General features: G+C 44.5%; 3 protein-coding genes across 5 annotated transcripts in view; 1 reads left to right on the top strand and 2 right to left on the bottom strand.

Moving 5' to 3' along the window:
• Window positions 1-238: 238 nt before the first annotated feature.
• Window positions 239-130,259, bottom strand: fam53b (family with sequence similarity 53 member B). 2 transcript variants are annotated; one of them, XM_078223428.1, is made up of 5 exons: window positions 130,009-130,259; window positions 98,574-98,783; window positions 87,814-87,868; window positions 59,025-59,812; window positions 239-1,007 (listed from the first exon to the last, which is right to left on the bottom strand). In XM_078223428.1, exons 2-5 carry the CDS (start codon window positions 98,649-98,651, stop codon window positions 642-644), a joined length of 1,287 nt encoding a protein of 428 aa, XP_078079554.1. In that variant the 5' UTR covers window positions 98,652-98,783; window positions 130,009-130,259; the 3' UTR covers window positions 239-641. The 2 variants fall into 2 exon arrangements, with proteins under 2 accessions (XP_078079554.1, XP_078079555.1); XM_078223429.1 differs by lacking the exons at window positions 98,574-98,783; window positions 130,009-130,259 and adding an exon at window positions 90,988-91,104.
• A 46,124-nt stretch (window positions 130,260-176,383) lies between these two features.
• eef1akmt2 (EEF1A lysine methyltransferase 2) lies at window positions 176,384-197,506 on the bottom strand. Of its 2 annotated transcripts, XR_013499015.1 has the most exons (7): window positions 197,373-197,490; window positions 188,366-188,431; window positions 185,085-185,199; window positions 182,559-182,666; window positions 178,559-178,775; window positions 178,178-178,256; window positions 176,384-177,226 (listed from the first exon to the last, which is right to left on the bottom strand). XR_013499015.1 is itself a non-coding variant. In XM_078224375.1 (6 exons), exons 1-6 carry the CDS (start codon window positions 197,477-197,479, stop codon window positions 177,129-177,131), a joined length of 711 nt encoding a protein of 236 aa, XP_078080501.1. In that variant the 5' UTR covers window positions 197,480-197,506; the 3' UTR covers window positions 176,384-177,128. The 2 variants fall into 2 exon arrangements, 1 of the variants encoding a protein (XP_078080501.1); XM_078224375.1 differs by lacking the exon at window positions 178,178-178,256 and having other exon boundaries at window positions 197,373-197,506.
• Window positions 197,507-200,151: 2,645 nt separating this feature from the next.
• The window catches only part of abraxas2 (abraxas 2, BRISC complex subunit), a 40,875-nt gene continuing 27,457 nt past the window's right edge, over window positions 200,152-213,569 (top strand). Inside the window, exons 1-2 of the mRNA XM_078223405.1 lie at window positions 200,152-200,273; window positions 201,349-201,439. Coding sequence (XP_078079531.1) covers window positions 200,163-200,273; window positions 201,349-201,439 — 202 coding nt within the window. The 5' untranslated portion in view covers window positions 200,152-200,162. The remainder of the gene's footprint in view (window positions 200,274-201,348; window positions 201,440-213,569) is intronic.

Below are 213,569 nucleotides of genomic sequence, written 5' to 3' on the forward strand. Positions count from 1 at the left end.
GGAGCCTCGGTGAGACAATGCCAAGTTTTAGTTGCAAGAAGAAAAGAAGCAAATTAAACATTAAGGCAGTTTAAAAAATAAATGGTGGGTATAAGAAAACAAAAATCAAACACAAAAAAAAAGAATGCAAGCACGCAGCGTGTGACAGATTGCTTCTTTTGTAGCTCCAATCCATTGAGATCACAGTTTGGGGTTGGGATATTGGTATTTCTGTTCAGATTTGAGTGTGGGGGGGGGGGTTTAATGACGTGGAGAAGTGTCAGTTACCATATCAGAATGACAAATATCATCCTCACTGCATTGAAACTGCACTGCGATCAAGCTTATGCAAAAACATGTAAAGTGGGGCCACTTTTTCTTAAGCATAGCTTTAAACCTAATGCCTTGGCCAATTACATCTGTAGCACAACGAGTAGGTTAAAAGCTAATTAACTCCAATCTCCTTTGGGCTTGCCACCCACAGAACTATGTCTGCCTGTCATTTGGCAAATTGAATATTCAGATATGGAAATGTTCAGATGTGAAGTTGTTTGACTCAACATGCCCTTGGAGCAATGTTTAAAAACACAAAAAAAATTATGCAGCGAATTGTGCAGAATTTTATAGATCTCTTCCGCTCATGCATCCTAGAACCTGATAGCCTAGTTGTTTTCTATTTGCTCAATGTCCAGTTCACCATCCAGCTGAAATACCTCTTGTCCAGCTTCCCCCCTGCTCCATGAGTCCTTATCATTCTCGTCACCTGGCCAGCTTTGCTTCACAATTCCAAACACTTCTGCCTTCTCCCCGCTACTTTCCCCGTTGCTGGTGGAGGGTTTATCAGAGTCCCCCTGGTGCTGTGGTTCTGGGCTGGAGGCGGGTGTTGTTCCTGGCAGGGGAGCTGAGACATAAAGGTGTGGCGTCCATGCCTTGGCTGTGTTTGGGTTCGGCGAGATGGTCTGTCCCCGTTGGCAGCAGTCATTCCCAGCGGTGCCCACAGAGCTGGGACTGCGGAAATTCCTGAGATTCTGGAGAGAGAGAAAAATCACAAAAAACAGCAGGTGAAAGGCAATTCGTTCAGAATTCAGAAAGTTCAGTGAACTCCCGGCTTTACCATGACATTATTCTATTCCCAGTGCAATTTAGCTTAAAGTTTTTTAAAAGTTTATTTATTAGTGCTACAAAAGTAGGCTTACGTTAACACCGTAATGAAGTGACTGTCAAAGTCCCCTATTAGCTCCAAACAAAAATCACACCAGTTAGTAAAATAGCACAAAAAAAATCCCTCAGCAAAAAACAGGATTGCCAGGGATCTCGAAGATTCCTGAGAAAAGGCCTTGGTGATGGCCACGAGTAAAATTGGATTTACATAAACGAAAACCTCTCTCCTTCATACCACCTTCTGGCCAGAGTGCAAAATGTAACGATGAATTCAACATTCTGAATGTACCACAACCGATAATTGAACCATTTTCCCACATTGGCCCACAGTATAGGAGTATTATACTGCAGCCTAAAACATACATGATCCGTAAGGAATTGCTTCAGTTTAAAGTATCTATTTTATCCACGAAACTAAAACCTTGATGTTAAAAATGTGATTTACTTGTGCCGACTTCATCCCTCATCACACCACCCGGCGGAGACCTCGCGTTACAACGCCAGAGCTTATCTTACACTGGAAAATGCCAGTTAGTATTTTGAAAATAGGTAATTGATCAATAAGCATGACCAATCTAAGTAAATAAGATGTTTGAATAATAAGAACAATGCCTTATTTGGATTTGTTGCAGGAAAATGTTGAGAACAACACCAGGATCTTTTCATTGCGTTCATCGAACTGATCCAAGCATCGGATTCAGTAAATGGCGAGGGTTCTGTGGATTATGCTGCAAAGGGGGCGATTCTCCGACTTCACTGCGCCGATCCCAAAGAATAGTGTGCAGAATAGTATGAGACATCAGTTTCACACCTGGCGCCAAACAGTTTGCAATCATCCCAGCCCCTTTCTGATGGCGCAAACCAGATTGCGCCCGAAAAGGACACGAGGCTGATTAGCATGAGATTTTCTGGATTTCATACTCATTAGCAAGTTTGGCACGTGATCATTGCCCCTCCCAGAATGCTCCCACCCTTCTGGCAGGAGGTCATGCTGCACCAATCACCGCTCACCTGACGCGATGGCCACACCAGGGGACTTGGAGGCCATTGAAGCCCTGGGGTGGTTATGGGCATGGCCAGGCGGTGCCCATTGTGCAGTGCCCACCTGGCACCCCAGCAGTGGCCATCAGACAACCCTGGTTGCGCACCGCCAGTATGGAGCAGTGCCAAGGGGGTGGTTCATGTCGGGGGTCCTGATATGTGGATGATGGTGACACGATTTGGGGACGGGGACAGGGGGGGGCAGGGGGGGGGGGCTCCCATGTCGATGGGGGAGGGAGGGGGTTTCCCAGTGCACTGTGACGTCGAGTGCTCTGAAACTGGGCTCAGCAGTATGTTTAGAATCCCCACCCTCCCCACCGCCAGTACTGGCACAACACTCACCACTCTCCAAAAAAACGATTGAGTGTGGAAAGATTGCGGTGCAGAGGGCACCTGAGAGACCGGAGAGGATCACTCTTGTTTTCTCGCCATTATGACACTCAGTCATTTTTGAGAGAATTACGTCCATGGATTTGCATGTCCCAAAAATGTCATCACAACCTGGCAATCCCTTCTTGATGCTACGACTGCAATTTTTGAGTGGGAGATCTGAAACAGAAACCTTCACAATCTGGACTGGAGCCACATTAACTTTAATGACTGGGAGGAGCTTGCTATCATTCAAAATGGCGATAACTAGTCCATCATTCTGCCTCACCAAGAGTCATAACATCTTAATAATGAGATAGAGATGTAGCAGAGGGGTAGCAAGAATAATCCAGGTAATTACAGGCCGGTGAGCCTCACATCAGTGGTAGGGAAATTATTGGAGAGGATTCTTCGAGACAGGATTTACTCTCACTTGGAAATAAGTGGACGTATTAGTGAGAGGCAACATGGTTTTGTGACGGGGACGTCGTGCCTCACGAACTTGATCGTGTTTTTCGGGGAAATGACAAATATGATTGATGAGGGTAGGGCAGTGGATGTTGTCTACATGGACTTCAGTAAGGCCTTTGACAAGGTCCCTCATGGCAGACTGGTGCAGAAGGTGAAGTCGCATGGGATCAGAGGTGAGCTGGCAAGGTGGATACAAAACTGGCTTCGTCAAAGAAGTGATGTGGAGATGCCGGCGTTGGACTGGGGTAAACACAGTAAGAAGTTTAACAACACCAGGTTAAAGTCCAACAGGTTTATTTGGTAGCAAAAGCCACAAGCTTTCGGAGCCTTAAGCCCCTTCTTCAGGTGATGGTGCCTGGTATGGAAGGGCTTAGTTATGAGGAGAGATTGGGTAAACTGGGGTTGTTCTCACTGGAAAGATGGAAAGACGGAGGATGAGGGGTGACCTAATAGAGGTGTATAAAATTATGAAAGGCATAGATAGGGTGAACGGTGGGAAGCTTTTTCCCAGGTTGATGGTGATGTTCACGAGGGGTCATAGGTTCAAGGTGAGGCGGGGGGGAGGTTTAACACGGATATCAGAAGGACGTATTTTACACAGAGGGTGGTGGGGGCCTGGAATGCGCTGCCGGGCAAGGTGGTGGAGGCGGGCACACTGGGAACGTTTAAGACTTATCTAGATAGCCACATGAATGGAATGGGAATGGAGGGATACAAAAGAATGGTCTAGTTTGGACCAGGGAGCGGCGCGGGCTTGGAGGGCCAAAGGGCCCGTTCCTGTGCTGTATTGTTCTTTGTTCTTTGAAAGTGGCAATGGAGATGGAGAAGGTAGTCAAGATGGCATATGGCATGCTTGCCTTCATCGGCATTGAGTTTAAAAATTGGCAAGTCATGTTGTAGCTTTATAGAATCTTAGTTAGGCCACACTTGGAATATAGTGTTCAGTTCTGGTCGCCACACTACCAGAAGGATGTGGAGGCTTTGGAGAGGGTACAGAAAAGATTTACCAGGATGTTGCCTGGTATGGAGGGCATTAGCTATGAGGAGAGGTTGGAGAAACTTGGTTTGTTCTCACTGGAACGACGGAGGTTGAGGGGCGACCTGGTAGAAGTCTACAAGATTATGAGAGGCATGGACAGAGTGGATAGTCAGAAGAGTCAATTACTAAGGGGCACAGGTTTAAGGTGTGAGGGGCAAGGTTTAAAGCAGATGTACGAGGCAGATTTTTTACACAGAGAGTAGTGGGTGCCTGGAACTCGTTGCCGAGGGAGGTAGTGGAAGCGGATACAGTAGTAACTTTTAAGGGGCGTCTTGACAAATGCATGAATAGGATGGGAATAGAGGGATATGGTCCCTGGAAGGGTAGGGGGTTTTAGTTCAGTCGGGCAGCATGGTCGGTGCAGACTTGGGGCGCTGAAGGGCCTGTTCCTGTGCTGTAATTTTCTTTGTTCTTTGTTCAGAGAAGGCAAGAAAAAGAAGTCAATCCCGCACTCTAGATCCCAGAACCTCATAGGAAGACCCAAGAAATGTGGGTGAGGAATCGTCCTTTTCAGTCACATGAAGACCCAGGGCAGAAACTTCCAACCCTGAACAGACACAACTTTGAATCGGTGATGTCCCAGTTGGGTCCTTATTTATATTTATTCAAACAGACCATTCAGCTCCAAGTATTCCTTCCAGCTCTCTGAAAGAGCAATTTAGTTAGTGCCAATTTTCCGTCCTTTCCCCATGACCCTGCAAATTTTCTCTCTTCAGATGCTTATCTTATTCCTCTTTGAAAGCCACAATTGAATCCATCTCCCCCAGGCCATTAATTCCAGACCAGTCGGTGTGAAAAAGCATTTCCTTCTGTCTCTGTTAGTTGTTTTTGCCACTCACCTTTAATTGGTATCCTTTGGTTCTCAACCCTTTTTAAAAACTTCATTTTCCAGGATGTGCTAATTGCTGACTAAGCCAGCATTTATTGTCCATTCCTAGTTGTCCTTGAGAAGGTGGTGGTGAGCCACCTTCTTGAACCACTGTAGTCTCTGAGGCATAGATGCACCCGCAATGCTGTTTGGGAGGGAGTTCCATAATTTTGAACCAGCAACAGTGAAGTAACAGTGGCCAGCCTCCCGAGTGTTATTGGACTCATCCAAGCAAGTGAACAATATTCCAAGACATGCTTAACTTGGGCCGTGTAGATGATGAACAGGTTTTGGGAAGTGAGGAAGTGAATTCATCGCAGGATTCCCAGCCTCTGACCTGCTCGTGCAGACAAAGTATTTGTTATGTTTCGTCCAGTTCAGTTTTTGGTCAATTGTAACTTCCAGGATGTTGATAGTGGAGGAGTCAGTGTTGATAATGCAACTGAATGTCAAGAATTGATGGTCAGATTCTCTCTTGTTGGGGATGGTTATTGCCTGGCACTGGACTGGTTCGAATGTTATTTGCTCCATGTCAGCCTAAGTCTGGATATTGTCCAGGTCTTGTTGCATATGGCTACAGATTGCTTCAGTATCTGAGGAATTATGAATGGTGCTGAACATTGTGCAATCAACAGCGAACACCCCACCTCTGACCTTATGATGGAAGGAAGGTCATACAGCAGAAAATGGTTGGGCCTAGAACACTACTACATTGATGGGAATAGTATCTCTATCTACACCCCTCATGATTTTGAACATCTTTAAATAAAACCTCCTCGCAAAATTCTCTTCTCCAACCATAGCTTCTCCATTCTATCCACACAACTGAAGTCTGTCATCCCTAGAACCAATTGAGTAAATCTTTTTTACACTCCCTTTAGAGCTTTAAAGTGTCACGTCCAGAATTGGACACAAAGGACTTGATTCTCTGGCCACACACGCTCATGTGCAAATGGCACTAGGGCCAGAGTATTGTGGGGGAGGGGCCATAGCACAGTTAGTGCTGACGAGACCTTTTTTGGGATTCTCCCAGCCCAACATAGCCTGGTTCACACCAGCGAGGGAGTGAACTAGATTAGCATATTTAAATATTCATTTAAATATGCAGGGTCGGTTTGGAGCCAGATCCTCTAAGTTGGCACTGCTAGGTTGGGAGTGCCAAATGGGAGATCAGAAGGGGGAGGAACATGGAGAGGCCCCTGAAGTGGTGTGGGGGGTCTAGAGGGGTTCCAGAAAGGAGGAGGTAGGTGGGGAGGGTGGGGGGGGGGGGGTCTCAGCTCCTGAAGATGGGAGACTCTGGGGGGTTGGGGGGCACGGACTCCTGAAGGGGGAGGGATTGGCGACCCTATAGTGAGGTGTCATTCACTTGTGGGGGGGTTGCTGGCAGTAGCAAGTTGGGGGGGCGTTCTTAGCAAGCAAGTGGGGGGTAGAATGTGTAGGGATATCTGGAGTTTGGGGTGACCTTTGAAAAAGGCACCCTGATCTCCGAGGAACCAGCCTTGCTGGCATCTTCAGATCCCCACTCCAAAACAAATTGTGAGAGAATTCAGTGAGGATCTCCCCAGGATCCAAAACAATTTCTAAATGTGGCTGAATTGCGAATGGAATTGCCCCAAACCGCACAGTCGGAATTTCATCCCTTTTCCCGCTGGTGACAACACTTCAAAATTGTTTGGGAGAATTCTATCCAGTATGTAAGTTGAGGTTGCACTAGTGTTTTATAAGTTTCACCATAACTTGCTTGTGTGCTCTATGCCTCTCTTTATAAAGTCCAGGATCCTTTCTCAACCTGCCCTGCCACTGTTCGTACATTGTGCACATATACCCCCAAGTCTCTCTGTTCCTCTGCCTTTAGAATTGTATTCTTTCTCCTACAATTTTGAGTTTCTAATACTCATTGAATTCATATTTCTATAACTCAAGGTCATAATCTGCACAATAAAAGCACCAACTTGTGTAACACTTTCTTACAAAGAGCCATCACGAGAGATGTTGCTGCAGACTTTTGTTTATAGACATCACTCCTCTTCTTCCCAGCAAAATCTATCACTCTACATTTCTCTGCCCGTTCCACCAGCCTATTTCCTCTTGAAATCCATCACCAGCTCCCTCACAGTTCACAAAACTTCCAAGACTTGTGTGATCAGCAAAATGTGAAATTGTGCCCTGTGCCCCCAATTCTAGGTCATTAATATATTTTACGAAAAGCAGTGGTGCTAATCCTGATCCCTGGAGAATATCATTGTGTGCTTCCCACCAGTCCAAAAAACAACCATTCACAACAGCCCTCTCTTTCCTGGCACTCCGCCAACCTCACACACATGCTGCCACTGTCCCTTTTATTCAATGGGGTTCAACTTGGCTGGCAAGTCTATTATGTAGCGCTTCATCAAATGTACTTTCTTTCAAAGTTAAGGTTACCATTGGAAGATTTGGTTGGGTTAAATATTTGCTTCAGCTGTGGAAAATTAACATTAGTTATTAACCCAAAATTTAACTCTTTGCACTATTTTGACAACCACCAAAATCTGGTCCAGGATTCTCCACAGGCCTGTCACAGCTTAAATCTAACTCAAACTACCTCCAAAACAACAAAATCAAATCACTAATCCGATAAAGTTTATTTATTAGTGTCATAAGTGGACTTACATTAACACTGCAATGAAGTCACTGTGAAAATCCCCTAGTCGTCACACTCCGGCACTTGTTCGGGTACACTGAGGGAGAATTTAGAATGGCCAATGCACCTAAACAGCATATCTTTCAGACTTTGGGAGGAAACCGGAGCACCTGGAGGAAACCCGCACAGACATGGGGAGAACTTGCAGACTCCACATAGACAGTCACCCAAGCCTGGAATCAAACCCGAGTCCCTGGCACTGTGAGGCAGCATGCTAACCACTGTGCCATCGTGTCCCTCCAATACCCAAACTGACAATATTCTCTTGCTTCGTTCATAGTGTAATGTTTTTGGGTTGAGTCATTACTGTAGTATCATATCTGCGCACCCATGGGACAGCTGCTTTCCATCACAGATATTTCTCCAAGATTACAATAACCGACAATAAATGTAATAATTCTTGGAGCTAACAGAAAAGGTATTGGTTTTGAAAGCTGCTAATTTCATGTTTTACTCGAATTCTTACAGAACACAATAAGGTAGATCAAGATGCCGGTGGCTAATTTAACATTCTTAAACTAAAAGAGAAAACGCTGGAAAATCTCAGCAGGTCTGGCAGCATCTGTAAGGAGCTTACAAAGCTGCAAGCTTTGACAAAGGGTCGTCTGGATTCGAAACGTCAGCTCTTTTCTCTCCTTACAGGTGCTGCCAGACCTGCTGAGATTTTCCAGCATTTTCTCTTTTGGTTTCAGATTCCAGCATTCGCAGTAATTTGCTTTAATGTTCTTAATTTGATGCTGCTGTGAGGAGTCTCTCTCGCTGAGCTAAGATTGGAACCCTCTGTTTCCTAACCATTTAAATCAATGACTTAAATTCACTACTGATTTTTAGGTACGTGCTCCCAGCAGGTGAGAGGGCACACATTTGAAAAATGTTCCTGCACACTCTTGTGTACATTCTTAAGCCCAACATTGCCAAACGCGCTGGTAAATTGGTATCTTGGAGGGTGCTGCTCATAACAAGTCTGCCTAGATCAGTCCAATTCTTGTGAGGCACTTAATCAACAGCAGTATACCTCAGTTACTACTCCACGTCCAGAACAAAGCATGGTTAAGGGTATTCTGGACTTGTTACCACTAATGCAGACACTCTAATGGTAGTTGAAGATGATTAATACCATGGCGTGACCCAATTACAACCACTGTAAAAAAAAGGAATTCGTCTGCAGCTGAACTGAACTGCTTTCAATAAGATTACATAGCAATTGTACTCACCCAGAATTATTTTCTCTCCCTTACTATCCAATGATGGAAAGCAAAGCAAAGCAAAGCTTTCAGTCTCAATTTTAATCTGGTGTTCTCACTTCAATAGTATTTTCCTGCTGGTTAGAAATCTCCACCAAAATGAAAGGAAAATAAATGAAAGCAAAATATTGGCAGCAGGAAGTCCCACAAACAAATGAGCCTTGAAACCAGGAGGGAAAGAGTAAGAGACAGGAACGCAAGAGAGCACAAAATGCAAAAACAAAAGGAACCCAGAGGGGAAATGAATTAATGTTTTAATGTAATTTTTGTATAGAATGTAATTATGTTCAATAGCTTTCTCACACAGCATTGCAAATGAAGGCCTCCCATTTATTGCTTGTTCACAGTAGTAATGGGATATTCAGAATGGCAGAGTTCCCCAAATACATTGTTCTACTGCATTGACAAAATTACATAGTCACACCACTTGATGAAATGCATGTTCCTTGCAAAAGTACTTCATTCCAAGGGTTGGTACAGTTTGTTCTTGGCAAAGGGGAGGTGAGTGACATTAACCTGGTTTTAAAATCAAAGCAGGTGAAATATTGCTGAGGAACTGGGACCAGATTGGTTGACCTTCCCTCCCAGCTGGAGACTGTGTGCAGCGAGCAGAACAATGGAACAGGAATGGGCAGTAAAATTCACTCTTATAATACACCCTTACTTCTAAAATCCACAAAATGTCTTCTAAAACTGAATGACCCGCAGTTCAGCACTTAAATGAATCCCAAGAGGATCACACAGAGTTAATGTCCAGACTCTAAAGCCAAATAAGGCAATTTTCAATTTCCCAAATATTTTTATTAAACTCAGCTAGAAATTGGGTTCGTCCCAGTTTTAGGGCACGCGCGTTGTGATTCTTCAGGCTGAGGTGGGCAGCACACAAGCTTGGTGTGCCCACCTCATCTGAACCATTGTAACTTCTGCCCAAGAGGCTACAAGCCTGGTTTTTCTGTTCTCTGTCGCCTCTGTGCTCTGTAAGGAGTCTTGGCAGCAATTCTTGTAGACCATATGATACAAACAGCCTACTCTGCATAAAGGAAGACTGTACATTATACATTATAGGAAAGCTGCACTCAACGATATTGCTGCAATGTAAATTATTGCAAAGTGAACACCAGGGCAGACAGAGGGATCCATTGCGACAGGTGTGCATTGTGAGATGTGGGTCTCTGAATTATAGGAAATGTCTCTCTCTTTCCACTCCCTGAGGATGATTAGTTTGTTTTTCACCTTATCCTTGGAAGCTGGTCTTGCATTTTAATGGTTTGTTCCGCCTTATTTAAAATTGCAATCTTTTCAGTCAGTTAGAAGTTTGAAAATTATATTTTCAAACTCAAAGGGGCATAGCCCTGTGACAAATGTCACATGACATTTCCTACCATCCGCTCTCACTGTTCAATGACCCCATGCCTACCACAAACCCACCACCAGCTCCTGGCACTCAGGACTCACGCTTGGTATCCAGATATGCCCCTATCACCCTCAAAACTACCAGCGTTGCTACCTTTCACTGCCTCCATATACCTCCACTAGTCAGGCAGCCACAGCCCCCAAACAATGCTACACAACAACTGACATTCTGCCCACTGTCTTGCAGGACAAATTGGCACACAATAAAAGGGCACAGTGCCAAGAGGGCACTAGGATGCCTGCATCTCCTGATCCTTAAGGAGGAGATGGTTCTCTGCATCATGGGCTGGCTATGACAGAGCCCATGGCACACAATGTTGCTGAGAACATTCCTGCCTGACATCCCTTCTCAATTCCCAGAGCAAAACTCAACCTGCTGGTGTGACGTGATGAGCATGCTACAGATGCTGGAACCATGGACCTCTTGCTTCCCCATCCCACCCGGCACGGTGGCACAGTGGTTAGCACTGCTGCCTCGCAGCGCCAGGGACCCGGGTTCAATTCCTGGCTGGGGTCGCTGTCTGTGTGGAGCCTGCACGTTCTCCCTGTGTCTGCGTGGGTTTCCTCCGGGTGCTCCAATTTCCTCCCACAGTCTAAAGATGTGCAGGTTAGGATGCATTGGCCATGCTAAATTCTCCCTCAGTGAGCAGGCACTGGGGTGTGGCAACTAGGGGATTTTCACAGTAACTTCATTGCAGTGCAAACGTAAACCTATTTGTGACAATAAATAAACTTTCAAACTTTTTCCTTTTCCCGTTCCACCCATCTTCCCTTTTTGAGTTCCTGCTTTCAGATGTGCAGGAACTGCCAGCTGCCCATACAACCCCAGCAACCCAGGCAGAGGAACGATGACCACACCATGGCACTGATGTACAGACTCATAGAATCATAGAAACCTTACAGTGCAGAAAGAGGCCATTTGGCCCATCGAGTCTGCACCGACCACAATCCCACCCAGGCCCTACCCCCATATCCCTACATATTAACCCACTAATCCCTCTAACTTACGCATCTCAAGACACTAAGGGGCAATTTTAGCATGGCCAGTCAACCTAACCCGCACATCTTTGGACTCAATCACCCAGTCTAAATCTCACAGCCATCAGTTCAGGATAATGGCACCGCATAAACCCTGGAGGCGAGTACAAAGTTAGCACCAGCATATCGAGGCTTACCAGAACAAGTGAGCTGCAGAGGTAAAGGATGATTCAGTTGCCAGCTCACTGGAGGGTAAGGTGGCAGATGGGTGCTGCCATAGCGGACTCAGGTGAGGACCTCATTGGGACAATGTACAGTAGAGTGCTGGTGGCACTAACACCGAGATGCTGGGTACATTGGCTGGCCTGCCAGTCTCCGAACAGGCGGCATGTTGCAGAGTTTGGCCTCTCCACAGCCTCTACTCCATTGCCCTATCATTTTGCAGACACAGAGGCAGTGTTACTGCTGCTCCCTACCTTTGAGTGTACAGTCCACCTACTCCTCTGTTCCCCCAGCGATGCATCCTCCCTTGTGCCCTGTGGACGTGGCAAATCTTGTCCAAACCACCAAAACACCTTTAAAAACACTCCAGAGTACTTTGTCCGCTTTTCCTGCAAATTGAGTGTGTGTCCTTTTAAATTGAGCGCATCCATCATGTTTAATGTGTGCAGAGTGAACAATGAAAAGACTCTTTGCATATTTGTGTCCCAAATTTGGAATCCTGGTGTCACATCAGCCAGTTGGGACTGTGTAACCCCAGGATGGCACTCAATCAAGGTCTTTCAGAGCACAAAAGGGGCACAGCTGTGGGCACCATTCCATGAGACGTAGGAGCAGAAGTAGCACATTCAGCCCATCGAGTCTGCTCTGCCATTTAATGAGATTATGACTCATCTATGGTCATCCTGAACTCCACTTTCCCGCCTCACCCCCATAAGCCTCGATTCCCTGACTGATTAAAAATCTGTCTATCGCAGCCTTGAACATATTCAATGACCCAGCCTCAACAACCCTCTGCAGTTAAAATTTCCACAGGTTCACTACCCTCAGAGAAGAAATTCCTCTTCATCTCTGTCTAAAATTACTCTGAGATTATGCCCTCTGGTCCTAGATACTCCCACAAGGAGAAACATCCTCTCAGCATCTACATAAGGAACACACATCCCACCTACTCCAGCTCTCCTCATAGGGCAATGCTTCCTTACACAGGATCAACCTAGTGAACCACCTCTGGACTGCCTCCAATGCCAGTGTATCTTTCCTTAGATAAAGGGACCAAAACTGTTCATAGTATTCCAAGTGTGATCTAAATAGTGCTTTGAAATGTTTTAGCAAGACTTGCGTATTTTTATACTCCATTCCCTTTGAAATAAAGGCCAACATTCTCTATTATCTGTTGAACTTGGATGCTAGCTTTCTGTGATTTATGCATGAGGGCCCAGATCACCCTGTGCAACTTTCTGCGGTCTTTCTCTATTTAAATAATTTTCAGCTCCCTTATTTTTCCTATCGAAGTGCATAACTTCATATACATTATATTCCAACTCAAAGTTTTTACCCACACATTTAATCTATCTATATCCCTCTGTAAACTCTGTACCATCCTCACCATTTGCCTTCCCACCTATTTTTGCGTCATCCACAAACTTGGCAATAGTACATTCACTTCCCTCATCCAAGTTCTTGCCAGCTTCAGCCAGCTTCCACTTCAGCCAGCCCCACCCTCATTCCTTTGTAATTACCATTATTTAGGTTTAGCACATTTGTTTCCGATCCATGTTTCTCACTCTCAAACTGAATGCTAAGCTCTACCATGTTATGGTCACTGTTTCCGAGGGGATGTTTTACACTGAGGTAGGTTATTAAACCTGTCTTATTAGACATTAAGAAGTCTCACAACACCAGGCAGGAGTGTTCTCTTCCAGTCGGGGAACACTTCGGCAGTTACGGGCATTCAGCCTCTGATCTTCGGGTAAGCGTTCTCCAAGGCGGCCTTCATGACACAGGACAATGCAGAATCGCTGAGCAGAAACTGATAGCCAAGTTCCGCACACATGAGGACGGCCTCGACCGGGATCTTGGGTTCATGTCACACTATCTGTAACCCCCACGACTTGCCTGGGCTTGCAAAATCTCACTGACTGTCCTGGCTGGAGGCAATACACGTATCTTTAACCTGTGCTTAACCCTCTCTCCACTCACATTGTCTATACCTTTAAGACTTGATTACCTGTAAAGACTCGCATTCCAACCATTATCTTGTAAATTGAGTTTGTGTCTTTATATGCCCTGTTTGTGAACAGAACTCCCACTCACCTGATGAAGGGGCAGCGCTCCGAAAGCTTGTGGCTTGTGCTACCAAATAAACCTGTTGGACTTTAACCTGGTGTTGTGAGACTTCTTACTGTGCTTACCCCAGTCCAACACTGGCATCTCCACATCATCATTAGACATTCTCAGATCCATAGTAGCTTGATCCCTGGTCTGATTCCTAACATATTGTTCTAGGAAACTGTCCCAAATACATTCTGAGTTCTTTCTCATGGCTACCTCTGCCAATTTAATTTTCCCAATCCACATGAAGATTAAAGTCATCCATGATTTGTTTGAGGAACTCTAAAAATATCAATACCTTCCTCATCCCGGCTTTGGACATCACTGTCAGGTACTGTCATTACAATGTTCATTTGCAGCAATGGAACAGACATGTTTGTAAGTCAATGGATGGGAGAAATGCAACAACAGTCAGGGTCATGTTTGTGCTGGAACAATCGAGTAACTCCCCTTTTAACTTGGTCAATGTCAGCTTTTATTAAACACACCAAGTGGGAATGAAGTTAAAATATTACCACAGCAGATGGATAGTCTCCAGGGATCTGTGGAGGAGTATTTCAGATCTGAATTTTAAATACCACAGAAACGCAAAATATACAGACTGAAAAACAGGAAGAGTTGAGAATGCACAGCAGGTCAGCAGCATTTGAAAGCAAGATGTTTTGGGTGAAATCCTTTGCGAAAACCAAGCCACAGAAATTTCTGCTTTACTCCCTGTTTCCAGCCTTCGTGGCTTTTCTTTCTGTCCGCAGATATATTTATTAACATGAACATTCAAAGGTGCATCTCTTTCATACTTCACCCACTTTTAAAGAATATTCCACAGTTTAAAAACAATCATGTTTAGGAGGAACCCCAAGTACGAGCAAATTTGTCAGGTAAAAATGAATTCAACACCCACCGTGCTTCATTCTTTTTAATCCATTGGACTGTTAAGAGATGGAACAGTGACAGGATGGCAAACAAAATGGTACCAATGACCTGTCATCTCTGTCCCCAACTCAGATGACTTTCTTGGATGGTTTGAGGTAATAAGGGAACTTTTTAAGAGCTTGCCTTCTGACTTTCCAAGGCTATTCTGGGAGCAGACGGCCATTCAGGATTCTCTGAAACTGACCAGCTACAACCTGGGGGCAACACTGGCCACCGCACTGTTTTATTTAACACAGGAAACTGAAACTTTGCAAGAAAAGTCATGAGCAGTAATAAAGTATTACTGATTACCCTACTCAATCCCGTGTCCCAGCTCTCCATTTTCCCCTGGCTACTTGGAAGATGAAGATCCTCTCACTTTTTAATGCCCACACACACACAGATGACAGCCACAGCAATGGCTGTCGAGTCAGGCAGAATGGTGGTGGTTTCACTGATATCTTACCCCCACTTCTGCGCTTACCTTCCTCCCTCCCCAGCCAGAATTGGGCATAGACCTGTTTCTAGGGTCCTTAAGACTTGAACCCCATGAAAACAGTGCTTCACGGCACGCTAGAGAAAAAGGTTGTTGTGCAACAAAATTCTACTGATGCGTGACACTTTGCAGCAATGAAACTGAGGGCCTCTGGACATTCGTTTTTTTATTAGTGTCATAAGTAGGCTTACATTAACACTGCAATGAAGTTGCTGTGAAAATGCCTAGTCGCCACACTCCGACGCCTGTTCAGGTACACTGAGGGAGAATTTAGCATGGCCAACGCACCTAACCAGCACATCTTTCAGACTGTGGGAGGAAACCGGAGCACCCGGGGTAACCCACGTGGACACGGTGAGAACGTGCAGTCTCCACACAGACAGTGACCCAAGCCGGGAATCGAACCCAGGTCCCTGGCGCTGTGAGGCAGCAGTGCTAAACACTGTGCCGCTGTGTCACCCCATGGTATTGCTGGGTCATATGCATTCCTTACCAATAGCGCCAAGCTCCAAAATAAGAGAGTCTACGAGTCGGATTTTCCCACTGGAGGCAGGGATCGAGATGCGGATTCAAATCCAGGTCACAAACCTGCCTCAAAGTTGTCTAAGGCAGAAAGTATGCCACCTGCCAGGGTGACAGAATATTTGTGACATAAAGTTTTTTTCAACTTTTGGCAGCTCTGAAATGATGCCTTGACTTGGCACCGAGCACCCCCACAGCACTTGTGGGCATCAATAATATTCTAAACCTGAGCACGGGGCCAAGCTAATTGCTGGCAGAATCCTAAAGCTGGTGAGACTCGCTTGTAGGTTCCAAATTTAAATACAAAACACACACAGGATTGAAATTCATTTTGTAATGGAGGGTCTCTCAATATGAAGTGAGATTTACACAAATTTTTATAAGATTCCACCCCTCCTTTTCTCAAGGGGGCAATGCAAGGTTCTACCATGGCTGCGTCAGTAGCCAAACGGGCATTCTATATTAACAGATCTGAACAATATCAATGAGCTATTCTACCAAGGGGGGGGGGGCACCACAGTCTACCACACACATTGAGCCCCAAGATCTCTGGCCTTTGTGATTTGCCAACTCGAATTTAAATAGAAACCCACCCGAGGGGCTGGAAGAAACAATAGTGACGGTGTTGGGGGGATGCAGAGAAGCCAGGGTCAGGAATTCCTTATGTTGGCAACAACCCCCACCAAACTCAGCTTGGACCAGTTCTGAGATGTTCTTTTCTGTAAGGTTCTACAACCAGGGGACATAGATTCAAGGTAAGTGGCAGTAGATGTGGAGAGGACATGAGGAAGAACGTTTGTTTTTTACACAAAGGGTGGTGGGTGTCTGGAATTCACTGTTCGAATTGGTGGCGGAGGCAGAGACCCGAAACGCTTTTAAAAAGTACCTGGACTTGCACCTTAAGTGCTGCACATTAAGTGCTGTAAGCTACAGGGCTAAGGGCCAGGTGCAGGAAGGTGGGATTAGAAAGGCCACCGGGGTGTGCTGGGGCTGGCATAGACAAGATGGGCTGAATGGCCTCCTTCTATGCTCTGGCTTTTCTGTAGTTTATGGTTCTAAGATTCAACACCACACTTCAAATCTAATTGATTTACTAAACCTGCAACTTGATTTTTAAAAATGCATTTGAAATATGCAGTCACAGTCAAAATCTCTGGGAATGACTCACAGAAACAGCTGACACTTCAGCTTCCACTGTACGTGCTGCTCTCACTAAAGCTGGAGGACAGACTCAAAATGTCCAGCTCTTCATTTCTCCAGTATGAGCAATTTAAAAGGAGAGATTTATCTCAAGTTAATTCTAACGGTGGGAATATGATTAGGCCTCCTACTGAAACATCACCCCTCCCCACACAAGGAGAGAGCACAACTTTAAACTGTACAGTGGAACACCGACCGCATTTCAACTTATTGTTGGTTAGCTGGCTGGGTCCTGATCTGCTGGATTTGACCGTTTGTAATCACATGATCATTTAGACTGATTTAGAACCCTTGCGTTGCAAAAGCGCCACAAATATGTAAGAACAGGATGAATTTATTAGCATATTAATCTTACTCGAGTTGTAGCCAGTAACAGTCTGACTGTTTACTTCAGGCTGCAATGAGACTGATTAACATGCAAATTCCTGACCGGTTCTGGAAGGTGTTGGACAAATATTAGAAACTGGGCAGTTGATTCTCACCGGTGCACAATTAGTTCTTTTCTTTACTATTTATTTCCCAATGTAAGTAGTCTGTCAATGTGATTGTCATCACTCGAGAATTCACTCTACATTTAGTCTGTTCTGTTGCCTTTCACTTTCCTGTCAACATGCTGAAAATAAGCAGCTTGTTTTGTGCATCCCACACTGACAAACAGAAAAAGGCATTGAATACTTTGCCCTTTTCAAAGCTGCAGGATTCTGGGGGATTGACGATATCTTCATGTCTTTGGTATTTGCCGAGTGGTCACAATTGTACAGTTCTTGGCCGGAGAGAGCAAGGCCTGGTTGTGAAAAGATGTCATTAGTGTAACCAATTTAGAAAGGGCAAAAAGTTTGAAACATAGGGGCACTGCACTCTGCACTTTTGCGATTTAATGATTTTAAGTCAAGGGTGGTAAAACTTCTTACAGCCAACTGACGAAAAAGAAGACGAGAGGGAGAGAGAATGGAGTCAACCTTCACTCAGATTTAAATGTATTCACAAAGTGAAACGTTATTAGTGTATAGCTCCTAACTCTGCACTTAACCTTAATATATACAATTGACAGGAGGGATGTCGTCACAATGAGGTGGTGGCATGTACACAAATCACTTTCACTGAGCCTTCATCGAGGCTCCTGCCCTTGTCAAAATATCAACAGCCTTTGATACAGTTGACCAAACCATCTTCTCCCAGGCACTCTCCTTTGCTGCCCAGCTTTGTGGGACTGCTCTTGTAACCAGGCCATCTTCAGCAGTGTCATCACTACGCTGTCACCTCCAGAGTCCCCAAGGATCCATCCTCGGCACTTCTCTCCTTCCACTATATTGCTGCGCCTCAGTGGCATCATCCCAAGACATGCAATCACCTTCTGTATATATGAAGATGATGACAGCCAGTTCTATCTCTCCACTACTTTTCTTAATCCCTCCGCTATCACTGTGCTATCAGATTGCTTGTCTGACATCCAGTTTTGGATGAACTGCAATTTTCTCGAGCTAAGCATTTCAAAAACTGAAGCTATCATCCTTATCCTTGCTAACAACTCCATCAAGCTCTACAGCCACTGTCAGACTGAACTAGACAGTTCACAACATCACCATCCAATTTGACCCTGATCTGAACTCCTAATCCCACATCCTCTCCATCACAAAGACTGGCTACTTCCATCATTGTCTGCCTTATCGCTACCTCAGCCCATCTGCCCTTAAAACTTTTATCTGTGCATCTGTCACCACAAGATTTGATTTCTTCAATTCTCTCCCGGACAGCCTCTCATCCTCTATAAATTTCAGTTTGTCCAAAACCCTGTTGTCCAGATCCTATCGCACAGCAAGGTTTGCTTGCCCATCACCTCTTGATGATCGAACTTGGATCCTCTCCCCCACTACTTCAAAACTTGGTGCTGGTATCTTGTCGTAGCCTTGCCTCTCCCTATCTCTCCAACTTCTAGCATTCCAACCCCACTCCCTTCAATTTTGTTTCTCGGACTCTAGCCTCTTGTTTTTTTTGGGATGTGGGTGTCACTGGTTACGCCAGCTTTTATTGCCTAATTAAGGTGGCAGTGGCAGTGAGTTGCCTTCTTGAACCGCTGCAGTCTATGTGGGGTAGGTACGCCACAGTGCTGTAAGGGAGTGCCAGGATTTTGATCCAGTGACAGTGAAGGAATGGCGATATATTCCCAATTCAAGATGGTGAGTGGCTTGGAGGGGAATTTCCAGGTGGTGGTGTTCAAATTTGTCTGCTGCCCTTGTCCTTCTAGATGGTAACTATTGTGGATCATAGGAACTGGTGATAGAGTCATAGAGGTTTACAGCATGGAAACAGGCCCTTTGGCCCAACTTGTCCATGCCACCCTTTTTTTAAAAACACCTAAACTAATCCCAATTGCCCGTGTTTGGCCCATATCACTCTATATCCATCGTACCCATGCAACTATCTAAATGCTTTTTAAAAGATAAAATTGTACCTGCCTCTACTACTACCTCTGGCAGCTTGTTCCAGACACTCTGTGTGTGAAAAAATTGCCCCTCTGGACACTTTTGTATCTCTCCCCTCTCACCTTAAATCTATGCCCTCTAGTTTTAGACTCCCCTACCTTTGGGAAAGATATTGACTATCTACCTCGTCTATGCCCCTCATTATTTTATAGACCTCTATAAGGTCACCCCTCAGCCTCCTACGCTCCAGAGAAAAAAATCCCAGTCTATTCAGCCTCTCCTTATAACTCAGTCCATCAAGTCCCAGTAGCATCCTAGTAAATCTTTTCTGCACTCTTTCTAGTTTAATAATATCCTTTCTATAATAGGGTGACCAGAATTGCACACAGTATTCCAAGTGTGGCCTTACCAATGTCTTGTACAACTTCAACAAGACGTCCCAACTCCTGTATTCAATGTTCTGACCGATGAAACCAAGCATGCCGAATGCCTTCTTCACCACTCTGTCCACCTGTGACTCCACTTTCAAGGAGCTATGAACATGTACCCCTAGATCTCATGTTCTGTAATTCTCCCCAATGCCCTGCATTAACTGAGTAAGTCCTGCCTTGGTTCAATCTACCAAAATGCATTACCTCGCATTTGTCTAAATTAAACTCCATCTGCCATTCGTCAGCCCACTGGCCCAATTGATCAAGATCCCGCTGCAATTGGAGATAACCTTCCTCACTGTCCACCATGCCACCAATCTTGGTGTCATCTGCAAACTTACTAACCATGGCCCCTACATTCTCATCCAAAAGATGCAGAGGTTATTCTCTGAACTTGGAATTTATTGCTGTTTTCTTTGTGTGTGTGTGTGTGTGTGTGTGTGTGTGTGTGGGACAGGGTGAGGGGGTGGGGGTTGCTAGTAGGATATCTTCTCTGCCCTTCATACAGATTATAAATTTCTCAACCGTCATGCAGAGTTAGCTACTGTAAAGCCCAAAGTTCTGTGATGTGCCCTTGCATCCACAGCTCCTTCTTAAGTGACAAACTCAACAAATCTGCCAGGAGAGGGAACAAACAAGAGGCTGTTTGTTTTCCCATATCCATCCCAGCTCATGAAGGGCTTGGATAGAACACTGGAACCGGAGGAGGCCATTTAGCCCCTCAAGCCTGTTCCACCATTCAATCTGATCTTGGGTGACCTGTGACCCAAGTCTATTTACCCTGTGTGGAGAAGTGTTTTCTAACTTCTCTCCTGTATGGTCTGGTTCTGATTTGATGGATATGACCTCTTTTCTAGTTTATTCCAAAATCCTTTAAAACAAAACCTCAAACAAGACACCACAGAGAAAGTCACCCTGCGGTTCACTTGGCCAGGGATCAGAGGTGGCAAAAATTTACTAAAAACACGGTCACAAGAGTAAAAGATAAATACAATTGAAATAATCAGCTTTGCAGATCACATATTCCACAGGCAGCCCGGCAATCCCAATACTACCGCAGGATTTACTAAAGACTGTTACACTATTGCTACAAACATTGGCCTAGATCATCCGGTCCCCAGATTGGAGACCAGACATACAATCCAAGATATATATCAGAATCCTGCAGAAATCCCAGCATGCTGATCTCCCTGGGACTTACCCAAGTAGTTTAAACTTCACCAGGATCCTACACAAATGTCTCCGATTCTAAGCTTAGGTCAGAGATTTTGGACAGTGGGGCCCACCTGAGTAGTCACCCCGGAATAGTTCATCAGAAAAATCCTACTCTAACTCCTGAATGAGCACAGGATTGACCACCCAATCACTCACAGACACCCTCAAATTTCACATCCCCACCCTCGATTACCCCCACTACCCACCCACCTCTCAACCCACGTGCCACCCCATCCACTTACCTCACCCACTAACCCGCCCTATCCAATCACTCATGGCCTCTCTGCTCCCTATCTCAAACCTTGTCCAGCCCCTCAACCTTCATCAAATTTTGGCCTCATGAAATCCCCGATTTTAATTTCTCCACCATGGGCAGCTGTGCCTCACTTGCCAAAGGCCTTAAGCTCTAGAATCTCCAGCCGACATCTCTCTAGCTCACATTCCTCCTTCAAGGCAATTCTTAAAAACGACTGCTTTGACCAAGCCTTTGCTCACCTGACCTGATATCTTCATTTGTCTCAGTGACATTGTTATATCAAGCTCCTGTGAAGTGCCTTGGGATATTTAATATTAAAGGCTCTATAGAAATAGAAGCTGTTGTAATATTTGTGACTTTATAATTAGGAGTGCTGAGAGCTCGCAGCTGAACAATGACAATTCGTTCAGCATTTTACTCTATGTCAATTCACCACATGTAGAATCAGTCCACACAGTGAGCTGAGCGTGTGCACTCATGCAGATGTCTCTACATTGCCTGTAACTTGGCCATATTTAGCTAAAACAATCAGATAGGCAGAGAACCAATAATGGCCAACTTCTATTGCAGCAGAATCAATTAAATATAAATTGGGTGAGTTCTACAAAAAGAGGAGGACAATCCATTCACCTCCGGGCAATTTGAATCCAAAGTGTTATTAAAAAATTAATGTGGTGCTTTAATTTAACAATTGAAATAAATGTGAGGTTCACAAAAGGACACATTAATGCAGTAAAATATAACCTGTGAGGATGAGTGTTTTGTGTATGTGTGAGGGCGTGAATGTGAGAGAGACCCGAGTGTGTGTGTGTGTGAGAGAGGATGAGGGTGTGTGAATGTGAGAGACGTGTGTGTGCGTGAGAATGTGAGAGAGAAATGTGTATGTGTATATGTATGAGTGTGTGAGAGAGGATGAGGGTGTGTGAATGAGAGATGTGTGTGTGTGTGTGTGTGTGTGCGTGTGCGCATGTGTGTGTGCACGTGTGCGCGTGTGTTAAGAGGCATCTGGATGGGTAAACGAATGCGGAGGGAATAGAGGGATATGGACTAAGTAAAGGCAGAAGGTTTCTCTAGTTTAGTTAGGGCATCATGATTGGCACAGGCTTGGAGGACCGAAGGGCCTGTTCCTGTGCTGTACTTTTCTTTGTTCTTTGTTCTCTTTGTGTGTGCGCGTGTGTGTGTGCGTGTGTGCATGTACATATGTGTGTACACAAGCGTGCAAGAGACAGATGCGAGTATCTGATATGAGAATCAACTTTCCAGCATCACTCCTCCCATTAAAATGACTGAGGGTAATACTTATATATTTTATATCAGTGAACTTCTAAATCATTACTAGATTAATATATGCATAACATATAACTAGAAAAGACTTGTTTATATTTGATTTCTGCGTTCACACCTATTTCTCAGCAAAACAAAAGCAATGACATTGTGAGAATGCTTGGGTTCCGTGGCTTGAGAAGTTTGCAAAACCTTGGGATTGAGTATACCAAGAACAATATATCAGATAAGTCCAGACAGCACAGCAAACAGGCATAGGATCATGATTTGAAATGCAAGTTTTATTGTAAACTTCTCCATTCATGGGACATGGGTGCTGCTGGTAAAGCCAGCATTAATTGCCCAAGTTAAGGACAGCTTCCGGTAAGTTTATTTCTTTGCACAGGCGATCAACAGCTGGAACAGGTTCGCTGCTCACAACGCTGTCTCCTCTACACTAGGGAGACTAGACGCAGACTAGGTGCCCGCTTTGCGGAACACCTTTGCTCAGTCTGCAAGCATGATCCCAACCTTCCTGTCACTTGCCATTTCAACTCAGCACCTTGCCCACATGCCCGTCCTTGGCCTGTTGCAATGCTCCAGTGAAGCCCAATGCAAACTGGAAGAGCAGCATCTCATCTTCTGATTGGCACGTTACAGCTCTCAGGACTCAACATTAAGTTCGACAACTTTGGACTGCGACCTTTCTCATTTATCTTGACCTTTTTTTAATCTATCCCAAACATTTTTTGTCCTAATGCAAAAACTTTCCCTCCCCCTCCCCCACTGAGCCACCTGTCACTTGTTCTTACGTTTTGCTCCATCTCTCCTAGCTCCCACCAATCACTGACCTTCTTCTCTGTTCCAGCTGTTCCATCCCCCTCTTATACAGTATATAATCTGACAGATTACTCCCTCTTTTCAGTGCTGAAGAATTATGTAGACTTGAAGTTTTAGCTCTGTTTTCTCTCCCTGCAGATGCTGCCTGACCTGCTGAGTATTTCCAGCATTCTCTGTTTTCATCCTAAGGGGGGTGTTTCAGATCAGCACACTGGACTCATTCAACATAGAGCTTAGATGCTGTAATTCAATCTGATTCCAATTAGGAGCATCAGGTACGCAATGCAACACCTCCTCCAGCCTGCTTCACCATTCAAGAAGATCATGGCTGATTTAACGGTTGCCTCAACTCCACATTCTACTGATTCCTGATAACCTGAGATACTCAAATAACAAGGGAATCAATCAACCTACCTCTGCCTTAAAAATATTCAATGATCCTGCCTCCACTGCACTCCGGGGAAGAGAGTTCCAAAGACTCACAACCCTCAGAAGAAATTTTTTCTCATTTCCCTCTTAAATAGGAGACCCCTGATTTTTAATAAAAGCAAATCCTGTAAATGCTGGAGATCTGAAATACAATTGGAAAGTGCTGGAAAAACTCAGCAGGTCTGGCAGCAGTTCCGAACTGCTGAGTTTTGCCAGCACCTCATCGCTTATTTTTAAACCGTGTGTAGTCTCTCCCACAAGGAGAAATATCCTTTCAGCGTCCACTCCTAGCTGGATCTCATGATGCCATTGGTATCCTGGAGAAATGAGACCAGTTTCTTCCGAAAGAATCTGGTGACGCTATTACAATCAAAACAATTCAAACCAAGGGTAAAAGGAGATGTTTTACAGATATATACATATTGTAGTGGGTCAGATCTCAAACAATGATGAGACAGAGTACAGGAAAGAGATAGAGAACCTGGTGAACTAGTGCATCGACAATAATCTTTCCCTCAACGTCAACAAAACAAAGGACATAGTCAGCAACTTCAGGAAGCGCAGTGGAGAACATACCCCTGTCTACATCAACGGGGACAAAACAGAAATGGTCAAGAGCTTCAAGTTTTTAGGTGTCCAGATCACCAACAACCTGTCCTGGTCCCCCCACGTCGACACTATAGTTAAGAAAGTGCATCAATGCCTCTACTTTCTCAGGAGGCTAAGGAAATTTGGCATGTCAGCTACGGCTCTCACTAACGTTTACAGATGCACCATAGAAAGCATTCTTTCTGGCTGTATCACTATACTAACACACGTGACAATAATAAATCAAATCAAAATCCCTCCCTCCCTCCACCACTGGTGCACAGTGGCAGCAGTGTATACCAACTGCAAAATTCACTGCAGCATCTCATCAAGGCCCCTTCAACAGCACTTTTCAAACTCGCGACCGCTACCACCTAGAACATTAAGAGCAGCAGATGCATGGGAACACCTCCGGCTTTAAGCTCCCTGCCAAATCAGTCACCTTCCGAGCTTGAAATGTATCCTTCAATATCCCCCCCTTTTAACTCTCAGGGGATGAAGAATGGAGGAGAGTCCTCTCAAGGCTAATTTATATCATACAACTAGAAAGGTGCTAGAAGATGCCACAGGTAAATTTCTCCCCCGAAATGTTAACTGTTCCCCCTCCCCGGGAAAATCAGTGAGATTCCCACTGGGTGGTTTGGGACAATTCAGTTCACAATTCTCCCACACTTAGAAATATTTTTGGAGCCTGGGGAGATTCTCACTGGATTCACCCATATTTAGAGTTTATTTTGGAGTGGAGATCTAACACACCGACAAGACTGGCTCCTCAGAGACCCTCAAAGGTGCGCCTTTTAAAAAGGGCATCCCAATCTCAAAGTTAAGTTGAAGGCACCCCACCCCCCCAACAGACATGGGCAGCACCCGCAGCTCTTGACCCTGGAGGGGCAACCTCCTTCCCCACTAAATGTTCAGGTCATCCCCACCCTCTCCCCTCACTCCACAGAAGCATGAGGATAACCCGCACCCCACCCCCACCCCATCCATTCTCACTGGCAGTGGGGCATTAGGTCTTTCCCCACACCCCCAGTAAGCAATACCCTGCTATGAGGTTGCCTAAGGCCCCATCCGCTCCAGGGACCACGTCAGGCCTTGCCCCCTTCAGGCCCCTTGTCATTGCCAACCTGACACCCTGGTTGGCACTGACTGCCAGGGCATCCAGCCATTTTCCTGACCACCGGGGGGGGGGCGGCTTCCTTGGCCCCCGAGATCTCTGGCGTGGCCATCATGACTGGTTTCCGTTTTTGGAAACCAGTAGCAATTTTTGTCAGAGTCCCGCTGCCCCTGCAGGCCTAGAGAATTCCAGGAGCAAGGAGAATTCGGCTTAAAACTGACAGATTTAAATATGCTGAGGATTTAAATATGCTAATCTTGTTCACGCCTTCACTGGGGCTAAACACGCTATGGCCCCTCCCCTTCGATTCTCCAGCCCCAGCACAATCTGCACACGAGTACGCGAGGCCAAAGAATCACAGCCAAGAAGCCAAACTAGTGCATGCTACAACTTCACGACCATTCTCACATTTCACAAACTACATGTAAATACTGTCTCCATTCAAGCAACTTGTTTAGACTCTGAACAATAATTGGACTAATCTAGGCTGGGTTTAAACAATTCATAGATAGCTGGCAACCTTCTCTCACGAAGTTGGCTTTGGAAGCCAATTGTTGCTATTCCTTGTAAGTGATCAAACCTCTGCTGTAAAAACAGGATCGAAACATTTTTTAAAAAGAATGAAACCACAGACAAAGCAATTGATTAAAGAAAAGATTAGCATCATTGAAAACTTATTTTGCAGTTTTTCTCTTGGTCTCCTCCAGAGTGTGAATCCGATTGAAGGGAGGAAGAAGGGAGGAATTTCTATCAGAACGGCTGCAAAATTCAGCTCCTGAACTTGAATCCATCGCGCAGAGTATAGCACCATGCTCTGCCACGCACTAAAAATCAACAGATTTATTTGGAATCACGAGCTTTCAGAGCACTGTTCATTCATCAGATGAGTCACTCCAAAAGCTCGTGATTACAAATAAACCTGTTGGACTTTAGCCTGGTGTTGTGAGACTCCTTACTGTGCCCACCCCAGTCCAACTCTGGCATCTCCAACTCACACACTAAAACGTTCGTCAAGTGAGCAACAGACAGGACATGCCAGACACAAATAACACTGAACACATTTCAGCAGCTTATTTATTAGTTACAGGTACATTACCTGCAATCTTTATTAGTTACCAATTACGAATAAATGTGACGGCTCCAAACCAGAGAGAAATGTAAAAATACTCTGTTGTCATTATTCTGCAATGATGCTATGAGATATGGCTTAATATTTTCAGCATCTTTACTGGGGGTTGTGATAGAAAATGTATTTCTCTATAGTGGGAGCACAGCACCAGTCAAGCACATGGAGCCTTGCTTTTCTTAAACATTTACCAAAGAAACAATAATGACAGCGTTGAGGGAATTTTATATCTGGCCGTGCTGTACCTGACTGGGGAATGATTCATGGGCATTCGAAGTGGGAAAGTGTTCCCTTCCTCAGCAATGAGGTCCTTCATCTAGGTGAGCATAAAATATACAAAGAGCAAATGCAAGTGTGGGGAGATCAGAGCTGGAGATTACAGCAAGTAATTCAAACACAGAAATATTGACTGAATGCCAAGCAGAATCAACCGAGCTCCCAACAAAACACACTGTGTCACTGCATAGAGCACCGAATTAATGTACGAGTTCAGCCCATATTGTACTGGCTATTAAATGTGAAAATATGACCCAAGTACAGATCCTATTTGACGACAGCCAGATGAAGCTTGGTCCCCTGCTGGACCTTGTTATACCTACACTGCGTGAATCCTGAGGAATACATTAGGTAATCTGTCTGTGGAATTGATAACATCACTTCACCCACATGAGCAAAGTGACTGTTGAAAAAGCAGGCTTATTTATTTGAATCGATGTTCCGACAACAATTTAATCTTATCTCAGGTGACATAATTAATTGCCTTTGTTTTTCTAAGCAAAGAGATTAGGAATGTATCAGAGAAATGATCTCCAAGTAATTCTGGGAAAAGCCTTCAGCACCTTTTCCCACCAGTAGGATAATACTACTGAGGCCTAACACAAACATGGCTCAGTTACGCAGCTTTTGAATTTGCTTAGAAAAGTAAATTGGAAACTTGTGTTGATTTTTATCCTGGGATTTGAGCCTCGGAGGAGGAGCCCTGTTCTAACACTTCTGAAGTTTAGTTACATTCCCATTCCCGTGTGTTTCTTTTGGCCAAAACCTTGCCTTCTTTTCAGCAATACCCGTCGAGGCTAACCCTACAGGAACTTGTAACTCTTTCAGCACTTTTGTTCTGTGATCTGCACAGAAATAAAGCAAATATTTTCCGCATTCTGACAAAGGCATTGGATTCTCTTATTGAAAACGTAGGGGAACAGGTAAGGCAAGGATAGATGCCATCAGCACTCCTAGCCTTTAGACTCCAGACCAAGGCAAGGTAAGTCAGAGAGGCATAAGCATTGAAATGTTTTCCTCTTTCACCCCCTTCTCTCATCCTCTCTTTCAGACTCTTTACATTATTTGAATATTCCATAGGTTTGTACGTTGTGTCAATTTTCTGTCTTATTTTCAGGAACCTTTCACCCTCTGGAATATTGCTCGAATAGCCATTTTGTGCATGTGAGCAAATGATGCTGAGAGGCAGCAGATTACTGAGGCAAAGGGGTGGTCACTCCTGGTCACATTTACGTAAGAACATAAGAACTAGGAGCAGGAGTAGGCCATCAAGCCCCTCGAGCCTGCTCCGCCATTCAATAAGATCATGGCTGACCTTTTCGTGGACTCAGCTCCACTTACCCACCCGTTCACCATAACCCTTAATTCCCTTACTGTTCAAAAATGTATCTATCCTTGCCCTAAAAACATTCAATGAGGTAGCCTCAACTGCTTCACTGGGCAGGGATTTCCACAGATTCACAACCCTTTGTGTGAAGAAGTTCTCCCTCAACTCAGTCCTAAATCTGCTCCCCCTTATTTTGAGGCCATGCCCCCTAGTCCTAGTTTCACCCACCAGTGGAAACAACTTCCCTGCTTCTATCTTATCTATTCCCTTCATAATCCTATATGTTTCTATAAGATCTCCCCTCACTCTTCTGAATTCCAATGAGTATAGCCCCAGTCAACTCAGTCTCTCCTCACAAGCCAACCCTCTCAACTTCAGAATCAACCTAGTGAATCTCCTCTGCATTCCCTCCAGTGCCAGTATATCCTTTCTCAAGTAAGGAGACCAAAACTGTACACAGTACTCCAGGTGTGGCCTCACCAGCACCTTATACAGCTGCAACATAATCTCGCTGTTTTTAAACTCCATCCCTCTAGCAATGATTCCATTTGCCTTCTTAATTACCTGCTGCACCTGCAAACCAACTCCTTGTGATTCTTGCACAAGGACACCCAGGTCCCTCTGCACAGCAGCAAGCTGCAAATTTTTACCATTTAAATAATAGTCCATTTTGCTGTTATTCCTGCCAAAATGGATGACCTCACATTACCAACATTGTACTCCATCTGCCAGACCCTCGCCCACTCACTTAGATTTGGTGTCCAGCTACACAAATTCCTGGTGTAATTGGACAGCCATAAGGAGCAAGACCACCATTTTTGTGCTCCGTAATCAGTACCATAAAAGGTGCTCCCAAAAGCCTGCCAATGAAGATGAGCTAATTTAGCACAGGTCAGAAATGGAACCTAGGAGCTCGCTGGTCGAGTTTGGATGTTACTCACTGCATAAAATCACCCAACCATCAGAGGGAGCTATTCTTTTTTTAATATGTGGCAGGTAAATTAATCACTGTCCCTGATCTGCTATGAAAAGGGAAGCACAGTAAGAAGTCTCACAACACCAGGTTAAAGTCCAACAGGTTTATTTGGTAGCAAATACCATAAGCTTTCGGAGCACAGCTCCTTCGTCAGGTGGAGTGGATATCTGTTCTCAAACAGTGCAAACAGACACAGAAATCAAATTACAGAATACTGATGCTGACTATAGAAATTTGCATTCTAATCAGTATTCTGTAATTTGATTTCTGTGTCTGTTTGCACTGTTTGAGAACAGATATCCACTCCATCTGATGAAGGAGCTGTGCTCCGAAAGCTTATGGTATTTGCTACCAAATAAACCTGTTGGACTTTAACCTGGTGTTGTGAGACTTCTTACTGTGCTTACCCCAGTCCAACGCCGGCATCTTCACATCATGAAAAGGGAAGGCAGAGAACCTTAGGAGTCAGGGATTTTATGATTCAGGATGTTCTCATATAGATGAGTGCCAGTGTGACAAAAGCTGCTTACATCTGTGGCATGATGTAGAGTCTCAGTGAGGGCCAGCTTTTGTACTGTACGCAAAATGATCAATTTTGAACCGATTCCCCGGTGAGGAAAAACCACACGGGTTTTACAACCATAAACTCAGCTTGACAACCTGAGCAGCAAAAAGCTCTTTGGAGATAGTTTGCTATTAATATTTTTCAAGAGAGCAGGTTAGCCAGAACCTAAAAAAGAGATGCCTTGCACTAGAGTTAGACTGAGTTGGTTGCCGATTAGATTAGAGGATCCTTTTACCAGGAGCCATGATCAGAACTCTCAGATAGACAAAGAAAAACCAGACGTTGGAACATATGCTGCCAATTCGAAAACAAAGCTCTCAAAGAAGCAAGATGAATCATAACAAACTGCACAAAGGGTAGAAAACAAATTAATAAAAGAGGGAAAAAATGTGCTTCTCATCCAAACCAGCTGACTTTAAGAATAGTATTTTCTTTGCAGCGATATGCCATGAGCAGCAATAAAAATAGCACTTGGAATTCTTCGACCTTTAGCAAAATATAAACACATTAAAAGAATTGTAACAACTGTGTTGTCCAGTAACTCGTCTCAGCTTCAAGACAAATTTCAGAAAACTGGCCCTGCCAACTGAGGAATAAAGCAGCCAGCATAATTAAGGATCCCACGCACCCCGGACATTCTCTCTTCCACCTTCTTCCGTCGGGAAAAAGATACAAAAATCTGGGGTCACGTACCAACCGACTCAAGAACAGCTTCTTCCCTGCTGCCATCAGACTTTTGAATGGATCTACCATATATTAAGCTGATCTTTCTCAACACCCTGGCTATGACCATAACACTACATTCTGCACTCTCTCATTTCCTTCTCTATGAATGGTATGCTTTGTCTGTATAACGCGCAAGAAACAATACTTTTCACTGTATGCTAATACATGTGACAATAATAAATCAAATTAAATCAAATCATGTAGGCAGAATGATTTTTTTTTAATGAGTCTATCAGACAATCACCGCTCCAGCCACGGTTTGGTCAGATTTAATTCAGGGAGAAACCAGCTCTTCCGGTAAAAGGAAATCTTTCCTGAATCCCAGTTTGCTTATCTATTTGTCCACCAGAGGAGGAGGAGGAGGAGGGGAGGACAGGGGTGCCAGTGGGGCTCTGCTCATGTCAGACTCCTCACAACTGGCTACTTTGTTCTCCCAGTTTTTAACAAGTAACGTGATCCTCTTGGAAACAAATCACGATCTAAAGGGAGTTAGTACAGCAACAGCAGCACGTACAAGGAAGGAGATGCCAAAGAGTTCAGACCACCTCCCTCCCCCTAAGGTGGGAACCACGAGGTTAAGCAGCCTGACGTGAACTATACCAATTGACACTTCAGCATAAACTGCATGAATGTGTTTGAATAGGATGTTTGATGTCCTGACCACCACCTCCCCAAATTCTGAATTTATCCAAGCAGTAACGTTGACTGTACTTCTGTCAATTGTCTGATTTTGCACTGTTAGCATTGCTACCTCACAGCGCCAGGGACCCGGGTTCGATTCCCAGCTTCATCCAAAGATGTGCGGGTTAGGTGAACTGGCCATGTTAAATGGCCCCTTAGTGTCAGGGGGACTAGCTAGGGTAAATGCATGGGATTATGGGGATATGGCCTGGGTGGGATTGTGGTCGGTGCAGACTTGATGGGACGAATGGCCTCCTTCTGCACCGTAGGGATTCTATGATTCTATGGGTCACTCTGTGCGGAGTCTGCACGTTCTCCCCGTGTCTGCGTGGGTTTCCTCCGGGTGCTCTGGCTTCCTCCCACAGTCCGAAAGATGTGCTGGTTAAGGTGCATTGGCCATGCTAAATTCTCCCTCAGTGTACCCGAACAGGCGCCGGAGTGTGGCGACAAGGGGATTTTCACAGTAACTTCATTGCAGTGTTAATGTAAGCCGACTTGTGACACTAATAAATAAACTTAAACTTAGTTTTCCATAATGGTTTACACATTTAGCATAGAAGAAAAGTACAAAACAGACCCAACCTAATCTACTATCCGCGTGCTGACCAACGCTTCCTTGGATTTCTTTAGGAGTACACAGTTGATTTATTCCCTTCACATTTTTTTTTGCACGGACATTCAAGCCAGAGGTTTACTGCCTCGCCCACCCGAGGCTCGTCATATCCTGCCCGAGGCCGTAGGAGAATGCCACTCTGCCAGCCTCGCCCACCCCAATTCTGGGGTGGGTGAGGCAGTAAAATTCGGGCATCAGTATCTTAAAGGGGACTTTCTGCTTGTTGCTACAATTTAGCAGGAACATGGATCCTGACCATGTGATAAATTAGAAAGCTATTCAGATCTACTCTGAAGTCCATTGGACCCAAACTCCCTCAGCCTCTCTGTCACTGTGACACCTCAGGTAAGTGTCGTCAAAGTTGCTGCAGCAAAGCAGCAGAAAGCCAGAGAAAACCCAGGCCTGTTGTTGGAATCAATCCAACGAGATTAGAAATGATAATAATTGAGTGAGATTCTGAACAAAACAGCATGGGCTACAATTATTTAAAAAAATAACATTATTATTGATTTTTGCCCCATTTTTCCATGTTAAAGAACATATAAATGGATGTTGTTGCTGATCATGCTACAAAGCAGAGTTCTAACCCATTGAATATCGGAAGAAAGTCTGTGAGGGCTGCTTCATCACCAAGAGCAAATTCTTACCCAAAACATGGCAGTGTTGTTTCCGGCGAGAAAATGGGTGCATTTTCTATCCAGATTGTGTGACACTCTGTCAAACAAAATCAAGGGGGAGTGTTTCCCGCCATCGTACAGGGTGCAGGGGCCTCAACACACCAGCAAAACCCCGCTGCTCAGAGATCAGGGCACCATCTTTAATGAGCACCCTGATCAGAACCTGGGTAAACCTACCCCCAGCCAACCACGGAGGACTCAGGGACCCCCCCTCGCCCCACCCCCGATCGGAGTCGGCACTTCTCTACCCCCCCCCCCCCCCGCCCCCCGCCGGCCTCTTCTCCCACTCCCCACCCCAATCATTGGACACTTCTCCTCCTACTTCACCACTCATCGGCCCATTCTCCATCACCACCCCCCCCCCAACCACCACCCCCTCCCCCCCCCCCCCCCAATCACCGGCCCCTTCCCATTTTCTTCCCCCCATCACAGTCTGAGCCGGCACCCACTTCCACCACACCATACCTCCTGTCAACGGCCATCACCGGCAACCCCTGCTCCTCCATCCACTCCTGGCCACCACCACATCTAAATTAATCCCCCCCCAAAATGAAGCTCCTACTGGGCATGGTGCCAACCTGTGCCAATGGGGCAGTGCCATAGGGCATTGCCAGGCTATTGCCTGGCCATGTCTCACTCTCTCTCTCTCTCTTCTGGAGGCTATACTTACCTTTACGACCCCGGGGGAGACCCCCACGACAGGTTCACATCTATGAGGGCATGTCGTAAATGGCACCAGCGTGCCGGGACACTGGCGCCCGCTGAAAATCCGGTCGGGGGAAGAGAGCATTCACTAATGACATGCTAATGTATTAAAATGAGCTTTCTGCCATCCTGCGGCATGTTTCAGGCCACTCCATCGGCGAGGGACCGGTAAAATCGGAACTCAGAAAGCCGCCAGCATGAATCACGCTCTCCGGATTTTGAGCCCATTCCTGCCGACGGAGAGTGTGGCCTCAAAAATCACCCCCAAATCTACAGATCCACCTCAATGAAAGCAAAATACTGCAGATGCTGGAAATCTGAAATAAAAACAGAATATTCTGGAAAAGCTCAGCAGGTCTGGCAGCAACTGTGGAGAGAGAAACAGAGTTAACATTTTAAGGCTGTATGACTTCTCTTCAAGTTTCAGAGTTAAAAGCATTGAAGAGTCGCATGGATTCGAAACGTTAACTGTTTCCCTCCACAGATGCTGCCGGATCTCCTGAGTTTTCCCAGCATTTTCAGTTTTTGGTTAAGTATAACACGCTGCCCGGGGAGGTGGTGGGAGCAGGTATGATAGCAGCATTTAAGGGGCATCTAGATGAATACATGAATAGGATGGGAATGGAAGGCTACGGACTCTGTGAGTGCGTACGGTTTTAGCTTAGGCAGGCATCATGATCGGCGCAGGCTTGGAGGGCCGAAGGGCCTGTTCCTGTGCTGTACTGTTCTATGTTTTCTTTGCTCTTTGTATAGCTCCACCTCCCTGACAAATTTCCAAGCTGTGACTTTGTAATCTGAACTGGGCTGCCCTGGGAATTGTCAAATATAGAATTCGGTGCAGAGTGAATCTGTGTTTTTGTTTCCCCCAATTTTAAAAAAATCTATAATTTTCCTGCTTCCTTCAAAAAAAAAACTCCAGTCCCCACACCAGTCCCTATTGAGCAGATGTTGCAACCAACCATCTCACTTCCCAAGAAAGGGTCAACGTTTCATCTTCCCTTCCACCCACTCCCTCCACTAAGGATTAACGATGTTTATTTTTCCTCAGCCGTCACTAAACGCTGCGTGAGTGTGCCTCAGGAGATACGGTCTCGGACCTGTTTCAATGTCTGGAGCTTAAAACCAGAAAATATAGCCCACACTCGGCATTTAAAGAGAAATGTCAGGTTAATGTTAACGGTAAAGAAATCAGAGGTCCATTGAAGATATCTGTGTCTCTTCCCTCACACCCCTCCCCACATCACTCATCCTGTTTATAGATGCTGATGAACCTGTATGTATTCTCAGTATTTTCTCTGTTTTTGTTCAGGGGGCAGAATTCTTCGGCCGTACGCGCCCCATGACTAGAAATTCCAGCCCCAGCTCAACAGACTTTAAATGGCTCCGTCAAATTTTCTGTCTCACCCACTACGATTCCTGCAGTGGGCAAGATGGGAAATTTTCAGCCCAGATATTCTGCATTTTATAATTTTGCTTTCTTTCATGTCTACTGCTTTGGTGACTCATTCTCTAATTCTTCACCACATCCCTGCCTCTGTGGGTCGTGAGCCTGTGGAATTCTGATCTAGCCCAGGGAGTTGGAGCTGCTCCATCATTGACTAGATTCAAGGTTGCATTGGGCAGATCTTTGCAGCTTGATTTTCAATGTGGGGTCAGGAACCCAATGCCTGGATAATTTCCAGGTCCCCACACTACAGCACCTCCTCAACTTTCAAACGTAGGCATCATAATTGGGCCAAAGTTGAGCTCGGCACCCAGTTAGAGGCACTGGGCGTTACCAGGTTACTGCCTGCAGAGTGTGGCCATAAAGGGATCTGTTGCTGCCTTGCAGAAGAGAGCGGTAAGGCCCTCAGAGGGCCAGCAATGTTCACCAGAGTGATCAAGCGGCCTAGTGAAGATCCACCAGGGTCCCAAAGATTTTCAGCATAATAAAAGACCTTTAACCTTTGTCACTCACCATACTCTTAGGTTTGATGATTTATAAATTGCAAATGCCCGCTCTGGCCTGATCACGAGGCTCCTAAAGGGGCTTACTAGAAGCAAGCATGTTGCTGACTCTCTTTCTTGTGTCCTCACTTTAAAAATTGGCACGTTTCCCAAATTGCTGAGACACAGATAGGCCATCAGAGCTCCATTTTCAAAGCACCCCCACTCCAGCGCTTCCAGCCACACATGGACAATTGAAAATGCCAGCCTCGGTCTCCCAGCAAATCAAAGGGTTTGGAGGGGGGGGCAAAGTGGGGATCAAGCAGTAGATTGGCCAAGATTACATTGAATGGCAGAGCAAGCTTGGTGGGCTGGGTGATTTATTCTTGCTCCTAGTTATTCTGGTCTTGTAACTGTCCAGTCCCAACATTACCAAACACAGTCATAATCAAGAACACTACATTTGGGCAAAATGCTGGTAATATATATACCAAGCTCTTGTAAAACACATTAGGCCACCTTTGCACTGGCCTATTTGACCAGACTCAAGTGTTCAATAAAGGCTGACAGATGGTCCAGGCGAGAGCATTGAATCTTTAGTTCTATTTATGATATTTTTATAACAATCTCATTTTAATGACTGTTTTATGATCAACAGTGTCTGGAAGTTAATTTAGAATTTTGATCTACAGTCTTTTTCGCAATTTATTGTCATTGCTAGGAAAATCGGTCCATAAATCTCACGACTGCAATGATCCTTCCTTGCAGCTTTGTAGGCCTCATTTGTAATTAATGTTTTATTACTCTGCATTTTAATTTGTTTTCTCATTTATTTTAGCAGCAATATAAATGGCAATAAAGCAATCCAGCTTGGAATAAAGAGCTTGAAGATTTATGCTTCTGTAATGTCAGGCTCCTAAAGCAATACCTTGATGGTATTCCGAGTTAAAGACAAGTCTGATCTTGCTAGCCAGCAAAGTGATTCGTAACAGTTTAGAACAACCCAAGCTATCAAGGTACTCAGGTCAGGTAAGAGAGCCCAACAATGCCTCTACTTTCTCAGGAGGAAATTCGGCATGTCCGCTACGACTCTCACCAACTTTTACAGATGCACCATAGAAAGCATTCTTTCTGGTTGTATCACAGCTTGGTATGGCTCCTGCACTGCCCAAGACAGCAAGAAATGACAAAGAGTTGTGAATGAAGCTCAGTCCATCACACAAACCAGCCTCCCATCCATTGACTCGGTCTACACTTCCTGCTGCCTCGGAAAAGCAGCCAGCATAATGAAGGACCCCACACACCCCACTGTACGCTCTTCCACCTTCTTCCGTCGGGTAAAAAATACAAAAGTTTGAAGTCACATACCAACCAATTCGAGCACAGCTTCTTCCCTGCTGCCATCAGACTTTTGAATGGGCCTGCCAAATATTAAGTCGATCTTCCTCTACACCTTAGCTATGACTAACACTATATTCTGCACCCTCTCCTTTCCTTCTCCCCTATGTCGTCGATGAACGGTATGTTTTTTCTGTATAGCGTGCAAGAAACAATACTTTTCATTGTATCCCAATACATGTGACTATAATAAATCAAATCAAATATTTTGGTTTCCTACCTCCTGCTTACTCCCATTTCCTGAACTCTCCAATCCTCTGCCCCAAGCCTTTCTCTATCTCCCCACTTTTGTCCATCATTGAAGGCCAGCCAGACATACTCCGTGTTCTACAATTCTGTGCCCATTCTTCTCCAAATCCCTCTCTTGCCTCCTTCAAACCCATCTCTTGGTCTAGAATCTGGTCACCCCCTCCATTATCCCCTTCTTTGTACTGGTGTCTATTTGTTTCTGATTGAGCACTCGGGGTGATTTTCCATTTTGAATTCTCCGGCCCTTCACGCCAGCTGCATTCTTTGCCATGAACGGAGATTCGGCTAAGCACCAAATTCTCCATCCTCACTTGCAGTGGCTGCGGGGCGTGAACGGCCGGAGAATTCTGGTCACTATATGTATACAGCTCGTTATTGCTGGTGTTTTCTGAATGCAGACTTCTCCACTTTAGCGGAGGATGATTCACGGTTGAACAGGAACATAGAAAACTGACAAGACAGGAAGGAGGCCATTCAAACCATCGCATTCATGCCAATTGAAAGAGAGTTAGTTAGCCTAATTCTGCTTTCTAACTCTTAGCAAACAGCCCTGTAGGTTACCCAGAACTTCAGGTCATTTTGAAATAAACCAATTGAGGGTGGGTGCCTCTGCCCCACTTCCAGACAATTTATTTTAGACTCCAACATCCTTTGGGAGAAAGAAATTCTTGACTACCCTCTAAACCTTCTGTCAATTACTTTAAATTGATGTATTCTGGTTACGGAGCTCTGTGCTAAGTAGGTCCTTCCTAGTCACTCTTTCCTCCTTTCCCTGCCCTGCACACCCCACCCCCCACTCCCTCGCCCCCCCAGCCCCCAGCCAAGTTCAGTCCAATTGAGGCCAATTATGGCACGTAACTGCTACACCAAAAGGAAATCAGCTAATTTGGCTCAAACTAGGGACTAAACAAGTGTATCTCTCCAATAACATGACATGCCAAATCCTAAACTTTAAAGCAGTTAATTTTCTATCTCATAGAAAATAAAGATGTGTGTATCATAGCATCATGTATCACTCAATCACCCTCACATTTTCCTTACAGGCATTACAATCAAAGCTTGGAGCCCCCCAACTTGATTTGTCCTCCATTCATTTCCACCCTGGCATTGTTCTTGTCTCTAAGCTTGATCCCACTTGTTCTCCTTTAGAAGTCCTTCCAAGGCAGTGAGTGAATTACAACCACTCCAAGCTCTCCCTTGTTGTGTCACACTCACTGTTTTAATAATAGTGTATTCATTAGGTTCTATACTTTAATGCCAGGGTAGATAGTTCCTGTTCAGCAAGCAGCATGTTCACAACAACGTTTTATTCCCTTAAAACATTAATAAAGCTCTCCTATTGCCCAATCTTAAATTGTGATTGAATACTTTATTTCATATAACCATTGCTCTGTCATGATAAACTATAGAGACGCCACTGCAAAAGGTACTTCTACCCTGTACATAACCTGGCCTGTAAGCTGAATAACATCCAAACTGGCAAAAAGAAACAGGAGCCATTTAATAGGAACAGCCAACTAAAGGTTTCATTTACATTAGAAACTAAACTCCTTACAGATAGGAACAGGTTTAGAATTTTCCATTTCTACAATTTTCACCCGGATAAACTGGAAAAAGGCACATGACTAGATGTCAGGTAATACAAATGAGCACTAAATCAAATATAGAAGGTGCAGGGGGAAAGTGCAAAATAACAAATGATAGAAGCAAACAGAAAGTATGAGAAGAGACTGCCAGCTAGCAGAAAAGGGAATCCAAAAGCCTTCTTTTAAAAAGTAAAAGGACCAACATTTGGGGAACAAAAAGAGGATTTACATATGGAGTTGGTGGAAATGGCCAATGTAATAAATGGGCACTTTGCATCTGTCTTTACCAGGGAAGAAGAGGCTGCTCAAGTCACTGGAAAATATAAGGGGCAGAATTTTACCTGAAAAATTTTAAGTGGGTAAATCGAAAAGTTGTAGATCCATTTTTTTGGTGTGTTTTTACTCCCAATCTCATGCACACAGTGCTTGAAAAAAATGGACTAGGCTGTTTCTAGCTACTAGAGGCAGTGGGAGGGGCTAAACTCACCAGCCGAGATTAGCCCCTGATCAGGCAGCAGATGGAGCTATTGCGCACATGTAGTCCCCCGTGTCTGCACATGCGCAATTCCAACAGCAGATACCTGACAGAGGGAGAGAGAGCTGTCAGGCTGTGCTGTTGCAGCCAGCTTCAACACAGAACCCCCCCCCCCCCCCCCCCCCCCACCGCGATTGCAGGGGCCCGCAACCGATCGCGAGCCCCACACCATCCAAAAACACTGCCCGAGGGGCACCTCCCCGGTCCTTGACCTCCCAGGGGGCGACACGACTGTTCCCCATTCATGAGGTGCAGGTGTTTTCTTCACCGGAGAGAACCTCTCCCGGCGAGGCCATGAAGGCAAGTGAGTCCAGACAATTGAGCACCGGGCTTGCTAAACAGATATAAATTCTGCTTTAAATGAATTTAAATAATATATTCAGCCTCTCAGTGGAAATGGGCAAGAGGCTGACCACTCCAAAATCCAGTGTCGGTAAGATTGCGAGAGCCAAGACTTCAGGCGCGATCTTGAATTCTTGGTTCTCGCATGATTCTAATGGCTTGTTCTGCCCATTGATGGGTGGGGTGAGCCAGTAAAATCACAGTCAAGGTAGCTGAGACATTGCATGGGCTAGAGATTTATAAATAGGAGTTCTTAAATCAGCTGGCTGCACCATGAGTTGGTAAGTCACCAGGACTAGGTGAGATGCTTCCAAGGATACTGAAGGAAGTAAGGGCACAAATTTGGAAGTGTCATTGACTGTAATCTTCCAATTCTTCTTAGATACAGGGCTGGCGTCAGAGGACTGGAGAACTGCAAATATTACACCCTCTTTACGAACAAGAGTGCAAGGGTAAACCCAGCAAGTACAGGCCAGTCAGTGGTGGGAAAACTTTTAGAAGCAATATCTTGGAACTAAATTAAAGCCACTGGGACAAATATGGATTATTCAAGGAAAACTTGCATGGATTTGTTAAGGAGGAAGCACGTTTAACGAGGTTTTTAAACAAGGGAATAGAAGGGTGAATAAGAACCATAGAGTCATACAACATGGAATCAGGCCCTTTGGCCCAACTTGTCCATGCTGTCCAGTTTTTACCACTAAGCTACCCCAATTGCCCGCTTTTGGCCCATACCCCTCTATACCCATCTTACCCATGTAACTGTCTAAATGCTTTTTAAAAGACAAAATTGTACCCACCTATACTATTACCTCTGGCAGCTTGTTCCAGACACTCACCACCCTCTGAGTGAAAAAATTGACTTTTGCATCTCTCACCTCTCACCTTTAACCTATGTCCTCTAGTTATCAGACTCCCCTACTTTTGGGAAAAGATGTTGACTATCTACCTGATCTATGTCCCTCATTCTTTTATAGACCTCTAAGAGATCACCCCTAAGCCTCCTACACTCCAGGGAAAAAAGTCCCAGTCTATCCAGCCTCTCCTTATAAGTCAAACAGTAATGTCCTGTATCTAAGCCCTGTATCTAAGAGAATAATGTGGTTGATGAGTTGTACATGGATTTCCAAAAGGCATTCGATTAAGTGCCACAGTGAATGAATAGAATTAAAAACTAGTCCAATCAACAATTAAACGGTGGGCCCTGTGACCTTGCTGGATCTAATGTTTGAATTTGGGTAGTGATTTTGACATTTTATCACAGTGTTCAGTTTCCTGGCAGTTCTTCCCCTCAGGCCAACCCATACAACAAGCTGCTGCTGTTGAAATGGAATTCAGGAAGCTACCCAAGAACATCAGTCGAAGGGGGATACTGTTTCAGTAAGAGGAATCTCAAACTTTACATACTGTACAGATGGTCTCTGTGTATATTAACTGATATTAGACAAATCCCTTCAATCGCCCTATTTTTCTAGCCACTTAGCTGACTTTCTTATTTCCAAAATAAAAATGCTGCAGTTCCCAATTCCCAAATGCAAATACTGCACAAAGCAGGGATTGTTTGTTTACCTTATACCCCATAAAGTAAAATCGATGCTGCCAATGTACAGTGTATCAATGCACTTCCAGTCTGGCACTCACCAGCTAGAAATTGCTATTCACGCTGACCTTGAGGCAATTCCAACATCGCGACATATAAATAGCTTAAAACAGTGTCTGCTGCCAGATGAATGCCACTCAGTTTGCCCAGGAATGCCAGCATAGTTTTGTTCCAGTGTTCCTCGCCAATATCATAATTCCATTATGAATCTTGGAACCTGACCAGAACAAATGCACTGATATCAGAATCCCACATTCAAAAAATGTGGCACAGATTCCTGCAGATTTCTCCAGATTTTATAAAAGTTACACATACACACACACAAGGGGTAATTTTCCTCCTTAGTGTCCAGTTTTAAGGAGGCATGTTGGGAATATTTGCCTCAGCCATCAAGATAGGAGGATCTGCCCACTTCTTGGGCCTTAAAGGCACCAAACTCCTTTAAAGGGACAGGTGCCGATAAAGCTTCATGGTGGAGCCAGATGGAGAATGTTTCTTTTTTATTTTGCAGATGATAATATATTACATTTATATAGCACCCTAACATAGAAAATATCCCAAGGTGTTTCACAGAGTTGTAATCAGACAAGGATGGATGCCAATCCAAAAAACAAGATATCAAGAAATGAGACCAAAGGCTGTGGGGTTGAGGGAGGGCATTAAAAAGAGGGGCAGAGAGGTGGAGAAGCAGCGGGGTTTTAGGGAGGCAATTCCAGAGCATGGAGCCTTGGACCAGTTAACAGGACCAGTGGACTAGAGAGAAGAGTAATGCACAAGATAGGGGAACAGAGAATTCGGAGGGAATGGTAGGGCAGTTACAGAAAGGGCATGAAGAAACTTCAACACAAGGGAGATAATTCTGGAAGGGACTCGGGGAGCTATTATACATCAACAACGACAAGGTATTGGGCGAGTGGGGGATTTGGTGACAAACAGGAGGCGGGTGGAAGAGTTGGATGAGAAAGAGTTTGTGGAGGGTGGAGATGCCACAAGGGGAATATTGGCATCATTTCAAAAGCTTGGATGAGGTTTCGAAGCAGCAGTTTGGTTTCGGGAGGTATGCAGGCAGGTGGCTCTCAGAGGGAGTTTGTGCTTCTTTGTCCTCACCTGTTCCCATGTGAGGCTATTGTGGAGAAAAGGGGGAGGAAATGGGGGGCTTGCACAGTATTGAACATGGTTTCCGTCAATGTCAAATACTAATCGCAGTTTGAAACAAGTTCTTTTTAAAAATTGAAAATAAAGACCCCCTTGACAATATCAATTGTTCCTTTAGGCCTTGATAATTCCCGAGTGTCAGTTCAGGAATGTGTGTTACAAATTTACAGTGGAACAGGTTTCAGTGGAACAGTTAACAAGCACCCATTGTTAGTAAAGGAAATATGCATTCAAAATTCTCAGACGTTGATTTGCATTTTAATTATATCCCTGCACCTTCATCAAGCCAAAAAAAAATGCATGGAGGAAGTTTGGATTCAGCCTAGTTCGGGGGGCGGGTGGTGCAGAATTGAAGCAAAGAATTAGCATCTATTTGCCGCTGTTTGTACTAATTTTGTAGCACTACTTGGAAGCTTTAAGGGGTACGCTATGGACGGGATTTTCCCATCCTGCCCGCCACGGGAATCATAGTGGACGGAGGGGAGGCGGGGGGGGGGGGGGGGGGGGGGGGTGGATCTATGGAAAGGTCCATTGACTTTGGGTAGGATTTTCCATTCTCGGGGTGAGCGCGGCCGGAAAATCCTGCCTTATGTCTAAGATCTCAGTATTGTTAAACCTGTTTTAATTAAATATTGCACTCAACATATTTCTTAACTGGAATGGCAATGCCTTAAAAGTCAACATAATGTGATTAGTTGGAGAAAGACTACAAAGCAGCTGACCCATGTTCTGACAACCATTCTGAATGCAAGTTTTCAGGTGGGAGATAAGCCGGAATGTTCACTTGTATCAGGACTACAGAGTCTGGAAGAATTCCCGACTCCGCAGATGGTTTAATTTTCATTCCGGAGGTGGGGAAGGGGTGTGTTATTGGGTCCCACACCCCCAGAAAGAGCTCGGAGGCAGCCAAAGAGGCCACCAGGCGTGGAGATGAGCTGTGTGCAAGGATCTCCTTGCTGATTGGAGACTTTTGTCCCATTTGTAAATAAGAAACAACAAAACAGAGATCAATTCTGGGGGAGGTGGGACCTCTATGAGCCAGAGAGGTTTGCTCGTGCTGTTGAGTATGGTTTACATTAGGCGGGATGGGAACCTCAGGATAGGATCAGAATGGAATTAAATCAGAAATGGAAATGGAAGGCAGGAAATTAATGAGTGAGCCTGGAAGGCAGAGAAAACAAAGGATAGAAAATTTAAATAACATTTGGCAGTGCTCAGTGGTTATATACTTCAATGCAAGGAATAAATAAAGCAGATGAGCTGAGGGCACAGATAGAAACATGGTGGTATGATATTATAGCTATTACAGAAATATGCTTGAAGGGAGACAGGAATGGCACTTACAATTCCTGGTTACAGGGTTTTCAGGTGAGATAGTCCAGGGTTAAGAAGCAAGGGGAGGATGGCAAGTTTGATTAGCAAAGCAATTGCAACAAAGAAGGATGATATGATAGAAGGATTATCATTTGAGGCCATATGGGTTGAGTCTAGGAACTAAGAAGTGACAGTCGCACTACTGGGAGTGTACTATGGACCTCCAAAAACTCAGAGATGGAAGAGCAAATATGAAAGCAAGGCTCTGAGAAATGCAGTAATTGTAGGGGATTTTAATTTCCCCAATATTAACTGGGATAGTTTTAGCGTGAAAGGAATGGAGGGAACAGAATTCTTAAGGTGCATTCAGGAAAACCTTTTTAGCCAGTATGTATACAAGTCCAACAAGAGAGGGCACTTCTGGACTTAGTTTTAGGTAATGGAGCTGGGCAGGTGGAAGGAGTGGAACTGGAGGAGTATTTTGGTAGTACCAAAGCACCATAGAATCTCTACAGTGCAGAAGGAGGCCATTCGGTCCACCGAGTCTGCATCCACTCTGACAGAGCATCTTACCCAGGCCCACCCACTGTCCTATCCCCATAACACTGCACATTTACCATTTCTAATCTCCCTAACCTACACATCTTTGGACACTGTGGCAAGTTATCATTGCCAATCCAGCTAACCTGCACATCCTTGAATTGTGGAAGAAAACCGAAGCACCCAGAGGAAACCCACGCAGGCACGGGGAGAACATGCAAACACAAGGCCAGAACTGAACTCGGGTCTCTGGTGCTTAAAGGCAGCAGTGCTAACCACTATGCCACCGTGTTGCCCCAGTGATCCTAATTCAGTTAGTCTTAACATAATTATGGAAAAGGACAAAAATAAAACAGAAATTAAAGTTCGAAATTGTAGTGAGGCTAATTTTACTAAGCTGGGACGTGATTTAACAAAAGTGGATTGGAAATAGATATTTGAAGGTTTAAGTTTATTTATTAGCGGCACAAGTAAGCTTACATTAACATTGCAATGAAGTTACTGTGAAAATCCCCTTGTTGCCACACTCCAACACCTGTTCGGGTACACTGAGGGAGAATTTAGTATGGCCAATGCACCTAACCAGCATGTCTTTCGGACTGAGGGAGGAAACCGGAGCACCACACAGACACTGGGAGAATGTGCAGACTCCGCACAGGCTTCCCAAGCCGAGAATTAAATCTGGGTCCCCAGTGCTGTGAGGCAGCAGTGCTAACTACTGTGCCACCGTAAATCAGCAGGAGGCAAAGGGGAAATTCAAGGGGCTCAAGGTAAATATATTCCCACAAAGGGAAAGATTGGGATGGCCAAATATCAAGCCCCCTGGATGTCTAGGAGCTTACAGAGTAAGGTAAGGCAGAAAAACTTATGTTGGATACAAAGAACTCAATACCATAGAAAGCAGAGAGAAATATAGGAAGCTTAGGGGGTGAAATCAAAAAGGAAATTAGGAAAGCAAAGAGAGGGTATTAAATAAAGCAAAGCAAAATCAAGATAAAGCCAAAGATTTTTTATCAATACATGAAGGGTGAGAGGATAACCAAGGAAAGAGCAAGCCCCATATACCACCAAAAAACTAAGCTACGCTGGGGGCAGAAGATGTGGATAAAGTTCTTAATTAATACGTTGCATGTCTTCACAAAAGAGGGGGATGATGCAGGCATTCTAGTTAAGGAGGAGGAGTGTGAAGTATTGGATGTGATAAACACAGGAAGAGAGGAAGTGTTAATGGGATTAACATCCTTGAGAGTGGATAAATCACCAGTAGCCCAGGTAGTGAGACCTGGATACAGGTGTAGCGCTGGAGTATTGGAGCTTTGCTTATGTTGTATCTTTGTTTAAAAAGGCAGCAATGGGTAGGCTGAATAATTATGAGCCAGTCAATTTAATGTCTGTAATGGGCAAATTATTGGAATCAATTCCGAGAGACAAGATAAACTATCACACAGAAAGGTACAGAGTAATCAAGGACAGTCAGCACGGATTTGTGAAGGGAAGGTCTTGTCTGACTAACTTGACTGAATTTTTTGAGGAAGTAACAAGGATAACTGACGCCAGCAGTACATTTGAAGTTGTCTGCATGGGTTTTAACAAGGCTCTTGACAAGGTCTCACAGAAGACTGGTTAAAAAATTAAAAGCCCAAGGGATTGAGGAGAATGTAGCAAGTTGGATACAAAATGGGCCCAGGAAACAAAGGGTAGTGGATGATGTGTAATATTGCAACTGGAAGACTGTTTCAGTGGGGTTCCACAGATCTCAGTACTAAGTCCCCTGCTTTTTCATACAATCATAGAATCCCTCGGATTTTGGGTTAATTCAGTGGAAAGTAGTTCTTCTTTTGGCAATCTGAATTTACCACAAACTTAAACAGTTTTGACCTGCTAAAATGGTTGGCTTCCCAGCGTTTATGACAAGCGATTCTGTGAAGTAAAATATTCCATAACAAACCCAAATTTGTACACGTACCAACACATGTTAAACTTTCCTGTTTGACTCTAGTAATGATACTTTAATAGTCCCAATGTGTCCTGAACACCCCGTTTGGATTAATGAAGGGACTCCATTCAAAGTGGTTTCAACCTCCACATAGAATCCCTACAATGCAGGAGGCCATTCGGCCCACTGAGCCTGCACCGACAACAATCCCACCCAGGCCCTATCCTCATAACCCCACGTATTTACCCTACTAATCCTCCTGACACTGAGGGGCAATTTAGCATGGCCAATCAAAGCCAATCTTTGGACTGTGGGAGGAAACAGGAGCACCCGGAGATAAACCCATGCAGACACAGGGAGAAAATGCAAACTCCGCAGTCACCTGAGGCTGGAATTGAACCCGGGTCCCTGGCGCTGTGAGGCAGCAGTGCTAACCACTGTGCTACTGTGGCGATTTGGACATAAATGTAAGGGGAATGATCAAGAAGTTTTCAGACACACAAAAATTGTCCATGTGGTTGATGGTGAAGAGGACAGCTGTAGACTGCAGGAAGCTATCAATGGACTAATCAGGTGAGCAGAAAGGTGGCAAGTAGAACTCCATCTGGAGAAGTGGGAGGTAAAACATTTGAGAAAGGTCAAACAACACACAATAAACAGGAGGATACTGGGAGGTGAGGGACAGGGGAGTCACAGATCCCTGAAGGTAGCAGGTCAGATTGATAAGAAGGCATATGGAATCCTTTCCTTTATTAGCTGAGGCATAGAACAGGCTGGAACTATGTAAAACATTAGTTAGGCCACAACTTGAGTACTGTGTGTGGTTCTAGTCACCTCATTACAGAAAGAGTATAATTGCATTTGGGAGGGTGTACAAGAGGTTTACAAGGATGTTGCCAGGACTAGGAACTTGCAGCTATGAGGAAAGGTTGGATAGGCTGGGGATATTCTCAATGGAACAGAGGGGGGCTGAGAATAGATTTGATTGAGTTGTACAAAATTGTGAGGAGCCTGGATTGAGTGTATGGTCAGGGCCTATTTACCTGAATAGAGTAGTTAGTAACTAGGGGTCATAGATTTAAATTGATTTGTAGGAAGATTAGAGGAGAGATGAGGAAAGCCTTTTTCACCCAGAGGTCGGTAGGGATCCGGAACTCACTGCCAGAAAAGGCTATTAGAGGCAGGAACCCGCCACATTTAAAAGGTGCCTGGATGTGCACGAGAAGGGCAGTAACCTGCAGGGCTATGGGCCAAATGCTGCAAAGTGGGATCAGGCAGATGGTTTGTTTTTTTGGCTGGTGTAGCCAGAATGGGCCAAGAGGCCTCCTTCTGCACTGTAAACTTTCAATAATTCTATAAAAGAAAAATCAGCCATCCAACCATCACTTCATCCTCATTCACTTTCCATGCCGTACTTCAATGCTCCTCACCCACCATGACAACCTATGTCCATCAACCCACCCCAAAGGCCCTTTATAGCCCCTATGCCAACTCATGCCAACCCATGTCCCTCTTACTCACCTCCCTTTGCCCTCACACCCTCCATGCCAACTCACCCAGCATTCACCATGGGCAGACTCAACATCCAAGCTGAGATTAAATAAAATGAAGTTTTAAGTTCCCAATGAAGGCATGGGGGGGGATTTTCTGGCCACCCCATGTCATTTCCTATGGTGGGAGGAAGTGCACCGCTTGTTGGCAGAGGGATCTGATGGTCCCATTGACTGCATCCTACACTGCTGGGAAACCCACTGTGGGGGAGCACCATCGGCAGATCCAGAAAGATCCCACTGGCGTGAACAGCTGGAGAATTCAGGTAATGGTTTTTAAATATTCTTATTCATAAAAACCCATTCACCACATTTACTTTTCTTTAGCAACATGTTATCTTTCAAAAACAAACATTTCATTCAAGTGCAAATATTTGTATTCATAGCTCCACAAAGACTTTATACCCAATCAAACTCTGAACTTACAGGCACCCCACTGTGATAATGACAGGTTGTGAAATCAGTCATGCAGCACAAATCCTATAATGATAACCCTCAGGAATTTGTCATCAGACAGAATGAAGTAGCAAGCAGTGTTTTTTTTTAACTGAAATATGTTTTGTTTTTTAAAAAAATTCAAAGAACTGGAAATTGAAATCCTTTACAACTTGACCATTCCAAATAGTTTGACAGTTCCAATGAAGTTTAAACCTCTTGATAGTTTCAATCAGCTTATCCACTTTTTACACACAATCATGTCTAATTTTAACAATCCCAAAGGGCATCTAACCTCTCCAAAAGTGTAGCCCACCTCTCCATATAATTCTGGCAGCTTTAGACCTTCTCCTGAAAAGTATCCGGCCCCAAGTCGTGCTGTGGCCATTCCACTAGCGAAAACTGGAGCTGTTTGAAGGCAGCTACACTTCGAAATGTGCAGCTTCCTCTGTGAAGCACGGGTGTCCAACACCATCCTCGTTCCCCCAAACAAAATTGATGGACGCCGTGACCGGGGCAGAACTTCCTGAATCATGCCCCTGACACCATACTGGCTACGTGCAGGCGATCTCGGTATGTACGAAAATTCGGAGCATGGGTCCTGCCGCTATATCTGACATGTCTTAAAAAAGAGACAATTTTTCCTCAGCAAAGAGGAAGCTGAATGTGAGCAGTCGTGTGAAAATGTTTTCAGGCTCTTGTCTTTCAGACACTGTTGGAATTACGGTCTGGTCTAAGGGTGGGTGATGTGGGATGCATTCTTTTGAAGAGAAGTTGGAAAGTAGATGGTGAGTCTCTGCATTTGGCTCACAGCAACTTGAAACGATTCAAAAGGCAAAATTCCCAAGTTGGCAGACTCGCTGTCTCCCACAGATCTAAATATTGCAAAGTGCCTTTTGGCTATTTGGATTCACTTTGAGGATGACTTCAGGCAATATGTGCTTGGTGGTGGTAGAATGGCATCAACAGGTTTCATCTATTTACTTTAGTAATAAAATAGCTTATGCAACAAACCAAACATGTGGCCATCGTGTGAATAACAAAATTCTCAAGAGAAGTATGATGATTAAACAGTCTGATTCACACAGGCCTACATAGCATACATCTGTCAGAAACCACTGGGGTTGGACAAGGTCAAGTCATTATTCTGTTTATATATTTCCAAAATGCATCTCCAGGTCTCACAAAAAATGAGGAAAATAATCTACGCAAATCACAGTTCGTCATACCCAGGACCATCATGATGCAATTATTTTCATAAGATCCTGAATTGTTTTTAATGAAATTAAGGGGATTTATTTTCAATCAAAAATTATTAAAGTATATTCCTTTGCCTTACACAAATCAAGTAAAACCAGAAAAGTCCATGTAAAAATATTTTAATATCAGCAGTGGCTTGGATATGATTATATATCTACTTTTATAGTGGTGGTGCTGTACTCCGCCAATTTCTACCAGGACAGGAGGAGGAGGTTACGGATTTTCATAGAATCCGTACAGTGCAGAAAGAAGTCATTCAGCCCATCGAGCCTGCACCAACAACAATCCCACCCAGACCCTACCCTCGTGACCCCACGCATTTAACCTGTTAATCCCCTTGACACTAGGGGGCAATTTAGCATGACCAATCAATCTAATCCGCACATCTTTGAAGTGTGGGAGGAAACCGGAGCACCAGGAGGAAACCCACGCAGACACGGGGAGAATGTGCAAACTCCAACATAGACAGTCACCCGAGGTTGGATTTGAACCCAGGTCCCTGGAGCTGTGAGGCAGCAATGCTAACCACTGTGCCACCATTGATCATGGGAGTGAAGAACAGCTCTATTAATGATACTTGCATGTGTTGAGAAGGGGCAGGAATACAGGTTTAGTGACACTGTAATATTACTGTGGCTTTCCATATTGGTAAGAGTTTTAACAACACTAGGTTAAAGTCTTTAACCTGGTGTTGTTAAAACTCTTACTGTGTTCACCCCAGTCCAACGCCGGCATCTCCACATCATGATTTCCATATTGATACAGATATTGGGTGTAACTATGTGACAATAAAGACCCAGGAATTTTACCGGCACGCCCACCCCGATTTCGGGGATGGGCGAGGCTTGGAGAATGGCATTCTCTGATGGCCTCGGGCAGGATCGTACAAACCTCGGACGGACGTGCCGGTAAAATTCCACAACCTGTATGCTAACTTTGTCAGTTGCTTTGTGGACCCATTTGAAAGAGATTGTGGAGAAAATCTGTGCTGTAGAAATCATTGCTTTAGAATCTAAAAACAACTGGTCAGAACTTAATAGCAAAAAGGAGGCTATGGTGGTTATTGGAATATGTTACTCTGGGTAACATATTCCAAGATCAAAAGGATGGCTGAGCTGAAGGAGGAAACAGTGGTTAGTCAGAGACAATGATGGAGACTCGAGCCCATGGAATGCAAAACAGCTCAGCCCTTTTGTATTGACGACAGCCCTGAATGCATTGGACTGAATAAAACATCAAAACCCATCAGACATGTTCTGGATTTCAGTTTGCACTGCTTTCCTTGTTCTACAACCAGTCAAATCTATTTGTACAGCGTTCAGCAATTAATAAGGACATGTGACAAGAACACAGATACATGTCACAGAATGCGATAAAAATCATTTATAGGGAACCCAATATACAGCAAACAAAAGTGACTTTCAAACAGTGCTTCACAGCAACCACAATGTGATGCTAAGGGTTCGATTCTCCGACCTTGCCTGCAGCCGGGATTCTCCAGTCCCGCTGCAGTGAACGGAGATTTGGCTGAGCGCCAAATTCTCCATTCCGGCTGGCAGCGGCGACGGGTCATGAACGGCCAGAGAATTCCGGCCCCTTTCCTAAAAAAAAACAATGCGCGGTGGAAAGATTTAAGTGTCCATGAAATTCTGTGGCAAATGTGATGTATATCGGGTACGCATACCAGAATGATCACTTGTGGGTCAGGACAAAGCAAAGGGAGTTCATGGGGTTAACCAGATCTGATTAAAACAGGAACCTTGTTAATATCCCTCAGGCTGGCCAGTCCCATGATTTTTTTTAAATTCACTTGTGTGGGACACAGATATCACTGGCCAGAATTTATTGCCCATCCCTAATCGCCCTGGAGAAAGTGCTGCTAAGCTGCCTTCTTGAACCACTGCAATCCATGTGGGGTAGGTACACCCACAGTGCTGTTAGGGAAGGAGTTCCCGGATTTTGCCCCAGTGACAGTGAAGGAATGGCTGATATATTTTGAAGTCAGGTGGCGGTGTTCCCATGCATCTGCTGCCCTTGTCCTTCTAGGTCATGGGTTTAGGAGGCGCTGTCTAAGGAGCTTTGTTAAGTTCCTGCAGATCATTGTAATGACATCTTACTGCAACCACCCATCTGAAGTTAAGAATTATAGTGATTGTGAGGAAGCTGGAAACCTTAAAATTTAAAATGTTGACGGTTACAAGCAGGCATTCATCTGGCAACCAGAACCCCTGAAAGCATTTGGATCAGAGATGTCCCACACTGAAGAAATTTGGCAAAAATAAGAATTTTGCATTTAAATCCTGCTCACTTTAACTACAAGCTCAATCACAAAGTGCCAAAAACATTTGTCCTCAGGGCTCTGTAGGGTTGGAAACCAGGTTTTCCAATGCAGTCCTAATTACAACAGTTCTCATCCCTCAGAGCATTTGATGTTTTTCAAATGTACATGGGTTAAATATCATACACTTTAGTTTTTTTAACCTTTGGAATTTTTAAACAAAGCACGGAGAAATTTAACATTCCACAAATATAAAATCAGCCAAAAGGGTTGTTCAGCTGTAACTATGATTTGGTATGCTGTTACAAGCCCAGTTACACGTCATTCAATAAGGCTTAACATTTTCATGCGGAAAAGAGGAAGTTCACAGCAACTCCGTGATTTCTAATTGATTTCCATCTGCTAGGACTACAGCAGTGTGTCCTGTGGAGAAACAGGGAGACACTGACAGCAACTTCTGGATTGCTGTGTTTAATTGTGCATGTGTTTAATTGTGCAAGCTCGTTAGGCAGATCGTGCCTTACGAGCCTGGTGGAGTTCTTCGAAAATGTGACTAAACACATTGACGAAGGGAAAGCGGTAGATGTGGTTTATATGGATCTTAGCAAGGCGTTCGATAAGGTCCCCCATGCAAGGCTTCTAGAAAAAGTGAGAGGGCATGGGATCCAAGGGCCTGCTGCCCTGTGGATCCAGAACTGGCTTGCCCAAAGGAGGCAGAGAGTGTGTATAGATGGGTCTCTTTTTAAATGGAGGTCGGTCACCAGTGGTGTGCCCCAGGGATCTGTTCTGGGACCCTTGCTGTTTGTCATTTTCATAAATGACCTGGATGTGGAAGTGGAGGGATGGGTTGGTAAGTTTGCTGACGACACGAAGGTTGGTGGGGTTGTGGATAGTCTGGAGGGATGTCAGAAGTTACAGAGGGACATAGATAGGATGAAAGACTGGGCGGAGAAGTGGCAGATGGACTTCAACCCAGATAAATGCATAGTGGTCCATTTTGGCAGGTCAAATGGGATGAAGGAGTACAATATAAAGGGAAAGACTCTTAGTACTGTGGAGGATCAGAAGGACCTTGGGGTCCGGGTCCATAGGACTCTAAAATCGGCCCTGCAGGTGGAGGAGGTGGTTAAGAAGGCATATGGTGTGCTGGCCTTTATTAATCGAGGGATTGAGTTTAGGAGTCTGGGGATAATGATGCAGCTATATCAGACCCTCGTCAGACCCCACTTGGAGTACTGTGCTCAGTTCTGGTCGCCTCATTACAGGAAGGATGTGGAAAAGATTGAAAGGGTGCAGAGGAGATTTACAAGGATGTTGCCTGGGTTGAGTGGCATGCCTTATGAGGATAGGCTGAGGGAGCTCGGTCTTTTCTCCTTGGAGAGACGTAGGATGAGAGGAGACCTAATAGAGGTACATAAGATGTTGAGAGGCATAGATCGGGTGGACTCTCAGAGGCTTTTTCCCAGGGTGGAAATGGCTGCTACGAGAGGACACAGGTTTAAGGTGCTGGGGGGTAGGTACAGGGGAAATGTTAGGGGGAAGTTTTTCACACAGAGGGTGGTGGATGAGTGGAATCGGCTGCCGTCAGTGGTGGTGGAGGCAAACTCAATAGGGTCTTTTAAGAGACTCCTGGATGAGTACATGGGACTTAAGGTAGGGATATGTTCGGCACAACTTGTGGGGCCGAAGGGCCTGTTTTGTGCTGTAGTTTTCTATGTTTCTATGTATGGATGTCAGAAGTTGCTCACACTTTCACAGTGTAATTACAGTGAATGCTGACAGATTCACCAGCATTGTGACAGCAAATTCAGGCAAATGAATCTGCATTCTTCCGAGACAGCTAGCTTTAGATCAAATAGATTATTCTCCTCGAGTCCTGGCCAATTCCACACAAACGCCTTATGGCATGTTATGTTGAATTCTGGTCACCATACTTTTAGGAAGGATGTGATTGGCTGCGAGAGGATGCAGAGGGATTTTAGCTTCAAGGTTAGGTTGGGACATGGGACAGAGGCAATTGAGGGGAGGTTTGATAGAGGTGTACAAGTTTAGATAATGTGGACACAGAAAAGTTGTTCCTACTAGCTGATGGTAAAACAACTAAGGGATATAGATTTAAGCTTTTGGACAAGAGATGCAATGTGAATGAGAGGAAAAATCTTTTTTTTTTTAAACACAGCGATTGGTAATGGGATGGAACTCGCTGTCTACAAGGTGGTGGTGATGGAGACAATCAATGATTTCAGAAGGAAATTGAAGAGGATGCAGGGATAAAGTGGGGGATGGGACTGACTGGATTGCTTTGCAGAGAGCCAGCATGTTTTCAATGGGCTGAGCATCCTCTATCCAAGCCATATTGACACCATAACTCTATGGCTAACTATAACAATGGAATGATTTTAAAATAAAAGGCAAACCATAAGCCAGTATCTTTAGTAAGGCTTGAAGGAGCACTAATTGAATGCTTCCCAGAGCTTCAATAGCTCCAAGGGCGAGCGAGTCACCTGACACTTCCACCACCACCCCCTATAAAATTTCAGACAGGTCAGAGGGTGCGTGTAGATAGTGGTAGGCCACTCATGGGATTTTATGAGACCCCCCCTCCCCTGCCTTCTGATCCACTGGCAGGGGAGGGTAAAATCCAGTTCCACGCAAAACTCAGAAAGTGCACTTTATCCTGGACAAACACAGATGAATATACACTTCACAACTGTAAATGATTCATTAAGACACGTGAACAAGAAAAATGTTGGAAAAAGATGTGCCTCAACAACTCACATACGACTGTAATATGCCCCTCTCCCATGTTATACACTACCCAAATAAAAACAGAAAGGCGTGCATTAGAACAAGGAGTCCAAATGAGTCGCTGTAAAGCACTCAAAGTAATTGGCACAACACGGAAAGGATACAGTGAGAGACAATCATACTGTATATAGTTTAGTAGCTCTCATTTTTACCGCATAGGGTAGGATCATTACACAGAACTAACATGGCCAACAACCTCAGCCCAGCTTGTATAGTTTATGGAACCGCTGCTTTGCAAAATAAAACAAGTAGAAGGAGAGATGTGGACGGATGATGCTTGCAGCAAGGTGCTAAACGTAGCTTTACCAGCAATCATGCCGGGGATCTATATTATTGTATGTGATGTTTGTGGAATCCAGTTCACTCCTAACAGCGAACGGTAATATTTAATGTCACGGTAGGTGAAGCTTTTAAACATTTGTTGCTGACAGCTTCAAACATCTGTCACAAATGTTAACTTTTATGAACAAAGAACAATACAGCACAGGAACAGGCCCTTCGGCCCTCCAAGCCCGCGCCGCTCCCTGGTCCAAACTAGACCATTCTTTTGTATCCCTCCATTCCCACTCCGTTCATATGGCTGTCTAGATAAGTCTTAAACGTTCCCAGTGTGTCCGCCTCCACCACCTTGCCTGGCAGCGCATTCCAGGCCCCCACCACCCTCTGTGTAAAATATGTCTGTCTGATATCTGTGTTAAACCTCCCCCCCCTTCACCTTGAACCTATGACCCCTCGTGAACGTCACCACCGACCTGGGGAAAAGCTTCCCACCGTTCACCCTATCTATGCCTTTCATAATTTTATACACCTCTATTAAGTCTCCCCTCATCCTCCATCTTTCCAGGGAGAACAACCCCAGTTTACCCAATCTCTCCTCATAACTAAGCCCCTCCATACCAGGTACCAGGAAGTTCTGTTCTATGATCCACTAAAAATGGTATTAGAATCTTCCAGTACATGGTGTGAGGCATGAAATGGTAATACCTTTGGTTACACTAAAATGCCAAAAGAGGTTCTAGTTAGCATTAGATCACTGCATTGAAATCATTGTATGTTAACCACGTATACCACATTTCGTGCTGTCACTGTGCATTTGCTGCCCTTTGCAAATAGCATTGTCACCTATATTATTAATCTTTTTATATAAGCACTGGAGTTGAAGAGACTCAAACATATTGCTCAGTGCCTTTCAGTATCTAAGTTTCAATGATCATCGTAACATGTTGATAAGTATTCAGTAACTGCAGAAAGGTCAGCACACAATTGATTACACGACAATGCTGCCCATTTCTGTTCGCAGTGATAAGAGAGCAATTGGTTTCCAAAGGGGTTCCTCGGGAATCTCCAAGTGCCTTACACCATAGATATCGATTAAAACCTATTTAGTGTGAACCTGAAAATCCCACTGAGTAACTAACCTTAACTCAATTGTTGTGAACATGAGTCACACATAAAGAGTGAGCCAATTCACTGCAAGATCTGCACGCAAACATAATTACTACTTTATATACAGATAAGTAATCAGCACAAGTATATTGTCCTGTAAACCACACCTCTATTGCTGAACTTCCAATCATTTTATTCCTTTAATGCCATCTTAATGAAATTAACTTTATTTGCTACGAAGTAAGAAATATTTCTGCCCGGCAAGACTTTGGACATATCGGAAAATGCTGCTTCCAAATGGATTTTCTGATTTTTAAAAGACATTTGTGATGCAGTGATGACATTTAAACTGCAGTGAAAATGTACTGGATAGTTTCCCCAATAGCTTAGTAAATAAACGTACCACTTTCAATGCAGTTAAAGTGCCACACTCAGTCTTAGTGACCCCTAGAGGGAAAAGCAGGGCAATGTATAGCATCCTCTGACTCCCTCCAACCTTCCCTTAACCCACGCCACCCACCTCACCACAACCACTATCCATAGTCAAGTAACCTTCTTACTGCCGATACTAACTTTAATTAAATGGGCGAGATGCTAATGGGTAGCAAGCAGCAGCTCTAGGTTCATATCGCAGCGTGAAACAACAGCAGAAAAGGAAAAAATTGGAAAGTGCAAAGTGTGCTGGAAAACAAAGAGGTTCATATTAAAACCATCAAATCATAGAAAGTGGTGAATTTTGCTGTGTTTTCTGAACAGCAATCAATTGTCTAATAACTTAGCAATCCTTCCACTGTCCAAAATATTCCTTAGAACTGCAGTAACAGCAAACAGGTAGTAAATGCCACCAAATACAATGGGGATATCTTTCCATGACTTTAAAAGGACTTCGGCCAATTCCTAGAATGCTTTATGGAATTGGATAGGAGCCTCAAAGATATAGGAGAAAATTTTCCAGTCCCGCCCATCATGGGAATCGTCTCAAGTGGGATGGAACATTCGACTGACCGTTTAAAGGTTTGCTGACCTCAGCAGGAATTTCCATCTTGGGGCAGGCGTGACTGGAACATCCCACCCTTAGTGTGCTGTGCTGCTCTAGATCCCCTGAAGCTTTATTTACTTAGCCTGGTATAGGAACGATATGCAGCTTCTGTGATGTGTAACATCTACAAGATGTTCTGCGGCACGGTAGCACAGTGGTTAGCACTGCTGCTTCACAGCTCCAGGGACCTGGGTTCGATTCCCGGCTTGGGTCACTGTCTGTGTGGAGTTTGCACTTTCTCCTCGTGTCTGCATGGGTTTCCTCCGGGTGCTCCGGTTTCTTCCCACAGTCCAAAGATGTGCGGGTTAGGTTGATTGGCCAAGGTAAAATTGCCCTTAGTGTCCTGGGATGCGTAGGTTAGAGGGATTAGTGGGCAAATATGTAGGGATATGGGGGTAGGGCCTGGGTGGGATTGTGGTCAGTGCTGACTCGATGGGCCGAATGGCCTCTTTCTATGCTGTAGGGATTCTAAGATTCTAAGAACTCATCTTTCCCCTTTCCTGACATCATTTTGAATTTAGCTCCGAGTCAAATGGATCAACAAAGCAACAAGCAAATTGAAGTAGCTAATCACATTAAAGCATTCTCACAGACAGCAAAGCAGGAAACAAAAATCACTGAAGGCCTTCATTTTTAATTTAAATTGTACAGATTGCAAAATAAATGATTGAGATATGCAGGTGCATTGTTAGAGGTTATGTCAATAAATGTTTTAGAACTAATTCTGAAATTAACTAGATTTTTAAAATCATTTCATAAATAAAATGTTTCACAGTAATTATGCAATTGGTCCATCATTAAAAACCCAGTTACAGCCCATTCACCAAGGGGTAAATTTTTCAAGGGTTTTTACAGCAAGTAGCATTGAGACTAAGATGGAGAGCACAAAGTGGAAGCTCTTATCTGCTCAGTGATTTCTAATTGTTTGTAGTCTGGAGAAACTTCAAAAATGCACCTGATGAGAGAAGCAGAGAATCCCTGAAGCAACGTCTGGATTTCCATGTTGAACTGCACATGTGTAGGCACTAGGAGTTGCTGTCAGTTTCAGAAAAGTAATGATAGCAAATGCTGAGATTTTTGCTATCATTACTACAGCATAATACACGTCAATGTGTTTATATCCTCATGTAAATATAGGGTAGTATATACATCAGTATGATTTATGGTCCATTGACACTTATTATTTTTGTACGTTAGAGGGAAAGGGAGTTGAAAATGGATGTCAGTCTAAGTCATAGAGATTTACAGCATGGAAACAGGCCCTTTGGCCCAATTTGTCCATGCCGCCCAGTTTTTAATCACTAAGCTAGTCCCAATTGCCCACGTTTGGCCCATATTCCTCTATATCCATCTTACCAAAGTAACTGTCTAAATGCTTGATGTGGATATGCAGGCGTTGGACTGGGGCGGGCACAGTAAGAGGTCTCACAACACCAGGTTAAAGGCCAACGGGTTTATTTGGTATCAAGAGCTTTCGGAGCACTACTCCTTCAGGAGCTCACCTGATGAAGGTGAGAAGGTGAGTAGGTGAGTAGATGAGAAGGTGATGAAGTGGAACTCACCTGATGAAGCAGCAACGCTCCAAAAGCTCGTGATACCAAATAAACCTGTTGGACTTTAACTAAATGCTTTTTTAAAAAGACAAAATTGTACCCCGCCTCTACTCCTGCCTCTGGCAGCTCGTTCCAGACGCTCACCACCCTGTGTGTGAAAAAATTGCCCCTCTGGACCCTTTTGTATCTCTCCCCTCTCATTATGCCCTCTAGTTTTAGACTCCCCTGCCTTTGGGAAAAGGTGTTGATTATCTACCTTATCTACGCCCCTCATTATTTTATAGACCTCTATAAGATCACCCTGAAGTCTCCTACACTCCAGGGAAAAAGGGCTAATCTATCCAGCCTCTCCTTATAACTCAAATCATCAAGTCCCGATAGCATTCTAATAATTCTTTTCTGCACTCTTTTTAGTTTAATAATATCCTTTCTATAATAGGGTGACCAGAACTATACATAGTATTCCAAGTGTGGCCTTACTAATGGCTTGTACAACTTCAACAAGCCATCCCAACTCCTGTATTCAATGTTCTGACCAATGAAATCATGCATGCCGAATGCCTTCTTCACCACCCTGTCCACCTGTGATTCAACTTTTAAGGAGCTATGAACCTGTACTCCTAGATCTGTTTGTTCTATAACTCGCCCCAATGCCCTACCATTATCTGAGTAGGTCCTGCCCTGATTTGATCTACCAAAATGCATCACCTCACATTTATCTGAATTAAACTCCACCTGCCATTCATTGGCCCACTGGCCCAATTGATCAAGATCCCATTGCAATCCTAGATAACCTTCTTCACTGTCCACTATGCCACCAATCTTGGAATCATCTGCAAACTTACTAACCATGCCTCCTAAATTCTCATCCAAATCAGTATATAAATAACAATTAACAGTGGACCCAGCAATTATCCCTGAGGCACACCGCTGGTCACAGGTCTCCAGTTTGAAAATCAACCCTCTATAATCACCCTCTGTCTTCTGTCGTCAAGCCAATTTTGTATCCAATTGGCTACCTCACCCTGGATCCTGTGAAATTTAACCTTATGCAACAACCTACCATGCGGTACCTTGTCAAAGACCTTGCTAAAGTCCATGTAGATAACATCGACTACACTTCCCTCATCTAGCTTCTTGGTTACCCCTTCAAAAGACTCAAGTCTGGAGTCTGCCACAGTGACACCTCATACCTGAGTCATCTTGGCAAGGTCAAGCGATGGCCTTTGATCTTCTTCTGGTCTGCGACGCTTCATCCCAACCTTCTGATCATTGTGGACACACGGCTGTGATCGGCATCGGAGTAGTCGACTGGTCTGCTGCACACTCTCTGGATTTGCAGCAGACTTACCCATGGTAGATGGTGCGCTGAGCTCCAGCACAGATATCTGTTCATGAGATACAGAGAGAGGTCGCAGGAGATTGATCCCGGACGCAGCCCCTGAACTGGAATCAGGGCGCAGATCATCTTGAAACCTTCCAAAAGTGGGTGAGGTCCAAAAGCCCTGCCTCTGGGGGCACACAGACCTGGTGCTGGTAGCCAAGGGTTCATATGAGAAAGAAAAGACATTGGATCTTGAAGGCAGACTAAAACTTGAGCTCCTCTGCATTGTGGATACCCCATTTGAACAATGCTGCACACTGCTCCCACTGTGGCAGCGTCTTTTATCCACTGGAGTCCACACCTTTGACCCGCTAGGTTTCCACGGCGACCGACAGCTTGAAAGTTCATCTGAAAATGACAGCGACCTACACTGCCGTTTGCTAGGAGGTGCTGATGGATGGCCATTTCGATCAGTGAGGCTGAGGTCTTTGATTAAACTGGTTACAGCAGATGTTGGGTTTGAATCACTTGGCCAAGCGGTATTCTCTTGACACTCCTCCGAGCTGGTCAAACAAGTCCAAGGTGAATCCAGATTATTGGTGGCTTGCTCAAGGTCGATTTGACACTTTCTGGTGATGTCTCTCCACCGATCCCCCTCTTTTCAGTTCAAATAAAACAAAACAAAAAAGGATTTTATTAGTCTGAACCCTGATGCCACAACATGGATTAGTTCTTAAGGAAACATTTGAAAACAAATTGATCTTAACTTAAATCTGCCTTTTAAGCATAAATATTTATTCCAGTCCTTTAAAAGAGGTTTTCTAAAAAAATAAATAAATAGGAAACGAGAAACAGAGGAGATGATCGTTTAGCTCTGGACTATGTTCTGCCGCCATGCAGAGAGATCATGACTGATCAGCAATCCAGCTTCACATGCTCATCTTTGCTTCATATTCTGCAATACCAGGGCTTAATAAAAATCTGATCAATTTCAGTTTTAAATGTAATAAGTGATCTGGCGCCGACTGACCTGGCGCCGACTGACCTGGCGCCGACTGACCTGGCGCTAACTGACCTGGCGCTGACTGATCTGGCGCTAATTGATCTGGCGCTGACTGACCTGGCGCTGACTGACCTGGCGCTGACTGACCTGGCGCTGACTGACCTGGCGCTGACTGATCTGGCGCTGATTGATCTGGCGCTAATTGATCTGGCGCTGACTGACCTGGCGCCGACTGACCTGGCGCCGACTGACCTGGCGCCGACTGACCTGGCGCCGACTGACCTGGCGCTGACTGACCTGGCGCTGACTGATCTGGCGCTAATTGATCTGGCGCTGACTGACCTGGCGCTGACTGACCTGGCGCTGACTGACCTGGCGCTGACTGACCTGGCGCTAATTGATCTGGCGCTAATTGATCTGGCGCTGACTGACCTGGCGCTGACTGACCTGGCGCTGACTGATCTGGCGCTGAAAGTGATTTCTGAAAGAGAATTCCAAACTTCTATCATCCTTGCCGTGTAATAGCATTTCTTAATTTTACTCCACAAAGGGCTGGCTCAAACATTTGAGGCTGGAATTTTACCGTCCCGTCCACCACGGTAATCAGAGCAGGCGAGGGGTGAACAATGGGAAGCTCCGTTGACCTCAGGCAGGATTTTACAGTTTCAGGACAAGCGAGGATGTAAAATCCCGCCAGACTTACTTTCATTTTCAACTCCCTTTCCCTCAAGACCAGTAAATCTTAGGAGTGGATTTCCATTCCTGTGTCCTGATCTTGATGCCAGGATGAACTCTGAATGTGGAATCTGGAGACGTGACGGCGGAACCCTGGAAGAGATTTTCAAGGAGATTGCCAATTAGGTGGCAGCCTCCCGGAGACTCATCCAACTAAGGACAGTGGCTGGGCTCCAAAGGCTGGGCTCCAATAGGAGGCGCTCCAACACTGCAAGACTGGCAGCACCATCGTAATAGATGGAAGCTACCTATGTATGTAGGAGAAAGGTAAGGTGTCTCATGGTTGAGGTATCCATTGAAGACTTTTGGTAAATTCATGAATTAAAAGAGACCACAGCTGCCAGGCCATCATCAGGGAAGGTCAACCAATGGATGTCCAGTAGTCAGAGCTGTGGCCCTACAGCTAAAGCAAATGCAGGATGGCTGCCCAGTCTGCTACTATCCCTTGGCAAGTGTTTGCTTCCCGATTGGAAAACTCCGATTGATGTTGGCAGGTTAGCCATAATACATCCTTTTGGTAGCCTGATAGACACCTCCCCCCACCCCTCCCAAACCCGGTCCAGTCTGTTCCAAAATGGCCTGGAGATGAGAACAGACCAAAAAGCTGGCATGCCAGTCAGTGATGGGAAGATGGGGAATTGCCAGCCCTCACTCCTCTGGTCCTGCCTTCACAGCCAACTGAAAATGTGGGCCTTAGACTCCCCGACCAGCTGAAACTGCTTTTTCTGTTTACCCCATGTGTTCCCCTTAATAGCTTGAACAATCCCACCAAACTTCCCCTTAACCTTCTAAATTTCAGGGAATACAACCCTAGTTAGCATAATCTTGGCTTGTAATTTGTTGCTTGGGGTCCGAGTATCATTCTGGTAAATCTATGCTGCAATTCCTACAAGGCCAATTTATTCTTCCGAGATGTACTCCAGGTAGTGATCTAACTAGAGCTTGGAAAGATGCAACCTGACTTCTACCCATTGTATTTTAGTTCTAGATATAAAGGCCAACATTCCACTCGCCTTTCTAATCATTTTTTTCAAAGTATTTTAATGACCTATGCACCTGGACCATCAGGCCTCTTTGGACCACCACCTTTTCCAGCTGTTCACCATTTAGGAAAATCATTCTGTCCTGTTTAGGTCCAAAGCAGATGGCCTAATATTTGTCTGCACTGAAATTAATTTGTCTCAGTTTGCGCTATTCACTTAATCTATCAATAATGTTAGAATCTTACATTTCCACTTACACTGCTCACAGTGCCACCTACCTGTATCGTCGACAACTCAGATTTGTGGCTTTCTACCCCATCATCTAAGCTGTTAATAAATATGGCGCCCATTTGAGGTCCCTAAAATGATCGCACACTGTCAATTAGCATATAGGTCCACTATCCCCATCAATAATTTGCCTTCAAATCCACGAACTTCGACTTAAGTCGACAGTTTCTTATGAAGGACTTCATCAAATGCCTTCTGAAAGTCCATATGAAAAATATTCAGAAGTTTCCTTGTCCACTACTTTAGTGGTCACTTTGAAAAAAAAGTCAATCAGATTCATCAAGCATGACCTCCCTTTACCAATCCATTTGAATGATTCCATTCTGGGCTAGAACTTTCCGTTCTTCCATCAAATCGTGGGTCAAATATGGGACAATACTTGTTCACTATTGAGATCATCAGCAACGTGGGATAGATGAGAGCAGTCATGTTGAGGTAATACTACCCCAACATTTTCCAAGTCACTTCAACAAAAAGTAAGTAACCTGCATTAGCTACATTGAAACTGGGTACTAGGACTGATTCCTCGGCTGAAAATAATTGCTAAATATTTAATCTTCCTCCCCTAGCAACATAATCTCAGTGTTAGTTGTTCCCCTACCAACCTGACTACATCAACAAGCATATTGTTCTTACAAGTGGGAGGTTATGTCAAAGATTAAGGACAGTGTGTCTTCAGAGATTTCTTTATTTAAAATTAGTACATTCCACAGACATGCCGCATAATCCAAACAGTGTTAGAAGCTATCTATATATACTTAGCAGCATCTCTCAGTAACCTCTTATTGCTGTTTGAATTATTTTCAAGCTACTGTGCTAAATAAGGTCTGCGAATAGATATTTTGGGCTGCACTTCTCCTGTTATGACTACACGATATTCTGCCACGAAAGTGCGGGGATGGTTGGATATTTCCATTCACATGGCCATGACGCTAACCAGTAGTCGCAAAGCATTAGAGGAATTAGAAGCAACTGGGAGGTGCTGATTAGCACACAAATGTCCCTTTTTTATTGCATTTAGCATTATAGGTCAATTCAGTAAAAAGTAGTTCTTCTTTTGGGAATCTGAATTCACCACAAACTTAAACAGCTCCAACCTGCCAAAATGGTTGCTTCTCAATGTTTATGACAAGCGATTCTGTGAAGTAAAACATTCCATAACAAACCCTGCAAATTTCTACATGTACAACACGTTAAATTTTACTGTTTGACTCGAGCAATGAAACTTTAATAGTCCCAGTGTGTCCTGAACAACACCACGTTTGGATTAATGAAAGGATTCAGTTCAAAGTGGCTTCAACCTGCACTATGGATTGGAGCGTATGTACTTTCCACCAACACATCAGTGAAGTACTGCAGGGGTCCTGCATTGTTGAAAGGGCTGTCTTTCAGAGGAAACATTAAACAAATGCCTTGTTTGTTTGTTCAGACCGACATGTCGTGCATCAAAAACTCAAATGGTACCCACAACCAGAATAAATTAACAGCTTTAGCCCTGCTGCAAGTATTTGCCTACATTACAGCAGTGACCACACTCTCATAGGCTGTGAAGCACATCCCGAGGAGGTGGGAAGGTACAACATGAAGGTCATTTTCCCCCTTTATTTCTTTCAATAACAAACCACAAGGAGTGAAAACTGTACCCAAAAGATCCTTCGTGGCAATAATCTGCATTTTGAAGAAAGATTAGGGAACTTTGAACTCCTCAGCTTCGAAAGGAAATATTTATGAGGTGATTGCATATGGGGAGGCACGGCGGCATAGTGGTGAGCACTGCTGCCTCACAGCGCCAGGGACCCGGGTTCGATTCCCGGCTTGGGTCACTGTCTGTGTGCAGTTTGAACATTCTCCCCTTGTCTGCGCACGTTTCCTCCGGGTGCTCCTGTTTCCTCCCACAGTCCAAAGACGTGCTGGTTAGGTGCATTGGCCGTGCTAAATTCTCCCTCAGTCGACCCAAACAGGCGCTAGAGTGTGATGACTAGGAGGGTTTTCACAGTAACTTCATTGCAGTGTTAATGTAAGCCTACTTGTGACTAATAAATAAGCTTTAAACTTTATCATAAAAGGTATACAAGAGATTAGAAACAATATGGAGAAAGTGCAGAACTATATTTGTTGCATCATAAATCAACCTTTCATGATATTACATCAAATGGACCTTGAGTTTCACTTGCAGAGAATCAGCAAGGGTCTGAATGCCCTCCCCCTTTGCTGCACTTTGTGATTCTATCCATGCAGAAATGTCGATTTCAGTTTCCAATCAATGTTTCGATTATTCTAGGACTTGTACATGGGAACAACTCGAGTTTATACTGCCATGAGTTCAAACTAATAAAAATATATATTTAGAGCTGATATCAGAATGTTGTTCCTCAAGTATTAGCTCCTTTGTAAGCCAACCATACAGCTGGAAAGGAGTTGGTTTGGACCCAACACCCAATTTACGCAGTGCCCACTCTTATGCTCCACTGAAATCAGGGGAGTTGTAAATCGAGAATCCAATCTGAACCCACCATATTCTTGCCAGGCAGGCAATGTTAAAACCTGGACTATGGAGTTTAAAGTATTAACTTTATTTATTAGTGTCACAACTGGGTTTACATTAACACTGCAATGAAGTTGCTGTAAAAATCCCCTAGTCGCCACACTCTGGCACCTGTTCGGGTACACCGAGGGAGAATTTAGCATGGCCAATTCACCTAACCAGCACGTCTTTCGGACTGTGGGAGGAAACCGGAGCACCCAGAGGAAACCCACACAGACACGGGGAGAACGTGCAGACTCCATGCAGACAACGAACCCAAGCCAGGAATCGAACCCAGGTCCCTGGCGCTGTGAGGCAGCAGTGTGCCGCAGAGCGATCAATTCCCTAATAAAATACTAGAGATTAAAAACCCAGAATCAAGGATGCTTGCTACCATTGAGAGATTTCAATCTGTTTGAATGGATGAACTATTATGGGCTGAATGGTCGTCCTTATCCATGATTATCTTATGATTTTGTGAACAACTCTCAGTGCTCCCGTGGCAACGTAGGCCGGCACTGTAGACAACGCTACTTTAAGCCCCTGATTCTCGTTCATTTGAATAGGAATTAAATTGTTTAAACAGTATGATGAATGACTGATATATGACACAATAATTATAGCCTTCAGTGGTTGTTCAGTTCATCGCAAGCTATTCTAAAGGCAAGTTATCAGTTCACAATGTGAATGCACTGATTTACTATTTTAACACCATAGGTTTATGGGTTTAAAACATGAGGACTAATGAATGTTTAATTTAAATATAAACTGTTATGCAGATCCAAGGGGCTTTTATCATGCCTTTTATCTGCTCTCCATCAGGTACCAATTCAAAAGTCTTCCAAACAGTGATTAAATATTCAATTCGGAAAGCTCTCTTCTCAACCCCTACAATAATTAAATTTAGGAGTCAAACATGGAGCGATTTTGAAATTTCAGCGCATCTACATAATTCAAATTAGTAAATGGCTCCGAAACAGATCGATTCCAAAATTGGTTGCAATATATAATAAATAGGAATCAAGTGATGCAATCTGACAATTAAATCAAGGAAGGAAGGAGACAAGGATACAGTTTTATTCAGCATTTGTCATTTGATCCGGAACAGAATTAAAAGGGTGATTAATGTGTCAACACGGTACACAGTGCACGCAATGCCACAACATGCCCAAGCCTGTAACTCCATCATCACATGGCAAACTGACAGCTCTGGATAAGTCACAGGACAGGGCACTAAGTAAAGACGAAGGGAAATTCTTCCGAGAAAATTCAGTCCCAATATCACCCTGGGCTACTCCTGTACGCTGGCTGCAGATGGATTGGAAGGGATCTGGGAAGAGATTACTTACATGCCAATTAAGCCAGGGAATAATTCATGAGAAGTTGCTGAAGTGGCAAGGAGAAATGTGACTCATACACAAGGGGGGAATAAATGAGAAGCCAATCCTTCCCCCAGCATGCACAACACAGTTTGGAAAGGAAAAGTTGAAGAAAGAAGAGTGAAGTCCACAGATACAGAAGTAATCCCTGAAATAAAAGGGATCGATTTATTTTTTACAAAAGGGTAGCATAAATTTTAAACACAATATGTTTATTTTGCTGGTTTATCTATTTTTGTGGCAATTTGAGATTTTGGTTTTAATAAGGAAGAGAGAGGCAGGGTAGTGAATTTTAGTGGATTAATGTTGAGATTCTGGTTGTATCACAGCTTGGTAGGGCTCCTGCTCTGCCCCAGACCGCAAGGAACTACAAAAGGTTGTGAATGTAGCCCAATCCATCACGCAAACCAGCCTCCAATCCATTGACTCTATCTACACTTCCCGCTGCCTCGGCAAAGCAGCCAGCATAATTAAGGACCCCACACACCCCGGACATTCTCTCTTCCACCTTCTTCCATTGGGAAAAAGATACACAAGTCTGAGCCCACGTACCAACCGACTCAAGAACAGCTTCTTCCCTGCTGCTGTCAGACTTTTGAATGGACCTACCTTGCATTAAGTTGATCTTTTTCTACACCCTAGCTATGACTGTAACACTATATTCTGCACTCTCACCTTTCCTTCTCAATGAATGGTATACCTTGTCTGTATAGCGCGCAAGAAACAATACTTTTCATTGTATGTTAATACATGTGACAATAATAAATCAAATCAAAATCAAACCCGGCAGCAGCAAGCAATTGCGTCATGAGACCTGACTGAAAAAGGTTTTGTGCTGTTTTCTTCAACTTAATATTTTGTTAAAACAGCACCGCCAGGAGAGGAACACCTTCAGAATTATTAAAACAATACTTTTTTTTAAAAAAGGTCGCTAAAAACACCACTGAGCAGTAAATAGAATTTCCTTTTCTTGATTAAAAAAGTAATTTCCTGGCTGCACATCTCATATATTTCATTCCTCCCGGAAGGATTTTATTTGATTAAAATGATCACAGTGGGTGCACCATAGTGATCGCTAATTGCAGTACCACCTGCTACAACACAAGTGCCTCCACACCTGCATCAGTGACACAAAGGGAATATAGCCCAAAACAAGCATTGCTGTAAAATCAATTTACAACATGAACGTCGAGCAAATAGGTTTTTGCTTGCATAAGAATAAATTAAACTTTAACCCAGTTTCTTTATCTTCCCTCACAATTATCTTCCCTTCCCGACAGATATTTGTCTTTGGCTGGCCTTACCCAAATGCAATAAGAGTTTTAACAACACTAGGTTTTACCTGGTGTTGTTAAAACTCTTACTGTGTTTACCCAAGTCCAACGCCGGCACCTCCACATCATGACTTACCCAAATGGCCATTATTCATGTCTGGAGTCTACTTGAACATGGAACACATCAAAACTGAGCAACAACCCTTAGCTCACAGAGACATGCACACTTCTAGCAGAGGTCAGTGAATAGCAAATCAGGACTGGAAAGCCCAGCTCATTTTCTTCCACCTGGAACAGCCTCTGGGGACAAAAGTAGGACTCCTGTCACTACTCTACTGCTATCAGCTAACTCCACACAAACTAAGGAACCAAATCTTTCCTCTGTGGCTTAGCTATTTACTGGCTCAACACATAGAGATATGGGCGCATGAGGTGACAGGTTCTTCGGAGTAAAAAACCTATTTATCTCACGGTTACAGCTATAGTTGACCAAATTCTATTTTTGCAATTGTTACAGTACACAATTTGTAAATGTTATTAGGTTTCACCAATAATTATGAACAATGAATTTTAGTCCCTCACTTGTTCTGATACTTAGATACGGGGCCCTATTTTACCATTGCGTCGCGCCCGTTTGGTGAAGTCGGCTGTGAGGCCATTAACATGAACCGCGCCCGCGTTTGCGCAGATGGCCACTTTGCTGAGACCCGGGAATGGCCGCGATCCGATTCACGCCCGAAACGGGCGCAACAGCGATTTAAATGTATTTGCATGCATTTAAATTGAATTAATGAACTGCCCGCCCAACTTTATCGGCATTTCCCTCTTTACCACCGCGTTCGCTGATCCGGAATCGTGCCGAAATGGACATGCTGAATAAAAGTCTGAATTGGGCGCTCCAGCTGCTGAAGAGGCGTGTTCAGCACTTCCAACAGGCTCGTTGACGCAGATCAGTGGTTGTGTGTGTGGGGGCGGGGGGGGGGGGGGGGGGGGCGGGGGGGGGGTCAGATCATTCTCTGGCTGGGGGGGTGGGGGGAGGGGAGTAAGGTCAGATCATTCTCTGGTTAGGGGGGGGGGGGGGAGGGCCGATCATTGTCTGGTGGTGGGGGGGGGGGGGGGGGGGGGCCGATCTTTCTCTGGTTGGGGGAGTGGGGGGGGAAGTGAGGCCAGATCATTCTTTGGAGGGAGGGGGGAAGAGGAGGAGGCGGGTAAGATGGATCTCTGAGGGGTGGCGGTGGGGGGCAGAGGGGTCTGCTGCCACTCTGCGGGCGATCGGTGGGGGGGGGGGGCGAAGGGGGGGCAGGGGGTCTCGATCGGTCTGAGTAGCAGTGGGGGATGGATAAGGCGGACAGTGATATTTGTGGGGGGCATCGCTCCCGCTTTTCGCTCCCGGGCCGCTTTCTCCGCTTTTTGCGGCCCGGGAGCGATGTGACATGGGCGCGCTTTTTCAAATTTTTTCTAACTGCGCATGCGCAGTTCAGAGCTCCGATCGTTTTGGGCATACTATGCCCCGTCCACAGCACGATTCAGACTCGCGATTTTTTTTTCATGCTGAGTGCGTATGGGGGCGCCTGAAGGCAGATTTCCAAGTCGGATCTGAATTGCGCCCAGATTCAGCACTTAGAATGAAAATGGTGAAATCAGGTCCACTAATATTAAAACTGTAGCACATAGAAACATGGAAACACTGCAAAATATGAGGCACGGTGGCACAGTGGTTAGCACTGCTGCCTCACAGTGCCAGGGACCTGGGTTCGATTCCCAGCTTGGGTCACTGTCTGTGTGGAGTCTGCGTTCTCCCCATGTCTGCATGGGTTTCCTCTGGGTGCTCCGGTTTCCTCCCACAGTCCGAAAGACGTGCTGGTTAGGTGCATTGGCCATACTTAATTCTCCCTCAGTGTACTGAACAGGCGCCAGAGTGTGGCGACTAGGGGACTGTCACAGTAACTTCATTGCAGTGTTAACGTAGGCCTACTTGTGACACTAATAAATAAACTTTAAACTATGAGGAGCCACCAGAAATTCAATTCATTTATTTTACCCAAGCAAGTTTGTTGCTTTAAAAAAAAAGCAAAAACCTCAAATGATAGCTTGAAGTTCCAATCTGCTCCTGCGGGACTGTTGAGTGGTAAAGACAGCAAGTAAAAGTTGATGAGCAAAGTCATATACGAGAGGTCATAGAGAACGCAGGTTAGAAAGTAACACGGCCAACATTAGCAAGTGAACATGCTCATTTAACCTTCCTGTTACACATTTGTCCATTAATATCAGCTGAAGCGATTTCGAGGCTTCAGCTTTTAAGTATCTCCTTCAGAGGAATTTGGAGTCAAATCAACAAAAAAAAGCTGACTGATTTGACTGTGTAAACCTGGAAAGAGGCGAAGAATACACCCAACCAAATCCACCATTTTGGTGGCTTTCGAACATTCAAATGGGACGATGTGGCTTTAACTTCTTTTACACGTCCCTAAAATGGTGGAAAATTTTCAAGTAAGTTGGAGAAGGACAAAAAACCAAAGCCAGCAACTTGAGTATTCGGACCTCTGACTTGTGCACCGGTTCAACTGAAGTGCTTTTTCAGTAATTTCCCTTTGGGGACAGATTCCCGATTCAATAAAGTAAGAAAATATTCTTTTTTGTTTTAAAAAGAGCTGCATAAGCATGCAGAACGTCATCACAGCCAGTGCTTTACAAGAAAAACCGAGACGTTTCTTCTGATGTGCAACCAAGAAACACATTCCAAGGCAAGTCTCATAGGAAACATTTTGTTTTCAGCCGAGGCACAAGTAAAGAGGCTTATGGGAATCTACTGGTCACAGAGAGACCAATGACATTAATCAGGAGATATAAATTCATCACTTTCTTTTTGATCCTCAGCTCGGGCTACTGGCTGTATCACATTGCAGTGTCCAAACCCACCCCTTCCTCAGCTTGAGGAGGCAGCAATGAGAGCACCACTGGGAAGCAGAAAAATTCACACTGATAATCCTGACCCAAGAAAAATGGTCTGGTTTGGTTGGGGACGCAGCCATGAGGTGGTCACATCCCAGAGTTGCAGCAGTGTAGAATCCAAGAGGAAATTCTGTCCCCTGGCATTTCTTGGCTACTGCCAACGCCATCTTTATCTCTTCCTCATTAGTGAAGCCATTCGGTAATGTAAACAGGGCCTGCAAGGAGGAAGGACATACAAATTCTCACTGCAGCCTTCCAGTTCCACCCCGCAGAATAAAATATGATAGATTGGTGGGACCTCTTTGGTCCTCCCACTGCTAATGTGGGCTACAGATGAATGCACTGCATGGTTGGGTACTCAGCCATTGTCCATTGCTGTTCTATGTTGGGTGGGCTGATTTTGGCTGTGGCAGTGAAATGGGTGCTTATAATCAGAGACCCCGGGGACAGGGGGGGTGGAAAGGAGTGGAGGAAAGCAGAGAGATCCTGGCCAGTGAGCGTATGAAAATTAGACAGAGCATTCAGCTTACACTGACAACCGGGCCACCGACATGTGTGATAAGTTCAAACACAAATCATGCCAGTTGAGAGGGTTGCTGTTTGGAAGTCGGGGGGGGGGAGGGCACTCCTGCTGTCAATGGATCCCCACTGTCGCCCCTGGAAGGGAAAGTGCCTTCAGAAGGGAAAGAAAACAGCGCATTGACAAAAAAAGGTTGACAGGTGAAATAAATAAGAAAGAACAGAGGCGAGCACTGACCAAAAATCAACCAGAAACCATAGTTCAAATGTGAGAAAAAAAGAGGATACAATGATCTTTCACAGGCAACACAGAAAGGACACAAGCAAAACTCCACAGTCAGAGCCTTTCAGCAAGATATAGAGATCTGTCACAGAAGAATGAGAAAAAACACATTTATAAACAGACTAGGCAGAAAAAGTGATGGAGCAAATTATTAAAAAGTCCATTGGAAACTGAAAAACAACAAACAGGTCAAAATGGGTGGCACAGTGGTTAGCACTGCTGCCTCACAGCACCAGGGACCCAGGTTCGATTCACAGCGTGGGAGACTGTCTGTGTGGAGTTTGCATGTTCTCCCCGTGTCCGCGTGGGTTTCCTCCGGGTGCTCTGGTTTCCTCCCATAGTCCGAAAGACGTGCTGGTTGGGTGCATTGGCCGTGCTAAATTTTCCCTCAGTGCACCCGAATGTGGCGACTAGGGGACGTTCATAGTAACTTCATTGCAGTTTTTAATGTAAGCCTACTTGTGACATTAATAAATAAACTTAAAACTTACATTCCAGGAATGGGTTACAAAACACTAAAAGCACAGCAAATGATTCTGAAGGGACTATAATATTTCTCTTTGCTGCTCTGGGGACAGAGGCAATCTTCCAAAAAATGCAGTTCAGAGTTTCCTTGTTCACTCAGCAGTTCAAGAACTGATAAAAGAGTCTCAGAGCTGCTGCTGAATTTGGAGGGAAACCGAAAACTAAAAATAACGGACCGCTATTTCATTTCACATTCTGAAAATGTCTTCAGTGTTACTTGGCAGAAAATAATCAGCTGGTTTGTAGAATTGACAAACTGTAGCAGTGAAAGATTTGTTGGCTTTGGACAACACAGGATGTGAGCTGCTTGCTTGAGTTTTTGCATCATAAATGTTGCTTTGCTCAAGAGTTAAGATATTCTGCGCTATTTTGAAAATCTCAATTCCCCATATCTTCAATATGCAAATTTCCGGTTCAGAGCTGGAGCCTTTCACATCTCGCCACTGGAGATTCTGTCTGATGATAGTTTTTTAAAATTCATTCGTGGCACATGGGCATCGCTGGCTGGCCAGCATTTATTGCCCATCCCTAGTTGCTGGACGGGCAGTTGAGAGTCAACCACATTGCTGCGGCTCTGAAGTCACATGGAGGTCAGTCCGGGTAAGGACGGCAGATTTCCTTCCCTCGAGCACACTAGTTTTTCCAACAATCGACAATGCTTTCATGGTCATCAGTAGATTCTTAATTTCAGACATTTTTTTCTTAATTCGAATTCCACCATCTGCCATGGCGGGATTCGAACCCAGGTCCCCAGAACATGAGTTAAGTTTCTGGATTAATTGTCCAGCGATAATACCACTGAGGCCAACGTACCCCAGTTACCCTGACTTTCTCAGTAAAATTAACAAAATGTCGGTTTGCCCCTCCGGACATTTGAGTAGACTAATGGAACAAGGAACAGGAAAATAAAGAGTGGGGAAACTAAATTTGAAAGTGAATAAAAAAAACATATTTCATTAGATGTGAAGTGGGAGAAAAGCCCAAGACATCTTTTTAAAATTTTACTCTAACCTGGTGAAAAGTGTGTGAAAAAAATTGCATAATTTCAGGCAAAAATGATCTGAAAGTATTCATGTCAAGAAATATTTTGTTACTGTATATTGCAAAATGTCCATCTTATATAAGCATATTGAAACATTTTAAGCTTTCATATTTATCTAGTCTCTTTGCACAATATTTGGCAACAAAATCAGAAATGATTATACCAAGAATTGACCAATGGAACAACATAGGGAGTTGGGCAATTTTTGGAACGCAACTGAACAGGGTCAAGAGTTATTGTTAACTATTCAAAAACATTTGTTACCTAAATAAAGAGGCAGCAAAAAAAGGCTGAACATTGCCAATGAAGAGTTGCACATATGGATCAGCCATGTATCTTGCGGCTGGAGAAATGCATTAGCAAGTGTACAAGTCTTCAGGCCAAAGCACTCAGAAATCCACAAAGGTGGAGTTGCTGTTTGCCCAGTGTAGAGTGCATACCCAATTCATCCACATTAAAAGAATCTAGCTTCGCTGTAGCCATGGCTATTGAGCATGCACAGTGTGATTTATAATTTACCAGCACTGAGCATTGGCAAACTTACTGTTGATTATCTTTTTTTTTTACTCCATTCTGAGCCAATGCTCAGAGTGGACCAGGCAAACCCATTCCTTGCTTGCTCCAAAAACCAAATTCAAATTGAATCCAATTCACGGTCCTGAGAATAGAGACAAACAAGCTGACAAGATACGGCATTATACCGCATCTTGGGTTTGATCTGACGCTTGACTTTAGCCAAAACGTTGTTGATGATCCTGTTAGGATTGGCCTACCTATTAGTGCATTGTCTTGCAGAGTCACTTGGGCAAGGGTGGGATGAATTCCAGTGACAGGTCCACCCTTTCATGTTGGCTTGTCAGTTATCAATAGTGCATTGCAATACTCCAAATATCAGAGTTGACTTCAATCAGCAGGTATGTCCTCAAGCAAAGCCCATTTCCCTCTCCACTGAGTGTTAGGTGTTAGCCAGTAAACAACTGCCAATATACTTGCCTTAGAGAAGGGGCACTAGATTGATTCGCAGTTATCCCATGAGGAGATCATTGATCCACTGGAGCAAGCTGAGAGGGGTGATTGAAAAGCAGCAGTGCTGGTAAGAGATTAATTGGATTAATTGAATTGTTTATTTATTTAATTAGTCAGCTAGTGTGTGTATTTTTTTGGCCTTTACTTTAACAGCAGTTTTTCAAGTTTAAAGTGAAAACTAGAAGTGGGCAGCAAAGGAGTCTGGGAAGGGTTTTTATTTTAACTTTAAAAGTCAGTTACCTGGGTGGTTCCCCCTCAGTAGTAGTTTGTTTTTTCTCTTGGGCCCCTAGCCCTATAAATTGGTGCAGAGGAGATACCCGATCCTCTACACTGGTAGAGGATCCCACCCTTCCATCCTCCTCTAACCTAATTATAAGTGTGGGGAAGTTTTTTGTTTTCTTTTTTTCTTGCTGGTAATGGCTTCAGGGATGGCAGTTCAGGCAGTATGCTGCATCTCCTGTGGGATGTATGTGGTGAGGAAATCCAGTAGTGTTTCAGGAGATTTTAGTTGTAAGAAGTGCATTAGATTGCAGCTTCTGGAGGAGCGTGTAAAGGAGCTGGAGGGGGAGGTAGAGGAACTCCGCATAATTCGGGAGGCGGAGGTGGAAGTTGATAGGAGTTATAGAGAAATAGTAACTCCTAGAAATGAGGCTTGGGTCAATGCCAGGAGGAGGGGTAAGAAGCAATCGGGAAGACAATCCCCTGGGGCGGTTCCCCTCCATAATAGGTTTTCGGTGCTGGAGGCTACAGTTGAGGAGGAATCAACTGAGCATAGAGAGCAGATCTCTGGGGGTGAGCCGAGTGAGAAAGCTCAGGTGGTTAGGGGCTGTAAAAGACTGGGCCTTGTGATTGGGGACTCCACAATTAAGGGGACAGATAGGAGGGTCGGAACTAAAGGTAGGGACTCAGGGTTGGTGTGTTGCCTACCAGGGGCTGGGGTCCGGGATGTGTCTGACAGGGTATTCAGGACTCTTAGGGGGGAGGGAGATAAACCACAAGTTATTGTACATGTGGGGACACACGACATAGGGAGGATAGGGGAAGGGGATATTAGGCAGGGATTTATGGAGTTGGGGTGGAAACTAAAGGCCAAGACTGACAGAGTGGTTATCTCTGGACTCTTGCCTGTACCACGGGATAGTTTAGAGAGGAATAGGGAGAGGGAAGGTTTGAATTCATGGCTGAGGGGATGGTGCAGGAGGGAGGGGTTCAGGTACTTAAGCAATTGGGGCTCGTACTGGGGAAGGTGTGACCTCTATGAGAAGGATGGTCTACACCTTAATCAGAAGGGGACCAATATCCTGGGGGGTAAATTTGCTAAGGCCATGCAGGGAGGTTTAAACTGATTCGGGGGGGGGGAGGGATCCTGAGTAGTGGGGCTGAAAGTGAGGGATGCATAGATGGGGACTGCAATGCACGGCATTGCAGAGGTGGGGTGGAGCAGGGTTTGAAATGTGTATACTTCAATGCCAGGAGTATTCGCAATAAAGTGGGTGAACTTGCAGCGTGGATCAGTACCTGGGACTTCGATGTTGTGGCTATTTCAGAGACATGGATAGAGCAGGGGCAGGAATGGATGCTGCAGGTCCCGGGGTTCAAATGTTTTAGTCGAAGTAGGGAAGGAGGTAGAAGAGGGGGAGGGGTAGCATTATTGGTCAGAGATTGTATCACAGTGTCAGAGAGGAGGTTTGATGAGGACTTATCTGTTGAGGTAGTATGGGCGGAGATTAGAAATAGGAGAGGAGAGGTCACCCTGTTGGGAGTCTTTTATAGACCTCCTAAAAGTTCTAGAGAGGTTGAGGAAAGGATTGCGGAGTCAATCCTGCTTAGGAGTGAAAGTAATAGGGCAATTGTTATGGGGGATTTTAACTTGACTAATATTGACTGGAATTGTTATAGCTCTAGCTCGTTAGAGGGGTCAGTTTTTGTTCAAAGCGTGCAGGAAGGTTTTTTGACTCAGTATGTAGACAGGCCAACTAGAGGTGAGGCTATATTGGATCTGGTGCTGGGAAATGAGCCAGACCAGGTGCTAGACTTGGAAGTTGGTGTGCATTTTGGTGATAGTGACCACAATTCGGTTACGTTCACCTTAGTGATGGAAAGGGATAGGCATGAACCTCGGGCCAGTGGTTTTAGCTGGGGGAAGGGTAATTATGAGGCTATTAGGAGAGAATTAGGAAACATAGGTTGGACTAGGAGATTACAGGGACTGGGAACGTCCGACATGTGGAGTTTTTTCAAGGAGCAGCTACTGCGAGTCTGTGATAGGTATGTCCCTGTCAGGCAAGGAGGAATTGGTAGGGCTAGGGAACCGTGGTGCACCAAAAAAGTTTCTTTGTTGGTTAAAAAGAAAAAGGAGGCTTATGTTCGGATGAGACGTGAGCACTCGGGTAGTGCACTAGAAAGCTTTAGATTGGCTAAGAGGGAGTTGAAGAGCGAGCTTAGAAGGGCTAAAAGGGGACATGAGAAGACTTTGGCGGATAGGGTTAAAGAGAATCCTAAGGCGTTCTATAGGTATGTCAAGAACAGAAGGTTGGTTAGGGCAAGTTTAGGGCCAGTTATAGATGGCAGAGGGAAGTTATGTGTGGAACCGGAGGAGATTGGTGAAGCATTGAACCAATATTTCTCTTCGGTGTTCACGCAAGGGGACATGAATATAGCTGAGGAGGACACTGGGTTGCAAGGGAGTAGAATAGACAGTATTACAGTTGATAAGGAGGATGTGCAGGATATTCTGGAGGGTCTGAAAATAGATAAATCCCCTGGTCCGGATGGGATTTATCCAAGGATTCTCTGGGAGGCAAGAGAAGTGATTGCAGAGCCTCTGGCTCTGATCTTCAGGTCGTCGTTGGCCTCTGGTATAGTACCAGAAGATTGGAGGTTAGCGAATGTTGTCCCATTGTTTAAGAAGGGGAACAGAGACTTCCCCGGGAATTATAGACCGGTGAGTCTCACTTCTGTTGTCGGCAAGATGTTGGAAAAAATTATAAGGGATAGGATTTATAGTTATTTGGAGAGTAATGAATTGATAGGTGATAGTCAGCATGGTTTTGTGGCAGGTAGGTCGTGCCTTACTAACCTTATTGAGTTTTTTGAGAAAGTGACCAAGGAGGTGGATGGGGGCAAGGCAGTGGACGTGGTATATATGGATTTTAGTAAGGCGTTTGATAAGGTTCACCATGGTAGGCTTCTGCAGAAAATGCAGATGTATGGGATTGGGGGTGATCTAGGAAATTGGATCAGGAATTGGCTAGCGGATAGGAAACAGAGGGTGGTGGTTGATAGTAAATATTCATCATGGAGTGCGGTTACAAGTGGTGTACCTCAGGGATCTGTTTTGGGGCCACTGCTGTTTGTAATATTTATTAATGATCTGGATGAGGGTATAGTTGGGTGGATTAGCAAATTTGCTGATGACACCAAAGTCGGTGGTGTGGTAGACAGTGAGGAAGGGTGTCGTAGTTTGCAGGAAGACTTAGACAGGTTGCAAAGTTGGGCCGAGAGGTGGCGGATGGAGTTTAATGCGGAGAAGTGTGAGGTAATTCACTTTGGTAGGAATAACAGATGTGTTGAGTATAGGGCTAACGGGAGGACTTTGAATAGTGTGGAGGAGCAGAGGGATCTAGGTGTATGTGTGCATAGATCCCTGAAAGTTGGGAATCAAGTAGATAAGGTTGTTAAGAAGGCATATGGTGTCTTGGCGTTTATTGGTAGGGGGATTGAATTTAGGAGTCGTAGCGTTATGTTGCAACTGTACACAACTCTGGTGCGGCCGCACTTGGAGTACTGTGTGCAGTTCTGGTCCCCACATTACAGGAAGGATGTGGAGGCTTTGGAGAGGGTGCAGAGGAGGTTTACCAGGATGTTGCCTGGTATGGAGGGGAGATCCTATGAGGAGAGGCTGAGGGATTTGGGATTGTTTTCGCTGGAAAGGCGGCGGCTAAGAGGGGATCTTATTGAAACATATAAGATGATTAGAGGTTTAGATAGGGTGGATAGTGATAGCCTTTTTCCTCTGATGGAGAAATCCAGCACGAGGGGGCATGGCTTTAAATTGAGGGGGGGTAGTTATAGAACCGATGTCAGGGGTAGGTTCTTTACCCAGAGGGTGGTGAGGGATTGGAATGCCCTGCCAGCATCAGTAGTAAATGCGCCTAGTTTGGGGGCGTTTAAGAGATCCGTAGATAGGTTCATGGACGAAAAGAAATTGGTTTAGGTTGGAGGGTCACAGTTTGTTTTTTTTAACTGGTCGGTGCAACATCGTGGGCCGAAGGGCCTGTTCTGCGCTGTAATGTTCTATGTTCTATGTTCTATGTTCTATGAGAGATTGAGTAGACTGAGCCTATATTCAATAGAGTTGAGAAGAAAGAGATAATCTCACTGAAATGAATAAACCTCTTAATGGACTTCACAGGGTAGATGCTGAGAGGCTATTTCTTCAGCTGGAGAATCTAGAATTAGGGTTAATAGGCTCGAGACTGGCAACTGAATATTCCGGGGTCCAAGTGTTTTAGGCGAGACAGAGGAGGGGCCAAAAGAGGTGGGGGGGGGGTAGCAGTATTACTTAGAGAGCATATTACAGCGGTGCAGAGGGAGGACAATTCAGAGGGGTCGTGTAACGAGTCACTGTGGGTGGAGCTCAGAAACAGGAAGGGCGCAGTCACTATGTTGGGGGTATACTACAGGCCCCCCAACAGCCCAAGGGAAGTGGAAGAACGGATATGTCAGGAGATAATGGATAGGTGCAGGAAAAATAGGGTTGTTGTAGTGGGAGACTTCAATTTCCCTGGTATAGACTGGAAATCGCGTAGGGCTGGGAGTCTGAATGGGGAGGAATTTGTAAAATGCGTACAGGAAGGTTCTTTGGAACAATATGTAGATAGCCCGACTAGAGAGGGGGCTATACTGGACCTAGTACTGGGGAATGAGCCCGGTCAGGTCTTCAAAGTTTCGGTCGGGGAACATGTGGCAAATAGTGACCACAATTCTGTTAGCTTTAGGATAGTGATGGAAAAGGATGAGTGGTGTCCCAAGTGTAAGGTGTTGGATTGGGGGAAGGCTAACTTTGGGAGAGGCTGTATGAGGGTAAATCCACATCTGGCATGTGGGAGTCTTTTAAGGAACAGTTGCTAGGGCTGCAGGATAGGCATGTGCCTGTAAAAATGAAGGATAGGAAGGGTAGGATTCGAGAACCGTGGATAACCAGGGAAATTGAGGGATTGGTCAAAAAGAAAAGAGAGGCGTACGTTAGGTCCAGGCAGCTAAAAACGGAGGGAGCTCTGGAGGAATACAAAGAAAGTAGGAAAGAACTCAAACGAGGATTTAGAAGGGCAAAAAGGGGTCACGAAATATCCTTGGCAGACAGGATTAAGGAGAATCCCAAGGCATTTTATTCATACGTTAGGAACAGAAGGGTTGTCACGGAAAAAATCAGACCTCTCAGGGACAAAAGTGGGGAATTATGCTTAGAGCCCAAAGAAGTAGGGGAGATCCTAAATGAATACTTTGCGTCGGTATTCATAAAGGAGAGGAATGTGTTGACTGGGAGTGTCTCGGAGGGGAGTGTTGACCCGTTAGAGAAAATCTCCATTACAAGGGAGGAAGCGTTAGGTTTTTTAGGGAATATAAAGACTGACAAATCCCCAGGGCCTGATGGAATCTATCCAAGGCTGCTCAGGGAGACGAGAGATGAAATCACTGGGCCTCTGACGCAAATCTTTGTCTCGTCACTGGACACAGGTGAGGTCCCAGAGGATTGGAGGATAGCTAATGTGGTCCCGTTATTTAAGAAGGATAGGAAGGATAACCCAGGAAATTATAGGCCGGTGAGCTTGACGTCCGTGGTCGGGAAGTTGTTGGAGAGGATTCTTAGAGATAGGATGTATGCGCATTTAGAAAGGAATAAACTCATTAACGATAGTCAGCATGGTTTTGTGAGAGGGAGGTCATGCCTCACTAACCTGGTGGAGTTTTTTGAAGAAGTGACTAGAATGGTTGACGAGGGAAGGGCCGTGGATGTCATCTATATGGACATTAGTAAAGCGTTTGACAAAGTCCCTCATGGTACGTTGGTGCAAAAGGTTGGATCTCATGGGATAAAGAGGGAGGTGGCTAGATGGATGGAGAACTGGCTTGGTCACAGAAGACAGTGGGTGGTAGTGAAAGGGTCTTTTTCCAGCTGGATGCCTGTGACCAGTGGTGTTCCACAGGGCTCTGTATTGGGACCTTTGCTGTTTGTGATTTATATAAACGATCTAGAAGAAGGTGTAACTGGGGTGATCAGTAAGTTTGCGGACGACACGAAAATGACTGGACTTGCAGATAGTGAGGAACATTGTCAGAGGCTACAGAAGGATATAGATAGGCTGGAAATTTGGGCAAAGAAATGGCAGATAGAGTTCAATCCAGATAAGTGTGAAGTGATGCATTTTGGTAGAACTAACGTAGGGGGGAGCTATACGATAAATGGCAGAACCATAAAGGGTGTAGATACGCAGAGGGACCTGGGTGTGCAAGTCCACAGATCCCTGAAGGTGACGTCACAGATGGAGAAGGTAGTGAATAAGGCATATGGCATGCTTGCCTTTATAGGACGGGGCATAGAGTATAAAAGTTGGGGTCTGATGTTGCAGTTGTATCGAATGTTGGTTTGGCCGCATTTGGAATACTGCGCCCAGTTCTGGTCGCCACACTACCAGAAGGATGTGGAGGCTTTAGAGAGAGTGCAGAGGAGATTTACCAGGATGTTGCCTGGTATGGAAGGGCTTAGTTATGAGGAGAGATTGGGTAAACTGGGGTTGTTCTCACTGGAAAGACGGAGGATGAGGGGTGACCCAATAGAGATGTATAAAATTATGAAAGGCATAGATAGGGTGAACGATGGGAAGCTTTTTCCCTATGGTGACGTTGATGAGGGGTCATAGGTTCAAGGTGAGGGGGGGAGGTTTAACACAGATATCAGAAGGACGTATTTTACACAGAGGGTGGTGGGGGCCTGGAATGCGCTGCCGGGCAAGGTGGTGGAGGCGGACACACTGGGAACATTTAAGACTTATCTAGGTAGCCGCATGAACGGAGTGGGAATGGAGGGATACAAAAGAATGGTCTAGTTTGGACCAGGGAGCAGCGTGGGCTTGGAGGGCCGAAGGGCCTGTTCCTGTGCTGTATTGTTCTTTGTTCTTTGAGTCAGCCATTTGGAACTGAGGTGAAGAAAAATTCCTTCATTGAGTTTTGAATCTTTGCAATTCTCTACCTCAAAGGTCTGTGGATGCTCAGTTAATCAGAGTATTCAAGACATTTAGGCACTTTGCGAATAGGGCAGGAAAGTGGCGTTGATGTGAAAGTTCAGCCATCATGTTATTAAATGGCAGAGCAAGTTGGAAGGGCTGATTGACCTACTCTCGCTCCTATTTCCTGCATTCTTGTGCTCTTAAAGCATCAATACATTCAGAAGAATAGTAAGTGCTAGAAGCTTCTTACATCTCCAAAGATGTGCATGTTCGGTGGATTGGCCATACTAAATTGACCCTTAATGTCAGGGCAGGGTGAAGATGTGTGGTTACAAGGATAGGGCCTGGGTGAGATTATTGTCGGTGCAGCTCAATGGGCCGAATGGTCTCTTTCTGCACTGTAGGTAGAACATAGAACATAGAAACCCTACAGTGCAGAAGGAGGCCATTCGGCCCATCGAGTCTGCACCAACCACAATCCCACCCAGGCCCTACCCCCACATATTTACCCGCTAATCCCATCTCGGGGACAATTTTTAACTTGGCCAATCAACCTAACCCGCACATCTTTGGATTGTGGGAGGAAACCGGAGCACCCGGAGGAAACCCACACAGACACGAGGAGAATGTACAAACTCCACACAGACAGTGACCCGAGCCGGGAATCGAACCCAGGACCCTGGAGCTGTGAAGCAGCAGTGCTAACCACTGTGCTCCCGTGCCGCCCCAAATTCTATAATTCTATATTCGCTGCAGTTCAGAAGAATGAGGGAGATCTCATAGGAACCTATAAAATTCGAACAGGACTAGCCAGGATAGATGCAGAAAGGATGTTCCTTGTGGTGGGGAGTCCAACACAAGGGGTATAGTCTAAGAATACTGGTAAACCTTTTAGGACTGAGATGAGGAGAAATTTTTCCACCCAGAGAGGGTAAGTCTGTGGAATTCACTACTACAGAAAGCAGTTGAGGCCAAAACATTGTATGTTTTCAAGAAAGAGTTAGATATAGCTCTTGGGGTGAAGGGGATCAAAGGATATGGGGGGGGGGGCGAGGGGGTTGGCAGAATCAGGCTATTGAGTTGAATGATCAGCCATGATCATAGTGAATGGCAGAGTAGGCTCGAAGGGCTGAATGGCCTACTCCCACTCTCTAATGTTTCTATGTTATCTCCAAGGAAAGTTAATAGTTGTTGCCACAGATCTCCAAGATCATTACAATTCTCTCCTTTTACCTGGAGTAGCTTATAATGTGCAAACACATATTCCAATTCAGATAAAGTCCTGGGGGGGGAACATAAAAGACATTATCATGACACAACTATTCACAATGCAAAACCAGCATGGCTTTCTGCCTAGAATTTCCCAGTCTCAAGTATCAGAATGGTGTAAAAAGGCAGCAGGATGATAGAAGATTAATTGGCATATCAAAGCTGCAATGTAATCAAATGGCAGTTTTCTCATGGAGACTGGGGAAGGAGTGATGAAGATACTAAATGAGTATTTTGCACAGAAGAGCATAATCATGGAAGTGAAAGGATTCGAGAGAAGATGGAGCAATTCGGAGAACTCTGGAAAAGGGCATAATCCAAAAAATGTTGGTGAAATTCATAAGTGGAATAAGCATCATGCTGCGGTGGAATACTAAGAGGAGTGGGAATGGCGACAGCAGATACTCTGACCACAATCCTTCCGACATCCTCAGGGTGAAATGGTGCCAGAGGGCCAGCCAGCTGTTAGCAGCACTTCTGCCAAAAAGGGAAAGATTGGATAACTGTACACATGGGTAGTGTGTAAGCTTCTAAAGGCCCCTTCATCAGGTGAGTCACCTGATGAAGGGGCAGCGCTCCGAAAGCTAGTGGCGTGTGCTACCAAATAAACCTGTTGGACTTTAACCTGGTGTTGTGAAACTTCTTACTGTGTTTACCCCAGTCCAACGCCGGTGTCTCCACATAATGAAGGATAATCAGGACAGATTTATAAAAGACAATGGCCGGACTTTTACCGGCACGAGCGGCATTCTCCGTTGGCCTCAGGCGGGATCTTACGAGCTTCAGACGGGCGAGGCAGTAAAATTCCGATAAATATGTCTCCAATTAATTTGAGAGAGATCTAAGGGGAAATAATGGCTCAGATCTTCCAAGGAGGGACAGGCATCATCGGATGTTGCTGCACTTAAACGTTTCCCAACCCGATGCTGCTCTACATTTCTTCACAGGGATTGTGAGCCCAGTCTTCCCAAAAACGCATAGCACAGTGTCCTTCAGAGAGTTCTGCTGCAGTGGAGTAGAATTGTGCAGAGGGAAGGGAGCGGAGACAGCGCAAGCCCCCTTCTTATGGTGCTGGCTGTCACCAGGTAAGTTTAAAGGTTCAGTATGAATGCTAGTGAATGAGTGAGTGAACGATGAGTGAATGGGTAAGATGGTGGGGTGGGTAAGTGGATAGAGTGGAGCAGTTGAATCGAGGGAGTAAGGAATGTTAGTCGGGTCTGGGGTCAGTTTCAGTGATTGGGTGGTGGTGGAGGTGACTAGTTCAGTCTGTAGTTGCCCAGGAGTTAGACTAGGTTTTAATCTAACATTTCCTAGGTAACTATTCAGGTAGGCACATCGGAATTGCCTCAAGGAGACATTCATAGAGGGCCCAGGAAGCAGGGAAATTGCCCATTAGAAGTTGAAAATTCCCACATAGGTCAGCACATTTCCACAGGTTCCCGATGTGCTTCTCAGTCACATGTCCAAAGATTTTGGCCAATGTGAAGTGTTTTGATAATGGGAAAGCAGGAGATGTTTTCCATACCAATTTCCATCAACGTTTCATATAACGTCACGTAGTAGATATGTCAGTAAAAATGAGGAGCACTGTTTTAAAGGAAACATGGGAGCATAGGCAGAAATTTGGCAAGAGCAAAGAAAAGAAAGAGCAATTGTTAATGGGTGTTTTACAAACTTGTTTTACAGACAAAGTGGGCAGTGGTGTTCGATAGGCATCAGGGTTAAGACTTGTTTTATTTTACCCATATTCAACACGATATCAAAATTTGCAGAAAATATATGGGGTGGGGGGGAGGCGATTCTCCCATCCCAATTTTTTAGTGCAGCGGCCAGGAGAATCTCACAGTGGGTTTCGCACATGCATTCCCACCACGATAGTATCTCCCAGTGCCGGATTTCCGGCGGCGTGAGCTTTGCACCAAAAATCAGCAAGGAGGCACGGAAATGATTTGAATGCCAATTTAAATATAATTACTGGGCCCGGGACTGAAGCCTCCGGGGCCTGTAAACATCTCCCCCCCCCCGCGACTGACGTGAAGGGGGAGGCAATTGGAGCCCCCCCAGAGGGTCAGGCGGTGGGGTGGGGTGTCCCTAGGCAGTGGCACCATGACAGTGCCAGCCTGTGTTCCCTGGCACTGGCAAAGGGGCAAAGTGCCAATGCCCAGAGGGCACCTTGGCACTCCCCATCGGGCAATCAGTGGGAGTGGGGGGGTCCCACTGCCACTCTGCAGTTGGGTGGCCAGCGATCGGGGTGAGCTGGGGAAAATCGGGACTGCGGGGGGCGTAGGCACTGCGGAGGGGGCGAGAGGGACAGGGGCTGGAGATCGGGGCAGGACGAGGAGGGTTGGGTGTCAGGACTGGACCCAGGAATGCTTAAGGGGGCGGTGATCGGGCCGTTGGCGGGGGGGGGGGGGGGGGGGGGGGGGGGGGAGAGTTGCACAGCTGGCGTTGTGGGTATCACAGAGCTGGCGAGCGATCGAGCTGGCCAGCAATCAGGAAGCCTGCAATGTGGGGCCACTGCACACGCGCCGATCTCCACACTGACAGATCGGTACATGTGCAGTGGCCTGCTCAGCGCTATGCTGCCAGCCTCCCGGGCAGAAATAAGCCCTGTCCCCTGAATTATAATGATATAGATGCTGGTGCTCTCTGCAGTGCGCAGAGTGTGGGAGATTCCTGTCTGAACTCCCACTGAAAAAAACCAACGTAAATTACTCCAGTTTTCCCGCAAATTCGACACATGGTCTATCTAATTATGCAGAAAGCTGAAGGTGGAGGGTTAGTAAATCGGGCGTTTGGATGTCACATGGAATTCAAAGGAAATTCTGCATCCTCAGTGGGCAGCAGCAGTCACGGGGGAGGAATGTGGCAATGTGCAAACTGTGTTCACCTCCTGTGAACCTCACTCCCCTTTAACACAGAGAAATGTGAAACAAGACACGGCAATGGAAGAGCTCTCTCTAACAGCCAGCACAGGTGAAATCCAAAGAAAGGCTCCTCCTGGCCATAACACGTACAAATCCGGTGTCAGGGAAATTCCTTCTTCCTCCACCAGCCAATGTGATTTTTATGAATCACTGCTGGACTTTATGTTATTTGGTTATTTCTTTGCACTTCCAATGTCTAGATTTGTTGCCACGGGAACCATAGCTGTGGTCAGGCTCTCCGACCCACCAATTTCACATTAGGTTCAAGCCCGTGTTTATGTTACACAAGGTAGAATTAGTGCAGCTTCTCCACCCTTATTTACGCAATAATAAATAGAAAGGGATTGCAGCAGACATGACCACAAGGAACCAACAATAACATGGGAATCCATGCTACATCATTGCAACGGCCTTTACTGCAGAGAAGCACACAGCCCATTTCCAAAGCTAAGGATGTACGCAGTGGCTGGCTACAGCCCCAAATATTGGAGAAATGTAGTCCCGGCACCATCATTAAAATAAAGTTTTAATTTTCATGCAAGGGAGTTACTTTTTTCTTTAAAAAAAAATCAAGGTTATACCCATTAAAACAGTTTAATCAAGCTGTAAAAAAATGTAAATCAAAATTATATTTGCCTTTCTGATGATACTGCTCCCACCTGCCCTGCCCCACTGCTACGGAAACAGGTGTACACCCTTTAAATTCAACCAGTGGCACGGTGGCACAGTGGTTAGCATTGCTGTCTCACAGTGCCAGGGACCCGCTTCAATTCCGGCCTCAGGTCACCATCTGTGTGGAGTTTGCACATTCGCCGTGTCTGCGTGGGTTTCCTCCAAGTGCTCCGGTTTCCTCCCACGCTCCAAAGATATGCAGGTCAGGTGGAATTGTCAAATAAATTATCCCTTAGTGTCCCAAGATATGTAGGTTAGATGGATTAGCCATGGGAAATGTATGGGGTTATGGGGATAGGGTGGGGAGATGGGCTGGGTAATATCAGAGAGTCAGTGCAGACTTGTTGGGACAAATGGCTTTCTGCAAAGTCGGAATTCTACAATCGCACAATTACATTGGTGCTTAGGGGTCTGATGAAGGGTCATCCTGACTCAAAACGTTAGCTCCATTCTCTCTCCGCAGATGCTGTCAGACCTGCTGAGTTTCTCCAGCATTTTATGTTTTTGTGTGAGGAATCGCTAATACCATTTTATAAAGCATCAATTCACTCCATGATGGGTTGGAATATGGTGTGGTGGTAGGTTATATATCTGACCCAAATTATTTCCCCACCCCAGCCCCCCCACCCCAAGAAAAAAGGGATGTACATTGATAGTTAAATTAACTACTGTTTTGTCTTGTTTAAAATTTGTCCAGCAAATGCAAGGTTCAACTCTCACTGATGTGTACTTAACCAATGATTTACTTGTTTCAGTAACTTGCTCTGTATTTCCAAGCAGCCAAATATTATCTTTCAGATCAAATGGCCGACACATTTTTGATGGGTTTAAGACTCAAAATATTGCTCAAAATCCATGGAGCACTAAAACCTCAGGCCTAATACCATAACAAAAAACTGGGAGCAGGCTTTTGCAATTGAAAACTTGACCTGTTTTCAGATATACGATGTTGACTGGCTGGCTCTGCAGTGCATATGGTAGTTAGGACGTGATCAGTAGTTTACACATTTACAGTTGATTGGCTTAGGGTATTGCCAGGTGCAGACAACTAGCAGGAAAATCATCATCTGCCTGAAACAATCCCATGACTCAAATTATTGAGGGGGAAGTTCCTCTTCCCGTTCAATTAAAGGGATGAGGTAGTTACACCCTTTGTTCCTGTTGACATAGTGGTTTGATATTTAGAGATTGCAATTCATCCAGTTTCGGGAGAGCAGTTGCCCCATGTTTCTTTCTCATTTTTAGACTGTCGTATGGAGGCCAGTGTCTGCGGAACTGCTGATTTTCTATGAGACTCTTCAAACCCTCAGAGGCAGCTCACGTTACTAAAATCAACTCCCTTACCCGCATAACACAATTGTAAGCCCATACTTTGCTCTACGTTGGTGTTGGGATATGGGAGGAGGGTTTGTTTATATCATGACTTGCATCCCTCTGTGACTTAGACGCACATAAAGGCAAATTCAGTGATTCTGCACTCCCCATGGGGAACAACATTTGAAGGAACACAGGTCAGAGACAGAGTTGCAATTCTATAGGACTAATTCTGATCCACATTTCCTTCAAGCGCGGTTCTATTCTGGGAGCGTGGAATTGCCAACTTAACTCCACAGTTTCAAAACACTCTAGTGGTGCCTTGTCACAGGGGCTTCAAAATCTGTGTTCCATCTAAAGCTTTGTGGTCCTCATAATGTTTTTGTGTAATATTGCACATAACTCCAAAGGATCTTTCCACTATCTTTAGTGCTAGGATTCAAACGCTCCACACAAAGAAAAGGGCTCCAATCATTTCCTTTCAGAACCAGAACTCTTCATGTCCAGAAAACGTCTCTTATCAACACCCACGAAAACAGAATAAACTCCAGAGGAAACAAACATCATGTGCATAGCATTTAAGTTGATGGAATTAGCCTCCCTTACTAATTTTATTACAGGGAGCTCACACGCACATGAGCAAAGTGTTACCATTGGCACAAATAATGGACGTTTGACCAAGCGTTCTAATGAACCAATCATTCCTACACTTACCCATGATTCCACATGAGAGGAGAGTAGGCCCTTTACTCATCTTCTTTGGAAGGTGCTGAAAACAATTTAGGAAATGTCGTTAAGCCAGAATTTCTACTAACCATCAGCTTAAAAAGAGGTTTTTTTTAAATATAGAAAAAGCACTTACAGGTAGGTGACTAAAAAAATGCATTAAAAAAATTACAATTATATCATGAGATCAACCAATCACAACTGAGGAGAAAAGACAGGTAATTGACAAAATTACTTACGTAACTTTGACATTTTACAGCCAGTAAAATTACCCAATCACAACAAAACAATTGTATCATGTGACTGCATGATATTATGACACCACTAACTGACTTGATTTTGAATATCACCAATGTGAGAACTTTTAAATAAGCAACTTATTTTTAAAAGGAGTGCGAAGCCACAAAAAATAAATCTTTCAAAAGATAAGTCTTTATTTGGCACACTGTATTCTGTTTAGAACATATGCTTGATTTTCAGTAACAGATGGTTATCACTTTTTAAGCACAGTTTTGAATCTTAGGTCCAGAAGCTGAATCTTTTTGTGTGTTCTTCATCTAAAGCAGTGCATACGCAACAAGCTAACACTTAATCATCCAGCTATTAGAATGAACATACATTTGTGCGACATTACCAAATTATCTTTAAAGCGGCAAATATTGCAACAGACAAGACCCAAACTGTTTGCAGATTAAAAAACAACTGAGACCTTCATTTACAGTAAGAAGTCTCACAACACCAGGTTAAAGTCAAACAGGTTTATTTGGAATCATGAGTTTTTGGAACATTGCTCCTTCATCAGGTGACTCACCTGATGAAGGGGCAGTGCTCGGAAAGCTCGCGATTCCAAATAAACCTGTTGGACTTTAACCTGGTGTTGTGAGACTTCTTACTGTGCTCACCCCAATCCAATGCTAGCATTTCCACATCATGACCTTCATTTACAAACAGGCAGAACTATGAAGCCTAATAATCAGCATGCATATGCAAACAATACCATACAAGCATACAAAAAGAATCAGTAACAGGACAATTATCCTCTACCATCTAATAGAGTTTAGGGATGTTAAATGGCATGCACTTGTTATAGTGGGTGGAATTTAACTTTTCTGTTGTGTGCTACTGGAACCTACATTGACCCTTATGCAGTGCTTAGATTTCCGAGGTGTTTTGCTTGGTTAACACAATTGTTTTTTTTAATTCATTCATGGGATGTAGGCGTCGCTGGCTGGGCCGGCATTTATTGTTCATCCCCAAGGGCACTGGGGCTAACTGCATTGCTGTGGATCTGGAGTCACATGTAGGCCAGACCAGGCAAGGACAGCAGATTTCCTTCCCTAAATTAGTGAACTAGATGGGTTAATGACAATTGACAATGGTTTCATGGTCATCATTAGACTTTTAATTCCAGATATTTATTGAATTCAAATTTCACCATCTGCCATGGTGGGATTCGAACTGGAGTCCCCAGAGCATTACCCTGGATCTCTGGTCCAGCGACAATACCACTATGCCACGGCCTCCCTCTTGTTGCAGGAATTCATGCACTGTTTCAAGCACTCTGATTGATATGCTTTAGGAATTAAAACCACATTTCTCTGCTCCAAAGATCAGAAATCAAGGAACTGGAACAGCTGATCCAAAGCAGACCAGACTCCATGGCCTGGACTTTCACTGAGCTGGGACAATGTGAGAATGTTAAAAACAGTTGACATGACTCCAGCGTTCCAATCTCCATTCCCATTTCAAGCAGCTTCTACCAGTATGGGGTAAGGATGTGAGGCAGCCTGTCCAACACAGCACTGCTGTTGTTGGCGCTATTGTAGCAGTGGACAGTTTAAATCCTGCCCCTGCACCCCACCACCAGTAAAATTGATCTAGTAAACATTGGTTCCACTTTTGGACAGAAGCCCAAAGTAAACATTTAGTATAACAAAAGCAGATTGCTCACAAACTTGACCTCAATAGTCACTGACAGTATAAAAGGAGAAACTCTCCTATCTGAGATTTTCCCTAATTTATCACATGCTGCTGAACCCAAATTTATGAAGTGATGTCTATCTATTTAAACTCCTGTTAACAAGAGACACAATTCCAAGTGGTTGCACTGTCTATAAGAAGGCTCCACATGAGAGCCGGTGCCTGAAGCATTTTCCCTTGTGTCCTGCATAGTTCTGTTTTGAACCGACACAGGATAATGGGGTGAAGTCGCTTTTTCTGTGTGGTCAGAAAGCCAGAGTGTGAAATTCTATCATAATCTCTAAATGTCAGGGTCTACTGCTCTGACTTTGCAGTGAATTAAAAGGAAATTTAATTCTGGATAATGTGACTTGAAGACTTCGAAATTACTGTCACTAATATTAGCAGACAAATGGTTAACATTTGTGTCACAGTCGATTCTCTGCAACTTTAACTGAAGTTTAATTTATTTATTTAAACTAAATAGATAAGTGCTTTGGTTAAATTCCTGGCAAAAGAGTGTCAAAGACCAGTGTTAAGGACTTCTTTGTCAATGCCTCCAAGTGTAGTTTCTAGGCATAAGTAAAATTAGTGATGAAAAATTCCATTTAATCCAGTCAGCTTGCTTTGTCAACAAGGTCCAGATACTGTCCAGGAACTGGGGGAAGGTTTCGCACTTCAACATTCAGGCAGAACAGTTTGGCAAAACTGAAGTCCTAATTGCAAACCCGGACACAAGCGGCTGACAATTTAATGAACGGAAAATCATGAGCAACTTGTGCCCAAGTCTGTGATGAATGTTTCCACCTTGCCAAGCTTCCGTGCCAAGGCACTGAAGAGGAAAATCTGCCCTTGTTGTGACCGTTGAATAGATTTTCCGTCATGTGCATGAATGCAGCCGAAATATTGCACCTGTCCGACTAAGGCATGGCCAATCTAGTCAAATCTTCCAGAGTTGATAAGCAGAGTTACTCATTGATTTTGAGTTTCAGTCATTCAATCCACCCAGTCTGTGAGCTCACACACTTAGAGGTGGCAAATCTGGCACTGCTGCAACTAGTTAAAGTAACACTATAACCTTTTAAGGAGAAAAGTACTTTTGCGTAGCAAAAGGAAGTTCAGAATTTTGGAGCGTCCGTGCAGAGGATAAATCAGTTTATTTCAGGACCTTTTGTACAATCTACAATCAAAATGTGAACTTACCTAACTGATCTCTCGACAGATGCCGCCTGACCTGCTGAGTTTCCCCAATATTTTGTATTTGTATTTTTCTTTCACATTCCCAGTGTCAATTATTTTTGCATCAAAGGGCTGTTCAGATTGACAAATGAAGCAGTTTAGATATATACAACGGAAGAGAAGGAAAAGGAGGCTTGCCCTCCACTGTACCCTTGCACAAGTTTAAGATTCTTGTTTGTGACTGGAGTATGCAACTTCAGAGTTAACATGAAATTCAATGGTATTCTTCTCCTTCTTGAGCCCCCTGCCTGAAGGCAGGTCTATCCCACAATGCTGCAATCTCCACCACAGATATGGTGAAGCAGGTCCCAATTCCATCCCAGCCAGAAAATGGATCACATCGAAAGCTGTTGGCACCAGTCTGATCCACACCGGATGTCCAGCCAGTCGGGCCAAGTGGTCTGAGATGCTGTGGCAACATACACCTTTAATTGAATGTTCTCATCAGGAACTATGGATAGGTGGTGGTAGAGGTTCCAATTTCTTTCCTGGTCATGGTTGACCAGGAATCTCTCCCACCACTGCCATTGGTAAACATTAGAAGGATTCACAAGTTGACACTCAACTTGTTTGGCCATGCTATGAACACTCCTTCCTTGGCCATCAAGTCCTTGAGTGGGACTTGAGTATGAAAATTCTGTGTGTTACCTGCTGCACCAAAGACCTACTCAATTATGTTATGGTCATTCAGTATGTGGATGGCCTGACTAGAGAGGGGGCAAAACTTGACCTCCTCTTGGGAAATAAGGAAGGGCAGGTGACAGAAATGTTAGTGAGGGTTCGCTTTGAAACCAGTGACCATAATTCTATTGGTTTTAAGATAGCTATGGAGAATGATAGGTCTGGCCCAACAGTTAAAATTCTAAATTCGGGCAAGGCCAATTTTGATGGTATTAGGCAGGAACTTTCAAAAGTTAATTGGGGGAGTCTGTGGGAAGGCAAAAGGACGTCTAGTAAGTGGCACGCTTTCAAAAGTGTGTTAACCAGGGTTCAGGGTAAACACATTCCTCTTAGAGTGAAGGGCAAGGCTGGCAGAAGTAGGGAACCCTGGATGACTCAGGATATTGAGGCCCTGGTCAAGAAGAAGAAAGAGGCACGTGACATGCACAGGTAGCTGGGATCAAGTGAATCCCTTGAAGAGTATAGGGAGTGTAGGAGTAGAGTAAAGAGAAAAATCAGGAGGGCAGACAAGGCAAAGAAGAATCCAAAGAGCTTCTACAAATACATAAAGGGCAAAAAAGTAACTAGGGAGAGAGTAGGACCTCTTAAGGATCAACAAGGTGATCTATGTGCGGATCCACAAGAGATGGGTGAGATCCTAAATGAATATTTCTCAACAGTATTTACTATTGAGAAAAACATGGATGTTAGGGAACTTGGGGAAATAAATAGTGATGTCTTGAGTAGTGTACATATTACAGAGGAGGAGGTGCTGGAAGTCTTAAAGCGCATCAAGGTAGATAAATCCCCGGGACCTGATGAAGTGTATCCCAGAGCATCCTGGGAGGCTAGGGAGGAAATTGCAGGTCCCCGAGCCGAGATATTTGAATCATCGATTGTCACGTGTGAGGTGCCTGAAGATTGGAGAGTGGCAAATGTTGTGCCTTTGTCTAAAAAGGGCTGCAGGGAAAAGCCTGGGAACTACAGGCCAGTGAGCCTCAGATCTGTGGTGGGTAAGTTGTTGGAAGGTATTTTGAGAGACAGGATCTACAGGTATTTAGAGACGCAAGGACTGATTAGGGACAGTCAGCATGGCTTTGTGAGTGGAAAATCATGTCTCACAAATTTGATTGAGTTTTTTGAAGGGGTAACCAAGAAGGTAGATGAAGGCAGTGCAGTTGATGTTGTCTACGTGGACTTTAGCAAGGCCTTTGACAAGGTACCGCATGGTAGGTTGTTGCATAAAGTTAAATCTCATGGGATCCAGGGTGAAGTATCTAAATGGATACAAAATTGGCTTCTTGACAGAAGCCAGAGGGTGGTTTTTCAAACTGGAGGCCTGTGACCAGCGGTGTGCCTCAGGGATCAGTGCTGGGTCCACTGTTATTTGTCATTTATATTCATGATTTGGATGAGAATATAGGAGGCATGGTTAGTAAGTTTGCAGATGACACTAAGATTGGTGGCATAGTGGACAGTGAAGAAAGTTATCTCCAATTGCAACGGGATCTTGATCAATTGGGCCAGTGGGTTGACGAATGGCAGATGGAGTTTAATTTAGACAAATACGAGGTGATGCATTTTAGTAGATTGAACCAGGGCAGGACTTACTCAGTTAATGGTAGGGCGTTGGGGAGAGTTACAGAACAAAGAGATCTAGGGGTACATGTTCACAGCTCCTTGAAAGTGGAGTCACAGGTGGACAGAGTGGTGAAGAAGGCATTCGGCATGCTTGGTTTCATCGGTCAGAACATTGAATACAGGAGTTGGAATGTCTTGTTGAAGTTGTACAAGACATTGGTAAGGCCACACTTGGAATACTGTGTGCAATTCTGGTCACCCTAGTATAGAAAGGATATTATTAAACTAGAAAGAGTGCAGAAAAGATTTACTAGGATGCTACCGGGACTTGATGGATTGAGTTATAAGGAGAGGCTGGATAGACTGGGACTTTTTTCTCTGGAGTGTAGGAGGCTGAGGGGTGATCTTATGGAGGTCTATAAAATAATGAGGGGCACAGATCAGCTGGATAATCAATATCTTTTCCCAAAGATAGGGGAGTCTAAAACTAGAGGGCATAGGTTTAAGGTGAGAGGGGAGAGATACAAAAGTGTCCAGATGGGCATTGTTTTCACACAGGAACAAGCTGCCAGAGGTAGTAGTAGAGGCGGGTACAATTTTGTCTTTTAAAAAGCATTTAAATAGTTACATGGGTACGATGGGTATAGAGGGATATGGGCCAAATGCGGGCAATTGGGATTAGCTTAGGGGTTTTAAAATAGAAAGGGCGGCATGGACAAGTTGGGCCGTAGGGCCTGTTTCCATTCTGTAAACCTCTATGACTCTATGATCACTATTTCCGAGAGGATCTCCTACTGTGCACAAGCCAGTGGTGCAGGATGGATCACAGAAAAATTACTGGAGCACATAAATGCTTTATCCAAAGGCAGTTGATAAAATAGGGTGCAAAAAAAATATAGCATGAATTATCCTATATATTGTATCTATTGATCATGTACCTATTGTGCAGCAAACCAATCCTGTACATCATTGGCACACAATAAAAAGATACAGAAGGATAGCTCCCAATGCTATCAGAATAGGACAACATGGCAAACACAGTCAACATCAGACAACGAAGATAAAAAGATCCAGCAGAATTCAAAAGCAAGAATGAAAGACCAAATTCTGAGAGGCAGAACCTAATGGAAAAGCTGCTTAAAAGTTAAACTATTCAGATATATCTTACTTCCTACAAATCACATCATTAGCTGCAGGAGCAGTAAACCTTTTCTGATGTTTTGGCAAACACAATGTTGCTCTTTATCAGAAAGATCAGAATCATAGATCATAGATTCTCTACTATGCAGAAGGAGACCATTCAGCCCATTGAGTCAGCATCTTACCCAGGCCCTATCACCATATCCCCACATATCTACCCCATTAATCCCCCAAACTTACACATTTTGGGACACTAAGGAGGAAGTTAGCATGGCCAATCCACCTCACCTGCACATCTTTGGACAGTGGGAGGAAACAGGAGCACCCTGGAGGAAACCTTCGCAGACATGGGGAGAATGTGCAAACTCCACACAGACAGTAACCCAAGGCTGGAATCGAACCCAGGTCCCTGGAGCTGTGAGGCAGCAGTGCTAACCACTGTGCCACCATGCCGCCCTTTAAAACCAAAATATCATATCAGTGATGTTCCTTCATGAAAGCTTAATGCTGAACACTACAGGGGAATCAGAAGCGAGAACTTACTGGATCAAAATCACTGGGCTCACATCAATGGACCAACTAATGATAAAGTTGTTCTTCAACATGCAATACCACATGCATCATTTTTGTTTAGCGAGGTTCACATTGTGATAGTTCAGCACCTATCCTAACTTTGTGGCCTTGATTATCAATGTCTTTTCTATTCAGTTTGGTCGATCAAAAAAAATTGCAATCAACATTTCCACTGCTAAGATAATGCCACCACCCAGGAATATAACTCACCTGAAGCCCTGCTATGTTTTGATGAAAACAAAAAATTTGTAGCTCAGCTTTATTTTAAATAAGATACAAATGAAAAATAACGAACTTTTCACAATTTATAGACAGGAAGTGTGAATAAGCCTGGCACCGCAAACTTCCATAATACTTCAGTGTTGTCATACACTGTATTCCAGAGACATTTCTGACATTGCTTCACTGCTAGACTGAACTTCAGCCAGTCACAGTACAAATATAATTCGATACAAGTTTGTGCGGAACCGTTAGAAATGGCGGAGCTGCTTAATGAATACTTTACCTCGGTATTCACGGTGGAAAGGGATCTGGGTGGTTGTACTGCTGGTTTGCGGTGGACAGAAAGGATCGAGCATGTGGACATAAAGAAAGAGGATGTGTTGGAACTATTGAATGGCATCAAGGTTGGTAAGTCGCCGGGACCGGATGGGATGTACCCCAGGTTACTGTGGGAGGCGAGGGAGGAGATTGCGGAGCCTTTGGCGATGATCTTTGCATCGTCGATGGAGACGGGAGAGGTTCCGGAGGATTGGAGGATTGCAGATGTGGTCCCTATATTCAAGAAAGGGAACAGGGACAGCCCGGGTAATTACCGACCGGTGAGTCTAACCTCAGTGGTTGGTAAGTTGATGGAGAGGATCCTGAGAGACAGGATTTATGATCATCTAGAGAAGTTTAGTATGATCAAAAGTAGTCAGCACGGCTTTGTCAAGGGCAGGTCGTGCCTTACGAGCCTGGTTGAGTTCTTTGAAAATGTGACCAAACACATTGACAAAGGAAGAGCGGTGGATGTGGTCTATATGGACTTCAGCAAGGCGTTCGATAAGGTCCCCCATGCAAGACTTCTTGAGAAAGTGAGAGGGCATGGGATCCAAGGGGCTGTTGCCTTGTGGATCCAGAACTGGCTTGCCTGCAGAAGGCAGAGAGTGGCTGTGGAGGGGTCTTCCTCTGCATGGAGGTCAGTGACCAGTGGAGTGCCCCAGGGATCTGTTCTGGGACCCTTGCTGTTTGTCATTTTCATAAATGACCTGGATGAGGAAGTGGAGGGATGGGTTGGTAAGTTTGCTGACGGCACCAAGGTAGGTGGTGTTGTGGATAGTTTGGAGGGATGTCAGAAGTTGCAGCGAGACATAGATAGAATGCAAGACTGGGCGGAGAAGTGGCAGATGGACTTCAACCCGGATAAGTGTGTGGTGATCCATTTTGGCAGATCCAATGGGATGAAGCAGCAGTATAATATGAAGGGTACCATTCTTAGCAGTGTAGAGGATCAGAAGGACCTTGGGGTCCGGGTCCATAGGACTCTTAAATCGGCCTCGCAGGTGGAGGATGCGGTCAAGAAGGCGTACGGCGTACTGGCCTTCATTAATCGAGGGATTGAGTTTAGGAGTCGGGAGATAATGCTGCAGCTTTATAGGACCCTGGTTAGACCCCACTTGGAGTACTGCGCGCAGTTCTGGTCACCTCATTACAGGAAAGATGTTGAAGCCATTGAAAGGGTGCAGAGGAGATTTACAAGGATGTTGCCTGGATTGGGGGGCATGCCTTATGAGGATAGGTTGAGGGAGCTTGGTCTCTTCTCCCTGGAGAGACGAAGGATGAGAGGTGACCTGATAGAGGTTTACAAGATGTTGAGAGGTCTGGATAGGGTAGACTCTCAGAGGCTATTTCCAAGGGCTGAAATGGTTGCTACGAGAGGACACAGGTTTAAGGTGCTGGGGGGTAGGTACAGAGGAGATGTCAGGGGTAAGTTTTTCACTCAGAGGGTGGTGGGTGAGTGGAATCGGCTGACGTCGGTGGTGGTGGAGGCAAACTCGTTGGGGTCTTTTAAGAGACTTCTGGATGAGTACATGGGATTTAATGGGATTGAGGGCTATAGATAGGCCTAGAGGTGGGGATGTGATCGGCGCAACTTGTGGGCCGAAGGGCCTGTTTGTGCTGTGGCTTTCTATGTTCTATGTTCTATGATAATGTTCAAATTAAATAGCAAATACTGACCTCATTCGGACCTGCCAACAGATTAGTCTGCATTAAGCCACTGGAAGTGGGATTGAGAATGACATTGTAAAGTTGGTCGAAGTGTTGCACCAGAAGCACCATAGCTTCTTCTCTGCTGCCATCAGACTTTTGAATGGACCTACCCTGTATTAAGCTGATCTTTCTCTATACCCTATCTGTAACTGTAACACTACATTCTGCACTATCCCCTTTCCTTCTCCCCTACGTACTCTACGAACAGTTTGCTTTGTCTGTATAGCACATAAGGAACAATACTTTTCATTGGATCCTAATACACGTGACAATAATAAATCAAATCAAAATGTTGCAGAAAATAAATGATTTAACTGCACATATCCTGCTTTAGACTCACATTTCCAACAAACTTTGTATAATTTTCTTTGTCATTTTAAGAATATTTGCCATCAATCAGTTGCTGAGAAATGCCATTTGTTGTCATTAAACAAAGTCCATCCTCCTGCCCCTCAATTTGAATCGAACTGGAGTGATATTGGAAATTAATGAAAACAGCCTTATGTTTTTGAGACTATTTGTAAGAGAGCCCATAAATAAAGATGAATTTGGAAGCATTCACATTCAGTGTTGTCTTTGCATAACCCCTATAGGATAATGATTAACTCAGTTTATCTATACAGATGTAATCCTAGAGCAACTCAGTTTAGAACGTACATTGGGCCAATGGGACAACCGCATAGACTCACCATTTAGAGAATGAATAAACACTCCCATTTTGTGGGAAAATAGATGCGCTGGCCAACTCACATAAATATTGGTGGCAAAACTGTCAACGTTAAATATTTGCTGCAGATGGAATTTCAGCACGGAGCAATATTTCTACCACTGATAAAAGTTCAACTGTTAGTTTAAATAAATTCCCCAAGAAAGCCCACATCGAATGCCTTTGTAAGGCTTTCCTTAAATGTTGGCACTGTTCTGTCATCTACCACCAGTTACAAATGTGAGAAATTTCATTTAAACTAACTTTTCTGAACTTAGTATTTCAGAGGCTGCGCCAAGGATCAGTGTAGCAGCTATGATTACGATAAGATTGTAGTTCTGATTTTGGAAATAACAGGGTGCTTTAAGTATCAATACTGACGGGGGTAAAAACTGAAGCCATCCCAAATGAGGTCAAACTAAACTTCTCAGTGAAAACTGGCTTGAAATTAAATTTACACATTAGTAGTTGCACCACAGAAGAGAAAATCCCAGAAATACAACACGAGGATTTCTAAAGAATCCAATATTGCACAATACAATGTAGGCAACTTCTGAAACTATTTATATCGGATGTTCAAAGTAAATGTTATTTTTCAAAATATGATCCACATATTAGACTTAATTAATAAGCTTACCAATTCAGAGTTGAAGGTGTTGCATATACCATAATCCAAGCCCTTGTTTTCCAGACCTTTGGTTAAAAGAGTCACCATGGTAACATAGTCAACTCTCTGAATCCATTACACTGTGGGCAGCAGTCTGTAGGTATCATTTTAAGCCACATCTTCCATTTCAGGTCACCACGAGAGCTAGTTGTGAGTATACTACTGCAATGCTCTTCATAACTGTCCAATACCACAAACGAGAGAAAAAGAGAAGGGTACAGGTGAGTTTTGTGTACAATATATCAAAAACTTGAAGAATTAAATATCTGCTGAACATTTATTTCCTCCCTCCTTCTACCCCCCCCCCCCCTCCCCCCACCACCACTCCTCCCTGTCACCACCCTCAGCACATTGTGCATTATGTCTCAGGCAAGATTTGTCAAGTGACTTGTATTCAGATCTCTTGGCAACTCTGCTCTCTAACCATCTGCAACTCATCAATAAATAAGAGTTCAGTGCAGCATCCCCATGAAACTTCATTCCTGTTTGGGAGGTGACTGGCTTCTACTGTGTCCTCTTAGTGTCGTGACTGAGGTCAGGGAATCAACGTTTGGTGAATCACAAGCATGAACCAGATCCTAAACTCGGTGCCACAGCCTTGTTTGTATGTTGTGTCTTTCCATGCCTGCATTGGAATAAAGGCTGAGGCCAGTTGCTAAACAGAATAGATGGGAATTATTGACGTGAAAATACTGCAACACATTTCTACATTTGATTCCATTGACGTCCTAAGGTATTTAATTGGAAATCAGACATGTTACATCCAACTTCACGCCAAGTATACTAGCACTACAATTTTATTTGCACCCGCCTTGTTTAATTCATGTAACACAGGTAATAGTGAGTTCATATTTTAGGAAAGCAGATGTGATACTTTGCTCATGCAGGATGTTTGGTGATCTGTGTGCAGACATTTTCCTACGGTGAGATTTCTATATTTTTTCAACTTAATTTGAACCCTAATAGGTTCATTGTTAAAATCAATGAGTTCAGTTGAAGTGATGAAATTGAAGTACTGCTAACCATCTTCTTTATTCTGTCTCCTCCGCCCTCACCTCCATCAGTGTGAGGAGTTCATGGATATTTTTGTCATTAAGATTGAGATCATACAATCCAAAGATGTGCGGGTTAGGTTGATTGGCCAGGTTAAAAATTGCCCCTTAGAATCCTAAAATGCGTAGGTTAGAGGGATTAGCGGGTAAATATGTGGGGGTAGGGCCTGGGTGGGATTGTGGTCGGTGCAGACTCGATGGGCCGATTGGCCTCCTTCTGCACTGGAGGGATTCTATGATTCATAATCAGCTGCCTTTGCCATATTTTCCCCTTCCTCCAGCCCACAGGGCTAAATTTCCTCTGAACTTCCCCCTGCCCAAGCACTGAACTAACATCTTTCTCTAGGTTCTCTCCCATCTCCTTGGTGCCTTGTCTGAGCTCACTTTGTCTACGAGACTTGTCTTCTGTTCCCTCAATCCTGTCCCCTAATTGATCATCCAATTTCCTTTCTTGGTCCGCATGTTAGTTTCTCTTTGAACATTGTCTCTTTCTTTTAAATCTGTCATCATCAACCTTTCTCCTCAAAAAAAAAATTCCTTGACCTCCATCGTCCATCTCAAACCTCCCCGGGCATGTTACTGCCTCCCAAATCTGTGTCCATCATTCCCTGGGCTGCATGCTCGAGTCCCGCCAATCTAATTCCCAACCATCACAATATTAAAACAGCTCTTATCAAAGAACAGTGCAGCACAGGAACAGGCCCTTCAGCCCTCCAAGCCTGTGCCGATCACATTGTCCTATCTGGACCAATCACCTGTATCAAAGTCACAAATGACACCCTCTGTCACTGGAACAAAGATAAATTTCTCCTCCTCGTCCTGTCTGCAGCCTTGGTCGCAGTTCACCACACCATCCTCCTCCAATGCCTCTCTGCGGTCATCCTGCTGGTGCCATTTTTATCAATCTATTCCTACGCAGAATCTTATTTGTAATGGCTTTCTGCTCTCACACCATTACTTCTGGACACTCCCTATCCTGGAGCCTTTCCCATTTCTCATCTACAACTCCTCATCAGTGACTTCATCCAAAAACACATTAGATTTCATGCATGTGCTGATAACACCCAGCTCTAACTCCTCTACTGATGTTAAATTATCTGATGTCTTACCCAGCACCCAGTGCTGAATGAGCAGATATTTTCTCCAATTAAATATTTGCAAGATTGAAGCCATTGTTTTTGGTCTCTGCTCCAATTCCTAACTAAGAAGTTTAACAACACCAGGTTAAAGTCCAACAGGTTTATTTGGTTGTGGCTTTTGCTACCAAATAAACCTGTTGGACTTTAACCTGGTGTTGTTAAACTTCTTACTGTGTTTACCCCAGTCCAACGCCGGCATCTCCACATCAATTCCTAGCTACCATCTCTCTGTAACAGACTGAGACCTTTTAGCCTGTCAATGCCAATTGGTATCAAACTTGATCCCAAGAGGAGTTTTCAACTATATATTTCCACCTTTGCGATATTGTCTGAATTCATTCATTTCAGCTTATCCGCTGTAGAAACCCTCATTCATGTCTTAGTTAGTTATCGCTCCACTTAACTATTCCAATGCAGTCCTGGCTAGTCTCCCACATTTTACCTTCCTTAAACTCAAGGTCAAGCAAACTCTGTCGCCTGTGTCTTAACTCACACCAAGTCCCGTTCACCTACCATCGCAGAGTTTGCTGACCTACAGTGGCTCCCAGACAAGCAATTGATTGTAAAATTCCCATCCTGGTTTTCAAATTCTTCCATGGTCTCACCCCTCCCTATCTCTGTAATCTTCCCTAGACCCACAATCCTCTCTCAGATACCTGCACTCTTCTAACTCTGGCCCCCTGTGCATTCCAAATTATGATCGCTCCACCATTGGTAGCCTAGGCCTCTGGAATATCCTCACTATTAGTCTCCACCTCACTTTCCCCCTGAAGACACTCTTTAAATCCTCTCTCTTTGACCTGACTTTTGGTCATCTGATCAAATATCTCCTTATTTGGCTTGGTATCATATTTTGTTTGAAAATGCTTCTGAGAAGCATCTGGAGACATTTTATTCGATTAAAGGCGTGGTATAAATATGAGTTATTGTTGTGGGATGCCACATTCAAAACAGCCCACAGACAAAAGAGTTGACTGCTCAAACTGTAACTGAGCCCCAGTGATGAACCTCTGTCTGGCAACGCTTATAAGATATTGTGCATCAAAATTCAGAATTGCCTATTAAAGATACTCCACTGCCTTTGGAATTTTATCAAAATAATAACTTGTTAAGTTCCCAAAATTGAGGATGTTGCTTATTGCTTACCGTAGATAGCAAATCATTGCTTACACTCAGTAAATATACAACATTTGAACTGAAGTTCTAAAAGTTCAGTTAGAAATCTGTAGAAAGGGTGATTTTCTGGCAGGATATGTTGACTGTGTCAAATGTAAATTAACATGCATAGCAGGATTGCCTTCCACAGAAACTATGCCTTGAGTGGGTTTTGAAGAAAACTTGGACCTCATACTTAAATAATCTGCCTATCATTGGATTAATCAGTTTGGTTTGAAAGTGGAGGTGCACATACTTTGTTTGCCAAGTGTCAACAGAATAATAAAAAAGCTCAAAAGCTCGAAGTTTAAAAATTCCTATCGCCATCATAGGAAAGAAGCCAGCTTTCTAACAGAGGTTGAATCAGTCTGTTTGTATATTCATGCATATTTGAAGAGTTTCCAGGGAAAGCATGGTTCTCTAACCACCACTGGGGTTTGCTAGGCTTTGCTAGAATAAGATTTGATTTTTCACTCGTTAAAAACTAAGATTCTTCTCTGCGATATCCACATTAGTTGGATTCATGTGCTCACCAGATGCCAGAACTGAAGAATCTGCACGCAGAGAGCAAAATGGAGCAGAAATAAATTTTGACTGAAGAGCAAGGCTTTCAAAGCACACATTCCTTTTGCAACTGTATTCATGCTGGAAGCCTCCAAATGATTTAGGACAGGGCCAAGACAAGAGCAGCAATGGATGATACTCACGCACTGACGAATGGAACTATGGCAATATGTCAAATGGGCAAACTACAAAGATCAACAGGATGCAAAACACTGCAAGAAACACCAGAAAAGACAGTATGAACACCCCAAGAATTAGGCCAGCCAAATGAACAAGCATTCTGCTGCAAGTGCAGTTAAAATTAAAGTTTATCTATTCGTCACAAGTAGGCTTACATTCACACTGTAATGAAGTTAGTGTGAAAATCCCCTCGTCGCCACACTCTGGTACCTGTTCGGGTACACGGAGGGAGAATTTAGCATGGCCAATGCACCTGACCAGCACGTCTTTGGACTGTGGGAGGAGACCGGAGCACCTGGAGGAAACCCACACAGACACAAGGAGATAGTGCAAGCTCCCCACAGACAGTGGCCCAAGCCAGGAATTGAACCTGGGTCCCTGGCACCGAGAAGCAGCAGTGCTAACCACTGTGCCACCGTGCCACCCACACAAACAAAGAACCTCGGGAAAAGAATTATTAAATGGGAACATACAGATAGAGAGAGATTACATGCTGCTAATGAATAGTTGATCCACTGGAAGGAACACATTCATAAAGTGTTCGAGAGGCCAACCCTGCATTGGTGGTTGGGTAAAGGTCCCATTTTTACAGAATGTCATTCTGTTTCTGCTCGCATGGGAGCATTGGAGATCACATCACACCATAAACTCAAGCGTACTGTTCCCAAGTTTATGGAATTTGGACATTCGGACTAGAGATTCCAGGTAATGGTGACTATACAGTCGAACCAACAATTCCTGATGGACATAGATTTCCTTTACCAATAATAAATACAGGTGGACATCAGGAGATATTCCCATTGAGCCACATACATACCTTTTTCCCTCTGTACCTTACTAGGTATGGTTCACCAGGTTTCTGAAATAAGCAGTTCAGATCACTCTCACAGGAGGAGAGTCAGTTACCTACAGGGAGTAAGACCCCAAGCAGTAACAAAGAACTTGTCAAGTTCAGAGCATGGGAAGGAATCGCATGGTTGTTCTTATGTATTTTCGCATCAGTATTCTCTCATCAGTTCTTATGTATTCTCTCATTACAACACGGTGGCACAGTGGTTAGCACTGCTACCTCACAGTGCCAGGGACCTGGGTTCAATTCTGGCCTCAGGTGACTGTGTGGAGTTTGCATATTCTCCCCACGTCTGAGTGGGTTTTCTCCGGGTGCTCTGGTTTCCTCCCACAGTCCAAAGATGTGCAGGTTAGGCAGAGTGGCCATGCTAAATTGCACTAAGAGTCCCAAGATGTAAAGGTTAGGAGGATTAATGGGAAAATATGTGAGGTTATGGGGTAAACCTGGGTAAGAGTCGGTGCAGACTTGATGGGCCGAATGGCCTCCTTCTGCACTGTAGAAAAAAAAAGACCAAAAGAAACAGTTTGATCTCGTTCTAAATGCTTCAGAACTTTTTTTTTTTAAAAGAAGCCGGTGTTGTAATGGTGTCTGTCATAAACTTAACAACATTTCAGTGTCTAGCAGTTATTACAATACTGATCATTTTATCCTCAGTAGTCCAGAGATTGCAATCGAAGTTAGTATAGTTACTGGAAATAAATGATTAAACCAGTCATTCAGGTCTGCAAGTTGGAGTTCAGGATTTACCCAGTTCAATCCGAGCAAGGTCGACTTTGTTAAAGAGCAAAATAATAAATTGAGACAATTCCTCTTTATCGACTGAGACAGCTTTACTGGGGGAAGTAATGAATTCAGGCATATGGTTGTGACTGGTTAAACTACTATTAATAACAGGTGCTGCTTAGGAAATTCTCTCTTCAATATTGTTCACTTTAGCCCCACCCAGATATAGGTGTACATTAGCCCAGAGGGGTTATTCAACTAGGATGTCTACAGTCGTCAAAAGAAAAAAATGCCTGCATCAGCTGAGTTAAAACCAATGGTCAGAATGCAAGTCGCAGTAACATAGCACCCATTACTGGGGTGAACCTACCTCCCAGCACTCATTTTTCGCAGATGCTGAGCAACAAAAGCTTTCCTACCAAGCAACACAAAGAATAGATTATGGGAAAAGCATTTGTAGGTTTGTACAGATTAAATTGACCTTAAAAAGGTTAGGTTAAAGGATAAAAAACTAGATCTCTGCAATAAAGACACTCATAACACAATGGACAGTAGCTGTCACGTCTCAACTTTGGATCATGACAGTGGTTTACTGCAAGTAGAATCATTGCATTGCAGCAGAGAAGGAGGCCACTTGACCCACTTTGCCTATACCAGTGATAGCCCAACTCCAACCCCCTTTTTTCACACTTTCTCATATCCTCTAATAATTTTCCTCAAATTCTTTTTCAAACTATTTACGCATTAAATTGCATGGCTTCAGTAGCCACTCATGATAATGTTTCAGCATGTAAACTTTTATTTTTCTTTAATGGAAGAGTTTGCTGCAAACTGCAAGTGGGGGCTGAATTGCCAACATACACCACCCTTAGTTTTATCTCTCGCTCTCAACAGCCGACCAAATGGAAAGACGGTCTGGCTGGTGTGAGCAACCACTAACGGCAGGAGGCAGTAGCTGAGATCACTGGGGATGGTCCTTGGCAATTCAGACGGGTGCCCAATCAGCAATCGATAAGAGATAGGGGGTTAGCAGTCGGGTGGCAGGGGCTGTTGATAATCAGCAGGGAGGTCAAAGGCTTTCTCGAGGATGCTGGTGAGAATTCCTGCTCTTCCTGACTCACAAGGAATGCTGTAAGGGCTAACTCTCTCCTCCAATCAGCTGCCAGGAACCTTGCAATTCGCAACCACCATAATTCCAGTTTGTGTTAAATATAAGATGCAGCACCAATGATGAGATTAGGCCATACTTAAAAAACTTGGACCTTAATCTTTACAACAGCTCTCAAGATAAATTGATTGAAACATAAAAGTTTCTGAGGGATTTGACAGGGTGGGCGTGGAAAGATGGGGGGAATTTTTCTGGAATACAGCAAAGGCCGATGGTTGGTGGGAAAAGTTGAAATCATCGATACTAACAACGGCATTCTCCGCCACATAGAATCTCACACAAAACAAAAGAGGCCCTTCAGCCCATTGAGTCTGCCCCGACACATGGTGAAACACTTGACCTCCCACCTAATCCCATTTGCCAGCACTTGACCCATAGCCTTGAATGTTATGACGTGCCAAAACTGATGTGAGGCAACCCATCTCTATTACCCTCCCAGGCAGAGCATTCCAGACTGACGCCACCCTCTGGTTAAAAAGGGTTTTCCTCACATCCCCCACTAAACCTCCTGCCCCTCACATTGAATTTTTGTCCCCTCATGACAGACCCTTCAACTAAGAGGAACAGCTGCTCCCTGTCCACGCCCTTTTTAATCTTGTACACCTCAATTAGGTCACTCCTCAGTTTACTCTTCTCCAACAAAAACAACCCAAACTTATCCAACCCCTCTTCATAGCGTAAATGCTCCATCGCAGGGAGCATCCAGGTGAATCTCCTCTGCAGCCCCTCCAATGCAATCACATCCTTCCGATAATATGGTGACCAGAACTGCACACAATACTCTAGCTGTAGCCTCACCAAAATTCTATACAAGTCCAACATGACTTCCCTGCTTTTGTAATCTGTGCCTCAACTGATAAAGGCAAGTGTCTCGTATACCTTTTTCACCACCCTACTAAAATGCCCTTCTGTCTTCAGAGATCTGTGGACAGACACGCCAAAGTCACTTTGTATAGTGCTGGACATAGGGGGAAAAAAAACCTCAAGGGGTGGATCCCACAATGTAATGCCATTAGGGCAGTCTCGGATTCGCCCACCCCACCAGCAACTTAGGCCCTCGAAGATTGGGGTGCCATTTTTAAAGGCTCCCCCAGTGCAAAGATAATCAGTAGGAACCCCCCCGCCATCCCCCATGTGGTCATGACCCTCCCCCCCCAAGCAATGTACTCCCTTGAACTCGCTGGAAGGTCTGCTGCTCGACAGGTGTACACCTTGGGAGACCAGTCATGGTGCACATTGTTCTGCCCTCAAATGACATGAATGTATTTTTGGACGGGTTGATGGGGGGGGGGGAGGGGGGGCGAAATTCAGGCATGAAGGTCTGATAAATGTTAATGTATTTAAATGATGTTCCCTCAGGAACCGCGCTAGATCACTAACAGGCTTGAAGGGCTGAGTGGCCAACTCCTGCTCCTAATTCATCTGCCTGCGTGTTTTCTCTCATACAGATTACAAGTAGCCTCTGCAGGCAGATCTAAAATGGTCTTTCCATCAGGAGGAGGTCTGTACGACTTTCTGGTGATACCTTTTGACTTCTGTAATGCTTATGGATAAGTTTCACAATAATGGGTTGCAGCTTTATTTAAGAATTATCTCTTCCACAAAGACATCTGTGCTGTAGTTCCTTTGACAAAGGGAACTGCTAAAAGCCCAAATCAAGGCAGGGCCCTTAAATCATAAACCACTCTACAGACACTGAATTACGGAGCTTCCAAGGTTTGAGATCCTATCATATTTTACCACAAGCCTCCGAGAGCAGCGGCAAATGTGGAAAGATTCACCATTCACCTGCACCTGAAACGCAGCGAGTTAGCATGGTATTGTTTGTCCACAGTGACCTGGATTGAAGTACAGCCTGGACTAAATGAATCAAAGTCTCCTCCACCCAGACAAGCGCTATGCAAAATTAGTTTTGGACAGGATTTTTACACAGAGGGTGGTGGGTGCCTGGAACTCACTGCCGGGGGAGGTAGTGGAAGCAGATACAATAGTGAGTTTTAAGGGGCGTCTGGACAAATACATGAATAGGGTGGGAATGGAGGGATATGGTCCCTGGAAGGGTCGGGGGTTTTAGTTAAATCGGGCAGCATGATCGGTGCAGGCTTGGAGGGCTGAAGGGCCTGTTCCTGTGCTGTAATTTTCTTTGTTCTTTGACAGTTTCAACTAAAAATTCCCAGGACATGGTCCACAGCACAAAACTGACCTTAAACTCAAATCAAGTAAGCCTCTAAAACGTCTGGTGTGGTGAATGGAAAATGACACCCTGCTCCAAAGAGCACTGCTCCTCAGGAGGCTCAGGCATAATGTGAGTATAGAAGACACAGTCAGAGAGGCCTGGCCTGGTAGTGCTTAATTCTGGCACTGGCTGCATTCCGAGTACTAGCAAACCTCATCTGGATGACTATAAAAATTAAACTTGTTTTTGGAACACAGCTTAGACTATCCAGTAATCTCAGCTGGAGGAGGCCACAGTGGGAGAAGAGAAAAAAAAAATTAACTGCTGCTAAAATGTTATGAAAATGAAGTACTTGAAAACGTTTGCTTTTGATTTAGAGTGTAAAGCGCATTGCTCACTCTGATTTTAAAGAAAAGCTGGAGACCACACGGAAAATTACTGTGCAAATTTATTTGTTTGGATTCATTGTGTCAGCATACCTGTTTGTTTCTGTTTATGAATGCGTCGCTCTTGCCCATAGAACAGTATCAATATCCAGCTTCTGACATAAGCCTGAGATTAATGGTAAAATACTGTCAAGTTATATTTGTGGTCTCATTTCGAGCTGTAGTCAGCCCACATGTTGGGAATTGTGACCTCACAACTTTCCACTGTTTGTGTGTTATCAAGAACAGCGTTAACATTTCAGGACTCAGTCGTCAGTTCAGTCTGCTTCCATTTACTTTCTCCTTTCCAAGCCTTTCCATAATAATATTTAAAATCATGGCCACCTTCAATACTCCAAAAACTCTTTCTAGTTTTTCTTGAAGCTTTATTTTAAAAGTAAAAATAATTCTAAGAGTTTTCAATTAAGAATAATCCCATGTTTGAAGCCAACACTCAACATAGTCCAGATAAGTTCAGGGGGTTTCGATCTACCTTGCTTTAGATTTAAAACAAGTGCTGGAAAATCTCAGCAGGTCTGGCAGTATCTGTAAGGAGAGAAAAGAACTGACGTTTTGAGACTCAAAACGTCAGCTTTGACAAAGGGTCATCTGGGCTCTTTTCCCTCCTTACAGATGCTGCCAGACCTGCTGAGATTTTCCAGCATCTTCTCTTTTGGTTTTAGATTCCAGCATCCACAGTAATTGCTTTTATTAAAATGTGTTGGCCCAGTGAGGTGGAGTGGCCCCTTTAACTGTTTATTTATCAGTGTCACAAGTAGGCTTACATTTACACTGCAATCAAGTTACTGTGAAAATCCCCTAATCGACACACTCCGGCCACTTTTCAGGCAAGCTGAGGGAGAATTTCGCATGGTCAATGCACCTAACCTGCACATCTTTCAGACTGTGGGAGAAAACCGGAGCACCTGGAGGAAACCCATGCAGACACGGGGAGAACGTACAGACTCAGCACAGACAGTCACCCAAGCCAGGAATCGAACGCGGGTCCCTGGTGCTGTGAGGCAGCAGTGCTAACCACAGTGCCATCGTGCTGCCCCAGAGAGTGGGAGAGATTAAATGACAAATATGTCATGAGGGGAATGGTAATGTTAGTATTAAAAACATTGAACCAGAATTGATGTTAATATAATAAAAGTCAGTGCAGTCTGAAAGCAAAAACATGAGGAGATTCAGACTGGCACTTGTGGGGAAGAAAGTTAAAAATGGAGGAGAGAATTCAGGGATTAGAGTGGTTGAACTCAGAACTGAGTCCAGAAAGCAGTGAAGTGCCTCATCGGAAGATGATGTGCTGTTTCTCCACAGCTTGCATTGGGTTTCACTGAATATAGCAGCAGACCAAGGACAGAAATGTGAGCACAAGGCGAATTGAAATGGCAAGTGACTGGAAGATTGGGGTCATGCTCATAGACGGAACAAAGGTGGTCCACGAAGCAGGTACCCAGTCAGTGTTTGGTCTCCCCAGTGTAACGAAGGCTGCATTGGGAGCAGCGAATCCAGTAGACCAAATTGAAAGCAGTCATAGAGATCATCATAGAATCTTACAGTGCAGAAAGAGGCCATTCAGCCCATCGAGTCTGCACCAACCACAATCCCACCCAGGCCCTATCCACATATCCCTACATATTTACCCACTAACCCCTCTAACCTATGCATCCCGGGACACTAAGGGGCAATTTAGAATGGCCAATCAACCTAGCCCGCACATCTTTGGACTGTGGGAGGAAACCGGAGCACCCAGAGGAAACCCACGCAGACACAGGGAGAATGTGCAAATCCACACAGACAGCGACCCGAGCCGGGATTCGAACCCAGGTCCCTGGAGCTGTGAAGCAGCAGTGCTAACCACTGTGCTACCGTGCCGCCCCTAGAAGTAGAAGTAAATCATTGCTTCACCTGGGAAGACAGAGCATCTACCCTCTTCCTTTAGGAATTCATTGGCAATATCATCAAATGCCCCACCAGCAACATCCTGGTGGTTATCATTGACCAGAAATTTAACTGCCATAGAAAAACTGTACCTAAAATAGGTCAGAGGCTGGATATTCTATGGCGTGCAACGCACTTCCAAACTCTCAAAATCTAACTTGTATCTTGCAGGTGCTGGGATGAAGTGTGATGGTTATTCATCCACTTGCCTGTCAGCCCAGTAATAGTGAAAAAGTTCAACACTGTCCAGGACAAAGCAGCTCCGTCCTGCACCCTAAATATTCACTCAGGCCACCGCTGGCACAATGTGGCAGCAGTTATGTGCCACCGAGTAGACGCACTGCAGCAACTGACCCAGGCTTCTCCCACAGTACCTCACAAACCCATGACCCATATCATCAAGATGGGCAAGGGCAACAGGAGCATAGGAATACCACCAAGTGAAAATTCCCCTACAAGCTGACCAGTCTGACTTGGAAATATATCATCATTCCTTCATAGTTAATGGATCAAAATCCTGAAACAAGCTTCCCAACAGAGGACATACCAACACAACACAGACTGCAACAGTTCAAGATGGCAACACACCACCACTTTCTCAAGGATTATTAGGGATGGACAATAAATGCTGACTTGGCCAGCAACAGCCACATCCCACACAATATAATAAAACAATTAAAATGTAATATGGATCGTTATAGAAAAAGACTCAATGTTTTTAGATTCTACATCATTCAGAGTCTGGAAATATCTCAAACGGGTCTACTTGCCCAAAGAGGCATTCTGATGAGTGTAAATTTTCTTTTCCTCAGACTTCAATTAAAATAGGATACTCACATGTGTCGGGCCAGAGGCAGTGTAAGCATAATTTATCCTCATCACCAGATATAATAATGCACTTTCAGAGAATTCATTAATGAACAACAAAGGATTTATTTACAAGGATCAACAAGAGCAGCAGCATGGCTGCAGCTAGTTTTGGAATGCTTCTGCCTAAGAACTCCTCCCCTGGAGTGATTCCCCACTCTGAGTGCTGATTGGTCACCCAGGTTATGTGACCCTTTGCCATGTTTTTGATTTGATTTATTATTGTCACATGTATTGGGATACAGTGAAAAGTATTGTTTCTTGCGCGTTATACAGTCAAAGCATACCGTTCATAGAGAAGGAAAGGAGTGAGTGCAGAATGTAGCATTACCGCCATAGCTAGTGTGTAGTGAAAGATCAACTTAATACGAAATAGTTCCATTCCATCAAAAGTCTGATGGCAGCAGGGATGTAGCTATTCTTGAGTCGGTTGGTATGTGTCCTCAGACTTTAGAATATTTTTCCTGATGGAAGTAGGTGGAAGAAAGTATGTCCATGGTATGTGGGGTCCTTGATTATGCTAGCTGCTTTTCCAAGACAGCAGGAAGTGTAGACAGAGTCAATGGATTGGAGGCTAGTTTGTGTGATGAACTGGGCTTTGTTCATGACCCTTTGTAGATTTTTACTGTCTTAGACAGAACAGAAGTCATACCAAGCTGTGATACAACCAGAAATAATGCTTTCTATGGTGCATCTGTAAAAGTTGATGAGAGTCATAGTAGACATGCCAAATTTCTTTAGCCTCCTGAGAAAGTAGAGGCGTTGGTGGGCTATAACTATAGTGTCGGCATGGAGGGACCAGGACAGGTTGTTGGTGACCTGGACACCTAAAAACTTGAAGCTCTCGGCCCTTTCTACTTTGTCCCCATCGATGTAGACAGAGGTATGTTCTCCACTATACTTCCTGAAGTTAATGACTATCTCCTTCGTTTTGTTGACATTGAGGGAGAGATTATTGTTGCCGCACCAGTTCACCAGATTCTCTATCCCATTCCTGTAATCTGTCTCATCATTGTTTGAGATCTGACCCACTACGGTGGTGTCATCGGCAAACTTGAAAATCGAGTTGGAGGGGAATTTGGCCACATAGTCAGAGGTGTATAAGGGGTATAAGTGTATAAGGGGCTGAGGACACAGCCTTGTGGGGCACTGGTGTTGAGGATGATCATGGAGGAGATGTTGCCTATCCTTACTGATTGCGGTCATAGAATCATAGAAACCCTACAGTGCAGAAAGAGGCCATTTGGCCCAATCGAGTCTGCACCGACCACAATCCCACCCAGGCCCTACCCCCAAATCCCTACATATTTACCCGCTAATCCCTCTAACCTACGCATCCCAGGACACTAAGGGGCAATTTCAGCATGGCCAATCAACCTAACCCGCACATCTTTGGACTGTGGGAGGAAACCGGAGCACCCGGAGGAAACCCACGCAGACATGAGGAGAATGTGCAAACTCCACACAGACAGTGACCAAAGCCAGGAATCGAACCCAGGTCCCTGGAGCTGTGAAGCAGCAGTGCTAACCACTGTGCTACCGTGCCGCCCCGAGACAGAAGCTGATGAGATTGGGAGGCAGCCACACCTTAAAAGTGCAGCGAGCACATAGAGAGAATTAGTGAATTCTGTGATGCCAACACAAGACATTCTGTAGCAACGATAAACCCAATCGAGACGCAGGCATGACTGATGTGTCCAGTGACTGTGAGGTCAGTGTGCTGGAAAGGTTGCATACAGCACAGGGAGGAGGCCCTGGACTGAGAACCTGCTTTTACCTTGTGCAGGAACCAAGCTTTCACTACAGTATAACAGGAGCACTGCTTGCGATAATAAGGAGTCATAGACAGGGTGAGATTGGTGGGAGTTTATTTACACTAGCTAACATTATGTACAAGTGATTAAAGCCCATACCCACACTGTGCAACCGCACCTTCTTGACCTTTCGATCTCTACCATGATGTCTTGGTGCTTACTCAACAACCACTGTGGAGGTGGAGGCCACCTGCTGTCTGCTACATCTTGTTGTCTGTGATAACCTTGGCGGGTGTCCTCTGGAGTGCCGACACCGAGGGAGCTCTGGACTACTTTTGGGCTCCTGCTGTGTGGCAGTGCCACCCTCCTCCACTTCTGGAGCTGGAGGTGAGGTGGTCACAGGAAAATGGGATTAGAATGGGTTGGGCACTCCAGGAGTCACCTGAGTGGATGGCCCTGGGGTGTGTACCTGCTGATCCTCCTCCTATTGGTGCCCGAGGAACCCTTGTCTGCCTCCTGGCAAGGGAGGGGCAGCTGGAGTCAGCTCAAGGTGCCCTGCCCAAGCTCTGGCATTAACATTGTGCATTGACATCCACCAAGCACCTCAGCCACGGTGCAGCTCCTGCAGCAGATGTCCTGGATCAAGGTCTCCACAGCGGCCGCCAACCTACTAGTATTGATCATTGTTCATTGGCCCATCGGCACTATCACCTCGGTCTGAAGGCGGACGGACTTCACCGTCGAGTTTTGCAATCTGCAGAGTGAAGCAGCCTCCCTTCCTGATGTTCCCGAGCTCGTCTTTGTAACCCCAGCAACGGAGGCAGGACTGAGACCACAGTCTCCTCATCTGACTGGGACTCAGCAAATTCCTGAACTCCAGCTTTCCTCCGAGTGCCAGCAATCTGGGATGTCCCTGCCTCCCTCAACCTGCTGTGGATCAGACAGTGTGATGTGTTCACCAGATTGCGACCCCCAAAGCTACTCTAGAACTAGGTCCCATCGAAGTGTGTCTCTGCGCTGGTGGAGGGTGTGGGTGAACGCTGTGACAGATCAACAATTTCAGTGTCTGTGAATTATTCCTCGGTGCTGTTCTCGGGGCTACAGTCCAGGACCTTGCTGGCGGACCCCCTCGGCTGCTTTCCTGATGCATCTATTAAAGGTATGAGATCATTAATACACGGTAAGGGCTTGTGAAACAGGAGACATCACTCATAGTACGGTTATCTGATGGAAGTTGCAATGCAGGATCCTCACTGAGTGCCGCCAGCCTCACCATCAACACACGAGCTGTCCGCATCCTCTCCAACCAGCTGAATCCCTCAGTCCTCAAAATCTATGAGAAACTTGACTTTTGGGCATCCCTTTACCCGTCTGGGTCCTCTCTCTTTCATTGTGTACCAGCCTGTTCTGCATGAAGACAGCGTAAGGAGGATGTGTGTCAGATGGTAAGCTTACCTGGCATGTGTGAGTGGTGAGTGGGACCATGGAGAGGATGAGGACGTGACCCACAGCAAAGATCAAGGTGCGTGTAGGAGAGCGAGTGGTAATATCCTTTGAGCTAGCAGTGAGTGAGATCCCTGTGAATGTGTGATGGGTCTGTGATTGTGAGAGTTGAGAGTGATAAGAAGGGTGACTTACCCCGGTGGAACGGAGGAGATTATTCATCCTTTTTCAGCACTGGATTGCTGTCCTCATTCAGAGGGTGTTGGCGCAGATGACCACAGCCTCCGTCTCCCACGCTGGGTTGCTGTCCTTGCTTGGTGATCTTCATCCAGAGCAGGTTTAGAGGACATCATGGCGGGGCTCCACTGTGTCTGGTAAGTGCTCGAGGGAGGTCTCGCTATATTTAGGGGCTGTATGTTTCTTGGCTTTGGCAGCCATCATTCCCAACAGCTTCCTAGCTTTTGGGAAGTGCTAGCTGTGTGTAGGGAGGGCCTTTAAATACAATGGCCAGATTAATGAATCTTTGAGGCTCTGGTGGGGTGGGTGAATCAGAGGCCAGCCCACCAGCAATACAAGGAAACCCATGCCTGTTCATTTCTGTACGCACAAAGTGATGGAAAAACACACTATTGGTGTTCCCCACCCAACATCGGATGTTGCTGATTTTTGGGTGACTCCAGCCAAAGGCTACAACTGCCTTAATGTTCACTGACGTGTACTTGCAAATTCTAAACCCTACCGTCTAATAAACTTTTATCGAAACTAAAGCTATTATAGTAATCATAATATGCATGAGCCCTTCTATTTGGCCACTCTTATAAAGCAGTTGAGAAACCTTTGTCAAAATACATTTTGAAGATATCGTACAAGGCTTGTGGAAACAAAATTTCTTCATTAAAATAATGTTGAACCAGGTGAGATCTGCACCTGGAACTAAAACAGCAAAAGAATTCCTCGAATAGCCAAGGAACCGTCTTGTATCTGTAACGATAGTCTTGAGCATTGTACGTGCATCAATTTTCTCCTTCTTCATCTGTCCGCTTTCAAATGACTACTTTCTACTTTTATAATCTGAGCTGTAGTGCACAATCCTTTCTCCCCCTTTCCAAATTTTCTCCTTAGATGGCGCCAAACAAAATTGAAGTAATAGCCACCCTGATTGCTTATCATCCTCCTCACAACATCCCCTTAAAAATAAAGTATTCAGTTCAAGAGCTACTTCCCATTCCCAGGTTGTACTCATCAATAGCCTCAAACATGCTTATATCCTACTTAGCAGCAGAAAGCCACAAGCTTTCCTGCCTATATGCTATCCCACACCAAACTCTGCTCACCATCGCACTATCTTGCAGTCCTGGAATATTGGAACATTGGCTACTGGTCTCTATATACCTCAAATGTAAAATCTTCATGCTGGTGTTCAAATCCTTTGTGACCTTACTCTATCTCCATATTTCTGATTCCTCAAGCACTAAAATCCCCCTCCCTCTTACATTCTCCAGTCTGCTGACACGAATCTCTTATGCATCCAAACTTCCCTTTACCATGTCACTGCCAACTGTGCCTTCCCCCATAGTCTGGAAGTCCTTTCCTGAACTTCCCCTTTGTCCATCTTCCTCTCCTGCCTTAACTCCCAACTCGTTAACCAAGTTTTTTTACACCACTCTTAGGCGGCACAGTGGTTAGCACTGCTGCCTCACAGTGCCACGGACCCGGGTTCGATTCCCGGCTTGGATTACTGCCTGTGTGGTGTTTACACATTCTCCTTGTGTCTGCATGGGTTTCCTCTGGGTGCTCCCGTTTCCTCCCACAGCCCAAAGATGGGCGGGTTAGATGGATTGGCCATGCTAAATTGCCCCTTAATGTTAGGGGGGCTAGCTGGGGTAAATGCATGGGGTTATGGGGAATAGGGCCTGGGTGGGATTGTGGTTGGTGCAGACTCCATGGGCCGAATGGCCTCCTTCTGCACTGTAGGGTTCTATGAGTCTATGATTCCATGATCTATCCACCTGCCTCCATTGTTTGAGATCCCACATTTTAGAACATAGAAAAACTACAGCACAAACAGGCCCTTCGGCCCACAAGTTGCGCCAGTCGTGTCCCTACCTACCTAGGCTTACAAATAGACTTACCTATAACCCTCAATCCTATTAAGTCCCATGTACTCATCCAGAAGTCTCTGAAAAGACCCTATTGATTTTGTGGCCAGATTTAAGCAACATCCAGACTGGCACCCAAAGGTGCACACATGAAAACACACCTGTAACTGATTTTGCTTATTAACCCCAAACCGTCTTTGCAGCTAGCCCCTACAGTATTATTACTTTGAATTTGCTCTTCCCAGTTGCCTCTTCCTCTGTAAATATTCCAGTTAGTTCTATTCCCTCACTACTTCCTTGCTTGTGGAGCCACGGGGAAGGAGAGAGGTACAAAATTAAGCAAAAGAGAAAAAGTGAAAAGAGAGTGAAACTGTCAGACAAAATTTCAGAGTTTATACAGTGAAAGGGTGGAAAAAGAGAGAGAGACAGGACAAGAGATAGCAAGAGTGACAAAGAAACAACAAGTGACAACTCAAAGAATTTGTGCTTTGTCATTACAAGCACCAAATTATCTTCAAAAATATCTCCCGGGGATCTTATCTGCAGGTTATAATCTAATATTTTGAATTACTTATTTTTGTTCCCTCATCTCCAGCACGGTGGCACAGTGTTTTGCATTGCTGCCTCACAGCTCCAGGGTCCCGGGTTCGATTCCCGGCTCGGGTCACTGTCTGTGTGGAGTTTGCACATTCTCCTCGTGTCTGCATGGGTTTCCTCCGGGTGCTCCGGTTTCCTCCCACAGTCCAAAGATGTGCGGGTTAGGTTGATTGGCCAGGTTAAAAATTGCCCCTTAGAGTCCTGAGATGCGTAGGTTAGAGGGATTAGCAAGTAAATATGTGGGGATAGGGCCTGGGTGGGATTGTGGTCGGTGCAGACTTGATGGGCCGAATGGCCTCCTTCCGCAATGTAGGGTTTCTATGATTCTATTAGCATGAAGTGGTTTTAATTGAATGCATTAACACCAATTGGAAATCTGGGCTCGAGCATCAGCAGGATGTTCAACCCTATTCCAGCTGGAGCTACTAGTCATTAGGAGTGGAACATTTCCTCATAGGAGATGCTGAAGCCAGCTGTAGCAGCCCTCCCATCGCTTATGTCGAGATCAGTTTAAACTTTATTTATTAGTGTCACAAGTAGGCTTACATTAACACTGCAATGAAGTTACTGTGAAAATCCCCTAGTCGCCACACTCCGGCGCCTGTTCGGGTACACGGAGGGAGAATTTAGCATGGCCAATGCACCTAACCAGCACGTCTTTCGGACTGTGGGAGGAAACCGGGGCACCCGGAGGAAACCCACGCAGACACGGGGAGAACGTGCAGACTCCGCACAGACAGTGACCCAAGCCAGGAATCGAACCCGGGTCCCTGGCGCTGTGAGGCAGCAGTGCTAACCATTGTGCCACCGTATCAGCTAACGTGATGTAGTTGAATTTCTCTCGCCCAACACTGCGATACATGTTGGCAGCTCCAAAGATAAGTGCTTTCTTTTATCCCACTCTTTTTCTTGTGCCTTGTACCATCCTCCAACCAAGAAGCAGGAAACCTATTCCCAGACTGCTTTGAAGAGCACACGAACAGCACAGTATGATTGAGTAGCAATTTTCCCACTTAGTGCATAATCATCTTGCCTGTGACAGCACTGCTACTTGCTGCATGCAATGACTGACAGCACAAACTCCTGTTAGAAAATCACAGGTCAAACTCACTCAGCTAGCAACGCAATGTGTTACCCTGTGATATGTTGCTCAACATGCAGGGGAACAGCAGATGGAACGAATTCTGGAACCCCCCCAAAGCATTGTCCTCTGCTCCTGTGAGGATCTGAAGGTAAGTAACAGGGAGCTTGAATCAATTCAGAAAACGGGAAATAAAGGGGAAAATGATAACTAACGGATCCAGTATTGTTTCCGCTCTGAGCGTCTACTAATATTACCACTCTTAAAATAAAAGGACATCCTGCATTCAAGATATAAGCCTTGGACTGCAGACATGTTTCAAGGATCCAAATGTGATGATCAGCCATGGTCAAAATGAATGGCAGAGCAGGTTCGAAGGCCGAATGGCCTACTCCTGCTTCTATCTACTATGTTTTTCTATGTTGAATTGTGACACACTAATTCTGCTCGCTTCTTAGCTCCATTATTGACCCCACATCGGGTTGCCAACTGTGATTGAGTGTACTCCTGGAGATTTAATCACATGACTTGCCCCCATGCTCCATTCATTGTCCAACACATCCATCCTTGTGACGCACTGCCTTGCTGCGCCAGTTGGAAAGCAAAAAGACTCATTGCCAAATTGGATGATGCTTGACTGTCAACTAAAGAACCTTTTTCCTCCATTGTCAATATTTCCTGTCCGGTAAAGAGAAATGTTCAAAGAAACTTTTTCAAAATCTGTCTTTGCGAGATGATTTTTCTCCAGGGCTGCACACAGCCGTGTCCTGAAACTTGAGCTTCAATTCCTGGAGCTTCCAGGCCAATCCTGGAGAATTGGCAACCCTAACCCCATGTCAAAAGCAGGGGACGGGGTTATCAGAACATTCAGAGCACAGCCATCACTATATCAGTGCAACAGAGACCCTTGCCTTACCAAAGAGTCAGAAATCATAGTATCACCCTGCCACTCAAAAGATGATACAGGAGGCCTGAAAAGACCAAAGAAAATATAGTTTTGCAAATTTTACATTTCCTCAAGCAGCCTCTAAGTTCAATTAGCTTTTTAATTCTTCTTGGGACCTCTCCAAAATCCAAAAAGGGACCTATGCCCACTCTCAATGGATGCAGGTCTCACTGGGTCTAGCAGTGGTGAGCTAGGTGGAATTTCCAGGAAAGTCTAGGACTGGTCCACACACATGCTCCCAAAGCTTTCCTTTGACAGAAGGCCAAACAGAAGAACTGCTCCCACCTTGGAAACAGTATAGAGGAGGTTGTGACAGAAATATGGCAGATGTGGGTTCCACCTCAAATTGGGGACCCTCTCCTGCATTGCTATATCATCCCCTGCACTGAAAAACCCTCCCCTATAAAATTGGCCTTTTTAAAATTCATTTATAGGACATGGGTGTCGCTGGCTGGTCAGCATGTATTGCCCATTCCTATTTGCCCTTGTACAACTGAGTGGCTTGCTAGGCCATTTCAGAGGGCAGTTGAGAGTCAACCACATTGCTGATCCCTCAAAATTTTCTTTGCTGCCATTATCAATGCTATAGCTACCTACACTCAGGACGTTCAACAAGCAACCTACCACTTCAAAACATCTAAGATGCGTTTGGCAAAAAAAACTCTCAATTTTTCCACCTATCCCTTTGAGCATCTACACTGCTCCTATCCCATACACTGATATTTCACTGCATGAGAAACCCTAGGTTCATACCAACACCCATCACATTATACAACCTGCACATATTTTGGTGAATATGCATCAAAGCTTTCAAAATGTTTTACATGTCTACAGCTGATATCTACACCAAAGCTTTATCGCCATAATATATAGAAACTGATTAAAAGGATATGCGCCCTGGGGCATCGATAAGGTGACTTTTGCAAGTTATTGTAGTAAGATGCGTAAAGATACAACATAACCTCTAAAGATTAAATCACTTCCAGATGTCCAATGTTGTGAGGAAAAGTCCCACATCTGAAACATTAACCGGTCTTTTCTCTTTTCAGTTACAGAGTGTCTAGATGTGTAATTCCAGCAATTCAGATTTCAAGTATTTGCAGTTTATTTTGTGTGATCATTTTAGTCATTCGTGATTAGGGCGGCACGGTGGCACAGTGGTTAGCACTGCTGCCTCACAGCTCCAGGGACCCAGGTTTGATTCCCGGCTTGGGTCACTGTCTATGTGGAGTTTACGCATTCTCCCAGTGTTTGCGTACGTTTCTTCCGGTTTCCTCCCACAGTCCAAAGATGTGCGGGTTAGGTTGATTGGACATGCTAAATTAACCCTTAGTGCCCCGGGGTGTGATAGGTTAGAGGGATTAGCAGGGTAATTAAGCGGGGATAGGGCCTGTATGGGATTGTTGTTGATGCAGACTCGATGGGCCGAATGGCCTCCTTCTGCACTGTAGAGATTCTATGATTTAGCACCTAATATTGATTCTAGAAAAAAGCCTTGCACAGTCTGCAAATGAAAGAGAGCAGTTTATAAATGGAACAAGCTATCACGGCTGCTTTACTTCAGTAATTCTGAGGTTTCAAGTAAGGAGTTCATGTGCAGCGCAGCGTACACCTGCCCAACATGTTACAAACAACATGCTTGAAGCAATTTGAATCGGACAGACTCCATTCCAGGAAAGCTCGTGAAACTCCATTTTAGTCCTGCCATGTTGGCAGCTGGTTGGGTTTTTACAGCCACTACACCCATACACCAGCACATTTCACAGGATAGTTTTAATAATTAGTAAGTTTTTTTGAAAACTGAAATTAACAGTAATGAGATGCTAAACTCAATGGCATCATACTGGTGATGCCAAAGCACTCTCTGTCAGGCATAAATCATAGAATCCCTACAGTGCACATGGAGGCCATTAGGCCCATCAAAATCTGCACTGACTCGTTGACAGAGTATCTTACCCAGGCCCTCTCCCCATAACCCCACAACCCCACACATTTACCACAGCTAATCTATTTAACCTGTACATCTTGGAACACTGAGGGGCAATTTAGCATGGCCAATCAACCAAACTTGCACATCTTTGGACTGTGGGAGGAAACCGGAGCACCCGGAGGAAACCCACGGAGACACGGGGAGAACGTGCAAACTCCACACAGTCACCAAAGGCCAGAATTGAATCTGGGTCCCTGGCACTGTGAGGCAGCAGTGCTAACCGAAGACACAGATCCCATGAAATAGCAAAACTCAAGTTACAACTATAATCAACCACGGATCCTCACAATAAACATGGTTGTCACTTCTGCTCCATCTCATTGCACAGTAAATGGAAACTTTACTTCACACCAGCTTCACTACTTGTAGATACAGATAGATAGGAGACCTGTAAATGCATCTTCCATCAATACATTATTAAAAAATATTCCTTAGTTGATTAAAAGCACTGATTGCATCTCAAATCGATAAACCGTCTTTGTGAACATTACACATTTGTTATAAATATGAGGTTTGATTGTTATGTTTTGGGACTGCATCTTTAGCAGTAAGATGCTCATATGACCTGTTGTGTAGTCTGCCTGATAATAAGCTTCTGCAGCATGGCTGTTGAGGGTTAAAGGAAAGCCTGGGTTGTTAAGGTGTTCACATTTGGGGACAATTGCAGCAGTATCTGTGTTTATAGTGACTGCTAGTCTCCAAAGTCCCAAGAAGGTATTGGCAATGTCAGATTGTAATTGGTCATACTTTAAAGTGTCAATGTACTTAGAATTCAAACATCAACTCTATTCTAAAGAATAGCTAAACGCATTTCTACCTGAATACAAGGCCTGTGTGATTCACATTGCCAGTGGAGATAGACTTTGAGAGGGGGAAGTGTCCTTGGAAAGTCAGGTTGCAGGTTTTCACAAAACATCACAATCTTACAGATGAATTAGTCTGCCAGGATAGAAAAGAGAGTCAGCAGCTAGAGGCAAAACATCTCTACAGTGCACCATGCAGGAATACAAATACGAGCTTGTGCTCTGGATGAAAATAACCCATTCTTGAGGATTTAAAACCAGGCTGAAAGATTCACTGGGCTTGAACGAGAGGAAGAAACTCCAAGGAAAACCCTCACTATGAAAGACAGTTCTGGAGAATAGAACTTGTCAGGCTGGGAAAAGAAAAGAATGGAAGTAAATCCTTGGGAGCTAACAATCACTTTGACCTGGTTCCAGGAGAATTGAATTTCTACCGAGGGAATAGTGTAAAGTATAATTATGAAGTTGGAGTTTTGGTTGTGTTAAAAGTAAAAATGGAAAGTTCAGTTTGGTAGCTGAAGGTACAAATTGTCTACAGAAAAAATGTTTAGTCAATGTTGCTCTTAGTTTTCTTATACAGTCAAAGTCTTAAAATGTGAAATCTTGTCATGTCATTCAATCAGCTATTAATTGGAATTTCGGTTCAATTTTAAAAACTGTTGTTCTCTACAGGATCATAGCACCTTAAAAACAGTGAGCTCCAAGTTGGCTCCTATGTAAAGGCAAGCCGAAAAACAAATGCAGAATTGAAAACAAACCTTTACAGTTCTGCACTAATTCAATCCATTGATTCAAATGGTCATTATGAATGATTCACAATTTGCTCTCCAAGTTTCTGATGCCAACTGAATGCCTGGACTAAATTACTGCCTTTCAATCACTTTCATTCCTGGAATCTCTATATTTTAACAAGAGGTCTTTAACACTTGCACATGTTATATAGAAGGCCAACTGATCTGGGAAAGGGGGAAAAAAAACCTACAAAATGTAAAAACCAAAACTCAAGAAACACAGTCAAAATTTGTGAATAGGAGAAGTTTTTTTTAAAGAAATTAATCACAGAATCATCAAAAGTATTTAAAGTATGGCAGCACGACAGATGATGACATTGTTATCAGTCGCCATTATTACACATCAACAAGACAGATTTAGGGCAAACTTTTACCGGCATTTCCGCCCGAGTTTCATACGATCCCACCCGAGGCCAACGGAAAATGCCACTCTCCGAGTCTCACCCACCCACAGAATTGGGGCGGGCGTGCTGGTAAAATCCGGCCTTAGTTTTCTCAGCGTAGGCGAAGAGATGTAATTGAGCCTATCCAATCTATGTACAATTGTGTTACCCAGTCTTATTAGTGTTTCAGCTAATGTTTTAAATTTGCTATTAATATTCAGAAATAAATTCTAAGTTAAACATAATGTTCATAGGGACTGCCACGAACTCCCCCTTTGTCACTGACGGGTAAGTAATGCCAAAGTGTGATGTGACCAATACATGTTCCAATCTTGCACGATATAGTTTCTTTTCCACAAAGTCAACATTTTGCAAAGAACCAATATGTGCAGCTTTCAAATCACTTTTGAAGCAATTGCTACTGTAATGTTCATGAAAACTCACCAATGGAAAGTATTATGATGAAAAAGTGTTTGCAGATGAACAATGTAAATCCACGCCAAAACACATTATTACTTCACATATGTGTAATGTTAATGGCAGCAAAATGTGCAGAACCCTTACATCCAGCCCAAAGAAAGATTTGCCATGAAAGGTTACTGCCCACTTGCATAGAACTGCAAACACTTAAAAAAAACAATTGGGAGTAGTAGTCTTGGTCAATGCCTCTGTTCTTATACAGCAGCTCCACATTTAGCAAGTTTCTCTGAAAGCAAGAATCATCACTGTAGAGTCATAGAGGCTTGCAGCATGGAAACAGGCCCTTCGGCCCAACTTGTCCATGCCGCCCTTATTTTTTTTTTAACCCCGAAGCTAATCCCAATTGCCCGCATTTGGCCCATATCCCTCTATACCCATCGTATCCATGTAACTACCTAAATGCTTTTTAAAAGATAAAATTGTACCCGCCTCCACTACTACCTCTGGCAGCTTATTCCAGACACTCACCACCCTCTGTGTGAAAAAATTGCCCCTCTGGACACTTTTGTATCTCTCCCCTCTCACCTTAAACCTATACCCTCTAGTTTTAGACTCCCCCACCTTTGGGAAAAGATATTGACTATCTACCTTGTCTATGCCCCTCATTATTTTAGACCTCCATAAGATCACCCCTCAGCCTCCTATGCTCCAGAGAAAAAGGTCCCAGTCTATTCAGCCTCTCCTTATAACTCAAACCATCAAGTCCCGGTAGCATCCTAGTAAATCTTTTCTGCACTCTTTCTAGTGACCAGAACTGCACACAGTATTCCAAGTGTGGCCTTACCAATGTCTTGTGCAACTTCAACAAGACATCCCAACTCCTGTATTCAATGTTCTGACCGATGAAACCAAGCATGCCGAATGCCTTTTTCACCACTCCGTCCACCTGTGACTCCAATTTCAAGGAGCTATGAACATGTACCCCTCAATCTCTTTGTTCTGTAACTCTCCCCAACGCCCTACCATTAACTGAGTAAGTCCTGCCCTGGTTCAATCTACCAAAATGCATCACCTCGCATTTGTCTAAATTAAATTCCATCTGCCATTCGTCAGCCCACTGGCCCAATTGATCAAGATCCCGTTGCAACTGGAGATAACTTTCTTTACTGTCCACTATGCCACCAATCTTGGTGTCATCTGCAAACTTACTAACCATGCCTCCTATATTCTCATCCAAATCATTAATATAAATGACAAATAACAGTGGACCCAGCACTGATCCCTGAGGCACACCTCTGGTCACAGGCCTCCAGTTTGAAAAACAATCCTCTACAACCACCCCCTGTCTTCTGTCAAGAAGCTAATTTTGTATCCATTTAGATACCTCACCCTGGATCCCACGAGATTTAACCTTATGCAACAACCTACCATGCGGTACTTTGTCAAAGGCCTTGCTAAAGTCCATGTAGACAACATCAACTGCACTGCCCTCATCTACCTTCTTGGTTACCCCTTCAAAAAACTCAATCAAATTTGTGAGACATGATTTTCCACTCACAAAGCCATGCAGACTATTCCTAATCAGTCCTTGCGCCTCTAAATGCCTGTAGATCCTGTCTCTCAAAATATCTTCCAACAACTTACCCACCACAGATGTGAGGCTCACTGGCCTGTAGTCCCCAGGCTTTTCCCTGCAGCCCTTTTTAAACAAAGGCACAACATTTGCCACTCTCCAATCTTCAGGCACGTCACTCATGACAATCGATGATTCAAATATCTCAGCTAGGGGACCTGCAATTTCCTCCCTAGCCTCCCACGATGTCCTGTGATACACTTCATCAGGTCCCGGGGATTTAGTTAGCTTGGTGCGCTTTAAGACTTCCAGCACCTCCTTCTCTGTAATATGTACATTCCTCAAGACATCACTATTTATTGCCCCAAGTTCCCTAACATCCATGCTTTTCTCAATCGTAAATACTGTTGCGAAATATTCATTTAGGATCTCACCCATCTCTTGTGGATCCGCATATAGATGACCTTGTTGATCCTTAAGAGGCCCTACTCTCTCCCTAGTTACTCTTTTGGCCTTTATGTATTTGTAGAAGCTCTTTGGATTCTTTTTTGCCTCATCTGCAAAAACAATCTTGTGGCCCCTTTTTGCCCTGCTGATTTCTCTCTTAACTCTACTCCTACACCCTCTATACTCTTCAAGAAATGACTCTTCCTGTTTTCCCTCTTACTCCTTTCTGATATAGATCCACAGATAGGGGCTAAACTTCATCATTCAGAAGTAGGCATTCTAACCAATATTTCTTCCATCCCAGGGGATTTGCAAACACCTATTGTGCCCTAACGCTTCCCAACTGGAATCAAGGACCTCAGCAGGGACTAGGAATTGCAGTTGCCACCTTTCTGTCTTACAACCATCAGGATGAGGAAATGCTATTGTTTATATTGCAAAGCATTTGTCCAATACCAAGTCAACATTTAAATATTGCATGGAACACATGTGCCGTGATTAAAGATATTACTACCCACGCATTCTAAATATCGCAATGTTTGCTTTTTTTTAAAAAACTGGGACTAAAATCTTTTACAATAACTGGTCTAGTAATGATGAGGAGATGCCGGCATTGGACTGGGGTAAGCACAGTAAGAAGTCTCACAACATTAGGTTAAAGTCCAACAGGTTTATTTGGAATCACAAGCTTTCGGAGCACTGCTCCTTCATCAGGTTACCATACATCACCTCTGACTAAACTGATGCCAGTTTATTTACATAACTATTTTATCGATGACCTCACATGGTCATTGGCAATGGCAAACTAAATAAGGTGCAAACAACTTGACTAAATTCCTATCAGCAACCAAAAGAGCACACAACATTCCCAATGCCAATAGCTGCTATTTTATTCCTGAATTCAATCCAGATTATATCAATAAAATGGTGTCCTTTACCTTTCTAGTATTGCTGAACAAGGAAAGATTACTTTTTTCTTGTTTTAAAGTTACTAATTTGTAAATACTTGCATCTTTCAAGACAACTTTCAACAGATTTCCACAATTCTCCAGCAAGTGGGGGAGCTACACTTCATATTAGGGAATTTCCTTGAATCATAGAGTTTGTATCAACCACAATCCCACCTCAGGCTCTATTCCCGTAACCCCACACATTTACCCTGCTAATTTCCCTGACACTAAGGGTAAATTTTACATGGCCAATCAACCTAATCCGCATATCTTTGGAGTGTGGGTGGAAACCGGAGCACCCGGAGGAAACCCACGCAGACACAGGGAGAACGTGCAAACTCCGCACAATGACCCAAGACTGGAATTGAACCCAGGTCCATGGTTCTGTGAGGCAGCAATGCTAACCACTGTGCCACCGTGTCACCCCTATGTATGCTATGTATGATATGTATATGTTATGCAAATGTGCATTACATTTGTAGGGAAAAAAAGTGACATGTGAACATTGTCAACTGATCAGTTACGAGATAAAAGCGATTCTGACAATGCTCAGGTCGGTTTCATTTTGTTTATCACCCAAGTCCACCCCATTGTTCTTACCACGTGTAAACTGAACTGGCACAATCATACTATTAGCTAAAAATAGACTCAGCTACTGGTTCCATTACAAAATAGCTGTACTTCACTTTTGAGTTAATATTACTTTATGTTCCAAAATGATCCAGGCTGAATTGTGCAAAAAGAGGTCTGCACTGTTGGAGGTGCCTTCTTTAGGTGAGATACTAAACCAAGGTGCCCTCTGCTTTTGCAGGTAGACAGAAAAGATTTCTTGCCACTATTCAAGGACAAATAGGTTGGGTTTCCTTGGTTTTCAGGGCAGCATGGTGACACAGTGGTTAGCACTGCTGCCCCACAGCTCCAGGGACCCGGGTTCAATTACTGGCTTGGGTCACTGTCTGTGTGGAGTTTGCACATTCTCCCCATGTCTGCGTGGGTTTCCTCTGGGTGCTCCGGTTTCCTCCCACGGCCCAAAGATGTGTGAGTTAGGTGAATTGGCCATGCTAAATTGCCCCTTAATGTCAGGGGGATTAGCTAGGGTAAATACATGAGGTTATGGGATTAGGGCCTAGGGTGGGATTGTGGTTGGTGCAGACTCGATGGGCTGAATGGCCTCCTTCTGCACTGTAGGATTCTATGATTTTATGATTCTGGTACCTAATCAATATCTATCCCTTAAACACTATCACGCAGAAACAGATTATCCTGAAACTTCTCACACTGATGCTCAGAGCACTTCCCGATGTGCAAATTGGCCACATTGTAACGGCGGCTAAACTTCAAAACTGTTTCACCATCTGTGAAGCAGTTTGGGACAACCAAAGGTCATGAAAGGAATGCAAGCCCTTTCTTTAAAATAATGCTTGAAGCACCTTGGAAGGTTGCAGTCTATCAAAAAGGTGCGACATAAATGAATTTGACTGCAGGAAAATTTGAGTTCCAGCATCTCACCAGCTTTCAGCTGAAGCGAAGAAATTGGAAATTGAGAAAGGACAACCACTTGCAATGGCAGGGTGAGCGATTGGCACTGGCAGCACTAGAAAGTGAAACGTCAAGAAAGAACAAGTCAGGCTGGAGGACTGGATGGGGAGACAACATCAGAAACTGGACAGATGGAGGGATGACAGCAATGCACAGAACTGCAGTGAACACAGTGAGAAGACAGTGGGGTGGCACGGTGGCACAATGGTTAGCACTGCTGCCCCACAACTCCGGGGACCTGGGTTCAATTCCTGGCTTGAGCCAGTGTGCGTGTGTGGGGTTTGCATGTTCTCCCCGTGTCCACATGGGTTTCCTCTGGGTTCTCCAGTTTCTTCCCACAGTCCAAAAATGTGCAGGTTAGGTGCATTGGCCATACTAAATTGCCCCTTAGTGTCCCAGGATGCGTAGGTTAGAGGGATTAGCAGGGTAAATATAAATGATTCTATGAGAAGCCTACAGCCAACTGTGGATGGATATAAATGAAGGTTCTCACTGTTAGAAATTAACTCAAGCTTGGTGCTATATGACAAAGTAATGTATCAGCTTACTCAGTCGATAGCTCTGTTGCTCCAGACTCAGAGGTTGTGGGTTCAAGCCCCACTCAAATATTTGAGCCTATGATCTAGGTTGATGCTTCAGTACAGTGCAGAAGGAAGGCTGCAATATTGGTGGTGCTATGAGATGTTAAATAACATTTTTTCCAAACAAAAGTAGGAAGTTCATCTCGCCTCCTGGCCAACATTCCTCCCTCAACCAACACTGCCAGGGTTCTTTGCCCATGAAACAACCATAGTCCATTACTTCAAAAGCAATCCATTGGCTACAAAGAACTTGGGACATCATTAAGACACAAATTGTGCTTTCCAAATACAAAGTCAGGTCTTTCTAAATGGGAATATTGTTTAGAGAGTGAAGCATTTACACGTAAAGGATACATCATCCTTGCATAATGAATTTCAAGACCTCATTGTTTAATTATACATCCCCCCCACCCTCTCCATAAACTTGCAGAAAATTAAGACTTTTTAAACAGTATTTTCAGTGCGGGTAGATATCCAATTATATTTGCCAACTCAAAGAATTTAAAGCATTCAAACATTTTAAATCTTTTTCAATTTTCTGCAAAACCTTATAGGAACCGAGTGCTAAACCAATAATGCTTTTCTCGGAAAATGTCAGACATTGAAAAAATATTGAGAATCCAGTGAAGAAAATAGAACTTCAATAAATGCACTGTAAGCGTTGAGTGACAGCAGAAGTACAACTCGTATTCGAAACAATATAATGTATTACAAAGTCCCCGCTCTACATACATAACACTATTGCCAGCTGCCTTCACAAAACGCATCCAAATGTACTTACTGTACACAGCTCTTTATGTGACACCAATCCCAAACCTCAAAATACCTTACACATTCCATCCTCCCAACTAGAAACAGTTGCGTATTGTGGCACTAGCTTGATACAGGAGGAATATACTACAGTATCTGATCTTGGCAGCGAGTCATGCTTTCATTTTGTCAACACAGTTAAAAGGAGCATAATTTGTACTTTGTCTCATGACATCAAGTAACCCAGTCAACTTTTTTTTTAGAACATCAGCAAATACGGCAAAGTCTGCATTTTATATACTTGTTAAAAACTAACCATGCGAAGCATAGATGCATAAAAACTACTTTTACTGCCATCGTATTCTTTCTATAGAGCAAAGGAATGTTGATCTACATACAACCGGACAGGGAATGAACCGAATATAACTGGTAGGCGCTATTCTTGTTATTTGGGGAGAGAAATGATCGCTTTAAATCTCATCATGACTGCAAACCTTGTTCCCCTCCCCACCCCAAAACAAAACTTTAAAGGAGTTTCCCTTTAACACAATCGTGGCTGTGCAAACGTGACAGTGAGACACAGACACCGGGAGGAAAAGTCCCCGGGATAACTGGCGTTTCCCCTACCACTTGGCGCACAGCCTTTTGGCAACCTTACAGGGCAGAGCGGGGGGATCGAGCCCTCGCCATGTGCAGCCCGCTGGCAAAACCGCACCAAATGGACTGGAAAGGAATCCCGAGCAGCCACTCCAAGAAAAGCCGAGCTTCCCACTAAAAATACAATCGGTGCCTCCCTCCCGAGCAGAGAAAGAGACTTTCCCCCCTCCCTCGAACTCCACGGCAGGGTTGCTCAGAAATACAAATCCAAGTCAAACTATTGAACAATAGGTTAGTGGCATTATTAAATATAGCTGAGCCTTTGCTCGTTCTCAGACATATTTATTTAAATATTACTTTTTTGACACGGGCTGGATCTGAAACTATTGTATAGTCACATGAAAATAATACCCACAGGATCACCCATCCTTCAGGATGAAGAGGATGCGACGTGCTGGACCTGTTTATCTATAATAAATATATTTTACTCCAACGCTATTTCTTCAGATCAGCTCCTTTGAGCGTGTGATTTTCCTTTCTCTCTCTCTTTTGCCCTCTCACAATTCCCCGCGGTGATGCGAGGTTAAAGACATGTTCAGCCTAGCAGGAAGGTTTCAGCTGCTATCCAGGCTCTGTCTCAGTCAGCGCTGTCACAAACTCAGTGTCAGGGAGCTTAGACGCTACACATTGTAACAATATCCGCACGCAGCCTCTCCTATCGCAAAGCAGGGCGGGGGGGAGTGGGGGGAAGCTGGCACTGCCAACCTGCCTCCAGCCCACTGCCTGCTCCGCCCCGACAGCAAATACCTGGGCGAGACTCCCTCCTTGTATTCTCCCCCACCACCAGCACACACACGCAATCCGTGGACTGCGATCTCTCCTCCGCTCCCCTCTCAATCTCTCCCCTCTCCCGATGTGGAGCCGTCCACTACTACTAATCAGCTGAAATTGCAAAGGGAAGTAGTCTTGTCACTTCCTGGACAGTCTGTTGTTGGGAACTCGGTGTGTTTTTTAACATATGGGAGGAAAAGGTTGTTGCTGGCCGCCCAACCATGTGCAAAGTACGAACCTTGTCTGTTTTGCAAAATTGAAATGTCAGGTTTTTTTTAAAAAAGATTCGTTTTCCGATTGAAACTCCCCTTCTTTCCCCCCTCCCTGAGGTTTTGACTCACACTGTGTTTGTTGCTGTCGCGATTATCGTGCTAGATGGCGCAGCAGGCCAACTGAGAGCGATCTCCCTCTACGACAATAAAGAGAACTGGCTTTTAAAGGGAGCATTTAGCTGCATGAGGGACTGGGCAGCCAAATGAAACAGCTACATGTTCACATTGCAATGGTCACATCTTTGCTTTACATGACAGCTATGAAGCCCAGCCCCACCATGGATGCTTCTGCTCAGAAACAACATACATTGGAAACAATAGAATAAAGCGCCACGTTTAATAGTCTATATAAAAAAAGGGCTGTGCAGAATGCAGAGCCGATGGCGGGGTGTAATTCGCCACAATATGTGCGACTGAACCCATACAGACCGGGAAATTTGTCCCAGCTCTGATTTCTGTCGTCAACTGCAATGTCGGAGTGCCACAACAGCCATGATTAGAATGCCAAAATGCCCCCCTTTTCATTGGAGCTCTTCACATTGTTACTATTCTGTTTCCATTATTTTCAGACTACTTACAAGAGGTGAGTCGCCAAAGGCATTCGAAATGTTGAGGGAACTTTTAAAGGCAGGGAAGCTAGGAGTTCATGCTGTCTGGCCAGGAGAACTCTGCCACTTACAGGGAGCTGGTGAAACAGGGCCTAATTTGTAATGAGAAGCCAACATGTGCACTGAGACAGGGAGCTAGAGAACCAAGAAAGGACAGTGGCTGAAATGGACCATGGAGAGGAGAGGAAATGGAGTACAGAATGGTAAATATTGACTGCAAAGAATGCCAGAAGGACAAAGAAGGACCGTAATTGTAAACCCAGAGAATGTTAATGATAATTGTTGTAAATGGAGCTCTTCTGTAGACCCTTCAGAACAGCAGTCGTGATCAGACTTTATTCAATCAGTATAACTTACCTTTGTGTCGTGTCAATGAAATTTGCCCTTAGGTGTCTAAAGATATGTAGGTTAGGTGGATTAGCCATGGTAAATGTGCGGGGTTATTGGAATAGGGTGGGGGTTGGGCATGGATAAGATGTTCATTCGGAGAGTCAGTGCAGACTCGATGGGCTGAATGGCCTCCTTCTGCACTGTAGGGAATCTATGGAAATAAAGAAAATGTTGCACTTGCCCACAAGAGTGGATTGTCTTTCTCAGTTGTAATTCCAGACGCACCAGAAGCTTTGTATTTTGCCCAACTAACTAATGGCCATGTACAAACCTAAACAATGTCTATTAGCTATCGGCTGAGGGTAGAATTACAGCTGCACTTCATTCCCTCTCCCACCCACATTTATATGCTAAGATTTTGTAAGAGGTCCATTTGATAGCAATAAGGAATAGGGATTCCAATAACTTTACCCTCCATTACCCCCAGTACTGAGGCCATTATTAGTTCTCCTATGGCCTGCTAACAAGCTGATATCAATAACTCAGCACAAACAAGGGGTTGCAGCTGAGCACTTTCAGATTTGTGTAGTTCGGGCAGTGCACTTATCAAGTGAGCCATTAATGACAGCTTCTATTTCTGTCGGATTGGAAAACTCAATATCATTTGTTATTTCAAGCAGCTACTTGCAAAGAAAAAGTAAAAATAGTTTTTTGAGCAGCGATACGGTTCAAAAGAATCACAGGTAGTTTTCAGCTCAATGCTTTCATTTGATTTGTTTTTAAAATGTGGTGACACTTTCTGAAACCATTTATATCATTCACACACGTATGCATAGACAGTGAACAAAGGCTTGCCTCGTTTCCAGAGCAACAATGCTCACTTATTCCACTGATGATTTGTATTGATCATATGCTTATCAGAGGATCAATTGTACCTGAAGTCAGTCAAGATCAATGTGAGTGAATATTTGATGTATACAGTTGATTGTTTCATTGTTCATTCAAGTAATGTAGAATAATTGACCAAATACAATACTCATTTAGAACATGATAATTGGACAAATAAATATATTTATTTTAGTGAATGGAAAGTTTATAATATTCTTATATATTACTCCAAACAAAGGAAAATTGAAAATGTAGTCTAAGAATATATTCTAATAATTCTATTTCCTTCCCTTCAGTGAGCACATTAACTCACATGGTTCAGTATAGATCTGCCTATTTACTGTGCCCTTTTCAAAGAACTCTGAAATTGTTTTTCACCAGCAAGCACTTTGACAGCTTTTTACATGTCCTAATTTGTGGTGTCAGTTTTTTGTTCCTTTGTTGTAGGAGGTTCTAGTTAAACAGGTTCTAAGACAACTCCTCCCATTGCTGTTTTACTGCTACTACAGATTTTTTTGTAATTTAAGAGAAGAGAATGCAACTCATATTGTTTTCTCAGACATACTTAAAATTGAAAGATTTGGTGAGCTACAGATGTGTAGCTCATTGGTTGTTGCCTTTAATTAGTCCAGGTTCAGTCTATCAGAGGGCATCACCACCAGCTGATTGTTTTTACTCTCAGTAACCGCAGAGGTGCAGGGTGATATTATATCTACCTTCCAGATTTAATAGTTACATATAAGGAGCCTCAGTTGAGCTTTACCTCCATAATACTGCTCTATGAGCATTTCCTTTGTTATGCCGATATTATACTGGTGAGCTGAAGTCTATCAGCACAATCCAGGACAAAGCAGGTTCCTTGACTGGCATCCCAAAATCCACTCTCTCCACTAGTGTCACATAGTGGCAGCAATGTGTACCATCAACAAAACGCATTGCAGCAACTAACCCAGGCTCCTTCCACAACACATTCCAAACCCACGACCTCTTTCATCTAGAAAGGACAAGAGCAGCAGATGCATGGGAACATCACCACCTGCATCTTCTCCTCCAAGCCACACACCACTCTGACTTGGAAAGATATCATCAAGTCTTCACTATCAAGGGAGATAGAAGTAATTTATAGTTTACTTCTGTTCACCCACTTTACCATGGGTGATTCTTGAAAACTGGTAGATAAAGCCAGGGGCTATTCTGTATGATACACCTAGTCTGACGTCAAGAAGTTTCACTCATACAAACTGTGGACAGCACTCCCTATTTATATAATCATCAGAGTGGGACTTCATGATGCCACAACGCTTTGACAGAAAATGTTCCCTGTTTGAGCAGAGGATGTTGTAACAAAGGAAGCTGAGAAACATTAATAGCTGTGCATCCACCTCCCTTTATAACTTTTAGGTTTAGATGACAAGTCAATAGAATACATATCATTCATCGGGATAAGTGTTGGTTTCTTTGAGCTCATAAACATCATGAAATATATTACAAGCCTCACTGTCATATTGTCATATTGCTACCAAATAAACCTGTTGGACTTTAACCTGGTGTTGTGAGACTTCTTACTGTGTTTACCCCAGTCCAATGCCGGCATCTCCACATCATGGCTACCATCGACCCTGCAAACTGCCAGCTCCAAGTGGAGAGGATCTCCAAGAAGATCGCGCATATCAACACAGACATCAAGTTTCTACAGAGATGCAAGAACAGACAAGATACCGAAAGGACTACAGATCACGAACCCACGCAGGTCAACCTATAACACAGACTACGCTGAGAGACTTTGCCGTCGCACCTCTCTCACACTCCTCAACCACCTCATACACCAGCTCTGGAAACCAAGATAGAGTCCATATTCTCAACTTGCGCTCAGGATGCAGACCAGCTGCGAAACTCTGCCAAGCAGTCAAGACAAAGGAACTACGCATCTACATGCACACCTAGAACAGGAAACTTGAGAAACTCGGCATCACCACCAGCAGCAACCAAGCCTCCCCTGGTACCACAGTAGAAAACAGTACCATTGCAGGGAAGTCCATTGTCAACTTGTCGGACTACACAATTCAACCAGATGAAATCGAAGTTCTCAGCCTAGGGCTCAATTTCTGCCCCACCACCAAAATAGACCCCATCAGTCTTGTAGCAGACACAGAGGAATTCATCAGGCGAATGAGGCTGCGGGAGTCCTTCTACAAACCCCAAGAGGCCAACAGCGAAAACAATGAGACAGCCAATGAATCGGAACAGCCGACAGAGAGATCCGGGGTGCAGCAACCGAAGAGGAAAGAGTCGAAATGGACTCCTCCGGAAGGCCGCTGCCCTCGACTTGACATGTATGCCCAAGCCGTCAGGAGGTGCGTCAATGCCAGCTTCATCAGCCGCACTCACAAGACAGCCCCGAACATCACCCAAGCACAACGCAATGCCATCCGCACTCTCAAGACCAACCACAACATTGTCATCAAACCAGCAGACAAAGGAGGGGCCATTGTCATACTGAACAGAACAGATTACTGCAAAGAAAAGTGTACCGACAACTGAACAACGAGGAACAATACAGACAGTTACCCGCAGATCCGATCAAAGAATACATCTGTCAACTCAACAGACTGATCAAGACCTTTGATCCGGACCTTCAGAGCACCCTCCGTGCTCTCATCCCACGTACTCCCCACATTGGAGATCTCTACTGCCTCCCGAACATACACAAAGCAAACACACCTGGCCGTCCCATCGTATCAGGCAATGGGACCCTGTGCAAGAACCACTCCGGCTACGTCGAGGGCATCCTGAAACCCATTGTACAAAGAACCCCCAGCTTTTGTCGCAACACTACGGACTTCCTTCAGAAACGCAGCACACATGGAGCAGTTGATTCAGGAGCACTCCTCGTCACAATGGATGTCTCGGCACTCTACACCAGCATTCCCCACGATGATGGCATTGCTGCAACTGCCTCAGTACTCAATGCCGACAACTGCCAATCTCCAGATGCAATTTTACAACTCATCCGCTTCATCCTGGACCACAATGTCTTCACCTTCAACAACCAGTTCTTCATCCAGACACACGGAACAGCCATGGGGACCAAATATGGGCACCTCAATATGCCAACATCTTCATGCACAGGTTCGAACAAGACCTCTTCACCGCACAGGACCTTCAACTGATGCTATACACTAGATACATCGATGACATTTTCTTCCTTTGGACTCATGGTGAACAATCACTGAAACAACTATATGATGACACCAACAAGTTCCATCCCACCATCAGACTCACCATGGACTACTCTCCGGAATCGGTTGCATTCTTGGACACACGCATCTCCATTAAGGACGGTCACCTCAGCACTTCACTGTACCACAAGCCCACGGATAACCTCACAATGCTCCACTTCTCCAGCTTCCACCCTAAACACGTTAAAGAAGCCATCCCCTACGGACAAGCCCTCCGTATACACAGGATCTGCTCAGATGAGGAGGTTCGCAACACTCACCTCCAGATGCTGAAAGATGCCCTCATAAGTACAGGATATGGCGCTCGATGGGGCGGCACGGTAGCACAGTGGTTAGCACTGCTGCTTCACAGCTCCAGGGACCTGGGTTCGATTCCCAGCTTGGGTCACTGTCTGTGTGGAGTTTGCACATTCTCCTCGTGTCTGCGTGGGTTTCCTCCGGGTGCTCCGGTTTCCTCCCACAGTCCAAAGATATGCGGGTTAGGTTGATTGGCCATGCTAAAATTGCCCCTTAGTGTCCTGAGATGTTAGAGGAATTAGTGGGTAAATATGTAGGGATATGGGGGCTAGGGCCTGGGTGGGATTGTGGTCGGTGCAGACTCAATAGGCCAAATGGCCTCCTTCTACACTGTAGGGTTTCTATGACTCTTCGATCGACAGTTCCGACGTACCACCTCCTCAGAAGACAAACACGGGACACGGCGGACAGAGTACCCTTCGTCGTCCAGTACTTCCCCAGAACGGAGAAGCTATGACGTCTTCTCCGGAGCCTTCAACATGTCATTGATGAAGACGAACATCTCGTCGTGGCCATCCCCACAGCCCCACTTCTTGCCTTCAAACAACCACACAACCTCAAACAGACCATTGTCCGCAGTAAACTACCCAGCCTTCAGGAGAACAGCGACCACGGCACCACACAACCCTGCCACAGTAACCTCTGCAAGACGTGCCGGATCATCGACACAGATGCCATCATCTCACGTGAGAACACCATCCACCAGGTACACGGTACATAGACTTGCAACTTGGCCAACATTGTCTACCTGATACGCTGCAGGAAAGGATGTCCCGAGGCATGGTACATTGGGGAGACCATGCAGACACTACAACAACAGATGAATGAACACCGCTTGACAATCATCAGGCAAGAGTGTTCTCTTCCTGTTGGGGAACACTTCAGCGGTCACGGACATTCGGCCTCTGATCTTCGGGTAAACGTTCTCCAAGGCGGCCTTCACGACAACACAGAGCCGCTGAGCAGAGACTGATAGCCAGGTTCCACACACATGAGGAAGGCCTCAATCGGGATCTTGGGTTCATGTCACACTATCTGTAACCCCCACGACTTGCCTGGGCTTGCAAAATCTCACTAACTGTCCTGGCTAGAGACAGTACACATTTCTTTAACCTGTGCTTAAACCTCTCTCCACTCACATTGTCTGTATCTTTAAGACTTGATTACCTGTAAAGACTCGCATTCCAACCATTATTTTGTAAATTGAGTTTGTGCCTTTATATGCCCTGTTTGTGAACAGAACTCCCACTTACCTGATGAAGGAGCAACGCTCCAAAAGCTAGTGGCTTGTGCTACCAAATAAACCTGTTGGACTTTAACCTGGTGTTGTGAGACTTCTTACTGTGTTACCCCAGTCCAAGGCCAGCATCTCCACATATTGTCATGAAAACAGAGGTAGCTTTAACTGATTTATTTTTGTATTGTTAGAATCACAGAATCCCTACAGTACAGAAGGAGGCCATTCGCCCATCGAGTCTGCACCAACTACAATCCCACCCAGGTCCTATTCCCATAACCCCACATATTTATCCTGCTAATCCCCTGACACTAGGGTCAATCTAACATGACCAATCAACCTAACCTGCACATCTTTGGAGTGTGGGAGGAAACCGGAGCACCCGGAGGAAACCCACGCAGACACGAGGAGAATGTGCAAACTCCACGCAGACAGTGACCCGAGGTCGGAATTGAACCCGGGTCCCTGGCGCTGTGAGGCAGCAGTGCCTCACTGATATAGTTAAGGTATAGTTTTAGGATGTAATTTAGTGTTTCTGTGTAAGGAAGGATAAACCTAAAGTTAGATTCATGTTTGACAAAGGTGCTTAACATGTGTGGGGATGGAGGTTTCAGTTCAAACTCTGTTCCTATTGTGCTGAGAGAATTTACGACTTTAAAACATGAGGATGGAGAAATAATGAGCTGGTGCTTAGCAACCAAACAGGGGCACCTTTAGGGTAAGGATACTTTTTTGAGGTTAGTTTTAGCTGGATTTATAGCAGTTGGGGCTAGGATGTGAAAGGGTGACCAGCTTTAAGCTCTGCTAGAAGCAGCAATGCCATACAATGAAGTAAGGTGCATAAAAGCAACCTCCAGAGGAACTAAAGGACAGTTAGTTCTAGAAACCAGAGAATGGAAAAGAAACACTGGGAATATTGAAGTAAAAAGGAACAAAGAGGAACTTGAGAACAGGATACTGTACAGGGAAGTCAATGTCAGACCTGGGAAGAGAAGAGTTGATGAGGATGGCTACAGACAAGCCGCATGTCTGAAGTGTGATAACCCCCCAATGAGTTCTATGGGGAATCTCTAATTGATCTCCCCGTGAGGCTCATTGAATATGAGTTCCCTTGATAACCGGCACTTGCCTGCCCAGGAGGAACTCATCACCTGAGCCCTTTATAAGGCAGACACCAGCAAGGGTCTACAGGACTGTTTCCCAGCTGGGACTTGTGTATGTATGCCATGGAGCAGAGGCTTAATTTCGTGTTTAACAATAAATGCCATTCTTTTCCAGTCGGGCTTCCTGAATTATTACATTGGCGATGAGGAACAAGGAACTTTTAGAATAACCTTGCCTTTCACCGAACACGGTAAGACAGTAACGGGGAGATTTGAAAATGCCGCTGTTTGGGAAACTGGAACACTATGATGTGGGTGTGGCAGGATTGGCCCCAGTACGCCGAACGAAAGACATACTTCTTCCGGGCAAACAGGATAGAAGGAGACGACCAGCAAAAAGTCATCCTCCTGATCGCTTGTAGGGCCCCGACTTTCAGCATCATATAGTTTAACCTACCCAGCAGCCCTGGATTCTAAATCCATCAATGTATTGATAGATATGGTAGTGAACCACTACAACCTCAAACCTTCGGTTATATTGCAGTGCTACAGGTTTAACACGGCCAATAGAGTCCCTGGGGAACCAGCCACTGGATCTTGACAACATTGGGAAATTGGTGGAACACTGAATACGGGCCAACACTTCCAGAAATGTTAAGGGACCGCTTAGTATGTGGAATAAATAATACTGCGACCCAAAGGAAGCTACTGACTGAGCCAAATCTGGACTTTAAGAAAACCATAGAACTGACCCTTTCTAGCGAAAATGTGGAGAAAGGAGCTGAGGAGCTTCAGGGGCCCATAGATGGTACCGTCCTCAGCCTTGTGTGATCCCTATAGCGCAGAACCAAGCTCCTATTGGATAACACTCATGTTTCTCATTTGTTGCCAAGGAGGGGTGATTGGAGTCAGAGGCCGTAAGATTCCAAAACTGGACGGGAAGTCTCTCCACAATTCAGTGAGGAGCAAGCACATCCGTGCTGCACTTGTAGTCATTAGGTCCACCTCAGACAAGGCTACTGAAACAGGCAAAATGCATACTGCCCAGGTCAAAGGGTAAAGCCAGCTCAAGACTGGGTTTTGCAACTAAATCAGCTTGAGGAAGAGGAATTGATGCAACTAAGTTGCATCACTGCACCCAAGTGCTCCCAGTCAAAATTAAACTTCAGGTAAATGGCCACCCCTAGACACGGAGGTAAACACAGGAGCCACTGTATCTATTATTGGGGAGCAAATCTTTAGGAAACACTAAGTGGACAGCTAGTCTGCAAGACACCAAGGCTAGACTGGCCACATACAATGGGGAGCCCTTGCATATTATTGGGGCCACTGTAACCCCAATTACGCATGGGCAATAGACAGTCCAACTCCCCTTAACAGTGGTGCAAGGATCAGGGCCCAGCCTTTTGGGGAGGGACTGGCTACAGGAAAGCCACCTGGATTGGCAACAGGTCTTTAAAATGGGTACCAGCAATTTATTGAAGTCATTGGAAAGTATCTCAATGTATTCAAAGAAGACCTTGGTAAATACTCCTAGGCCCCTATGCCCTACGTTCCAAATTAAAGGCTGAATTGGAATATCTAGAGCAACTTGGCTTTATATGCCCAGTACTATTTGCTGAATGGGCTGTGCCAGTAGTCCCAGTTTTAAAACCCAACAACTTGGTTCATCTCTGTGAGGATTATAAGCTGATGGTCAACAGCGCTTCCTACTTAGACAGATACCCTATGCTATACATAGGAGACTTGTATGCAAAACCGGCTGGTGGTCGCATATCTTCCAAATTGGATATGAGTTACACCTACCTCCAATTGGAACCTAGAGGAGACCCACACAGACACGAGGAGAATGTGCAAACTCCACACAGACGATGACCCAAGGCCAGAATTGAACCTGGGTCCCTAGCATTGTGAAGCAGCAGTGCTAACCATTGTACCACATGGAATAGTGGCTTAATTTTGTGTTCAACAATAAATACCATTCCTTTCCAGTGGACTTCCTGAGTTATAGCATCATGGAATCGACATGTTTGGTGTCCTTATTTCCAGTGTTTGAAGCAATAGTATTCTAATGGGACTGAGTACCTGCGTTTGTGTAGAATTTCAGATGCATGTTGCCTGTCAAGATAAAGGAAGGCTGAAAGGAGAGATGGAAAACCTGGTACTGGATTAATTGTTAAAAAGTGGAGCAGAGGCTTTGTTTGAAAGGATACAGTAGGAAGTCTCACAACACCAGGTTAAAGTCCAACAGGTTTATTTGAAATCAGGAGCTTTCAGAGCGCTACTCCTTCATCAGTATAGGCAAAGACACAATTGTAATTATCTTGCCTATACATGCTGTGTTTGTGAACCTGTCTCTCCACTCACCTGATGAAGGAGCAGCGCTCCGAAAGCTCGTGATTCCAAATAAACCTGTTGGACTTTAACCTGCTTTTGTGAAACTTCTTATTGTGCCCACCCCAGTCCAATGCCGGCATCTCCACACCTTTGAAAGGATAGAAAACCTGAAGTGGATTCTTAATGCAAACAGCTGATGGGAAACATTGTTTGAAAAATTTTAAAGTGTGTTTTTTTGGGAGTGGAGTTTGGAAACTCTCAGGTGACAATCATCTGGGGGCTTGTGAGAGAAATCCACAGAAGATCAATTGGAGTGGCATCAACCATTTGATTTCAGTGTGGAGCGTTATTTTTGAAACTGGTATACGGAGGAAATAAAAGAGTATTGTAACAGAATCAAACTTTCCATATTTAATAAATGTTATTTTCTTCTTGTTGTTAAAACTAATTAGTGGTCTTGTAACTCTGTTCCTCCATGTTTTCCAAAAAAAGTTACTGTGAACAGTTTTGGACTCCTTACATAAAGGATATATTTGCATTGGAAGCAGTTCAGAGAAGGTTCTCTCAACTGATCCCTGGGATGGAGGGTTTATCTGATGAGGAAAGGTTAAACTTGGGCTCCCACCCATTGGAGCTTTGAAGAATGAGAGGTGATCTTATTGAAACACAAGATTCCGCGGGGAGCTGAAAAGATGTTTCTTCTGGCGGGAGAGACTAGAACTAGGGGACATCGTTTAAAAATAAAGGATCTCTCATTTAAGACGGAAATGAGGAGATTCTTTCCCCCCCAGGGGGTCATTAGTCTGAGGAATTGCCTTCCCCAGAGACAAGTGGAATTAGGGTCATTGAGTATTTTCAAGGTCGAATTGGATAGAATCTTGATTGACAAGCAGTCAAAAAGTATGGTTATGTAGAGTTGAGGCCACAATCAGATCAAATGGCAGTGTCAAGGGACCGAATGCCTATTCCTGATTCTAAATTGATGTATGAAGTATCAGTGGTGTAATGACTTCAATCAGGCCATTGGGGTTGGCCTATTGGAGTATGAAACCCCTGATTAAGGATTCACAAAAAGATGTCCCTGATTAAGGATCCAATTGATGGGACAATCAGGGCGTCTTTGCCTTGTACTTAACCGGGCGTGTCAGTTCCTCTGACACCTCTGGAGATAGACCAGTTACGCCCTGGAAACAACTCTGGGTACTGCTGTTAGAGTTGTAAATAAAGGGATTTTGGTGAAGGGACTTCTGCCTCCGAAGATTTATTACAAGTGGATTCCTTACTCTACATTCTCTTGTTCCTGAGTTTCTACTGCTCTTCATCTGTGCTCACTTGCAGCCAATCATAAAAATATGACACATCATCAGTTCAGCCATTAATGTATATGATAAATTTCAGTACAAACATTTACTTCTTATTGTACACATACCTGTGTTAGTAAAATATTTAAATGCTTGTAAATTATCTACAATTCCACAATTCTTTGACACTGATCTGCACTGTAGCAATTGTACAATCTGTCAAAAGTATCGTCAAATAGTATTTGATGCTACAATGCAATTCCATTCCTAATTCACAGCCTGCATTTCAAAGGCTGCTCCCAGCTGGAATAATTGTTTATCAAAATCAATTGACAAAATCAATGAATTCCAGTGTTATTTTCCCAATTCAATGTTTTATAAACGTATGTATTAAAGTTGCTCATGTAGGGAATCTCCATTTCCAATTCTGATTTGGTTTGAAATGCAATTTAGAAATAAAAACTTGTTTCAGAAACTCATATCTTAAGAATGCTATCAGGATCTAAAACTAATTTCTCGCATTGATTTTTAGCAAACTATATTTTGTTACTAGATAAAAACAGCTTTTAAATCAGGTTGCGCAAGCCTAGACATGAGGTTAGAAGTTAGACTAAATAAACCTTCTCAACTTTCTCTCAAAGTCTGTACCACCACTACTGCTTGTCTCCATCCCCATTTGATTCACTCCATGTATCATCGAGGAACAGCTGACATAGAAAGGCTTATGGACCCTGATAGCATCCTGGGTATAGTGATGAAGGCATGTGCTCCAGTACTAGTTGGCACCTATCCAAGCTGTTTCAGTACAGCTATAGCCATGGCATCTATGGATTTTATGATCTACCTGACAATGTGGATAATTTCACAGTTACACCCTGTAAACAAAAAGCAAGTCAAATCCAAGCTGGCCAAATATTACCTCATCAGCTAAGTGATGGAAGACATCATTGATCATGCGATCAAATAGGGACTTATTTACTAGTAACCTCATATCAATGCTCTGTTTTGGTTAGACTGGGTTATAAATCTTATTGCAGCCTTACCCAAACAAAGACCTCCTCCTCCAGGTACCAGGCCCTAAAAGGGCATCAGCGATGATGGCCTTGCATTGGATTGGTCCATGATTAGACTGGCAAAATAATTCAGTGGTTTGCCACTGTTTTCTGCAGCATGCCTGACCAGGAAACTCTCCCACTCTTACTGCCTGCCATCAGATGTGTTGGAAAGATTTACAGGCTGATAATCAACCTGTTTGGCCATATTAAAAATGAACCTTCTTTGGCTGTTAGGTCCCGGAGTCAGACTTGAACTCAGGGTTTCTGGCCCAGAGGTACCAACTCTCCCATTGCACATTCATCCACGATCATCCTCAACACCGGTGCCCCAGAAGGCTGTGTTCTCAGCCCCCTACTATACTCCTCATACATCTATGACTGTGCAGCCAAATTCCCCTCCAATTCGAGTTTCAAGTTTGCTGACGACACCACCGTAGTGGGTCAGATCTCAAACAGTGATGAGACAGAGTACAGGAATGAGATAGAGAATCGGGTGAACTGGTGCGGTGACAATAATCTCTCCCTCAATGTCAACAAAACGAAGGAGATTGTCATCGATTTCAGGAAGCGCAAAGGAGAACATGCCCCTGTCTACATCAATGGGGAAGAAGTAGAAAGGGGAGAGAGCTTCAGGTTTTTAGGTGTCCAGATCACCAACAACCTGTCCTGGTCCTCCCATGCCAACACTATAGTTAAGAAAGCCCACCAATGCCACTAATTTCTCAGAAGACTGAGGAAATTTGGCATGTCAGCTACGACTCTCACCAACTTTTACAGATGCACCATAGAAAGCATTCTTTCTGGTTGTATCACAGCTTGGTATGGCTCCTGCTCTGCCCAAGACCGCAAGGAGCTACAAAAGGTCGTGAATGTAGCCCAATCCATCACGCAAACCAGCCTCCCATCCATTGACTCTATCTACACTTCCCGCTGCCTCGGCAAAGCAATCAGCATAATTAAGAACCCCATGCACCCCGGACATTCTTTCTTCCATCTTCTTCCTTCGGGAAAAAGATACAAAAGTCTGAGGTCATGTACCAACCGACTCAAGAACAGCTTCTTCCCTGCTGCTGTCAGACTTTTGAATGGACTTACCTTGCGTTAAGTTGATCATTCTCTACACCCTAGCTATGACTGTAACACTACATTCTGCACTCTCTCGTTTCCTTCTCTATGAACGGTATGTTTTGTCTGTATAGCGCGCAAGAAACAATACTTTTCACTGTATGTTAATACATGTGACAATAATAAATCAAATCAAATCAGATCAAAAGATCTCCTCCCCAACCATAGACACAAGATCTAAATTCTGAGGGCCAGGTTAGAGTTTGACATCAAAACACCATTCAACTGATCATCCTACCAAGGAGTCTTAATAAAATTGAAGTCAACGAGGATCAGGGGGTAAATTTTCTCGAGGCTGAAATCATACCTGATACAAAGAAAGCCGATTGTGGTCAATTAATTAGCCATAGTTCACAGAGGACTGTAGGCACCTCTATTAGAGAGAGGTAATTGGTTATATAGCATGAGAGACACTACTCCACATGACAAGGCAGGTCCCTGAACAAGAGCTGAACCTAAGCTGTTGACATTATTGGAATCACACACCAGACATCGAGCCAACTGAACTAAGCAGCTCCGGATGGTTATGACTATTGGAAGCCAATCATCTCCCCTCCACACACACCCACAGGACATTGTTGCAGGAGTTCCTTAGAAAGAGGGTCCTGAGTGAGCTCTACTCTCTTTCTTCAGCTGCTTTATCAATGGCTTTACTTCCATTATAAACTCAGAAGTGAGGCTTTGTGTTGAGTTCCATTCACAATTCCTCAGGTAATGAAGGAGTCCATATCTGCTTACAGCTCGATATGGCCAACATCCAGGATCTGGGTGATAGGTGCCAGGTGATTTTTGCATCACACAACTACTAAAGAATGCTCATTTTGAATAAAAGAAAGCTTAGCCACATCCTCTTGGCATTCACTGGCACTAACGTCATCAAATCCATTGCCATTAATATCTATAATTTAATATCTGCACCATTGATAAGAAACTTGTCTGGACTAGCCACATAAATGTCATGGCTATTACAACATTTGCAACAAGTGGCTCATCTCCAAGCTCCACAAATCTCCATTATCTACAAGTCACAAGTCAGGTGTGCGACTCACCCCTTGCTTGCATGGGTCCAACTGCAACAATACTCCAAACGTTGGGCACCTGCTAGGAAAAAAGGAGTCTGTTTGATTGGTACCTAATTCACTAGCTGAAGCATTCACCATTTATGTACCATGGCTTTCGTGTGTACTATCTATTGGATGCACTGTGGTAAGTTCGCCAAAGATTTTTTCAGCAGCAACTCCAGACCCACCAGCCGGAAGGACAAGGTGTGTAGGAATATCACAACCTGAAATTTCCCCTCCAAGTCACATTCTATACCGTCTTGGATATTTGTTGCTGTTTCTTCATTGTTGCTGGGCAAAATCCTGGAACTCCCTCCTTGGGAATTATGGAAACACCTTCACCACTGACTGCAGCAGTTAAAGAAAGCCCATTGCCATTTTCTCAAGGGTAATTAGAGATAGTAAATAAATGCTGACCCCGACAGCAATGCTCACAACCTGAAAATGACAAGAAAGAGTAGAGAACACCTGCAGCCACGGCAACAGTTCACCAATTTTTAACTGACTCCAACATGTGATTGCAACTCATATTTCCCTTCTGTAAGATATTACAATGAAGTGTTAGGGGGGAACCCATACAGAAAATTATATACTGTAGCTTCAAAAATTCTAAAGTTTTTTTTACAAACTTATAAGATGTAAATAGCGTCACTATAATTCTTTTGGGTGTTAATTCCTTGGTTGATTTTCATCCGCCATCAGAAATGTATTTGGTTTCAGTCCTTTCTTACAACTGAACCTTGCTTGCAAAATGTTTTATTATGCACACAATTATCATCCTCTTCCTTCAGGGCTTTAAGGAGATGTTGGCAATCATGGACTTTCATTGGATTGGTCCATGATTATCCTTGGCAAAGTACAGCAGTGGTTTGCCATTGCCTTCTGCAGTACGACTGAGCAGGAAACTCTTTCAGCCTGTCACATGTATTGGAAGGATTTAAACGCTACTAATCAAGGTGTTTCGCCATGTTAAAAATGACCATGTCAAATCCTGACCATCAAATTCTGAAGTGGGACTCAAGGCACGTACTCCTGCAATTCTCTTTCCTTCCCTTTCAAAATTTTGCATTCGTGTCCCTTTTTACTTCACATACATTGGTGTTGTCTTTCTCATTTTCATCTTGATTTATTGAACTCTCATTGAATTTTATCAAGCATGTCATGGGAGCAAAATATCTGAACGTGATTATACCTATTTGTGAATGGAAGGGAATAACATTTTAAACTGGCAAAGTTCAACCTACCCTTTGCAAATCAAAAGCAAGCTGACTCACTTTGCTTCGAATAAACTGAAGATCACATGATTAACACACATTGCGAAGATATTGAAGAGCACTGTGGGAGTGATCCAATATTTTCGCACACTACACAAAGACATTTGAAACCATCAATTCACAAAGAATTGATGTTCCCTTTTGCATGTTGATGGATCTTTTAGGATGATTCAATCTCTTTGTTGCAAGACGATGTTCAATTTGCACTGCTGTTTGGTGGCAAAAGCCTGAAAACCTAGAGGAGCAGAATGGTCGTCAAACACGGACAGCTTTCTTTCAATGGCTTTTTCAATGTTTCTTTCATTGCTCTGATGAAGGGTCATCTAGACTTGAAACATTGGCTCTACTCTCTCTCCATAGATGCTGTCAGACTTGCTGAGATTTTCCAGCATTTTTCTGTTTCTGTTTCAGATTCCAACATCCGCAGTATTTTGCATTTTTCTTTCAATGTTGTTCCCAGAAGAAACACTTCACAGGCAGCTAAAGATACGCCAAAAGAGGATGGAAAAAGTTGTGACAATTCAAGTGACTGCTGAATGATCACGAGGTAGCAAAGCCTCTGCTCAGGACTTGTGGCCCTCTCAGATAATTATAGACGGTTCCTTGGATTACATCAATAGCAAAAATGTGTTTTCACTTATGACTATGATAATGTATTGCAATAAATATCCAGAATGCAGGGTAATGATAGCTAGTGAGGAATCTGGGAAAGTCTAATGCTTTCTGCCACTATCTGTGAAAGTATCTCCAACAAACTAATAGCACTTAATCAAAAAACTCTTTTCAAGTTCCTTAAGGTCTTCCGGAAGTTCATGTTTTCCTTTTGTAGTCTGTTCCTCAGCTTCACTAATCTTTTGCCATTAGTAGTAAATAAAACATTTCAAAGGTACTTAATTTCCTGTTTGCAATCCATTTTGGAATTGACCCTCCAATACTAAGATTTGAAGTTTACTTTCAAGTTGTTTCAGCTGCTATTTCAACATAAATCTTTCTGAAAATAAATTGGTTTAAAAATCTGAAGTTTGTTTTCCACATTCTTTCCTGCAATTAATTAGCAATTTAATGGCGTCAAAGGCCCTTTCCTCCTCTCTAAATCAGCTAGCAATTAAATGTTAGCTTTAGTGTTTGTATGCCCCCGTGGTCATTGTTCCCTAGTGGTCGGGTGTTAAGGTTTTCACTGGTGTTACCTTTCGATGTAGGAAATCTCCATTTCAACATTTGTGACCATGTTGAACAAATGTCATATAATTCAGAGGTTCTAGATCTCTGCAAGAGATCAACTACAACCAATGCCACAGTTGTTTTAATTCAGTGGCTATTCGATTTGAAATCCGCATTGAACGGATGGTGTAAGCAAGCACCTCTTGCTTCCATATAACCACCTCTGACCGCCCAACCCCCCAATCACAATCTTACATTTGTCGTTTTCCTTTCAAGTGCTGCAACTGGGCAGTGCAGGAGCATAATAAAGAGAATGATGATGAAGATTTCACACTCATAGCCACCAGCTCAGATGCTGGAACTATGCCAAACTTAGAAAATAGACAAGAAACCAGAATCTTAAACAGGTCAGACAAGGGGCATGAATGGGTTGCAGCCAGGGGAAGGGACAAGTATAGTACAGGTAACAGCTCACTGGAGGGCAAGATTGCACAGGTTCTGTGGAGAGGACTCAGATAAGCACTTTGATGGAGCAGGCTACAGGAGAAAACTGATGGGTTTACACAACAAAATCCTTGGTGCATTGAGTAACTTGCCAAGAAGTTTACATTCAATGTCAAGGAGCACCGAGGACTCCAGTACCAATTTAGCACAGGTTTTTGTAGAGAGCTTGGAGACCATCTTTTCCATTGTGGAAGTGATGGCCAACTCCAAGAGAACACTTGTTGGTCCAACCATGATGCAATGTCTGATGGCCAAAGTCACAGCTTTCATTGCAGCACAAGCAACAGCCCAATGTCTGAATGCTGCAGTGAAAGCTCGGATTTCTAGCATACACGTTCAGCTTGCTGCCATGGAACTTAAACTGCTGTCGGTGTGCCTGTGGATAGCAATGTCCAAAAGAGGCTTGTGTGGGGTTCACAGGATTCCCGCATTCTCCCTTGGAGAGGTGCCAGCACAAACCTGCTGTTCTCTCTCTCATGCCCATCACTGCCCTTCCACCAGTGCCCTTGCTGTTGCCAGCCAGCCAGACAACCCAGACTAATCAATCCTGAGGTGATGCATAGTCACTGGACCTTCTTGCCCCAGAGCTGCATGAGGTTATCCATAAATTGCAGTCACTGCCACTGATATCCAGCCGCTTTCCATCAACAATGCTGCAAATACTGGAGTAACTGCATTGGGGCACTAGGAGAGACAAAGCCACTCAGAAGCCAACTACCAAGCAAATGCACAAAGGTAATCAGTTGACTTTTGTGTGCAATTTGGCATGATTTGAATTAGAAATTTGGTGTCCAATGCTTCTGTTGTATTGTCTTTTATTTTTGATTGTCGTTAAGAGGCACTATAACCATCACCGAGAGAGGAAAGGTTAAGTGAGGGTTTGGTGAATGGGGAATTGGGGCTGCGGTTACTGGTATCCACTTAGATTAGATTTTCACCGACGGTTGCTGCAGAAATGACCTGTTTGGGTTGCCTCCTCCATTCATCTTCCTCCTCATGTCTCTGCTCTTCAGCTGTTCGCCTTACAGCTGGTGATAAGGGCTGTCCCCCTCATAATGGCAAGATGGTGTAGCTTGCAGCACATACACCACAAATCTTGACATGCACTTGTCGATTACGGCTGGGTCTGTCACGGTGGGTGCCTCCCAGGATCCCAAGCTTTTTTACTCCAGAAATGATTTTTCTGGAGACAATGGTTTTTTCGTTCAAAATACCTTTATTTACATCACCCATTTATAAAGTTATAGAACATCAAGACTTTCCACTCTAAGGGGCTTCTCACTCATCTCCTTTTAGTGAGTGGCTTCAGGATGACATGGTCAAAGTTCCTTAAACACATACCCAGTAGCAGGTATTAGAGTTAATCCTTTACTCTACTCTCCAGAATAGTCCAGGCAGCAGAAGCATTGGGTGGGATTTTACGATCTCGCTCGACCGAGAGTGAAAACTCTGCTGGAGGTCAACAGTCCTTCCGCCCCTCGCCCACTCTGGTTCTGGTGGCGGGCGGGGCAGTAGAATCCGGCGATTGTGTCAGCGCACAATGGTTTGCTCTAACACATTTTGTGTGGTGGTATGGCTCTCATTCTATGCATACTGCTCACATGTGCCTGGGCTGCCCACTGGAGTCACCAGCCATGTAGTCAGCAGATAGCCTTGGAGCCCAATGGCCACCCTTTGGTTTGCCACGATGGCTCAGATGCAGCTGGCACAGCAGATTGACATAGAATGAAGGCTTCATCATAAGTGATCCAGCTAAATTTTCTGCTTATTTCAAGATGCGGTAATGTAAAATATATTTGCATGGCCACATATGTGCAATATCCTAAAAAGGACAGATTATAAGCAGCCTTTCGGTACTCTCATCCATTCATGCGTGCAGCTTAGAGGGAGCACTGATCATGGCTATGCCTGGATACTGAGCATTGACTTGCATATATTGGTGCATATGATCATCCTTTCGTTGGACATTGAGGGATTGGAGTCCCTTTCAGTTCCAGTATAGGGCAGAGTTGACAAGTGGCACAAGTAATGGAACACGCATGAAGTCAATGGCATCCTGCATCTTGGAGAATGCTCATGAAGCTGTGGGCTTGCTCCGACTGCTTCCCTCTGGCAAGAGAAGAATGAAATATAGTTAGGTCTCACTGAATTCAGAGCCTCAATGATCTCATTTGTACAACAGTGGATAGCAAACTGTGAGATATTGCAAATATCTTGAGTTCCAACTTGGGAAGAACCACACACATAAAAGTTTATTGTGACATACTCATGCAGTTATATTCATAGATTTATGGAAAATTGACACTTTATTTTTAAAACAAAATGGAGAATGGATACTCTCTCTCCACAGATGCAGGCAGACCTGCTGAGATTTTCCAGCATTTTCTGTTTTTGTTTCAGATTCTAGCATCCGCAGTATTTTGCCTCTATGGAGAATGGGCAGTCTTCTTTGAAACAGAATGGAGTTGGGAGGTCAGGGACCTAATTCCTTGGCTGCCAAAATACATGGAACTGCACAAGGCTAGACGTTAGCCTGCTTGTCTGGACAGAACATTAAAATGATATTTTTGGACATTCCTTTGAGAAGGCATTAAAATACAATAAATCTTTCCTGTGCTCTTTATGCTGCCATTATGGGCTTGCATACACCTGGTCTACGGAATGGGCCCCCACAGATTGGGTGTGAGAAGAAACTCAGTCTATCGTAAGGAGATGGAAATGGGTGAAACTTAAACACTATCGCGTGTCAATGTCCAAATTGTCAGGAACGATTTATGTGGTTGTTGGATACTATGGTCACCTGACAGAAACCAGGTTGTGATAAGGAACATTTATTAACACACGTTTTGAGAGCAGCATCAACAAGTCAGACCAGGAGACTCAGAAGCATCAGGATCATACCAACAAAGGAAGAACTCTGCTTGAGTTCTACCAGCAGGCAGAGTTTAGTTACCATCTGAAGAACCAAGCCTGAGTTTTGCTACAGGGGTTTGACTGTACCTTGACTATGGTGAAGCCAGAAACCCATTCCTGTAAGCAATAAGAAACTCTACATGTAGAAGGAGTCCATTCAGCCCATCAAGTCTCCACTGACTCTTCGACAGAGCATCTCACCCAGGCCCTATCCCTGTAACGCCACATATTAACTCACTTATCCACACATCTTTATACACTAAGGGGCAATTTAGCATGGCCAATCAACCTAATCTGCACATTTTTGGATTGTGGGATGAAGCTGGAGTACCCGGAGGAAAACCACGCAGACACAGAGAGAATGGCCTTGTGCAGTTCCATGTATTTTGGCAGCCAAGGAATTACTGTGACCTCCCAACTCCATTCTGTTTTAAAGAAAACTGTCCATTCTCCCTAAAGGCAAAATACTGCAGGTGCTGGAATCTGAAACAAAAACAGAAAATGCTGGAAAATCTCAGCAAGTCTGACAGCATCTGTGGAGAGAGAGTGTCCATTCTCCATTTTGTTTTAAAAATAAAGTGTCCATTTTCCATACAGTCACCCGAGGACGGAATTGAACCCAGATCCCTGACACTGTGAGGCAACAGTGTTAACCACTGTGCCAACAGTGCAACCACTGTGCCACAAGTTATACTATGACTAGGCTGGTTACTGTTCTCACTGGATCTTGCATGTAGCTCCTCGCACCATTCCTGTAAACAAAATTATATGCCACCATGAACCAGTGTTCCAGATTGGGGCACTCTCGCGGATAACATTAGCCAGGTTCATAACATTGTACATATTCCTCTGTACCTTTCCCACTCAGAAACTTACCCAGCTCCTCTTAAATGTGTATAACTTATTTGCCTCAACTTCAAATCTGTTGCAGGTAACTTCAATGCCCATTTCTTCACTGATTTAAAAGGAATTCAAAGAATCATCAAACCTGCAACACTTCAACTTCCATCTCAAGAGATGTATGCGTGGTGTGTGTGTGTTGAGAAATAAACATAGATCCTCCTTTTTTAATCTTACAAGAAAACCTCCCTTCTGTCTATGCTTCAGAGTAATGGCATTCAAGGAGTTTAAACACGTCTGTCTCAGGTCAGTCGAGAGATGGAAAAAGAGGAAAGCATCCAACCACCTATCCCCTGTCCATTGTGATCACCAGGATCATCTTCATGATCACCAGCAACTCTGTCCTCAGCTTACTCTGAGGCTGCAGTAATGATTGCTGCAGTTGGTAGATTTGACTGAGAATGTCCTTATTGAAGTGTAGATGTTTCACACACTGCACCTCACTGAGCCTCACCTGGGAGAGTTACACCCCGAAGACCCTGAGTGGAGATAGACTGCTGAGAGTCCTTCTCCTTCTTATTCCTCTCCCTTTTCAGTAGCTTGACTTCTGCATGGCCTCTGCTCATGCCCCAAGGTGGCACAGTGGTTAGCACTGCTGCCTCACGACACCAGGGACCCGGGTTCGATTCCCGGCTTGGGTCCTATCTGTGTGGAGTCTGCACGTTCTCCCCGTGTCTGCAAGGGTTTCCTCCGGATGCTCCGGTTTCCTCCCACAGTCCAAAGATGTGCAAGTTGGATGGTTTGGCCATGCTAAATTGTCCCTGAGTGTCAGGGGGACTAGCTAGGGTAAATGCATGGGGTTTTGGGCATAGGGCCTGGATGGGATTGTGATTGGTGCAGACTCAATAGGCCGAATGGCCTCCTTCTGCACTGTACGACTTTATGAAAGGTCTTGTTGTATTCCAGGAGAATACCTGCTCGTGCTCCCGCACCTGTGAGCAATGGATTTGTGCAGATGTTTTGAAGTCAGCGAAAAGTCCTTCAGCACAATCCACATCACAATCTGTAGACTTTGGTGCTTTTTATAATTGTTTTAAATTGGCAAACGCAAGGAATCAAAACAATAGCCTGAAAAGATCAACCAGCAACCAGCCTATAAATAGTAGGTGATATCTTTAAATAACACTGGTGCAAGGTCCTTTCGACTAGAAATGTGTGTTTTGCTGTTGAAGGTTAAGAGGGCATGTTGTATGGAGCAATGAGCTCCAAAATGGCTCTGCTAACAGCAAACCAGTGTGGCAAACTGATAGACACCGTGATCTGCTGACTCTCCATTCTCCCAGCAGACATTCTCTCCAGGCCTTAATGCTCTCACTCGTATCTGTCCAGTGCAAATGTGCACGCACACCACGGAAAACACTGCAGAGCTCCAAGGCCACTCATAGCATCCCCAAAAGCAAGTGGTAACGAGCCCAATTTCTCACCTTTTAATTCAAACTTCACAACCTGGCAAGCTAATCTTCTGCCCACATTATGCTTTAAAAGTTTAAGCTTGTTGATTTGGTTTGATTTATTATTGACACATGTATTGGGATACAGTGAGAAGTATTGGCCGCAATTCTCCCATCGCGACCCACAACTTTTCTGGTGGGTCGCGGTGGGAGATGCGCGTCGCCGACCTTGTGCCAGGTTTTGCGCATGCGCTGGGAACGCATGCGCATCTTCCAGAGCCGGCAAACCAGTCAGACCACTCTGGAAACCGGCGGGCAGGCAGGTAAGTAATTTAAATCTTTTTAAAATGTATTTTAAATATGTTCATCAGTTCATTATCGGGAACTTACCGGTCCCGATTGAATCTCCCACCCCACCAGGAGTACTTCATTTCGGCAGGGTTCAGACTAGCTCCCCATGTTCGGGGAACTAGCAGGAGACCCCGCCGGAATGAAGGGGGGCAATCGGGGCCCCCCTTCAGTTCAGGCAGCAGGAGGGGTTGGTGCTCCTGGCAGTGCCAGCCTGTGTCCCCTGGCACTGTCCAAGCAGCAAAGTGCCTATGCTGAGGGGGCACCTTGGCACTGCCCACCGGGCATCGGACAGTGCCAAGCGGGTGGGGCCTATAGTGGATGGGGCCTATGGGCAATTGGTGGGGATGGGGGGGTCCCGCTGCCACTCTGTAGACAGGATCGGTCTGGGATGGATGGAGGGCAGCGGTTGGGATGGGCTGGGGAGGGGGTGTGGTTTGCCCGGGTGGGGGCCAGCCTCCGGGGGGCGGTCTGACCCCTGGGGCGGGTCAGTGGGGGGGGTGGGATTTGCTGGAGTTAGGGGGTTGGGGGGGTCGCCACTGCTGGGAGGGTGGGCTGGACATCGGGGCGCTCGGGGACATGGGGAGGGGGTGGTCAGAGCTGGCCTGGAAATTGTTGTGGGGTCCGCGATCGGGCCGCGGGGGGGGCTGGAGGGGCAGCACTGTGGTGGTCCCAGGCTGGCCAGCGATTGAGAATGTGCAGAGTTCCAGAACTGTCAAACTCCGGCGTGAATAGGCCCAGCCCCCCCAGGGTTTTTAATGATATTCACAACTTGGACCTCTTCAATGCACAGAGTGCAGAGATTCAGGTGAGAAGCTGAACTGACAAAACAGTCAGGATTTAGAATAGTTTTCCCGCCAATTCAGCGCTTTTTGGAGATTCGCCCCCATTGTTTCTTGTGCGCTATACAGACAAAGCATACCATTCATAGAGTACATAGGGAAGAAGGAAAGGCGAGAGTGCAGAGTATAGTGCTGCAGTTACGGATAGGGTGCAGAGAAAGATCAGCTTATAAAAGGTAGGTGCACTCAAAAGTCTGATGACAGCAGGGAAGAAGCTGTTCTTGAGTCGGTTAATATGTGACCTCAGACTTTTGTGTTTGTTTCCTGATTGAAGAAGGTGGAAGAGAGAATGTCCGGGGTGCGTGGGGTCCTTGATTATGCTGGCTGCTTTTCCGAGGCAGCGGGAAGTGTGGACAGAGTCAATGGATGGGAGGCGTGATGGACTGAACTTCATTCCTGAAGTCAATGACTATCTCCTTTTACTGACATTTCACCAGGTTCCCTATCTGTTTCCTGTGCTCCGTCTCACCATTGTTTGTTATTTTTCTATGTTCACATTCTTACCTTGGAGGATAGTGTAAAGTAGTGGAAGGATACTGTGGTAAACCACTGTTAGCTTATTGCCTGTGTGTGTGTGACATGCCTGGGCATGTCCCTGCCAGCCCTGCCTGGGACTCCTCCCCCCCCGGTCCAGGTATAAAGGTGACTGCTCCCCACCCCCTGCCTCAGTCTCTGGACCAGTTCATCGGCATGGGTGTGCTCCAAGTCTTTTGCTAATAAAAGCCTATTTGTTCTTGTATACAAACTAGTCTTTGCTTGATTGATAGTGCATCAGATACAAAGGCTGGTGAGCAGTCTTGCAGGCCTTGTTGTAAATGCTCCATTCATGGCCGTAGCCATTTTAATGCCAATCGCTAGCCCTAAAAACACTGGGAATGTTTCACAGGTTCCATTAACCCATTTGGTTGGTGGTGGTGGGGGAGCAAACCCACCCTCTCTGGACTGAGTATCCCACTGGATGTTAATCCAGAATTCAGAGGTGGAGATCCTGACTCCACTTGCCAACACTGTCTGGAGTTGGCTTGAACACATGCAGAGGCTGGAAGGTTTCCATTAAGGTTATAAACGCAACTGCACTGGATGGCACTCTGCACCCTTATTTCTGTCATTTGTTACACCTTTTATCTTGTTGAGTTTCTCCACTGATTTCCCTCCTCTTGTGAAAACACCGATGAGAAGGCAAACAGAATCTGCAGTTTCATAAAGACAGGTATGGAGTACAGAAGTTATGCTAAACCTTTATAAATCACTGCTTGGGCCCCAGCTGGAGTATTGTGGTCAGTTAGGGGAGTCAAGAGCATAATGCTAATGTCACAGAGCTAGTCATCCAGAGGCCTAGGCTAATGCTCCAGGGACATGGGTTCAAATTTAGTGAGTCGTTTTGATCTAGCTGGTGGAATTTAAATTCAATTGATAAATCTGGAGTTAAAAGTAATGGTGACTATGAAACTATCATCAAAGTGGTTTTTTTTAAAGTCTGGTTCACTGATGTCCTTTAGGGAAGGAAATCTGCTATCCTTACCTGGCCTGGCCTACATGGTGTCATGGTGGCACACTTATTAGCACTGCTGCCTCACAGTGCCAGGGACCTGGGTTCAATTCTTCCTGGGCGTGAGGCTGAGCTCGCCAGATATCTGAGCCCAGTAAGATTGCGATAGGTGGGAAATCAGGCGCGAACCCGATTTTTCGCCTATCTTGCAATCTTACCAGTTCACCCCACCCATCAACTGGTGGGACAAGAAGCTAAGATTGCCCCAAGGGAATCTGGTGAGCTGGTGCAATGACAATAACCTCTCCCTTAAGTCAGCAAAATGAAGGAGGTAATCATCAACTTCAGGAAATGTGGTGGAGGACATGCCCCTGTCCATATCAATGGCGATGAACTGGAAATGGTTGAGAGCTTCATGTTTCTAGGTGTCCTGATCACCAACAACCTGTCCTGGTCCCTCCACGCTGACACTACAGTTAAGAAAGCCCACCAATGCCTTTACTTTCTCTGGAAGCTTAAGAAATTTGGCCTGTCCGCTACGACTCTCAGCAACCTTTACAGATGCTCCATAGAAAACATCCATTCCGGATGTATCACAGCTTGGTATGGCTCCTGCTCCAACCAAGACCGCAAGAAACTACAAAGGGTTGTGAACGAAGCCCAATCCATCACTCAAACCAGTTTCCTATCCATTGACTCCTTCGACACTTCCCGCTGCCTTGGAAAAGCAGCCAGCATAATCAAGGACCCCACGCGCCCCGGACATTCTCTCTTCCACCTTCTTCCATCAGGAAGAAGATACAGAAAGCTGAGAACACGTACCAACCGACTCAAGAACAGCTTCTTCCCTGCTGCCATCAGACTTTTGAATGGACCTACCCTATATTAAGCTGATCTTTCTCTGCACCCTATCTGTGATTATAATCCTATATTCTGAACCCTCTCCTTTCTTTCTCGCCTACATACTCTATGAACAGTATGCTTTGTCTGTTTAGTGTGCAAGAAACAATATTTTCATTGGATCCCAATACATATGACAATAATAAAACAAATCAAACAAAAGTATTTGGAACCTAGTTCAGCAGAGGAATGAGGGTGGCAGACATCACCACTGAGTCTAACTCTGCCTCACCCAAAAACTACTTGTGACCATGTTGGATAAAGCAGCAGATCATAATCAGCAGTCAGGAACCTCAGTTGATTACTCTTGCATTAACCCTGGGACTTGAAGATCAATGTAGCTGCCCCATTATCAGTGCAGCTACAAGTAACTAATGGAACACAGCAACAATCGAACCTGTGACCTTCCTGGACTGTTTAGTTGAACTCAATATTGTATAAGCTTGCAGAACTGCTGGGAAAAGTATTGTTGCATCCTTTAGCTAACGCATAACTCTTCCACGCAAACGTATATGGTATTCAAGTGACATCCAAAACACATAAACCTTATTTTGTTTCATTAATGATGTTACCTTGCTGTGTATTAAGATATGCTGGGCAGATTTTCCTTTTCAATATCACATTAAAAGAGCTTGCTAAAGCAACAAGGACTGAACACAAAATCAGACACAAGCTGCTCACAGTGCTCAGCCCATTAAAATCAGTTGACACGTTTTAATTATGTGGCCAGGTGTTGATATTCCTATTTGTGATTAATGTTGCATCACATATAACCATGCGTAATTGTATATGAAGAGGATGTAATTTATGAACTCCATGTTATAACCAGTTAGTGATTATCCTGGATCTAATAACTTATGCCATGTATATGGAAAGATTACATCCTCTACCTTCAGACAAGGTCACAAACATGGGACAGTACAAGTTGCACTTAATGGATAAAAGGATCTGATTACATTATGATGACTCGTTTGGAATAAAGAAATGTGATACAACTGTGCATATGGAGTTCAAACCCAGCGTGTAATAGAGGTGGCTCCACTTCAACACCAGCATCAGCATCCAGTAGTGTTGTTAATACAATGCTATATATCCATCCATTCTATAGAACTGGGCCACATCATTAATTCTACAGCCCATAATCATTATGAATGGCAATCAATCTCAGGTTCAAACAACAAACCCAGATATATTATTAAGCAAAATGAATAAAAGCAAGGGCAAGAACAGCAGATAAATAATATTTAATATCTCAATTACACTTCAAATCCACTTCAATATAATAAAGTCGGAAGGCTTTAAAAAATTCTCAAAACCTGCAACTCACCTGTGAAGAAAAGCTTTTATGTGAAAGCAGAGACATTCATGGAGTGTTTCTGTAGCTCACTTAGAGTTAAAGTCACCATAATCCCAGATAACCATAGGCTGTTCACCACTTTAAGGGGGAGAGCTGACTGGTGGTGATTTAACCTGAGGATCACCACACCTCAGGCAAGGGGCAAGTTTGGGAAGGTGGGGCCTTCATGAATAACTTCAGCTGGTATAGGAATTGAACCCACGCTGTTGGCTTTGCTCTGCATCAATAACCAGCTGTGCAGTCAATTTATAACTGCCTAAGGAAGTGCTGTGACCCCCCCCCCTCAAAAAAAAACTGGAACTTTATTTTCCTTTTGAAGTTCAGCTGAGACAGAGGAAGATCAAATCTGTCAATCACAAATAGATTTCAACAGCATATAGACCGCCTGACAGCCAGTCTTCCTGATAATAACTAACATTCATAGCTTTGAAACACCGTGGCTCAGGCAGATAGTACTAGCTTATCCACAAGTTTGTCAGTAGTTCCAAACAATAATTCACTCTCTCATGGTCAGGTGTTTAAGATGAACTGTTTTCAACCTCTGGCTGACCTTTGGGGAGGAGACTGATCTTTGGCAGGGTGTAAAATGGCTGCCAATCTGCTCTCTCCAGCATTGTGCTGCTGCTGAAGCATTGTGTCCAATACCAGTTAAGCAGTTCACCCACAACAAGCAGTCTATATACAAGTTAGTGATATGTATTCCCTTTATTACTGGAATCAAATTAACAGGGAACTACCACCAAAATACAGTTTGAGAGAAACGATTTTAAAAACATTGATGGACTGTAGGTTCTTCGTGAAGTAAAATTGAAATACAGAGTCTCATGATCGGTCACATGAATCAACATTTTGTCACTGAAATTTTGTCATGAGCTTATGAACTTCAATCCTGCTCTGATCGTAATGAATGGTGGAGCAAGCTCGAAGGGCCAAGTGGCCTCCTCCTGCTCCTATCTTCTATGTTTCTATGTTTCCTTCCGTATTTTTCCAGAATAAATAATTTTCCTTTCTATCCATTTACTAACTCCCCTTCCAGAATTACTGAAGATCAGGCTGTCAATATTGAAATCAAACTTCCTCATACAGAACCAGCTTTATTATATGTTTAGGGAATTCTTGTGAATTTGATGAAAGAATATCATGTCTTTGTAGAATTTGTAATCAAAAAGCTGCTATCCAGACTTGAAAATGCTTTCTAAAATATAATTTTAATGCAAAGCTTACGTTTTAAATACGTGCACTGTTGTACATGTGATCTGCCTAAGGGCAAGTCCTCTGCTCATCTCTCCATGCCTCATAGTCTTGCACTTTCCTCCTCAGTTGCTGGTAGGTGTCTCTCATTTCCAGTTTCAGTGAACAATCTGACTCGGGAAAAGAATACATAAGGTGATTTCCTGTTGCTTTCCGCATGCATCCTTAAAGCAAACACAGGCCCACTTCCCGAAGGAACCTCCTCCACCATAAGACCATAAGACCATAAGACATAGGAGCGGAAGTAAGGCCATTCGGCCCATCGAGTCCACTCCACCATTCAATCATGGTTGATTTCAACTCCATTTACCCGCTCTCTCCCCATAGCCCTTAATTCCTCGAGAAATCAAGAATTTATCAATTTCTGTCTTGAAGACGCTCAACGTCTCGGCCTCCACAGCCCTCTGTGGCAATGAATTCCACAGACCCACCACTCTCTGGCTGAAGAAATTTCTCCTCATCTCTGTTCTAAAGTGACTCCCTTTTATTCTAAGGCTGTGCCCCCGCGTCCTAGTCTCCCCTGTTAATGGAAACAACTTCCCTACGTCCATCCTATCTAAGCCGTTCATTATCTTGTAAGTTTCTATCAGATCTCCCCTCAACCTCCTAAACTCCAATGAATATAATCCCACGATCCTCAGACGTTCATCGTATGTCAGGCCTACCATTCCTGGGATCATCCGTGTGAATCTCCGCTGGACCCGCTCCAGTGCCAGTATGTCCTTCCTGAGGTGTGGGGCCCAAAATTGCTCACAGTACTCCAAATGGGGCCTAACCAGTGCTTTATAAAGCCTCAGAAGTACATCCCTGCTTTTGTATTCCAAGCCTCTTGAGATAAATGACAACATTACATTTGCTTTCTTAATTACGGACTCAACCTGCAAGTTTACCTTTAGAGAATCCTGGACTAGGACTCCCAAGTCCCTTTGCACTTTAGCATTATGAATTTTGTCACCGTTTAGAAAATAGTCCATGCCTCTATTCTTTTTTCCAAAAGTGTACAACCTCGCACTTGCCCACGTTGAATTTCATCAGCCACTTCTTGGACCACTCTCCTAAACTGTCTAAATCTTTCTGCAGCCTCCCCACCTCCTCAATACTACCTGCCCCTCCACCTATCTTTGTATCATCGGCAAACTTGGCCAGAATGCTCCCAGTCCCGTCATCTAGATCGTTAATATATAAAGAGAACAGCTGTGGCCCCAACACTGAACCCTGCGGGACACCACTTGTCACCGGTTGCCATTCTGAGAAAGAACCTTTTATCCCAACTCTCTGCCTTCTGTCTGACAGCCAATCGTCAATCCATGTTAGTACCTTGCCTCGAATACCATGGGCCCTTATTTTACTCAGCAGTCTCCCGTGAGGCACCTTGTCAAAGGCCTTTTGGAAGTCAAGATAGATAACATCCATTGGCTCTCCTTGGTCTAACCTATTTGTTATCTCTTCAAAGAACTCTAACAGGTTTGTCAGGCACGACCTCCCCTTACTAAATCCATGCTGACTTGTCTTAATCCGACCCTGCACTTCCAAGAATTTAGAAATCTCATCCTTAACGATGGATTCTAGAATTTTGCCAACAACTGAGGTTAGGCTAATTGGCCTATAATTTTCCATCTTTTTTCTTGTTCCCTTCTTGAACAGTGGGGTTACAACAGCGATTTTCCAATCCTCTGGGACTTTCCCTGACTCCAGTGACTTTTGAAAGATCATAACTAACGCCTCCACTATTTCTTCAGCTATCTCCTTTAGAACTCTAGGATGTAGCCCATCTGGGCCCGGAGATTTATCAATTTTCAGACCTTTTAGTTTCTCTAGCACTTTCTCCTTTGTGATGGCAACCATATTCAACTCTGCCCCCTGACTTTCCTGAATTGTTGGGATATTACTCATGTCTTCTACTGTGAAGACTGACGCAAAGTACTTATTAAGTTCCTCAGCTATTTCCTTGTCTCCCATCACTAGATTACCAGCGTCATTTTGGAGCGGCCCAATGTCTACTTTTGCCTCCCGTTTGTTTTGAGGTTCTAGCTCTTCTGTCATCCCCATGGAAACCTTACTGGTTCCGCCGTTAGCCATGGTTCATAACCCCGAGTATGAAACCCTTATCCGTGTCTGAGGTGACTTGCAACAGGGTAACGTTGACCACTGACTGAGATCTCAAATGGTCAAACTACCATGATTGTTACAAATCACCCAAACAAAAGCGCTTTAACTGAATTCAAGGATACTGGCGTGCCTTGTTTGGGCCTCAGGCTCATACTTAGTGATTACAATCTGAAAGATAGGTTGCCTGTAATGTAACTATGCATACAATCGCATTGCATTCCTTCACTTAATTCAGTAAGTTGACCTAATCAATCAGTCACTTTCTGGCTCCTTGTATTGAAGCAGCAATACAGCTCTATAAGTAGCAAGGGATTGGTTTTTGTAACACCCACGCTGCTGAGAATCTAGTCTTGGTACTGGGACTGCGGGAGTGGTCAAGAGGAGCTCGGAATTTCCCCACAAGGTGTGGAAATATTTGTGAAACAATCATCACAGTTACTGGTTTTGAGCAGAACTAAAAGATGTCCAGGAGCCAACTATTTCCCCACCCTCTGGAATACCTAGAAAGACTGACCAAAGAGGGGGAGAAAGTAAACGCATCTGCGGGCATTAGAGTTAAATGTTAGGGTGCACATATTCATTTTAAAGAAGCACAGTATACGTCAAACCGAACTGGTTAGACTGACTCAACTGCTCTCGAGAAAACAATCAGAGCACAGTAAAATGCATTACTCATATAGCTAATTTGGTACATCCTCTCACTACACTCTGCAATGCATGATGTACTTTTGCAGTAAACAGAGTGTGGATGCCAGAAAGAATATTAACTTAATGGGATTTCGTAGTGGTCTGCATTTGCCAAAGCATTCGCTGGGGCATTTATGAATTCTTATCATTCAGTCACATCTGTATGTGTCTATAAACCCTCTCTAAACAACATTAATCAACTCTGTATAAATACACTTATGACAAATATATAGTCCTCATTTCCAAAGAGCACAACAGTTCCTGAAAGCATTGGGAATATATTAAACATTTCTCAAGTTATCACTGTTGAGTCACATTTATTTTAACAAAAATGTAACTTTCAACGTTTCTACAGTTCTGTTTTTATTTGGGAAACTTCCGGAATAACAAAGCATGAAATACAATTTCAGATAAATTCAATTTAGCAATTACAGTTTTAATTTCCACTTGCATAAGGCACTAATTGCCTCTTTTTTTGGCTGATCAAATGCTTGAGGCACTTAATGACTACTGGATGTAATGGGTGGCAGAAAGATAACAATATCTGTCAGTCAATTTCATTATTAGAAACTTATGGGGTTCAACAAAATAATCCTCCTTCGAAAGATTCGTTGCTTATAAAATTCTACCATTTTGTTTGTGCTGAATGAGAATCCTGGGTTGTGTTTTAAGATGTTTAAAACGCTCCTTGAATGACAATAATCCTTGGAGACTCCAACAAGCATATGGGTACACTAGGGTCAGCTGCACTGTAGACAAATTGATTACAAGTTTGATCTTGGAGTTTGCTGGGAACACAAACGACTTATAGGAATAGAAATCACTTCAGTACAGTAATTGCTTACTTAACATTGGAGTTGCGTTCCTGAAAAGTGCAACTTTAAATGAAACAACCTTTCCTGTTACAACCAACATAAAAGCTGTAGTTAGGTTCTTCAGGACCTTTCTTGTCAAGAGAAGACTACATGCAGGTCATACATTTCCCAGTTCAATCGTTTGTAAACGGAACACAAACAATGGAGCTTCAAGCAACAACAGTCTGAGGGAGAGCATTTTGAAAGGCAAGCGAAGAAGGAGTGAGTGATGTTTACTGTCCACATTCCACGCTGATTGATGTGAAGGACTTACGATTGCAAAGCATTTTATCAGGACTTCCTGAAAATGCTTCACAGCCGATAAATTGTTTTTGAAGGGTAGAACCAAAATTACACACAAAAGATCCCGCATACGGCAAATAAAATGGGTGCTCAATCCATTTCATTCTGGTGTTTGGTTTTGTTCATGGATGAGTGTTGATTCAAACGCTGGAAGAAAGCATTCTTCAAAATGTGTCATCAGATCTTTTACGTTCAGCTGAAGAGTGAGAAGTGACAGCCACATTTTATTAAAAGCCCAACACCTCCAACAATACGACAACTCTGTCAGTACCTCCCTCAATCATCAACCTAGATTACATTTTTATGTGGGGCTTAAATCCAAAGCCTTCTGGCTCAGACGTGAGAAGGGTGACAACTGAGAGAGGTTGCTATTTGATATTGAGATGAAGTCTTGTGTTTCCTGGTATAAACGTGGAATTCTGACTTAATTATTTTGGTGCTACGACTTAATCAAGAGCTTGAGGAGAAATGATGAGCCAGCCAGATTTCTGAACTTTTAAAGCGTAGCCTTTGAGTAGAGTATGATCATTAGTTTGGTTCAGTTGGTGCCTCCGGTTCAGAGGATTGTGGCTTCAACTCTATGCAGGGTTTGAGCACATCATCCAGTACAGTACCGGTGCGGTGCTTCATTATTGACACCGTTGCATCTTAGATGAAACGTTAAGCTGCCTGTCCCAGTGGATCAGGTGAACATGAAGGATTCCACATGCTATTCGAGGAATCAGGAATTCTCCCAAGTTCCTGGGCAACATTCCTCACTAAACCAAAACAAAATAACAGAGATGTTATTTTTCTCACTTACTGAACACTTCTTTCTCTCATTATTGGGGCAGCAGGGTGGCATGGTGCTTAGCACTGCTGCCTCACAGCGCCAGGGACCCGGGTTCAATTTCAGCCTTGGGTAACTGTGGTCACGATTCTTCCATTGCAACCCGCAACTTTTCTGTCGGGTGGGAGATGCGTGCCTCTGGCCTTGAATAGGGATTTGCGCATGCGCCGGGAATGCATGCACATCTCCCAGAGCCGAAGGACAGTCGCTGGCCAGACCATGCTGGAAACCGGCGGGAAGACAGCTAAGTCATTTAAATATTTTCTGCAAATATTTTAAATATGTTTATTAGTTAATTATTGGGACCTGATTGAATCTCTCACCCCGCCAGGAGTACTTCATTCCAGCAGGGTTCAGACTAGCTCCCCACGTTCAGAGAACTAGCGGGAGACTCTGCCGGAATGAAGGGGTGCAATTGGGTCCCCCATGGGGTCGGGCAGTGGGGGGGGCGAGGGTTGCGCCCCCTGGGCATGGGCACCCTAGGGGCAAAGTGCCCATGCTGTGGGGGCACCTTGGCACTGCCCATTGGGCATCGGGCAGTGCCAAGGGGTGAGGTCTATTGTGGGTGGAGCCTAAGGGTGATTGGTGGGGGTGGAGGGTCCCGCTGCCACTCTGCAGACAGGATCGGTCTGGGATGGAGGGAGGGCAGTAATTGGGGTGGGCTGGGGTTGTGATCTGCCAGGGGGGTGCCTGCCTCCAGTCTGACCCCGGGGGGAGTCAGCGGGGGGAGATCTGCTGGGGTGAGGGGCCTGGACATGGGGGCGCTCCGGGACAGGGGGGGGTCAGGACTGGCCCGGAATTGCTGTGGGGGCCACGATCGAGTGGGGGGAGGCTGGAGGGGCAGCACTGCAGGGTCCCGGGCTGGCCAGCGATCGGGCTGGCCAGCAAACGGGAGGTTGACAGTTGGGGCAACTGCGCATGCGCAGAGTTCCAGAACTGTCAAACTCCAGCACGAATAGGCCCCACCCCTCCTGGGTTTTTAATGAGATTCACGACTGGGACCTCTTCAGTGCACAGAATGCAGAGAGTCAGGTGAGAAGCTGAACTGACAGAACAATCGGGATTTAGAACAGTTCTCCCACCAATTCAGCACTTTTGGGAGAATCGTGGCCTGTGAGTGTGGAGTTTGCACATTCTCCCTGTGCCTACGTGGGTTTCCTCCGGGTGCTCTGGTTTCTTCCCACTGTTCAAAAGATGGTGCAGGTTAGGTTAATTGGCCTTGCTATATTGCTCCCCAGTGTCAGTGGGATTAGCAGGGTAAATATGCAGGGTTACGGGGATAGGGTCTGGGTGGGATTGTTGCAGGCTTGAAGGGCTGAATGGCCTCCTTTTGCACTGTAGGGATTCTATGATTCTATGAACTGTGTTTGGGATGCTCCTGATATGAAATGGCCATTACAGTTTCTTGATAATAAGACAGCGCAATTATGAAAGCAATTTTTCTTTTGTGGGATGTAATTATGTTATTTATGATCCAATCCCAGGATGAATGGCCTTCGGTATTTTCAAATCTAGGCCATGAGAATGGAATCTCCACAAAACAATATTGTTTGTAATGTCCAAAACAATATTGGACATCACAAGCTCTGCAAACAATCCCTGAAGTATTAAACAAGCATTAACTTGTTTTTTTTAAGAATTGCAATCTTCACACCGCTTATCTACTGCTCTTTACCCTAATTTAGTTTGAACATGTTAATCAAACTGTTTTTCTTCTTATAATTGGAGAGGCTTTATCTCCTGATCATAGTCATGGTCAGTTTTTTCCTCATCAGAGTGGTTGACCTAAAGATAGAATTTGCACAGGCAGCGATAATTATTGGAAAGTCCAGAGAAATCATGTCATCAGCCATGTGCATTAGATTGCGGTAGAAATCACGGTGATGTTAACAGCACTGAGCATTATTTATGTGGAAAAGAGGCAGAGACTCCACATACACAGTTAATCAAGGAAATCCAGAAGCTGCTACTGGGAATGCCTTCCTCCACCAAAAGCCTTCTACAAATGACATCTCACACACTAATCCCCCATTGCAATACATGGAGTAACAGTGTTCTACAAACCTCAGATATATGGACTAGACCCACCCAAAAAACTTAAGACAGATCCATTTCAGTGATCATTTTAATAGCATGGTATGTCTTACCTACCCCCAATCAAGCTCTCCGGCATTGACAATTTACTTTTATAGGTGTGGAGGTTCATTCCTTCTGATTTGAATTATTGTTGGGAGATTTTTTTTAAATGTTTTGTTTAACTTTTATATCTTCCACTCTTAAAAAGTTTTCCTTCTTTATCTTTATTTTCTGCACCAGATTAGACAGGGGATGGATTTTACAGGGGACAGATTGCCTACCCCCTGAGCTAAATATCCATCAGTGCCTTGCCAGCTTTAAATCCAGCTGCCCTGCGGAGATCATACCCTGGGGGAAGCCATAATTACTTGAGGGTGGTATTTACCCTTCTCAGGGACAGAAAGTTCTGTCCTCGAGAGTTGCTGGCTAATTTGATTGACCAGCAGCTCTGTAGTCCCAGCAGTGCCAGAAGGACAGTAGTGGCCACTGCTAGGGCTAAAAGCAGTGCCCAGGGAGGATGATGCCGTCCCTGGACTCGAAGGTAAGTCCAGGCATTTTGAATGGTCAGGGATTGGAGACTCCAGCAAGACCCTTAAGCTGCAGTTAATTGTTCCCCCGAGGGCCTCAATAGGCCTAATGATGGATGGGTTGCCTGACATGTAATCATAGAATAGAATCATAGAATCCCTACAGTGCAGTGTCGGAGCCTGCACCGACAACAATCCCACCCAGGCCCTATCCCCATAACCCCACATATTTACCCTGCTAATCCCTCTAACCTAATGGGCAATTTAGCAAGGCCAATGCATCTAACCCGCACATCTTTGTGGGAGGAAACCGGAGCACCCGGTGGAAACCCACGCAGACACGGGGAGAACGTGCAAATTCCACACAGATAGTGACCTAAGCCGGGAATTGAACCCAGGTCCCTGGCGCTGTGAGGCAGCAGTGCTAACCACTGTGCCGCCCTGACAACAATATGGTAATATGGGAAGATGGGCAGGGGAAGGCTCTGCACCCATTTTATTTTACATGTCCTCCCCACCCCCCCCAAATACACCAGCAGGGGGCCATGAAATTCACCCCATTGAATTCAATATTCAACTAATTGCCGTTGGTTTGGACTTTTCGTACTTCATTAATTATTGATTAATCTGATTGATTACAGAGATACATAATTGTTCAGTCAAGATGAGCTGCAGAAGGTGCTGTGTTTCATGGCTAGTTGGCTGGCCGAATCTGCAGTGCAAAAGCCAGAGGAAGGCTATGAGCAAGTGTGAGGAAAAACTCTACTGACTGCGGCATCGGGCCTGTTAATATTTCTCCTGATTTCTGTCGACCTGTGGATGATTAGGAAATGTTGTTTTCCCCCACTTCTCCTTTTTAAAAGGCTAATATCACAAGTGTACTCCCCTGGTGGTAGCCTTCTCTGCTGCTAAAAGGTGCATACTACATTTTCTAACCATCGAAACTAAGGAATGGAAAACGAATTGTAGTATTTTTTTATTCATTCGTGGGACATGGGCATCGCCAGCTGGCCAGCATTTATTGTATTTGAACTGAGTGGTTTGCTAGGCCATTACAGAGGCAGTTGAGTGTCAACCATATTGCTGTGGGCTCTGGTGCCAGACCAGGTCAGGACGGCAGATTTCCTTCCCTAAAGGACATTAGTGAACCAGATGAGTTTTTCCAACAATCGACAATGGTTTCATGGTCATCGGTAGATTCTTAATTTCAGATATTTTTATTGAATTCAAAGTCCACCGTCTGCTGTGGTGGGATTCGAACCCGGGTCCCCAGAACATTAGCTGAGTTTCTGGATTAATAATCTAGCAATAATATCACGAGGCCATTTTGCATTGTGATCTTATTTTCTTTCAGCCTTTAAAGCATTAGCAGTACAGGAAAAATATTAATACGCTGAGGATCGGAGAAGCGGAGGAACGTTCTAGCATTTTGCATTACCTGGGCAGTATCTCAGTGCAAGTTTCTTATTTTAGACTTTTATGTTGAGATACAATTTAGCAGCAATCCTGAATCTTCAATGATAAGAGATCATTCATTAAGTCTGCACTATCAGATACTGTGAAAAGTAGTGGAAGGTTTAATTAAAGTGTACTGGCAATTCAGGATTTAATGCTTTGATTGCTTGCTCAACTGCTAATTGTGACAAAGAGACACCATTTACTTTGAGTTTATGGATTACCTTGTGAGTTATAACTAAGGCAATTGGAGCAGCACCCAGAGAATAAAATCAATTAGGAGTACGCTCTATTCAAGTGTTACTTCTAGAACAAGTGGGTCGAAAGCAGAGGAAAAATGCCAATCCAGCGAGTTACAAGCACTACTGACCACAATAGCAATCCTGGTGAAAAGCAGGGTGACGTTTACCACAATGAAGAAATGCACCGGACACAATCAGTTGCTGTCAAGGGAAGAGCAGGGAAAGGCAGTCATTTGAAAGAAAACCTGTACAACTCTAAATTTTGTTCCCTACATCCTTAACCGGAATGAACAAATGCTCAATAAGATGGGGTTTAAATTTAATATTTAGCAATTTCATACACATATTAGTTAAAATATTTTCCTTCAAGGATTAGAATATCTGCTGCCTAATGTGGAGTGTAACTCTTCTCTCATCTACATAAACTCTGCTTGCCTAACTCCACAATGAAAAATAGTTAATTCCCAGACTCCAAATAGAGTTGCTTTCAATAAAGTTCTGTATGTTTTTTAGATGAAAATGTTGCAATTTCCAGGTTATTTTCAGGTTTTAAAATACTGCAAACTGTAGCAAGTGACAAAAAGTTTTAAGTATGACTCCAGGGTTCTCTAAAATAATTAAATCTTCTGCCTTCAATAATTGTATCTCCTTCAAGTTATGATGTATTTATTCAATTTGGGCTGATAACTGGTAGGTAACAATTGCTCAACATAAGTGTCAGGCAATGACCATCTCAAACAGAGGAGAATCTAACAATCTTCCTTTGACATTCAACGGCATTGCCATCACCAAATCCCCCACCATCAACAAACATCCTGGACGTCACCATTGATCAGAAAATGAACTGGGCCAGCGATCTAAATATTGTGACTATATGATTAGGTTAAAGGCTGGGAATTCTGCAGCAAGTAACTCACTTTCGAAAAGACTGTCCACCATCCACAAGGCACAAATCAGGAGATTGATGGAATACTCCTCACTTGCCTGGAACATTCCAACAATGCTCAAGAACTTCCAGCACAAAGGAACCAACTTGATTCATACCCTGTCCACCACCTTAAACATTCATTCCCTCCACCACAGGCACACTATGGCCAGATGTGCATCATCTACAAGATGCACTGTAGAAACTCGCCAAGGCTCCTTCGACAGAATTTTCCAAACCCATAACCTCTACCACCTAAAAGGACAAGGTCAGCAGGTAGAATCATAAAATCCCTACAGTGCAGAAGGAGGCCATTCGACCCATCTAGTCTGCACTGACCACAATCCCACCCAGGCCCTATTCCCATAACCCCTCATATTTACCCTGGTCATCCCCCTGACACTAGGGTCAATTTAGCATGGCCAATCAACCTCACCGACACAACTTTGGGAGTGTGGGAGGAAACCGGAGCACCCGGAGGAAACCCACGCAGACACCGGGAGAATCTGCCAACTCCACACAGACAGTCACCCAAGGCCAAAATTGAACCTGGGTCCCTGGTGCTGTGAGGTAGCAGTGGTAATCACTGTGCCACCGTGCCGCCCATGGGAACACCAACATCTTCAAATTTCCTTCCCAGCTACACACCATCTCGACTTGGAATTGCATCACAGGGCCAAAGTCCCGGAACTCCATCCCGAACAGTACTGTATCTACACCACATAAACTGCTGTGGTTCAAGAAGGCGGCTCATTGCCACCTTCTCAAGGGCAATTAGGAGCTGACAACAAATGCTGGCCTTGCTAGTGACACCCACAACTCATGAATTATTTATTTAAATGGATGAGAAGAGAAGTAAAGGAATCTGAGGAGTTGGAGATTAAAGACACAGTCAAAGGAAGGTTCTGAGAGACGTAGAAAGCAAAGAGGTTTTGAATAAAGGTTCAGAGGGCAGAGGTGTAATGGCTAAAGATTAGGCAGTAATCAAGCGGAGCATGCAAGGGACAAGAAATAATCCAGAGGAAATGGAATAGAGGATATGGGCTCGAGTACATAGCTGAAGAATATACACAATAAGGAGAACAGTGAGGCCTGTGAGGGGTTTGCAAACAAAGACCTACAATCCAAGTCTCTGGGCCATGGGCAGCAAAGTTGAGTGCAGATGGTGTATATTACGGGTTTCTGAGGTTTTTTGGATGGGGCGGATAAAGAAAAATTACACGATTGGATAATAAGTGGAGATAGCCACAGTTAATCAGAAAAATGGATTGGAATTCAGGTTACTTGGCAACAGCTGAAATAAGGTACGTTCAGGGAGTCTGTTGTCGGCTTGTGCGCTACAGAGCCAGCAGTACTGAGTGAAAGAATTTCCCTGTACCTCAATCGTCACCCCAGGGCTACTCATTTCCATAGATTAGCCTGTTTACAGCGCTACACAGAAATAATTGAAAACACACTACTTTCACAAATCACAGCTTTGAAATTGTCATTCTTTCCACAGTAGAAAACGGGGACAAAGTACAGGCGCCAAAAATAACATAGTATTGTGAACAAGTTACTGAGTCATTTTGGTATAACATAAAGGTGGCTTGTATGTTTAGAAAACAGTGAGGTCAAACATTTCTGAAAATAATAGAACCAGGAAGCTGCAATTAGAGGTGTGGCGATTCGTATATAAAGGCTATTGAACATCAATAGCGACACGATTAATATGGGTTAAAGGTTATTCAGTAAAACACATTTCATCAACCCTCATTGTACCACCAGGAAATTTCACATCTCCAACAGATTCTTCAAGGGAGCCTTGCTTTTTCTGTTTTCCCAGTGCAATTAACTTCACGATTATTAATTGCAGTGTCTTGCACATAGTGGGAATGGATTTCAAACAAAATTAAAATGACAAATTTAGAGGTATATTGCAGTCAGAGTATAATCTGAGAGGAACGAGAAACATACCATGTAAGGAATTCCATTCAGTACATCTGGTAATATTAGGTGTGGATGGTAAACTTAGTCAGGGAGCTCTGTAATTACACACAGGTTGATCACACTGTTCTGTGGGACACTGAGTAAGCGTAACAAAATTAAATTAAGTAATCAAGAGTAACGTACTCTATGCTATCTACTTCACATTATTATGCAGACACCACATTCTTTGACTGGCACATAAGACTCCTTTGACCCCTGTGCTGGATTACTTTACTGACCTTTGCAGTCTATTCTGCAATCTTCATGCAGGCCACAAACTAGTCTCTGACTTCCTGCCTGATCATGACTCCTGCCTGTCTGAACTATTTCCTGCTCCAGGCACTGCTTCTTTGACCAACCCCTGTCCTTAAACTCCTAACACTGCTGTTTGATGTGAATGTTGCAAACTCTGTTAAGTGTCTTAAATTCCATGGCTTCCATTTCCACTGTGATTGCAAATTGACCGTAAACCCAGGCGCAAGCTCTTCTGCTCCACCATCTTTCCCCTCCCTTTATTGAGTTGGCACCTTCTCCCCAAATCATTATCCTCTCATTTTTTTGATCTTCTCCAACAAATGATTCCAAGTTCACCTTACTGTCTTTCCCAATTCTCCAGATGAACTATAAACGTGAGAACTTACATTGCCTCACAGCGACGGGGACCAGGGTTCGATTCCAGCCTTGGGTTACTGTCTGTGTGGGGTTTGCACATGTCTCCCCGTGTTTCCTCAGGATGCTCCAGTTCCTCCCAAAGTCCAAAGATGAGCAACGAAGGTGGATTGGCCATGCTAAATTGCCCCCTGGTTGTCAAAGGTGTGCTGGTTAGGTGGATTAGCCATGGTAAATTGCCCCTTAGTGTCCGAAGATCTGTAGGTTAGGGGGATTAGTGGGATAAATACATGGGGTTACGGGGATAAGGCCTGGGGAAGATCTTCTGTTGGAGAGTAGGTGCAGACTCAATAGGCTGAATATCCGGCCTCCTTCTGCACTGTACGGATTCTATGACTGCCCCTAGATAAACATTGGGCAGGATTTTGCGGCCTCACTCCTCCCTAAACCGTAAAATCACGCTCGAGGTCAACGGACCTTCCCATTGTGCGCCCCCCCCCCCCCCGTTCCAATTCCTGTGGCGGGCGGGGCAGTAAAATTCCAGCCTTAGTCTCTCTGTGCCTCAAATCTAGGCATCCTTTGTACAACACTTATAAGGAAGTGTTAATAGTTACTTTAGGCAAAGAATACACCAATCTCGAGAAGCTGATCAAATATATTTTCGATCAACGTTCTGGGTGACTGATCTGTATGGCATACACCACCACCTACTGTTCACTTGATAGTTTTGCAGACATGAGATTACAACATATCCCATTATTCATTCTTAAAAGGCCTCAAAATGTTAAACTTTCTCCATAAAAAAGTGAAAACCGTTTTTTAAAAAAAATTATCCTGAATTGACAGAACAAAGTGGTTGAACACTCCTACAGAATTGTTGATCCAAACTCATCCTCCTCATTTTGGTCAAGTTTTCAACCAGATTCTATGTAAAATCTTTATATATTCAATTGGATGGAGAATAACATGCATGAAGCAACTTCCCAACTTTGATTAAGGTGTCTACTGGAAGGTAGCATTGACACAATCTAAGACTAAGACTGGTCTCCAAGATGCAGAAATATATGCAATGCAAAGTGACACCACTAAAGTTAAAGTTAAATTATTTGTCACAAGTCAGCTTACATTCACACTGTAATGAAGTTACTGTGAAAATCCCCCAGTTGCCACAATCCAGCGCCTGTTCAGGTACACTGAGAGAGAATTCAGCATGGCCAATGCACCTAACCAGCACATCTTTTGGACTGTGGGAGGAAACCCACGCAGACACGGGGAGAATGTGCAGACTCTGCACAGGCAGTGACCCAAGCCAGGAATTGAATCCGGGTCTCTGGCGCTGTGAGGCAGCAGTGCTGACCACTGTGCCACCGTGCTGCCCGTGCTAGCAACATCCATTGGAAAGAGCTGAAAAGTAACAAATAATCTTCCAGTTGCAATAAGGGGTAATTTCAAGAATGAGATATTTGGTGTAGAGGTGGCGCGATTGTTAGCATTGCTGCCTCACAGCTCCAGGAATTCAGGTTTGATTCCGGCCTTGGTGGCTGCCTATGTGGAGATTGCACATTCTCCCCGTGTCTGCGTGGGTTTCCTCCGGGTGCTCTGGTTTCCTCCCGCAGTCCAAAGATATACAGGAAAGGTGGATTGGCCATGCTAAATTTCGTCTTGATTGTCTGTGTGTGTGTATGTGTGCCCAGTGATGGACTGGTGTCTCGTCCTGGGTGTATTCTGCCTAGCGCCCGGTGTCTCATGGGGGTCAAGCACTGAACTGCTGCAGTCTACGTGGGCAGGTACACTACAATGCTGTTAGAGAGGGAGTTCCAGGACGTTGACCCAGTGACAGTGAAGGAATGGTGTGTGGCTTGGAGGGGAATTTGCAGGTGGTGGTGTTTCCATGTACCTGCTGATCTTGTTCTTCTACGTGGTAGCAGTTATGGGTTTGCGAGGTGTTGATGAAGGTGAGTTGGTACAGTGCATCCTGTAGATGGTACATACTGGCACGACTGTATGTGGGCGCTGGGAGGAATGAATGTTTAAGGTGGTGGATGGGGTGTCTTCAAGCAGGTTATCTCCCTCACAAACTATTCCATCAGAAAAAATCTAGGAGCCAACAACAATCGTCACCAGGAAATCAAATCGGAACTCAAAAGAAGCTTCTTTACTCTGAGGGCAGTAAGAATGTGGAAATTGTTATCACATGGAGTGAGGTGAGGTGAATGTTATAAGTGCAGTTAAGGGGAAACCAGATAAACATATGGGGAAGAAGGAAATAACAGGGTCATGCTGATAAAGTTAAAGAGGAAAGTTGGGAAGAGACCTCTTCTCAAAATGTTAAATGACTCAACAGCCTAACTTTCTAACACACACATCATTTCTATTACCAGAAGCTAAGATCAAGTTTTCTATTGTATGTTTCTCCAATTGATGAAAAGGTTTAGCACAAATTTAAGCTCTGACGAAGGGTTATCCGGACTCGAAACGTTGGCTCCATTCTCTCTCCACAGATGCTGTCAGACCTGCTGAGATTTTCCAGCATATTTTGTTGTAGCATAAATTTAAGATTGGCATCGCTTGTGTTATCATCTGCTCGCACACATAATGCTTCCTGAGGTTAAATGGTTAAAACACACTAAATTAAATCAATGTCACTTTCAGAAAACAGTACAACATAACAAATATCTATCGGGAAAGTATCAGAATAATTTGTTTGAACTATTGCTTTCAGATCACAGTAAGCATTGTTCCACAAAAAAGGGTGAACTGAATTCTTCTGATGGTTCAGGGTGTAAATTCACCTGTTGTCGTGGTACTGAGCTATGCCAACCAACAAGGTCTCAGGTATGATTTGATCTCGGCCGAGGTGGCAGCAGATGGGCCAATATTAGCCTCAGTAAATTGGGGCTAGGGCGAGAAAGCAGGACCAGAATCCCCATTATCCACTGCAATTAGATTTGATTCCTTTTCTCCAAGTTAACTGACCTTTCCCAAGGCAAGCAGATACAAGGAGTGTGAAACTGATCTTCAGCAGTCACGCAAAAGAGGTGATAGTCAATTGACAGTCTATTTTCCACCTCTTTTCCATTGAAAGCAATACAAAAAAGTGGACAAGTGTAAAATTGGTGTAACTCATAATCAATTTCCCAAAGTTAGGGGGAGTCTAAAACTAGAGGGCATAAGTTTAAGGTGAGAGGGGAGAGATACAAAAGGTCCGGAGGGGCAATTTTTTCACACAGAGGGTGGTGAGTGTCTGGAACGAGCTGTCAGAGGTAGTAGTAGAGGCGGGTACAATGTTGTCTTTTAAAAAGCATTTAGATGGTTACATGTGTAAGATGGGTATAGAGGGATATGGGCCAAATGCAGGCAGTTGGGGCTAGCTGAATAGTAAAAACTGGGCGGCATGGACAAGTTGGGCTGAAGGGCCTGTTTCCATGCTGTAATCCTCTATGACTCTGTTTTCTGCTTCTGCTGAACGCCAATTTCACCCCCAACTGGCTTCAAATGCCCTGAGCATGAGGGAAGGGGCAATAATTCACCATTGCTCTTGTTACCGATTGCAATCTAATGTGCGTGGCTAATGTAGCAGGATAGAATGGGGGTTGCCCTCCACGATCAATAGTTTCTCACAATAGTCATGAAGGCTAGCCACTTGGGTGAAAGATATTGCAGGATTGATTGTCTGACCTTTCCAAATCTAGCAACTGTAATCTGCATCCCAGCAAGGATTGGCACCTTCAGAATGGAGGGAAAGAAACAGTTAAAGAAAAAACAAGGGAAATAGGAAAGCATTCAAGGACTCCCTTTTAGCAGTATTGGACTCGAACTTCACTCTGCTAGAGGCCAAATTCAACATGCAGCTGTTATTTTCTCCCCTCTTTTTTCTTTTCTGAGTTACTACCTCCAGTGGCAATTCCTGGCTTCTCCAGTACCAATTGTAAATTAAAAGCAAAATACTGCGGATGCTGGAATCGGAAACAAAAACAGAAAATGCTGGAAAACCTCAGCAGGTCTGATAGCATCTGTGGAGAGAGGATAGAGCCAACATTTCGAGTCTGGATGACCCTTCGTCAGAACCCGATGAAGGGTCATCTAGACGCGAAACGTTGGCTCTATTCTCTCTCCACAGGTATTGTCAGACCTGCTGAGTTTTCCAGCATTTTCTGTTTTTGTACCAATTCTAAATGTTGTGTCATTTTTTAAAAAAAATGAGTTTTATTTACCAAGGTAATTGACTATCAAACACAATTCATCATTGCCAAGGCACAAGAACTTGTAAATACTTACATTTGTAATATGCAAACCCTACACAACGTGTTGTCTAACATCTTTAAGGTTGAGAGCCTAAGTTCTTTACAGCTTTCAAATCACCCACAATCATTCTGACATGTAACACCCACCAAAACAATCTCTGATGTTTTTCATACAGACTAAGAACATGGTGCAAAATAAGGCTGTTATGAATTCACTGCATTCTTGGAATGAATGACTGAACTGCAATCTGTTGTTTTCACACTGAAGATCTTCCCAAGTACAGATCGTGTAACTGTGATGCCACAGATTCATGCATTCCCAGTCTGCTGCCACCAGAGGCCATTAGTGCACTTTGTGAAGGCTGAGATGTTACAGTCTGATCGATGCAAGGTGGGGGACTAATAACAAGTTCTTCGTCATAAAAGCTGCATGTCATTTTAGGGTACATTTTTTTTTATAACTGTTTCAGTTACAGCTTCGAGCTCTGTTGAGTGATTGACCTCAGACTGAAAGTAATCATTTTCACAAAGGAGTGTTCATTGACTAGAACATCTTGAAGTTAAGGTGCATAAATAATAGAAAAATCAAATCGCATGGAACAAGTTGCAGTTTGTTTAAGGATTCAGATTCTAGAAAAGCAGCAGTTTGGAGCTGAACACAGGGAGAGTCTTGTGATCTGCAGCTATCCTGGCTCATTCTTTCCGTTTGAACACCAGCGCCGTGACACTATTTCCAACCTTTCCTCCAAACTGGAATTTAGGTGTTGGCAACTCCTGCAGCATCTCAAATCCTGCAATAAAACAAATAAAAAGAGCACATTACAGTTACTGAACGTAGCAACTATATTATCTCTAGAAAGTTAATTGGGTACTTTGAAACATGTTTCTCGGGGGGTACTTAAATGAAGCAGTAGAAGCCAGGAGTGGTCTGGCCCATCAATATAGAGGTTATTGGCATTCCACATTGTTAAAATATACCGAGGTCTGCCAGAATTCCTGTACTTGTCTAATTTGGTTCAACAGATGCGCGCAGGGATCATCTTGCAGCTTTTATTTCATAGCACTGGTGCTGAGCGAGACTGATCTATTTACTAGACTGAAGGCATCTGGGGGAAGCAACCAAAATCTCCTGGCATTCATTGATCTCCTTCAGTAGTTGCCTGAAAAAGGACAAAGATAATGCCATGGAAGGTTACAGCCACGAGGAAGTGGTTTGTAGAACAGGCATAAGTTACAGCGCAGAAAGAGGCCATTCAGCCCACCTTATCAGCACTGGCCAAAAAATACGAGGAAACAAAAATATAATCCCACTTTCCAGCATCCAGTCCGTAGCCTTGCAGGTTACAGGGGAGGCGATGGCCTAGTGATATTATCACTAGACTATTAATCCAGAAACTCAGCTAATGTTCTGGGGACCCGGGGGTTTGAATCCTGCCACGGCAGATGGTGGAATTTGAATTCAATGAAAAATAGCTGAAATTATGAATCTACTGATGACCATGAAACCATTGTTGATTGTCAGAAAAATCCATCTGGTTTACTAATGTCCTTTCGGGAAGGAAATCTGCCGTCCTTACCCGGTCTGGCCTACATGTGACACCAGAGCCACAGCAATGTGGTTGGCTCTCAACTGGCCTCTGAACAAGGGCAACTAGGGACGGGCAATAAATGCCGGCCAGCCAGTGATGCCCATGTCTCAAGAATGAATAAAAAGACAGCACTTCAGGTGAAGATCCAGGTACCTTTTAAATGAGTTGAGCGTTTCAGCCTTAACCACCCATTCAAACAGTGAATTCCAGGCGCCACCATCCAGAAATCAAACTTAGTGATGGAAAAGGTAAAAGGAGGCTTGTAAGTCAAAGATTTCTTACATTGTCAGGTATTTGTACACTTTTATTAGAGTTTCTATTTCAAACACATTTCATACAACCCAGAATAATCCAACTATAAATAGCTTCACCTACTGCACAGAAATGATGCACAGCAAAAAATAACAATGTCAGAATGCTAAAATATGGCTTTGAAGCTATCTTCCTTACTCAATAAAATGTTTCGTCTCAGGCTTAAAGATAATAAAGCTGGTAATTTAAAAGACCAGTGAAATGATGATAGAAATGAAATACCTTCACTGAAGTGATTGACCAGTTCCTCTCTGGTCCAGTTACACGATGTTACAATGAACAGGCCTCCATCCTGCAGAACACTATGCAAGGTCCGCTGATATAAACTCCGTTTTTCAGCTGGACGGTCAGGACTAAGGCTAATGGCATCAAAGGTTCCCTTGTCTATGCAAATGTCATACTGAGAAATGTTAGGAGCTGGATGCAAAAAGTCTGCCACCTAAAAATAAAAAAAGCCATATTAAGAATAAAATTTCAGACGTTCCAACTGCTCCAGTTTATTGGCACAGACGAGGGTTTGGATGGGGGGAAACTTGTGTTATTCATATAATCTATAGTGCAGAAGGAGGCCATTTGGCCCATCGAGCTTGCACCGACAATAATCCCACCCAGGCACCATCCTATCCCTGTAACCCCACATATTTACTCTCCTGATCCCCCTGACATTAAGGGGCAATTTAGCATGGTCAATCAACCTAACCGCACATCTTTGGACTGTGGGAGGAAACCAGAGCACCCGGAGGAAACCCACGCAGACACGGGGATATTGTGATCACATTTCTTCCACCCAGGAATAATCATTTAGCTAAAACCGTCATTATTACAATTATCCATAAGCTCATCTATGTGGCCAAGTTGGATGATTGATCAATACAGCAGAGCGATGTGGACCATTACAATTAGCTCTGATGAATATTTGGCACATTCCCTTCTTCAAGCAGGACAGTTATCTATGATGATTAAAAGGAGGAATTTAATTGTGGGCTAAAGTTAAAAATTCCCTACCGACCGATAGCAAGAATTGATTAATGTGTAAAAAGTGAACATGGCAACAATTCATTATTGCTACATTTATCCAAACTGTGAGTAAAACAATTTCCAGTGCCTTCAATTATCCTATTATTTGCAGCACTTAGTCACGAGGGGGAGCTGATGCAGAATCAATGTCAGTGCAGTTAAAACTATTGGTTGGTGCCACAGCTTGAGCAGCATGCCTGAGAAATGCTTAAAATTCCAACACAGACAAAGGACTTGCAAGGATTAAAAATAAACTTGGCATCAGAACACACCTCCTTCGTTTGTTATGTTACCAGCAATTAACTTCGAGCAATTACTCTGTATAATTTATGAGCCAATTACACCCAAAGATCTATTTTAATTGCATTAACTCTACATTCCAGCTAACCCTTCCATTTAGGAATGTACAAGTTGCCTCCCAGTTTCTCTGAACACTTGAGAGCATATCGTCCACATTCCTTTCCCGCTCGACTGACACTTTTGAGGATTACCCCCCAGAACTAATACACGGGGAACGCGACGAGCTACGAATCCAAACTTGAAGCTGTTTGCATTGCAGTGGCTGCCTTCTGGGGCATCGCAACTCATTCCCTGCCTCTCCTGAACTCTCTTGTCTGGCACTATCCTCAAAACTGCTGTTTTTCTGCTTGAGAAACTGTTCTTGTAGGGATCAAAGCCATAGTGGTGATGGTTGTTAACCTGCAATCCGATTCAGATCTCACTGGTGAAATTCAATAAAGCATGGGCTAGCCCCAGAAAACTGCCATCGAATCTGACAGATTGTCATAAAGACTCAACTCATTCAGTAATATCTTAAGGGAAGGTTCTCCCCTACTTGGTCTCATCCATGTAAGACTCCAATCCCACATTAGGTGGTTGACTTTTACTGCCCTCAGGACAACTAGGAGGACAATGAGTGCTGTCTTGCCAGTGTTATCCATATTACAAGACCAAATTTTTAAAATCTCCTTTCTTTAACAACTGACCATTCTTAGGTTTTTCTTTGTTCTCAAGTCCTGGACTGTCCTGCAACTACATTCCTACTTCTCTCACCATTCCCTCTTCAAATCATTCTAACCTAGCTCTGACCCATCCACATTACAGAGACCATTCTGATCAAAGTCACAAATGATGTCTTGTACGGTTGTGACCGTCGCTGCTCTTTCTCTCTCTTTCCATCCTTCTCCACTTTTCTGTTATCCTCAAGGTCAGCAATCACTTCATCTTACAGCAATGTCTTCTCTGCTATCCAGTTCTGGGGCACAGCCCTCTCCTGGCGTTGCTGTTTCTTTAAATTCATTCATGGGATTTGGGCATGGTTGGCTGGGCCAGCTTTTATCACCCATTCCTAATTAACCTTGAACTGAGGGCATTTTAGTAGTCAACCTGTGATAACCCCCATGACTTGTATGGGGAATCACTGATTGACCTCCTTGTAGGACTCATTGAATACAAGCTCTCTGGGGATTGGTAATTAACTAACCAGGTGGAGCTCATATACCGAGGCCTGTATAAAGCAGGCCCCCGAGTGGGGTATTCCTTCGTCCCGTTAGGACCTGTTGTGTTCACCACAGTTTTCGCTTTGCTTTCCTTTATTTTGTGCAATAAAACACTGTTCCTTTACAGCCAACTCCTGGAGTTATTATACAACCATATCGGTATGGGCCTGGAGTCACATGTAGGCCAGACCAGGTGAGGATGGCAGATTTCTTTCTCTAAAGGACATCAGTGAACCAGATGAGTTTTTACAATAGTCGACAATGGTTCCATGTTCATCATTAGACTTTTAATTCTAGATTTTAATTGAACTAAAAATTTCACCATCTGCTCTGGTGGGATTCAAACCGGGGAACCCAGTGCATTACCCTGGTCTCTGGATTACTAGTCCAGTGATAATTCCACCACACCACCACCTCCCCCTTCAAAGGGCTTAAGAACTGGAAAATTTACAATAAAACCACAGACAACTCAGTGGGTAAAGGCAATAGGCAAATTGGATCATCCAAACCAGGATGTCCTAGGCCACCCAGAGTAAGAGTACCTTGACAAGTGAGTTGCTACATTATTGGAACCATAACCCCAGTCATTGGCTAAGTCGCTGTCTTCAATGGGTGAGGGAATGAGGTGGAGGAACACAGAGAAGGAAATGATCTCCAAGTCACAGTTTTGGAAAAATTAGAAATTCACAAGGGAAGTTTTAAAGAAAAATTCTAGGGAGCCTTATGACACAGCACATTGATGTATCAACAAGCTACACCAGAGGCCAGTAAGATGCAGGTTTGTGTCAGTGTTTTTGAATGGGGCGAATTCCCAACCTCATCCAAGCCACACGAAAAAAGGTTCAGTGCAACCGATATGATTCTCCTCAGAGCGGGTAGTTATTTGCAGAAACATCAACCACTTCTCCATTGCCAGTCAGAGACTTATAATGACTCCAGGAGTCGGCTGTGAAGGAACAGTTCTTTTATTGCACGAGATGAAAATAAACAATAACCACAAGCCCCAACCTGGACTAAAAGGTTAGTGGACCCTCTCAGGGAGTTGTTGTATACAAGGCTTGGTATACAAGCTCCACCTGGCTGGTTAATTACCAATCCCCAGGGAGCAGGTATCCAATGAGGTCAATTAGTGATTCCCCATGCAGATCATGGGGGTTATCACAAGACTGATATTAGCAGAAAGCTGGAGAGAGTTGCTTCTCAACTTGTGAATGCTATAGAGTTCTTTTCAATCTTTTGGACTAAACAAGTAAACTAAATCAAACTAACCGAAGGAGAAACTAAAAAGGGCAGCCCCCAAAAAGAAAGGAACCGCCCGAAACAAAAGACAAAGCAGAAAGGAAACTTAAAACATCAAACTAAAATATGATTAAAGAGGTCGATAATACACCCCCACCCCTGCGATGCCCAGCGGGCATGGAAGGCATCAACAGTGCCCTCGGACACCGCATGCTCCCTCTCCAGCGACACCCGGCCGCAAATGTAGCTGCGATAGAGGGGCAGACAGTCGGGTCGGGCGACCCCCTTTGGTCGCCCGCTGCCTGGACCCGTTTATGGCAGGTTTAGCCAGGCCCAGGAGCATAGAGTTCTTGTCAGGGCAAAATAATTAAATCATTTGAAAGAGCAATGAAAAGAAAGATATATTTGTTGGTGATAAATCTGACATGAGTTTGATGTTTGGAGGAAACACTTGCTAAAATCCATACCTGTAATTTCAAAGACCTCACCCCTTCCTTTTCAGCAATAGCTTTAGCAAGGTCCACAGCAGTAGAAGAATTATCGATTCCAGTCAAGTTAGTAAATCCTGATTTTGCCTTTAATGAATAAAAAAATAGCACATTCGGTATGAAATATCAAATGGTCTGCTTTTTGCCTGTCTCCAACCATTAATATTCCTGATGCTAGCACATTTTCACACTGCCAAGTTTTCAGGCTTGAGAATTGTCCTTCCATTCTCATTTTTAAAAACTGAAAATCTCAAATGATGTACAGGAAGTCTAGCACTGCTGTGAAGTGATTTGTACTTTGCGGCAATGCTGCACGAGGTGTTATACTTTGCCAATTTGACTGCAACAGGAAGAGTAGCGCGAAATCTGCTACAGGAAGCAGGGTCACACGACTTTGAATTGAAATAATAGAGTATAACTTCAGTATCATGTCAAACCCTGTATACAAAGTGCTCAGGCATTCTCTTGGGCCTTCTGAGAACTTTCCAAATTTGCTTTGAATTTTTAAATACTTGATTTGATTTATTATTGTTACATGTAATGGGATACAGTGAAAAGTATTGTTTCTTGCACACTATACAGACAAAATATACTGTTCATAGAGTACATAGGGGAGAAGGAAAGGATAGGTGCAGAATGTAGTTTACAGTTACAGACAGGGTGAAGAGGAAGATCAGTTTAATATATGACCAGCTTAATATACGATCAGTTTAAAGTTTTTAAAGCTTATTTATTAGTGTCACAAGTAGGCTTACATTAACACTGCAATGAAGTTACTGTGAAAATCCCCTAGTCGCCACACTCCGGCGCCTGTTCACTGAAGCGAGAATTTAGCAAGGCCATTGAACTTAACCAGCACATCTTTGGACTGTGGGAGGAATGATGTGGAGATGCCGGCGTTGGACTGGGGTAAACACAGTAAGAAGTCTCACAACACCAGGTTAAAGTCCAACATGTTTATTTGGTAGCAAAAGCCACTAGCTTTCGGAGCGCTCGCTGCTCCTTCGTCAGGTGAGTGGGATTTCAGTTCACAAACAGGGCATATAAAGACGCAAACTCAATTTATAAAATAATGGTTGGAATGCGAGTCTTTACAGGTAATCAAGTCTTAAAGGTACAGACAATGTGAGTGGAGAGAGGGTTAAGCACAGGTTAAAGAGATGTGTATTGTCTCCAGCCAGGACAGTTAGTGAGATTTTGCAAGCCCAGGCAAGTCGTGAGGGTTACAGATAGTGTGACATGATCCCGGTTGAGGCCGTCCTCATGTGTGCGGAACTTGGCTATCAGTCTCTGCTCAGCGACTCTGCGCTGTCGTGTGTCGTGAAGGCCGCCTTGGAGAACGCTTACCCGAAGATCAGAGGCCGAATGCCCATGACCGCTGAAGTGTTCCCCAACAGGAAGAGAACACTCTTGCCTGGTGATTGTCGAGCTGTGTTCATTCATCCATTGTCGTAGCGTCTGCATAGTCTCCCCAATGTACCATACCTCAGGAAATCTTTCCTGCAGCGTATCGGGTAGGCAATGTTGGCCGAGTTGCAAGTGAATGTACCGTGTACCTGGTAGATGGTGTTCTCACGTGAGATGATGGCATCCGTGTCGATGATCCGGCATGTCTTGCAGAGGTTGCTGTGGCAGCGAGCACTCCGAAAGCTTGTGGCTTTTGCTACCAAATAAACATGTTGGACTTTAACCTGGTGTTGTGAGACTTCTTACTGTGGGAGGAAACCAGAGCACCCAGAGAAAAGCCATGCAGACACGGGGAGAATGTGCAAACTCCACACAGACAGTGACCCCAAGCTGGGAATCAAACCCAGGTCCCTGGCATTGTGAGGCAGCTGTGCCAACCACTGTGCCACCATGCCGCTGATAACAGCTTAACATATGATGTATATATATGATATAAAATATGCAGAGAATCCAGAGGCACCTACCTACATTCTCAATCTCACAGACTTGCCCTGCACATGCATGTGATCATCTACACGAGAGCTGTATCCTGGATCCGACAGTTCCAAATACAGCTGGGCAGCAAGCCAGGGATGGGAAACACATATGGAAATTGATATTCACTTGCAATGTTTTTTTTAAGGAAACCATTTACATTTCCATAACGTTAATTACATTCAGAGGTGTCTCAGAGCACTTTATAGGGAGATGGGGCAGCAAATCGACTTCACCTGGGCACTGGGGAGAAATGGTTTAGGAGAGATGAAACCATAGTCAGAGGGTGGGCTGAAGGAGGTTAACCAACCAGAACTCCTGGGAGAGGAGGTTCAAATGGTTAAGGACAAGACAGCCAAAAGAATGGCCACCAACAGAGAAGCAGGGAATGAGAAGAAGACCAATGTCAGAGAATCAGAAGGTGAAGATATCAAGGCCAAAGCTATGAAACTCTGGCAAGGATCTGGGTAACGGAGAGGTAGCTGGAGTGTGGGTAGAATGTTAATTTTGGTTACGATGAATTACATTTCACTCAAATGTTTTTAGGTTACGAAATACACTTACGAGTTCAATCAAAAAAACACCATTTCCTGTCCCAATATCCAGCAGGGCCACATCCTTGGGGATTTTTTGCATTTCCATCCAGGTTATTATACGATCCATGCTTTCTTCACCAAACCTAAAGGACAACAGGGGTTGTTGACCAATGATTATCTCTGAGAAATTACATCAGTATTTATTGCCATGGATTGATTAATAAAATGAGCCTCTCAAACAAGGGAGAACAAACAAACAATAAACCACATACCTGAGGGATCTGTGGGCCATGCAAAATTATAAACACAGTAAGAAGTCTCACAACACCAGGTTAAAGTCCAACAGGTTTATTTGGTAGCAAAAGCCACTAGCTTTCGGAGCGCTGCTCCTTTGTCAGGTGAGTGGGAGTTCTGTTCACAAACAGAGCATATAAAGACACAAACTCAATTTACAAAATAATGGTTGGAATGCGAGACTTTACAGGTAATCAAGTCTTAAAGGTACAGGCAATGTGAGTGGAGAGAGTGTTAAGCACAGGTTAAAGAGATGTGTATTGTCTCCAGACAGGACAGTTAGTGAGATTTTGCAAGCCCAGGCAAGTCATGGGGGTTCCAGATAGTGTGACATGAACCCAAGATCCTAGTTGAGGCCATCCTCATGTGTGCGGAACTTGCCTATCAGTCTCTGCTCAGCGACTCTGCGTTGTTGTGTGTCATGAAGGCCGCCTTGGAGAACGCTTACCCGAAGATCAGAGGCCAAATGCCCGTGACCGCTCCAAGTGTTCCCCAACAGGAAGAGAACACTCTTGTCTGATGATTGTCGAGCGGTGTTCATTCATCCATTGTCGTAGCGTCTGCATGGTCTCCCCAATGTACACACAACGCAGAGTCGCTGAGCAGAAACTGATAGCCAAGTTCTGCACATGAGGACGGCCTCAACTAGGATCTTGGGTTCATGTCACACTATCTGGAACCCCCACGACTTGCCTGGGCTTGCAAAATCTCACTAACTGTCCTGGCTGAAGACAATACACATCTCTGTAACCTGTGTTTAACGCTCTCTCCACTCACAATGTCTGTACCTTTAAGACTTGATTACCTGTAAAGACTCGCATTCCAACCATTATTTTGTTAATTGAGTTTGTGTCTTTATATGCCCTGTTTGTGAACAGAACTCCCACTTACCTGACGAAGGAGCAGCGCTCCGAAAGCTAGTGGCTTTTGCTACCAAATAAACCTGTTGGACTTTAACCTGGTGTTGTGAGACTTCTTACTACAGTTGCTGGAACACAGGGGAGAATGGCCATGTAAACAAAGATAAGATACAGCACTCGACCAACGCGAAGGCCCGTCAATTTTACACACATTCAAATCAACGTTTCGATGTTTCCACAATGAATCTGACAGCTGGGCACTAAGGGGCGACGCACTGTCCGGATTCACAAAAACAAATGTTGGAAATCACACTTCTGACCAAACAAGCTCCTTAAGGAGTTTAACGAGCCGGCGAATGGGTTTCCCCTTCCCTCTTCCCCAACAATTCCAAACTGTGCCGGAGTCATTGGGATGCTGAGATGACCTCCGGGACCACGATTTGGAAAATCTGCTCACACCGGGTCCCAACCCGGTGGGCATTTGAAAATCCGGGCCATTTTCCAGCTGGTGTCATTAACTGCTAATTAAGAACATGAAACCAGGTCAAATATCAGAGAATAACTGCAGTGCCCCTGCTATAGACAGCAATAAACTCTGCACACATTGTGAAATCCTTCTGATCTGCTCCAGGGAACATTCTGTGATAATTCATGTGTCAATATAAATATTCCAAAAATACTGCTCAAGAATTTAAAACACTGACACTGAACTGCTCGAAGTGAACACTAATCTGAACACTAATCTGTCACTATGGCTGTGACCATAAAATTTAGCCAAGGGTCGAATATTATAGAAGAAAGACCAGATCAATGGTTCACTGAAAATATTTCATGCCAACAGCCTTTCACTGTACTATATTCTGTTTGTATGTGCAACAATCTTATTGTGAAGTTTTCTGACATATTTCCTTCTAGACAGCAACAGGGAAGTAATTATTTTTCTCTTTGTAATGCTGATGGAACCATAATTGCTGCTGATAAAACAATAATCAGTTGATCAGTTCTACTGGAATGTAAAGCTACATTTGATTATTTTTTTCAAAATATAATTCACATTCACAGAATCCTATACTGCAGAAGGAGGTTATTCGGCCCATCGAGTCCACACCGACCACAATCCCACCCAGGCCCTATCCCCGTAACGCCATGCATTTACCCTAGCTAGTCCCCCTGACACTAAAGGGGCAATCTAGCATGGTCAATCCACATAATCCACCCATCTTTGGACTGTGGGAGGAAACCGGAGCAGCCGGAGAAAACCCACGCAGACATGGGGAGAATGTGCAAACTCCACATAGTGACCCGAGCCGGGAATTGAACCCAGGTCCCTGGTGCTGTGAGGCAGCAGTACTAACCACTGTGTCAGCGTGCTAACGCAATTTTCTAAATTTATGTCCTTTTGGTTGCTAACCCTCCACCAGTAATGTCCCCTTAATAATCATAGAAACCCTACAGTACAGAAAGAGGCCATTCGGCCCATCGAGTCTGCACCGACCACAATCCCACCCAGGCCCTACCCCCATATCCCTACACATTTTACCCACTAATCCCTCTAATCTACGCATCCCAGGACACTAAGGGGCAATTTTAGCATGGCCAATCAACCTAACCCGCAAATCTTTGGACTGTGGGAGGAAACCGGAGCACCCGGAGGAAACCCACGCAGACACGAGGAGAATGTGCAAACTCCACACAGACAGTGACCCAAGCCGGGTATCGAACCCAGGTCCCTGGAGCTGTGAAGCAGCAGTGCTAACCACTGTGCTACCGTGCCGTCCCATTATTGAAGGAGTGTGGCATTTAGAACTGTGCTACCGTGCCGTCCCATTATTGAAGGCATTTAGAACTGCGTCATTCTCAGACAGTTCCAAGTTATAAATAGTATGTCTGAAATATTCTCAGCAGTGACCCTTGGATACCGACATTGGTCGCTATTTTTGGCAGTGGGACTTTGAGCTTTATCAACAGCTACCTCTTCACTCAGTACATGTTACCATCCCAGCCACGGTATTGCAAGATTTTAAAGTCTGCTTTTTTTTTTCTCAGTTTGACGATATCCTTTAATCACAAAGCCAATAGAGGGCAGGGTGGGGGAAAGAGATATAAGATAGCGCCACTGATACTTATCTAAGGAATAACAGGTTTTGCTTCTCACCAAATCTCACCAACATCGCCCGAGTTGTAAAAGGACTGCAGCTCCCTTTCGTAAGCATGATCCCAACTACAAGATAACAGGAAAAAAACTCAGATGTTTAAAATGAAAAACCAAATCTTCACTGCAAAAGACTGGTGTGAGGCAGAAGAGCGGAATAAACCAAGATACTTAACACAGTTTATTCAACAATGAAACACGATATTTAAATTTCCTCTAAAAAACTGTTATGGTGCAGACAGAGCCCATTGTGTTTCCAGCAATGGTATTGCCCAGATTGTTGTAATAGAGGCATGTATGTGCAGTAGGTTACAAATGATGCTGGTACTCAGTTGTTTCGCTCTATTGCATAGATACTAAAATAGACCAGTCACCACAGCAATTATGCATAGCAGAGAATGTTGAATTTCTTAAAAAGTAGCTATACACATCCAATATTTATCAGGAACGGTAGTGTAGGGGTAATGTTACTGGGCCAGTAATCCCGAGGGCTCGACTAATGGTCCAGAGATTTGTGTGCAAATCTCAGTATGACAGCTGGCAGAATTTAAATTCAAGAAATTAAATAAACCTAGTCTCAGTAATGATGACCATGGGATCACTGGATCGCCTGATTCACCAGGCCTCCTAGGCAGCACCTTCCAAATCCACCATCACCACCATCTAGAAGGATTAGGACAGCAGACACATGGGAACATCACCACCTGCCAAGTTCTCCTCGAAGCCGCAGATCATCCTCACTTGTAGAATCATAAAATCCCTACAGTGCAGAAAAAAGCCATTCGGCCCATCAAATCTGCACCGATCTCCGAGGAGCATCTTACCCAGGCCCATCCCTTGCCCTACCCCCATAACCCCACACATTTACCAGGCTCATCCGCCTAAGCTACAATTCTTGGGATACTAAGGGACAATTTAACATGGTCAATTCCCCCAACCTGCACATCTTCGGACTGTGGGAGGAAACTGGGGCACCCGGAGGAATTCCATGCAGACACAGGGAGAACGTGCAAACTTTACACCGACAGTCGCCCAAAGGTGGAATTGAACCCGGGTCCCTGGCACTGTGGGACAGCAGTGCTAGCCATTGTGCCACCATGTCAAAACAGAGTAGACCAGTAACAGCCTCTAGTCATACTCACTGAATTATACCTTATAGTCAAAGTCCCAGGCTCCTTCATCACCATCCCTGGGATATGTTCCATCCCGCGGGTAGAACAGACCTACCAGAGATGCTAGCACAGAGTAATACAATTGAAAGGGAGTTACCCAGGGAGTCGTCAACATTGACTCTGGACTCCATGAACTCTCAAGGCATCAGGTCAGTCATGGTGAAGGAAGCCTCCTGCTGGTTACCACCTCCCACCCGCCCTCCTCAGTGCAACTCGATTTTAAACAGTACAGAGAAGAAGGACTGAAGTTGGAAATTGTGTGTGGGGAATTTTCAGGCTGGCAGAGGCTCAGCCCTCACCATTAACGGAGACGGCAGGATGGGCACAATGCCATTTCACAATCTAACAAACGTTGATTGGCAGAAACCAGGACTTCTGCCTGTCACCAGGAGGAGGTTCCGCTTTGGAGAGGTGCTGGCCAATCAGATTAGCAGACAACTCTCCCATCATTCCTGGATCAGCGTTGCAATGGTCATAGAGTCATAGAGGTTTACAGCATGGAAGCAGGCCCTTCAGCCCAACTTGTCCATGCCGCCCAGTTTTTATCACTAACCTAGTCCCAATTGCCCGCATTTGGCCCATATCCCTCTATACCCATCTTACCCATGTAATTGTCTAAATGCTTTTTAAAGACAAAATTGTACCCGCCTCTACTACTGCCTCTGGCAACTCGTTCCAGACACTCACCACCATCTGAGTGAAACAATTGCCCCTCTGGACACTTTTGTATCTCTCCCCTCTCGCCTTAAACCTATGCCCTCTAGTTTTAGACTCCCCTACATTTGGGAAACGATTTTGACTATCTATCTCATCTATGCCCCTCATTATTTTACAGATCATTATAAGATCCTAAGCCTCCTACGCTCCAGGGAAAAAGTCCCAGTCTAGCAAGCCTCTCCTTATAACTCAAACCATCAAGTCCTGGTAGCATCCTAGTAAATCTATTCTGCACTCTTTCTAGTTTAATAATACCCTTTCTATAATAGGGTGACCAGAACTGTACACAGTATTCCAAGTGTGGCTTACTAATGTCTTGTACAACTTCAACAAGACGTTCCAACTCCTGTATTCAATGTTCTGACCAATGAAACCACACATGCCGAATGCCTTCTTCACCACTCTGTCCACCTGTGATTCCACTTTCAAGGAGCTATGGACATGTACCCCTAGATCTCTTTGTTCTGTAACTCTCCCCAACGCCCTACCATTAACTGAGTAAGTCCTACCCTGGTTCAACCTACCAAAATGCATCACCTCACATTTATCTAAACTAAACTCCATCTGCCATTCGTCAGCCCACTGGCCCAATTGATCAAGATCCTGCTGCAATCCTAGATAACCTTCTTCACTGTCCACTATGCCACCAATCTTGGTGTCATCTGCAAACTTACTAACCATGCCTCTTAAATTCTCATCCAAATCATTAATATAAATAACAAATAACAGTGGACCCAGCACTGATCCCTGAGGCGCACCGCTGGTCACAGGCCGCCACTTTGAAAAACAACCCTCTACAACTACCACGGTGAGGTAGCCAGTTTTGTATCCAATTGGCTACCTCACCGTGGATCCCGTGAAATTTTACCTCATTCAACAACCTACCAGCTATCTGCCTGGAACTAAATGCTAAGAACCGAAGGAAATGGTAACCCCCCCCACCCCGTGGTATTTATGGTGGGGGGGGTTCAGCTGTGATAATGTCATTAAATATCAAGGAGATGCAGATTCTCTCCTGAAGGAGAAGATCATTTTCTGGCACTTTTGTAACAAATATGTGACTTGGCATTTAACAGCTGAAGTTTGAATATATCCAGATTTTGCTGCATATGGACTCAGTCTGCCTCAGTATATGAGGAGCTGCAAATGGTGCTGATTGGGAAGGATGTGATGACTGCATGACATAGTGTGGTGACCAGAACTGCACACAGTACTCCAGCTGTGGCTTAATGAGTGTTTTATACAGTTCCACCATAACCTCCCTGCTCTTAAATTCTATGCCTCGGCTAATAAAGACAAGTATCCCATGTGCCTTCTTAAACTCCACAAAGTGTAGGCCTATCCTACTCAACCTCTCATCATAGAACAACCCTCCCATCTCAGAAATCCAGCTAGTGAACCTTCACTTTGCTGCCTCCAAGACAAGGATATCCTACATTAGATCAGGAGACAGAAATTGTGCATTGTACTCCAGGTGTGGTCTCACCAATAACCCATACAATTGTAGTAAGATGTACTCTGGCGTTCTCTGATCTCTCTGTGGCATTGCACTCGGCAGTGGCGTGCCATTTGCTGGTGGTGGGATCTTCTGGTCCCGCTGCTATCAATGGGATTTCTCACTGATTCCACCCCATGCCGCCAGGAGACATGCAGTGGTGGTGCACCATCGGCAGGGCATGGTCTCTTGTTATTCTCCTCACGATAAAGCCCATGTGCCATATGCCTTCCTAATTTCTTACTATATCTGAATGCTAACTTTCTATGTTTCTTGTATGAGGACAGAGATTTCGGTGAACACCAACATCTGAAAGTTTACCATTTAAAGAATATTCTGATTTTTTATTCTACCTATCAAAGTGAACCTCATATTTCCCCACATTATAATCTGTCACCTTCTTGCCCACTCACATAACTAACCTATATCCATTTGTAGCCTCTTGGTGTGCCCCTCACAGCTTACTTTACCACCTAATTTTGCAGAACTAATGTGGACACTCTTGGTACTTTCACCCAAGTCCTTATTGCAAATAAGGACAATATTGCAATATTCCAAATAGGAAATTTGGCATGTCAGCTATGACTCTCACCAACTTTTACAGATGCACCATAGAAAGCATTCTTTCTGGTTGTATCACAGCTTCGTATGGTTCCTGCTCTGCTCAAGACCGCAAAGAACTACAAAAGGTCGCGAATGTAGCCCAATCCATCACGCAAACCAGCCTCCAATCCATTGACTCTGTCTACACTTCCCGCCGCCTCGGCAAAGCAGCCAGCATAATTAAGGACCCCACTGACCCCAGACATTCTCTCTTCCACCTTCTTCTGTCGGGAAAAAGATACAAAAGTCTGAGGTCACGTACCAAACGACTCAAGAACAGCTTCTTCCCTGCTCCTGTCAAGACTTTTGAATGGACCTACCTTGTATTAAGTTGCTCTTTCTCTGCACCCTAGCTATGACTGTAACACTACATTCTGCATTCTCTCATTTCCTTCTCTATGAACGTTATGCTTTGTCTGTATAGCGCGCAAGAAACAATACTTTTCACTGTATGTTAATAAACATGACAGTATAAATCAAATCAAAATCAAATCAAATTTTAAATAATTAAAGTCCTAGCACTGATCCATCTTATTTTCTACCTGCCAGTTTGAAAACGGCCTGTTTAACCCGACTCTCTAATATATTACCCCAACTCCCCGAGAGCCCTTATCTTACATAATAACCTTTAATGTGGCACCTTATCAAAGTTTTTAGGAAATCTAAATATACTGCATTTGCTGGATCCCCACTACCCTGCTAGTTGCAATCTCAAAATACTACAATCAGTTTGTCAAACACAATCTTCCTTCCATCGCACCATGTTGACTCTGCATGATAATATTTTAATTTTCTCAGTCCCTTGTTAACACCTCCTTCATTATGGATTCTAACAAATCTCTTTGTTTCAGATCATCTGTAATCATACAGTTATAGTCTTTGAGGTACAAAGCACAGAAAAGGGCCCTTCAGCCCATTGCGTTTGTGGTGCTCAAACCACCTAACTATTCTAATCCCATTTTCCAGCACTTTGCCCCGAGCCTTGAATGCCTTGGCACTGCAAGTACACATCTAAATACTTCTTCATGTTATGACGGTCTCTGTCCCCACCACCCTTTCAGGCAGTGAGTTCCAGACTTCCACCACCCTCTTGGTGAAAAAGTTTTTCATGATGTTCCCCCGAAACCTCTTCCCCCTTACCTTAATTCTAAGCCTCCTAGTCATTGTCCATCCACCAAGGGGAAAAGTTTCTTTCTGTCTACTCTATCTAGGCCTCTCATTATTTTATACATCTCAATCATGTCCCCCCTCAGACTCCTCTGCTCCAAGGAAAACAACCCTTGGAGCAATCTCTCTTCATAACTAAATCCCCCCGGCCCAGGCAGCATCCTGGCAAATCTCCTCTGCACCCTTTCCAGTGCTATCATATGCCTCCTGTAATGTGGATTCCAGAACTGTGCACAATATTCTAGCTGTGGCCTAACCAACATTTTATATAGTTCCAATATGACCTCCTTGCTCTTAAACGCTATGCCTCGGCTAATAAAGGCAACTATACATTTGCCTTCTTAACCACTTTATCCACCTGTCCTGTTACCTTAAAGGACCGGTATACATGCACAACAAGTTTGCTCTGATCCTTGGTGCTTCCAAGGGACCTGCTTTCATCATGTATTCCCTTGCTTTGTTTATCCTGCCTAAGTGCATCATTTCGAACTTAGCCGGATTGAATTCCATTTCATAGAACCATAGAATCCCGACAGTTCAGAAGGAGGCCATTTGGCACATCGAGCCTGCACTGACTCTCCAACAGAGCATCCCACCTAGGCCCTCTTCCCTATTTGCCACCCTACCAATTTTTGTATCACCTGCGAACTTACTGATCAACCCTCCTACATTCAAGTCTAAATCAGTTATATAAACCACCAACAGCAAGAACCCCAACACTGATCCCTGCGGGACCCCACTGGACACAATCTTCCAGTCAGAAAAACACCTCTCGACCACCACCCTTTGCTTCTTGCCACTCAGTCAATTCTGGATTCAATTTGCCAAATTTCTTTGGACTATGTCAAATACATTGTTCGCATCTACACACCTCTTCAATCAAGTTGGACAGAAATGACCTCCCTTAAGAAAATCACGCTGACCATTCTTGATTAATCCCTGCCTCTCCAAATGCAGATTAATTCTGTTTCTCAGAATTGCTTTCAATAGTTTCCCGAACACTGAGGTTAGACTGACTGGCCTGTAGTTTACTGGTTTATCCCTTCTTGAGTAATGGTACCACATTGGTTTTCCTCCAGTCCTCCAGCACCTCTCCTGTGGCCAGAGAGTAATTGAAAATTATTGCCAGCGTCCCTGCTATTTCCTCCCTTGCCTCACTCAACAGCCTGGGGTACATTTCATCCGGCCCTGGAGGTTTATCTACTATTAAGCCTGCCAGATCTCTTGCTGAAATCCTCATTCATGCTTTTGGTACTTCTGGACTTCACTATTTTGACATACTCCCAGCTGGTCTCCCACATTCTATGCTCCATAAATTTGAGATCATCCAAAACTCTGCTGCCTATGTCTTCATTCACAGCAAGCCCTTTTCCCTGTCACCCCTATGTTTGCTTACCTACATTGGCTTCTGGTGAAGAAACAGGAATTTTCTGGTTCCAACTGCCCCGAGACCAGAAATTCCCACCCGAAGTCAACAGACCTTTCGGTGGTTTGTCAAATTTTCCGTCCTGCCTGCAGCAATTCCCGTGGGGGCAGGGCCAGGAAATTTAGAATCATAGAATCCCTACAGCGCAGAAGGAGGCCATTCGGCCCATTGAGCCTGCACCGACAACAATCCCACCCAGACCTTATCCCCGTAACCCCAGGTATTTACCCTGCTAGTCCCCATAACCTACACATCGTGGGACACTCAGGACAATTTATCATGGCCAATCCACCTAACCTGCACATCTTTGGAGTGTGGGAGGAAACCGGACCCCCCCGGAGGAAACCCACGCAGACACGGGGAGTACATGCAATCTCCACACAGACAGTGACCCAAACCGGGAATCGGACCCGGGTCCCTGGCATTGTGAGGCAGCAGTGCTAACCACTGTGCCACCTTCAAACCACCTTGACTTATCTCCTTGACTTTAAAATTCACATCCTTGTTTTCAAATCCTTCCATGGCCTCGCTGCTCACGATCACTGTAATCTCCTCTGGCTCCACAACCCTCCGAGATATCCGGGCTCCTCTAATTCTGGCCTCTCAAACATTCTCAATTTTAACTACTCCACCATTGGTGGCTGTGCCTTCAGTTGCTCTGGATAACCAATCCCCATCCACACACACGCACATACCTCTTCAAATCTCTATCTTGCTTTCTTCCTTTTAGGTTCTCCTACCTCTTTGACCAAGCCTTTGGTCATTTGTCCTAATATCTCTTTATGTTGCTTGGTGTCATATAGTTTGTTTTAAATTGCTCCTGTGAAGCACTTGGAGATGTTTCATTCCATTAAAGATACTCATGTTGTTTGTTGACCTGAAGCTGTAAGAGACAATGGGTCACTCCAATTCAATACACACTCTTATCTCGAGCCGGTGTGTTCTGCCGATCATAGAGTCATGATGTGGAGCTAGCATTGGATTGGGGTAAGCACAGTAAGAAGCCTCACAACACCAGGTTAAAGTCCAACAGGTTTATTTGGTAGCACGAGCTTTCGGAGCACTGCCCCTTCATCAGGTGAGTGGGAGTTCTGTTCACAAACACAACAGAACTCCCACTCACCTGATGAAGGAGCAGTGCTCTGAAAGCTTGTGGCTTGTGCTACTAAATAAACCTGTTGGACTTTAACCTGGTGTTGTGAGACTTCTTACAGAATCATAGAGTCATACAGTGCAGAAGAGGCCCTTCAGCCCATTGAGTCTGCACATGCAAGAAACACCTGACCCCCTACCTAATCCCATTTACCAGCACTTGGCCCATAGCCTCGAATGTTATGACGTGCCAATAGAAACCCTACAGTACAGAAAGAGGCCATTCGGCCCATCGAGTCTGCACCGACCACAATCCCACCCAGGCCCTACCCCTACATATTTTACCCGCTAATCCCTCTAATCTATGCATCCCAGGACACTAAGGGGCAATTTTTAGCATGGCCAATCAACCTAACCCGCACATCTTTGGACTGTGGGAGGAAACCGGAGCACCCGGATGAAACCCACGCAGACACGAGGAGAATGTGCAAACTCCACACAGACAGTGACCCAAGCCGGGAATCGAACCCAGGTCCCTGGAGCTGTGAAGCAGCAGTGCTAACCACTGTGCTACCGTGCCGCCAAGTGCTCATCCAGGTACTCTTTAAAGGATGTGAGGCAACCCGCCTCTACCACCCTCCCAGACAGCGCATTCCAGACCATCACCACCCTCTGGGTAAAAACGTTTTTCCTCACATCCCCTAAACCTCCTGCCCCTCGCCTTGAACTTGAGTCCCCTCGTGACTGACCCTTCAACTAAGGGGAACAGCTGCTCCATATCCACCCTGTCCATGTCCCTCATAATCTTGTACACCTTGATCAGGCCACCCCTCAGTCTTCTCTGCTCCAACGAAAATAACCCAAGTCTATCCAACCTCTCTTCGTAACTTAAACATTGCATTCCAGGCAGCATCCTGGTGAATTTCCTCTGCACCCCTCCAGTGTGAAGGCTGTTGCTTGGCTAGTCTGTAGGGTGACTCTCCAGTACCCTGTGAAGATCACTTTACAATGTTGGTTGGGCTGAGGCTCCCTGCGTTTTGTCCTGAGACAGGGGTTATTGCCAAGTGCTTTATCCGATATTCACCTGATGGGATTCAGGCCAAGACTAGTTACAGCTCGGCGGGTTGCTCTGCCCTTGCAAAGAGCGGGGGAATTAGGAATCAAGGGTAGGACTGGAGTCACAGGGATCATTCTGCATCAACTGTGCAGTGTGTGAGTCACATTTCATTGCATTTCAGTAAACACCTTGCTGACTGTCTTACTTTTCATTGAAATGCAGCCCGCCTTTGCACAACTGAAATGCAACTTAACAAAGAGCAAAGTATCAAGAGCACATACTATTCCTTCGTTCCTAATTTGGAAGGTTGGAATTCATCACTGGACGGGGACTGAGCTCCTGCTTTTTCCTGCCTCTCGCAGCCATGTGGACACTCAGCATCTTCCATCGCTGTTGACCCAGGAAGTCGGTCTACTTGGTCATGGCAGAGACGTGCCGGTAATGAGTGTGACTAACCAGGCGGCCGCCATCTTTGTGACTGGCAAAATTGATGCTCTCACTATGAAACCTTGCAAGTTTGGATTTCGAATCCTGGATCAAGCACCACCTAATTCAGAATGATTAAAATGGTCGTCGAACTGTACAAACAGTTAAAAGTAAAGCAACATCTATTTGGTTTGTCCTGTTTTTTGAGTAACCTGAACAGGGAGTCATCCTTTGATTTTAATTTTGGACTGGTAATGTTTGGGAGTTGTGGGGAGGGTGTGGTGGTGATTCTGTTTCCTATGTTCAACCGTGTCCCTTCAGTGGAGGTGACCAAACATCCTCTCCCCCTCCCTTTACTTAATTCGTTCACGGGGACATTGGTGTCACTGGTAAACACAGTAAGAAGTCTCACAACACCAGGTTAAAGTCCAACGCCGGCATCTCCACATCGTCACTGGTAAAGCCAGCATTTATCACCCTTTGCAAAGTTGTACTTTTAAAAATTCATTTGTGGGAAATGGGCGTTGCTGGCTGGCCAGCATTTATTGCCCATCCCTAGTCACCCTTGAACTGAGTGGCTTACTAGGCCATTTCAGAGGCAATTAAGAGTCAACCACATTGCTGTGGCTCTGGAGTCACATGTCGGTCAGACCAGGTAAGGACAGCAGATTTCCTTCTCTAAAGGACATTAGTGAACCAGATGGGTTTTTATGACAATTGACAATGGTTTCATGGTCATCAGTAGATTCTTAATTCCAGATATTTTTTATGAATTCAAATTCCACCATTTGCAGTGGTGGGATTCAAACCCGGGTCCCCAGAACATTAGCTGAGTTTCTGGATTAATAGTCAAGCGATAATACCAGCAGGCCATCCCTCCCCAAGCTGCGAACCACCTCTCTGAATACAGCTGAATGGAGAAACATAGAAAATAGAAGCAGGAGTAGGCCATTCAGCCCTTCAAATCTGCTCCACCATTCATTTTGATCATCAAATTCAATATCCTGATTCTGCCTTCCCCCCATATGCCATGGTCCCTTAAGCCCCAGGAGCAAAGGGCAGCTAAGTATCAATCACATTGCTGTGGCTGTGGCGTCACGTACAGGACAGACCAGATAAGGATGGCAGATTTCCTTTACAAAAGATAATAATAAACCAGATGTGTTTTAATGACAATCCAGTTTCATGGTCACTACAATTGATTTTTATCTTTGCATTCCAGATGCATTTGATTAATTGACTCTAAATTCCCCCACTGCTGTGGTCGGATTTGAACACATCATTAGTCCAAGTCTTTGGATTACTAATCCAGCAAAAGAGTCACAATCCTACTATACTCCCAGCATATTCCCTTGAGTGGTGTTCAGAAGGTCACAGCATGGAAAGCATGTGTCTATATTATAACATTCCTTTATAAAAATAATATATTGGAATCTCATAAGGTACACAAAATATACTCAGAAGAACTTTCAAGTGAGAATTTCAAATATTTATAAGTTTTATTATCAATATGTAAAAATTAGCAAATAAAATAGACTGGTAAGAAAGAGAAAGTACTTTCATTGCACTGCATAGGCACAGTGGACAGATCATCTAGTTCTGGGTATAAAAACCTAATGCTCCATTTGAATTCAAAATGATATATCCATGAGGTCAAAATGGAGCTCATATCTAACAATCTGCCAAATCTCAGCTACAACCTGTCCCAGATTAGATCTGGCCACCCTGCATCCCTATACCCATCAATTAAACAGGAGGACGAGGTTAAAATATTCACAAAAATACCAGTTGACTTGAAATGTCTACTCTCTTTCCACAGATGCTGCCTGACCTGCCGAGTACTTCCAACATTTGCTGGTCTTATTCCAGCTTTTCCTGTTGCAGGACCAGGCATACTGAGAATGAGGAAATTTTAGATCTGATATTAGCTCTGCATCGAAGTTACACTTTGTTGAAAACCCAACAACTTTTAATTTGAATCCAAACTTTTGGCTGGCAATACCATGCTTGGCTAGGCAGGATGGGATGTCAATTAATAGAATGCCCAGAGGACAAGTTACAATGGGGAACTTTTTTTATTCATTTTTTTTACAGGATATGGGCATTGCTAGCTGGGCCAGCATTTATTGCCCATCCTTAACTACCCTCCATTTCAGAGGGCATTTGAGAGTTGTGGTTCTGGAGTCACATGTAGGCCAGACCAGGTAAGGACAGTAGATTTCCTTCCGTAAAAGATATTGGTGAACCAAATTGGGTTTTACGACAATCATTTCATGGTCATCGTTAGACTTTTAATTCCAGATTTTTATTGAATTCAAATTTCACCATCTGCCGTGGTGGGATTCGACCCCTTGGTCGAACCCTTGGATTGCTAGTTTAGTGATAATTCCACTGTGCCACTGCCTCCCCTAAAAAGATTAGGGATTTATGATCAAGTTAAAGATTGGACAACTTTCTGAGAGGGGTAAAAAAAATGTCACCCCATTAAAAGCCTTCTTGGTGCTGGCCACTGTGGTGCAGACTGTCATAAGTGAGACCCTGGCTTTCGCCTGCCTGAGGAGCAATTGGCGGGAGGGGCGGAAGTGAGCTGTTGCGGGGCGGAAGTGGCTTGTTCCCAGCGGTCTGTGCGCGGAGCGGAAGTGCCCATGCCGCGGGGGGGTGTGGGTGGGGAGGTTGGAAAAAAGATGGCCGCCTCCGTCTCGGGCTACACTTTCAGTTCTTTAGTTTACCATCACGCCAACAGCCCCTCGGACCATGTAAGTGGCAGCGCCGCCGCCCCCGGCCCGGCTTCCCCACGGCACAGCCGAGCGCATGGATGCCGTCAGCCCGTTCGGAGTGGGCTTTTTCCGGCTGGGTTGGAGAGAGAGAGAGAGGCCGAGTGTACGGCTCCTGTCGCCCCGGGTTCTCTCTCCCTCCTCCCCCGCCGCCGGCCTTTCCTGGCAGGAGGCTTCAGGGTTCCTTCAACAATTAAACCCCTGAAGCCGCAGGATCCGAGCTACCGGGACAGAGCCCAGGCCCCGGGCCGGCTGGCAGCAGCTGCTCTGTCCCCCCCCCCCCAAGCCAGAGGTCACCGAGGAAATGGGGTAGACTCTACAGCCGGACTGGGGAGGCATCAGCCTGCTTTGGGAGTCGCTGCTTTTTGCAGCTCGCCCACTTTGTGCAGGGTTTTCTCCTTTTTCCCTTGAAATGTTTTCTTCAACCAAACTGGAAACGGGGTGTAAACTTTTGAAGGCAATAAAAAGGCAACGTTGAGGCTTTTCTTTACAGAACTTCTATGAAATGTCTTTACAGTAACTTTTTTTTTTAAATGGACCAACCCCGCTTTCTCGAATGTAAAGAAAAGTTGTTCAAAATAGTCAGCCTGCCCGACAATATCTGTGAAGATAGAAACAGAGTTAACATCGGGCCAATGACCTTTCATCAGAGCAGAGTTTTCTTGATCTACAATTCGTTGTGGTAGAGTTGTTTTTAACAACTTTTCGTGTGCCTTGAATTCACGTAGAATTTTGTCAACTGGACTGATAACATTTGAGCCTGGAGTTTGTTTCTGGTGATTAAGGCTGGTATTAAAATGTCCACAAACAAATGATCCTTGCCTGGTTGGCAGACATTGGCTTGATGGTCTTGAAGCAACTCCACTGTCAATACTTTCACTGGTCTTATCAGTGGAGTAGCTTCATTAGTGTTAGATTTATCTACTGCAAAAGTTAGAATAAATAAAGTTGCTTCAAAATAACTTGATTTAATTTTTATTTCTGCCTCTTTTAGCTTATTTTTGCAACCTTGTTTTATCCTTTATTTGTTCTAATTTAACTGAGTTTTTCATTCTAGGAAGGCTTTCTTTTGGGCGATGTTAAACAACTCGAAACATTCAGTATTAGCGATTCACAGATCAGCAACACAGAGCTACTGCAAGTAATAGGTAAGTCTGCTAATCTTGTACATGTGATTATGTCAGAGTGAATGGCAAGAGGTTTGCAATACAATTCCATCTATGCTGAAGTAGTGGATTTGTGGTCCATTTTCTCCTGTTGATTTTGGCATTAATAATTGATTTTTCTGATGAAGATGTTGGGAGTACTTCTATCTTAATTTCAGCAGCTGAACAGGCCTTCTGAAAAGTTATAACCTTTGTTTCCGCAACTAACTTTAAAAATTAGAAGAGAAGTAGGAGTGAAGGATTAAAATATCAGATCAAGTACAAGTAAACACATCTGACTTTAACGAACGTTTTATGTTTCCATTGCATCAGAGCTGTTCTCATTTGTTTAGAATATACCTGAATTAAATGTGATGCTTAAGTTGTCAACTTGAGAACAATGACGATAGCCGAGGAGTGAGACTTGTAATGTTGTCTGAGACTAAGTTAGCTGTGTCAATCCAAGAGGTGTGAGTGAAACAGTGTGAGATGCTGATAACTAGGATGTGCTTACAGAGGGTGACAGTGATTTGTGTTGTAATATTCATCTTTGTATTGATAAAGCTCAATAAATCTCAAATGATCTTTTGGGGACTGTTTCAGATCTGTTAATATTTCATCCATTATTCTGGAAATGTTATATGTTAATCATAATGAAAGATGTAGTGCAAAAGCATGCACAAATTACAGCTGTACTACTGGTATGAGTGTAATACTTGGGCTGAAGCTCACAGATGCAACGCAGTGTGTTTTTCCTTTTGATTCTTTTGAAACTTGAGCTAACATCTGTTGTAAACCTTGAATCTACCTGATTTCTAATACAGGGGTGTCAAACTCATTCCACGTGTTGTATTTTATATGGGTCTGATCTAGTTTAATATAAACAAGCAAAGAAGGGTCCTGTACCATTTAAGCTTCCTGATGTAAAATGTATGGGAAAACAAGCTGGAGCATGCACTATGTGCTCATGGCTAGTTTCCCCCCATTGTGAGCTAATGGACTTTGATTCCTGAATGGTGACCAATTTAACCAAAGCATTTTCGGCAATTAATATTTTCAAGTATTGATTTATAGGGCAGTATTGTGTAATGGACTGTTGGCTACTTTTGCACGAGGGTTTTGGGGAAGAGTTGCATTTAATTATTGAGTGGTTTAAAGGTGGTTTCAAAAATGAATGCGTTAGGCATTTAAATTGTTTCCACAAAGATTGAAAGCAATAATAATTTGTTAGCCAGTCTGATAAATGTCTTAAACCCATTGCATTGGAAGCTCCTGGTTCCAGGAGCTTGACTGGGTTTGTTTTAGCATAAAACACTCCCCTGTGGCTGTGAACTTTGAGATAAAAATAGGAACAGAAACGCCCACAGACAGGTTTTAAACAAAGTTGCTCGGGCAGGGTTTTAATTAAAGTAATGAGGATAGAAGGCTGGTGAGTATTTTAGAAAGTTTAAGTCAAACAAAATGACCCAATGTGGAGAGACGTTATTATGTGAAATAATTTGTTCTAATTTGATTGAATGAAGCAAGAGTGCAAAGAAAAACGAAATGTGTTTTGTGCTGGTCTTGTCTTACCTGGTTTTCTTGGTCAGTCTATGTTGAACTTGGAGAGAACATGTGAAGGATGTAAATATTCAGCTCAGAACATAGGAGTCCAATTATTGTACTCTTGTGTAACACTGTTGTATAATTGAACATTGGGTTGTACTTAAAGGTAAGGTGGGTGGGACTGCTAATGGTAGTAACCAGTACTACTCAACTGGAGAGAATTTGTAAGGCAAGACTCGTTTTTATAATAGGCAAGGTGGGACCAAATTTCCTGTTTGAAAAATGTACTGAAAGCTTTAACAGTAAATTGCTGTAATGGGAGTTGTCAGGATAATGAGTTGGGTACGGTGGCTTTGATAAATATAAACTGTTGTCATCTTGGCTTCAATAGTGCGTTTGTCATGACTGCATAACTAAGTTGCTAAGTAATGTGATTTTGTACATGCAAATAGAAGGCAACGTATCTGTGCACCACAGTGCTGTACTTTATGGATGTCTATTGAAATAAAAAGTAGATTTATATTCCAGTTTAATCATTCTTAAATGTAAAAATGCTGTTTCTGTTGTGTATAAAAATTGGAAGAAATAACTTGCATTAATGTAGCACCTTTTAGTTTCTCATGATATCCCAAAGTGCTTTACAACAAAATAATTTTTGAAATGTGGTCACCATTATCTTGCCGGTCAGCACTTTATCCAATCTGTGCCTTAAAAACGTTCCACAAACAGTAGTGAGATGTTTTAGGATTAGTTAAGAAATAAACATTTACTAGAAATTGGTGATCTCCCTTTTTGTATTTTTGAGTAGTGCTATCTGGCTTTATACTTTTTATACACTTCATTCATGGTATATGAGCTTTGCTGATGAGGCTTGTAGTTACTGCACATTCCTAATTGTGCTTGAGAAAATGATGGTGAACTGCCGCCGTAAACTATTATCGTCCTTGTGATGTAGGAATATCCAGAGTACTCTTAGGGAGGTAATTTCAGGATTTTGACACAGCTACAGTGACAGAACAATAATCTTGATCCAAGTCAGGATGGTGGATGACCTAGAGGGAACTTGAATGCATCCACAGCCCTTACCCTTCTCGATGGTAGAGGTTGCAGATTTGCAAGGTGCTGTTGAACAATTGGCAAATTGTTGCAGTCCACTTTAAAGGTGGAACATGCCACTGTGCATCGGTGCTGGAGGAGTGAATGTTTAAGGTGGTGGATGGGGTGTCAATTAAGTGGACTGCCACTATGCATCATATTCGATCGCACTCCTAACTTGTGCCATGTAGATGATGGGCAGGCTTTGAGAGTTGAAGTGAGCTACATGCTGCAGAGTTTTTGGCCTCTGACCTGCTGTTGTAGCTGCAATATTTAAATTGCTGGTCCAGTTCCATTTCTGGACAAAGGCAACCCCCACAATGTTGATGGTTAACTGCCTGAGCAAGCAGCTGGTACCCTACGTTAGATGTCTCTTGTATGCACTTAGAAAGCAGCGCAACAGCCAAGTTACAGTAAGCAACACATTGGGAAATCTACACTGAAGAATGTTAAATTTAGAGCCTTTCCAAGCTTTAATTATATATAGCATATAAATAAATATGTGGAAATAATTCTGTGAACTTCAAAGCAATTCACGTTGACCCATGAAAATGGAGGAACTGGACAATGCAGCTTAATGTATTAAAACTGTCTGTTTTACCTGTGACATGAAAAAATAATTCAGTTGTGTATATTTTGTAGAAGCTTGGATCATAAGTGTATCAATGTTGCAAATTAGCATTGCTCAGAGATACAGAATTGATCATGGTGTAGTACTTACCAATACAATCAAAGGTGCATTAAAATTAATATTATCTAAACTGGGCAAGTTAAGAAGAGCCCTGGTTCAGACAATACACTGTCCCTTCAGATTTCTTTGCTGAATCCTGTATTCACATGCCTTATTGAACTGTTTCTATGCAACTGTTTATAACATTAAAGATGGCAAATTAAAACTGGGGCGGGTGAAGGGGGAAACATAACTACAGGTAAATTGAAATCTAGAATGGGACCTTTGGCTTCAAACCTCTCCATGGCCAAGGTGGAATTTGAAAATAGAGGCAAGGAATTTTAAATGTATTACGTTGGACATATAGAGTGGGGCACAAGTCATAGGATATTGACAAGTTAGACAGGATATACAAACAGGAATTTGTAGAGAAAGAGAACATTTGGAATAATCCTGTCTGGAGGTTTCAAAGGAAGGGTAATTTAAACCACAGTTATGCAATCTTTTTCTAAAAATCCAATAGTGATTGGCCATAAGTTCGTTTTGGTAGCACCATGTTGTTGGGTGCAATGAGCACAATATTTAATACATTTAATCAATTTAAATAAATTCTGAGTCTGCCTTGGATGTTTTCTTGGGTTCAGTGGTTTTAGTCCCGCAAGCTACCCCTGCATCTTGCATTGAGGAGTGTGCCTGTACCATAGAAGCTGCGGCTAACGGGATCAAGGGGTATGGAGAGAAAGCGGGAGTGGGATACTGAAACTGCATGATCAGCCATGATATTGAATGGTGGTGCAGGCTCAAAGAGCCGAATGGCCTACTTCTGCACCTCTCTATGTTTCTATAATACGATAGTGTAAGTTTGGGAGTAAGAACTGTATTCGCTTGTCATCTGAATTGGATGTTATGTACTTCATGTTTCAATAGATGGACTGCATACATTCCAGCAAGATAGAGTCCAATATAAATTGATAAGCTGCTTTACTTTAGAGGCAAGTGAATCTACAGTGGTAGTTAAAAATAAAATTTGGTTAAGTTCAAACTGCTCATTGTGAATTATTTTAAAAATAGAATCCTACAGTGCAGAAGGAGGCCATTCGGCCCATCGAGTCTGAGTCAACCACAATCCCACTCAGGCCCTATCCTCATAACCCCGTGCATTCACCCTAGCTAGTCCCCCGACACTAAGGGGCAATTTAGCATGGCCAATCCACCTAACCCACACATCTTTGGACTGAGATGAAACCGGAGCACCAGGTGGAAACCCACACAGACACGCAGAGAATGTGCAAATTCCACACAGACAGTGACCAAAGTTGGGAATCGAACCCGGGTCCATGGCTCTGTGAGGCAGCAGTGCTAACCACTGTGCTGCCCAAAATGCTGCACAATGTGTAACTTGATATTTTCCTTAACCATTTTCTTGTTCTGACTGGCCCTGGTTTCAATGTGAGTTTTCTCTCGTGAGGCTGGATTGCAGGGATTTGCCAGTAGGCCTATCTGCTTCCCGCAAATATATTCTCAGCAGACACCCCAATGCTGTGCTCAAAGGGAGAGGCAATCTTAGTGACAAAATTGTGGATGTTCCCTGGGATCCTTTTACATTAGCTCCCATTTTATAAAGCACTCTGGTTCAGATGCTTAATTTGGATCCTTATCTACATTTTTCAGTTCTGCTGTTCTGTGAATTGAACTCGTTCAGAGGTGCAGTTAATTTAATAGCATTTATATGGCATCAAAATTACACCTGTGTTGGTGTAGTCAGAATCTCTAAATGTGACGGGAACTAAGAATTTGCCAAACTGACCATTGCGTGACTCAAAGGCCTGAAGAGCATTCTGTTTGTAGAACTGGGTCAATGCTGCTTTCTAAACCAACGAGTGAAGAATTAGCATCTTAATGCTCTTAAGGCTTGTAAGATTATAAAATATCAATGACTAGTAGTAAATTAGCTTAAGTCAATTGGGAGACTGAACAGAAATAACTTGGTTTCTAAAGACTAATGGAAGACATGGAATAATGTAATCAATGGGACAGTGCCAGTTTTTCATTTATCCATGTATAGTTTCATGAACAATATTTGAGAATTTGCTGTTTTGTTTGGAATGTTCACTGGCATCTTTCATTCATGATGTGGAGATGCCGGCGTTGGACTGGGGTAAGCAATAAGAAGTTTAACAACACCAGGTTAAAGTCCAACAGGTTTATTTGGTAGCAAATGCCACTCATTTACATTTGCTACCAAATAAACCTGTTGGACTTTAACCTGGTGTTGTTAAGCTTCTTACTATCATTCATTCAGTGAAGGAGTCTGAAGTTACAAATTTGTTTTGAACAACATTAGTAATTTAAAGCTAGATTTTAAAGGTTTTTAAAAAATATATCCGTTGATCTTTCAGTGGATTACTGTACAATTGATCGTTGATCTTTCAACGGATTACTGTACAATTACTGTATTATGTCATTTATCTTTTAGCGTCTTGGTTTTTACTTTGGGCTTGTAAGTTTTCTCCCATTTCGGCAGTGATAACTTGCTCTGATATTGACCACTAGGTGGTACACATGAGTAACCTCAAGAAACATTCCTTTCCAGTCATTCTCTGTGGGTAAACACCTTGACATTTAGCTCTTCTCTGGCCCAAAGTGCACAACTCATATCAGAAAAGTGCCTGTAATGTATTAATACCTTCTGTCTTAATATTTACAGTGCATAACATTGGTAAATATATGTAACTAGTAATGCATTTTCCATGTATTGGGATATATAATATCCAAAATGCAGCAAGGTAAACTGGTGGATCACGATAGCTAGGCCATGTCATTAGAATGGATGATGGTCACCTACCAAAAAAGAGAGTGTAGAGGTTTTGATGGTGGCGGTAGACTGGTACAGAACCATGGTATGAGGATTCATACAAATGAAACGTTTCATGCCAGACTGACTTCGATGACTGGGAACAGTCTGCCCATAACTGTGGTGTTTGATGCCAAAATCTCCACTCGAGTATGGAACTTTGAAGAACTATGTCATCCGATTGCTGCAGCAAAGCACCAGCGCTATAAGAAGCACATGGCAATAGCTCCTGTATAAGAGAATGATGGCCTGTCATGTTCCCACTGCAACTGGTTATGTCTTGCTCGAATTGGACTGTACTCCCATCTGAAGATTTGTGATAGATGAGCAGTAAATGTGAAGCAAAAAAGATAAGACAGGTGCAACAGAATTTCAGTTTTGACCTAACTAATTGGTTTTACAATCGCTGCAACCCGGCAGCAAAGATGTAGTTTGTGCCAACAGGAGAAGGTTATAAACAGGGCACTATCTCTGTGGCAGATAATACAGTGATCAGTGTTAAGCTAATATTTTCGGTGGGTGTTTGTCCTCTGCCTTTTTTGAATGTTGTGAAAAAATCTATTGAAGCAGCTTATTTACATAGCAATCTTTTTCCATTCTTCATTTAACTTGATATTATACACCTCCATGCTCCAGTTCGCGTGTGTGTGTGTTCAGCGGTGTGTGTGTGTTCAGCGGTGTGTGTGTGTTCAGCGGTGTGTGTGTGTTCAGCGGTGTGTGTGTGTTCAGCGGTGTGTGTGTGTTCAGCGGTGTGTGTGTGTTCAGCGGTGTGTGTGTGTTCAGCGGTGTGTGTGTGTTCAGCGGTGTGTGTGTGTTCAGCGGTGTGTGTGTGTTCAGCGGTGTGTGTGTGTTCAGCGGTGTGTGTGTGTTCAGCGGTGTGTGTGTGTTCAGCGGTGTGTGTGTGTTCAGCGGTGTGTGTGTGTTCAGCGGTGTGTGTGTGTTCAGCGGTGTGTGTGTGTTCAGCGGTGTGTGTGTGTTCAGCGGTGTGTGTGTGTTCAGCGGTGTGTGTGTGTTCAGCGGTGTGTGTGTGTTCAGCGGTGTGTGTGTGTGTGTTCAGCGTGTGTGTGTGTGTTCAGCGGTGTGTGTGTGTGTGTTCAGCGGTGTGTGTGTGTGTGTTCAGCGGTGTGTGTGTGTGTGTTCAGCGGTGTGTGTGTGTGTGTTCAGCGGTGTGTGTGTGTGTGTTCAGCGGTGTGTGTGTGTGTGTTCAGCGGTGTGTGTGTGTGTGTTCAGCGGTGTGTGTGTGTGTGTTCAGCGGTGTGTGTGTGTGTGTTCAGCGGTGTGTGTGTGTGTGTTCAGCGGTGTGTGTGTGTGTGTTCAGCGGTGTGTGTGTGTGTGTTCAGCGGTGTGTGTGTGTGTGTTCAGCGGTGTGTGTGTGTGTGTTCAGCGGTGTGTGTGTGTGTGTTCAGCGGTGTGTGTGTGTGTGTTCAGCGGTGTGTGTGTGTGTGTTCAGCGGTGTGTGTGTGTGTGTTCAGCGGTGTGTGTGTGTGTGTTCAGCGGTGTGTGTGTGTGTGTTCAGCGGTGTGTGTGTGTGTGTTCAGCGGTGTGTGTGTGTGTGTTCAGCGGTGTGTGTGTGTGTGTTCAGCGGTGTGTGTGTGTGTGTTCAGCGGTGTGTGTGTGTGTGTTCAGCGGTGTGTGTGTGTGTGTTCAGCGGTGTGTGTGTGTGTGTTCAGCGGTGTGTGTGTGTGTGTTCAGCGGTGTGTGTGTGTGTGTTCAGCGGTGTGTGTGTGTGTGTTCAGCGGTGTGTGTGTGTGTGTTCAGCGGTGTGTGTGTGTGTGTTCAGCGGTGTGTGTGTGTGTGTGTTCAGCGGTGTGTGTGTGTGTGTTCAGCGGTGTGTGTGTGTGTGTTCAGCGGTGTGTGTGTGTGTGTTCAGCTGTGTGTGTGTGTGTGTGTTCAGCGGTGTGTGTGTGTGTGTGTGTTCAGCGGTGTGTGTGTGTGTGTGTGTGTTCAGCGGTGTGTGTGTGTGTGTGTGTGTTCAGCGGTGTGTGTGTGTGTGTGTGTGTGTGTGTGTGTGTGTGTTCAGCTGTGTGTGTGTGTGTGTGTTCAGCTGTGTGTGTGTGTTCAGCGGTGTGTGTGTGTGTGTGTGTTCAGCGGTGTGTGTGTGTGTGTGTGTGTGTGTGTGTGTGTGTTCAGCTGTGTGTGTGTGTGTGTGTTCAGCTGTGTGTGTGTGTTCAGCGGTGTGTGTGTGTGTGTGTGTGTTCAGCGGTGTGTGTGTGTGTGTGTTCAGCGGTGTGTGTGTTCAGCTGTGTGTGTGTGTTCAGCTGTGTGTGTGTGTGTGTTCAGCGGTGTGTGTGTGTGTGTTCAGCGGTGTGTGTGTGTGTGTGTTCAGCGGTGTGTGTGTGTGTGTTCAGCGGTGTGTGTGTGTGTGTTCAGCGGTGTGTGTGTGTGTGTTCAGCGGTGTGTGTGTGTGTGTGTTCAGCGGTGTGTGTGTGTGTTCAGCGGTGTGTGTGTGTGTGTGTGTGTGTTCAGCGGTGTGTGTGTGTGTGTGTTCAGCTGTGTGTGTGTGTGTGTGTGTGTTCAGCGGTGTGTGTGTGTGTGTTCAGCTGTGTGTGTGTGTTCAGCGGTGTGTGTGTGTGTGTGTGTGTTCAGCGGTGTGTGTGTGTGTGTGTGTGTGTTCAGCGGTGTGTGTGTTCAGCTGTGTGTGTGTGTGTGTTCAGCGGTGTGTGTGTGTGTGTTCAGCGGTGTGTGTGTGTTCAGCGGTGTGTGTGTGTGTTCAGCGGTGTGTGTGTGTGTTCAGCGGTGTGTGTGTGTGTTCAGCGGTGTGTGTGTGTGTGTTCAGCGGTGTGTGTGTGTGTGTTCAGCGGTGTGTGTGTGTGTGTTCAGCGGTGTGTGTGTGTGTTCAGCGGTGTGTGTGTGTTCAGCGGTGTGTGTGTGTGTGTGTGTTCAGCTGTGTGTGTGTGTGTTCAGCGGTGTGTGTGTGTGTTCAGCTGTGTGTGTGTGTGTTCAGCTGTGTGTGTGTTCAGCGGTGTGTGTGTGTGTGTTCAGCGGTGTGTGTGTGTGTGTGTGTTCAGCGGTGTGTGTGTGTGTGTGTGTTCAGCGGTGTGTGTGTGTGTGTGTTCAGCGGTGTGTGTGTGTGTGTTCAGCGGTGTGTGTGTGTGTGTGTTCAGCGGTGTGTGTGTGTGTGTTCAGCGGTGTGTGTGTTCAGCGGTGTGTGTGTGTGTGTTCAGCGGTGTGTGTGTGTGTGTGTTCAGCGGTGTGTGTGTGTGTGTGTTCAGCGGTGTGTGTGTGTGTGTGTTCAGCGGTGTGTGTGTGTGTGTGTTCAGCGGTGTGTGTGTGTGTGTGTGTTCAGCGGTGTGTGTGTGTGTGTGTGTTCAGCGGTGTGTGTGTGTGTTCAGCGGTGTGTGTGTGTGTTCAGCGGTGTGTGTGTGTGTTCAGCGGTGTGTGTGTGTGTTCAGCGGTGTGTGTGTGTGTTCAGCGGTGTGTGTGTGTGTTCAGCGGTGTGTGTGTGTGTTCAGCGGTGTGTGTGTGTGTGTTCAGCGGTGTGTGTGTGTGTGTTCAGCGGTGTGTGTGTGTGTGTTCAGCGGTGTGTGTGTGTGTGTTCAGCGGTGTGTGTGTGTGTGTGTGTTCAGCGGTGTGTGTGTGTGTTCAGCGGTGTGTGTGTGTGTTCAGCGGTGTGTGTGTGTGTGTGTGTTCAGCGGTGTGTGTGTGTGTGTGTGTTCAGCGGTGTGTGTGTGTGTGTGTGTTCAGCGGTGTGTGTGTGTGTGTGTGTTCAGCGGTGTGTGTGTGTGTTCAGCGGTGTGTGTGTGTGTGTGTGTGTTCAGCGGTGTGTGTGTGTGTGTGTGTTCAGCGGTGTGTGTGTGTGTGTGTGTTCAGCGGTGTGTGTGTGTGTGTGTTCAGCGGTGTGTGTGTGTGTGTGTGTTCAGCGGTGTGTGTGTGTGTGTGTGTTCAGCGGTGTGTGTGTGTGTTCAGCGGTGTGTGTGTGTGTTCAGCGGTGTGTGTGTGTGTGTGTGTTCAGCGGTGTGTGTGTGTGTGTGTGTTCAGCGGTGTGTGTGTGTGTGTGTGTGTGTGTTCAGCTGTGTGTGTGTGTTCAGCTGTGTGTGTGTGTGTGTGTGTGTGTTCAGCGGTGTGTGTGTGTGTGTGTTGTTCAGCTGTGTGTGTGTGTTCAGCGGTGTGTGTGTGTGTGTTCAGCGGTGTGTGTGTGTGTTCAGCGGTGTGTGTGTTCAGCGGTGTGTGTGTGTGTGTTCAGCGGTGTGTGTGTGTGTGTTCAGCGGTGTGTGTGTGTGTGTGTTCAGCGGTGTGTGTGTGTGTTCAGCGGTGTGTGTGTGTGTGTTCAGCGGTGTGTGTGTGTTCAGCTGTGTGTGTGTGTGTGTGTTCAGCGGTGTGTGTGTGTGTGTGTGTGTGTGTTCAGCGGTGTGTGTGTGTGTGTTCAGCTGTGTGTGTGTGTGTGTTCAGCTGTGTGTGTGTGTGTTCAGCGGTGTGTGTGTGTGTGTTCAGCGGTGTGTGTGTGTGTGTGTGTTCAGCGGTGTGTGTGTGTGTGTTCAGCGGTGTGTGTGTGTGTGTGTTCAGCGGTGTGTGTGTGTGTTCAGCGGTGTGTGTGTGTGTGTGTTCAGCTGTGTGTGTGTGTGTGTGTTCAGCGGTGTGTGTGTGTGTGTTTCAGCGGTGTGTGTGTGTGTGTTCAGCGGTGTGTGTGTGTGTGTTCAGCGGTGTGTGTGTGTGTGTTCAGCGGTGTGTGTGTGTGTGTTCAGCGGTGTGTGTGTGTGTTCGGCGGTGTGTGTGTGTGTGTTCGGCGGTGTGTGTGTGTGTGTTCGGCTGTGTGTGTGTGTGTTCGGCGGTGTGTGTGTGTGTGTTCGGCGGTGTGTGTGTGTGTTCGGCGGTGTGTGTGTGTGTGTTCGGGTGTGTGTGTGTGTGTTCGGCTGTGTGTGTGTGTGTTCGGCGGTGTGTGTGTGTGTTCGGCGGTGTGTGTGTGTGTTCGGCGGTGTGTGTGTGTGTTCGGCGGTGTGTGTGTGTGTTCGGCTGTGTGTGTGTGTTCGGCTGTGTGTGTGTGTTCGGCGGTGTGTGTGTGTGTTCGGCTGTGTGTGTGTGTTCGGCTGTGTGTGTGTGTTCGGCGGTGTGTGTGTGTGTTCGGCGGTGTGTGTGTGTGTTCGGCGGTGTGTGTGTGTGTTCGGCGGTGTGTGTGTGTGTTCGGCGGTGTGTGTGTGTGTTCGGCGGTGTGTGTGTGTGTTCGGCGGTGTGTGTGTGTGTTCGGCGGTGTGTGTGTGTGTTCGGCGGTGTGTGTGTGTGTTCGGCGGTGTGTGTGTGTGTTCGGCGGTGTGTGTGTGTGTTCGGCGGTGTGTGTGTGTGTTCGGCGGTGTGTGTGTGTGTTCGGCGGTGTGTGTGTGTGTTCGGCGGTGTGTGTGTGTGTTCGGCGGTGTGTGTGTGTGTTCGGCGGTGTGTGTGTGTGTTCGGCGGTGTGTGTGTGTGTTCGGCGGTGTGTGTGTGTGTTCGGCGGTGTGTGTGTGTGTTCGGCGGTGTGTGTGTGTGTTCGGCGGTGTGTGTGTGTGTTCGGCGGTGTGTGTGTGTGTTCGGCGGTGTGTGTGTGTGTTCGGCGGTGTGTGTGTGTGTTCGGCGGTGTGTGTGTGTGTTCGGCGGTGTGTGTGTGTGTTCGGCGGTGTGTGTGTGTGTTCGGCGGTGTGTGTGTGTGTTCGGCGGTGTGTGTGTGTGTTCGGCGGTGTGTGTGTGTGTTCGGCGGTGTGTGTGTGTGTTCGGCGGTGTGTGTGTGTGTTCGGCGGTGTGTGTGTGTGTTCGGCGGTGTGTGTGTGTGTTCGGCGGTGTGTGTGTGTGTTCGGCGGTGTGTGTGTGTGTTTGGCGGTGTGTGTGTGTGTGTTTGGCGGTGTGTGTGTGTGTGTTTGGCGGTGTGTGTGTGTGTGTTTGGCGGTGTGTGTGTGTGTGTTTGGCGGTGTGTGTGTGTGTGTTTGGCGGTGTGTGTGTGTGTGTTTGGCGGTGTGTGTGTGTGTGTTTGGCGGTGTGTGTGTGTGTGTTTGGCGGTGTGTGTG

This window comes from Mustelus asterias, chromosome 11, assembly GCF_964213995.1.
Source record: "Mustelus asterias chromosome 11, sMusAst1.hap1.1, whole genome shotgun sequence".
Taxonomy (NCBI): Eukaryota; Metazoa; Chordata; class Chondrichthyes; order Carcharhiniformes; family Triakidae; genus Mustelus; species Mustelus asterias.

What these genes read in the sequence shown, in the direction of transcription:
- fam53b (XM_078223428.1), bottom strand. Translation starts at nt 98,651, where the DNA reads ATGGTGACTCTTTTAACCAAAGGTCTGGAAAACAAGGGCTTGGATTAT. An exon ending in CCTCTCATGTGGAATCATGG is followed by an intron (nt 59,813 to 87,813) that starts GTAAGTGTAGGA and finishes TGAACTGAAAAG; the next exon opens with AGGGGGATCGGTGGAGAGAC. An exon ending in ACCTTGCCAAGATGACTCAG is followed by an intron (nt 1,008 to 59,024) that starts GTATGAGGTGTC and finishes CTCTCTCTCCAG; the next exon opens with AATCTCAGGAATTTCCGCAG.
- eef1akmt2 (XM_078224375.1), bottom strand. Translation starts at nt 197,479, where the DNA reads ATGGAAGATGCTGAGTGTCCACATGGCTGCGAGAGGCAGGAAAAAGCA. An exon ending in AAATTAGGAACGAAGGAATA is followed by an intron (nt 188,432 to 197,372) that starts GTATGTGCTCTT and finishes GTTATCTTGTAG; the next exon opens with TTGGGATCATGCTTACGAAA. An exon ending in GGCGATGTTGGTGAGATTTG is followed by an intron (nt 185,200 to 188,365) that starts GTGAGAAGCAAA and finishes GTTGTCCTTTAG; the next exon opens with GTTTGGTGAAGAAAGCATGG.